We start from the raw sequence: 288,358 nt of genomic DNA, 5'->3' as shown, positions 1-288,358 counted from the left end.
TCTCCTACACAGAGTGATGGCCAGCTTGGCCTGAAGTGAGACCACACACAGTGTCTGAGACTAAGACCAGTGCATAATAATATGTTACCACTAGATGGCAGTATTAGTGCTAAGTACTATAACTGGGTAGGAAACCTCCACATATGCATTAGTATCCATTCATCAACACCTATATATTCAGCCCCTACTAGGCATCCGGCACCAGAGGAGTCGGTTAGGATAAAAAGGGTTCAGCAAAAGAAGATGCCACCCCTGACCCATGAACCCTATATTCTAGATAAAGGAATGAACAAGAATCACACATTCGAGGGTACCCCTCACCCACAGTGAGGTAAGTGCTGAGGAGGGAACATGCACAACAACAAATACATCCCAGAGAAAAACATGAGAACAAGGGAAGGAGCCAAGAGGGGAGGTGGTAGGTGAGAGGCAGAAAGGATCACCCGGGCAGGGGCAGGGGAATCGTCTCTGATACAGAGGAGGCTGGTGGGCACCAGGCCAGGGCTGGGCTTTGTGGGGAGTCTTGGTCTTGAAGGAAGCTGACAATTTTTTAGTCGTTGAGGGTGGGAGAGATGCAGCTGGACAGTTTGCTGTTTGATAAACTCTGCACTGGACACGGGCTGGTTTGCACTTAGTGGAAAGGTCTGAATTTGCCTTGAGGGAGTCAGTTGGGTACAGAGAAGCTAGACAGCAGTGGCCAGCGGGAATAGCTGAGTCTGGCGATGGCACCTGTGGTCTCGGCACTTTAGAAGCTGAGGAAAGAGGACTGCTATGAGATCCAGGGGCCTGAGACACATAAAAGTGACCGCTGGTCCCGGGTGAAGACAGATAGCCTGTCTAATCCAAGGTCTCCTATGGCAAAGCAGGAACCAGAGGCAGGAGAATCAGGAATCCTACTAAAGAAAGAAAGAAAAAAGCTCGTGGGCCATTAGACTGGAGATACAGGGCACAGCAGCAACCAAGAGAGGCAGTCATGGTGGCACACACCTTTAATCACAGTGCTTCGGAGGCAGAGGCAGGCACATCTCTGTGAGTTCAAGGCCAGCCTGGTCTACAGAGGGAGTGACAAGTTATCCAGGGCTATTGCACAGAGAAACCCTGTCTCAGAAAACCAAAAGAAAAACAAAACAAAAATCAACCCAATGTGGAAGGCAGGAGCCCACTCCCAAAAGTTGTCTTCTGACTTCCACATATACACTACACATACATACACAAAAAGTAAAGAAAGAAAAATTTAAGAACAAAGCAAGGGGCTGAAGAGACAGCTCAGTGGTTACGAATGCTTTTGGCTCTTACAGAGAACAGGGGTTCAGCATCCACAAGGTGGCTCAGAGTCTCCCATTTAACTCCAGGTTCAAAGTGTTCAGCTCTGGCTTCTGGCCTCTGTCGATACTCCAACACACACACACACACACACACACACACACACACACTTTATTGCTGTTCTTTGCTCTTAAAAAAGACTCAAGTTCAGTTCCTAGCACCCATGGTCTGTTAAGTCCAGCTCCGCCCTTTTCTGGCCTCAGTAGGCACTCACATAGACATGTAAAAATAAAATGAGTCTTCTGGTTTGGGGGTTGTTTTTGTTTTTTGAGACAGGGTTTCTGTGTAGCTCTGGCTGTCTTAGAACTCACTCTATAAACTGAGCTGTCTCAAAACAACAACAAACAAAAAACCAGAGAAGAGCAACAATTACCAGAGACCAGTGAGAAAGAAAGAAAGAAGAGTCCCAGGTCAGGGAAAGGTTGGTAGAGGCAAAGAGATAGATAGACCTGAAATAGTAAAGACTTCCTAGTATGCATTGGGCTGGCCCAGATCTTTCTTTCTTTTTTTTTTTTTTTTTTTTTTTTTTCTTTTCCTTTCTTTTCTTTTTTTGAGACAGGGTTTCTCTGTGGCTTTGGAGGCTGTCCTGGAATGAGTTCTTGTAGACCAGGCTGACCTCGAACTCACAGAGATCTGCCTGCCTCTGCCTCCCAACTACTGGGATTAAAGGTGTGTGCCACCGCTGCCTGGCATAAACCACAAATTTTTAAAAGTTTAAAATAACAGACATGTTTTTAGGTATGACCCAGTTTTAACAACTTATTTGAAGAGATGTTATCTCCTTTCTGTTATTGCACCTTCCTTACCAGACACTGAAGCCTCTGTTTAATTTTCCTTTTGGGAGATTTCTTTCTCCTAGGTCACCACAGTTAAAGCGGGTAATCGTTCATAGTGGCACAAACTGTTGATCCCAAAGATGGGAGGAGAAAGGCCACAGACCCAAATCATCATAGCCAAATCAATTAAAGCAAGCTTTTTTTATTTTTATACACAGGCTGCCCCCACCCCCACCCACATCAGGGTTTGAGACGTCAGCATTGGATGTGAGGAAAATGAGGATGTTTGGTTTGGTTGGTTGGTTTTGGTTTTTCAAGGCAAGGTTTTGCTGTGTAGACTTGGCTGTCCGGTAACTTGCTTTGTAGACCAGGCAAGCCTCTAACTCTCAGAGATCTTCCTTCCTCCACCTCCCGGGTGCTCTACCACCCACCACCTAAGACACGATTTTTATCTCAGGGGTAGGGGATTTCCAAATGGGGAATTTGGAGGGCAAAATAGTCAGGGTCATAAGAGCTGAACATAGCATAACAAGTTAGTCATAATGACCTCTTGAGACAAAGATTATAGCAACAGGTAGCCATAACAAGGTAGTCATAACAGCCCAAGATAGGGTTTCAAGATGATTAACCTTTTGAATCAAAGGCACAATTGCCATTCCTGGAACAGGCAGTACAGAAATATTTGTGGTTAAAGTTACAGCTGGACATAGGAGTTAAATCATAAACAGAAATGAACTTAGCTTGCCTTAACTACAAGATGGCTTTTGAGCCTAAAACGGAGGCAGACTGGTTCTTCAAAGTCAGCAACTTCAACACTCAGTAACCAAGACAGTGAGATGACAAGTTCATGATCAGCCTGGACAATTTAGGAGAAACCCTGTTGTAAAAGAAAACTTTTTTTTTTTTTTTTTTTTTTTTTGAAACAGAGTCTCTTTTTGTAACTCTGAGTGTCCTGGAATTCACTGTGTATCTGGCCTCTACCTCTTGAGTATTGGTGTTTTTTTGTTTTGTTTTGTTTTGTTTTTCGAGACAGGGTTTCTCTGTATTATTTTTGAGCCTGTCCTAGAACTAGCTCTGTAGACCAGGCTGGCCTCGAACTCACAGAGATTAGCCCACCTCTGCCTCCTGAGTGCTGGGATTAAAGGCATTCTCCATACCCAGCCTTGTTCTTTAAAAAAAAAAAAAAGAAAGAAAGAAAGAAAAAAAAAAAATTTTGATGGGGGGGCACTGGAGAGAAGGCTCAGTGGTTAAGAGCACTGGCTGTTCTTCCAAAGGACCAGAGTTCAATTCCTAACTCCCACATGGCAGCTCACAACTGCCTGTAACTCCAAAGTGTGAGACCCTCACATACAGGCAAAGCAAGGAAGCACATAAGATAAATAATTTTTAATAAATAGGCGTGGTATTTTCCTGAGCCCAAAAAAAAAAACAGGTTTGGGGTCTTTTTTTCCTTCAGCCACTCCCATTCTCAGGGGCATTTTCCTTTTCTGTTTCTATAATTAATTAGTCAGGTAAGAGATGTGGTTGAATGAGAGCATGTAGGGATTCGTTATACTGTCTCCTTGTTCTGTGTACAGCATTCCTTTTTTTCACAGCTAGATGTAAAACACAGCTGCCCCATGGAGACTGAGTAACAAAAAACAGTGCCCTTCTCTTGCTTGTTTAGGAAAGTCTTTTCCTTAATCTCTCCCCACCCTTTTCTTTAGCTCCTTTGTGTTAGGGGGTACTGGTTACAATGGGGTTTCTCCCATAGTTACTGTGACATGTAAGCTTTTACCCCTTTCTTCTTCCTTAAAACTGTAGGCAACTGCAGATGACTTATCAGAAGCTTTGTCTAATTCCTTAGAGAATCTGAGAGCTAAGGGTACCTCCCTCCAGAGAGCAGGCATTTCAAAGCTAACTTCTAGAAAACGACAGGAATGCTGGGAGAAAGAAACTTAGGCCCCACTTAATAGCCTACTTTGACCCTGCTCTGGCCAGGTGAGTAAGCCTTCCTGACTGCTTCCTACAGCTGGCTGAGCAAGAGCCAGGAACACCTGGGCTGAGACACGCCCCTACCCTGTCTCCCTAAGTCCCTCTTTCCTGGCTCCCATCATCCACTCCCCACCCCCACCCCCCACTGAGCGACAACCAGCCTACTGCTGATACCCAGACTGGCATTTCCTTAGTAACTTTGCTTACTCCTCTACACAAAGAAAAAGGGTCTCTTCTGAAAAACAGCCTCATCAGATAGGCTCCTTGCTCCATTTAGTGATGTTCTAGCTAGTTTTTCCTCAACTTGACACATACTAGTCACCTGGGACCATCGATCTTGAATCAGACTGTGAGCTGATTCTTGATTTCTGATTGATGTATGAGGGCCCAGCCCACTGTGGGCAAAGCTGTCCCTGGGAAAGTGGGTCTGGGCTGTACAAGAAAGAAAGCAGGGAAATTTCCTTCCACGTTGTTTCTTATTTCTAAAGTAAGCTGTTCTCTTCCTCTCAGTTGCTGCTTTTGTTTTGTTGTATTGTTGTTTTGAGACAGGGCCTCAGAATGTAGCTCTGACTGGCCTAGGACTTGGTATGTAGACCAGGTAGGCCTCAAACTCACAGTGCCTCTGCTTCCCAAGTGTGCCACCATGCCTGGTGGTTTTGAGGGAGGTGGTGTCGGTGAACTACTTAGCATGAAGAAACAACTCAACAAGTATTTATGAAAAATTAATAAGGACTGCTGGGCATTGGTGGCATGTGCCTTTAATCCCAGCACTCAGGAGACAGAGGCTGGTGAATCTCTGAGTTCAAGGTCAGCCTGGTCTACAGAGCTAGTTCCAGGACAGGCTCCAACACAATACAGAGAAACCCTATCTCAAAAAACAAAACAAAACAAAACAAAACAAAACAAAAAATAACAAGGAGCAAGGATGCTAATACATGCTGATAATTCCAGCATTTAGGGAAGCAGAGACAGGAAGTCCAGAAAGTTCAAGGCCAGCCTGGGCAACATAGCATGATTAAAAAACAAGAAAACTGCCGGGTGGTGGTGGTGCACACCTTTAACCCCAGCACTTAAGGGGCAGAGGCAGGCAGATCTCTGTGAGTTTGAGGCCAGCCTGGTTTACAGAGCAAGTTCCAGGACAGCTAGAGCTGTTACACAGAGAAATCTAGTCTCAGAAAAACACACACACAAAAGGCTAACACTAGATTGTTGGAGGAGTGGGGAATGAGTCACAGCCTATTTCTGTATCCTTGGCTAACCTGAAACTCATGCTTTGAACTCTCAGAGATCTGCCTACCACCGTCTCAGAAGTGCTGGGATTAAAGGCATGCACCACCACACCCCGTGGGGTCCTGTTTTTAGAGCAGTAGTAACTAGTCAAAGGGAGACCTCCCTAGATCTTTGTGAGCCCCACCCGTCATCTCTAACATGGACAGCTGACATTTGTGGAATCATTTAAAGTGCCACCAACATACTTCCAAAGGAGTCCTATCCCACACAGGGCGGTGGTGGCGCTCACCTTTAATCCCAGCACTGTGGAGGCAGAGGCAGGAGGATCTCTAAATTTGAGGCCAGCCTTGTCTACATAGCAAGTTTCGGGACAGCTAAGGCTACACAGAGAAATTCTGTCTTGAAAAACCAACAAAATAGAAAACTTCTTATGGTATGCTGCATAAACAATTTAGAGTGATCTCCAAATCAGGGATACATCCCAAGACATTCCAATACAATTGTGTGCGAGAGCATGCGTGCCTGCGTGCCTACGTGCGTGCGTATGCGCGCGCGCCCCTCTCATATAGTTAACTTATCAATTAGATACAGTGATATGCTGGAAAGTTGGCTAGGTGATTAAGAGCATTTGCTTCATCGGGCAGTGGTGGCTCAGGCCTTTGATCCTAGAACTCAGGAGGTAGAGGCAAGCAGATCTCTGTGAGTTTGAGGCCAGCGTGGTCTACAGGGCTAGTACCAGGATAGGCTCGAAAGCTATACAGAGAAATCCTGTCTCAAAAAAAAAAAAAAAGAGCATTTGCTGCTCTTACAGAGACCCCTGGGGTTAACCTTGGGTAAGTGAAACTATAGCAAGCAGAAGCATAGGTCAAGGGAACCCACTGTGTCATAAAGAGAAGGGCAGCTTGTATGCACTCTCAGAGTTTGGAGGTCTGGAGTATAATCGGGGTGGTATATTTGGGAAATCCCAAGGGGAGGATGTGTTTTACCTTTTGTATCATCTGGTGCAGCCAGACTTGGCTTTCTGTGACCTAAAAAAGCTTCTGTTTCTGCCTCTGCAATCACATGGCCATCTCTTGTAAATGCATTATAACCTCCTAGATTCGCACCTTCCTGTCTGTATATGAAGATACATGTGATGGTGACACCGAGAGCCCATTCTGAGAACCTTAATCTTACCTGGAGAGTCTGTTTGGTTTTATAAAACCTAGCCTGGGCTAGTCTTGAACTTACTCTGCACCTGAAAATAACCATGAACTTCTGATACTTCTGCCTCCACCTCCCAAGCCTGGAAACTGCAGGCATTCCTAGGCACATTTTCATTACACACACCCACGGGTACCAAAATTCAAGGATGCTCAAATTCCTAATATAAAATGCAACCTGCAAACACCCACCCACAAGCCTTACATCATTTATACATTATTTATAAGCACCTAATACAATGCAAATGTATGTAAGTAGCTGTTAAATCATTTTGCTTAAGGAAAATGACAAGGAAAAAAAATCTGTACATGTTGAGTACAGGCATATTTCAGTTATTTTTTTATCCACTATTGGTTGAATCATCAGATATATCTATATGTACATTAACTCAACTCATCCTCACAAGCCTGTGAGATGAGTGGGTTTTTTAATAATTTATTTTTTTTATTATTTTATGTGCATCAGTATTTTGCCTGTGTGTATGTCTTCGTGACGGTGTCAGATCTTGAAGTTACAGACAGTTGTGAGCTGCCATGTGGGTGCTGGGATTTGAACCTGGGTTCATCTGGAAGAGCAGTCAGTGCTCTTAAACCGCTGAACCATTTCTCCAGCCCAAGGTGAGTGTTTTAAACTTTCTTTACAGAGAAGCAATTGGAATCAGTGAGAGTGTAAGTAACATATTCTAAAACACACAGGTTTGCATTGCTTTCACAACTCCTCTTGAAGAGTAGCAAAATAGAGCCAGGTGCTGTTGGCAGATGGCTTTAATCCCAGCAGGTGGGAGGCAGAGACAGGTGAATCTTGGAGTTCAAGCCCAGCCTGGTCTACATTATAAGTCCTGGAACAGTCAGAGCTACACAGAGAAACCCTGTTAAAAAAGAAAAAGTAGTAGCGTGTGCCTATACTTCCACATTTAGCAACGAGGAGGCGCAGGAGGCTGCCAATTTGGATCCCATCCTCAGCTTGAGCTATAGAAGGTCTGGTTTGCCTCCTTTCCGGTCTTTACAGTGGCCCAGCCTAGCCTCAAACACACTATGTAGTTAAGGCTGGCCTTGAACTCTCCATCTTCCTGCCGTCACCTTAACATGTGGCAGGATATCCAATTTATGTGGTGTAGGGATTAAATCCTGGCCTTCAAGCATGTTAAGCAAGCACCATACCAGCTAAGCTACATCCTTTCTCAAAATAAATAGATAATAAAATCACTGTGTATTGGCTACTCGGAAAAATATGAGCAAGGAGCAGGTTCGTGAATATTGCAATATGTGGTAAGGATGGTGCAGCTCATATCTGAGGGACGAATGTCACATGGACATCTGAGAAGGGATCTGAGGACTGTCCCTGACAGTGTTACCAACTTTATTTTCTAAATTGGCATAATGGCTCATACCTGTAATCCAAGCACTTTTGAGGGTTAGACATGGGAACTACCTAGAGATTAAGGTCAGGCGTGGGCAACACAGTTGAGGTCCAGGTCAGTATGCTTTACAGAGTGAGACCCTCATCTAAATCACAGAAACCAACAAAAACAAAGGCTAGGTGAGGTGACACAGGCTGTGATCCCAGTGTTTCTGGAGGTAAAGAGAGCCAGCAGGTCGGAAGTTCCAGATCATTCAGATCATCCACCACTACAGAGTTGGAATTTGAGGAGAGCCTGGGCCATATGAGACTCTGTCAGAAAACAAAGGGTCGTGGGAGCAAGGCCTGATCATCATGATCTTCAGAAGTTTCATTGTTTTTATCATTTGATGGGCTGTTACAACTAGCACAATTAGAGGTGGTTATTGTTCAGAAGTTAAATGAGTAACTAAAGTTCATTATTGCTGACAATACTACAAGAGCTAGTGAACAGTTTATGTTTAAAACAGATTTTCATTGTAATCAACAGAAGACATGGAATCTGGAGCCATTTAGCTTTGATTCTAGTTTTAGCTTTAACACTGTTCAGAATATAACTCCTTATTTCCTTTGAAATAAATACTCATATAGTTCAAGTTGGAAAATTACATAGAAAAAAAAACCTCTTACCCATTCCCCCCTAGCAACCTACCTCCTCTATCTGAGGTAAAATAAACCTTGTTAGGAAACTTTTGATACCCTTGCAGAGTTTTGTGTATATACAATGCAAGCAAATGTACATAAAATGTTAACATTTCATACACTCTAGCATTGCACATGGAAAACGTGCACTAGTTTCTTTTCCACAAAGTAGTGAATTTAATGAGTAGGGTACCTATCCAAGATGCACACACATTGCCTACATTAGAGCTTGGCTTCAGAGTTAGCTAGCACTCATTAAAAACCTTCCCCCTTCCTATTATTAAAAGGGCTGCCCGGTACAAAGGGTCTTTAGTATATCTCAAATCCCCTTTGAAGCTTCATAATAACTGTCAGGTCTCATTCATTACATTTGCAAAAAAAAAAAAAAAAAAAATACAAAGCTTTTAATTTACGTAGGTGTGGGGAGACCTCCCTGTTCTTTCCTATGAGCTCCCTTAAAATGTTAATGCTAGCCAGTGGTCCTTTGAAAACCTCAAAGTAAAGCGTTTGCAAATACCCTAGATTCCAATCGGGCTCCTCAGCCCCTGCATGGTGGTCTGTGCTCTGGGCTGTGACCACTCCTGTCCTGGAGGCATCTGTGATGACTGTGAGTACGCACGGGTCTCCACAGCAAATACCCAAGAAACACTAGCTTGGAACGAAACGCTAAAGGGTGACGTGACGGGGCAGCCAGGAAGACAAAGGACGGGCCGCCGCGGGCAGAAGGGCGACACGAGTTCGTTTTAACACCCAGCGCGTGTCACGTAGCCGCAGTCTCGTGCTAACCTCAGCCCCGGACTCGGAATGAAGGGCGTTCCCAGGCCTGACCCGGGTCAGCCTCCCTCCCCCTGGCGGCCCCCGAGCTCGCGGGATGGCGGCGGAGCGCGGACGTGCCTCGCGCCGCGCAGGAAATGGCGGAGGGAGCAAGGTGTGGCCGCAGCGCCGCGGCCGGCCACCAGGGGGCAGCTCCGCGTCTGGATCCCGCAGCCGGCTAGAACCGGTCTGGCCGGAAGCTAGGGTGCGGCCTTCTCTTCCGTAGCCGCGCGCCACGTGGCGGCATGGGTGGGGCTGGATGGAGGAATGTAAGAAAACAACAAGATGGCGGCGGGGGCGGGGGAGTCGCCAGCGCCCTTGCTGCCCCGAGCGTCCCGAAGGGCGGAGTGCGGGGCCCTGGGGCACCGCGTGGTGGGCGTGGCCCGCGTCCGCCAGCCTGGGAGGCGGCGGCCGAAAGTCCGCAGGCCCTGGGTGCGGTCGCCAGCTCTCCAGCCCGGATCCTCGGACAGGGATCCAGGACACGCTTTGGGCCGTCGTCGTGGCGCCTCTTCTTCCTTTCTTTTTTTTCCCCTCCCCACTTTGCATTGTCTTTCTCTTCCTGGGGGAGCGATTAGATCAGGGCGAGGCCGGCTCCAGACGTGCAGCTCATGGACCCTGCGGGTGTCTGCAGGGTTAGGCAGCGAACCCAGCTGGGAAGCGGCTCGCCCCGGGCACGGTGGAACCTGCTAGGGGAGGTTAAGTGTGGCAGAATCCTAACTCCGGTGTTTGGGTTTTGTTTCTGTTGGCCACCTCGGACGTCAGAAAATAAAATAAACGTACGTTGCTGTGTGTATTAGAAAATTAGGCAGAATTGCCTAGTGTTCTCCAAATGCAGCGAAAGACTGCAGCCGCCCCTTCGTGCCCAAGTCCTGCTTGCCCCAGCCCTTAGACATTCTGGCCACCGTTTTTATTTTACATGGGCGCGAGAGAAACACCTAATGTGAATTTTTTGTGATTTTTTTTTTTTTTTTAGTTAACACATGCTATTCTGAATTTGATAGTATATTTAGAATAAGACATTTGTCACCTTGAGATTGGGATTTGATTTTGTTTAAAAAGTTGGTTGCAGATTCTTTCCCATGTTTGCAAACATAAAACCTTTGACATAACTGAGGTGATACTACCCATCCACCCCCACCCTTAAATTACACTTGGCTCCCAAAACTGCCTTTCAAGGTTTAAATATGCAGTTTTGACCGAGGAGTTGGGGAACCTTCTCCTTCGCCCAATCCTTAGGTTTTGGCTTCTTTCGAACTATATTGTTCAGGCGCTCCCTTGTGCACTCAAAACCTCTGAGGAAACAAAACACGGTTTAAAGATCCCCTTCCACCGCCAAACGAAGCAAATCTGAAACCGAAAGGACTGTAGTCTTTCCTTCCTCTCCCTGGCATAAGGAAAGAATACGGCTTTATCCATAGCAGTTCCTTTACAGGCAGTGAACCAGCCGACTTCCTATATTTTGCAGTACTTGCTTGCTTCTCTTTCGTAGGAATGATTCAATCTCAGGCAACTCTCTACAGATGTCAAACATGGACGTTCCTGGGGTTTTAGTGTTGCCTCCAGAATTTCATTAGCACAGACTTCCTATTATAAAATGTATTTCAGATTTTAAATGACATATTATAGCAAACTTGGAAAGACTAAGAAAATTTAAAGAAGCCATCTTCCAGGAAATAATAAAAACACATTTAGCCTTCAGCATAGATTAGTCTTCTTTGGAAGGTTTATGCTTGTGTGGAATCTGGTACCTTCTTTGGTGAGTTTTTAAAATGTTTAATTTCAGGACCTAGGAGATGTATCTAAGTGAGACCCTGGACTCAACCCTCAGCCCCCAAGTATCCCCTCCACCCAAAAGTTTTATTTCAAAGTATGCTGAATAAAAGAACATGAAAACTACGAAGAAAAAAAAAATCACCCAGCATGCCACCCCCCAAGAATAATCACTGACAGGCAAATCGTCTAGTTGGTTATAAGATACCATGTAGCCCATGCTTTCTTTGTACTGTCATATGAAATGTACACTTTCTTCTATCAGTACTAATCTTTGACGTGTAGTCAGTCTTGGTGGCACGTGCATACCCTACTGTTCCAGAACTTGGAAGGTGGTAGTGGCAGGAGAAATGATTTGAGTTGGAAGTCGGCCTGGGCTTCATATAGAAATTCATTCTTTAAAGAGGTGGGGGGCAGCTGGTAAAGCACTTGCCACACTGCAAGCCTGAGGAATGACTACCAAGTTCAAGCCTCAAACACCCGCACAAAGGTGGAGGAAAATGAGAGGGCCTGCTATATAAACTTGTTCTCTGACCTCCACAGTCTTGCTGTGGCATGTTCGTGTTCCTTTTCCCCATAAATAAATTTTAAAAATGTATTTTGGAATCTACAGGACTTCTACATAGTATTATAGCAGATAAATATAATTAACTACATACATTCTTTTATTAATGAATATCAACTTTGTTTTTCTTTTTTCTTTTTTAGCAATATTATGTTCCTGAACTACACACACATCCCCTGCCATGTTTGCCTTTTTTTTTTTTTTTTTTTTTTTTTTTTGTTAGTATAAAATAGATGTGAACACTTATGTACAATAGTTTACCACAGGACCCGGCAATCCCCCTCTTAGGCATATATCCAAATGATCCACATCCACGTAACAAAGACATGTGCTCAACTATGTTCATAGTAGCATTATTTGTAATAACAAGAACCTAGAAGCAACCTAGATGCCCCTCAACTGAAGAATGGATAAAGAAGATGTGGCACATTTACACAATGGAATACTACTCTGCAGAAAAAAAATAACCGAATCTTGAAATTCACAGGCAAGTGGATGGAACTTGAAGAAACCATCTTGAATGAAGTAACCCAGTCAAAAAAAGAGGGACATGGTATGTACTCACTCATATATGGATTTTAGACCTAGATCAAAGGATCACCAGCCTATAATTCACACCACCAGAGGAACTAGGATACAAGGTGGATTCTAAGAGATTCATATAAGGTCCCTCACAGAAGGGGGAAGGGACAACTTCTCCAGAGCATATGGGGGGCAGTGAGGGGAGAGGGAACTAGGAGAAAGAGAAGGGGAGGAGAGGAAAACACATGGAACTAGGAAAATTGAGTCAGAGGAAGAATAGAAGACAGAAGAGAGAGAGAGAGAGAGAGAGAGAGAGAGAGAGAGAGAGAGAGACATAAAAGAGGAAACCATTATTGGTTTAAAGAGAAAACTGAACCTAAAGAAATGTCTAGAGACCTACAAGACTGTCGCCAACTAACAATTTGAGCAACAGTGGAAAGGCTACCATAAATGCCCTTCCCTGATAATGAGATCAACAACTAACTTATCCACCATCATGCAGCCCTCATCTAGTAGCTGATGGAAACAGAAGCAGACACCCACAACTAAACACTGAGTCGAATTAGAATCCAGATACAGAGGGAGAGGACAAGACCAGGTTGCAGAAACACACAGAGACAGCTGACCTGAACAAGAAGGAGCTAATGGGCCCCCAGACGATAGCTGGGAATCCAGCATTGGGACTGACTCAGGACCCCCTGAATGTGGGTCTCAGCCAGAAGGACTGAGCAGTCTAAGGGACCTCAGACAGTGGAACCAGGATATTTTCCTGGTGCATAAAAAGAACCTTGCAGGCACAACCCCCATGGAGGGATACTCCCTTAACCTAGAGACAGGAGAGAAGTCCTGGTCCCTGCTTCAAATGACTTGACAGACTGAGATGACTCCTCCTGGATGGCATCACCCTACATGTGGAGTGGAGGGGTGATGGGAGGGGAGGGTGGTCAGGATGCATGTGAGGGGGGAGATAGGGAAAGAGGGTGGGAAGGATGGAGAGGGAACTGGGATAGATATGTAAAAAAAAAACTATATGTGAACACTTATATACAAAAATTTTTTGTTATTGTTTTTGGTTTGGAGGTTTTGTTGGTTTTGTTTGAGACAAGGTCTTATTGTGATGCCCTTGTTGGCCTGCAGCTCCCTAAATACACTAGGCTATTGTTTGTATTGTTCTTTTAACAAATGCAAGTCATGTGGTCTTGGTATATTTTCATGTAGATGCGTGTCCAAGAAATACAGAACAGGGATATTAACTTCAAGCTGAATGTTTTGAATCACCTTATTAACTAGAGGAGACATCTTTTCCTTTCATTTCTATGTATGCTTGTGTATAAAAGGCAGTCATTACTGCTGAAATTCCCAGTGTGGAGACAGGTGATAAGTCTTGCAGCTTTCTAAGACTGTCCAAGTGTAAATGAAAACTTAGGTTTGCTGTTTGGGGTTCTTGCCTTACTTTGTTATTGTGGCTGAAGTCTTCTAACCACCATTTACCATCATTTCAGTAGCTCTTTTCCAATTACAATTTTCAATTGTCTTTATTATCCACAGGGACAGAAAAGATGGCTCTTTTTAAAGATAGTGACCTAATAGTTTTGAAATTTTCCCACTAGGTATTAGTTCATGGTGCTTGTACAATCTCCTTTGCTTTCTAAAAATGATTCAGAGAGCACAGAGCTACCAAAGGATAAAATAAAGGCATGAATAATAAAATATCACTTAGCAGAGGGTATGTGGCATCTTAACTCCAGTTCAGAGAAGCTATCCTCTTTTCCTTGGAAAGTATCAATTCTGATCACTCTCTTTAAGTGGGACATTTATTTATTTATTCATTAATTTTATATGTGTGTGTGTGTTTTGTTTTTTTGTTTTGTTTTGTTTTGAGACTGGATTGTTTATATAATAGTCCTGACTATTCTGGAATACACTTTGTAGACCAGGCTGGCCTCCAACTCACAGAGATCTGCCTGCCTCTGCCTCTCTAGTACTGGGATTAAAGACATGTACCACCACCTGGCTGAGTTTTCTTTTTCTTATTCTTTTCTTTTCTTTCTTTTTTTTTTTTTTTTTTGACACAGGGTTTCTCTGTGTTGCCCTGAATGTTCTAGAATTTGCTTTGTAGACCAGGCTGGCCTCAAACAGAGTTTTGTTTTAATTTTTTTTTAAATGTCTGCATGCCAGTGTCAGGTCCCAATTACAGACAGTGGTGAGCTACCATATGGGAGCTTGGAATTGAACCCATGTGTTTTAGAAGAGCAGGCAGTGTTCTTAACCACTGAGTCGTCTGTCCATCTCTGTCATTAATTTTTTAAATTAAGATTTATTTACTTTATTATATTGTAAGAGTTTTTTTACCTGCATAAATGTATCTGCCTGATGCCTGCAGCAATCAGAAGAGATCATATACCCTGGAACTGGAGTTACAGATGGTTGTGATGTTGGGATTCAAAACTCAGTCCTCTGCAGGAACAGCCAGTACTCCTAACTGCTGAGCCATCTCTCTAGTCTCCTCATTAATTTTATGGGGGGGGGGAGCATGTGCATGCCATTGTACACGTGTAGAGGCCAGAGAACAATCAGCAAGAGTAGGTTCTTGCCTTCCACTATGTGGTTTCTGGAGATTAAACCTCCACCCTTGGCAGCAAGTGCCCTTACTCTCTCAGCCATATCACTAGCCCACCATTGAACAATTTTTAATAGACTGTTTCACAATGTTCTGGCTGGACTGAAACTCCTTATGTAAGCCAAGCTACCTGGTGAGAGCTAGAGCTACAGGCATGTCACTTAATGAAGTGTTTCTAATTACTAAATTTGGAATAACCTGTATTCCAGAAGGATGGAAAGCTATTCATTCAATGGCTGGAACTATAGCTTAGTGGTAGAGCACTTGCCTGGCTTGTGCACACAGACCCAGGTTCAATCCCAATGGTGATCCTAAAGGATTTGTCTAGCATTCATGAGGCCTGAGTTAAATGCTTATGGTGTGTATGTGTGTATGAGTACACATGCAAGATCTACAAATGATAATCATTCCTTTTCTACAATAGTTTTCCTTTTGTTGATAATATTGCAGGGCAGAGATTTATCTCTTGGACAGCACAGTACCCACATCAATGCAAAAGTCTGAAAACCTTAGAGGTCTGATTCCACAGCAATATTTTTTCATTCATTCATTCATTCATTTATTTACAGCCATATCAGCACTCCCATCTATTGCCAAAGTTCACTGCCCTCCTTCTTTCCTCCTTTCTTCCCTTCCTTCCTTCCTCCTTCCCTCCCTTCCTTCTTTTGTTGGTTCAAGACAGGGCTTCTCTGTGTGGCCCTGGCTGTCCTGGAACTCATTCTGCAAAGCAAACTTGCGTCACACTGACAGAAATCCATCTGTTTGCTTAAGACTTCTTAAATTTGATGTGTTCTGGGGCCGCTCAGCTGGTACCTACTGTAGCCCCACAAACCCTAGTCTTCCACAATGTGTTTGAGTGTTTTGCCTGCACGGTATAATATGTGTATCACATGTGTCCCTGGTGCCTAGGGAAGTAAGAGGAAGGCACTGGATCCTTTTGAACTAGAGTTACAAAAAGAGTCACATGTGGGTACAAGAGTTGAACTTAGGTTTTCTGCACTAACACTAAATGTTCTGTTTGTTTGTTTTTTGTTTTTTTCAAGACAGGGTTTCTCTGTGACTTTGGAGGCTGTCCTGGAACTAGCTCTTGTAGACCAGAATGGGCTCCAACTCACAGAGATCCACCTGCCTCAGCCTCCCGAGTGCTGAGACTAAAGGTGTGTGACATAACTGCCCGGCACACTTAAATGTTCTTAACCACTTAGTCATGTTTCCAGCTCCACATGGCTGGTTTTTTGTTTGCTTTTTTGTTTTTAGAGGCAAGGTTTATCTGTATAGCAGCCCTGGCTGTCCTGGAATTAGCTCTATAGACCAGGCTAGCCTCAAACTCACAGAGATACTCCTGCCTCTCCCTCCGAGTGCTGGGATTAAAGGTGTGTACCAAGGCTGTTCTTAAGACAGCAGTAACTCCAGTTCCAGGAAATCTTCATGAGCACCAGGCACTTATATCATGCAGATACATATATGCAGGCAAAACACTCATACACATAAAATCAGTCTTTAAATAAAATAAAATTTAAACTTTAAAAAGACCTTCAGAACTTCTCTGCCAGTTCAGTTTCCTTTGAGACCAGCTCAGTCACTTCCTGTTCCCATTCCAACCTTTGTCCAATATACTCAGAGTTCTCTAGCTAAACTGCAATCAATCATCATTTATACTGATTGTTACTTTATATAGTAATACATCTGGCAAATATAAGCACTGGTCAAGGACAAAGTTTTAAATTTGTTTATGATTCTCTTCCCAGAATGTATGTTTTGCACGTAGAAGATGCTTCATAAATATATGCTGCATGAATGGATAAAAGGACAAACTAATTCTGAGTGCTCTTAAAGGTCTTGCATAACTCATCTGGATGACATTCCTGTATGTGAAGTGTCATATTTACAACTTAAACTGAAAGCTTTATGGTGATTGTCAGTCTAACACACTCAGAGAAATCTAATCACCCCTGCCTTCCAGAATCCCAAAAGTGAAGATTGATGGACTTAGCAAATAAAAATACAATGTAATGACCTAGAGAGAAGGCTCAGAGATCAAGAGCATTTAAGATCCTCCAGAGGACCCAGGTTCAATACCCAGCACCTACGTGTCAGCTCAAAATTATTCATAATTGCTTGTAATTCCAGTCAGCCAGGGAATCCAGTGCCCCCTTTAACAGCCTTGCATTCCTCACTACCTATGATGTATATATAGACACACATACATCTTTTTAAAAACACATGTTACTTGGCTAAATTTATATTTTAGGTAAACAAAACAAGAAGTTGTTTTTAGTAGGAATGTATCTCAATTAGTAGTTGTGGTAGTTTGAATGAGAATGTCCCCCATAGGCTCAGATGTTTGAACGTCTGATCCCTAGTTGGTGGCACTCTTTGGGTAGGTTTAGGAGATTTGGCATTGCTAGGAAATATATCACTCAGAACAGGCTCTAAGGTTTCAAAGGCTCCAAGACATCCCCAGTTTGCTTCCTGCTTGCAGTTCAATATCTGAGAGTTCTTATCTTTCAGCTTCCAGTCCTAGAATCTATGTCTACCCCATGATCCCACACCATCTCTGCCATTCTGGACATAATCTTCTGGAACCATAAGCCCCAAATAAACTCTACCTTCTATAAGTTGTCTTAGTTGTTGCGTTTTATCACAGTCACAGAAAAATAACCAATACACTAGTCATACTTTAAAATGTTCCCACTGTTCATCAGGAATTCAGTGTGTGTGGTAGCTGCTTTTATGTTGCTGTGATACAATACTCTGACAAAATAGCTTAAGGGAGAAGAGATTTTTTTTGCTGACAGTTCAAAATACAGTCCTTTGAGACAGGGAAGGCAAGCAGCCTGAGTTTGAAATAGCTTGTCACAATGCATCAACATTCAAGCAGATGCCAATGAACACCTATTTATTTGTAAATGTATTTATTTATTTGTGTGTATGTGATGTGTGGTAGATATCCCGTGGATGTGCCACTGTAACCTTCTGGATGTCAGAGGCAACTCTGTGGAGTTGGTTTCTTTCCTTCCATCTTTATTTCCATGGCTTCTGGAGACTGGATTCAGAGGACTCAGGTTGTTAGGTCTTTGCTGCAAGTTCATTTACCTGCAGAGCCACCCATCCGATAAGCCCCATTTTCTACTTTTGAGGCAGTCAAGACCCCAGTTTAGGGAAGGGTGCTACCCTTTTTTCCCCTGGATCTTGCCATCCAGTTGATCTACTCAAGATCATCACTCACAAGTATAACCACAGGCTCACTAAAAGTCTAAACAGTTCCTAACAGGTGTGCCTGGAGGACCATCTTCTAGATTCCAGATCCTACACACTATCAGCTAAATATTTTATTGGTGTCCTAACAACACATGGACTTCCTATGTTCATACTCAGTGAGTCTTCTTAGAGTCTTCTGAACAATACCATGTTTCACCTTTTTTAAAATCTGGACAACTGAAATCACCTGACTGCATTTGCTAAATTTTTGTTGTTTTGTATTTTGAGACAGGGTCTCATTCGGTAGCCTTAACTGGACTGGAGCTCATTATGTAGATCTATCTGGCCTCAAATTTGCAGAAGTCTGCCTCTCTGCCTCCAGAATCCAGGGATTATAGTCATTTGCCACCATGAGAAAAAACTAAGACCTTTTAACAGATATTTAAACAATTTGCTTTCTTAAAAAAACTTCATCAGGGTCTAGAAAGATGACTCCGTGGTTAAGAGAACTTGAGAGATTGAGGGAGAGAGAGAAAATTATTTCAGAGGACCCAGGTTCACCTTTCACATCCAACACATCTGGCTTCTGCAGCCTCCAGGCAGACACACAGTGGGTGTGTAGACATACACACAGGCAAAATACTTTACTCATAAAATAAAAACAGATCTTAAAAAAAACATTTCAATAAAGCTTAAAGAGAATTGGATTCTAATTTATAGTAATTTGATTCACTTTGTATTGGATTTAAGAAGGAGGGTTCTGGTGACTTTCTGTCTAAATCCTGTGTCTGTCTGTCTTGTGTGTGTGTGTGTGTGTGTGTGTTCTTCCCCAGCCCTTTCTCTGGAGTCTGTTCCAGGTCTATTCTAGGCCATTAGGAACCATGCAGAACAGTCTGTAATAGAAGATAGCCCTCCAAAAGAAAGGTAGCAAGGACACTAGCTTGCCCGGACACTAGAACTGGCCCCGTTTATCAGGCATCATCTGTGATCCCACATTACCCTTTCTGCAAGGAAACTGCAAACATTAGAAACACCATCATGGCTGAGAAGCGGGCTTTCACATTCTGTTCTTTAGCTGTGGTAATGTACTCGAAGGCTGTAAGTACATAGCAAGCACCAGCAGCACTGGATTGTATTTCTGCTTCTAAGGCACAGACAGTTCCCACCCCACTAAATCTTCCCCCCCAAGGTGGGGATTTAATCTCCCTGTGCTTCTAGAAAGATAATGATCCTTTCTTTAATATCCAAACTGAAAATCCGCATGCTGCACATGCGGTGTCTGTCTAAAGCAATGCAAAACATTTTCTTAGTATCGAGTATCACACAACACAGCTCCGGGTTCTGAAAAGAACAGAATATCCTTTACAAATTACTAGGTAAACATTGACGTTTCAGCGACTTTACAATTCGGACCAAAAGACCATGTTGTAGGGGTTTAAACTAGAGATGTTACGAGGCGAGGCTTAAACAAGACTGAGAAGCATGGGGTGGGAGGGAAAGGTCTAGTCTGAGATAGTACTTTGTTTGTTATGGCCATGATAAGATAGGAACATCATTCCCGTGTGTGGTGAGAATCCAGAGTGCCACTGAGGATGAGGATGTTTGTAGGAGAGAATGGGTATACCTAATGTAGGTGAAGAAGTTGATTTTAGGGACTGGCAGGGAGGCAGAATATATCCTGCAGGTTTTCATTGCACCGGAGCAGCGTGTTTATTCCTTCAGATAAACGAATCGCTCCTTAGCTTGTAAATCATCAAAGCTGCTAACTGGAAGGACATTTCCTTGCTAAGAAGCAGGGCGGAGGTTGGAGGTTCACAGGCTGGAGAGGTGGTTCACAGGGTAAAGGTGATCATTGCTAAGCCTGGAGACTGAGTTCAATCCCCAGGACCTAAGTGGGAGGCGCGGCCTCCCTGCAAGATCCTCCGACTTTCTCAAGCTCACCGTGGTACAAATGCGCTACCATCAGCACCCCTGTTCCCCCGCCCCCCCCCCACCGCACACATTCTAAAGAACTGTCTTCTATATTTTTCTAAAACTGTAAAAAGTGACCTACAAAGGGAGGGTGCTTTCTGATCCCGCATCTTATTTTTCTGTTAATTTTTAGTAAACTATAATCTGTCAACCGTCTGTCAAAATGAATTTTCCTTGCGTCAGAACCCTTCCGTTTTTAAACCTGCGACACGATCGAAACTTGATTCCTGGGTGCTTCTTTTGTTTCCTTCCTGCGTTCACTAGCCCTCTTTCTTTGCCATTCCATATTTTAGGGTTCACTTGGCGGTTGTTTCGTTTCATTTGGTTCCCCCACCCCCACCCCAACTCGATTTTTGAGGAAACCTATCTATTCCATTATTTACCCACTTTAAAAACTTAAGATTACCCAGGGAATTTAACTTTGAATTAGATTTTATTTCCTCTAAGAACATGAACAGAATTCTCATTCACACAGGAAAAATAAGGCGGACTGTGCATCGCAAACCTGCTTCGCAGGAGGAGCATACTCTGGGACCTTGAGCAGGACAGGGTCCCTGTGCCTTTAAGAAAATCCTGAGGTAAATTTCCGCCCTCGCCAGCCCCACCAGCCCCGCCCACACAGCGGGCGACCGCGAGCGCGGCGGACTGCGGCTGCGCGACGCAGGGTGCGCCTTCGTTGCCTAGTTACCGCCGGCCCCCGCGGAAGCGCCGGGAATTCTCCTCTTTCCAAGATGGCCTCCCAAGCCTTTTTTTTTTTTTTTTTTTTTTTTTTTTTGTACGCCAAGAACAAAGCCAGTGGCACACCCAGAGCTCCGCAGAAAGAATTGTATGGCGGGCTCTGGAGTGTGGAATGTCAGTACTTACTGTCTTGACTGTACAAACACCTTTTCAGTTAAATGTTGTGGATGAGAGAGAAACCAGGGCGTGCTCCAAGATGTGAGCTATGCCCAGATAGTATCTGATGGTACTATGAAAATCGTTACTGGAGTCTATGTTCCTTTAGGGATATGAGTTTTGCTGGGTAACTCAGGACTTTCTGCTTTGCTAAATAATACTAATTAACACCAACTCTTTAATGTACCATTTTGGGAGCCCATGTTAGGCTACCTTGGTCTATTTATTCTGCTTTCCCTCTGCATACTGCAAGCGCGCTGGGATCTATAAACGAGAGTAAAAGGAAATTATCACTGCCTAAAATGCCTCGGCTAGTAAATGGTGGAGCCTGCATTAAAAAATGCGGCAGTCAGAAGGAGCCCCAGTTAGGCTACTTCGTTCTATCAGGCTTTCCCTCTGCGTGCTGTAAGCGCACTGGGAATGTAAATGCAGCACTCTCTTGGGGGTGGGGGTGGGGGCAAGGGAAAGTCCCTTTGGATAGAGATCGCCCTAAGCCGACTTCTCACCTTTTTATAGGGTACTGGTGGTCAGAGCAGTTTTTAATCTTTGAGTAGAAAGTACAAACCTAGAAACCCTTGGTGGCAGGCATTGGGGGAAAGAAAAAAAAAAAACCTGTAATTACATAAAAGCAATCGCCTGCCACACTCTAGCCTCTTCATAAAGCAGAAGCGGGGGTGGGGGAGCTTCAGTATTGAATAAACAAAGTTTTCAGGCAGCAAGTTCTGACAAGAGAGGTGTTTATGGCACTGTTTGTTGGTCACAAGTCACCCCAAATCCATCCGGTGATGGGTACCTGATAATCTGTTACCTGTGCCCAGAAGAAACAAACAAACAAAAATAATAAATTTATTGTTTGACAATTTCATGTATATATATAATTTTTATTGTTTTTCGGGGCAGGGTTTCTCTGTGTAGCCCTGGCTCTTCTGGACTCTCTCTGTAGACCAGACTGGCCTCAAACTCAGAGATCTGCTGCCTCTGCCACCAGTGTGTTGGAATTAATTTTTAAAACAAGTTCTCACTATTTAACCCTGGCTAGCCTGGAACTCACAGTCACCTGCTCTTGCCTCCCAAGTCCCGGAATAAAGTCGTGGGGCACCACATCCAGCTTGTGTTTATTTTTAGTAACTCACTAAGTTAAATTAGTGCTGCCTGCCTGTGTATACTTGTGAGCCATCCCCAGCTGCACACGAGTTACCTAACAACAGTACCATTTGCATCCATCAAGAAAACAGTGCCTTTTCCTCAGGCAGCCATCAATTATTAATCGCTCCTTAGCAATGGGTGGTCTTCATAAGTCCCCATCTGTGCTGGAATTTTCACTGGCTTCATCGTGTGAAGGTTACCATAACTTCTGTGGTTCATGAAGGTAATGGATACACACACACACACACACACACACACACACGCACACACACACATACTTACTTCCTTTCTCCTCCTCTTCTTCTGTTTTTGAGACAGGGATTCACTATGGAGCTCAAACTGGCCTAGAACTTGCTACATAGCCAGACTTACCTCCAAATCAAGATTCTCTTGCCTCAGTCTCATCAATGCTTGTATTTATTATAGGCACACATTGTTATAGAAATAATATACCTTTCCAGTGAGGCTCACTCTACATGCTTAGAGTGAGATTAATAAATGAAAAGCTCTTTAATAATAGTTCAAGTCCAGCTTTGGCTAATACTCAGAGAGGAGCCAGCCATGAATAAAATACTTCTCTAACTCACATTAGGTTTATGATTTCCACATAGGCTGTCATCCTTAACTTTCTTTCCTGTCCTGGCCCCAGCTTACATTTTGAACAATTTAAACAGAGACTGGAGACCACAAGTCTGGCCACTTAGGCAGATGGGAGAGTCACACAGCAAAGATATTGTCAGGTATTTTATTTTTGTTTATTTTTTTCAGACAGGGTTTCTCTGTAGCTTTGGAGCCTCTCCCGAAACTCCCTCTATAGACCATACCACACGGAACGCACAAATATGCACACAGCTTTTGTCAGCTATTTTAAGTGCACCAGCGTTGTTCTTTTTCAAACAGTTATCCAGAGTCATCTTGTCTAACTGACAGGATTATGCGTGCCTCAAGAAGAGACCTGGGGCCTCTACCTACAGCAGGCCAGGACTTCATTGGTTGTGATCCAGGGATGTCCCTTGAGTTCCTGTTAGAGGCATGGTCTTTGATATGGGGACGGACTTAAGGACTGGCTGGTTGTAAATCAGGATTATCTCCTTTGTGATGAGAATGGAGCCCAATGGCTGGGCAATTCCAGTAAGTAAACATTTACATCCTTGCATCCTAAGTTTTGCTTGTCTCTAACAGGCCTGGTGAGCAGACTACTTAAGTTGGGGGGTGTTTTATAGGCAGTACTCCTTTAGCTAAATTTGTGACAATTCCATAAAGTATGTAACATTAATTCTATTACCTTAAGTTTCTTCTACATCATTACATCATTACTTCGGGTTTCTTTTATAACAGCATCGTTATGCCCTGCTTCTACTTAACTCCTTTTGACAAATAGGTTATGGCTGCTCTTCGACCATATGGCAACAGGCATCAGATATAGGAATGTGGCAGGCGGCCATAGGACTTGAAATTTCTCTTTTGACACAGCCTCCACTGTTCCTACTGTTACACAGTAGGACTAAACAGGAGGTATAATTTATATTGCATTCTGCACAAATATGTTCCTTACAGACAATTTTTAATTAAATTTTATTTTTTGATTTTTGAAACAGGGTTTTTCTGTGGCTTTGGAGGCTGTCCTGGAACTAGCTTTTGTAGACCAGTTTGGTCTCCAACTCATAGAGATCCGCCTGCCTCTGCCTCCCAAGTGCTTGGGACTAAAGGCATGCACTACCAAAGCCCGGTTTACATTTTTTTAAATGCCATTGTGCCTGTGGAAGTGAGGATAACTTATGAGTCAGTTCTTTCCACGTGGGGATCTTGAGGATCTAACTTGGGCCTTCAGGCTTGACAACAGGTGCAATTGTCTTCTGAGCCATCCCAATAGCCCAAGTCAAATGTATCTCGGTAGCAACAAGGGCAGGGGAGATAAAAATCTTTCGGGAATAATTGGAAGGTGTCCACTTCTGAAAATGAAGCTCTGTATCTGTATCTGTTAAGCACATAAAGTCACTCTATCCTCACCCTTTTTTTTTTTTTTTTTTTTTTTTTTTTTTTTTTTGGTCATTTATCTACTTTGGTCTGACATAATACACACCAGCACTTGGGAGGCTGAGGCAGGGGGATTACCCAGCCCCCCTATTTACTTATTAAAGTTATTTCCCCAGCTTTATAGATATTTTGACACTTGGGTAGATACTAAAAAAGTTATCTGACAAAGAGGAGAGAGTAGAATAAAATCCAAGCTTAGCAAACGATTCCAAAGCCAAGCTGTAACTCTGCTCATAAGGTTGAAGTAAGAAACACCCCAAAATAAGTAATAATTTATCCTGGAGCTAAGTGACTGTGGCCAGGGAACACAGATCTTGGTTACTCCACATCCCACATTCTAACCTGGCAGCAGCTCTGTTAAAGCTGTTGTAAAAATAGAACAAAAAAGTCATACATCAGGACGTTTTTTAAGTACATTGGTTTGGAGACCTCAGGTAAGCAGGTTACAGCCAAGCAGGGAAAACTCAGCTTCAGATTTCAGACACTATCTGAATACATTCTTAGCTTGGGGGTTGGTAGAAGCTAAGTTATAAATTGATTTACCTCAACTGGGAAGTGGTGGCATTTGCCTATAATCCTAGCAGTCCGGAGGCAGAGGTAGATGGAACTCTGTGGATCCAATGGAGTGGTTTCCAAAACAGCCAGGGCTGTTACACAGAAAAACCCTGTCTCAAAAAACAACAATAACAAAACAAAAGACAAACAAAGAATTAACAGCTTTCCACAAAGAGCTGGCTCAGTGATTAAGAGCACTTGCTGTTCTTACAAGGACAGGAATTCTGCCATTCTCAGAACCTGTGCTGTAACTCCAGCTCCAGAGGTTCCGACTTCTTTTGGACCTACAGGCACATGCACTCACACGTTCACCAACCGCCACCCACCCCAACAAATATGTGGATACTCAAAAAGTAGCCTTCCTAGTGATGCTCTTGACCTTGGTCAGCTGCTTTTGTTTGTTTTATTTTGTTTATTTTGCAGTGGGTAGCAATTATTGCAGAAGATTCATAACTAGTCAATTCGGAAAAATAAAGGACTGGTGAATATTCAATCCTAAATGGGGCAAGTGTATCATACCCCCTGACCCTAGCTTCTCAAGGCTCAGGGAACATCCAGGGAAGGGGGAAGGATGTTAAGAGCCAGTGGGTAGGGAGGAGGATGTAAATGCTGTGTTCTGAATGTGACATGATGTGACTTTTGCATAGCATCTATGCTACCTGTACAAGTTCAAGCCAGTTAGCAGTCCAGCATAGATAGAGGAGGAACCTCTGAAGCCTCGTTCCTAATTAGGAGCCAGAGACAGTTAATGGTTTCTAGGAGAGGAGTAATTTGTCTTCTGGGATGTGGCCATTGGTAAATTGCCCCTGTTCAACTTGGGTAGTAGACCCCACACCTATGCACATGGAGACATACTAATTGGAGTCAATGAATTATTGAAAAGAAGGAGGTGGAAGAGGTGGTATTAGCGAGGTTTCAGAGGAACAGAACTGATAGAATTAATCTATTTATATAGAGGATTTATTAGAGTGGCTCAGAGACTATGATCCAACTAGCCCAGTAATGGCTGTCTCCTGGTGGAGAGGCCAAGACTCTGGTAATTGTTCATTTCACAAGCCGGGATGTTGTTGGCATAAAAACCACAGCTCTCATTTTGAAGGAAGTAAGGGACAGTTTATTCTGGAGCCATTTTGAATGACCATGGCAAGGGAACATAGATTTAGGATGCTCCAAATTCTGTATTCCAACATGGGAGCAGTTCCACGGGGTTTTTATAAAAAGTCATAAACCAAGGCGTTGGTGGGTACATCAGAGAGGCAGATACAAGGAATGGGGTGGGGCATATGTGTGGCTATTCCCTAGGACTGAAACATCTGCCATACTTAGTTCTTAAACTGGTGGGATCTAGTATTCTTCTAAGTTAATATCTTCTAAGAGGCTTTTAATTTATTCTCAGGAGGTGTTAGTTCAGATACAGAGTAGGGCAAGGCAGGCTTTTGCAAAAGGCTAAAACTAGCCCAAGATAATTAGCTTCTGAACCTACAAAATTCCAGTCTCTGCAGACACAGAAACTCCTTTCAAGAGGCTTTTTTTTTTTTTTTTTTTTTTGTTCACAGCCAGAGAGCTTCTTTTCAGGAAGCTTCATTGTCAATGTTTCGGTCTACACTGGAACCCCAGAGAAGTAGGCTTGAACAAATAATACCTCTGCAGCACGACAGATGATCTTGTCATTGAGAGAGGGCAAGCAGGCAAAAGCAAAAGCTTCCCCTGTCCATGTTCTTTTATGTGAGCCACCACCAGACGGGCATGACCCAGATTTAGGATGGGTCTTCCCAACTCAAATAATCCAGCTAAGACCTAGCTGCCTGGGTCAAGATATGTTGTATAGATGTATGAAGTTGTTAAAGAATAATTAATACTCTTTTAAGAGAGAATTGGCAGTTTCCTTTATTGGGCTGCCACTTGGATAGGAAAAAGACAGATTTTATGTCTCAGGACTTGAGAAGGAGAAGAAGGAGGACCTCATGTGCTGAGGCTAGCTTGGGCTATATAGTGGAATCCTGTTTCAACAACAACACAGCTGGAAGTAGAACCTCATACCTGTAATCACAGCTCTTTGGAGACTGCTAAAGCTGGAGGATTGCTATAAGTTTGAGGCAAGCCTGGCTACATAGTGAGTTCCAGGCCAGCCAGGATACAGAGTGAGACCCTGCCTCAAAACAAAAACAAAAAACAAGTGTCAAGAAAGATGTCTGAGCTCATAAAGGTGCTTGCCTCCAACCCTGATGACCTCAGTTCAGTCATGTATGACCTCTACATGTATGCTGTGGCCTGTGCTCTTCACACTTAAAATAATAAATGTAATCAAAGCAAAAGCAAATAAGGACTCTCAAAGGTAAGTGTCAGTGGCGAGAGGGCTGTGACACTCAATACTATTGCTCCCTGCAGCCCAAGGAGTTCCTCAAAACTTCTAGGGACTGCAACACAGGTCAAACCAGGGTTCCTAGCCTCAATGCAGAAAAGGATTTGGGGCTTAGCTGGTTTGAATCAAAATTGGTGATTTTTGTAACGATGTTTGGATGAAAGTTTGAGCATGAGGGTTAAAAAAGAGAGGGGAGCTAAGAAGGAAAAGATTTGTCCATGGGCTGTGTGTGCTTCCCTAAGAGTGTATGTCATAGTCAAGTTTGGGTGCATGCTTCTCAGGGAGAGTCACAGGCAATTGAACCAACACTGTCGATATAAACCATTTTCCAGTTATAGTTCAAAAGGTGGCAAAGAAATATTTTAATTTCTTAAAATTTATTTTCATTTGATGTAGATGAGTGTTTATTTGCTTGCTTGTATGTGTTCTGTGTGTATAGTGCCTGAGGAGGCCAGAAGAGGGTATTGGATCCCCTGGAGTAACTAGAGTTACAGATGGTTGTAAGCTGCCATGTGGGTGCTGGAACTGAACCAAGGTCCTCTGCAAGAAGAGCAAGTACTCTTAAGCATCTTAAGAGATGGCTCTCAAAAAAGAGAGAGAGAGAGAGAGACAGAGATCAGAGGTGAGGTGGAGAGAGACAGAGAGAGAGGACTCTCACTGAGCCATCTCTCCAGTCATTTATTTATTTTTTTATTTATTTATTGTTTTTTTTTTTTTTTTTTTTTTTTTTTTTTTTTGAGGCAGGGTTTCTCTGTGGCTTTGGAGGCTGTCCTGGAACTAGCTCTAAAGGCCAGTCTGGTCTTCAACTCACAGAGATCCTCCCTACCTCTGCCTCCAGAGTGCTGGGACTAAAGGCATGCACCACCAATGCCTGGCTCCTGTCTTTAATTTACGAATGAGTTTATAGGGTGGCTGCAGAGGTGTCTTGGATGGCATTATATATACTGATAAAGTAAAAGCAGAAGCTAACATGGTTGCTAGAAGGTTTTAGTACATGTCCTGTTCCTACAACTTGTTTTGCCTGGTAAGATTCTTAGAAAGTCATAGGTTTATGGTTGAGGAAGGGAGAAAGGCCCTGAGCAGTTCATTTTTCTGGAATTCTCGCTTTTCTGTTGATTGGCGGCTTCAACTGGAATCTTAGGTAAAGGTTCCTTTCTCCTGATCATGTTCCCATAATTTTCCCTGTGTTCCTGTCCTACCTCTGAAGAATGTTTCAGAGAATTCTACATTTACAAAATGTGTAGCAAGTCAAGTACAGTGGCTCTCAACTGTAATCTTGGCACTGGAGAGACTAAGGAAGGGGAGGGAGTCTCTCTGAATTGGAGGTCAGCCTAAGCTACACAGTGAGGCCCTGTCTCCACACAAGCAAAAATCATGTGGGGGAATAGTCATGGGCGCTCAGAGAAAGGACAATCAGCTGTGCACGTGGCCTTCACCCTGGACTTCAGAGAGATTGACCCTGTGGGTCATTATGAACGACCAAGAACCTCTGTAAACCAGTGGTCCTCAGCCTTCCTAATGCTGTGACCCTTAATTCAGTTCCTCATGTTGTGGTGACTCTCAGCCATAAAATTATTTCCTTGCTACTTCAGAACTGTAATTTTGCTACTGTGATGAATCATTAATGTCAATATCTGAAGTGCAAACTCTGTGGGGGTCTTAATCCACAGGTTGAGACTTATTGCTGCCTTAAGAGCCTCTTTTAATGAAAATATAGAATAGGGACAAAGGAAAAGTACCTGCAGGATAGAAAGACCAAACAAGCCAGATGGTGGTGGCACATGCTTTTAATCCCAGCACTTAGTAGGCAGAGGCAGGCGGATCTCTGTGAGTTCAAGACCAGCCTGGTCTACAGAGTGAGCTCCAGGACAAGCTCCAAAGCTACACAGAGAAACCCTATCTAGAAAGATAAATAAATAAATAAATAAATAAACAAAAGAACGAAAGTTTGGAAATATGAGGAGAAAGACACAAAGGCCAGTGGTGGTGGTGGTGGCCCAGGCCTTTGATCCCCAGCACTCAGGGGACAGAGGCAGGCAGATCTCTGTGAATTTGAGGCCAGCTTGGTCTACAGAGTGAGTTCCAGGACAACCAAGGATACCCAGAAGAATGGAAACACTGTCTCAGAAAGGAAGGAAGGAAGGAAGGAAGGAAGGAAGGAAGGAAGAAAGGAAAGAAGAAAGAAAGAAAAGAAAGAAAGGAAGAAAGAAAAGAAAGGTGAGCCTGTGCCTTCTGCTTGAAGTCTCTCACTATTAGGCAAGCAGAAATTCCAGCACAAGTCACACCACCTCCGCTATGGCCCAGGGAACAGTTCAGAGGAAGGGGGAGGGGCAGCTTGAACTCTTTCAAAAATGAAAGAATGAAGAACTGTGGAATGCCATTCTCTGTATTCATACAACCCTTGTAATCCGTGAACTGCATTTGCCTTCCCTGTGCCTACACAAGACTGGTCCTGTTAATAGTCAGTCAGAAGAGGGGTTGATAGGGCCCCAACCTTGCTGCTGAATTTTTGGCTATTGATAGAGTCTAGGAAAAGGGGAATCACTCACTGTCTTCTGTTGTGCACTCATGACTGAGTCCACCAGGCTCCAAGCCCATGGTCACATAGCCCTGGTTAAACTCAGCGGATCACAAAACAGGAGGAATAGATGTGAACAAGAGAAAGAGATTCGGGAAGCGGGGGTGGATAATGGGCAGATGAGAGGGTAGGAGGTGAGAGTGGCTAGTATGCATGATGTACATGTGTGAAACTGTCAGAGAACAAACGTAATTGGGAGAAAAAATAATTCTAATGTATTTAACAATTGCTATGGCCTTTCTCTTTTCCCATCTACAAGTCTGCAGCTTTCAGGGATTCTCACCAGAAACCTCATTTATGGGAAAGGGACTAAACCCTCATCCAATTTATTCTTTATGTTTTGGTTGTTTTCAAACAGGGTCTCTCTAGTATGTAATCCTGGCTGTCCTGGAACTTGCTCTGTACACCAGGCTGGCCTGGAATTCACATAGATTCTCCTGCCTCTGCTCCTGAGTGCTGGGATTAAAGACATGTGCTGCCATGCCTGCTGAGCTGGCACCCTCTGATATTTTAACTACATTGCTTGGTATTGTTCATGAAACCCCACAAATGAACCACTCCATGGGTAAGAAGGTTTATTAGAAATGTGAAACTACCACATGGCCATCCCTACAGGAGGTAGAGAGTAGCCAGGGGCATTTGAGGGAATCTAAATTGCTATGGCTTCCTATTAGAGCTGGGGCGAGGCTTGCAGGTTTTAAAGAGAAAGGTGTAGTTAGTTATGCAAGGCAGGGAGTGGAATCTGGAACAACCTGGAAATTTAGGATAGAGGGGAGATGGAAGTATTCAGGCCAGAAGAGCCCGGTGGCTTTGATATGCATTACAGGTACATGTCAATAGTGTTAATAGGGACCTAAGAAGCCAGAAGGTTAGCTTGGGGCTTTGATATGTATTACAAGCATAGAGAACCACGTGTACCATTTATAGTAGCTGGCTGTAGGGAGCAATGATAAGTGAAGGCTCTTCTGGACAGACAGAAACCGGTTTCACAGGTTCCTGAGGAATGCTGAGTGTCAGCAGTCTTGTTTATCCTGTCAGAAGTCAGCCTGAGCCGAACCCAGACTGTCATTTTGGGACATAGTCGGCATTTTGTATATTTTGGGGGTTCCCTTTGGACCGAACAGTTATATTGTTGGTAGACACGTCACAGACCTGTTGATAGTTTTTCTCACATAGATTTCCTGTATGTAATATAAAAAGGCTCGTTCAGAGAACCACTTCTACTTCTGGTTAGATGTGAGACGTTGGGGCATTTACACTGGCAAGGTTTCTGCAGGCATGCTGCAATAATAGTGCCCCACCTACAAAAACAAGACAAGCATCATCTTGAAGGCTTCCATTAACCTTCCAAAAAGGAGAAGCAAATATTTTGATACCTGACTTCAAAGGATTCTGGCAACCAAGGAAAGGCATCCAAATTGTTGAATTATAGCATGGACCTTAAAGACAGAGACCCAATGTTTATTATTTTGATCCTTTCTGATTCAGACCCAAAACGAGTCCCAATTCATAGGAGAGAGGAGGCATTTCACAGGAAACTGCCGAGGTCAAACTAGTCTGTTACTGTGAAAACAAAAAGACTACACAGCAACCGACTGGGCAAAGGCATCTCCTGTGATTTCACCAGATCCCATTCTTAATCTCCCTGCTCTGTCCAATCTCTCTCTCTTCCAGTGTCTTCCTTCTGTCTTTGTTTTTACAGAGAGTCTGCTTTGGAATTGTTTAATTTAATGAGAAGCGTGCTTGGTGACATGCTGTTCTAGGGTGTGACTTACAATCTACATCCCAGATCTACAGAGGGCTCCCTTCCTCCCTAGCCCTAGCCCTCCTCCTCTTCTTTCTCTTCCCACCTCCTCCTCATCCTTCCCTTCCTCCCTGCTCCTTTTGCTCCCCCTTCTCCCCTTCTCATTTGTTTCTGTCATTTGAGACAGGGTGGCCTGGACTTCACTTTGTAGCAGAGGTTGACTGACCTTAACCTGGATCCTCTCCTACTTTTCCCCACGTGATAGGATTGCAGGCCGTTCCATTCCCCTCTGCCCAGTTCATTTTGAGCAGTGCTGGGAATTGTACCCAGGGCTTCCTGCATACTAACAAAGCACTCTACTAATTGAGCTACACCCCCACCACCCTGCATTTATTCCTTTTTTTCCATTTAGGATATTTTATAGCTATTTTGTTCTTTTGACAGTATTGAAAGATTTTAGTTTGCAGAGCAAGGCTGTAGGAAAAGGGCAGGAGAATAATTCTTGCAAGCAGAATATAGAAAATCATAAGGCATGAACATTGACATGGGAGGAGAGAACAGAAATTATGAAAACAAGAAAGTTATTATGGTGAGGGGGGCTAATGGTCATGCTAGACTGATCTTGTTAAATAGGGCTAGTTACAGCCAAGAGGAAGCCAGAGTACGAAAAAAGTTTCTCACAGGTCTTGGCCCACAACAAGGAAATAAGCCCCCAACCCTGGAACAAATGATTCTAGATGAACAGCCCTGTTTGGGTCACTCCTGGCCAACGGACAGTCTGGGGACTTTCCAAGTCATTCTATGGTTTATCCTTTGAATAAGAACAGGTCATACCTGGGTAATCTCTCAAACATAAGATCATACTTTGTAATCAATTACCTTGTGCCCCATACATGTATGCTGATTGTGGTCTTCTCTAAAAAAAACAAAAACAAAAACAAAAAAAAACAAACAACAACAACAACAAAAAAACTCCTGGACCCTTTGAGGGGTATGCAGTTTTCCCCGAGATTGCTGACACCCATGTGCACTTGTTCAATAAACACCTCTTGCTTGTTGCATTTCCTGGTTTTGGTGTTTGCGTTGCGGGTTTCTCCCATCGGCCCATCAGGACCCCAGAATTAGGGTCCAACAGTATTGAGGTAGAAACCAGGCTTTGCAAATACTAAGCAAGTTCTCTACCCCAGAACACACCCTGTACTATTTACTACTACTACTACTATTTTATTATTATTATTATTATTATTATTATTATTATTGTGGTTCTTTTTGAGTCAGTCCTGACTATTCTGGAACTAGCTCTGTAGACCAAGCTGGCCTCAAATTTATAGCGACCAGCTTGCCCCTGCCTTCCAAGTGCTCGGACTAAAGGTTTGAGCCACCACCCAGCTTATATTTTTATTTTTGAACACTGACAATGTAGATAAATAGAATGAGGCCAAATAACAATTTGAGGATTCGAGGATGTATATGACTGACAGACAACAGAAAGATAGCAAAATGTCTGCCTAATTGTGCCAGCAAAGCTTTGCTGCGTTGTACTTAGCCAGGCAAGATCTCCCAGTCCAGGAATTTTCCTGTCTCATCCCAAAGAGTGCAAACTAGACAGAATCGAGGATTTGCTGTGAATGTGAGTGATAGCATGCTCCTTCAGAAATGGGGATGCAGGGAGGGCCATGGTGATGGATGAACAAGCCTGGGTCTTTGCAGCCAGGCTTGACCATCTGAGTTCTATTTCTGGAACTCACAAGGTGGACAGAGAAACTGACTCCTACAAGTTGTCATCTGATCTCTACAAGGACACCATGGGACACAAGCATGCACACTTACACGAAAGACATAGAGATGTGGAAAATTTGTATTTGATGCAGAGCTTATATTTAAACATAGCTAATTTATCCGCCAACATATTTGTTTGCATAAATAGCTAGTTTATCGGCCAACATATTTGTCTGCATAACTTGTAGGTAATGTCACTAAAATCCAATATGTTTCCATCTTTTTCTAGAGCCAAGTCACAGCCATCAAGTAAGGGAACCCTGGCTTCTGGCCTCTTTCTGTTTGTAGACAGTAAATTTAAACCTTTGTCCCCCGCAGGACAACTCAAAGGCAGCAAGTAACCTTGGCTACGTCTGCCACAGAAAAAAAAGCACCCTGGTCTCCGCTTCTATATTCAGCTTTAGAATACTGGTTACGTTGAAAGGGGGATGGGGGGAACCAATTTTCCTTTGCCTGGGTTACTGACACCACCAGGCAGAGCTTGGCTTGCTCAGGGCGGAAACAATGAGTCACCGATGCGGAGGCCCAGGTGGTGTGTGAATGAACTGCAGCCAGGTTAACCCCTGCAGTCCCCGGCGCCGCAATGCGCAGCCTGAGTTTCCAGCCTGCAGGAGTCCTGACCAGAGCAGGAGGAGCTTGGAAGCTGCGCGAAGCCCTGTAACCAGGCAGTACCTCTGCAGTGCCTTCCCAGGGGGCTCGGGGCTATTTGCGTCCTTCGGATTGGCTCAGGAGAGGGGTGGAGAAATGAAAATACTGTCCAAGATAGATTTAGTTGAAGCGCAGCTGGGGAAACGCTTACATCCGGGAGGGTTTTTGTCTCTATAGTAGGGAAATAAGGGAGAAAAACTTAGGCCATCTCCAGCTCCCCTCACCTCCCAGGAGATTTTCTTCCTCTTATTCTGGACATGTCTGAATTGTTAACCGAGGAAACAGCCATTTTCCTGTAGAACTGGCAAATAAAATAACCGCTCAGAGTGCTAATCTTTGCGGGAGACGCAGTGAAGAAATTATTTTTTTCTCAAATCATTCGTAATTTGCTTTTCTGCAATTAATCCTCTATAGGTTCTAGATAGAAATCGGGTGTTTCCAAACGTATTTACTTGAACCAATTTATGTAGTTAGAAGCATAATTAAGTTATATCAGCTGACAGAGAAAGCCCCATGTCACTTGAGCCAGCTGGCATTTTTCTGCTAATGACAGGCTTGCTTCTACACTGTTGAAGACAGTTTTGACAGCTGACTCCCAGGCAGGTAATGGCTTCAGCTGATGTCCACCACCTTGCTGAAGGCTTTTTCAGGCAACGAGCAAAGACTGGTTCTGGAGAAAACATTTTGACTAACAATTCTGTGGTATGGGTAGTACTAGTAAACTAAGTTAGACCAATAATGGATCCCCAGAAAAAAAGAAAGTCAACAGGATGCATAAATTTTTACAGAGGGATTGATTTTCAGTAATTGTCCAAGAAGTCCAAAACTCCTGGAGACCCAGGCAGGAACCAAGTTCAAATCTGAAGATCACAGCCAAATTTCAGGTGTTCCCTCTTCCCTAAGGTGAGGGTGTAGGGAATGAGGAAGAATCCTTTGACTATTTGGATGAGGCCCACCCATATTATACAGAGCAATCTGCTGTATTCAAAGTCACCCCCCCCCCTTTTTTCAGGTGCAGAGAAACTTTATTGTTGGTAGTCAAGACAGGCTTCCTAAACCAGTCCTGTACCCCTGGGGGCAGGGTCTGAGCTAGACAGTGTGGGTGGAGATGCTGAGTTGGGACAGAAACTACAGTAGCTGAGAGCCCCCCCTCTTTCTCTCTGCGGTTGCTAGGGTGGGGTGGTCCAGAGTGTCTTACTCTTGGAGACCATGTATGCCATAAAGGTCCATCACCCTATTTTGTATGTTTATATTTTACATTTAAGTGTGTGTGTTGTGTGTTGTGTGTGTGTGGGGGGGGGGGGTTTGTGGTTATAGGTAGTTGTCAGCCTCCAGACTTGGATGTTGAGAACAAATTTGGTTTCTTTGCAAGAGCAACCTAAGAGCTTAATTGTTGAGCCATCCCTAGAGTCCTCAAAATCATCACTTTTTCAGTTTATGTTTTTTTTTTTTAATTTTGTTGTTTGTCTTTTGTTGTTGTTTTTTGAGACAGGGTTTATTTGTGTAACAGCTAGGGTGGTCTCAAACTCACAAAGATCCATCTCCCTATTGCTGGGATTAAAGGCACAGGCCACCATTGCCTGGTATTGTCTGTCTTTTGAGATAGTCTCATACTGTAATCCAGTAGTTCTCAACCTATGGGTCAAGACCCCTTTGGCAAACCTCTGTCTCCAAAAATATTTACATTATAATTCATAACAGTAGCAAAAGTATGCTTGTGAGGTAGCAATGAAATAATATTATGGTGGGGGGTCACCACAACATGAAGAATTGTATTAAAGTGTTCTAGCATTAGAAGGTTGAGAACCACTGCTTAATCCATACTGGCCTAAAACTCAGCAATCCTCCTGCCTCAGTCTCCTGAGTGCTGAGATTAGGGGTGAATCTAGATGAACTTTTCCCTGTGTTAATTTACTCATCATGGACTCTTCAATAAAAGAGAATAAATAAAATGCATATGTGTGTGTGTGTGTGTGTGTGTGTGTGTGTGTATGTATGTATGTATGTGTGTGTGTATGAAGGTCACAGGCTCTGTCCTTTCACTTAGTTTCGTTTTTCTGAGACAGGGTCTCTCTATGTAGCCCTGACTGGCCTGGAACTCACAGAGATACATCTGCTTCTGCTTCAGAATGTTTGGATTAAGGTAATGTCCCACCACAACCAGCCAAAAGAAGTTTGTTTTGTTTTAGAAGTTTGTATGGTTTATTGATATTTTTATGTGCACTGGTGTTTTGCCTTGGGTGTCAGGTCCCTGTAACTGGAATTACAGACAGTTATGAGCCACCATGTGGAGGCTGGGAATTGAGCCAGGGCCTCTGGAAGAGCAGTCAGTGCTCTTAAGCTCTGAGCCATTTCTCCAGCCCCAGTTTTATTGATTTTTAAGAAAGAATCTGTTCCAGGGTTTTGCTTTTTCTATTAGTTTGCTATTTTTTATTTCCCTAATTTCTTCATAATCTTATCATCTCCATTGCTGTGCTGTTTTCCGTCCTTCCTTATTTCCTTTAGTTGCATTTAGGAAGACCTTTTCTTTTTTTTCCCCCAGGACTGGAGAGGTGGCTCTGCAGTCTGCAATTAAGAGCGCTGGCAGCTCTTCCAAAAGACTGGATCAATGCTCAATACAGGTATAGCAGCTTACAACCCTCTGCTACCCCAGTCCCAGTGGATCCAGCATCTGGCTTCTGTGGGCACTGTGCACACATGGTACACAGATGACATACATGCAGGCAAAATCACACACACACACACACACACACACAAACACGGTTAGAGTCCATGACCATAATGGCAGGGGACACTGCAGGAGACAGGCAGGCATGGTACTGGGCAGCAGTCGGTGAGTGCTTACATTTGATCCACAAGTAGAAGGCAGAAGGAGCTTAATGGGAAGGCGTGGGCTTTTGGAACCTTAAAGCCTATCTGAAGTGACACACCTCCTCTAACAAGGCCACACCACCTAATCCTTCCTAAATACTTCTACCAACTAGGAGCCAAGTTGTTATAAGCACTTTCCTGCCAGCCTAGTCCCAGAGTCTCATTAGCCCCAAATAACATACAGAGATGCTGTATTAATAATGAAACTGTTGGCCGGTTACTAGCATAGTTTATTGTCTAGCTCTGTCTTAAGTATTAACTCATTTCTATTAATCTAAGTGTTTCCACAGGGTCCGGACCTATTCTCTCAAGTACCTACATCTTGACTCCATTCTACTACATCTCCCAGAATCCTCCTTTGCTCCTAATCCCACCTATCTTGCTTTTCTATTGGCCAACAGGGCTTTATTTATTAACCAATAAGAGAAACATATGTACAGAATGACATTTCCAATCACCATGTGTTCAAATATATGGACCTATGGGGAGAGGGGAGTCATCATTCTTATTCAAACCACAAGAGTCTAAGAAACAATCACTGGGGGTATGGTGGCACACACCTTTAGTCCCAGCACTCTGGAGACAGAAGCAGGTAGATCTCTAAGTTTGAGGCCAGCCTGGTCTATAGAACAAGTTCCAGGAGATCCAGGGCACACAGAGAAACCTTGTCTCAAAAAATTAAATCCAAAAACAAAAACAAAACAACCACAATGCAAAATAAAATATCAACAGCTGAGCCGTGCTGGTGCACACCTTTGATCCCAGCTTGGGAGGCATAGGCAGGTGGATCTCTGTGAGTTCAAGGCCAGCATGGTCTACAGAGAGAGTTCTGGGACAGCCAGTGAAACACAGAGAAGTTCTGTCTCAAAACCCCCATCCCCTGAAATAATTTATTTATGCATATGAGTACTTTATTTGCATGTATGCCTACATGACATTATAGATGGTTGTGGACCACTAAGGTTTGAATTCAGGACTTCTGGAAGAGCAGCCAGTGCTCTTAATCCCTAAGCCATCTTCCGTCCTGAAAGCTTAATCTTTTGTTTTTCTTCCCAAGGCAGGGTTTCTCTGTGTGGTCCTGCCTGTCCTGGAACTCTGTAGACCAGGCTGGCCTTTAACTCACAGAGATCTGCCTGCCTCTGCTGCCTGAGTGCTGGGATTAAGGATGTTCTACCCTGCCTCCTGCATGAAAGTTTAATCTTAACCACAATTTTACCATGCCCATAGTAACAGTGTTTTCTTCTTCCCACTTTTCTCCATCCCCCACCCCTGCTACTCCTATTTTTTAGGTTATTGGGAATCAGGCCAAGAAGTGCAGTTCCTTGTCTAAAACCAGAAACATGCTTGACAAAGCCAGTAATGGCATGGAACCAGGGCCTTGGGAGAACTGCCATTTTGGATCCTGGGGACCCAACTGTACCCTTCTTAAGGGGCTATGGTTATCAATCCCAATACTGCTCCGTGCTTTATCTGTGACACACTTGAGATAGCCTGTGTTCCCTTTGTGCAACATTGTTGATTACCGCCCTGCTCACTTCATCCCATTGTGTGTTAGCTCCCTGCTGACTCTGTCCCATTTCCCATGAAAACTCTAAGATGCTGCACTTCTTACTAAACTGACTTGCAATAATCATCTTGTACACCTCTTTCTGGTCCCAAACTTTCCTGACTTCTTTATTTCTCATCTCTTGGTTGGTCCTCCCTTTAAGGAACCTGTCGTTGAAGAACAACCTGTTGATCCAGGTCAGTGGATGAGCTAACTGAGGCTTCAAAACTGAACCTATCCTGTTTCATAAAAATTATTGACTCTTGTTCTAGTTTCCATATGTAGCATGGTGGTGCCAGAATAGACAACCCAGGCTGGTTTCTAACAAAGTTAGGAGTCAGGAGATCCCCATAGCCTCAACCCCAACAGGAGTGGAAATCACAGCTCAGAAAGCCCCAGGGGACATCTGGAAACATGCTGCAGGGGGTGGGGGGTGGTCCTGGTGATCATGCTCATGGTGGGGGTTGTGGTAGGGGTCATGGTCGTGATAGTGATAATGGTGATAGTAATGGTGGTAGTTGTGATCATGGTGGTGCTGATGGTTGTTGTGGTCATAGTGGTGGTGGTGGTGGTGGTGGTGGTGGTGTGGTAGTCATGGTCATGGTGGTGGGTTGAGGGCAGGAAGGATTTGCCTGCAGAGCAGACACTACAGGCTGGTAGCCATCTCCATGCTATCCTTACTACCTGTTATAAGTTACTCCACACCCTACAGACTCATTACTTGGTACTCAGATGCTATCCAGAAAAGGGGTTTTGGGAGGCTGAACACTGCAGTTGTGATACAGTTGCATCAAGAATCCCATTTGATTTCTCTTTGAGTTTTTGGTGCTACTACTATAGGTCATATTTGTTCGGTTGCTTGTTTTTATTAATTTATTTATGGGAGTGGGGGAACATCCATGCCTTGGTCAAGTGTTGAGGTCAGATGACAGCTTATAGAAGTGAATTCTCTCCTTCTACCATGTGATTCTTGAAGTTAAACTCAGGTTTTCAGGCTTTGCAGTGAGTTCTTTTATCTATTGAGCCAACTCATCAGCTCTGTTATTGTTTACGTGTTGGGATGTGGTTTTGTAGACCAGGCTAGCCTCAAACTCACTATGACATTGAACTCCTAATTACCATGCCTCCGCCTCTCAAATGTTGGTATTGCAATGTGTATATGATTCTTGTGTGGTGGGTGTGTGCATTCATGTTGGGGTGTATGTACATGTTCATGTAAGTACAGACACATGTGTGTGGATGTGAAGCCATGTATGTGTGCACATGTACATGTGTACATACATGTGGAGGTGGGAGGCTGTCCTTGGCTGTTATTCCTCAGAAGTCACACACATGATAGAAAACTTCCCAATTTTTTTCTTAGTCATCATCATTACTATCGTGTGTTCAGGCACAAGAGTGCAATGGACCACGTAGAGATCGGTGTATAACTGGGGAGTTGGTTCTCTCCATTTTTGAGTCAGTATTATAGTGAGATATTCACTCTGTCTGCATCTGTGGTACTGACCACGCCCATTGGGGTGGAGACAGGGGAGGAGGTGACCTGGGGGAACTAGGTGCTCTCTTGCTTGCTGGATGGTGATAGAGAACATCCTGAGGCATCCTTGGGACCAGGAACCTGCTGGAGTTAATTTGTCTTTCTTATTTCTGCCTCATGTGTACTGTAGGCTAGCCCACACATCTCCTGGTGCTTCTTCTGCTGGTCCACACATTTCTGGGTGGTTTTGCCTCACTGTAGGCTAGCCCACACATTTCCTGGTAGTTTTTCTGCCTCATGTGTACGGTAGGCTAGCTTGAACGTTTCCAGGTGATTCTTCTGTCTCTGTCTCCTTTCTTGAGTGCTGAAATTACAGAAGTACAACTCACTAACTTTTTTGGTAGAGTCTTGCTTACTATATAGCCCTAGATGGTTTAGAACCTACTGTGCAGATCTGGCTGGCCTTGGAGACATAGAGATCTGTCTGCCTCTGCCTCTGCCTCTTAATTGTTGGCACAAAAGATGCATGGCACACCACATGATGTTTTGGATTTTTATGTGGGTTCTGTAACTTTTTATTTTATTTGAGACAGGGTTTCTCTGTGTAATCCTGGGTGTACTATTGTCCTGGAAGTCAATCTATAGACTAGGCTATTCTTGAACTCAGAGAAACACTTGCCTCTGCTACCTGAATGCTGGGGCTAAAGGCACAACCATGCCATTGGTTCTGGAAGTTGAACTCAGGCCGCTGAACTGGCCCAGCAATGGCTTTTACTTACTGAGCCATCTCAAGGGAACCACTTTGTGGGTTGTTTGTTCTTGGTTTTTAGTAGAATAAATTTACATTATTTATTTATTTATTTAGTGTGTGTGTGTGTGTGTGAATGTATGTACATATATACGTGTGGGTGTGTATATGTGTTTGTGAATGTGTATGTTTGTGTACTTGAATGTATATGTATGAGTACAAATGTGTGTGTGTGTGTGTGTGTGAAGGTCAGAAGGTCAGAGGGCAAAATATGGGAATTGGTTCTCTCTCTCCTTCTACCATGTGGGTTCCAGGGATTCACTTCAGGTTGTCAGGCTCGGCAGTGGGCACCTTTGCTTACTGAGACATGCTATCTGCCCCGCCCCAAACTTTGTTTTTTGAGACACAGTTTCTCACTGGGACCTGGGTCTTATCAATTAGGCCAGGATGTTGGGCCACTGAGCCCCAGAGCTCTGTCTTTTCTCTCTTATCCAAGGCTGGGTGAGTGAGTGGCTTACAGCACACTCAGCTTTTCATGTGGGTTCTGGGAATCTAACTCAGGTCCCCACGCTTTTGTGGCAGACACTTTAGCAACTAAAGCATCTCCCCTGCGCATGCATACATTTCTTTATCTCACTTGGCCCTAATCCTTATGCTCTGAACCACCCTCTTTCTTATATATCCAAACAAAAATATTCTTGCATACATATATAACCATAAATACATATTTTTAAACACACAAATGGGCAGCTACTAAACACATTGCTTTGATCTTCATTTTTATTCCTAATGAACAGCACATCTTGTAGATTACTCTTCATCAATACCTATGCATGCTTTTCTTAAGGGACTGTACATGTTTTTGTTACAGTGATGTGTACAGTTGATGGAATCGCTTTGTCCTGTCATCGTGCCCCTGGTCCCCATCCCTGTTGGCTGTTCAGGTTGTTTCAGATCTGTAGCCAAGCAAAATCCATCAACTGTCATCTGTGCAGCAGCCTCCATGTCCCTCTAAAATCTCTTATGTCATGCAGGGTGGGGGAGGTGAGTTTAGGCATACATAGCCTCTTCAGGCCAGCAAAGCATCTATTAATGCTGGCCTTTCCTCTTAGGGACTGCAATCTAAAGAGCATTCATAGGCTAAGTAGTGAGGCAGCTCAGAAAAACAGCCTCCAGAAGGCTGCTCAACTGATTGACGGTGACAACCCGGTGAGCTTTTTCCATCATCCTTAGCCAAAGATGCCACTGTCATTTTTTCCAAGAAGACCTTTAGTTCCAGGGACCAGCCAGCCATGTGACTCTTGCAGCTGGAGGCCTGGTTTTATAATTCAGAGCAAAATGGAAAGCGAGTGGAAGGAGGCTCTTCTGAATTTTACCTGCCTGGCTGTTTGTGGAGTAAAACAGTGTAGGCGGCTTAACTTGGCTCTGCTTGAGTCCCTGACATCAAAGTCAGTGCTGAAAGCGCCATTCTTCTCTGAAAAGCCACAGTGAAGAGCAGGTATCTGCCTAGCTTTGTGTGAGATGCCTCTCTTGACTGCCAGCCTTGGAGCTGGCAGCCGGGGAAAGGGGACATGACAACGATGACACACCCATACAACAATGGGGAGGGCACACAGACACACAGGATTCTTCCTTCTGCTATTCCTTCCTGCTAGTCTTCCTTCCAGAGACAGCAGAGTGCCCACCCTTGAATGCTGTCTGCCATTATAGGGCAGACGTCTATTCAGCAGTGAGACCTCTGTGCCTGCCCTCCCTACAAGAAAAGTAAGCTGAGAAAAAAAGAAAAGTCAGTTGAAAGTTACAGATCCAAAGCCGTTAGTTCTCTATACCTCAACACTTAGCTGTGAGAAATAGAGACGTTAATAATTGTGCATCAAACACCCATTGGTCCACAGCTTAGATTCTACAATTAAAATGTTGCTAGATGTGCTTCCTAACACCTTCCATCTATCCAAGCCACTGGAGGCTGTGGTTTTTTTTTTTTTTTTTTTTTTTTTAAAGGTTGGCTTGTTAGCTGGAATGGCAGTTCAGTTAGAAGAATGCTTTTCTAGCATGTACAAAGTCCTAGGTTTGGTCCCCTGCACTGCATCAAACCAGGTGTGGGATTATTGTGTCAATCTGGAGGTGGGTGAAAGAGCTCAGGGCTGGGGATGGCTCAGTGGTTAAGAGTACATACTGTGTACTATTCTTCCAGAGGACTCAAGTCTTGTTCCCAGTACCCAGGTCATATGGTCAGATGGCTCATAACCTCCTGTAACTACAGCTCCATAGGATCTGATGTCTCAGGCCTCTGTGGGTACCTGCACTCATGTACACATAACCCTTACATATATTAATTTTTAAGATTAAATAAATCAAAAAGTCAAGGTCATTCTTGACTGTGAAATGAGTTGGAGGCAAGCCCCTGGCTAATTAAAGCATGTCCCAAGCAAAAGAAGGAAGGGGGCTGGAGAAATGCCTCAGGAGTGAAGAACACTTGCTATCATGCAGAGGACCCGGGTTTGATTCCTAGCACCCATAGAGCTGTCACAACTATCTATAACACCAGTTCCAGAGAAGCCAAGGCTCTCTTTTGGCTCCAGGAACAGGCAACAGGCATGAATGTGGTAATACACATATACATAGGCAAAATGTGCATACACATAAAAATAAATACATTTTAATAAATAAATACATGCTTGGCTTAAATACCTAATGCATTTACGTTTGTTTTGGTTCTACTTTGAATTTTTTGAAGGTCTTTACATTTTTTTTTCAATTGAATGTATTATTATTGTGTGCATGGTGTGTGTGTGTGTGTGTGTGTGTGTGTGTGTGTGTGTGTGTGTGTGATGGAGGTCAGAGACAACTTCCCGGAGTTGGTTTTTCTTCTTCTACCATGGGTTATGGGCCATTGCACCAGCTCCAGATAGGTTCTTGAGGCAGGGTAGAATTACAGGGAACTATGGTGACACTGGAAGTGAACTTGGGAGACAGAGGATGCTTTGAATCCTGGGAGTGGATCTGACTTCTGCTCAGAGAGACAGGAAACTCCTTTGCTCACTTTGCAGCAGAGGATACACCCCCCAAACACCTCAATCAAGGATATAAAGGGCTAAACATAAACCAGGCTTACTTAGGATCAAATGACAGATGCCCTTGGGCACTTCCCTTTCTCCAGGACCTAGACAAGCTGCCCCATAAATCCACCTTGCAACTTTGTTTACTAAGGAAATTCTTTAACTTTGGTACAAACTACACTCTTTGGGTAATATTAAAAAGAAGGTGGTGGGGAGTATTTTTTTTTAGCAACTGTTAGAGTTGTGAGTTTCAAGCTACCAAAGTCCTAGGTAGTCCACTATAAAGATGCTTAGTTGCAACTCTTCCCTGAAATACCCACATTCATGTTGCCGCATCCTTTTATGCTTTCTGCATCACCTTTCTTCCCGTTTCTTATAAAATCCAACTCTACTTCTCATTAGCTTGTCATGAAACTCCTTTCTTCATCAAAACCCACAAATCCAAGTTTCGTCTTGGTGGAGGTCTCTGACTACAACTCCTCAGGCACATGGTGGTGGTGTGAGTTAGGAAGCTGGATTTCCCCACCGTGCCTACTGCTGACAGTCCCACTCTGTATCCAGCCTGACCTTGAACCTACAGTGGTCTGAGTTCCTGGGATTACCAATCTGGGCTACCATGCCTGGTTTATATAATGCTGGAGACTAAGCCCAGGGCTCATGCATACTGGGTAATCATTCTACCCACTGAGCAACACCCCCCAATCCACATGACTCTGGAGTAAAGCAACACTGAACCTATTACTGTTTTGGCCTGCAAACAAAGAAGGAGTTTAGGGTTATAAACGCCGGGTTTAGGGTAAGCCTGGCCCTCTGCCTGCTGTGTCCTTTCTGATGCTGGACTTGTTCAGCCTGAAACAGGCAGCACAATACTAGAGCTGTCCCTGGAAGCAGAGCTGTAGCCTCCCCCTCCCCCTAGCCTTTGGCGCAGCTTCCCTGTGGATCAGACACATGGCTCAGTTTGGTGGATTCTTTTCTACCTTGTATAATGGGATTCCCTTTCCAGACTTGAAAAGAGCAGCCCTCCCTCTGGCTTCATCCTTAACTGCAGTGAAGAATTGTGGAGGTGGATGAGGTGATGGTTATATCACACGTGAGCACACTCAGTACCAGTGAACGGTATACTTACTCAAATAGTCAAAATAGTCCATTGTGCTGCGTACATTTTATAAAAATTGAAATACATTCATACATTTAAAAATCAATTCATTAGCATTATAGTGTTGGTTTTGTCTATTTCCTGTCCTGTCTTAGACAATTTAGAAAACGTCGGGTTTTTTAGTCTTAATAAGGTTAAGGATCAGGTGTGTTGGTTCACTTAGGGGGCTGAGATAGGAGGGTCTCCCTCATTTCAAAGCCATCCTTGGTTAGAGAGGGAGCTGCAGGTCACTCTAGGCTACAGTGAGCCACTGTCTCTAAAACGTGAAAAGAAGGACCTGGGAAGATGGTGTCATTAGTCTAGTCTAATGTGTCTAGGAGCAGGAAGATTTGAGTTTGAATCCCAAGTACCCCCACAAAAAGCTGAGATGTGGCCACGCATTCCTGTAACCTGAACAATGTGGGGAGCACCGCAGAGATACATTGTTGGGGCTTGCTTGTCACCAGCCTAGCTTCAGGTTCAGTGACAGACACTGTCTCAAGGGAATAATGTGGGGAGTAATAGAGTGGGATGCCTGACGTTTCCTTTGACATTCCACCACAGGGGTGTGTGTGTGTGTGTGTGTGTGTGTGTGTAGTGATATATTATTTATGTTTTATTAGAGCTTGCCTGTGAATTCAGAAAGCAAAGTCAGCCACTGGCTATTGAAACCTGTCACAAGCTGGGAGTTGGTGGCACACGCCTTTAATCCCAGCACTCAGGAGGCTGAGGCAGGTAGATCTCTGTGAGTTTAAGGCCAGCCTGGTCTACAGAGCTAGTTGTAAGACAGGCTCCAAAGCAATACAGAGAAACTCTGTCTTGAAAACAAACAAACAAAACAACCCCTCCACCAACAACAGGCACACATGTTTAGTCCCAATAGCCAGAAGCTAGGAGGTGGTGGTGGTACATACTTTTAATCCTAGGACTCAGGATTAAGAGGAGATGGATCTCTGTGAGTCCAAGGATACCCAGATCTACACAAGATTGAGTCAGTCCAAAAGAGAATTATAGCTCACACCTTTAATTGCAGGAATCATGAGAGGAATATAAGTCAGTGTCAGGATTCTGTACAAGGCATTCTTTCTCCAGCCATGCTGAGGAGAGGTTACAGTCTGAGGCTTGGTGAAAGCAGGTGGCTGGAGACAGGATCAGCCCTTTCAGCCTGAGGTAGAGGTAAGAAGCTAGTGGCCAGCTGTTTTGCTTTTCTGATATTCAGCTTGAAGTTTGAACCTGGTATCAGTCTCTGGGTCTTTTGTTTTTGTGTTACATGTGTTTGTGTTTGTGTTAAATAAGGTCAAGGATGACAGCTAGGACCCAGGCCCACTGAGGCAATGGGCAGAATACAGAGCTTGAAGTTAGATATGAAGGGCTTTCAACTATGTCTAGGGTGGCAAGGTGGCCTCAGCAGAGCCCCTCACTTCTTTGTCATGGGGTGGACAAGCAGGCATAATAATTGTGGATGAGAACTCATGTAGGAGCCTAAAGAATGTAGAGTTTAGATGGTGGTGCCCGCCTTTAATCCCAGCACTTGGGAGGCAGAGACAGGTGGATGTACAAAGCAAGTTTTAAGTTAGGCAGGGCTGTTGCTCTGGAAGAGTAGCCAGTTCCCTGAGCCATCTCTCCAGCATTTGGAGTTCTCATAGACCCCCTGGGGATGTTCAGGCTTTTCTCCTGTCCTAATTAAAACAAGCTCAACACTGCATTGGAACCAGTGTCATGGCTTCATGTAGCTCTAATGTGTCACACTATTCGGACCAATAAGACAAACCTTCAACCCATCATTCTCTACCTTTGAACAAGACTACATCAAAACAATCCAATGTTGGTGGGATGCTTTGGGAGGTCCTCAGAACAGGAAACTCTGTTTGCAGTACTCCTCTGGCTGTAAACACTACCATGGCTCCCTGCTTTCCTCCTACCTGACCTTACTGCCTTCTTTAACTATTTAAAATTCAAAATTCCTATAGTCTGTCTTTCAACTTTAATTTCAGTTATTTCAAGTGTCTGTGCATGTGTCGTGTGTGTGTGTGTGTGTGTGTGTAGGCGCACATCTGTCACACACATGTGGCTGTCAAGACAACTTTCTGAAGTCTGTTCCCTCCTTCCATCCTGTTTTCCAATGGTCAAATTTGGGTCTTCAGGCTTGATGGCAAGCACTTTTATCAGCTAGACTGTCTTGACAGTCTCTTACAGTCCATTTTTTTGGATCCTTGTTTGTTTTTGTGTTTTGAGGCACAGGATCTTTCTCCTTTCTGAAAACATTTAATTTTTAAAAACTTTGTATAACATGTGGGGTGGCAAACGTGTGCCACTTTTCATGTGGAGGTGAGGGGACAATTTCTGGGGGTTGGTTCTCCCCTGCTATGTGAGTTCTGGGAGACTGAAAACAGGCCACCAAATTTGCTTTCCCACTTTATCCACTTAGCCATTATGCCAGCCCTGGTGTTTGCTTTGTGAGACAGGATCTCATGTAGCTCAAACTGGCCTTGAACTTGCTATATAGTCAAAGCGACATTGGAACTCTGATCCTGCTGCCTCCACAGCCACGCTTCAGTTATTTGGTACTGTTGCTATTTTTTTTTCTTCTTGTCTCATTTTCTTAATTTATTTTTAAAACTTGTGTAAAGTATATGTTATATGCTGAGCATTTGCCTCCCTCCCCCAGTCTTCTTATTTCTTGTCTATCTCCCCAACTCCCCCTTCTCACCAAGGAATAACGTTTGAGGCCTCCATAAACATTGTAAATCATACCCTCTCTTTTGGCGGTTACATGTACTCTCTAGATTTTACCTGGAGGTCTTTCTGGATTTCATGTCCCAGGTTGGCAGCTGACAGTCTGTAATTTCCCAGTTGGTACACATGGACCTAAATTTATACACTATTAGCTGCATCTCAACTCTGATTTTCTGATGTAATACGTTTTTCCAAGTTTCTTTACAATTAGTCTAACTTCTCTTCATTAAGTCTGTGGAATTTCTTCCATGAAGAAATTTTTGTAGTTCAATCCCCTTCAACCAGTTAGGAATTAGCTCTAGCTCTCTCTGTCTCTCTGTCTCTCTGTCTCTCTGTCTCTGTCTCTCTGTCTCTCTCTCTCTCTCTCTCTCTGTGTGTGTGTGTGTGTGTGTGTGTATGTGTCCATAGAGCTGGGGGGTGGGGGATGGAACCTGGGGTCTCATGACAACAAGCAAAGGCTTTTCTATTGAGCAACACCTCCAACAGAGCTGAAAGACATTCCATCACAAAGCTTTCTCAGAGCAGGGTTGTAGTTATTTTTAGTCAGGTACAGACTTTTTTTTTTTTTTTTTTTTTTTTGCATTTAACTTGTCTGTGTGTGTGCATTCAGTCTCATGGGTGCCTAGATGTGTTTGTGTTCACCACCTGTGCAGGCGGCCTTAGAGGTCAGAAGAGGCATCAGATGGCCTGGAGATAGCGTGATAGCCAGCTATGAGCTGCCTGCCATATATGTGCTGGGAATGGAGCCTTCATCCCCTCAAAGCTGTGGGTGTTCTTACCCACTGAGCCAACACTCCAGCACCAGGAACTGACTCTTTTAGACTTCTGTCTGGACTGACTTTGTCATCCACAGGACTCTAATCAACACAAAGCAAATTCTCCTTGTTACTTTCAGAAATAGAAACAGATTTTTTATGTAGTTCTTTTCCTACCTCAATTCAACTTTGCTTTTTATATCCAATAGTGACTAGTGGCTGTATGTTCTGGAACAATCCTGAGCTCTTTTATATTAAGGAAAGCAGATGGGGCAGGATGTCTCCTAATCTGAAGTTGCTTGGCAGAGAGCAATGAGATATGAAAACAAAAGCTGCATCTTGAAAACTTCATAATATACTTCCTCTTAGTAGTTTGCCAGCTGACTTCTCCAGCAGGAAGAGACTGAAAATAAGTGGCTATCAGACAGAGAAGGTAAGCTGCAGTAAGCTAGGTGCCAGCTTCAAATCATGTCCTTCATTATTCAAGATCTAGAAAGAGATAAAGGCATACTGACTGCTAAAGAATAAAATTGTCACAGCTTAAAAAAAAAGCCACAAAGGCACTTACAAATGCAGTTTATTACTCTCACAATTTTATTTTTGCTTGTTTATTATCTGTTGTTGAGCCGTTTGGTTTTTTTGTGTTGAGCCTTCTCCCCACCCCACCCCCCTTCCAGCTTCTGCCTTAGTAGAACATTGCTATTTGTACCGGATTTTATTGATATGATTTTTATAAACTTACTATTTCTCTCTTTCTCTCTTCTGACACAGGGTTTCTCAGTGTAGCCTTGACTGTCTTGGAACTACCTCTGTAGTCCAGGCTGGCCTTGAACTCACAGTTTCTGCCTCCTGAGCGTTGAGATTAAAGGCGTGCAACTACTGGCCTGCAAAACTTACTATCTTGAAGGCAGGCTCTTGGCAGCCCAATTTGGTCTAGAACTCTACATCTCCCAGGCTCAGATTCATGAGGGCTAAGATGTCTTTGTGACTGAGCTCTTCCCTTGTTAGAGTCACAAAGAGATGTGACTAGGTCAGAGTCTGGGATGTTTTGTGAAACTCTTTCCCAGCAGGCGTTCACTTCTGGTTTTGTTTCTTTCTCTCTTCCCTGAATCCATAGGCGGAGAATGGACTCTCACTGCTGTTGCAGTTTGTTTGTATTCTTGGACTCTGGTGAGCTCGGGTTTGTTTTCAGATGTTTGCATGAGAGAGCATAACTTATTCTTGAGAAAAAATATGGAGCAAACCCCTCCCATATTTATCAGCTGGGCCTTATCTTACCGACTGTTATGACTTCTTCAGATTCTAAGGTTATTAATTCTATTTTATATTATTAATAAATAGGCTCTTTAGTCTAATGCATGGCTTTTGAGCTTTGATTTAATTAGATTAGCTTTGGCCTAGAAATCTTGCATTTTTATCGGATCAGTTCCACACACCCAAGTCATCCATAATTCATCTCCTTGCCTTTGATATTGAGATAACCTACTTTAGTCTTTCTTTTCAAGAACCCATCTGAGACAGACCAAACACCACCTTCTGCTCATAGCCAGTTGGCTGGGGACTGTTAAAGTGGTTGTTAGTGCTGATATCGATGCTTAACCTTCCCACAAAACTACACAGCTGTAACTTCAATTAGAGGGTACCAGGCCAAAATTCAACTATCACTATCCACCTTATTTTCCATCAACAGTTAGTGTGGGGGCCAGGGACATGACTAATCTGGTAAGGACACTTATTGAGAATCCTTTCATTTTTAAAATTTAATTTTTTGGGGGGTGCAGTGGACTTTATTGATGTTATTCAAGAGAGTAGGGCTTCCTAAGCCCCCTTGTTATTCCAGGGGTCTGGGATGGAAACTGAGGGAGATACTCAGTATCAGGGGTTGGGACAGGGACTGCTTAGCAGCCAGGACCTCTCTCTTGCTCTCATGTCCTTGTTGGGGTGGGTGGTCCAGGGTGGGCTTCTTATGCCTCGGAGGCCATGTAGGCCATGAGGTCTACTACCCTGTAGCTATAGCTGTATTCATTGTCATACCAGGAAATGAGTTTTACGAAGTTGTCATTGAGAGTAATGCCAGCCCCAGCGTCAAAGGTGGAAGAGTGGGAGTCACTGTTGAAGTCACAGGAGACAACCTGGTCCTCAGTGTGGTCCAGGAAGCCCTTCAGTGGCCCTCAGATGCCCCAGGATGCTCTTCAGTGGCACTCAGATGCCTGCTTCACCACCTTTTTGATGTCTTCATACTTAGCAACTTTCTCCAGGCAACATGTCAGATCCACAGTGGACACATTGTGATAGGAAGGCTATGCCCGTGAGCATTCACCTCTGGGATGACCTTGCCCACAGCCTTGGCAGCACCAGTGGATGCAGGGATAATGTTCTGGGAAGCTCCATGGCCATCAAGCCACAGCTTCCCAGAGGGGCCTTCCACAGTCCTCTTGATAGGAGTGATGGCATGGATTATGGTCACAAGCCCTTCCATAATGCCAAAGTTGTCATGGATGACCTTGGTTGATGGCTAAGCAGTTGGTGGTGCAGGGAGTATTGTTGACAAACTTGACTGAGCTGTCACACTTCTCATGGTTCATACCTATCACAAACATGTGGGCAGCAGCAGAAGGGGCAGAGATGAAGACCCTTTTGGTCCTACCCTTCAAGTGAGAATCCTTTTATAATAAAGGTATTACACCAAAATTCAATCATCAATATATAATACACAACCTTGCTTTCCAGAAAAAGTTAATATGTGTGTGTGTGTGTGTGTGTGTGTGTGTGTGTGCAAGTGTGTGTGCAGGATGGTTCACTGGGTAAGGGTACTTGCGGTGAAGCCTGAGTTTAATCCCTGAATCCCACAAAATAGAAAAAGAAAACCACTTCCTACAAGCTGTCCTCTGACAGCCACATGTGTGCTTGTACATATCCCCACACTGGGTAAATAGATTTATTTTCAAAAGGTAATATGAGTCTGGGGAGACAGTTCAGTGGGTTAAAGCACTTGCCATATAATTGTGAGGACCTGAGTTTGAATCTCCAGAACCATGTAAAAAGCTGAATGCTTACTGTGAGCTCCTGTAATCCCAGTGTCTCCAAGGGCAATGGAAAGTGAAGAATTCCCCTGAAGTTCTCAGCCAGCTAGCCTGGTGTGTGCAGCTGGAAATCAACAAGTAGACCCTGTCTACAGCAAGGTGAAAGGGAGGAGAAGTACTTGAGGTTGTCCTCAGTCATGCAACCCCCTCAATACAGACACACACACACACACACACACACACACACACACACACGGGGGGGGGGAGGTGAGGGAGAGAGAGAGAGAATAAGAACATGTTTTATTTTAAATGGGACATCAGGGCATCAGGGCAATAGGCCAAGAATTAAATTACAACCTTAATGTTTTATTTTCACACTTTGAGTACCCAGAAAGCAATAATTCCTAAAATCATGGAAACTGATCATGCTGAATTAATTACACAGAAAAAATAAGTAATTTTATTTTTAATGTCTTATAACATAAACAGACACACTTATAACTTCAGCCTACAGATAGCATACTTTGTGAGATCATTATTCATTTAAGGCACTAAAAATGGAGGCTGGGGAGGGCTCAATGGTTAAGAGAATTTGCTGCTCTTATAGAGGATTTGGGTTCAGTTCTTAGAATCTGCACGGTGATTGGCTCACAATCATCCATAACTCCAGTACCAAAAGTTCTGACACTTTCTTCTGATCTCCATGTCGTCCAGGCATGCTAGAAGTACGCTTACATGCAGGCAAAACACTCACGCATATAATATAGAAATAAATAGACCTGTTTTTAAAAAAAAACTAAACAAACAAATACTACAGTTATTTGCAAGGAATATTTAAACATAGTTTTGTTTTTGTTTTTTTAAATAAAACAGTACTTCCAGTATTGATTTATATGAGGATGTGTCTCATAATAGAGATCACAAACTACAAATATGAAATATAACTACCTATTACAGCCTGGGGTTTTATAGGAAAACCAACAAAGATGACTTAATCTTTCTCAAGAAAAATAAATTTAGCTTTACAACTTTATAGTATACATTCATATGTAAATTATAAAAGGAAATTTACTAAGCAAGGTGTCATATATTCCAGGCTGGCCTTGTACTTCATATAGATGAAGCAGGCCTTGAATACCTGGACTTCTGCCTCCACCTCCCCAGTGCCTTGCTCTTCTTTCCTTCCTTCCTTCCTTCTTTCCTTCCTTCCTTCCTTCCTTTCCTTTTTTTTCTTTTTTCTTTTTTTCTGTGTTTTGAGACAGAGTTTCACTGTGTAGCTTTGAATCCTGTCCTGGAACTCACTCTGCAGACCAGCCTGGCCTTGAACTCACAGAGATCTGCCTGCCTCTGCCTCCAAAGTTTTCTGTTATTACTTTTTCCTCCACACATTGGTTGATTGATTGATTGATTGATTGATTGATTGATTTTTTGTGTGTGTATGTGTGTGTGCAACAACCTGCAGTAGCTGCTTATCTCCATCTAACACATGGGTTGATCATCAGGCTTGGTGGCAAGCATCCTAACCCAACTGTGGTGATATATTATTTATGATTTATTACAGCTTGCCTTAAGGGCACAGAAAGCAAAGCTAGCCACAAGCTGCAGAACCAGGCAGTGGTGCCACACGCCTTTAATCCCAGGACTCAAGAGACCAGCAGACAAATCTGTTAGTCCACATGGAGCTACAGGAAACGGATTCAGTCCTTAAGAGAAACAGCTCACAGAAAGATGATCTCAGCACTTGGGATCACACACATTTATTTCCAGAATTTGAGAGGTATAAAAAGAAGAAGGGAAGTTAGTCTTAGAGATTTTTATTTTCCAGTCTCGCTGAGGAGAGGACAGCCCTTTTAGCTTGAGGTAAAGGTAAGACCTAGGGGACAGCTGCTTTGTTTTTTTTTTTTTTTTTTTATCTTCAGCTTGAAGCTTGAACCCTATTCTCAGTCACTAGGTTTTTATTACTGGTGCTACACCTCTCTTCTGGAAAACCTTAATACAATTTAATGTCAAACACTTGTTTTCTCGAGTCAGGAGCTCAATAATGTAACCCAAGCTAGACTCAAGCTTTTACCTCTCTTAAGTGCTGGGGTTAGACATATGTGTTCTTATTCTTGTCTTCTAAATGTTTATTGGTTGAGACAGGTTGAAAGTTTGTTCCATCTTTGGATCCAAGCTTTACAGTATTATTTCTCTACACACTATATGTTTATTATTTTAGAGATGGGAATTGAATTTGGGGTATTGCACATGCCAAGTGTGTCCTTCACTGTTAAGGCATCCGCCTAGCCCTGAACTATATATTGTAGTTACTTTTAAAAACTTATTGTATGTGTATGGGTGATTTGTCTGCATATATGTTTGTTTACCACATGTGTACCTAGTGCCCTTAGAAGCTAGACTATGGTGTTGGATCCCTTGGGATCAGAGTTACATATGGTTGTAAACTGCCAATGGAATGCTTGGAATCAGATCTGGATTCTCTACAAGAACATGAAAATGCTCTTAACCACTGGGCTGTATTTCCAGTATGTATTAGAGTTTTAAGAAGCTCAATGGAGCCAGGTGGTAGTGGCATACACCTTTAATCCCAGCACTCGGGATGCAGAGGTAAGCCTGGTCTACTGAGTGAGTTCCAGGACAGTCTCCAAAACTACAGAGAAACCTTGTGTTGAAAAACAAAACAAAATAAAATAGAAATTAGAAACTCATGCAGAAGTTCCATGTCACTCATGAGGAAGAATTCCTTCTTAGGAAACCTTGGGTTTTCTTGAAGGCCCTCAGCCTTTGACTGATTCCATGAAACCTTATGGCACTATGGAGGATAATCTTCATTAATTGTCAATATTGAACTATCAGTCACAAGCACAAAATGCCTTCACAGCTATTGAAATGAATTCTTTCTTTCCTCATATCGCACAAACAGAAGCGTCATCCTTTAAAGACCCTTCACATCCTGTGTTTCAGAGACTCTGAGGGCCTGCCAATAGTATTTGTAGCTTCAATTCTAATTGGTTTTAATAATAAAAACCCAGAGTCAGATGTAGGGGTTAAAGCTGAAAGACCAGAGAAGCAGAATAGCCAACCACTAGTTCTTACCTCTACTGACTCCTCAGACTGTCCCTAGGAATCTTTATACTGAATGCTGTCTCTATGAAGTGTCAGACTGAACTAAACTTCTGTTTCTTCCCTCCTTGTATTTCTCTCACTGCCAAGCCATATCCCTTCCTGTCTCCACAAAGTACTGGGATTGAAGTTGTGAGCGACCACTGCCTAGTTCTGTTTTTCTTTTAGACTGGATCAATTTTGTGTAGCCCAGGGTGGCCTTGAACTCACAGAGACCTGACCGCCTCTGTCTCTCAAGTGCTAGTATTAAAGGTGTGTGCCACCATTGTCTGGCCTCTACAGCTAACCAGTGGCTATCTTGGCACTCACTCAGATCTTCAGGCAAGCTATATTTGTTAAAGCACAAACAAAAACATTACCACAAATATTCACTTACAAGCTCAGCCACTGCCAGAATATTCCTGAGGCTAGTATACAAGTGTCTAATATTAAAATCTAATACTCAGATTGCAGTAAGTTCCATTGTAGGAAGTAGAATCACAATGTGCATGGCTTGAACACCATGGTTCCCAGAGTTTCAGATGAAAGAGGACATGTGAATGTGGTCAGGTATCTATTCCCTGGAGGTGCAATCAAGCAAGTTTTAGCTAACGTCAGTTTGTACCATGTTAGTCTTGGGAGGACAAAGTGGGCCTTGGAAAGGGGAGGGCTGGAGGTATTAGTTGACCAGGGTAGCACTAAATCAGAAGGTGATAATGGAACCAGATGGGAGACTACAGTGGCAACTAGCCAGGTCATAGAGGAGAGAGGTGAGCACCATGCTGCTTTGGCGATGGAGTATGGTTTATATAAAAAGTGAAACAAAGGTCTGTCCTCCACTGGCACTGGCAAGGATTGGGGTGGGAGTGTCTGTCAGTCCTATATCCCATTTTGGTGTTTGTTTTGTTTTTTTCAGACAGAGTCTCACTGTATAGTTCTGGCTGTCCTGGAACTAGCTTTGTAGGCCAGGCTCAGAGATCTGTCTGCCTCTGTCTCCTGAGTGCTGGGATCAAAGGTGTATGTATGCACCATGGCCAGGCTGTTTTGTTTGCCTGAGACCGAGTCTTACTATGTAGTTTTGGCTGGCCTAGGATTCAATACGTATGTAGTTAGGTTGGCCTCAAACTCACAGACATTTGCCTGCCTCTGGAATGCTGGGACCAAAGGGTTGTACCACCATCCCTGTTCTATTTCAGGTTCTTGTCTGTGATGAAGAAAGAAAGTTGGACCTGTTTACCTCTCAACCTATTCACTAAGACAGCTCAGTCCTCAGGTTTATGAGACTAACTTTTTTTTCCCTCCATGACAGGGTTTCTCTGTGAAGCCCTGGCTGTCCTGGAACTTGCCTTGTAGACCAGGCTGGCCTTGAACCCACAGAAATCCTCCTGCCTCTGCCTTCCAAGTGCTGGGATCAATGGCAAGCACTACCACCGCTTGGCTCAAGACTAACTTTTTAATTGTTTTTGACAGATTCTCACATATCATAGGCTATCCTTGAGCTTGCTAAGTAAGTAGCTAAGAATGACCTTGAGTTTCTGATAATTTACATAGCAAGTTGGAGGCCATTTTGAATATGTAAGGCCTGGTCTCAAAATTTCAAACCTCTCCCACCCCAAATAAACAAAAAAGATTACTACAGCTCTTTGGTATGCATTTTGGAGGACAGAAGGTCCACGATGACAGAGAGATCTTTTCTTTTTATGGTTTATTTATTTTTGTATGTCTATGAGTGTCTACCTAAATGTGTGTACATGTAACACATGTGCATAAAAACAGACACAATCACACACAGCTAATGGGAATGTGATATGGCACAGCCCTTTGGAGGGGAATTGGGCAAGATTGAGCAAAATCACATGTCCATTCCCCCTTTTGATTCGGTACTCTCTCCCTAAGAATTTATTGCAGAGTTCTGTTAGAAAAACATTTCAATAGCTGGGCGTGATGTAGGGTATACATCTGTAATCCCAGTGCTGGGAGGCAGAACTGGGATAGTCACTGCAAGCTCCATCCTAGCCAGGGCTACAGAGTAAACCCTACCTGAAAGAAGAAGATGAAAAGGAGGAAGAGGAAGAGCATCATCATCACCATCATCAGTATCAGCATCATCAGCATCATCATCAGTAGCAGCAGCAGCAGCAGGAGAGAAAACTTAGGTTTTAAGTAAGGTCATTAGTAGATGGTCATGACCTCAGTTCCCAGTCCAGCAATCTGGCTCCAATGTTCTCCCCTCCATTATGCTACGGCATCTCTGAAAAATGTGCACTGACCCTCGTCCCCAGTCACACTCCCCTTTATCAGATCCAGGGAACACCAGGACAGTTTGTCAGTTCTCATAGGTCCTGAATAGCCATATTCACAGTAATGGCTATCTGAGCCACAAAATTTGATGCATTTTAGGAATTCTTTAAAGGTAGATGCATGAAGCCAGTGTGGTGGCACTTGCCTATACATCCAGCATTGAGACACGGAGGCAGAAGGATCAGGAGTTCAAGGTCACAGACACACCAACACAATTACAAAGAATCTCCTAAGTGATTTGAAATCCAGTCAAGTTGATAATGAAGAATAGCCATTACAATGCTCAAAGCCTAAATGAGAGGATAAACATCAGAACATATAGATAAAAATTACAATAGAGGAGAATATGACCAAAACAAAACCAAAATAAAGTCATATGAGAAAGATGTCAGCTTATTCAAAGTTGTGATTACATCCTTTAAACAAGTCTTCGATGCCTGGAAAGAGAGGAGACAAAAAAAAAAAAAAAAAAAATCTCCATCAGCTGGGTCCAGTAATCTTATAATTTATGTAAAGAATGTAGACAGAAGACTTGGGGTAGAGTTCAGTAAGTCCAAGAAGTGTGGAGTCTGTTCAGGGCCACTCTGACAGCATAGACTTGGCTTCACACCTTTTACCAAGGTGGATCGATCTAGGCATTTTAGCTGCTCTGAAGTTTCTGAAGGTTCCAGTTTTGTCTGATCTAGGGGTTCACTGTGGGTTTGCTAATACCCACTCACAGAGGCAGTGTGAGTTAGGCTGCTTCACACCACCAGCCTCATTAACTGCCACACATTACCATGTACATTACCACCCTCTATGTGTACATTACCACCCTCTGTGTGTACATTACCACATTGTGTGTACATTACCACCCTCTGTGTGTACATTACCACCCTCTGTGTGTACATTACCACCCTCTGTGTGTACATTACCACATTGTGTGTATATTACCACATTGTGTGTACATTACCACCCTCTGTGTGTACATTACCACCCTCTGTGTGTACATTACCACATTGTGTGTACATTACCACCCTCTGTGTGTACATTATCACCCTCTGTGTGTACATTACCACCCTCTGTGTGTACATTACCACCCTCTGTGTGTACATTACCACATTGTGTGTACATTACCACCCTCTGTGTGTACATTACCACCCTCTGTGTGTACATTACCACCCTCTGTGTGTACATTACCACCCTCTGTGTGTACATTACCACCCTCTGTGTGTACATTACCACATTGTGTGTACATTACCACCCTCTGTGTGTACATTACCACCCTCTGTGTGTACATTACCACATTGTGTGTACATTACCACCCTCTGTGTGTACATTATCACCCTCTGTGTGTACATTACCACCCTCTGTGTGTACATTACCACATTGTGTGTACATTACCACCCTCTGTGTGTACATTACCACCCTCTGTGTGTACATTACCACATTGTGTGTACATTACCACCCTCTGTGTGTACATTACCACCCTCTGTGTGTACATTACCACCCTCTGTGTGTACATTACCACATTGTGTGTACATTACCACCCTCTGTGTGTACATTACCACCCTCTGTGTGTACATTACCACCCTCTGTGTGTACATTACCACATTGTGTGTACATTACCACCCTCTGTGTGTACATTACCACCCTCTGTGTGTACATTACCACCCTCTGTGTGTACATTACCACATTGTGTGTATATTACCACCCTCTGTGTGTACATTACCACCCTCTGTGTGTACATTACCACCCTCTGTGTGTACATTACCACATTGTGTGTATATTACCACCCTCTGTGTGTACATTACCACCCTCTGTGTGTACATTACCACCCTCTGTGTGTATATTACCACATTGTGTTTATATTACCACCCTCTGTGTGTGCATTACCACCCTCTGTGTGTACATTACCACCCTCTGTGTGTACATTACCACATTGTGTGTACATTACCACCCTCTGTGTGTACATTACCACATTGTGTGTACATTACCACCCTCTGTGTGTACATTACCACCCTCTGTGTGTACATTACCACCCTCTGTGTGTACATTACCACCCTCTGTGTGTATATTACCACATTGTGTGTGTATTCCACCCTCTGTGTGTGCATTACCACCCTCTGTGTGTGCATTACCACCCTCTGTGTGTACATTACCACCCTCTGTGTGTACATTACCACCCTCTGTGTGTACATTACCACCCTCTGTGTGTACATTACCACCCTCTGTGTGTACATTACCACCCTCTGTGTGTATATTACCACATTGTGTGTACATTACCACATTGTGTGTACATTACCACCCTCTGTGTGTACATTACCACATTGTGTGTACATTACCACCCTCTGTGTGTACATTACCACCCTCTGTGTGTACATTACCACCCTCTGTGTGTACATTACCACCCTCTGTGTGTATATTACCACATTGTGTGTATATTACCACCCTCTGTGTGTGCATTACCACCCTCTGTGTGTGCATTACCACCCTCTGTGTGTACATTACCACCCTCTGTGTGTACATTACCACCCTCTGTGTGTACATTACCACCCTCTGTGTGTACATTACCACCCTCTGTGTGTACATTACCACCCTCTGTGTGTATATTACCACATTGTGTGTACATTACCACCCTCTGTGTGTACATTACCACCCTCTGTGTGTACATTACCACATTGTGTGTACATTACCACATTGTGTGTACATTACCACCCTCTGTGTGTACATTACCACATTGTGTGTACATTACCACCCTCTGTGTGTACATTACCACCCTCTGTGTGTACATTACCACCCTCTGTGTGTACATTACCACCCTCTGTGTGTATATTACCACATTGTGTGTATATTACCACCCTCTGTGTGTGCATTACCACCCTCTGTGTGTGCATTACCACCCTCTGTGTGTACATTACCACCCTCTGTGTGTACATTACCACCCTCTGTGTGTACATTACCACCCTCTGTGTGTACATTACCACCCTCTGTGTGTACATTACCACCCTCTGTGTGTATATTACCACATTGTGTGTACATTACCACATTGTGTGTACATTACCACCCTCTGTGTGTACATTACCACCCTCTGTGTGTACATTACCACATTGTGTGTACATTACCACCCTCTGTGTGTACATTATCACCCTCTGTGTGTACATTACCACCCTCTGTGTGTACATTACCACATTGTGTGTATATTACCACCCTCTGTGTGTACATTACCACCTTCTGTGTGTACATTACCACCCTCTGTGTGTATATTACCACATTGTGTGTATATTACCACCCTCTGTGTGTACATTACCACCCTCTGTGTGTACATTACCACCCTCTGTGTGTATATTACCACATTGTGTGTATATTACCACCCTCTGTGTGTGCATTACCACCCTCTGTGTGTGCATTACCACCCTCTGTGTGTACATTACCAGCCTCTGTGTGTACATTACCAGCCTCTGTGTGTACATTACCATTCTCTCTGTGTACATTACTATCCTCTGTGTATATATTACCACCCTCTCTCCATGTGGCGTACTACTGCTTGACAGATTCTTTTTTGTTTTGTTGGTTGGTTGTTTTTGTTTTTTAATGGTAATTTTTTTCTTTGAGATAGGGTGTCATGTAGCCCAGACCTGACTCAAACTGGCTAGGTTACCAAAGGATGGCCTTGAACTTCTGATCCTCCTGATCTCCTACCTCCTAAATGCTAGGATTACAGGCATGTATCACCATATTGCCTCAGTGTAATATTGGAAAAGCTAAAATTAGCTGAGTGGTGGTGGCGCATGCCAGTAGTCCCAGTACTAGGGAGGCAGAGGCAGGTGGCTCTCTGAGTTGGAGGCCATTTTGGCCTACATAGTGATATCCAGGACAGCTGGGAAAACACACACCCTGTCCTGAAATAATAAAGAAAAAAAAAGTTAAAATTATTGTCATTATACTCCGGATTAACAAAAACCCAAACTACAAATGATGATCTGGCATGGAGTCATTGATAGAGCTCCTGCTTAGCATTTACGACATTTGTGCAACTGGAGATTTGTTTCCTGTTAGTCCCTCAGGTCATCTCATTTCCTTGTAGACAGGCTTATGAGGCTAGAGATGGGGTGTGGAGTAGCCAATGTGGGGCTTTCTAGACAGTCATGTTTGTGGTTATGCAGGAGGATCCGAGCCTTCCTGGGGTCTGATAGGCAAGAAGAAGCTATTGTAGGATTGAATCCTAAAGCTGATGATGCCAGGCCAGGCATTGCTGGATGCTGGATGGCCTGTAGCCACTTTCTTCCTGGCATCACACTTGGTAAGGAGAAACACTTATAAGGAATCAGTCAGTGCTGTGTGTTGGGAATGGGAAAAGCCCAAATAAAATTCACAGGATTGAGACTTCTAGTTGGCTCGTCTGGGACTATTACATAACATGCCAGCATTCCAGAGCATCTACTAGAGCACCAGGGGCAAGATCTATTTTTTTTGATAACTGACATACAAGGTGTGTCCTAATTTTAGGAAGCTCCAAGAAACAGAAACCTGTATTTAACCAAAGACTGATATTCATTTGTGACTTGCTTTCTTGCTGCTTTTGCGCCTTGAGACAGGGTCCTTGTAGCCCAGGCTAATCTCAAACTTGGTGTACACTGATCTACTTGCCTCCACTTCCCAAGTGCTAACAATTATAAACATATCTAACTCAGCTTTGATGATTTACTATGGGTAATTTATGTTGGAGGTCATCCAGTATCAAATTCACTCTAATCAACTGCACAGAACTTGTCTGGCAATTGGTAGGTATATAATGTCTTGTTGAGTCATTTTGATATAGTAAATAAATGTTCAGTTAATTACTTGATCATCTACAACTATGCCCTAAAAGTAAACAAAACTTAAGTCAAGCCCTCTACCTGCAGAGAAGCTAATTGGAGTCTATTTAGGGAGATATCATCTTTGCAACTAAGTATATACATAATAACTCATGATGAGAGCCAGTTGAGTAGCAAACATCTTAGACATTAACTCACAGAAACTCTCAAGAGAGAAAGCAATTATTTCAGAAAAGAGTAAACAGAACAGTTTACAGGAACTAGTCTTGGAGGACAGACTCTGAGCTGGAGAAGTGAGTAGTGCACATTTAGGGGCTGAGAGGAAAGCCTTGCAAAGAGGTGGTCAGATGCCAGCAAAGACATCAGGAGAATGACACCATCAGTCTGGCTGTGGCCAGAATAGCTACTGCTTCCGAAAGCTGGCAAGGCACTGGTCTGACATGTAAAGGTGACCTTTGTGTGTCTAGACACTTAAGAATGAGACTTTAACCCTTTCAGAACAGTATCTGGGGCTGCTTTTCTCTTACACAGAGGCCTGGAAGTCAATCTGGTGCGTGACTAGAAACACATTTTCTGAAGTGGTCAGTAGTAGGAAAGGCCATGCAATGTCAGGAGCTCCATGAACTGAGAGCTAAAAAAACATGAGTGGTCAATGTCAAATGCAAGAGAAAGGTCAAAGGGTAAGAAATGGTTAAGACTGATGGATGAAGGGCTGGAGAGATGGCATAGTGGTTAAGAGCATTGGTTGCTCTTTCAGAGGACACTGGTTCAATCCCAGCACTCACATGGTGGCTCATAAACATCTGAAACTCCAGTTCTAGGGGATCTGATGCTCCTACTGATTTTCAAGGGCACCAGAAACTTAGACACACATATATGCAAAACACTCATACACATAATATAAAATAAATCTAACTTAAAAAAAAAAGACTTATGTAGCTTAGCTGATTGCTTATTTAGCATGTTCAAGGCCCTGTTGGATTTTCCCAGGGCTGCATAAACTGGACATTGTAAAGCCTACCTATATATAACCCTGGTGCTCAGAAGGTGGAGGCAGGGCAGGAGGATTTGAAGTTCAGTACCATCTTTGAAAGACCTGCAAAGCATGGACCTTCACGCTCCCACTCAGGAAAGGCGACATCCCAAATCACTCATGAGAAGCGGTCTTGATGCAAATAGCATGAGGAATTTTTATTCCAAGTGCACTGGGGTCCACAGTCATATGCCATGCAGGGGTAGAGGACTGAGGACCTCGAGGGCAGAATTGAGATAGCTTTTATAGGATTTACATCAAAGCTAGCAAGGCCAGTTTCAAAGCTAGCCTGTTATTTTCACTAGGCCTAAAAGCAAGGTCATGGGATAGTTCAAAACTTGGAATGGTTAATAAGGTTTCCTAGGTTACAGAGATTTCATAGAGTACACAGTTTTTACGGGGGGTGGGGTGGGGGTGGGGGTGGATTGTTTAGCGCACCTGCAAGGTTAGGGGGTTTTCTTTCCCTAGGACCAGCGGGCTCAGTGGCCTTGTCCTTGTGCGGCTGGGAGAATGTACTCTCCAGTCAGGGAGTTACCTATATCTATTGGCAGAGGCACCTGTTCTTTCTAGTTTTTCCTTCTTGCCATGAGTCCTGTCTCTTTTAGTTATTAATTTTCTTTGTAGACAGGATGACCCATAACAATTCCCAGACTGTTGTTGTGTATAACAACATTCTTCATAAACTAGGTGGTTATGAATAATAATAATTTCCAGAAACCAGTCATCTTGACCAAGCTATTACATGTGTTTTTCTTTTTTCCTGGGCTTTTCATGCAGCGAGGGTGATTTTTAAATACATGCTGATGAACTTTTTTTTTTTTTAAATTTCTAACTTTTAGTGGTCATTAGAGAGTTAGGCTCTATTTTCATCCTTTCATCTTCAGCTGCATCAAGTTCTAAGCCAGCCTGAGACACATAAGATCCTATCTCAGAAATGTAAAATCAGAGTCTGATGAAATGGCTCAGTGGGAAAAGGCACTTGCCACACAGGTCTGATGACCTGAATTTGATCCCCAGATGCCATGACTTCTAAAAGTTGCCCTCTAATCTCCACATGTGCCTACATTCCCACAGTGGCTCTGCCTTAATCTACTATTTCAGCAGCAATTGCATTGTCACTCAAGATCCCTCCCAATGACTTCCATTGTGTCTCTCTAACTCTTCCCGATGCCCTCTGATGCTCTATGATTACTTTCTGTCACTAATTGCTAACTCAGTCCCCTGACCCATTTATTTAATTAATGCAAATGCTAACTCAGGATTCACAATGTGATAGAATATCCACCAATATTGCATTTATCAATAGGTCATTTATTTTTACTGTTGAATAGTGGTCTGTCTTTATTAATGTACCATTTGTGTAAATTCCTAGGAACAGGACCATATAACCGGAAGGTTTATAGAAAAAAAATTGCATGTTTCAACTAATTTAAGAATTTCCATTGTTCTCACTTAAATATGCGTCATGAATTGTTTATTCTTTCTCTTGCTCTCACTAATGTTCATATTAATTTGTGTGTGTGTGTGTGTGTGTGTGTGTGTGTGTGTGTGTGTGTGTGTGTGTGACTGGGTTTCTCTGTGTAGCCCCAGCTGTCATGGAACTGGCTCTGTAGACCAAGCTAGTCTTGAACACCACCACACCTGGCTTTTTTGTTGTTGTTGTTGTTTGGATGGGCTAGGGGGCTCTGTCTTGCCCTCTTGGATGACCAGCTCCATCTTTTCAATTCAGATTGATCACTGGGGCCTACCTAGATGTCCCCTCATGGCACCAAGGCCTGGGATTGATTGGATCAAACAATAAGCTTGGGCAAAAAGAACCCTTGTCTCATTGGTGCCCTGGCTCTCAAAGTCAAGACCCTTTTGCCAGATGCAAAAAACCCTGTTCTTGATTAGCAGTGGTGACTCATGCCTTTAGTACTAGCACTTGGGAGGATGAGGTAGATGGATCTCTGAGTTCAAGATCAGCCTGATCTACAGAGTGAGTTCCAGGACAGCCAGGACTACACTGAGATATTCTGTATCAATAAACCAAAGCCAACAGCAGAAAATTCTGTTCCTTGAAGTTTGTTTTAGGTATGTAAATCTGGCCCTGGTATTCTAGGTTGAGTTCTAGCACCATGAGCCAGTTGAGTTGTTTCTTGAAATATCTATTTTAGTTTATGTGTATGAGTGTTTGCTTGAATGTATACCCTGTTCATGTCTGGCACTCACAGAGGCCAGGAAATGGCATTAGATCCCCTGGAATTGGAGTGATAGATGGTTTTGAGTTCATCATGTAGTTTCTGAGAACCCAACCTCAACACTCTGCAAAAACTGCAAATGTTCTTGAATGTTGAGCCATTTCTATAGTCTGTCATCTGTCCATCCATCCATCCATCCATCCATCCATCTATCTATCTATCTGCAGTGTATGTGTGGATATATGTGTACATGCTTGTGCTCACCCAGATTCCTGAGGAGGACACTGGGGAGTCCTGCTCTATCATTCTCTATCTTGTTCCCTTTAGAGAGGGTCTCTTACTGAACCTGGAGCTAGGCTGGCAACCAGCAAGCTCCAGAGATCATTATGCTACTGTTTCTTACAGCACTGTGGTCACAGCACTCATGGCCATACCTGGCTTTAGCATGGGTGCTAGGAATCTAAACTCAGGTCCTCGTGCTAGAACAGAAAGTGCTTACCTGCTCAGTCACCTCCCCAGTTCCTGGAGTTTTTCTGTGGTCTCTGTGCTTACTAAGAAGAAATAATGAAGAAATGATGAAGTTGTCCAGCTTCTGTTGCTAGGGAAACAAGGACATGATGGCTTCTAGCTCTCACTTTTATGCTCTCCTGTACTCTTTGCTCTAGGAGAAGCTTCTTTTCATCTGGGCACATTCAGAGGTGGGACAGTCTGTGTAGGTGAGAAACAAAGGCCTCTTGCCAATAGCCTTGAGCATGAGCCATCTTGGGAGCAGGTCTCCTAGTCTCAGTAGAGCCATCAGATGGCAGCAGCCCTGGGGACATTTGGATTACAAGCTCATAAGAGGCCCTGTATCAGAACCACAACAGCAAGGTGTTCCTGAACTTCTGAGTAGGAGAACTGCATGTGAGATAGTGCATGCAAATAATGGCATTTGGCAATGCATTTTGAGGTTGTTTTTCATACAGAATAGCAGATAACATGTTGGTTCTCGTTTGCAATAAAAGAATTAGTATTAACGCCCAGCTCCTGTTCTTTCACGTGAGACTCTGGGACAGGAGGCAGTTTTGACATTCTTTGTTGGGATGCTTTCTATAAGCTTTAGCATTTATTTCTCATGGTATTCTTTGCCTCTTGGTCCCTCTACCCACTGGTCACTCTGAGTCCTCACAGACACGTGACAGCCAACTACTTTGAGTTAATATGGTGGGAACAAAACACCAGGCAGGAAGTCCCCTTGGGCACACTTAGTGGGGTTGAAGTGTTGCTTCTCTGTCTCTCCCATTTCACAGGGCTGCTTTTCCTCAAATGCTGTAGAGTTAAATCAGTTTGGTTTTGCCTTAGGTCCTCCTTTTTTAAGTTCTAATGCCTTGATTTATTTTTCTCTAGTGTTTTGAATCAAACTTCGAGCATTCTAGGTGTATTAGTTAGCTTTCTACTGCTGTGATAAAACATCAAGAGTTTATGGTTAGGTTATACCACTTAGGGAAGTCAAGGCAGCAACTTAGGGCAGAGATCTGGAGGCAAGAAATAAAACAGAAGCCATTGGGGACACTGCTTCTGGGCTTGCTCTCCATGGCTCCCTAAGCTTGTTTTCTTTTATAGCCCTGGACTACTTGCCCAGGGATGACACCACCCACAGTGTGCTGGGTCCTTCCAATATCAACCCACATCAACCACAGATTTGCCTACAAAGCCAATTTGATAGAGGCACTTTGTTCATTGATGATTTCTCTTCCCAGATGACCTAACTTGTGTCAAGTTGACAAACAAACAAAACAGACAAAAAACAAGCAGCACATTAAGCTCTACTACTCAGCCACATCCCATGATTTATCACTCTCAGGCTGCAGTTGGACTTCAGCTTTCTGGCAACTTACTGGAACCTGTCCTGGGCAATGTCTTAAGGGAACTTTGGGTGCAACATCATTAGACAGGAAAACAACAGAAGGAAGTTGTTGGGACAGGAATGTGACCAGGACTTTCTCTGCTGTTTTTATCTGTGTCAGTTGTGGGGGACAACTGAAACTCCTCAATTGAGCCAAGTGAGTTTGAGGAAAAAAGAGGTAATTTTGTCAATGCATCATTCAAGACAGGTTTTGATCAGGCTAGAAGTCAGGGCAAGTTCCTCAGGTAGAAAGGAAGAGCAGTGAGAGGGGACCATGTTCCTTCGTTGGTATGTCTTCTGAGTGATGCTGATCAGTTCTCTCTCTCCTCAGAGCACAGCTGACACCAGGATCTCCTGCCCCATCTTCCCAGAGTTCTACTTTCTTTCTACAAGAGTTCTGGTCTTCTGATTTCAACTCCCTCTATTGTTAGTACATCCCTGTGTGTGTGTGTGTGTGTGTGTGTGTGTGTGTGTGTGTGTGTGTGTGTGTGTGTGAGACCATGCTCCAGCTTGTGTATGGAAGTCAGAGGACAACTTGTCTATTCTATCCTTCTACCATGTGCGTTTTAGGGATCTAACTCAGGTGGACAGGATTTGTTGGCAAGCGCCTTTACCTATTGAGCCATCTCCCTGATGCTTTTTTTTTTTTATAAATACTTTTTTTTTTTTTTTAAGTATTCATTGGTGTTTTGCCTGTGTGTGTGTGGCTGTCAGGAACTATAGTTACAGATAGTTGTGAGCTGCGATGTGGGTGCTAGAATTGAACCCTGGTCCTCTGGAAGAGCAACCAGTGCTCATCTCTTTAGACTGCTCTTTGGCTCTCTTAATTCCCTGTTTCTTGATTTTTGGCCCCCTGGTATCCTTCACCTGCTATATCTTCTTGAGAAAGCTAAATGAGAGATAGTTTTTGAGATCATGCATTTAAAATGTCTTTATTCTGCCCACACATCTGTTGGTTTATTTACATAGGTTTAAAACCTTTATGAAAATTGTTTCTCCTTAGTACTTTTCTTCCTTCCTTCCCTCCCCTCTTCCTTCCTTTTTTCCTTCCCCTTCCTTCCTTCCTTTCTTTCTTCCTTTCTTTCTCCTTGCGACAGTGTCTTTTAAGAACTTTCCAGTTTGCTAAAGGGCAATAGACTGGTCCTTTAGCAAACTCTAGGAATCCTCCTTTTTTCTGCCTCTCCAGTGCTGGGATTACAGGCATACATCACCATATCTGGACTTTTATGTGTGTGTAGCGGGATCTGAACTCAGGTCCTCTTGCCTACTGAGCACTTCTCCACCCATTTTTTTTTCTATCTTCTTGATTTCAGGGGTGCAACAGAGAAGCCTGGAGCTATTTCTGTTCTTGGTTGTGAACACATGACTTTTTTTTTTTTTTCTTTCAAAGCTCATAAAATTAAAGGAACCTTTATCACCAGCTTCTGTGGAGGCCTATATTCTGACCACTGGATGGGCTTTTTTTTTTTTTTTTAACCAGGGGATTTTTCCCCCCGAGTCATTAGTTTCTCTGTGTTTTGCTAGAGTTGTGTTATCAGAGGATGAACCCTCATATCTTGTTCCCTATTTTCCATTATTTCCCTGTACCCCTTGACTGGTTTCCTGTGACTTTTCTCAATGTTACCATTCCTTCTAATTGAATTTTCCACTTGTACTCTGTTGGTTTATTTATTATTTTTTTTCTATGAATTCTTTCTGGTTCTTTTGGAAACATACCTTTTCACAGTATTATTTTCCCAATCTATGATTGGGAAAAATCATCTTTTTCATATTCCTTCTGTGGGTCTGTTGTTTACACACAGCTTTTTTTCTTTGGGCATTGTGAAGCTGAGGCTGATCTTGAACTCTTGGGTGTTGGGGTTCAACATGTGCCAGCACCACACCTGGCTGAGAAGTGGTTGTTTTTTTTTTTTTTTTTTTTTTTTGGGGGGGTTGATTTTTTGAGGCAGATTTTCTCTGTGTAACAGTCCTGGCTCTCCTGGAACTTGCTCTGTAGATCAGGCTGGACTCCAACTCACTGTTATCTACCTACCTTTGCCTCCCAAGTGCTGGGATTAAAGGCATAGGCCACCACCATCTGGTGAGAAGTGCTTTTGAATATTTTGTAAAACCAACTCTTTATTTCCTGAGTTGTTTTCTTAAAGTATAATTAGCACATAAAGGACAGCACATATTTTAATAGGTACAATTTGATGAGTTTGAACATGGACAGATACCTACAGTGCCACACCACAACAAAGGTAAAAGGCAACCAATACTTCTCCCAATGTGTCCTTGTTGCCCCTTCATCCCCTTTTTGAGATTAAATCAGACTGGCCTGGAACTTGCTATATAGTTTCCTCTGGTATAAAACTGTGGCAGTCTTCATGTCTGGTCCTCTTGGTGCTAACATGAGTTATTCCTCACTCACCTTCTCCTTTGGATATAATCCTTTGCTGTAAGAATAGGTACCTAGTATCTCTGATCCATGCTATCTATAACCTCATGGAACCTGACATATAGAGCAAATGTGTTTCAAGCTTGTGTTTGATGTACCCTGAGCCAAAGAAATGAAGATGGCTAACAAAATAAGGAACAGAGGCAAGAGAGGGAGTGAGAGGGCTCAGTGGTTAAGAATATGTACTGATGTCTTCCTGAGGATCGGAGTTGGGCTCCCAGCACCCACATCAGGTGGTTCATAACTGCCAATAACTTCTGCTCCAGGTGGATCGGACACCTTTGGCCTCTGCGGGAACTTTTATATACCAACTCACAGGCATACATAGATACACACAATTGAAAATAATCGCAGATACACACATGTACATAATTAAAAATAATAACAAATTGAAAAACAGAAAGCCAGGTAAAGAAGCTGCAGGAGACAAATGGTGGCTAAGGCAGAGCTTGCAGGAAAGTCCTGCTCCATAACTACAAAGAGCCTGGGGCAGAATGCTGGAATTGAAAACTGTCCTGGGTTTCTGTTCCTCCTGGAAAGGAACTGGACTGATGATCTAAAGGAGATTGCTCACAAAGCAGAGGGTTGCAGAGGACAGGATGCAGGGATAAAAGCCATGCTGCTGCCTACAGTTTTTTTCAGTAGCTACCAGAGGGAGGCCGGTGGGAAGGCCTGCCCTGTTTGCACTGGAGCTGTATTTTTCGCTCCAGTAATTAGAGAATAATTGGCCTTTTTAAAAATTGTTTTTCTTTTCATCTAATAATGGTGATATAATCATCTGATTCAAAAATCATAAAAGATTCAGAGTGAAAAATGCCTTTATACTTCTATTTCTCTGTTTTCTACTTCTCAGGTCTCTTTCTCCAAGGCTACCAGTATTAACCAGTGCAGACATGTCCTTGTGTACTTTGAAGAGAAATATTCTAGGTTTTATTTTGGACTCTATGAAATAGAAAAATTACTCAGAACACACACACACACACAGACAGAGTTCTTTTATTTAGTGAATTAAGGCTTAGGACTTGACTCCTCACTTTTGCCTATAAAGAAAAGTATATCAGTAGACACCATGACAATTGTGGTTGGATTTGACTATAATACCAGCATTTGGTAGGCTGAGGCAGGAGAAAGGAGAGTTGAGACCAGCTACGCCTCCATAGTTGGACTCTGTCACAACTATATAAACAAATATAAACAAACAAACAAAAAAAAAAAAACACAGAAAAACCAGATCACAAAACAAGACAATTCCAACAGTTCTAGTGCAAGTAGAAGAAGGATGGATGGCCTTTTGGTTCTTTAGCAGATGCCATCAAATCAAATGCTGTGCTGCTTAGTTTTTTTTTTTTTTTTTTTTGTCGTCAATGTGACTCAAACTAGAATCATTTGGAAAGAGGGAGCCTCATTTGAGGAAATGCCTCCATTAGATTGACCTTTAGGTAAGACTGGATGGTGTTTTCTTGGTTAATGGTCCTGGGTGATATTAGAAGCTGGGGAAGTCATGGACAGCAAACCAGTAAGCAGCATTCTTCCATGGCTTCTGCTTCACTTCCTTGCTGCTGGAGCTCTTGTCTTGGTTTTCCTCAGTGATAGATGGTAAAGGGGATCTGCAAGCCAAATAAACCTTTTCATCTCCAAGCTGCATTTGGTCCAGATGTTTTATTACAGGAATAGAAAACAAAGTAGGCCAGGTGGCGGCAACACCCGCTTTTATTCCTAGCACCCAGGAAGCAGAGGCAGGTGTATCTCTGTGAGTTTGAGGCCAGCCTGGTCTATAGAGTGAGTTTCAGAAAAGCTAAGGGTACACAGAAAAACCCTGTCTTGAAAAACAAAAACAAAAAAAACAAAAACAAAAAAACAAAAACAAAAAAAACCAAAACAAAACAAAACAAAAATAACAAAAACAAACAAACAAAAAAGCTAGGAAAAGTGGGAAGGAACTGTGAAAGGGTTTGGGTGTATTATTTCAGGCTACTTTAAAGGAGCTCTGCCACCCACTGCTGGCCTTGTCCCACCGCCAAGCCATGCCCAAATAACATACCAAGACTCTGTATTTGATATAATGCTGTTGGCCAGTTACTAGTTTCTTATCGGCTAGTTCTGTCTTAAGTATTAACCCATTTCTGGTCATCTAATATTTTCACGTGGTCTCATCTCACCAGGGAATGGGGCAGGTGTCTCATCTCCCCAGTCTCTCCATCTTGACTCCTCCTTACTACTTCCTCTCTCCTTGTCTCCTGGTCCCGCCTATCTTGCTTTCCTATTGGCCAACAGTGCTTTATTCATTAATCAGTATGAGAAACATATTTACAGAATGACATCTCCCATCATCTCCTCTTTTCTGTCTAAAATAAAAAGAAGGGTGTCGAGTGCTATTGCCTTGCCTGCAAGAATGACGCTCAACAACAAGATTCTTCTGCAGCTATGTTTATTGAACAGCTCATTACAGCAAGTTGAGGGAAGACCCCTAGGAGGAAAAAGGGCTCTGCTTATATATGCTCAGAGGAGTCGTGTCTGTTACTGACAGGTGCAGCCCGCAACGGTCGTAACGGTCACCCCATGACATAGATCGCACATCCGTGCCTTGCTGGCTTATGGACAGGGAACCGGCACCATCTTCAGGAATGGCACCGGTGCCTCTCTACATCTCCCCCTTTTTTGTTTTATAAACGCAACAGGCAAGGGTAGTGGTCTGATCTCCAGTAACGAGATGGACATTGTAATGACCCTGAATCCTGGTAGTCAGCCAAGTCAGTGCCATACCCGTCCAGCATCTTTTCCCTGGAGGTGGGGCCTTGGACACCAACCCACATGCAATCAGACTTGCCCTTCTCGGAGCTGCTCATGGCCAGAGTCAACCGGGAGTGCAGTGCTAAGCCAAACAACCTGAGCGTGAAGAATTTATTACAGTAGGCTAAACTAAAGAAGCACCTGTCTGCGTGCAATGGGAAAGAAACCCCGCAGAATGTTAGGGCTGTTTCTGGTAAAAAAAAAAAAAAAAAAAATGGACACCTTAACCTGGTGCAATGTCATAGAAGACTCAGGGTGCAAGGGCTGTCCTATTGGACAATTAATGTCCATTTTTTAACATGCTTAGCCACACAGTGGGAGAGAAGCCTATCTCCATAGCAGCTAGGGCTTGAGCGATAACCACTTTGTCACGTGTCTGTTGAGCACGTAGCTTACACACCAACCAGAGCAGGAGCACCACCCCACCACATAACAGCAGGCCAAACCCCATTACACCCACCCACTCCTTAAAGTGGGAAAAAGCAGTGGAGATACAGGAGAATGATCCTTCTGATAGAGAGGCATCCACACGGGTGGAATTCACATGGACGATGGCCATTCGGAGTTGGTCCATCAGGCTATTAAATTCTCCTGTCCATTCACCTAAAAGATACTGAAAAAGTTGTTTAGAAAAGTTTGCAGCTCTTGTATAATTTTCATATTGTACACTGGTGACACATAAACTGGAATATTTCCATTAACAGCCCAGTTGGGCTAGCTGCCAGAGTGTGTCAATTTGTTCCTGCACCAAATCAATTCTCTGATTGACTACCATCAATCCTCCTTTTAATCGTGAATCAAGGGAGGCCTGTGATTGGCTAAGATCATGCCATATGGCTTTCCATTCCAAATATTGCCCCATAGTGAGGCATGCTTTTGTGACAAACATCCAGTCTGCAGGGGTCATAGCCATAGCAGACAGTCTCTCTACTTGTGAGGAGGTGTAGTTAGCATTAATGCCATAAGCACGGACAGATTCAGCCAATTCCTTAACCTGCTTATGTTCCAAAGGTTGATGAGTACGATTTCCATCCTCCTCAAAAACAGGAAACATCTGAGTTAACTGCCCTGTTGAAACAAAAATAGAAATCTTTTTCCCCAGTAACTTGTCCTTGAACTTAAATTTTGGAGTCAAAGCATTTTTAAAATATATAAATTGAATTAATCCAGCAACATTTCCTTTAACAGTTGTTTCCTCAGCAGTCAAACAATACAAAGACAATATAATACCATACAGTATCCAGATTCTCTCCATCTGTGGCTTTTTTATTATTCTATTTCTTTTCTATTTTATTTATTTATTTATTTTTTGATCAGTCTCTCGGGGCTCTTTCACTTTCTCTTTGCTAGCCTTTTTCTTTTTGTGCGCACCCAACTTTTTGTCATGTTCTGCTTCTGACATGCTTTCCTGATAGCATGTCTATCAGAACTTACCTTATTTTGTTACCTGTCTGCCACAGTTCTGAATCCTCTCCAGCTGACTGAAGGGTCTCCCTTGTGCCGCTGATGTCAGGTTCCCGGGTTTCGGCACCACTTGTTGAGCGCTATCGCCTTGCCTGCAAGAACGACGGCTCAACAACAGGATTCTTCTGCAGCTATGTTTATTGAACAGCTCATTACAGCAAGTTGAGGGAAGATCCCTAGGAGGAAAAAGGGTTCTGCTTATATATGCTCAGAGGAGTCGTGTCTGTTACTGACAGGTGCAGCCCGCAACAGTCATAACGGTCACCCCATGACGTGGATCGCGCATCCGTGCCTTGCTGGCTTGTGGACAGGAAACCAGCACCATCTTCGGGAATGGCACCGGTGGCTCTCTACAGAAGGGTTTTAACCTTAACATAGCAAAATATATCACACAACAATTATCAAGTAAGAATCACAGTTAACAATATTTAGTCCATTAACATTTAGCAAGATTTAAAGAAAATATTCCATCATCTTTGTGAGTCTGAAGTTCTATATGTAACTTATCTTTAATCCTAACTAAGGAAAACTATTTGTCTTCAACTCCCTCAAAGACCACAGAAGGATAATATATAAACTCTAGAAATGACAGAGACATCTTGCCTTGTCAGTCACCTGAAGTTCTTCTGTAATCTTCCATCTTCAGCCCATAGGCCATAGTGTGTCTAGAAGACTCTTCAGCAAAGCAGGAAACTTTAAACTGTCTTCTTGTATTGGCAGTTTGTCAGTCATTTTTCTCTGTGTCCTGTAGACTGTCTGGCAGACTCTTCCATGAAGCAGGAACTCTGTAGCAATGTCCATCTTAAATCAGCAGTCACTTTTTTTTTTTTTATCATGCTGCTCTTTATAGTTCTACCTCTTGTCTAGGTCTGGGCATTAATCAGACTGAACTTGGCATTTCGAGTGGACATATCAGGAAGAGTGACCATGTACTGAGAAAACTTAATTTCTATTGAAGGGTTTATGACTCAAAATATATCTTTAAGAAGTATGGCCAGTGTGCAGAGAAGTAACACCAATAACTATACAGATTGCTAGCTTTTACATAACCAGCTCATGCTACATTAAATCTAGTCACCTGCTGGGTCTTTTGAGATAGGGCCTTGCTATGTTGCCCAGACTGGACCTGAACTCTTATGTTTAAGTGGATTCTCCCTTTACAGCTTCCCAAGTAACTGAAACTACAGGTTTGTGCCACCATACCTGCCTAATACTTTTTTCCTATCTATCTATCTATCTATCTATCTATCTATCTATCTATCTATCCATCCATCCATCCATGCATCCATCTATCATCTATCTCTATCATCTATCATGTACCTACCTATATATCTATCAATCATATATCTCCTTCCCATCTTTCTGTCCTTGAAAAAATTTAAAAATATTTATTTATTTTTATTTTATGTGAAGGAATGTTACCATGTCTATGGAGGTCAGGTGAGGTCATTGGATCCCCTGGAACTGGAGTTACAGAAGGTTGTAAGCTGCCATGTGGGTGCTGGGAACTGAACCCAGGTCTTCTGCAAGAGCAGAAGTACCCTTGACTACTGAGCCATCTCTTCAGTGTCAGTATATGATTTTTATTCTTTTTTAAAAGTTTTTTTGGTGATTTTTACTATTATTAATTTAACAATTAAGTATACATTTGTGTCTATGAGGGTGTATGTGCATGTGAGGGCATGTGCTCTATGAGGACACAGGCATCAGATCAGATACTCCTGGAGTTGGAGTTTCTGTTAGCTGTGAGCCACCTGATTTGGGTGCAGGAAACTGTGAACTCAGGTCCTCTGGAAGAAGAGTACATGAGGTCTTAATCACTGAACTATCTCTCCAGCCCCAGTATGTGATTTCTAAGAAGAGGCTAGATGCTTCAGCAGGCAAAGGTGCTTTGCAGACAAGCATGATTGAAGTAGGAGAGAACTGACTCCTATATGTTGTCCTCTTATCTCCATTAATATATATGATGAGCGCGGGCATACGCGTAAACACACACACACACACACACACACACACACACACACACACACACGCGCGCGCACACACACGTTAAATAAACGTTAAAAAATTAACAGTGTGTTTCAGGACAGCCAAAGACATGTAGAGAGAGCCTATCTCAACCCCTCAGATTTAAGGGGGGCTAGAACTATTTCTTGTGTCTAAGCTCAACATTCTGACTGTAACCGAGGAGCAAAGTCTCACGAGGCTCTTAAGAGTTATCCCTCTCATACCAACCCTTGTCAAAATGTTTTTTCTCTCTCACGGAAACTAATTGTATCTATGTTTTCTTTCCCCCCGGTCCCTTGCTAAAAGAAACATCTGTAAATGTCACTACCGATAGAGAACAACTTTTCTTGCCTTAGCTATTGGAGAACTGTTCAGATGCTCACTTGTGTTCTGCCTAAAGTTGTTTTCAGGCAGAAGTGGGAAGGAGAAATGGCAAAAAGTGGAGTTTCCTGAGAGGAAATGAACATTTGTTTTGTGTAATTCTCTGAGGGGAAAGTTGGACAGGTTGTTGACGTTTAAACTACCACTTCAACAAACACTGCCCGAAAGTGTGGAGTCCAGCTAGCTCATCAAGAGTATGATGAGCCTTGGTCGTTTTGGCCTCAGGCCACTGTGTATGCTAACAATTATTTCAAATAAATGGCATATCAAGTCATATATTAGGTTAGGGAATGTGCAGATCATAAAATCACTGCTTATGTCTGTGACCTGAAGCTAGTTCTGGTTGCTTAGGGGAAAAAATCCTGAGGCTATGGCTGGCTGCTTGTCTAAAAGTGAAGGACGCGCACGGTCTTTGCTTATATTGTCAATCATGTCGTCTACGCTTCACCACTCCCTCTTTCTTATTAGACAGACAAAAAAAAACCCTCAACTTAGAAATAGCGAAGTCTAAGCTTTTAACGACCACAGCCATGTTAGCCTGTAACAGACACACCAGAACTAGCTATGAGAAGTCCGCACTGCGGAGCGGAAAGTTACGTCTCTCCAGCAAACGCAAAGGTTTCATCATCTGCCAATCGCAGGTCGAGACTTCTCAGCCGAAACGCCCACGAGACGTGATTGGCACTAAAACAGTCCTATTGTCGCTGAAAAGGTGGAAGCGGTGGGATCAGAACTGACCACTAGTGTGCTCTAAGATGCTGTCGGGGCGGCAGGAAGGCACCAACCAGAGTGCGTGAGGCCGCTCCGGGAAGCGATGGCAGGAAGCTGGCTCAGCCAATGGCCACGGCGGGCGGGTGGTGGCGCGCGTGCGCATTAGGGGTCCCGGAGCTGCAGGCGGGAGGTTGGGGGAGGGGAGCGAGCTGGAACGCAGCGGAGCTCCTGCCGCCGCCGCAGCCACCGCCGCAGCGAAGAGGCCATGTTGTGTGGTGTGTGGGGCGGGTGGGGGGGAGGAGGAGGAGGGAGTAAAGCCGAGCGAGGAGACGGGAGAGACACCACACACGGCACAAGATGGCCGGAGAGGCAGCAGCAACCCGAGCTGTCAGGCGGCCCGCCGCGGCCCACGGGCTCGCTGCTGCGCTGGGAGTAGCGCTCGGCCGTCCCGGAGGGCTCCTGGGGAGCAAGGAGGCCGCGGCTGAGGCCAGGCGGCTGTGCGCGGTTGCGGGAGCCCGTGGCATAGGAGCCCGGGAAGGCCGGACCCGCGACGCCTGTGGCTCCGCTGCGGCAGCGGCGGTGCTGGCGGTGCGCGTGGCCGGGAGACGGCCGGAGCCGTGGGCCGGAGACTGCGGCTGGCGACCCGTCCCGGAGACGCGAGGAAGAGCGAGCTGATGGCGGTGGCGGCCGCGCTTCGATCCGGTGAGTTGCTCTCCTGCTCTCTTTATTGTCCTTTGTCCTTGGGAGGAAAAGCACGACGTCCTTGAGCGCGGGCGGGAGGGGCGGCGGGGTGGTTGCCGGTTCTCCACTCTCAGCACCGGGCGCCGCCGCCGAGGGCCGAAGCCACCCGTGTAGTGTGGGTCGGGCACCGCGTTCCCTCTGCACAGCCAGCCGGGCGCCGCGCTGCCGCTCCAAGCCTGCGGGGAGAGGGCGGCGGCCGCGCCGTGGAGCTCCGGCCTGCTCCGGTGAGTTATTTTGCTGCTTCGCGTGAGACAACAACAATCCTCCGGACACGGGCTTCTAAAAATCTCATACAGTGAGGTGGGCACCCATCTTTGGGGTCGGGTTTGAAAGAACAATGGGACCTCTTACTTCGCTTAAACCATAACAAAACTTGTCTTTTTTTCCTCCTCATCACTGTTGGGTGTTGGCTTTTAACTCTTTCCGAGCTGTTTTTGAAAACGGCTGTTAGTTTTCTCGATGCAAAGGTATCTTCTTACTGCTTGGTAAACGTTCGTGACGTTTGTTGTCTTTTACAAAAGACAAGTTACTGTAGTGCCTCTGGTATTTCAAAAGTGAGGACGGCAACAAGGCAGTTTAATGGAAGTAGATTTGATAATTACGGTACTAGGTGATGACGTTTGATGAATACAGCTTATTTTTACCGGTACTTTTGCCAAGACCATTTGACATCCCGATATTTGGTCGTAACTCTACTGTTGGGTACTTTTTTAAATGAGTAGAAGGAGCAGTTATCAGTAACGTAATGGATTCAGTTCCTACGCTTCAAAAGTTAAAATTCATCGTGTTTATTTTTTTATAAAGAGAAAATGTATACTATTACAAACGGTGATCGCAAAAGTTTTATAAAGGAATAATGTAATAGTACAGTTCTTCGGGAAGTTACTTTACATAGTGTACATAGTGAAGTCGAACTGTCCATGATGGGCGATGAAGAGGGGCCATGTTTGTTGCATGTATAAAGTCGAGATGTGCTTAAAAACGGAACAGTATTGAAAAAACAGTTCTAACGAAAATCGAAGTTTTCTGCATACTTATTTAAAGATGCGTGAGGTATTTCGTTTAATTGTTGGAAGAACAAGCTAGGAATGCATAGACCTTTGTGTATTTTTGAATATATTTGTCGTTATTCTGTGGAGCCCTAGTGCTGTATAGGTGAAGAGCTGCGTAAAGACAGTGTTGGGGAGACTTATTACGTAGTACACCTAAAATCAAAGATTACGGGTTGATTGGACCATATTTCACAGGGTATTTCCAGAAAAAAACAACCGGAATACCTTTTATAGGGTAGGGCATTTTATATCAGTTGCATATACCTTGATTTCACAGAATTGAAGTGCCAATTTTGTTTTTTCAAACAAATGCTTTGAAATGTTTTATCACTGAAAAGTGATTTTAAAGAGATTGGGGAAATCGTAATTCTTCAGACTCCTTTTTGAATAGTAAAATGTAAAAATATCTAGCAGTTTAATGCCTTACTATCTTTCATGATAAATTTGGTAGGAGAAAGACAAAATATTCTGGACTCTGGTTTGGAATTGAATGAAGGTCATAGTTACAAGTTTTAGAGCTGCTTAAAAGACAAAACTAATATCCCATTTGGTGAGATCAGATAGCTTGTGGTTTAAATTTTAAAGTAACCAGTGGCCATTTTAAGTTCACTAATTTCTCCTGGAAGAGTTGATTTTTAATGCTCATAACTGTAAAAGGTATTTGTAGATGGTAAAGAAAAATTTAAGATGATGACATTTTCTAAACATTGTCTAGTTTTCCTTTGTTTTGTTTGTCACTTGATTTTTAAGAGGGGAAAGAGGAAAGCAAATTGATAGTTCTTTGAATTTTCTATATTATGGATTCCAATGTTTTAACCCCTAGTATTTCTCAGTACAATTCCAAATGAGGAAAACAAAGACTGATAGAAATTAAAGATAAGAAATAACTGCAGCCATAAATGTGCAGGTTGTATCATCCCACCTCTTAAATTTGTACCTGGATCTTGTCAATGGAATATTTTTCTTCTTTCGTCATATCCAGTCTTTGGCCGAGACATCTTTAAAAATCAAAACATTTAAATCATTTTTCTTATTTTTTTTAAGGTAACTTACAAGATTATAATTAGTGTGATTGCTGATTCTGAGTAAATACAGCTTTTATCCCAGGTAAGATTGGTAAATATATTGGTTTGACATAATTAACTTGTTCAGTTTTTGTGTTGCCTTTTTGATAACTTAATTCTAGCATTCAGTTAATGTTTATGATTATGAATGAATATATGTATCTGAAATTTAAAAATCTTTAAAAGCTCTTTTTATTGAGTAAATGATTAAAAGAATATTTGTGTAATGTACCTTTGTATACCTTAAAATACTGCAAGACTTTTAAGGCTTTGTTTAATTTTGGTAACAAGCTTTTGCAGCCAGACTTGGACCAAAGATGTTTTCCCCTTTTCACCTCTTTAAGATAACCATGCAGATTATTTTAACATTTTAAGTACTTAAATTTATTAAGAAATTTGAATAGAATGCAATTTAAATAGATTTTAGAGAGCAGTATTTGAAGTAAGCTTTAAGCATTGATAGTAGCTGTTGTTCTGTATAAAGTTTTAAAACATTTCTAGTTTTACTAGTTTACTTCATCATTAAGTTGTTTAGACTATTATTTGTTTTCTCCAAAAGGTGTTTTGAAGACTGAGACAATAGAGATTTACCTTTAAGAATAAAGGAGAGCCCTGGGGAAATTCTGTATTTTATATAGCAAGTAAGTTCTTTTAATTATCATATTTGAATATTTTCCAACATTTGGGTAGAAAAATATCACTAAAGTTTGTCATTGAGACAAATTAACTGTTTATATAAAAAATGATAAAATATCCTATTTTTACCTTTAACCGGAGCACTTTTGTGTTAACTATTAAAACAGTTGATTCACATGTAATTTATATCAATGCATACAATTCTGTCCAGTAGTAAGACATTTGTTCTTCCCAATAAAATGGCGCTTGCCTTTTTGTGACGATTAAATATGCCATGTTAAATCAGTTCTGTTTTTACAGTCTGAAAGAAATATTATTTAGCTCCCTACCCAATTCCTGTCATGTAACGGTGTCCTAAATTTTTATAATTATTGTTCCCTTCCTTCTTGAAAGAACTGCATTTCAAAAGCTAAAAACAAACTTTGATGTCTTTGTTATTAAATGGTTAAAATACTCATTTTTAGTAGCTTGTTCTTTAAACAAGCACAAAAATTTATTATAGCAAACTATAAGTGCACCGATCTATCTGTATTTTGCTAATTGTTCTTGAACCTAAAAGAGAAATAATTTCAAGCACAAAAGGTTTTGGGTTCAGCATACCGTGAAACAAATGCATTAATACCTTAGTAGGTGAATATTAAGGTGAATGAAGAAAATGTGACTTATATATAAAGAAATAAATCTGTCCATATAATCTTGAATCCAGAAATAATCTCTAATGAATAATTTTAAGTGACTGGCCAGAGAAAATATGTAATCATAAAGTGATGCCTTGGGAAACAAAACAAAAAACCCCAAGCAACTAATTAATTAAAATGAGGGCACAATTACTTATATCTTAGAACTCTATGGAAAATTAAGTTTGTGTTACCTTTTGATCCAAATATGTAATAATAGACTAATTTTTAATTGTCTTTGTGTTAACTTAATGAAGTATCTTTTAAGATTGTTCAGGTTTATATTATTGTATAGACAAGAAAATTATAGACTTTTAAAATAATCTTTCAATGATAGAATATACACAAAAGTATCTTTAATTTTAAGTTCCTATAACAGATGCCAAAATTAGGATTTCTTCTTTGCAGCGAAAAGAATGTGGAATTGGCATTTGTTGAATACTGTTTTGGAACTTGAGAATGAGGTGTTTTGTATGACACTATCAGAAGTTAAGACAATATATTCATAATGGCCTTATCTGAGGTATAATTTGAACAGAAAAAGTAATAAACAGCTTTTTTCACTTTAATAAGTGAAGTAGTAATTGCTAAATTAATTCCTACCCTTTCAGAGGCAACTCCTATAACCAGATAAGTGGTTAAGTTATAGTTTATAAAGAACATGCATTATTATCTTTATGATAGTACTTATATTCAGTGTTTGAATACTTATGATTTACTAATGAAAAAGTTCACTGGCACATGAGGGCAGATGGGATTATGTGATCTGCAAAGGTATATGTAGTAAATGTGCTTTATTACATAACCAAGCTAGTTTTCTTTGTCAAGTATTTTTACTTAAGAACAAATTCTTCAGTTCTTAAAAATCTTATTTCTAATTGTGTTTATGTTGCTAGAACATACTTAATGGACTTTAGAGAGTTAAATACCAAAGATTTAAAAAGCTGTGTTGTGGCTAATCACAAGTGTTTTTGGATCATGACACACATTTATAGTTTTGAGTGTATGACATAGGTAATTATAATGTAAATTTTCTATAACTCAGTTTTCTGATCAGTTTCCTGAGTATTTAAAAATTTGGTTTCTCCTTTATCATTTTACTGTTGAATCAGATATATGTGATGATTCAGCAGTCAGGGTTCTCCACCCATAATGTAAATAGGCTATATAATCTTGACTTGTATTCTTGAGCCTTGAATCTTTTATTTGTGTGAAGGGTATAGAGTTTATAGCTTTCATCTCTCTTTTAGCTCTTAAATTGAGTGATTAAAAATAATCCCAGGGAGTATCTTCCATGTGATCTGAATTTCTTTTTCTTTACATTGCATAATGGGTATTAATTCTGTTGTGAAACTCTTAGAATAGTAAAACAAGACAATTACCTAATTTTGATGTATACCAAAATACAGTGTAAATGCAGAGACTGGAAAAGTATCAAATTGAGCCTGAAGAAGTGGCTCTTTTGGTAGAGGGCTTTCCTAGCATGCACAAAGCCCTAGTACTGCATTAACACTGGTTGGTTGTGTCTATCTCCAGTCCTAACTCTTGGGAAGTGGGGGCTGGCATATAATATAGTCACGATTACCAGCTATTTGACCCTGCCCCCCAAAAGTTGTATTTAAGCAAAGAAGATTTAGAATTCTGCTATATGAAAGCATATAATTTTAAAGATGACTGTATTTTCATGTTTACAGCTGACCATGCTGACCGTCATTATAAGATTTGTAGTTTATATGCCTTCCATGTTTTCTTGTTGATAGAAAAAATTATTTTAAGTAAAAATATTTCTCCATTTCTAAGGTAAATAATTTCACCTCATGAATTTGTTTCCCTTCTAGGTAGATTTCAAAATTTATTTTCAAAGTGGCTATTTTTACTGTAATTAACAGTTTTAATGTTTTTGCTTGTTTCTGCATTTTTGTTTCCTTTGCTTACAGGGCCTTATATTGTACATGGTAGAAAAACAGTCCCTGAGCTATCCTCAGCCTTTTTATTTTCAAAAATTCCATTTATGTACTTGTGTGAACATGGGGGTCAGAGGCAGCCCTTAGAAATTGGCTCTTCCATGTGGACTGGCAAACTTGGCATCAAAGCACAGTTAAGCTCTGAGCCATCTTTCTTTTTTTTCATGACAGGATTTAGTTTGTGTAGCCCTGGCTGTCCTGGAACTTGCTCTGTAACCGGCTGTCCTTGAACTCACAGAGATGCAACTGTTTTTGCCTCCTTAGTGCTGGGATTAAAGACGTGCCACCACAGTCCTGAGCCATTTTGGTGGCATATTTTTGAAACATGATCTTACTGTGTAGCACAGGCTGCCCTTGAATGTAAGGTAGTAGAGATTACGCATTAGCCTTGAAAGTGCTGGGATTACAGATGCCACCAGCCATTACACCTGATACTCTAAATTTAAGATTATTATGCATCTTTAGTGAGAGGTGATCTGAGTTTTGTGTGTGTGTGTGTGTGTGTCTGTGTGTATACGTGTTTTATTTATTGATTGATTGATTTATTGAGACAGAGCTCTGTGTAACAGCCCTGGCTGTCCTGGACCTGTGTAGACCAGACTGGCCTGAACTCACAGAAACCCACCTGCCTCTGCCTTCCCTCCTGAGTGCTGGGATTAAAGGGTGTGGCTCGCTCCTTCCTTCCTTCCTTCCTTCCTTCCTTCCTTCCTTCCTTCCTTCCTTCCTTGGGGTGACCTCCTTTTTTAAAAAGGCATTTCTGATGTTAGGATTTACATATTATCTAATAAAGCCCCATAGGTCTGTGCTTCAGGAATTATAATTTTACCTTAAGTTTATATTTAGTTTATTTGTGTGTTTGCAAATTTGATTTTGAAGGTCAGAAGACAACTTGAGTAGGCTTCTTTGACCTTGTGAAAGATTTAACATTTTTATGGGAATGAGTGTTCTGCTTGCATGTATGTATTTGCACTGTGTGCATGGCTAGTGTGCTCAGAGGTCATAAGGTTGTTGGATTCTCTGGAACTGGAGTTAAAGATGGTTATGAGCCACCATTTGGGTACTGGGAACTGTTGTTGTTTTGCTGCTGCAGCTAATGCCTAAGAAACACAAACAGGAGACTTAGCGCCCACTTGGAGTTTATTGAGAGAAGGGAGAGAAAGAGGGGCTAGCTGGTGGCCAACCGAAAGCAGGAGAGGGGGGGGGCAAGAGAGAAACCAGAAACCAGAGAGAGAGGTGCCCTTGGCACGCTTGCTTTAAAAGGGGGTCTCGCGCATGCGTAACTGAGTCTTCTGGCAGCCAGGTAAAGCTTGAGAGATGACAAGGCCATGAGCATCCCACCCATCGTCAGGGGGTGGTGGGGGATGTCAGCTGGCTGCTAGTTCCTAAAAGGAACCAAAGCTCTGTTTTTCAGAGCAACAAGTACCTTAACTACTGAGCTATCTCTACAGCTACAGAATTAAGTGGTTAATATGTATCAGCAATCATAATCCTTTAAATTCAGATTATAAAGGTGGTTTTAAAATAAATGCTTTATTTGTGTGTGTTTTCTTTTTTGAGATAGTTTCCTTAGGTATCAACCATCATGCCTACCTTAATGATTTATTTTAAAGCATTTTTTTAAAAAATAATTTATTTTTATTTGCATTGGTGTTTTTCAGGCATGTATGCTTGTGTGAGGGTGTTAGACTTGTAGTTACAGTTGTTAGGTGTCATGTGAATGCTGGGAATTGAACTCAGGTCTTTTGCAAGAGCAGTCAGACCTCTATCACTGAGCTATCTCCAGTCCCTTAAAGCAGTTTTCTTAAGAAATGCTAATTAATATCTTTGTTTACTTGTTGTTTTGTGACTTCTTAAGCTGTATAGAGATTACAAGGAGGAACCTTTTGATTACCACAGTACACACATGCCTCTCATTATCCTATCTTTGTAAACATTTTCTTATAGTTCACTGTTCTTAGATTTTAAGTGTTTAAGGGATTTAAGAAGCAACAAAGTGTTCTTGAATATTACTGCCAGAGGGCCAGCATTATATGCTTATATCCCCTAAAGTTTGGTTTTAGGTCACAAAGTTCATTTTAAAATATGTGAGACAGGTAGGAATTTGAAGAAAATGATACTGCTATTCTACTTAAACTGAACTGGACTCTCATCCCGTTTTGAAGGGTGACAAAAATACTACATACTTGCTCAACTTTGGGAAAGGAGAACCTATTGTGAATTGCATCAGCAGTAATCATTTCACTCTGGTGTAAAGTAATATCAAAGACTCTTTTTCCGTGGTTTCATCACCTCACCTAAAAATTTTTTGGACTGGTGTGTGACTTAATCATAATCATACTACTAAAGCAGCATGAGGGATTTCTCTTAGAAATCTTTGAAAGACAAGGTTTCTTTAAACATTTTCTACCCCTGTAAAGGGCCCTAAATCAGTTTTATTTTTTTATACTAGTTTGAACCAAGGACCTCAAATGCTGGGGAGCCTTCTTTCTGTCACTGACCATCATCTCTTGCCCTGAGTCAATTTAGTTTCCTCCTGTGTTAAGATTTGACTTTGTTCAAAAACCCTCTTCCTATTAAGGTAGATTACACTAGAGGTTTAACAATTTTAAGATCATTGCTTTGTTTTGTTTTCTTATGAAGATATTTAGTATCTACTTTAATAGTAACTTTTTAAGCAGATCCTTGGTATATCGTCATTATGCTTTATAAAAATGATTTTAGATTTGATACATAAACAGGCACTTGCAAATAATTCCTAGGAAGTTAGTTTGATAGCTTAGTTTAAGTCATAAACTTTAGGTTTTTTATTTGCTTTTTTTCCTAAAAAAATATCTTAAATTGCTACAATTTCATATTAAGCTTTTAAATGTTTGTAGATCAGAGAAAACTTGTGTAAGTCAGTTCTCTTTTCCATATGAATTCCTCTCAGCTTCCTTGTCAGCAAGCATTTTTACCTGGTGAGCCATCTCACTGTCTTTTTTGGTGGAGACATAGTCTCCTATATATAATCCAAGCTGACAACTCCCTGAGTCCTGAGGTGACAGTAACTTTCAAACTTTTTTTTCATGTTTTTAGTATTTTTTGTTTAGTTATACCTCTTAATAGGTTTTCTGCCCCCTTTCCCCAATAATGATTCTCTAATGATTCAGTAAGCCAGATCAACCAAAATTGGAAAAGTATAACAACAGATATATTGAGCAAAGCAGCTACCAGGCAGGTTCCCAGCGCCAGAGAAGTCATTCCCCCAAACTAAAGTGGAGATTTTATAGGTAGGAGGCAAGGGGTGATGACATGGCCTCCATAAGCTGGGTTCCTGTCCAAGTATGGTCAGAGGCCAAGCACTTAGGCGGGCAGGAATTTGAGCTGCTGGCAACTTCAGGGGAAGAAACCGTAATAGCTGCCAAGGCTGCAGAACTCTGCTTTTGGCACCTTTTCTTTGTTAGGAGACTCAGCAGTGGGGTTTAGGACTAGGTTTGTAGAGCTTAGGCTCTAGCAGAACAGCTCTATTTCTTATTTTGTGATTATAATCATACAAACCTAAGGCACATAAAAACCCATCCTTATTTCAGAAAGTATTTGAGATGCAAGATATTTCCCATATTTAGTTATGAGGAATTTATGTCAGTAACTAGTGAGAAGTGCTGATAAATCAAGTGCATATATAAACATTAGTGTTATGTTGGAGAAATGGCTTGATATTTAAGGGCCTGTACTACTCTTAGAGGGATCCTAGTGTGGTTTTCAGTACTTAAACTATTTGTACAGCTACAGAATATTCAGTGCCTTCTTCTGGACTTGTGTAGATGTGCACATACCCATAGACATAAAAAGTTGTAAGTCTTAAAGACTCAGTGTTATTCAAATAGTACAGTTGATAGTAATTTGAAATGATAGCTAAGGTAACATTTTATTTAGAAATACTATGTACATGATTATATTATGTTGATTCTAGCATAGATATTACAAAGTAATATGGTAATAGGGATAAAATAATCTTGGAGATAGGTAGTAAAGCTTTTCTTTGAAAGACTTAAAAGTTAATTAGATGGGTGGTCAGAGTATGGATTAATTCTGTACTGTTAACTTGTATTCTCTCTATTTTCAACTCTGGATATTCGTTCAAATTCATGAAGGGCCTCTGTAATGACTCCTTTTGAGTTCTTGGACTGAGTGAGACCTAGGCTTAATTTTAGTAATTTGTTCTAGAAGTCAGCTAGCTAATGCACTGCCAAGTCTAAGATCTTGTTACAGTTTTCCAGTCTTTTGCTTGGGTTAATCCATTTATAAATTATATTTCTTGGTCTATTGATTCCTTAGACAATATTGCAATTGTGATATAGTCATAGGATTTAATAAAATCTATTCTGTCTTTTGCAGAAATGTGGATCCCCAGATGGAATGAAAGGAAAGACCTATGCCATAGACATTATTGATTCATTTAGTAAGTCTTAATCTACTTGTTGGGTTTGATTTTTTAATATTAAGTGCCACTAGACATTTTAAGTTACTGATTTGGAATTTTAAGCTTTATCAAGGTTGTAAACAGTTTAGGGAAATCCATATAATGAATGGTTACATATGAAGTTCATTCTAGAGACATGGTTTCTATCCTCGGTGAACTTGGAATTTATTATGTAGATCAGGCTAACATGGAACTGAGAGATCTGCCTGCCTCAGCTTCCTGAGTGCTGGGATTAAAGATGTGCCATCATAATGGACTCAGAAATTAAAACATTAAGATCAAGAAACCCATTTGGACCTGTTTCCCACATCCTTAACTTGGTGTCCCTTGAGTTTGGAAAGTTTTTTTTTTCCTACAGCATACCTGTGATACTATGGTACCGGTTGCTTTCACATTACAGTTTCACAGTTGAGAATACTTGTACTGAAATAGATTTATACCCGAGGGTGTTTACAGTCTGATCTCCAAAGAAAACAGCCCATGGTCCTTAGGGTCTATGCTACTTTTATGATGTAGAACTCAGACACCCTTTGGGTCTGTCTTTTCAATAGAAATTAATTTTAATTGATTTCCATTTGTAGTTGGTTATGATAAATGAACTCTTAACGTAAACCTCAAGATTGAACATTTTGCCTTATTGTCATAGAAATTGCTATTTGATACAAGAAGTGTTATAATTACCACTACTGTGAAATAGTTTTTCTAATTTCAAATCTAAGAAGTAGTGGGAAAAAGTAAAACATGAAGGTTGTTATAAATCTTTTTGAATTAATTGCCAAAAGGATTTATTGGCAACAAACATTGAAGATAATTGTCTACTAGCTGTTTGATAGAGTAAAATATTTGTGAATCTAGATTCTGAGTGTCTCTTTTTCCATTATTGCTACATGAGATAGATTGCAGTGGCTGTTAAGACCTACAAAACAAGGTTTTCATTTTTCCTGAGGGAGAATGAGAAGAGCCAAAATTTGCCTAATGCACTAGTTACTAGTTTCTTGTGTGATTACACTTAGAGATCAGTTGCCTGGTACATCATACCTATTCACTAAATATTTGTTCATTTATGATGTTAGTGTAGCTTTTAGTAAACATTATCAAGTAGTGCTTTCAGTCTAATGAAAGGCAAATTGAAACTCATTGTTAAAACATGAATGTTAAAAACAAAACATAAGAAAAAAAGCATAAATGTTAATCTGGGTAGTGGTGGTACACACCTTCAATCCCAGCACTGGGGAGACAGAGACAGCAGATCTCTGTGAATTCAAGGCCACCCTTGTCTACAGAGTGCCAGGACAAAGGACAAAGCTACATTGAGAAGCCCTGTCTCAAAGAAAAAAAAAAAAAAAACACAAGAAAACCAAACCCATAAGTGTTATTATGTAAAATATTATAGGTGTGCTCGAAAGCTAAAATTTTGACAAAAAGTTAAAAGTAATATGTATGGTCCTTCCTCCATACCCAGTCTCTATGTTTGTTTTGTAATTGCCACAAAAAAGATGACTTTTGCTTTATCATATTTGACCTCATCCTTTCATTGATGAAGATTGGCTAGTCTTTTTGAAATAATTTTACTGTTAGTTTTTAGATCCACACTGTATGTTTTTCTTTGCTATTAAAACTGGTAAAGATTGGCTGAAGCCTGTAATCCTAGCACTTGGGAGGACAGGAGCCAGATGTTCAAGGACATTCATTCTTGGCCTCAGACTGAGGTTATCTCAAAAAAAAAAAAAAAAAAGGTAAAGCTAGTTGAAATTTAAGTAGAGAACTGCTTTATTTCAAGAGAACCCTATGTGGACTCCATATAAGTCAGTGGCTTGCATTTTAGTTCATGATTTGTATCATAGTTTCAAAAGTAATTTACTGAAAGAGAATTTGAAGATATCCACACTCAATTTTCTGTTCTTAATGTATGAATGTCTCTAGTAGTTGGATTTCAGGAGATAACTTAATGATAACCTTGTTGACATAAAAGCTTAGATTTGCACAGGGAGCACATCTGTTTTTAGAATAAACATATATACTTAAGGGAAGTACAAACTAGAAAATACCAATGTTAAGTTTGATTCTTATACCTGAAACAAAGGCCCTAGGTCTGTCTGAGTGAACATAGAATTCTAGATCAAAGGCATTCTAGTTCAAAGGCATACCTATTCAGTATGTCTGTATTAATTAACAATTGATTGTAGAATGAGTAGTTGATCATTAGTATCTATGCTACATTAAAGTATTTTCATACAATACAATAATACTAAAGGCAAAACTGTTCTTAAATAATTGACTCCATGATTGGGTGTGTTTTCAATGACACCCATGCTGTTGAAATAGAAAGTGTTCTGACTCTTGAGTTAGAGATCCTCATAGCTTTGATTATTACTATGATGTAGTGCAATGGTAGCCAGCCTTTACTGAGGTTAGCTCATGTCATCTTCAGTAGTGCCACAACAGGCAGTCACTAGGATCAAGATTCTTTGCACTTGAGGAGCTGTGGGTTTTGTTAATGTTTTCATGCTGAAGTGCTCATATTTGATTCCTATTTTTTTGTCAAGTAAAACTTTTCTTAGATAGTTTTTGCTAGTATTTGAAACTTCATGAATGTAAATGGATTACTTCTTAACCTTTCACAGACCGTTTATTATCTTACTTCATGAAACAAAATTTTTGCTTTTTGGTTTTGGATCATGTGTGGGCTTTGAATGAGTCCATATTGATCACTGATTGATAATGTTAAAGTCTGTTTCTCTTCTAGTAGTTAAAAAAATTTTTTTTGTAAAAATTATTGAAATACATCACTTGATGACATGACAACAATGGGAGTGCAGTTTTTGAGTTTTCAAATGATAATGTCATTAGGTTTTTGTTATTTTTGAGACTATAGCCTGTTGTAGCTTCAAACTCAATAGCCGTATTCTTGCCTCAGCCTCTCTGAGTGCTTGGATTTCATGTGGAAGCCACCTTATTTGGCCTTCTATGTTTTTTTGAGGTTTTTATAGCCAAGAATGACCTTGAATGTCTGATTTTTCCTTTATCTTCCAAATACTGAGATTACAGGCATGTGCTACCGCTATGCCCAGTTTTATATGGTGTTGGTGCTCAAGCCCACCGATTAGTGCATTCAATGAATAAACTTTTCTGAATTGTACTATGCTTTTTCTTTTTTTCTCCTTAAGTATTGTTTTAGAAGTGAATTTTACTATCCAGTGGCAGACAGATAGCATTGAGTATTAATGTACCACTGAGTGACCTGCACCTGATATCCTGAAGTAGTAAATACATTGTTATTGTCAGTTTGTCAAAGATTATATCACTGGCTCATCATATAGCACCTGACCATGAGTTTTATCTGGTTTGCAATAGACTGTGCTGACATATAATTTACCATTTTTAATTTTTAAATTAAATATTTTTTAACGTATTGATTTGCCTGCATGTTTGTCTGTGCACCACATGCAAGCCCAATCCTGTAGGAGGCCTCTAGGAATTGTATCCCTTGAGAGTGGAGTTTAAGTTATGAGGTACTGTGTGGGTACTGGGAATCAAACCTGGGCCCTGGAAGTACAACAAGTGCCGCTACCATTACTCTCCTTTTCATTTAGAGGCAGGGTACCACTATGTATCCTTGGGTGACCCTGAACTCCCCAATAGATCAGGTTGGTCTCAAGACTCAGAGGTTCTCCTGCCCCTCTGACTCCTCTAAGTACTAGGAGTAAAGGCATGTGCCATTGTACCCAACCACTTCCTAATTTTAAGAAAAGAAGGCAGATAGTATTTCATTCACATGGGAACAGAAGGAATTATTTTAAGAGGAAGGGTTTGGGAAATTTCCAAAATTTACTAGAGAGAAATACCTTGATTTGGGAGTGGAGAGATGACCCAGAGGTTAGGAATATGTTGATTTGGTAATTGTTACTGATGCTGTGACAGTCTTATAAAGAATCACTTTTTAATAGGGGCAGCACTGCCTTTTATAATTAGAGAACATTCCTTAATTTTAGGTAGGAAGATAGGAAATTAGCCTAGAAGCAAACATACCTTCTCATATTTTTTTTCTTATTCCTCAGTCACACAATGACTGTACTCTACAAATTGAGTTGGAAAGTTGTAGTACAGAGAACACCAGGGATGGCTTTTTGGCTCAGTAAATGTGCAGCCACCACCTGCCTGTAATTTCAGGTGGAGATGGGTCCCCATCAGAGGGAACTAACTAGCAATATGATGAGTTTTAGGTTTGACTGAGAGATCCTGCTTCAACAAATAGAGTTAAAATGGTTTCTCAACATCACTACCAACATATCAACCTCAGGCCTTCACATGGCCTTTCACCCATTTAAATGTTTACCACCCCCTAGAAAAACATGCACACATAATAAAAACTGGAAAAAAGGTTTCTTTTTCAAATTTTGTGTGAAGGTGACAAATCCAGATCTTTACTAGTAAGATCACTTAGATTTTCATTTCTCCCTCTAGTCCAAATTATTTAAATAACAGATTAATTTTTCCAGGAGGAACATAGGATGTTTTGGCAATGAACATATATTTTAGTTGTTTATAATTGAAAAGCATTAGCATTTCTGTGGCAAATTCCAAGTAAGGCAAGCAGATGTTTCTAATTTTTTTGTTATTTTTTTCTTGTGATTTCACATTTTCTACATTCTCAGATATATAACTATAAAGGTGCTTCTGTTTATATAGGTCATGTGTGTTACCTAAACAAAATTAACAGCTGTAAGACTAAAAGTATACCATGCAATGATCTATTGCTTTAACTTTTAAGATTCTTTTTATAAATTTCTTTGAAGAGGCTTGAAAACTTTTGCATTGAAATTGTAGATTTCAATGTGTCTCTAATTTAGCCTCTTAACACTTTTGAAATTTAATCTTTGGTTTTACTTTCATGTATTCACAATGTTATATTTTAAGAATTTGATCTTTGCTACTGTTTTTAATGGATACAAGTGTATCTGACAGGAGAACCTACAAAATGTGTATTCATTGATTCTGTTTTTGAGAGGTTAAGTTTATCTCAATAGTGCTGTTTCAGCAAATGGATTTTGGAGAATTAAAGATTTGTGTATGGTAGAATATTCAAGGTGGGTAGAATTTTCTGTTTGAAGAAATGAGTTGATTGCCATTCCAACAGAATTTTTTTCTTCTAATTTTTTTTTTGTGAAGCATCCAGTCAACTTGAAGACTTTCAAATGGACCTTACCACTGAGAAATCAAGATGGCAGCCCACTATGGGGAATTGAGGAAAATGGATTAATGCAAGAATGCTGTGATATTATTCAACCAACACAGGGTTCTTTATTGTGGATTCCATGAAATGAATGATTGTTACCCAACACAAATGGACAGTGGGATTTACTTTCTAAAGACTTGTTACATAGCATGTACAGTTTAACATCTGAAGAAGATGCTACATTTATTCAAATGATAGTTTGTATTCCTGGAATTCCTTAACAGTTTTGCTATGAGTGACCTTATGGAATGTTAACTTCAATAAAATATCTAAAATTTAAAGATTTCTCAGTTTGGCCCTTTTTTAATTTTTTATTTTTTTTTTAAAGTGGAAGCTGTCATTCAGTGTTAATTTTTTTCTCAATAACATTTTGACCTCTATAGTTGCTTTTCATTAAACTATACTGAATAAAGCTGGTAAAATGGAATGTGTACTGAAGAATGTTTGGTTTATGTTTTTTTTTTTTTTTTTTTTTGCAAAGTTGTGTCAATGTACCTGTGCTTGGAATGGCCCTTTGGTTAAAAAGCAGTTTGGTTGGTGTTTATTATAGGGTTTAAATGACTTTCATTAAGTTTGTTTGGGTCTTCTCAAAATATCTTGCATATTAATCAGTGGGTAACAGGAACCTTGAAAGTGTCATAAGATTAAAATACATTTATAAAACAAAGTACTTCTTGCCAATACAGACTTAAGTCAGAATATCTCAATTCGTGTTTATAAAAGTAGTCCTTTTGACTTGTTTTTTAAAGTATAAGTAAAACATCTGGAAGTAAGATGTTCATCTGAATATTTGAGTTATACTGATGTTTGTATTGTCTAATATTAGATGTGAATTTTTAGGGCCTTAAGGGTATACACCAAAGGGCTTGATATTTTACAGTAGTCTAATTTACATTGGAGAAAATCTTCTGTAGAGTTGGGAGTTTAAATGAATCACACCATGCTTTAGATTACCCATGGTTTTCATTTTGGTAACTAATGTAAAAGAATAATGGGGATTTGTTTTGGTGACTAAATGACTTGATTTGTTCTTTGTTCTCTGTACTGAGAAAACAATGTGAAATACCTTAGGATATACATCTATGGTTAATACACATGGAGTGTTTGTTGAAGTAGTTGGTTGGTCTTTGTGTAAATTGAAAAATGAACTTTGGATTTTTTGTTTGGGTGAAAAAAATCTCTTTAGAATTGAAACTTGATTATAGATTTTCCATTTACTTAGATTTAATATGGTCGTTTTTGGTGTAAATTTAAAATGGATCACCACATTGATAAGAGTGACATGGTTTTGATCAGTTATAGGGTTTAGTAAAGGAATGTTTTGAGTTTTTAGGGTGGTTGGTTACTTGTCTGCAATTGTAATTTTGCTTCTATAGATCTTGTTTCCACCTTTAGGGAGTTTGTCTTTGGAAGTTTGATTATTGGCTGTTAGATGTGACCTACTGTAAGTGACCTGTCATTGATGATATATGAGTGCACTTAGAATTTGATTTGAAATCTGAGTGAAAGTTGTGTTATACTGGTTCTTTTGGTTTTGGAATTGATGTTGAGTTTTTGATTTAAAGGTGTCCATGGTTGGTCTATATTCTAGATTTTGTAGTTACTCATTTTGCCCAAATAAGTTTAAGAAATAAATATGTAATGAATATGAGAATATTTTGGTATGTGGCGTCTCCAAGGTTATATAATGGGTTAAAAATTTTGCTGATGGGGGTGGTTGTACTAAGTTTTGCTCTACCGCAGCTGAGCACTAGGGAGGCGCTCTTGAGTTGTAAGAAAATTACCCCTTCCAGTTGGGGTGGAAAATTCCCCCTTAAACTTAAGTCTTTAGATGGTTTTTAGGGATCACAAAAAGGCAAGAGTTGAGCTTAATTTATGGTGATGTTGCTGCTTCTGTTTGCAAGCCATTTTACCCATGGGGGTATTAATTTTTTTAAAGATTAGTACTTTAAGATGAGCTTTAGATTCTCTAAAAATTATTCTTATTTCAAAATGGCTTGATAAAACACCACTTCCTGTCCAGGAAGGAAGTTATTTTAGCTCAAGGACTGAAATATTTAGCAGATCTTTAGACAAAAGGAACAAATTACATTTCTTTCTGGCTTTAAAAGGGTGCTTGAGCCAGAGGGGGTTAAGAAGCCCTTCCCCCTCCCTCTTATGGAGTGGTCTGGAGGGGCAGGGAGGTGTGGGGTTGGGGGTCTTAAGGCTCCCTTGGATGGAGGATCTAGTTTTTTCTTTTCTTTTTTTTTTTGGTGGAGATGAAGGGGTGGGTCTATGGTACATCACCTGAGTTGTGGGGTAAATGTAGAGAGTGTCAATCAAAGGCAGAGCTCTCAGAGCTGGGAAGGAGGCTCTAGATGGCGGCTGTGCCTTAGAGAGAGCGCGCTTTGCTCCCTGCTTCGGTTCACTTTACGCAACTTTCCCTAACTTTCGGGCAGCCTCAGGGGGCCCCCGCAGCCCCCTGCCTCTCCTAGTGACTTACTGGGGTCGACCCGAACCGTTTTTTGAGAGAAAAGCAGCTTTTAGGAGCTTTTTTTTCGTGCCTTGTTGGAAGAAGCTGCCGTATTGAGAGCCCAGGTCGTTGTTTTTTCCAGCTTAGAAGCCATGGCGCACCTCCATTTTTGTGCGCTCTCCTAATGAGGCTTTTTTTTTCCCTTCCGGACCTGTTTTAGTATTAATTATTGCTTTATATTTTGACAAGTCAACACATTTGAGGACTATTTCATTTACTTTTTGTTTTTTTACGGAGGATTTCGCGTTATTTTTAATTTTGGATCTGGTATTTTTCTACTACTAGATAGGACTCTTGCTTTGGACATACTGCATGGATCAGGTAAGCCCATAATAATTAGTGATAATTTTAAAGATTTTTATGTTGAAGTTGGTTTTATTTATTGTAAATATGAGAAATTCCTGGATGACGCAATTACGATACAGAGATTGTTATTTTATCCAGTGTGTTACTTTGAGAAACTTTCCTTATTGATAGTGATGCTTCTACAGTTCAGCTTATCCCCCACTTATTTTAAAAAGAAAAAATAGAAATATTTTGTTTTTTTGATGCTTACCGTTGTTGCATTACATGAATATCGCTAACATCGTCAGGACTTTGTTCCTGATAATAAGAACCATCCATAGAAGCTGGGACCTTACCTTTCTTTCAACTTTTGACAGTAAATACCTGGGCACAGGACTTCAAAGCAAACACAGATTCCCCCTCCCCCTTATATTTAAGAATTAAAAGATGATGAGAAATAAGGACAAAAGCCAAGAGGAGGACAGTTCGCTACACAGCAATGCATCGAGGTATGAGCTATCAACTTTCTTTTCTTTCTGTTTTTTTTTTTTTTTCCGGGAAACCTCAGCTTACACTTGTTTACTTTGACAGACATGGATTGCTGCTGTCTGTGTTGAATTGTCTAACTTGGGTAGATTTTTTTTTTTTAAAGCGTGACCTTGAGATTGCTAACATGCCACACCCTGATTTTTTGGTAGCAATTTATGAAAGTTGAGTTGTGACTTAAGGCCTCTTACAGCATTCAGAAGGTAAGGTACTTTTGTACGGAGGGGCCTTTCCTAGAAACTGTAGTTTTTCTGTCAGTAAATTTTTAGTTTTTAGGTTTTCACGCTGCAGAAAAATGACCTTGTCTGTTTAGCCATTGCTGCATTGCACCATTTTACATACAAGGCACATTTTTTCCTTTGAATAATCTGGGATATTCAGACTTGTAACTGAGGGCCATAGAGGAGCCTTGTGGTAGTAAATTATAGTAAATAGACATTTGAGAAAGTTATATGAATGAGAAAATGTACATTTAAAAACAGAATCACAAATGAGACCCTTTGACTGATGCCTTTCATTTTATGATTTTGATTTTTTTTCTTTTGATACACTTACCAAATTTGAAAATTTTATGACTTAACAAAACCTTACTTAAGTTCCTGAAATCATTAAATCTGTAACTGAAAAAATCCTGGAATACTATTAACACTTGAGCTTTGTGATTGTTACTATGACAATATAATTTCAGATTTTATGTTTAAAATGTTACAAGGTTTATGCTTGTGTATTTATGTTAAGACAGTGCTTTCTGGCTGGTAATTGTATTTCATCTTTACATTTTAGTTGATGCTGCTTTAAATTTATCCATTTATTTTGACAGAGTCGTCTGGAATGCTTTCTCTTCTGAAGCTTTAATGTACTGTTTGTTCAAATAATGATTTGTTTCACATTCCTTGAAGTAGTTTTCAGTGACTAAAGTAATAAAACCTATAAGATATTTTTGTTGTATGACTGTATCTTTATCTTCATTTAAAAAAATAATGTTCATGCATATCTGTATCTGTTAAGAATTGTCATGTCATAATTTTTTAAATTATGCAGCTAACAAGGATGTGATTGGTTATGTGATCTTTTCTCAATTTTGATTTTATTTTATAATTTTGCATCAAATTCTTTTTTTAAATTAGCTTGTAAATTTTGAATATGGTTTTCTACAAATGATGAATTTTGCTTTTACTAAAAATAGTTTGAGTCTTGCTTTTAAAAGCACATTTCCAAGTTCCTCTGCAAATTGAGTTGTTACAATTTTGGATCTTTTGAGTTGGCCTGTGTAATTATTGGGTTATATATAGAACAAAAAGCTTGTAATGCAAAACTAGTTTTCTTGAAAGTAATAATTTGAAGCTATAGGAAGCTCTAGATATATTTGACATTTATGAAAGACCCAGTATTAAGAGCTGTTACTCCCTTGAGTATATGATTTGCATATTCTCACCAGGATTTTGGCTTTCTTATGCAGGGTTTCTGGTTTCATTGATCAGACTATGCTCTCTTAATTTATCTCCAAGTGCTGCCTTTGAATAAACTTTTACTTTTATCTGGGATATGATTTGAGCATTGCCATGCACTTCATTTCTTTTGTCAAAACAAGAAGCAGGCTTTTAATGCTTTTGCCAATTACAGACTTGATTATAAAGTATATTTAAAAGTATAGAAAGTATATTTGATGGATGTCCAGATACTCTAGAATCCTTGAAGATGGAGATACTCTTAAGTTACATACATTATCAATGCATGTACATAGTTATGACATCACTTCCTTGTAAAGATTGTAAAGTTTAAAGAATGTTTTTGTTGTTTTGGTACAGTAGGCTAATATTTCTAGTGAGCTGAAATTTAATTTGCCCTGTGTACCTTGAAAGAGCTGCTAAATTTTTGAAGTACATTGTTAGGGAACATTATTAAAATCACCTTTGTACCCTGATTTCTGCAAGGGAGGAAAGGAATTGCTTTCAGGTCAAGTAAACTTCAGAATGAGAATCACTTGAGAAACAAGTATGAGGACAAGTTTTAAGTAAACTTTTTTTTCCCGTTTTGGATACAAGTGCTATACCTTTTACTACTGATCAAGTGTATTCTTTTATTCTTTTAAGTTAATGATGAATTCTAATATGCTTTGTATATCATGCTTTTTGGACATTAAAATTACTTTTTAGAATATATTTAAACAATTTACACTTGTAATTTCTAAATACAACAGTTTTAGACAGACACAAAGTATGCCACATACTTACCTAAGTTATATCCAGGAGTGTTAACTAGGGGGGAAGAAAATGCATGGACCCGTGTGAACATATTTCTGTTATAGGACATGGCATTTATAAACTCAAAATTAAATGTGCATCCAAAGTCGTTTGCCTTTGATATCCAGAGGTGTGGGTAAAATTCTAACGTTTTCAGGAGCTTCTTAGCCTTGTAAGGCTGGGGATGATTTAAAAAGGCATATGCAGTGCTTCTGGACTGGAATAAGCAGTTTTAAGTGGCAGCCATTTTATGACGCTGATAATACTTTCAAAAATCGGATTTTTAAGAAGGCTTAAAAACAAATGAAGTCCTAAATATCAGAACATCCCTTAACCCTCGTTCCCATTGGTACTCTGATGATGAAATAAGGGGCAGCTCGGTAGTTGGCGCAGGGAGCAGCTCTCGGAGGTTCTGGCATCTTGGTGCACGTCCAGCTCAGTCACAAAATGGCTGTTCCTTTGTGCCGCAGCGCTGACAGACATACTGCATTGCTCTGTGTACTCGCCAAACAGCAGGAAGTTGCCGTGCCGAGTTCAAAGGCCGGCCGGCGGTGGCGGCGGGTGCTGATTGGCTCTGCTCACGCCTGGTAACAGCCGGGTCAACGTAGGCGCCGCTGGCCTGGCCCCGCCCCCTGACGTCAGTCGTGGTGGGCGGGAGAACGCGGTGACGCGTGGCCTCGTGCGCCGGTCGGCTGCTTCCTCCGGGCTCGCCTGGTGCTGGGGGCGGGGCAGAGGAAGGGAATTTTGGCCGGGACTTTCCGGTGGGCGGCTTCTTTCCGGACCGATTTTGATCCTTGCAGTCCTCAGGCCTGGCCTGTAGTGGTCCACACCACACCCTACAGTGTGTTTTCCTGAGCCCATTCCTGGAATAGTTGTCCTCTTTTGGAGAAAAGACAGTGTATCGTAAATCTCCAAATAGTAGTCCGCTAGGTTTTTCTTTATAATTTTCGGGCTTTTTTTTTTTTAAATCTGGTGCGTTTTCCCCCCGTTTATTTCCTTGTTCATTATAAAGAGACTAGTGAGTTTTATTTTGTTCCCATTGGTTGAAAGCAGTTTAGTGTGAGTGGAATGTTTTTGATTGAAAGGCCTTAACGGGTGTTTAAGCTCTGTGTCATTCATGGCTCATAAACCAAGTGAAGAGCATTTGAGCTTGTCCCCGTGCATTTTTACTTGGTATCAAACATTTTCTCAATTGCCATTTGAGGAAGAAAAACTCAGGTCAGTATGTGTTTAGTGGTTTGTAAGAATCGCAGTGGGGTAGTTAAGTGGAAAATGGCCTAGAAACTTTTAGTTATGACAAGTGTCTGTGCATTAGGAAATACACTCCTGTGTAGTGTCAGCAGACTATACTAAAGTGTAACGTGCTGGCACTGGCCGAGATTCAAACTTGGCTTAGGTAGCAGAATTACTTGGTAAGGTCTTGAGAAATGCCTTGGCCCTAGTCTCCCTTTAGTTTATTTCTGGTAAACAAACTTCTGTGTTGTTGCTCATATCCTACCTTGTTTGGAAACCATTGCAAGAACTTATTTTTAAAAATAGTTTACCAACTACAGCTCAAAATTAAATCACAAGTAATGAATTTAACCTCCAAGGAAAAGCACTGTTAGTACATTTATGTGTTGTTTACTTACATATGCTTTATTCCAGTCTTAGGAGACACTGTTAACAATTCCATTGAATGTGGTACTTTAAATAAGTATGGGCACCGGGTGTGGTGGCACACACCTTTCATTCAGTTCTTAGGAGTCAGTGGCAGAAGCAGGCAATCTTTGAGTTCAAGGCAGGCTGGTTTGCAAGACAGGACACCCAGGCCTATCTGTAGGGAGACTGTCTTCAAAAAGGAAGAAGGAATGAATGGTATGAGCTTCTTGAGTGTTGTTATTCATGGGTGATTGTTAAAGGAACAATTCCCTGAGTGGGTTTCATGGGTTTCCCATAATCCTAGTTATTTAGGTGGGGTTCTTAGGAAAATGGGGACTAACATTGTTACACAAAAGAATTATGCAGAAAAGTTTTTACATGATTTAAAAATTATGTGCTTATGCTTATTTTGCGCAAAATGCTTAACATCCTTAGAGATCTACATTTTATAAATTATTTACTGGTTTCCAACATTTTAAAGTGTTTACTAGATAAAAGCAACAAAATATCTTGATACTAGAAGGAAAATAGTTACCCCATCTTCCTTTTGGTGTATTAAAATTCAATTATAGTAGTAGATTTTTAGTATTTGTTATATATTAAATTTCTGTGTGGGATAGAATTAAGTAGCCAACACTACATTGTGTTTATTTGAGAGTAAGCCATTCTTTGCAAGATATTTCCAGTCCAGGAATATTGCGTGGTATCAGTGAATGTGTATTAAAGGTTTAGAGGTTTAAGAACTGAATACAATCCATGTGGAGCCAGTGAACATTTCAAAACTTTTTTCTTAGGTCTTTTTTTTTTTTTTTTTTATGAGCCTGTGTAGATATGGAAGAAAGAGGCAAGAAACTTTTGTATGTGTATTTTCACTATTTTAAACTTGCACTGTGTAATTATTATTTATCTATTGTCTTTTTTATGATTAGTGCCTTTTGTAGATTAGTACCAGTTGTGGTTGGGAGATTTGGATCAGTTGGTAGAGTGCATGCCTAGCATGCAACGGGTCCTGCCAGGGTTTGGTCCCTGATTACATAGACTAGATGTGACACACCTGAACTCTGTTCTTTTGGGATATGGATGCTGAAGATAAGGAGTCCAAGATTGTCCTCAGCTGTGTGAAGTTTGGGGTCAGTCTAGGTTACTACCTGAAATTATGGCTTCAAAATAGGATAAAAAGATGAAGTTAATGGATAGGTGTGTGTAAACAATATTTGATATGCAGTTTACTGTAGTATTGAATGGAGTTGTCTAAATTTGTAAGATATAGCTGCTGACATCACCTGGGATATCCACACCCTTGCCGTTTCTTTCATAAAACTTGGTATAGTGAACTTGTCCCTAACAAGAAAACTGTATGACTTCTAGTAATCAATTTTTTGCTGGTTGTCGGCTGCTACTTGTAAAGATCCTTAGTATTTTTAGCATTACCTGACTACTTAAGGAGTATTACTTTAATATAACAAAGAACCTGTGTTTAACAGTCCCCCTCCTCCATTACTCCAGTTACTCCTTTTCAAAGAAATAAAAACAGCTTTGCAAGCTTGCTTATTTTAGGTGATTGTTATGGTCATCTGTCTTCATGTTTCTTCATACATTCCAGCAAGATTGGGCAGCTTCTCCAATGTTAACTATTATTACTTGTTTTGGAACATTAAGGTTATTGAGAGAAGGCCAGAATCATCAAATACCCAGGGGCTGTTTTCCTTTCAAGTCAGTTTTTACTTTATATGTCTGTGACCTTTGCTCCCTAATCAATTTGCACTTTAGTTGATTAGGTGACTCGGCCAGAGACTTCTGAAAAGCTCTTATGGTAGAAACATTTGAGCCCAAATTAGGACATGAGGGTTAGGCCTTCCTGAAATAAATAACGGGCATAGAACATGCCATTAATGTTTTGTTTTCTGAAACTCTTAAATAAAAGAGTACTTCATTTACTGGCTTGCTATGGATCACCAGTTTTGGTGTTTAAAATATCTTCCTGACTTTATATTTATAATAATTATTAGGATTTTTAAGACAGGGTTTCTTTGTATAACCTTCTCCTGGAACTCTCTCTGTAGATCAGGCTGTTCTGAAACTCAGAGATCCACTTGCCTCTCCCAAGTGCTTGGCAGTATGGGTGTGCAACACCACCACCTGGCCCCTGTATCTTATTCTTATAAAGGCTTTGGATTCTCTTGTCGTTTGGGGAAAGAAAATAGGTTCCCTCCCCCTTTTAAAATTTATGTTATATGTGTATGAGTGTTTACTATGTGTATATGCCTGGTGTATTTTACCCACTGGGACTAGAGTTACTAACAGTTGTGAAATGCTATGTGGATGCCCAGAACCGACGACCTGCATCCTCTGCAAGAGTAACACGTTCTCTTAAAGGTTGAGCCATCTCTCCATTCTTACCCCTTAGGATGGGGAAAGAAAGGTAAAGGTTTGTTCTTGGTAGGTAAGGTAAAGTCATGTTCTTGGTAGGCAAGATTGGTGTATGTAATACACATAATGGGTGCCATTCAGCTTTTACTTTAGTACTAAAAGCTTCCAATTTAGGTTATTTTTAGGCATGACCGTGTTAATCATTGGGTTGTGAGGATTAAGTATTAGAATGCCTGTTTAGGTTCTTAGCAAAGAGCCTAGCATACTGAAAGCACCTTGTGAATGTAAGCTATTAGTAATACTGTTTTATTACTGCTCAGTTGATCCTTGTCTCCCCTCACCCTCCAGCCCTGCAGTTCTAAGTGCCCCTTTCTTCCTAAGTGCCCTGGTGGTTGTCTGGGTCACAAAGAGTCATTTTAGGCAAATTAAGAGGAGAAATTTTTCTAGAATGACCTCAGGAAGCAGGTCCCCTTTATCTTAAAATCTTGGGTGCATTTTGTAGTTAAACCTCAGGTTTTTTTTTTAATCTTTCCTCCAAGGAGGCAGCCTCTTGACAGCTGATTGTTTTTCCTGTCCTATGAGTCACAGCCCTGCTCTTGGCAGTAACTGAGTTACTTTCCCCACCCCTCTGTTGATAATGGCTTCCTGTTTTCCTTAACTCTCCCCCATTTTGCTGCTCAAGCTGTTGAAGTAGGAGAGTGACCAGTGAGTGCTGTGGGAGTAGTTGCAGCCCATATAGTTGGCTGGAATCAGCCTTTCCTCGTGGGTCTTCACCTTAGTACTGTGCATTTGCCTCCCATGTCTCATTCGTGCTGAATTTCCTTGGAACTATAGTGCTAAAACTTGGGTGGTTTTGGTTTCTTTCACTTCAGTTTCTTTCAGTGTGGTTTATGGGTTAGATGAGTTTGTTTCTGTCTCAGACAAGGGAGGTCTTTCAAAATAGCAAAGTCCAGTCCCACCTTCCAAGTTTGCTTTCTACAAGCCCTCCATGTGGTTCAGATTTACCAGTGTTTTCCTCCATGTGTTCCAAATGTCGTGATTTCTTGAGTAATAACCGCTGGCCCGTCACATCTCCCTTGTTGGTGCTTTCAGGCCAGTGTTTTTAGTTTGAAGTGAAAGATGGAGTTGTGAGAAAAGGAGTTAGAGGTTTAGTAGTGAGGAAGTGTTTCTGTGTTGAGTGTTCTCCAGCTCCAAGCATTCTTTTCAATGTGGAGTGAGGGGCGTTTCTATAGAAGCTGAGTTCCTTCTTTGTTTTAGTTAGCTGTAAGTTTTGGTGGGCTCTTCCCTTAGTGTATTCCATACTTAATACTCGTTAGGTCCACCCAGAAGTTTGTTTGGATGCTGATCTCTTTAAGTGTACTTAGAATCCCTTAATTTCAGTGTATTCTGACCTTACCTGCCCTGTGTAGCTTCTAGAGCTAAGTGCCTAGCCTGATTATACAGGAGTGGAGGGAGTTGTGGCGTGCTATTACTAAGGCTGTCACCCAGTTGATAGTTGTAAACTGTAACCATCATCAGCATTTAAAAAAAAAAAATTTGATGAAAAACCTTAGGGAATCTCCTTTATGTAATTCTTTTTTGAAACAGGGTTGCACTTTCTGCTTCTGGTTGTCTTTATTACTCACTGTGTAGAGCAGGCTGACCTTTGAACTAAGTCTGCCTTGCTTCCACTTCTAGTGCTGCGATTAAAGGCATGTGGCACATACTTGGCTTTTTTTCCCCCCCTTCCCTTCTTTTTGATTTTTGACATGGGGTCTTCTCTCTATCCCTGGCTGTCCCAGAATACTGTAGACCAGGGTGGCCTCAACTCTGATCCACCTGCTCCTGGCCCCAGAGTGCTGGGATTAAAGACATGTATCACTGAGCCCCAAACAGACTTGTGTTCCTAGTCTTTGTTTTTGATAGGCATTAAGCCTGTAGATGAACTGATACGTGGAGACTGTTTAAAAGAAAACAATGAGAAGGCTCAGTAAGAGGCACATTCATTGTGCGTGCTGTGAACCCAGCCTTGTTCATGAAGGAGTATGGATCCCTGTTCTTAAAACATGAGAAAATTGAATTGTAAGGGAGTAGGTGGAGGGACTGTGACTCAGGCTCTTGGATGGCCTAAGCATGCCAAGAATGGTTGCTGGCCCCTTGGTTGATTGGGAGTAAGCTGTAGCAGTAATTAGGAGATACAGTATAACATCTTGATCATCCTCTTCTAACTCTCCAAAACTTTTACATTGATTGAGCCTTCTCCCCTGCCCACCTTTCTTACATATTGATTGATTGTGTGGTGTATGTAGCTCATCACACACTGAGGCTAGAAGAAGACATCATTCAGTGGTCTCTATCACTGTCTGCCTTATTCCTTTGAGACGGGGTCTCACTGAAGCTGGAACTAGGCTGGCAAGTTCCAGTGACCCTTCACCTTCTGTCTCAGTAGTGTATTTTCAGGCCACACCTGCCTTTTTATGAAAAGCCATTTTCACTATGTAGTTCTGAAAGCCTTGCAACTATGAAGACAAGGTTTTCTTTGAGCTTTCAGAGATCTGTTTGTTTTATGCCTCCCAAGTTCTAGGATTAAGGTTTGCACTAGCTAACTTTTTAAATGTTAAGATTTTTATGTATTTGTATGAATGTTTCCTATATGTATGTTTGTGTACTTCATGTGTTCCTGGTGCCCTTGGAGACCAGAAAAGGGTTTTGGATCACCATGACAGTCATGAGCTGCCCTGTGGGTGTTGGGGATTGGATCTGGGCCCTTTGGACATGTGTTCTTTCGCAGTGGGCTAGCTCCAGCCCTACAACTGTTTTTTGCTAGTTTGTATTTTTGTTCTGTTTTGTTTTATTTTTAAAAGGAGGATTCTTGGGATGTTTGCAAAGCATGTGCTCATGTTGTTAAGCCTTCTCCCCTGCCCACCTTTCTCCCATATTATATTTTATTTATTTATTTATTTATTTATTTATCTATTTATTTATTTATTTATTTATTTATTTATGGGGTTTTTGGAGACATTTCCCGGTGCAACAGTCCTGGCTGTCCTGGAACTCACAGTGATCCACCTGCCTCTGCTTTGGGAGTGAAGGTGTGTGCCACCACCTCTCAGCTAGCCTTTCATATTTTAAAGAAACAAAAAACTCAGAGTACTGTAGATTGTGGATGTAATCTTCAGAAGGCCAGTATTTTACATAAGATACTCCATGGGGGTGGCTGGATCCTGAAAGTACAGGGTATACGGAAGGTCTTGGAAACCTTACAACTTGCTCTTTTGTTGTTTGGCTTTTATCCACATATGCACTTTGGGTTAGTCTGTAATGCATGAAAATTTGTGCTTGTGGTCTCCCTCTCTTTTATTCTAAATTTAAATTTTGTACATATTTTGCTTGTGAATTACTTGGATAATTGAAACAAGTGTCATAACTGACTGGATTATATTAGATCGTGTAGCAGATTAGGGGAAAGGGGCAGCTTCTGTTAGGTCAGTTGTCTTGTAGAAGTGCCTTGTCAAGAAACAATCGTAAATGGACCAGGCGATGTTGAGAATCTTAGAGATTGATGTGTCCCCTGTCACATTCAGTTGCAGGCTGCTTGACATTCACATGGTCCATATATGGCTGCTAACATGACAGTTGAGACTGATGGACCAAACTTCTCTAGTACTTTTTCTCTTTAATGCCTTTTAAGTTTAGCTTGTTGACATTTAACTCTAAAAATATTCTTGCTAAGGATTAATCACCTGGGTTGATTGTTATATCCAGATGTTTTGCTTGGAAGAGTTAAAATATAGGATAATTTAGGGATTGTTCCCAGGAGTCTATACATTGAAGAATAGACTCAGGTGACTGAAGGTTTCATAGGTTGGGCAGCAGGTTAGGTTTGTGTGAAAGGTTCACAGAGAACTCTCGACAGTTTGGATCTCTGTTCTTTGTCTCCTTTTGGTAGTTGTTGTTATTATTTTTGAGACATTTCACTCAAGCTGGATTGGTATTTGAGGCACTTTAGCCCTGGCCTCCTGAATGATGGTGTTATGGTTGTGTAAACCCCCAACACCTGATGTTTTGCTTCTCTTTATCTGTAGGATTCTGTGCAGGAGCTTCTGAGCTTTTTCATTTCTTAAAATAATAGGTGGCAATACTGTGCTTCTGATGCATGGTTACAGACAGTGGCAGCTTTTTCATCCTTGACATTGTGTGGTGTCTCATCCCCAGTTTTGTCTTGTTTGGATAGGTTTTTGGTTATTATCGGGTACTGAGGTGCTATTTACATCTATCTAGTGTACAGAAGTGTGGGATGCCAGACAGCCTACAAACATAGGCACTCCCTTCCCTCAACAACACAGTTCCAGCCCTGTTAAAGGTGTCCCAGTGTAGAAAGCATGTGTAACTGAAAATGTGGAGTTCTTCTCATGGTGAATTTTGGTGATTGCTAAACTGAGGCCCCTCACCTTGTTTTCTTAGCTAGTTCCAAGGACCCTTGAGGACATGGGCATATGTTTCACATTTATTATTGGGATGGTAATCAGGGCTTTTATTCTCCTTTGAACTTTGAAGTTTCGTCATCACAGTCTATTTTATAAAGGTTCATAAAAGTTATAGTCTACAAGTTAGCTAATAAGAGAATAGAAGACTCGGAGGTTTAAAGGGACCTCCTGACCAAACTAGTTCATTTATTCTTAGTGTTGAGAATGTAAACGTCCCCTTTGATGGTTAGGACCTTGTTTATGAGTGCAGGGAAGTTTCCCTTGTAGCTTCTCTTGAGCTTGGTGGTTAGGCTTTTTTTTCACCTGAGTTGGAAAGCTTTCTTTTTTCTTTTAGTTTGTAAGTGTTGCTAGGTCCTGATTAACTATGCATATGATTCTCCATGTAGACTGTATCCAGCATCGTTGATGTCATTCACACCCCTATCTGCTGGAGGCCTGTGTCTTGGTACTTGGTAAACCATTTAAGATGACAAAATTGTTAATTGGTTATTGGGGAGTAGAAGTAGTGTGAGAAAGCTTAAGGTGACTTCTGCCTATTCCCAGATGAGAATTTCAGAAACAGCTAGAATTTTTAAAAATTCTGCTATCTTCTCTTCCTCAATCTTCATAATAGCTAGGTTCTTGTTTTTCTTTTCCTTTTTTCCTTTGGTTTTTTGAGACAGGGTTTCTCTGTATTGTTTTGGACCCTGCCCTGGAACTAGTTCTGTAGACCAACCAGGCTGGTCTTGGACTCACAGAGATCCTCCTGTCTCTGCCTCCCGAGTGCTGGGGTTAAAGGCATGCACCACCAATGCCCCGCAGTAGCTAGTGTTTTAGGCCCAAACCATGAGGCCTGTTACTTTCACTCATTCTGGGTATCGAACCTTATGAATGCTGGGAAGCTCTCTGCCACTGAGCTATAAACTGCAGACCACTGGCTTTGAGAAATACTGTTGGGGTTTATTTAGTTCTGCTATTTCATGAAATTTTAAGTGCCATTTTGAGTATTTTTCTTTGAAGTAAAACTGCATTTTTCCTGTAGAGAAATGACAGTTTTTAACAGAAATCTGAAGATCTACATGGGTTTATTAGTGGATTTAGGGATGGGAATGGGCAGCATTCCATCAGTAAGTAGCAAGATGTGGAGGAACAGTTTTATAAAGCAGTCCCTTAGAACAAGGAAGCAAAAAGGGCAAGGCAGTACAGGTTACTGGCAGTTGTAAGACAGAGAGGACTTTATTGTGCCAACTTAAATTGCCCTGAAGGTAAGGTAGACAATTTAGGAGTTTAGTGTGAGTTGTGGTTTCTTGCTGACCATGTATTAGGCAGGTCCCAATCATTGGCCTCTCATAGATTAACAATGAGATAGATGTCAGTGGGAGTAAGAGCAGACACTCACATGCAATCTCTGCGCCACCACAACCGTGAACATTTTCAGTTAAAGTAGGACTCACTGCTTCACCACAGAAAAGAGTCTTATTTAATGATGTGTGTGTGTGTGTGTGTGAGAGAGAGAGAGAGAGAGTGTGTGTGTGTGTGTGAGAGAGTGTGTGTGTGTGTGTGAGAGAGAGTGTGTGTGTGTGTGTGTGAGAGAGTGTGTGTGTGTGTGTGTGTGTGTGTGTGTGTGTATTGGCACAGTAACATTTTTAATGTAAAATTTAAGCACAGATGTTAATAAAAGGGCACTCAGAGAAGTACATTGTAAGTTCGGGTCCTTCAAGGGAATTGAAACGAAGGTCTTTGTAGCCATAAATACTGGCTTTGGTTGCTTTTGGAGTTATATCTTGAAGGCCTGATACAGGAACCCTTAAATTCTTTGACAGCTTCATACAGAGGACTTTTCACCCTTCACTGGCCTTTTACTTCCCCTTTCTCTTCTGCTGAAATCCTCTTCTGAGGGACCTTTTCTTTTTTGGGAAGTAAGATGGTGGGGGTGGTTTCTGATTTGCTTTGGATGGGATTACATCTGATAAAGTGAAAGCCCAGAGCACCAGGGTTGCTGCAGAAGTTAAGATGTTGCTGTAAACAGTCTGGCATAGTGTTGCACATTTTAACCCAGCATGCAGAAGGCAGAGGCAGTTATATCTTTGTAAGTTCAAGGCCAGCCTGCTCTACTCGCAGAGTTCCAGGACAGCTATCCATCCATTCAGCGCTATGGTGTGTGGGATGGGTAGGGTTAACATGTAGTGTTGCTGTTATTGGAGATTCTGGGAAAGTAAGATGTGCGAAGGCAGTGAAGCTCACTCTTGGCCTTCACCACAGTGTTAGCTGTGGGAGTTCCTGATCTCAATGACAAGACCACATGACCCCCTCTCTCTGCCATTTCTCCCTCATCATTCTGTCTGCTTGACTAAGAAAGTCTATGGTGTTCTCACTGTTAAGGAACCTTCCAGAAGAACTGAATCCAAGGAAGGGGCCAGTTATGGTAAAAAGAAACCTTGCTGGCTGTAGTGGTATGCTTTTAGCTTCAGCACTGTGGATCTTTGAGTTCTAGTTTGGTCTACATGTTTCAGGCAGCTAGAGTTTGATGGTGAGACCCTGTCACAAAAACAAAAAACAAAACAAATAAACCCTTTTGAAAATCATGTAGAAAAGGAGAGGTTCAAAGAGTAAGTTTTTTTTTTTTTTTTTTTTTTTTTTAGTAAGAGAGTTAAGACACTCCCATCATACCCCTTTACTTCTGTCACTTTTGTGCTAACTTGGCATATAAAATCTTTTAAGTGTTTGTAATTTGTATAGTTTTAAAACTTATAGTTTTGAAAAAGCCTAATCCTGTTCATATTAGTATTGATAGTATGGATAATTCACACTTACAACATATTTTCTAGATATGTAAATGATCTTTTTCTGGCTTTGAATAGTTTTGTGCTTTGATTTATCTAGATAACATACCTACATACCGATTTGTAGGATATTTTTGATGTTTTTGGGGTGAGGTGGGGGGTAGGGGGTGCTGGTTATTTTTCTTGAGACAGGATTTCTCTGTGTAACAGCCCTGGATGTCCTGGAACTCACTCTGTAGACCAGGCTGGTCTTCAACTCTAAGAGATCCACCTGTCTGCCTCCCAAATCCTGGGATTAAAGGTGTGCACTACTACCACCCTGATGGTACGTGTACTTTAAAGAACCATTTCTGGAACAGGCAAGAAACTCCTGAGTAAAGATTTCCTGGAACCCACAGGACATCTTGGGATGTCATGCACATGTACTCACTTTAAAAAAAAAAAAAAAGGAAAAAAAAAAAAGAAAAACATACTTCTTGCCTTCTTTCTCCAAACCTGTGCGGATCACTTTGATACGTGATGTGACTACTGTTTTCTTTACTGCCTTATCATTTTTATTAATTTGGGCAAACATTTGTAAAAATTGTCTATCATAATATATCCTCCAAATTACTAAGTTTAATTAACTTTTTATCATGTCTAGATATCTTCTTTTCTTTTCTTTCTTTATTTTATTTATTTATTTTTTTAAGTGGTTTAGTTTTTCAAGACAGGTTTTCTTTGTGTAGCCCTGGCCATTGTAGAACTGTAGACCAAGCTGGCTGTCTCTGCCTCCCCAGTGCTGGCATTAAAGGCATGTGCCACCACAACCCCACTTGTTATATTTCCTTCCTCCCTTCCTTCCTTCCTTCCTTCCTTCCTTCCTTCCTTCCTCCCTCCCTCCCTCCCTTCCTTCCTCCCTCCCTCCCTCCCTCCCTCCCTCCCTCCCTCCCTTCCTTCCTTCCTTCCTTTCTTTCTTTTTCTGGTTTTTTGAGATTCTTTTGTTTGTTTTGTTTTGTTTTTCAAGACAGGGTTTCTCTGTGGTTTTGGAGTCTGTCCTGGAAGTAGTGCTTGTAGACCAGGCTGAGCTCGAACTCACAGAGATCTGCCTGATATTTTCTTACCTTTATTGGCCATTTCATTTTTTTCCCCTGTGGTTGTATTAATGTTGTTTTTGTCTAATTTTCTACTGGATTTTTGAGTTGTCAGTCTTCATATGTTGTATACTTTTTGTTAATGTATACATCAACTTTGTTTTCTTAATTTACTTGACTTAGCCATGTTTACACTGTAATTTACAAACTTAAAATTTTATACTGTGTTTATTTTTCAGAATCTGAAGAGTTGGAACTTAGAAGCATGAGGGTTCTTAAAAACAAAGCTTAAAATTAAAAGCAAAACAAAACAAAAAACAACACCAGAAGATAGCTTTACTAATGTCATTGAATGCTCTATTCCACAAAACAAACAAAAACCCAAAACACCCCAAAGCTTAAGGAGTTGTTACTTATTCTTTGTCAGTGAGAACTCTGAAGTGTCTTTCCCTTTCCATTTCCTTAAAGACATCTAGCCATCGCCTGGAAGGAGTGGTCACGTGGCAGCTTAGTTGATTTGATAATTTGACTTAAGAATTAGTGTAATGCAAGGCCAGCAATAGCACAGAGGAATGGATAGTGCAGATCCTGTAATTCAGACACCCTTAACTTTTGTCTTCATAGGGTTAATGTAAGGATTGGGCCTTTTGCCTATTTTAGACACTTTAAATGTTTATAATGCAAGCTGTGTGGATCTCTTTGTGGAGTTCAGTACCTTGCATTCTTCCAGATTTCGTGTTACCTACAATAACCATGGAGCTCTTGTTAAGTAGTAAGTAGTTCAGCCATTTTGTAAGTTAGGAAAATAAACACCAATGGCTGAAATGGAGGCTCTTAAGACAACCCACAGGCTTTCCCTTATAAGTGGACCGTTGCTGTGTTGCCCTCTTGTGGCCATTTTGGAAATGGCACTGTAAGAAATGGAAGTGACCCTGTTGGTTTCAAAGTCCAGTTGTAAGGAAGACTGATCCATTTCATAAAAAAACTTAGTAAAGGTGTTAACCCTTTTCTTCTCTCTCTTTCATATTTTGATGCATATCAGTCTTTTTGTCTAGTTGAAAAGTATGAAATTTGCAGTTTAGGGATTGAGTAATTGTCAAATATTTTTATGAGGCTGTATTAGGTAATTCCTATGAATATAAGTTTCAACTATTATACCTTGAAAGTCAGGCAATTGTACTCATTAGTGGTATTTTTTATTTTAAGTATTATTACCTATGAGTTGAATTTGGCTCTCTTTCTTTCTCTTTAGGGGGGGTGTGATACAGGTCATTTCCTGTCTTCAGCTTCCCAGGTGCTTGTATTAAAACATTTTAAAACAGCTGTATTCACCACCATACCAGGCTAAGCTTTTAAGCATTCTGATAAAAGCTACGGTGTGGTACTGGGCGGAGTACTTAGTGTTACTAGGTGTTAGGGAATGTCATCCACTTCAGCTGTTGGTTCTTTAAATAGTGCAAGGCAAAACATTTTTTTCTAACAGTAAGGAACTTTTTTCCTCTTTTTCTAATCCCAGCACTAGTGAGGTAGAGGCAGGTGCATCTCTGAGTTCAAGGCCAGCCTGGGCTTCTGTCTTAAACAACAATTAAAAGAAACCCGAAAGACCTTTACTAAGGTTTTTATGAAAAGTATTCCTCCTCCTGGAATATGTTGTCTTGCATCTAACTTGCTTGTTCCAAAATAAAGTTCCTTTTCTTTGTTTTTACATAGTTCAAAATCACCTTGATACTTGGGCAAAATAAGATTATTTTTACTGATTTTTTTTTTTTTTTTTTTTTTAAAGGACTGTTATACTATGTAGCCCTGGTTAGCCAAAGGTTGCCTTTTAGGTCAGGCTGGCCTGAAACTCACAGAGCTCTCCACCTGCCTCTGTTTGCTGAGTACTGGAATTAAAGCTGTGAGGTACCATTGTTTTACATTACTTAGTCTTATGCTGACTGGTTCACATGTGTGCTCACTTTGGTTAGTGAGCTAGTTTATATAAAAATATTTAAGAGTTCTAAGCAGCTGTGAGTTCACCACTAAAGCCATAGAATGTCAGTGTCTTACCTGGTTACACCCATTTCCTTCAGCTCCGAAGGTGACTATAGCTTTGTTTCCTTAGGCTTGATTCTGTAGTGTTTAATATCTTACTTTTTATTTCTTATTTTTCAAGCATAAACTAACCTATGGAATCTTAACCGCATACCCCTTCCCACAAAGTAAGCCATTCTTAACATGTACATACAAATTGTGTGCTACTGGGAATGTGGGTGTTTCATGATAATTGTATGCAATATTACATTTCTAATGGTATACATTAGAACACAAAGAAACTGCTGTCCTTGAAGGTATATACAAGAATGGTTACAGCTGTGCTGGTTACAGGGAACAATGATGAGAGAACCTAAATATTCTGCTTAGAAATAAAGATGTACAGAAATGAATCACAGATATTTATAGCCTCTTGTTTGAGAGAACAATTTGGAAATAACCAAAGAAAAAATTGAAATCCAGCTCACTTATGTGTCATTTCACAGAGAGTTTCTCTTTGTCTTGGCATTGACATATGTGTTAAAATAAATCTGTGATTCTTGCTTTTTAGCACAAGATTAAAAGCCTTTCTAGTTAACTGGACTGTTAACATTTTCTGAAGTGGATTAAAGCTGTCTTTTATAGCTTTTTTTTTCTGGGTCTCTAAACAGGTAGTTTAACATTTTTTCCCCTTTACTTTGGCATATTTCTTTTCCCAGAGAGTGTGTTGATTACTGTGGTGTCCTGACAATTTTAGTTGTGATGATTATCATGTGATTCCACTCACAAGTTCTTGTCTGCAGTTCTGCTGGAAAATGAAGTCACTTCAGAAGGCAGGTACACTGTTCCAGCTCAGCCAGTCATCTGCATTGATTCAGGCACAAGGAACGTTGAGAAGATGGCCTTAGCTTTCATGCCTGTTGTGACAAGTGACCACATTACTTTTATAGGATGGGACAATCCATATTTATCATTCTCTGATAGGTGTTGTGGGACCAAGCCTCAGATTTATGCATGAGTAGGCAAGCATTGTACCACTGAGCCATACCCCTCACGCAACTGCTCGTGCTTCCGATTCAGTTTCCTAGGGGCAGGAGACATGGTGAAAGTGAGAGGGAGCAGAGGTGGGTAGTTAAAGCCTATACCAAGGTAGGGCTGCCAGTTTTCACTTCTCATGTTAGTGATTACAGTGATAGATCAGCTTTGGAAGTGTCTGATAGGCTGGGATTAGCACATGAGAGAGCAAAGCATGTTTTCCTACAGAAGATGATACCCACGCTCTTGAAGTTAGATACTTAGCTTGCTGCATAAGCATTTTGTACTTAGGTTGGAGGTAAATGATACTGGGATTGATGCCATGCTTCTACAAGTGTTACATGGAGCAAATGGGGATGAGGGAAGGAGTGATGATGAGACAACAGGGTGTCGGGGAGAGAGGGCTCAGCAATTACTGGACTTACTGGTTTTGTAGACAACCTTGGCTTCAGTTCCCTGAACTACATGGTGGCTCATTAAGTGTCTGTAACTGTTCCAGGGCATTTGCTGCCCTCTTCTGGCCTATGGCATGTAGACATAACATGGAAACAAAACTCTAATACAAAAAAAAGTAAATCTTACAGAGAGAGGTGGGAATCATGCAGACATAAACATGGTTTTCTAGCTCATACTGAGATGGGTAAAGAGTTCATGCCCGGATGTCTGGGCTGTAAGGGGCAGGCCTTTGTAGCACTAAGCTGCCTAGCTTCCAGATTCTTCTTTGCTTTTTCATTTCCTTCTGAATCTTTATAAGGAAATTTTGCAGCTAATTCTATATCCCTGTGTGCAAATGGTGGTGGCTAAAGCTAATAAGGTCCTTCTGTGGTACCCACTCCCTAATAATGGGCTGGAGGAACTTTGTCTTAGGGAGTCAGAGGCAGGATTTCATTCTCAGATTTCAACTTTCTGGGTAAGGGAAGCATTTGTGGAGAACTATTACAGCTTGTTGCTGTTTCTATAGCTGCTGTATAATGTTCATGACTTTTTTTTTTTTTTTCGAGACATGGTTTCTCTGTACTTTGGTACTTGTCCTGGAACTCGCTCTGTAGATCAAGTTGGCCTCAAACTCAACTCAAAGAGATCTGCCTGTTTCTGCCTTCCGAGTGCTAGGATTAAAGGTGTGCTCATGACTCTTTAGGTGGGTGGAACAGGTTTATGATGACACAGCTAGGGGACTAGAGAGATGGCTGTGCAGTTAAGAGTGTTACCTGGTCTTCCAGAGGACTCTATCCACTTGGTTTTCCGCACCCTCATGGCTGCTCACAACAGTTTCTAACTCCAGTCCTAGGGGATCCACCTGGCTTCTGTGTGTACTGCACACACACAGACATGCATGCAGGCAGAATACTGATACACATAAAATAAAGTGGAAAAGTATACAACTGGAAAGTGAGATATGGGATAAGGTATAGATTTCCAAAGGAAGAGAGAAGGCTGAGTTTCTTAAAGTCTCATCTTAAGATTGTTCTGGAGAATAAATATGTATTGAGTATATGCCTAATCAATAGCATAATCAATCACACTGAGGTGATTGATCAGGTTTGTTATTTTTCCCATCTTTCCTTCTTACAGGCAAAGACCATTTCTTGGTCTTGACTTAAAGGTGTCTGTACTATAATGTGCTTTTTGTAGATTTGGATCAGTTCAGGTTTCCAGTAATTTATTTTCTTTCTTTTTCTCTCTCTTATTTTGGCAGGAACTCATGATTTCCAGGCTGGCCTCCAACTTGTTATGTAGTAGAGGCTGCTTTTGAATTTCTAGGCCTTCTGAATGTGCACCACCACACCTGGTGTATGCTGAGGCTTAGGGCCCCCTGCTATCTTTGAAAACACATTACCAACCCAGTTCTGCCTGCAGCCCAGTTCTTTTCTAATAGCCATTTGCTAAGTAGTGTGACCTCAGTTCTAGTTTGGAAGAGACAGTGGTAAATAGAAAACTTCGCTTTTAAGCTTCATGCTATGGTGGTCTACCTCTCAACCTAAGATTTCTGTTATATCCTCAAGATTGTGTTTATCTGAGGGTAGTTTCAGACAAGGAAGGGGATGGGATGTGCATAGGCCATTATCAGATCAGAGGTGGGGTTATCCTTGGAGTCATGGCTTTGGAGTCAGGACCTGGGTGTGACTAAGGATGGTGTGTATAGCTCCCTATACCCCCCCCCATCACTGAGAACCACTAATTGGATAATTGCGTTTTTCCTTTGGCGGTGGGTTCGTTTTTGTCATTTTTAAAATTAATATTTTCTATTTTGAAGAAGGCTTTGGTATTTAAACAGATAAGACTCAGTAGACAGATTATATATAGTGTTGCAGTGAGGTCTTAGAATTCCTTAAATACTCAGCGGATATAGTTTTACCTCATTAGAATGAAGGGGTCTGTATTCACTGGAGTGTGTGCAAATGCAAATCACCTGGAATATGTGTGGTGTCAAAAATACAAAGATAAAGGTTGAAAACGATAGGAAAGCAGCACTTGCAACACAAGAATAAAAGGGAATTTGAAGGTGTGGATGCTAAATTGCTGAAATTACTGTCTGAATATATATTACCAAAAGGTAATATATATATATGTGGAAGTTCTTAAATGTTTCTAAGACTTTCTCTCTGCCTCTCTCTCTATTAAATGAAGTCATTCGGCCTCTGAAGAAGCTTCGGGTTCAGACTCTGGCAGTCAGTCGGAAAGTGAGCAAGGTAGCGATCCCGGCAGTGGACATGGCAGCGAGTCCAATAGCAGTTCTGAATCTTCCGAGAGTCAATCAGAATCTGAGAGTGAATCAGCAGGTTCCAAATCCCAGCCAGTCCTTCCAGAAGCCAAAGAGAAGCCTGCCTCTAAGAAGGAACGGATAGCTGATGTGAAGAAGGTATCTCCTGGGCTGTGTATTTGAAATTTGCTCCTATCCAGGACCAGCTAGGAGACTGTTTGCAAAGATTGATTCGTATGTCTTTCTGCTTGTCTGTTTCTGGAGATAGGGTCTCACATACCTTGGGCTAGCCAGGAACCAGGAACTTGTTTGCGTGCTGCCAGGATTGGTTTTGCACTCCTGATCCTCCTATGTCTGTCTCCCAAGTGCTGAGATTATAGGTGTGCACCACTTATGCTTGGCCAATCCTTCCCTTCCCACATGATCCTGTGGTCTTACAGTATAGCCTGGTATGGCCTGGAACGCAGATGCTCCTGCTTGAACCCCATGTGCTGGGATTACAGGCCTGACTATCTCATTGTCATGAAGAGTGAGTAGTGGGAAGGAAAATCAGCCTGAGTGAAGGCATTGTAGTTGTATTTTGCTTATTAGAAAAGAACCTTATAGGGAAGACTACAAAAGGCAAAAATTAACTTGCATAGCATTTCCACATTGATTCCAAACTTTGGAATACATTTCTTTTTTTGGTGGAAAAGAATTAGTGATTATGTGGCTTCATCAGCAGGTATCTTAACTTAGTTTTTGGATAGTATGTCATGTAGCTCAGGTTGACCTTCAACTTACCTTCCTTCCACTCCCTCCTGCTGGGATGAGAGATGGGTACCTACCTCTGTCATGCAAACGCACTGGGTTAGTGCATGCTAGACAAGTACTATGGCAGCTGAGCTGTTTCCAGCCCCCCACATCTTAACTTGTGAGACTTTATTTGCGAGAATTATGTGCGAATCACTACGAAAGAACATTGCTTTCTAGTTCTTTAAAAAAAGAAATATTAATAAAACCAAGTTTATGCTGTCATCTTTTAAATTTAAGCTACAATCGAAGATGCAAATTTATATTCTGTGTGCTAATTTTCATATTACAAATGGTACTAAATTGTAGGTGGTAGTGAAAAGTTTTAGACAATATGAAGTTAAAAGAGCTGTTTGGAACACTTGAGACAGACTTGGGTTCAACAGTTACTTCAGTTCTCAGCAAAGTTGTTATGTAACAGTATTTGACTTTTAGGGGCCAGTGGATGATAAACTTGTCTTGAACTCTGTAGCCCAGATGTCTCAAAACTCATAGATAAGTGCCTGCCCTTGCCTTCTGAGTACTGTGGCTAAAGTCATGTGACATGATGCCAGGCCTTTTTTTTGTGTGTGTGTGTATGTATGTGTGTGTGATAGGATTTTACTGTGTGGCTCTGGCTGTCCTGGAACTCACTATGTAGGTCAGGCTGGCCTCAAACCCAGAGATACACCTCTGCTCCCGACTATTTTTTTTAATGGTTTATTTTTATTCATGGATCTGTCTGTCTGTCTGTCTGTCTGTCTGTCTGTCTGTCTGTCTATCTAATATCTATCTATCTACTACCTCTCTTTCTCCCCCTCCCTCCCTCCCTCCCTCCCTCCCTCCCTCCCTCCCTCCCTCTCTCCCTCTCTCTCTCTCTCTCTCTCTCTCTTTCTCTCTCCCCCTTTGAAGAGGCCAGAGAAGGATATCCAATCTACTGGAGCTGAACTTACAGGCAGTTGTATGCCATTATTCCTGGGTTGAGAAAACATTACTGAGATTGGATTGCATATTCAGTTTCCACCAGAAAAATACATACATACATACATACATACATACATACATACACACACACGCACACACACACACACACACCCCTGCTAAAATTTAAAGATGAAATTACATTTTTAGAAATATTAAGATAAGTTTTTATGGTTAACGTGATCAGTACTAAAAAGGTTAAAAATGTCACTGGACCTAGAGAAATTACCATAAATGAGGAATTCCAAAAAGACTGTGTGCTATATATATCCTCTTTACATGCTAGCTTTCCCCACATCTCCCTAACAGTAGGAAAGTTTTATTGCCCACGTAGGGGGCACTCAATAGTGAGTTTACATGTCAGCTCTTGTTTTGGAAGAGCAGAATTAGGTGGCCTCTAAAGGACAAATAATCCAAGCTGCTTTGGGGGCGTAAGTAGTACAGTATGACTTACAGTACAGTTGGAGCATTGAAGCCAGTATGCCAGGCAGTCTGAGAGTGGTAAGACTGGTTGGTGTACTCATATTTGCTGATTTTGGCCATCTCAGTTAAAAAGAGGCACCATAAAACTCTGCTGAGTCATACAGATAATTTTTCTTCTGTAGCAGAGGTCCATAGAGGAATAGGTGTGGGTGTGGGCAGAAAGGCTAGAGTGCACATCCTTCTCACTTCTTTCTCTACCAGGTTGGTCCAGTGTGTTGTACATTTACTTGCCTCTTTGACTTGTATTTCCTCCCACTTGATTGCTCCTAACTCATGGTTAGGTCTTTTGTCCTTTAAAATGGAGATGTTCTAGAGCCGTTATTAGAGAATGTGACTGTGGCAAAGCCTACAATTGTGTTGTATTCTAGTTCTAATATGCCTGTTCTTGTTTGCTGCTTTTCAGTTTTTTCCTTGTTTTTCACCTTACTATATATAGCTCTTTCTTTCTTCCTTCCTGTCTTCCTATCTCTCTCTCTCTCTCTCTCTCTCTCTCTCTCTCACTTTCTCTCTCTCTTTGTCATTGGTAAATACTGTCCTCCTTTGCTTAGTAACTTGTTTAATCTTTGATCAGTTTAGGCTTTTTTCTTTTTTTTTTTCAGTTGTGGCTTTTTAGGGTAGTTCTCTACTTTTTTTTTTTTTTTTTTTTTTTTCCCTAGTTAGGATTTCAGTATGCAATCCTGGCTGTCCTGGAACTCAGTGTGTAGACCAGGCTGCCTTTGAAAGCACAGTGATCTGCCTTTGTCTGCCTTCTGAGTACTGGGATTAAAGGTATGCATCACCATGCCTTGCTTCGACATGTGAAGTTTATTTAGCATATTAAAACTTTAAAGAGAAAGAAATATAAAGGGACTTGTTTCCAATTCTGTAATGCTGTTCTAGACTTAAAAATGCTGTTTGTTTGGGGACATGGTGTTGTATGTCATACTCCTCCCCCCATATCTAGATACTTTGTGGTTGATTTCCCATTGCAGTTTCAGAGTGGGATAAATAGCTATACAGCATAGAGATGTTTACTGTCTGGTTCCCTAAGGAAAACATTTAAGTACTGGCCTCAGACAGTGGCTTCTCGTCTTTTGCATATACTCTGCCTTGAATATCCAAATGCTTCCATGACATTGGCTTCTGCTTCTTTTTTAATAGGACCCCTATTCCTGACCTCGGTTTCCTAACATCTGTCCCATGTGTTTCACCATGATCAAACATCTTCATGCCAGTGTCTTCCCACAGTCCATCCAGATTCCTTTTGTTTTCTTGTCATTTCATGTAAAAAGCAGAGAGTATACTTCAGCGTAGTTATCGCCAGGGTAGAGTGTGGAAAAACAAAACACCCCAGCCAGTCAACCTGTGAAAGTTACCTTTTCAAATTGCTGAAAATTATTAGCAAAAGTGTGTAAGGCAGGGAGCTATTCTGCTAGTAGTGAGTCAAAGCAGGTGTGCTAGGGAGAACTTGTAGCAGGAGACACTGCCTTGTTGGATTAGATTCTGTTTGTTTGTATGTGTGTGGGGACTCTTCTCCTTGGGTTTTTGTTTGTTTGTCATCAGGAAATTTAAAATTCTTTAGTAATTTTGTGGAAGGAATTGGATGTTTTAGTTTAGTGACAGTAAGCAGTGCTCAGTATTTTTAATGCATGATGGCATTGTTAAACTTTTTAAATGCCTGTTCTTTTGAAAGGATTCTGCTTAGCTTTCTCCCAAAACAAACAAAACAACCTTTTAGATATTTAGTTACATGATTTTGTTTGATTTGAAATAAGTATTCTAATAATGATAGCATGTAGTTAAGGAAATGATTCATGTGCAGTCTGTTAATTTTGCAGATGTGGGAAGAATATCCTGATGTTTATGGGGTTAGGCGGTCAAACCGAAGCAGACAAGAACCATCACGATTTAATATTAAGGAAGAGGTAAGAAAAAATGATTTAAGGGGATGTGTTTCGGTTCCCTATCTGACCTCATCTTCTGTGACTGGTGTATATTACTATTAAAAAGACTGGACTTCAGGTATGACAGTTAAAAGGGAATCTAATGGGGCCTTTCTATGGTCAAGAAGTTAGGTAAACACCAAATCCTTAATAGTTAATGTTTCATTCCATTATTGTGTGGTAAGTTAATTTTAATTTGAAGTTGATTTAAAATTAAATTTCTCAGAGTATAACTGATTGTGACCAGTTTTCTTTAGACACCTAATATTTTGTTTAAGTTCTGAACAAATGGGGAAATGAATGTGATTTTTGGATTTACTCCAGAAAAAGGAAAGAGGAGTGTTTAATGTATTTTGTTTTTCTTAATTTATGTAAGTTTGATTTTCTATCTCAATTGTAGTGTGAGATAGAAAACTGGTTCCTTATATTCATTTTTTGGTCTAATTATGAGAGATGGAGTACCTTTTTTTTTTTTTTTTTTGTGATGGGGCCAGAATTTTGGTACTTGAGCATTCTTAACAGAGCACCCTTCACTTGGCTACATCCGTCTCCAATGCCTGGACTGATGATTTTAAAGCCAGTAATATTTGGGTTCACATATCCATAGAATTGGACTTGTTTCATGTTTCTCAGATTGTGTCAATTGTTTTGTGAAATCTCTGCATATTAGGTTTGGAGAGTAGATTCAGAAGGAATGAATACTCTTGTCTCAGTGAAATGTCCCCTTTCTGCTTTAGGAGGAGTTTGTTATTTTGTATCAATAGCTAAATACTGGGGAGTTAGGTGTGGGTTTTCAGTAAATGTCCTCTGAAGATCAAATTCATGCCAGCACCTGCATGTGTATGCTGTTTGAGTTCTGAGTGATTTCTGAGCTGGTGTGCCTGTACTTCCCTTTCCCATAGTGACTTGGGCCACTGAGCCTTCATGGTCCTTCATAGCTAGTCACATCTAGGTGCACTTCCTGGTTATGCGTCAATCCTTAGTGGGACCCAAGACTAGCAGCCTCATGGGGAGTGCCATCACACTTCACTTGGGATGAAGCTGGTTCATTGTCTGTGACTTTAATCCTCCTTTGGCCAAGTGATGTTAGCTCTTCAATCATGATTACAGATGCTCTTTAATCAAGTCTAAAGTGAAGACATCAGCAGGCAGTGCCTGTAGGGCATACTCAGTAAATTTGCTATTTTATACACTGTTTTAGATCTGCAGCATTTTGTATAGTTACTACTAATACATTTGGCTTTTAAAATTTATATTTAGAATTGTATTCTTCATCCCTACTAGGCACATTTTAAGTACTGAGTTCACAATGTGACTGATGGCTCATTGTGTTGGACATTATAGGTATGGAGCATTTACTTGTAGAAAGTTGTTGTATTTGATGTTGCTGCTCTGGATGTCTAAGCTAAGTATAGACGTGACAAAGAAAGTGACATTGGCTTTCAAAGCAGAAGAGTGGGCTCCAACTTGCAAGTGCTTAGGTTTCATTCTGTCTAAAATCTTACTGTGAACTAAAGTCTGTAATCATTTTCCCCCTCACACACTGAAGGCAAGTAGCGGGTCTGAGAGCGGGAGTCCAAAAAGAAGAGGCCAGAGGCAGCTGAATAAACAGTAAGTCTTTGATGGGGGAGATGACATCATCGGATAGTTGTGAACATGTCTACATTTCTAGGACAGTCTGTTTGTTCTGTCTGTCCTAGGTCTCTTGGTTTGGGTTACTACCCTGCCAGGATTCTCAGTTTAACCTGGATGCATTCCATACAAGCTTCAGCTTCTCATGTGGGGGTAGCCCAGTTAGCTCAGGTAATTTTTTCTTGAAAGTAAATATAAATAGCAAAGTAGATATTGACATTCTTGTTAAGTAAGGACCAGATTTCAGTTAGCCACTTCTAACAAGATAAGGTTTATATTGTTTGGGTACATATTTGTTACGAAATATATACTGTTTCGATATAATTCTAAGATTATAGTTTATAGACCAGAAGATTTTAATTCTCGAGCTTAGAGCTAAAATATTTTATAACATTATATTCATTATTGTTTTGTTTTTGGCAGCATTAGAGATTGACTGTAGAGCCTTGCACATGCTATATAGTCAAGCACTCTACTACTTTTTTTCTTACGGTTAAATCTAAAAAAACTTTTTTTATGTGTATGTATATATGTGGAGATCAGAGAACAGTTTGTGGGAATCTCATGTGGGTTTGGGGGATGGAAGGCAGGTTATCATGCTTGGAGTTGAGAGACTTCATCCGCTGAACTATCTCACTGGCCTTGTTTATTTTCATAACTATTCAAACTATTTCAAACTAGGGTCTCAAGTGCCCTAGTTTGGCCTTGGTTTTATTATGTAGCTGTGGATGACCTTGAACTTTTGATTTTCAAACCTTGGGATTACAGGTGTATACCACCATACATACTCCTTTGTTTTTATATATAATATTCCATATGTTTTCTTATTAAATCTTTTTTAAGACAGAAATCTCCCTTTTGCCTTGAGCATATGGTAGAGTTCACTGTAGACCAGGCTGTCCTTGAACTGTTGCATGTCTTCCTGACTGCTTCCAGGGCTGGGATTACCTGTGTGTGCCACCAGCCCTAAACTCAGGATACTTACAGTGATCCACTTTGCCTCAGCTTCCTGGCAATGAGATTAAAGGAATGTGACACTATTCCTGGCTGCTCATTATTGTCTTTATTTTTTTGAGACAAGGGTTTCACTATGTAGTCAAGGCTGATCCTCCTGCCTTGACTTTCAAAGTGACAGATTTATAAGAAAGTTCCCCTTTACCTAGCTGTTTCTTATTTTAGTTAAAAAGTTATGTGTAGTCAAAAAAATTGTAAGATTCTTAAAGAATAGCCCCTCCCATTTCCATGGTGTACTATCTCTCTTTTTCTTAAATAAATATGTTTTGTTTTGCTCTTTTTTTTTAACTTATCTTTTCTGTTTTTTTGAGACAAGGTTTATCTGTATTGCTGTGGAGCCTGGTTTGGAACTCGCTCTGTGGACGAGACTGGCCTCGAACTCACAGAGATCCTCCTGCCTCTGCTTCCCGAGTGCTGGGGTTAAAGGCTCGTGCCACCAACGCCTATGTACTATGTCTTTAACTATGTGAATTCTGTAGATCTTCTTTGAAAAATGTGGATGTCCAAAACTTTGTATACCAATTCAGGAATATTTTCCACTAAGGTCTCCAGTTACATGTTCTCTAATTACTAGGCAAATTTGAATTTCTTAAACCTATTTCTTCATCTCCAAAGTAGTAATACAAATTCTGCCTGTCCAGCAATTAATAGAAGTGTTTACATTAAATATATATTTTAAAGAACTTTGTAGAGCAGATTTTAGTATTGTCCTGCCTGAATACACCCAGTTTCCATTGTGTCTTACATACTGATGTGGAGTTGGAGAACAGCAAGCTCTAAGCAGGGACTACATCTAAGAGGGTTCCATTCACTTTAGCCTCATGAACTGCTGGGATTCTTCTGTGTGATTTTTTGTTTGTTTGTTTGTTTTGGTTTTTTTTTTCTCTTTTTCCTTTTGGTCTAGTGGTCTCATGGGGATGTTTTCTGAAATGTCCTTTTGACCATGTTATGAGAAGGCATCACACTTTGCATATGACTGTTCTGCTCTAATAACAAGTGTAACAGAACCTGCTGTGTGTGGATGTATGAATTTCAGAATTGACTCAACTGAAGAGAATGACAGTTTGAAATATTAGTACAATGACATAATCTTCAGAAACTGAAGATTGGTGTCATCCATATATCCTCTTTTTCTTTTTCTTTTCTGAGGTGGGTGCCTCAGATTTCAAAAAAAAAAAAAAAAAAAAGCTGAAGGAATAAAATGGAATACAACTGTTCAGATCTGGACTGGGTTGTATAAGATTTCTGGAGATTCTTTGTCCCTGTAGTGTTTACGAAGATATTGTGTGTTGGTTCAGCTCTTCCTTCCAACCAAATGTTAATTTTTAAAATGAATCATAATTATAGAATTATAAATCATGCAGTGTGTGTGTGTGTGCGCGCGCGTTCGAGAGAGAGAGAGAGAGAGAGAGAGAGAGAGAGAGAGAGACAGAGCAGAGAGAGAGAGGAGGGGATCATAGTTACTTGTTTTCTGTTTTGAATTGGGGATCTGTCACAAACTTACGTCAACATGGAACTGAATCATTATTAGTATTAGATTGGAATTGTTAGCGACAATATTATGTCTTGTGGATATATGCTATCTGGAAGCCATGTTCAGTATAGCTGTTGCACCAATATCCAGACCCATCATATTCAAAAGTGGCTTTTGCTCCCTGCCTGCTTAGGCTGGATTCACTTGTCTATGTTCTGCAGCCTCTCTTTTTCTAATAATGAAAGTTAATGTTCTCAGCTGATTAGTATTCAGACTGCTTATTTGTTTACATTACTTTGGAGTCACCTTAGCTAAATTTTGGTAGTTTTTTTTTCCCACAGTCCCCCAAAATTGGGAAAAATTCTGTTAGTGCCTTATGGTAGATTAAAAGCAAGTTTCTTTTGAGGTGAAATAGTTTTTAATCAAGTTCTTGCCTCTATCTCTTAAATTTATTTACTTTATATGTACTGGTGTTTGCCTGCATGTAAATATATGCACCTGTGTCTATGTACTGTCCTTAGAGTTGAGAAAAGAGTCTCTGCCTCCCCTGCTACTGGAGTTAGGAATGATTGTGATTCACCATGTGGGTGCTGGGAACCAAAATCAGGTCCTCTGGAAGAGCAGCAGGTGCTCTTAATTACTGAGCCAGGTCCTCTATATTGCAGTGGGACTCACAATGTATGGGGAGTCTCCTTTGAAGAGTCCCTTTTAAGTTGGCTTTCCACAAGAAATGAACAGTTTTTCAGTTGTCCAGGAGCTGTATGTGTGTGGGGTTGGGAAGTTGATGTTCATTTTTACTTATTCTCCACTGATTCTTTCTCATAGCAGGGCATGCGTGGCACATGCCTAAAATCCCAGTTCTTGGGAGGCAGAGGCAGAAAAGAAGTAGGTGTGTCTTGTCCAACTCAAGGTCCAGGCCTTTCCTGTTTCAGAAAAATCAAACCAAAACAAAAAATTTCCTTTTTTCTTGTTCTTGAAAATTAAAACATAATGTGGCCAATTTCAAACACTTGTCCCTATGGTTGTCTACATATTCTGGAATGTGTAAACTTGGCTGTAATTTCTCTTAGGTCTTTAAGGGTCTTCTGTGGATTATAACTGAAAATAGTAGATGTGAAGTTTGTTGTGTATGCAAGCAACTTTCATAGTGGACTTCGTCTTCTTCAAGGAAGAGCATCTCACTGGGCTTTGGACCAGTTGATTTGATAAGTTTTTTCTGTTTACATTTTTATGGTGGAAGAGCCCAAGTTCTCTTGGTTGTGTATAACTTTTTAATTTGACTGGGATTACTGTGACCGCAGCACATATTTTCTCCTTTTAGTTTGCTGTATCATTTGTGTAGTGCCTCAGTCCCAGCCCTAGCTCTAGTAGGACTCATTGACAGCCCTAGCTGTAGTGGGCCTCACTGATAACCTTAGCTCTAGCAGGACTTAGTGATAGCCCAGGCTCAGATTACTTGACTCTGGATTTTCCTCATTGGTATACTCTCCCCTGGTCCTTAATTATCCATGTTTTTGAGACTTGTTCCTAAGAGGCCAGTTTTTACAGAGTGACTTTGGAGGCCTTAAGGACTTGGAGTCCTAGGGAGACTGCAGATTCACATACCAGTTTTCCAAGTGTCAGGGCCACTTCTTTCATCTTCTTGGCAATCACCTTCTATTACTTGGATTCCTTTTGTTGTCTCTGTTTTGAGACAGGGTTTCACTTGTCTCATGATTGTCTTGTCTTGTTCTGAGTACAATAGCTTCTTTGTAATCTTTAGCAAAATTTTATTATAGTAGACCTTTAGTTAGCAGAGCAAGCTAGATACCAGAGTCTGGGTAGATACAAGAAAGTCTTTTTGGGGAGCAGTTGAAAAAGGGTTTCTCTGTTCTGTAACTCACTCTGTAGACCAAGCTCTGCTCACACTCACAGAGATCCACCTGCCTCTGCTGGGATTAAAGGTGTACGCCACCACCGCCTGATGGAAGTCTTTGTTTTAAAGATGGACTGAAAGATAGAAATCAGTAACAGAACTTACTATCTAGTCTCCTTCTAAAAGTACTCAACACGGCTTACTGAAAAATTGATAGGGCTTATTCATTAATTTCATTATTTAACCAAGGCTGTTTCTATTTACCAGCTTTTGTATTTATCTCCGTGTAAGGAGTCAACACATACAGTGCTGATAGAATCTGAATAATGTACATGAAAGCATTACATTGCCATTTCATGAAAGGGTTGATTCTGCTCTCCCAAGCTCCAACTAGTTCAGGAAGAGCTGAACTGGTTGAAGTAACTAAAATTAGTAACTCTTGCAGGTTTTAGGAAGGACCTCAGGAATCTGCAGATCAACCCCTTTTGGAGCAAGCCAGCACTGTTTTTCTTGACTTACCCTATGAAGATTATTAATTTGACTTGCCAGTTCTGCAGCAGGCATCTTTGTTATGACCTCTGTTAGGGGAAGCCATGAGTACAGTGGTAATTGTTTTGTGTACAGAGGAATCTCAAGCTTTTGCCTGTCATTTTTTCCTAGGTCTTTCATGCTCAGTAGCTATTACATACTTTGTTCACTACAGGTGAGAAATGAAACTAGGTCCCTGGGTGTTGGGGTCAGCCTTGAAACGATTAAAGCTCTCAGAGGTAGGACACCTGTAGGTTATGGCTCTTTCAAGCTTTGTAAGAGCTCAAGAAACAAAAGAACGTTTCCCTTATCTAATAATAACTAAAAACCAATTCGTAAACTGAACAGATTGCTAAGTTGGGTGGTAGGTTTAGCACTGAAAAATTCGGAGACTATTTCCTTAGTCATGTTCTAAAGATTAAAACATTTCATATAGTTTGGGGGTGGAGCTTGGTGGGAGAGTACTTGAGTAGCCCAGCAAAATTCCCTCTCTCTTTCAATATGTTTTGAAATACATTTCCACTCAATATCAGCATCATGTGTAAAGTTGTTAGAATTTCGAGCTTTCTTGATTGATAGCTTTTGAGTAAGAAACAAACTCTTTGGCTAGTTCTGATGCATGTTAACGCTTGTGAACCTTTGGCCTAATAAGTATTATGGATTCAGTCTTGTCAGTAATACAGGGTGAAGAAAATAGAATGGGTAACAATGTTTTTCTCCCCTAGAAAAGGTGGGTTGAAAAATTATATTTTTTTCCATTTAATAATTGTTACCAGAGTTAAACTAGGAATAGAAGGTATGTAACTCAGAGTTACTAAACTAAAATTTAAATTGAGCTTAAATAGGTCTCTTTTAGCATACTATCTAAAATACACATATTCTGGGTTTCAGAAAATGAGTTTGGATTTGTTCTTTTGAGATTACTTAGCTTACAAATTCTTAAAGAAAAAAAAAATTTGTTTTGTCTTTGGTCACAGAGAAAAATGGAAACAGGACCCCTCAGAAGATGAACACGAACAAGGCACCAGTGCAGAGAGTGAACCAGAACAAAAGAAAGTAAAAGCTAGGAGACCTGTTCCCAGAAGGTATGCCGCCAGCCTGCCCAGTCTGTGCTGCTCGCTGAGCTCACTGTGGGAACACAGGAAGGAGCAAGTCTGAGGGAGCCAGAGCCCTAATCAACACAAATTGTCCTGTTGCAGGATTTGGATGTCTGGTTCTCTTTACCAGCCTGCATCTTTACCAAGTGTCCAAGTACTGGGCTACTGAGGTCAATTTTGAGTCTTTTCATGGATGCAGTTCTGACTGGAGATACTCTTTCTCTCCTTTATGTACCATGGGGTTTAAAGTTTAAAATAAATTCTTTTATTGTCAGCATATATTAATTATATATGGTAATGGATTTCCTCATTGCATTTTCATATATGCATATCATGGACTCTGATAGTGGATTTTTTTTTTTTTTAAATTTCGTGGCATTCTATTTAGGGTATATGGTATAGGCAACCATAGCTTTTGCTTTAAAACAGTAACAAAAAACAAAAAACCCTCCCTTTTTTGTGTGGTCAGGTTATAAATTCTTTTTTGGGAGAACTAATTCCTTGCTTGTTTTGTTTATTTTTTTGGCCTTTTAAGATAAGGTCTCTATTTAGTTTTGACTCTGTGTGTGTGTGTATTTGTGTATATTTGTGTGCACATGTGTGTGCACGCGTGTGTGATTGTGTGTTTGTGTGTGTGTGTGAGTGAGAGATGCACACATTGGGTGTTGTTTTAGCTGTGGACCTTGTTTTTTGAGACAAAATCTCTCACTGGAACCTGGGCTCAGTAATTAGTTCAGCCTGGCTGGGCAGCCTAGCCCCAAGGATTCTATTGACATTCCTTCTCAGATGCTGTGATTATAAGTGCATCTGTGCACTGTGTGTGGCTTTTTTTCCCCTAAGATTTATTATATATATATATATATATATATATATACACTGTGTCCTGCCTGCACTTATGCCTGCAGGCCAGAAGAGGGCACCAGATCTCATTATAGATGGTTCTGAGCCACCATGTGGTTGCTGGGAATTGAACTCATGACCTCTGGAAGAGCAGCCATTACTCTTAACCACTGATCCATCTCTCCAGCCCTGTGTGTAGCTCTTAATGTAGATTGTGGGTATTGAACAGACTATAATCATGCTTTCATGGCAAGCATTTTATACCAACAGAGCTATTCCCAGTCTACAAAATATACCTTTTTTCAGTATTGAGTAGGATGGGGTCAAATCGCACCCCATACTTAATGTTTTAATGGCTTGAAGGCTAATAATAGTTTTTAATGATAAATATTTATTATTTATAGTTTAATAACAGCACTACATTTGAATCCTAATTACATGAAGCATTATTCTCTTCAGAATAATTCTATTCTTATTAATCATGTCACCAAAACCTACTATATCTTTCCTTTGAATTTTGTCAATAAAAATGTGAAGAATGTATGTCATCTGTTTGCATAAGTACTATTACAATGGTCCAGTTTGTGCCTTGACCAACAAAATCTAAAATATTTCCTGTAGCCATTTACAGAAAAATTTGACAGCTCTGGTCTAGGACTGGTGCCTGTCCTCACTCCACCACATAAAGCCCGAGTTTTGTCTCCCCTCTGAGCTTAAACTCTTAAGTTTGAAGTATGCTGGATTTTTGTCCATTATTTACTGAGTCCTTGATATTTCTTAGGGTTCATTAATAGGTAGGAGAGACATTAATGTGATTGTATGTTGTCCTTTCTCTCCTTGTTTCTCTGAGAGTATCATGTAGTGGAGGTCTACTTTGAATTCCCTATCCTCCTGATACTACCTTATGAATCCTGAGATTCCATGTCTGTACCCTGGCCCCTTTAGTGAATTTTTTTGTATGTGCTACTGCTCTGGGAAATGCTAGTATGTAGATTTGAAATAGCTATTTTTTTCTTTGTTCATTTTAGAACAGTGCCCAAACCTCAAGTTAAAAAGCAACCTAAGGCTCAGCGTGGGAAGCGGAAAAAGCAGGAGTCTTCTGATGACGATGACGACGACGATGAAGCTCCCAAAAGGCAGACTCGACGAAGAGCTGCTAAAAATGTGAGGTCAGTTGTGGCCTGGAAGGTCTCTGTTGATGTGATTGATGGTAATGACATAGTTGTCTAGAACTTGGCTCTTTCAAGTTTTATATAATATGATTGAAAGGTAAGAAAATCAGCCTGAACAGGTTGTAGTGGTGCAGGCCCTTTATACCAGCACTTGGGAGGCAGAGGCAGGTGGGTCTCTGTGAGTTTGAGGTCAGCCTGGTCTACATAGCTTGTTCTAGACAGGCCAGAGCCTAAGACCTTGTTTCAAAAACCAAATAAGAATATAAGCCTGTGTGGTAAAGGTGCTTTCAGAATCTAGCCAGCTTTAAGGAAAAAAACAAAAAACAAAAAGCAAAAAACAAAAAAAAAAAAAAAAAAAAAAAAAATGGTGTTGAACCCAGTAGAGAAGGAGAGAAACAATAGCTCATTTGAAACTGCCTCAATCAAGGTCATGTCCTGTCCTAGTGGCTATTTTTCTGATGTTTCAGAACAATGTCTGGATGGTATTCACTTCTGAATTACTCTTGAGTCTCATTGTATCAATTGATGTTTGGGTATAATTATATTATTAAACTTTAGTAACAGGATATGAGGCATTAATTGATGGTGAAATAAAGAATTAATATATTCAGATGCTTTATTTGTTTAATCTAAAGAATGTGCAGCACATTTACTTTCAGAGCATATGTGTGTTTCTGCTTAGAAATGTGAAGCTGAGCATTGGAGATACTAATTACTCGTCCTATTTTCCAATTGATAATTAATATAGGACTAGACTTTTAATGCGCTGGTGTTTAGCTTAGTTCATTGTCTCACTGTGGTATATCTCGCCTTATGTTTTTTTGTTATTATTTTCTTGTGTTGGAGATTAAACCCAGGGCCTTGCTTATACTAGGCAAATGCTATTGAGCTATGCCCCCTTGTATGTATTGTTCATGCGTGTTGTAAAGACTGTTTTTGTTTTTTGTTTTCTTTTTATGTTTTTGATGTAACTCAGGCTAGTCTGGAACTTACTATGTAGTCAAGGCTATACTAGCCCAAACCAGTCTCAGGCTGTTTCTCTGCCCTCAGTCTCCCCAGTTCTGGGATCATCATGGTTAAATACATTTTATGTTTTATAATTCAGAAGTATGAGTGAAAATTCTCAACTGTTTGGGTTAGTTTAAATTAAATTTCATTTTCTTGTTATTGGGAGATAAAATTGCATGACTGAAACATTTAATCAAGAATATTATTTTCCTTTTGTCTGAAATAATAGCAAGTTTTCTTTCCTTATGACCTTTCATTCTTTGTTATAATTTAGATATTAATTAACTGGTACTAAATAAAGGATACCCTTGTAGATTACTGTACCTTGCTTATACACACAGTGTGAGCTACTCTTCAGTGTGTGTGTGGACACACACCAGTGACTGCAACGGGGTGAGGGAGGTGTTGAGCCAGTTAGTGAAAAGTAACTCATTAGAGTCAGAGCATGGTTGATATTCCAATGAATCTGTAGATGTTTAATTTTGAAGGTACAGTCTTCTACTCATGCAGCATTATTTCTCACACAGTTATAAAGAAGATGAAGACTTTGAGACTGATTCAGATGATCTCATTGAAATGACTGGAGAAGGAATTGATGAACAGCAAGATAATAGTGAAACGATTGAAAAGGTTTTAGATTCAAGACTGGGAAAGAAAGGAGGTTTGTGTCTTTGGGGAGCAAATTACTCACTGGATTTTTGAGACATGGTCTCTGGTAGCTTTGACAGGCTTGATATATAGTTAAGAATGACCCTGTCTCTACCTCCCAAGTTCTGGGATTACAGGTGTGTACTACCTAGCCAGTATACAGTTTAGTGCTGGCAGCTGAATCAGGTCTTGGTGATGTTAAACTAAGCACAGCCCTATTCATAGAGGAAGAAATCTGCTTTTTGGAGGTAGTCAGGACTAAAAAGAAAAGGATGCTGCTGTTTGATTCTTACGGTGTTTGACTTCACCTGTAAGTTTGCATATGCTTTAAGATAAATAGTAGCATTTTCAGCATATTTGTAATTACAGGATCTATCCTGTTTTGTTGACTTATTCTTTGTAATGATTGTAATCAACAGTTAAGTTGACTGCTTATTGTAAGTCAGACATTCAGTTTGGCTTACTGTAAGTCAGAGACATTCAGTTTGTTCAAGAAGAGATTCTTCTTGCCAGTTGTTTAAATGGGAATCTTTTCGCTGTTTGGTTTCTTACATTTTCTTTAAAGCTGACCTGAATCCTTTTGCAGCCACTGGAGCATCTACCACTGTGTATGCTGTTGAAGCTAACGGAGATCCTAGCGGCGACTTTGACACTGAGAGGGGAGAAGGTGAAATCCAGTACCTTATCAAGTGGAAGGGCTGGTCTTACATCCACAGTACATGGGAGAGTGAAGAATCCTTACAGCAACAGAAAGTGAAGGGCCTAAAAAAACTGGAGAACTTCAAGAAGAAAGAGGATGAAATCAAGCAATGGTATGTTGCCTGCTGCAGATCAAAGTGGTGTTTCCAGCCCAAGGCAAGGGAGGTTCTAAAAGGCGTGGAGAACACTGCTATTTAGGATTTCAGATTTTGCCTTGATCATCTGATCAAGGAACACTAAGCAGTCTAAACTTCTGTTTTCTAAAATTGTGACCTGTTGACAGTAGGTGCTTTTGTTTATGGCTACTAAATTCTCAGCCTTTATAAGAATTGCTAGCTCACTGGACATTTGCCACATTTTCTTTCCTAAGTATGTTGTTTGATCTTGACAATAGAATTGTGAAGTTTGTTTGTTTTGTTAACTGTTTGTAGATGGGAGAGTGAGGCACAATCACTGCAAGTGATTTAGACAGACATGTAGAGCCAATCTCAAGAGCATGTTGTCACTTTTTTTGGGTTAGGCTGTGGTGCTTATATGTGAAAGCTAATATTCTAGAACCGTCTGAGTTATGATAGCCTTAAAATTATTCTTGGTTTAAATATAGTTTTTTAAACATCACAGACATGTCACTAGTGAAGATTACTAAAGGGACACATGGAAGCAATTAAGTTTACATTTGTACTTAGAATGTTTGCTCTGATACATATGTGTAGATCTCCAAGATCTAACTAGTATATGCTTGTTTTTGGTCTTCTATCTAGGTTAGGAAAAGTTTCTCCTGAAGATGTGGAATATTTCAATTGCCAACAGGAGCTGGCATCAGAGTTGAATAAACAGTATCAGATAGTAGAAAGAGTAATAGGTAAGTTCTAGAAAACTCATTTTGGTCATATGGAAGTGTGGAGGAGTTGACCTTTGGCTTTAAAGATGATATAATATTATAAAAGCATTTTGTAGGTTTACGTCTTGAGACTAAACAAAGGGCCTACATTTATTTTGAAGGGAGAGTTAATTTTGCTTGTAGATTTGGGTGTGGAGGATGAGAGACAGAAGTGTCCAGGATGTTTGGCTTGCAAGATTTCCTAAGAATATAGGTATCCTTCACTGAAATGGACAGGTCAAGGGAAGAACTGATGTTTGGATTTGAAATCAAATACTTTGGTTGGTAACCTTGCTGTTATCTAAGAGACAAGTTCTGTTTGAGGGCACCAACATATACTCACTTGGTGACTTGGAGATACATTTAGCTATTGTCAATTATAGGTAGTACTTAAATTTTGAAATTTACTGAGATCTTAAGAGAGAGAGTACACATTGTGGGAAGAGAAAGCCTGAGAACAGAGAGGAGTAGGCAGTGGTCCAAGAGGTGAGCCAAGAGAGACTGGTGCAGTAGAAGTAGGTAATTGACATGGGATACTAGTCTCGGAGTTGACCCTTGAATTTGTAACGGTGGCTGGCATCAGTGAAATGGTAACAGGAAATAACTGTTGGTAGAGCAGGTTTGATTGAGGGGTCCTCTGCAGAGAAAGAGAAATGGTTCTAAGTTTAGATTCAATGACAATTTATTTTAAAAAGTAGCAGAATCATTTTTACTCTTTGAACTAAAAGTTCTTTAATTGGGAGATTACTTAGTCTATAGATCTTGTGGAGAATAAAGCTACAAGAGTGCAAGCTTCTAGGTAAGGCTTTTCCTAATTACTTCATTGCACCTCTAAATGAAGAAATTGCTCTGTGAAATAATAGTATGTCATTTCACTGACTGTACAAAGCTTCAAGTTCTCTTTCTCTCTCTTTTTTTTTAATCACTGATATTCATGCTGAAAACAGATGACATTTACAAACTCCATAGCCCTAGCACCCTTGTATTAGGAAACGATGTATAAGAACTCTTTCAAACATTCATTGATATTGACCATGGAATTTGATTTCTATCACACATTACTGTGGTTTGTTCAGTGGTCTTACTTTTTAAAATTATTTTTACTTTTTGTTTTTTAGACAGGGTTTCTCTGTATTGCTTTGGAGCCTATCCTGGAACTAACTCTTGTAGACCAGGCTGGCCTCGAACTCACAGAGATCCTCCTGCCTCTGACTTACCGAGTGCTGGGATTAAAGGCTTGCATCACCAATACCCAGCTTCAGTGGTCTTGCTAACACAGAAAAACTCTTCTGTTTATTTGGGCCCGTATACTTAAAAATATTTTTAATGTATTTGAAAAGAAAAATAATAGAGTAATAGGATGATAGTCTGGTAGCCAGGTTAGAACAGGCTTCTTTTGACACATAAAATAAATGAGCACATATTCTTGTAAGATTTTCTTTTCTTTTTTTGGTATCAAGACAGGGTTTCTCTGTGTAGTCTTGACTGTGCTGGAACTCAATGTGTAGACTGGGCTGGACTCAAACTGACAGAGATCTGCCTGCCTCTGCCTCCCAAGTGCTGGGGTTAAAAGCATGCACCACCACCCTGCATCTTTTGTTGTTGTTAATTAAGTTACTTACTTATTTTTTATGTGTTTGGGTATTTTGTCTGCATGTATACCTGTGCACAATGTGCATACTTTGTGTAGTTGTTTATATTAGTTATGTCGTTCTGAGGAGGTCAGAAGAGGGCGTCAGATTCCCTGGGACTGGAGTTACAGACAGTTGTGAGCTTCTATGTGAGTGCTGGGAATTGAACCTGGGTCCTGTTGGAGATAACCGCTTTTAACCTCTGAGCCATCTCTCCAGCCCCTTTACTTGTAAAAATCTGTTTCTTCTCTGTTCTTGGCATATTTATAACTTTTCTGTCTTATTTTATGTTTGTTTAGCTGTGAAGACAAGTAAATCTACATTGGGCCAAACAGATTTTCCAGGTGAGTAACACATCTTACGTTGAGTAAATGTTCACTATTTATTAGCACATTGTGGTTTGCAGAATATTTACAGTTTTGCCCCAGGGGTGTTCATTAGTTATATATTAAAAAAGAATATCACTTCCTACTTTTAATTTGACATTATTTGATAAAATTATATTCATGATATAGCTCACAGTCGGAAACCGGCACCTTCAAATGAGCCTGAGTATCTATGCAAATGGATGGGGCTGCCATATTCAGAGTGTAGCTGGGAAGATGAAGCCTTGATTGGAAAGAAATTTCAGAACTGTATCGACAGCTTCCACAGTCGGAACAACTCCAAAACCATTCCAACGAGAGAATGCAAGGTTTGGCAATTGTTTTTATATTTTTTATTTTATTTTTTTGAGATAGGCTCTCTTATGTTGCTCTGGCTGTTCTGGAACTCATTGTTTAGATTAAGTTGTCTGGAGTTCACAGAGATCCATCTGATTCTGTATCCCAAGTGCTGGAATTAAAGGCATGCACCACCACACCCAGCTTATTATTTTTTTTTTTATTTTATTTCATTTTTTTTGGAAAGGTATTGAACCAGAAGGATTAGTTGTGTAGATATATAGGAGCAAAATACAATAAGAATGATATAAATGATTACTGCATGCTAGATAGATAGCTCAGTTAATAGAGTGTGCATGTGTACAGCCCTCAGGTTTTATTGTCTAACATCACACAGAAATGGGCATCATTGTACGTGCGTATAATCCCAGGGTTCTGGAGAAAGAGGCAGAGAGATCAGAAATTTGAGGTCATCCTTGGCCATGTAGTGAGTTCAAGGCTACCCTGGTTTACACATGACTTGGCTCAAAGGCAAAGAAAGCTAATGGAGAGGATGAGGGGCCGGAGAGATGGGTAGAGGTTAAGAATGCTTATTGCTTTTAGACAAGACCTGGGTGTGGCTCATAGCTGCCTGTGACTCTGGTTCCAGGAGATTCAGTGTCATCTTCTGATCCCTGCATGCATGTGGTGCACATCAGTACACTTAGGCGGGTACAAGCATGCATGTACATGTGTGTGCACACACAATGCACATGCAATTTTGTTAAAACAGAAATTTGCTGGTTTATGTAATTTGCTGCTTTATAGGATTAGATGTATTAGCAATAGTTGAAATAGTCACTTTAAAACATACAAGAAAGATGTATTTGAATTTTAAATTTTAAATTGAATATATAGACTTTTTATTGCTAGATTGATTGTACAAGTCTTTCTCCTTTACTGAAATTTGTTGAGATCTAGAAATATGCTTGGTTCCTTGAACTGTGTCTTAGAAAAGTTGCAGTTCATGTTAATAACATCAAATTCCTGTCTGTAAAGATCAGCATGTGATCGTTGCTCACATGAATGTGGTGGAAAAGCCATGGTCAGAACAGAACAGAACAGAGGTGGGGTTCACAGATCTGGTGGGCATTGAAGAGGTTTTTAGAGGAAAGCAGCCAGTGCTTACTTTGCCTCTGTCCTTGAAGAGTGGATTGGTGCTTCATAGCATACAGTAAAGTCCCTGGGGCCTGGGGAGTCAACTTAGTGGTTACTAGCAGTTCTCTTGCCGAAGACTGGGCATCAATTGCCAGTACCCACATGGTGGCTCACAACCATCTGTAACTTCAGTCCCAGGGGATCCGACATCCTCTTCTGACCACCTCAGGTACCAAGCACACATGTGGTGTACATACTCACATGCAGGCAAAACACTGATGCACATAATAAAATAATAAAATAAATCTAAGAAAAAAGGTTTAAAAAATAGAAGAAGACACCAAGATTGACTACTCATGAAAGGTATCAAAAGGAATTTTGTAGTGGAAAACTGGATCTGAAGAAACTTTGTGTCCTGACTGTGTTGAAGGAGGTGTGTTTTAACTGTCCTGCAGTTTTGGGGGCCTTGCAACAGAGAGGACCAGGTTGTGATCAGCATTTTATTTAAAGACTTCAGCTAATGACAGTGAGTAGGAAACTGGAGCCAGAGAATCCACCTAGTAATATGCCATAGGAGTCAGTAATTGAAGAATATATGGAGGGCCAGTTAGGTGAGGGAAGGACAAATTGTAGACAGGAGCCACCATGAGGCCAGTTTGTCATGAGTGGATGAATGACTAGTGTGTGGAAGGTGAAGGACAGGAAGTCCTTCGTTGTTCCCTTGAATAGGAGACCTGAAAGTACTAGTGACCACTCACTGTTAGGGTGATACTTCCCGTGATAGAGAAAGACACCTTGCAGAAAGACATGAGTGCTAAGTGGACTCCTGCACATTCCCCATAATAGCTACATATGCTTAGACTTTGAAAAGTCCTCAGAAGAGAGACTTGCATAATTTTGAATGCATTGTTTGTTTCCTAAGTGGATTTGGCCACAAAATCTATATTTTGTGTAAGCAGTAGACTTGGTCTTAATAGAATGTAAGGTTTTAGACCCTCAGCAGTAGAAAGAGCAACTTTTCCTTCTGGAAACTAAACTCACAAGGTTAGGGCCTGAATCTCAGAGTTCCCAGTTACAGTAACTGTAGGGTTACCTTTTCAGCATCTCTCAGTGACAAACTTCCAGAGCATTAGTGTATTGTTTAGAAAAGGTGACACAGTAAAAGATGAGAAAATAAAAAGCTAATTAATGTTCACAGATTTATCTCAGCAAAAGAACAAGTTTTTTTTTTTTTTTTTTTTTTTTTTTTTTTTTTTTTTTTAAACAGTACTTGATTTTAGGATGAGCTCTGGGAACAGTACTGGGATGAGGTAGGGTGGGGTGACTATTCATACCTGAAATTAAGCTTTTTTTCTTTGGGCATAGAGTACATAACATATGATTAATATTGTAATTTAAGAGTAGGGAAAATGTTCTAAGACATAGGTTTTGTTAATTTTTGTTTTTCAGGCACTAAAGCAAAGACCACGATTTGTAGCTTTAAAGAAGCAGCCAGCATACTTAGGAGGGGAGAATCTGGAGCTCCGGGATTATCAGCTAGAGGGTCTCAACTGGCTTGCTCACTCCTGGTGCAAGTAGGTAGAAGATATGGTTAGATTTTTCTCTACTGCGTTTGGCTTATTTTTATCCTAAGTACTGAGTTCCGGGGGCTATTTAGGCTCTGAGAATTGAAGTGATGCAAGATAAACGGGTTTCCTTTGTCATTATGTGATGTGTCCTGTGAGTGCTTCCTTCAATGCTCATGGCAGATTTCTTCTGTGCATACCTTTTTTTAAAAAGGAGTTTTTATTTGCACACACACAGGCTCACACACATGCATGCACACACACATACACAACACACACACACACACAACACACACACACACACAATGTGTTTTCCTGCATGTATGTCTGTGCACCACTTGTGTGCCTAGTGCCCACAGAGGCCAGAAGAGAGGGCATCAGTATCCTGGAACTGGAGTTACAGATGGTTGTGGGCTGCCTTGCGGGAGCTGGGAATTGAATCAGGTCCTTTGGATGAGCAGACAGTGCTTTTAATCACTGAGCCCACCCTTTCTGTCTTTTTTTTCCCCCCTCCCTGAGACAGGGTTTCCCTGTGTAGCCTTGGCTGTCCTGGAACTACTTTGTAGGTCAGGCTGGCCTTGAACTCACAGAGATCCATCTGCCTCTGTCTCCTGAATGCTGGGATTAAAGATGTGTACCACCACACCTGGCTTGTGTTTTCATCTTTTATAGTAAAGCAGATATCTTTATTTCAGTATCAAATTATAGCTTGAAAAATGAAAATGAAAACATTCAGTGTTAGGGAGATGGTTTCTAGTTATAAACACACTTACAATAACTATTTTCCAAGTGAACCACCTTCAGTAGTTGTTATCTTTTCAGTTGAATGTAGTATTTAAGACTGAAGAAAATTCAGTTGTTAGACCTTCAGTTTGTATGACTGAGAAAGTTGGTCACAACCATTTTAGTTGCTTAAAAATGGTTTTCCTTGTTCCCTCACCTGTGCTTATGCAGACAAAGCTAATTAAATGCAATGGGAATCATGAATAAACATAAATACATATGAAAGTAGGTGGCAGATTTGGGAAGAAGGGGGTTTGATTTTGTGTGTGTGTGGGGGGGTTATGAGATAAGAGAAAAATGGAGGGATTGATTAAAGAATAATAAGTGCATGAAATTATAAAGCAAATGCTTTTTTAAAAAACTAATTTTCCTTTCTTAGATGTAACTTAAGAAGCTGTGTGAGCTAGCTCCTCCCCCCATTTTTTTTTTTTTTTTTTTACTATTGATAGTCCTTAGGAACAAAGATAATATCAGCTTTCTCCTGAGTTGTGTATATTTGCTATATAGTGATTAGTCTTCTTTTTTCTTAAGAGTCTCACTGTGTAGCTCTGACTTGCCCTGGGATTCACTGTGTAGGCCAGGTTCACTTTAAACCTAGAGATCTGCCTGCAATCTTGGCAAATTAAATACTTCTAATAACTTCTCGTTGACTTTTAGTACTCTGGTTCACTAGTGAAGCATATATACATATAAACCATTAGTTCATTTGGCACAGAAGGGCTTTTGGTTGAAATATAGTCACAGTAGGGCGAGCATTGCTAAAGGAGCAAGGGCTGGGCTGCTTGGGTGTAGCAGTGTCTCTTCAGGCATAGGAACAAGAATACAAATATCCCAAGGTCTGTGTGCCTCAAACTCCACTTGTCAATGATTACAAGACAAGCAAATCCCCCGGGATCTTACGCTCTTTCTTTGATAGTCTCATTCAGTAGTTCTATAATGAGGCTCTGAAGTCTAGACTGTGGCATATTTAAAAGTTATCCTTTGCTTAGAACATACAAGGCTCTGGGATCTATCTCTAATACTACAAACAAACAAAAACCAAACCCTTTACACCCTGTATCAAGTAGTTGTATAAAATAGTGGATGTGGTATTGGACAGTCAAGTGGAACACAATGGTATGGGGAAGGTAGTTTGAGCAAAGGCACATGTCTCTTGGGATATAGTATTCAGCAGCATGGGTTATAGTCAGTTTAGTTTTATATATTGATGAACCAAAGACTACATGCTTGTATGCATCTATGATAAAACCTGTCTTCACTGTTAGAAGGAATAGCCTATAGAAGACAGTATAATCCAGAGCCTTATCTTTATCTTTATCTTGGATATACTTCCAGATAGATTTGCCTGGTCTGCTGTTTCTGTTTTTTGCTTTCTTCCTTAAGGGGTTAGGCTTAAGCCATTGAAGATGAGAAGAAATTCATTGAAGGGTCAATCTGATGCTTTTCTCTGCTGATATCAAGTGTGTTATTTGTGCACCTAATGTTTTTCCCATGAACTAATAAGTACTTTGTACTTTTTTTCTTACTGCAGAAGTAACAGTGTAATCCTTGCTGATGAAATGGGCCTAGGAAAAACCATCCAGACCATATCATTTCTCTCCTACCTGTTCCACCAGCACCAGCTCTATGGACCCTTTCTTATAGTCGTCCCCTTATCCACCCTCACTTCATGGCAGAGGGAGTTTGAAATCTGGGCACCAGAGATTAATGTAGTGGTTTACATAGGTGACCTGATGAGCAGAAATACGGTGCGTAAACAAAAAGAGTTGAAGTAGCATGTGTGTCAAAATCTATTTTAGAAATTGACTGACAATGTTTTATAGTAAAATTATTCACACATCCCAGGCCGTGGTGGTGCATGCCTTTGATCCCAGCATTTATTTGGGATGCAGAGGTAGGTGGATCTCTGTGAGTTCAAGGCCAGCCTGATATACAGAGTGAGTTCCAGGACAGCCAGAGACGTTACACACTATGCACTATGGCCTCAGTACTTGGAGGTCTGTCAAAGTGCAGCTCAGATATTCTTTAAAACATTGAACAAGGTGTATATACTACCATGTTTTAAAACAGCAATAATTGCATGGGTTCTCTTGGTTGGTTCACACTGTTTTCTGTACTGTCTGAATTTTTCTCTCTTTCCTTCCTTCTCTCCCTCCTAGTATCTCAGGCTGGCCTCCCAATTCATGACAATCCATTTGCCTCAGCCCTCTGAGAGCTATGATTATTGGCATGCATTACCACTATTAGTTTATCTTTATATTTAAGATTACCTTTCTTTATGGAAAATTAGTATCTTTGCTGTCTTAGCAAAAATGTCACTGGGAAGACTTGAGTTCTTATTTCCCAGTCTCTGAGAAGAGTTTGATTTTATAACTTACAAGAAAGAAATAGAAATAAAGGAAAACAATACATTTCTAGGGCTGTAGAAAAGAGAATTATTAGATATCACACATTACCTTGAACATCATGAATTTAGCACACTGTGATGTAAGTTTGTCTGTTTAGAAAAATATTTTGAGAAATATTTTCTTTTAGTACGTACTATGTGTTAGTTGTTGTGTTGAATGCTTTTGTGTGTATCCTGTAACCTTTGTGATAGTCTTCAAAATTGATTGCAGCACATATCTGACAGACTGCTAAAAACCATCCAGGGAGTCTGTGTAACCCTGTTTTTCAATGGGATGAATGGTAGAACTGGAGCCTCAGCTCACCAAACACAAGTCTGTCTGGTCCTGAGGTCTTGCTCTTGTGCCTTTCTGTGAAGATTGCTTGGAGTCAGAACGGCTCATCAGGATTCTTGCACTGTCAACACATTTTCATGGGTTCCAACTTGTTTTTATTAAATGCTCTCTTTAAAATGATCACACTTGGTTGGGTATCGCTCAGCAATAGACCCCAGCATGCTTGCTAGATGCTGGGTTTGAGTGCCAGTCCCGCAAGCAAAACAAAATAAAAAACCCATCTGATCATAAACTGTATTAGGCTTCATTGCCATAATTTTAACTTTCTAAGACTATAGCAGTTCTTAGTTATATTAATTTGTTAGTTGTTAAAGGAGAAAGCAAGCGGGTGTTTTACTTTATGCAGGTACCCAGTACGCCTTCTCTTTAGTCTTTGGTGGCAGTCTCCTGCAAGTACTCATCGTCTCCATTTCTAAGTCAACAAACTGAAAGAGCTTTATTAGTAGCCAGTGTGTTTGCTGAGTTCTTGGTCAAGTTTCAGTATAAGTTCATTAATTTTCCAGTTTGTTTGCATTTTCAATATTTTCTCTGTACATTGTTATGTTTTCATTCTGTAAAATTCCTTGCCTTGGGGGATATATCTATTGACTATGATTAATGAAATTTCTGGCCAACCTACTGTTTATAATTTGTTACTTCTTAATAAATATCACCATATACAAATAATAATAAATTTAATTTCCTTAACATTTCAAGGGTGTCAGAAAGCCCTCCTTTATTTAGTTCAAGTTCCTAAAGTTTTTTTCATTTGTCTTTTTTCCTAGACAGGGTTTTTCTGTGTAGTTTTTGGCTGGAACTCACTTTGTAGACCAAGTTGGCCTCGAATCCACAGAGATCTGCCTGCCTCTACTTGTTGGTGCTGGGATTAAAGGTGTGTTACACCATGCTCAGCAAGTTCCTGAAGTTTAATTTGAAATGACAGTAAAGATTTTTCTGCTTAGTGGTCCATACTGATTCTGACTTGGTTCTATGCTTGGGTTATTTAAGTCTCTTGAGAGTACATAGGCTGTTCATTCCATTCTCGTGAGACTCTCTTGTCATTTTTATTGTATTTATTACAACACTTGCTTTGTTACAAAAATTTGGGTGTAGAAATTGTGTATTAATTACTATTGTTTTCTTTTTATAGATAAGGGAATATGAGTGGATTCATTCTCAGACCAAAAGGTTGAAGTTCAATGCACTTATTACAACATATGAGATCCTCTTAAAAGATAAGGTGTGTAATTAGTAATAAAAAAGTTAAGTCTTGTCCATGTATCTTATTTTAGAGTGGGGACTGTGCTTCCTTCTTGTCACATTTTCCTTCCTGCTTTGTTTAAAAAGCCAACTAAACAAACAAACTTAAAATATTCATCAAACTTAAAATCGTAAGTAGGGAATAAACCTCACAGTTGGATGGGAGCTCAGGTACCTTAGTCCAGTTGAGTTGAGCAGGAGGTAGGAGGAAAGGATATTGAGACTGCACTGAGGTATAGTATTGGAGAGCTTCTTTTTTTTCTCTTAAATTAATAAATGGTAGACGTTTCTATATTCTGCATGGTGGTTTTGTGTTTTCTGTGTTTCAAGGTTGGGGTGGCAAATAGGCAAGAAAAGAGTCTTGCAAAGACAAGTCACATGACATTTGTATTTCTGTTATTGTTCAGCATAGCAAGTTTCATCCTCTTGCAAAGCTTGCAGTAGCGGCGAGTATAATAGATTCGCTTATAGTTTAGATGATGAGGTTCTCTTGCATCTGGCAACTGATAGAACAAGCAGAAGAATCCTAATATATGTTAAGTTTGTGAAGAATAAATGTGTCTACCTGTGTGTCTTTGGATGGTGTTTATACAGAAATGATAAGCACTGTGGGTCCCCTTCTGACCTGGTGGCTCGTTCTGTTCTGTTTTTCACTTTAGACCGTGCTGGGCAGTATTAACTGGGCCTTCCTGGGAGTAGATGAAGCCCATCGGTTGAAGAATGATGACTCTTTATTGTATAAAACTCTGATTGATTTCAAGTCCAGCCATAGGCTACTGATCACGGGCACCCCTCTTCAGAATTCCCTCAAGGAACTTTGGTCCTTGCTGCACTTTATTATGCCGGAGAAGTAAGCTCCTTCCTTTTTATTTCAAAAGGTGCTAGAATGTCTGATATAAAAATGTGCCCCCCGTCCCTGTTTTTGAGAAAGGGTCTTAATGTAGTCTTGACTAGCCTACCAGGCTGGCATCAATATCCTAAGAGATCTGCTTGCTTCTGCCTCCCAAGTGCTGGCATTAAAAGCTGCACCACCATGTCTGACAACTTACCAAAACTGATGGCATGGAGAAGGCAAAATATTTATCTGTGGCAGAAGCAACTGTATTAAAATCTTGCATAATAAAGTGATAGAACCTTAAAAAAATTAACCTAAGGAAGAGTTTGTAATTGCCTACCAAAGGTTTGAATTAGTTAAAGCATTTGGGAAATAATTAGTATGACCTATGAGAGTCGGGTGGGGTAGTGATGCTTCTTATAACCAGTTCCAGCACTTGGGAGGTTGTAGCAGCAGCATTTGGAATTCAGTGCCAGCTACTCAGTGAGTGTGAGGCCACTCTAAGCTTCATGTTAACTCTACTTCAAAAAGCATCAAACAAAACAAAAACTCAAAGTCTCATGAATAAAGTATTTGATGTATATAGTTAAACATGCCTTAAATACAGTCTTTACTAATAGGAGCATCAGGTTTCAGTCCTTATTCAGATCAACTTGCTTCTTACAGAACTTTGACTTCTCTCTACTAGATAAGTTATATAGGATAGATACACGGTATATATATATGTATACATTCATTCCACAGTCTTAAATTACCTAGTGGTTCTCAGCGACAACCTAGAGGAGATATTAATTCCTTCCTCTAGTGTGGAAGACTGTACTGAGCTGGGTCTGGGTTATACTGACTCTACCACTTGTTCTATTACTCATTATGTATCAGCCGCCCCATTCCTACTGTCTTGTCTGGAATGCTGCTTCTTATTTTTACATCACAGCCATCTCCTTTCTTCTTCTCTTGTCCTTGTTTGATTGCTGCATGGCGCCTGTTTGTCTCATAACACTAAATTAGGCATGTGAAAATACTAGGGATCCTGGTTGCTGATTCATCACTGGTTCACATTACCTGGAATGGCAACTGACACACAGTACACAATTTAATTACTAATATATAATTGGCAGGTAAATGTTCCATAATTTATTTTCCTTTATAATGACTAAGGTTGTTGAGTATCTTCTCATTTTTTCTCTGACTATTTGGACTTCTGATATATATGTATACACACTCATGAGCGCACGCACACATGTGCGCGCGCACACACACATACACCTTACTAATTTAGTTTTTACATTCCAATCCCAGTACTCCTCCCTCCTCTTCTCCTCCTCCCCTCACTTACCCCCATCCCACCTTCTATCTGCTCTTCGGAGAGGGTAAGGCCTCCCTTAGGGAGTCCACTAAGTCTGTCCTATCATCTTGTTCAGGTAGGACTAAAGCACCCCTCCCACCCCACACACCCATGTGTCTAGGCTGAGCAAGGTATCTCTTCATATAGAATGGGCTCCACTAAGTCAGTTTGTTCATTAGTGTTAGATCTTGGACCCACTGCCAATGGCCTCATATATTGTCCCAGCAGCACCATTGTCACCTATATTGAGGGAGTCTAGTTCAGTCTTATGTAGGTTCCCCATATGTTAGCCCTGAGTCAGTGATCTCTCACTAGCTTGGGTCAGCTGATTCTGTGGGTTCCCCATCATGGTCTTGACTCCTTTGTTCATATTATCGCTCCTCCCTCACTTCAGTTGTTACTCCAGGAGCTTAGCTCAATGGTTAGTTGTGAATTTCTGCAGGTACTGCATGTATTTGGTGCATTAACATACATGCTGGCAAACATTATATACATAAAATAAATATAAATGGATTTAAAAAGCATTGTTTCAGCTCTTGTCAATATATGGGTTGAGCAATTTATTTCTTTAAAAACACTTCTGGATACACGTGCTCTCAATGAAGCACTTTTATTTTCATACTATCTTTTGAAGAGACAAATTTTAACTTTCAAACATAATTTATCAAGTTTTTTTTTGTGTGTGTGACATGTAAAACAGATAGGCCTAACCACAGGTCATGAAGACATTTTTGTTCTAAAAATTATACCTGTCACATTAGGTGCATGTTTTCTTTTGAGGCATTTAGCATGTGGAGTGTGAGGACCTTGATTAATTTTTCTTCACTGAGGAATTTGGAGAGTTGTTCTAGCATCATTGTTGAAGGTGTCTTCTGTTGAGCATCTTAGTGGGAGAGAAAGGATTCGTCAGTTCTGTGCCATGGATGCTCATTTCTGTACTTCTGCACAGCACTCTTGAGTGTCTGCTCATTAATTCCCGGGGCAAGAAAACTTAGTAGAGTTTTGTGAAGATTGCATTGACTGTGACATACCAGTTAAGGGAGACATGTTAATCAATGATAACTGAGTCTTCTAGTCCATGGCCACGGAAGGTTTTCTCTATTTCGTTGTGTGATATTTCTCAGTAGTGTTTAGTGCGCCCATTGTCTTAAACTTTTTCTGTTGAAGTTCCTTTTTAAATTTTTAGGTCCTTCTGTTGTTTCTGTAGGCTGCTGGGGATGAAACACCCGGCTGTTGAGGTCAGTGCTCTCTGTTGAGCCCATCGTGCATCCTGAGTCCTCTTACACTGTTGTCTTCATCTCACTTTTATACTGTACTAGAGTCTAGAGCTACAGAGACTAAAGCAGTGGTTCTCAAACTGTGGGTCAAGACCCCTTTATGGGTTGAATGACCCTTTTGGCTGGTTGCCTGAGACCACCAGAAAACAGATATTTACATTATGATTCATAACAGTAGCAAAATTACATTTATGAGGTAGCTATTTACATCAAAAACAAATATTTACTGTAGTGAGATGTTTTTTTCTCTTTGGGGGGGGGCCTTCCACCTAGTTCCCAAATGAATCGCACACAGATGCTTATTCTTACTTTTGAATGCCCAGTTCTAGCTTGGCTTGTTTCTTGCCAGCTTTTCTTAAATTATCTTTTGTACCTTTGCCCTCTGGGCTTTTATCTTTCTCTTCTATAAATCTTACTTTCCTTCTAACTCAGTGGCTGGGTGGCTGGCCCCCCCGTTGTCCTTCTCCCCTTGTTCTCTTGTTTCTTCTCCACCTAGGTTCTCCTTCTGTTTATCCTCTCTGCCTGCCAGCCCCACCTAACCTTGCTCCTGCCTCGCTATTGGTTGTTCAACTCTTTATTAGAATTACCAGGTGTTTTGTACAGGCAAAGAATCACGTTTCACAGAGTTAAACAAATGCAGCATAAATAAAAGTCACACACCTTAAAATAATATTCCTCCAAAATTTACAGTATAATTCAGAACAGTGGCAAAATTACAGTTATGAAGTAGCAATGAAAATATGTTATGGTTGGGGGTCACTACAATATGAGGAACTGTGCAGCATTGGTATGTTGAGAATTACTCATCTGTAGCTGCAGGTGAGTATAGAGTTGTGGTCAGAGTTATAGTTAGGATATAGAGCTTCAGTTGAGTGTAGAGCTATGTTTAAGTTATCATTTATTTGATATTCATAAATTTTTCCTTATAGCTTTTGTTTATTACCAGTTTTCTTTACATTTTTACTTAGGGGGACCATGTTTCTGCAGGTACAGGCTTTTAAATGTCTTTCTTATGTGAATGCTTTTTATCTTGTTTTACTTAATTAGAATCTTGATGTTGAATAGAATTGGTTGAAACAGAACATTAGATACAAAGATTGTTGTTTTTTTTACTTTTTGATTAGGTTGAGGCAGTTTCTTAGATATAAATAACGATATAGTTATTTTAATTTTTATTCCTATTTCTCTTTTTCTGCCTTGCTTAGTATTTACATTTTTAGTGTACTATTTAATTCCTCTCTTAGCTAATGTTACTATTTCAATATAATTTATTCCTGGATTCTCTAGGGATTTTGTATTTTAGCCTAATCTTCAGGTTAATGCCAACTTTAATTCTTAAGAAGTGTAGCAATTTTGTTCTACAGTGGCTCTACTTTAAAGTCTCCTTATGTTTTAAACTCAAGAATACAGCAGTAGAATTATTGGTTGATATAGGATTGTCTTTTAAGGAAACACTGAAAAGAGAAAAATAACATCTTATTATTTTTAGGCGATCTCTATTTCTTCCTATGGAATGAGTTTCTGTGGAGGGTTTTTGTTTTAGCTCAAAGGGCTAACTTTAGTGTTTTTTTTGTATGACAGACCTATAGGCAGCACATTTATTGTCTTTATTTGCTTCTGAACGTTTTGAAAAAAAAATTCTTATTTGTAAGGATGTTTATGATTATCTGATGAGGAACTGAGACATGTGACCATTGTGACTGTGCTAGCTTCACTACAGTGGTTACTTGAGCAGGTTGAAATCGGGTTGAGTCTTCTTCTCTTCCTTCCTTTTCCCGTCTTTTCTCACCTTCCCTTCCTTTTATTCCCTCCTGCTCCTCTCTCTCCCTTCCCTCACTACTGTTGTTCTCGGAGGAGAGTTCCTCTGCACCCCTCCATTCGTACCATCTCATAGTGCTAGACTTCTCATCTTTGGGTTGGGCTGGACACCCTTCATCCCTACCCAGCTGCCATGTATCATTTTCCTTGTAGAATGTCTAGCAGCATTCTTGGCTTCTCCCTATTACAGGCAAGTTGTCACAACTAAAAATGTCTGTAGACATTACCAGTGTTTGCCTTATGGGTAGGGGTAACCATCGACTAAGTAGCACTATTCAGAGTCCTTACTGATAACTTTCCATTGTTTGCTGCATGTGTATCCTTTCACATTGCTGTTTGTCCCAGTCAGTTTACTGGATCTCTCTTTCCTTTCCTAGTGATCACAGTTAATTGTGGCCGTATCTATTACTTTACACAATTTCCCACAGAATACTTGACAAAAGCAAGTTGAGGGAGGAGGGTTGTTTTGTTTTGTTTTTTTGGTTTACTGTTCTAGTATGCAGCCCATCATAGACATGGTTGCTGCAGCATGAAGCAGCTGATCACACTGCATCAACAGGGCCGTGATGAGTGCTGTGCTCAGCTCGCTTTCTCTTGTCAGTTGGCAAGTGTTCACCTGCTGAGCCACTTTGTCCCTTTTTGAAATTCTAGAGTTTAATTTTATTTATTTATTCCTTTCTCTTTTATTGGTGATTCAATGATGGACAAATTTTGCCTTTCCTAGCAGGATGGATTGAGAGTTATTATTATTATTTTTTTTAATTTCCTTCAGCCACCCTACCCCTAGTTTAGTTATTTTGTTATGAAAATGCCCTTCCCTCTGTGTTACTAATGGTGACACTTTAATCCATAGGTTTGAATTCTGGGAAGATTTTGAAGAAGACCATGGAAAGGGGAGAGAGAATGGCTATCAGAGTCTTCATAAGGTACTAGAGCCTTTCCTTCTTCGGAGAGTCAAAAAAGATGTGGAGAAATCCCTTCCTGCCAAAGTGGAGCAGATCCTCAGGGTGGAAATGTCAGCCCTTCAGAAACAGTATTATAAGTAAGTTCCTGCCATGAGGTAGATAACTCATAAGTAATACATGCCTTTTTTAAAAGGAAAGCCTCAACATAGGTTTGTTTTTTTGTTGTTTTGTTTTTTAAATTAAGCCTAGAACCTTGCAGATTTTGGCAAGTGCTCAATAGTAAAGCTTTTCTTTCTTTCTTTTTTTTTTTTTTTTTTTTTTTTTTAATTTTATTTTTTGAGAGAGGGTCTCTCTATTTAACTCTACCTGGCCTTGAACTCATGAGTTCTGCCTACCTTCAGGATACCGGGACCAGGTCTAATCCTAAGCATTGCTTTCCTCTAGCAGTAGGAATTGGGCTTCAGCCTTGGGCTTCCCAGATAACCACTGAGCTTTGTCTGTAGACTCAACACAGAATTAAGTTGAAAAAGTAAAAGTAAAAAAAAAAAAAAGTTGTTGTTCTTATTTGAGTGAGAATTGACACAGTACTTTTCATTATATAAATGATCTGAAGTTTGTCAATCAAAACATTTTTGGGGAGGATTTATTTATTTTATGTTGTATGTATATGAGTGTTTTGCCTGCATGTATGTATATGTAGCATATGCATGTCTGTTGTCTGCAGAGATTAGAAGAGGGTGTCAGATCTCCTGGAACTGAAGTTAAGAATGGTTGTAAACCACCAAGTCTGTCCTGGGACCCAAACCCAGGTCCTTTGCAAGATCAGCAAATGCTCATAACTACCAAACCCTTATGAAGTTTTTAGTGGTAGGCATTCATCTAGCTACTGGGAATAATAGAGATGAATCAAACATGTCCCTTCCAGAAGCCTTGTTGTGTGGTTAGAAACAAGTCATTACAGCACAATCTCATTTAAGACAGGCATGTACAAGAGCTTTCAAAAGTCCAGGAGAGGTAGCACTCACCTCTAGAACAGAGTGAATATTCCTTCCTTTCTAGCATTCCAACCAGCATGGGCAAGCCCCATTTTTGGCTTATCATATTGTACAGAAATTTGAAAATAGTGAGTCCATAGATGGCAGCATAAAATATGCTTGTTACTGTGTTTCACATTTAATTTTCATAAAATATGAGCATTAATGTATGTGTACATGATTGTTTGTGGGAGGTCAAACTCGGGGCCTCACATGTGTTAGACAGACACTTACTGCTCAGCTGTAGGCGGCCTCAAACCCCCATTTGACTTTTAGAGATACTGTTATGGGGAATTTCAAATATATGCAAAAAATTGTACGGTATTTACTCATCTGCTCATAATCTGGCTTCAGTGGTTATTAACTCATGGCCATTAATTAGTTTACCTGTATCTTTTCTTCTACTCCTGTTTTAGTGTCTGTCTCTAAAACAGAAAGGCTTTTTATTCTTCAAAAATTTGCCTTATCATGTCTAAAAGTAGTTAATAATTCCTTAACAGTTTAATGATGTCCCCAGAGTATTTACAGAGTATTTACATTTCCCTGTTGGCTCACATATATATACACACATATATAGGAACATTCATGCTTTTTATTTGTTTGTTGATCTTCATAGCTCTCTATTCATTATAATTTGTTAGTATGTCTCTTTCATATATTAAATCTAAAAAAAAAAAAAATAAAAAAAGCCCCTCTGACTTTGTAACTGTTTCTCTTGTTAAGATGGAGTCTTGTGTATAGCACAAGTTGATCTCCTTCTCCCTCAGCCTCCTTAGTGCTGTGTGTTCTACCACATTGACTTTGTAAAGGGTGTGTGTGTGTGTGTGTGTGTGTGTGTGTGTGTGTGTGTACGTGTGTACGTACGTGTTTGTACACTTCATATATATTTTTAGTGCACCTGCATTTGACTATGTTTGTATAAGGTCTAGTGTAGAATTTTTCATATGCAGCATGTTCATACTTAGAATGTTTTGGAGTTTGGAATTTGGAGTTCTGGGTTAGGAATGCTGTCCTTATCATTGTTGATAATTGCTTTATCCTTTAAAATGGTAGAGTGTTCCATATTCTTCATGTCCTTTTTCCTCTCTCAAACCAGAGCCAATCAGTCAGGAATTTTACCTGCAGTTTACTGAGAGATGGTATATGGAGACTGTAAACTTGTGATCTAGGGGTACTCTTTGTGGATAGAATTTTAATGAATTTTTTATAATTAAACAGCACTGAATTTGTGAATATGGCTAGTGTTCAGTCTCTTTCCTTCTGCCCCAGTGTCCTAATTGCTGGTGTTATAGGCTGTCCCCCACTTCCCTCCCCAACCCTTTTGACAGGGTCTCATCCTTAGTCTCCTTTGGCCTTGAACTTGATCCTCTAGACTTTGCCTCCTGAGTGCTGGGGTTAAGAACTGGATTATCGTTGTGCACCATCATGGTACTCTTACCTGGGAGTACCAACTATTCCATCTTAATGTGGGTCTACACTTTATTTACCCCATTTTCTGGTTACACTTGGACCTTTTCAAATACTTTGACTTCATAAATGGTGATGCAGTGAACATTTTGAGATACGTTCCCAAAATTGTCATCATTAAGAGAAATGTAAAGATATGCTATTACTTAGATAAAAGTACTTTAACATTTTGGAGTTTATTACTAAGCTTATATAGAAATATACCATAATATGTGTATTTCTCTTATTTTAAATTGGTGATATAAAATATTTAGCATTATTTAGCATTTTGTAATATAAATAAATATATTTGATACATATAAATATAAAAATACATTTATTTAAAGTATATTTAAAATATAAAATAATAGATATTGATATATAATGAATATACACACATATATATGTATTTTCTATATATTTTTTTTTGTGTGTGTAGTTTCTACATTTTTTTCGGAGACAAGTTCTCTCATTATACCATGCTGGCTAGGCACTGACAGTCTTCTTGCCTTGGCTTGCTGAGTGCTGGGATTACAGATGTGCACCACCATGCTAGTCCTACAGTATACTTAACTTAGTTAACCAGTGTCTCAGTTTTAAAAATTGCAATGAGTGCTTCAGAGATAATTCCTTATTTACACATAAGGCATACGTGTGCATGCGCACACACACACACACACACACACACACACACGTGTGAATGTGTGTGTAACATTCTAGAATTGCCTTCTGTCAGTGTTCTGTGATCCACTAGTGAGGTTGACATACCCAGTAGAATTATTGAACTTTTCACTCCTGTATTGAATGTGAGTGACCATGATTAGGTGATAGATAGAAGTAAATATCTCTTTGTCTTTTAGCTTTTATTTCTTATGGTGCCATAAACTATACTTATTTGAATTAATGTGTTTAATTTGCAGATGGATCCTGACCAGGAATTACAAGGCTCTTGCCAAAGGAACAAGGGGCAGCACATCTGGCTTTCTTAATATTGTGATGGAGCTGAAAAAATGCTGCAACCACTGCTACCTGATCAAAGCTCCAGAGGAAAATGAGAGGGAGAACGGGCAGGAGGTCCTGCAGGTGCACAGCTCCCTCTGCTTACAGCTGCTTCTCTACAGTGATCATGCTTGATTTTAAAGTGTTCCTTCTCTTCCTCGATTACCCTTCAAGGGGCTTTAGAGGAAGCTTTCAAAAACACGAGCAAAGGCAGATGGCACTGGTGCCAAGTTGAGGGAGCCCTTGGAGATGACGGGGATGTGATGGAGGCAACAGGGGAGTTTGAGGACACTTATCCAGGGTTCACTTGAGGGACACAAAAAAGAAATGATGAGAAGACTTCAGTAAAATGCAGGAAGCATAGTTCCGTGGGTGCTGTGTTTAATGAATATTTCGGTCATGTTGTGTTTGTGTTTAATGATTGAGACTTCTTTTGAATCTTCAGTCCCTAATCAGGAGCAGTGGAAAGTTGATTCTGCTAGACAAGCTGTTGACAAGACTCCGAGAAAGGGGGAACAGAGTCCTCATCTTTTCTCAGATGGTGAGGATGTTGGATATTCTGGCTGAGTACCTGACTATCAAACACTATCCTTTCCAGGTAAGATGGCTCAGTGACTGGGCTCACACAATCTGTCTGTCCCCTCTCTCTTCCCCACTGAACTGGAGCAGAAGACAAGTTTTCTTGCCTGAAAAACATCTGAAATTAAGGTTCCAGGAAGGCTTCAGTTTTTCTTCATGTCTTTAGACTTGTGATGGCAATGAACATATGAAGGTCCATTTTTTACAAAAACAAGACAAAACCAATTTCTGTTTTTGGTGTTTTTGTTTTTGTTTTTCCTTTTTTGAGAGCATCTCACTATATAGCCTTGGCTGTCCTGGAACTAAAATGTGTAGACCAGGCTGGCCTCAGATTTACAGAGACCTACCTGCTTTTGTGTGCTGGCATTACAGGCTTGTGCCACTGTGTGCAGCCACAGTTTCTTAGTTATGAGAAAGAATAAGTAAGTGAGGACACATTCATAGGCATCTGTGTGCCTTGGTGCCTGTGTGGAGATCAGAGGGTAACTTTGAGTTGTTTCTTTCCTTCCACCATGGCTTCAGAGCTCCAGCTCAGGTCCCTACGTTTGTGCAGCAAATGATCTCTACCTGCTGAGTGTAACTACAATCCTTAGCATTAAGGACAAGGTGATAGGAAAGATTGGCAAAAGAAAAGTATCTGTCCCGTCTATCCATGTATGTTGTCAAAATTGACAAGAGTTAAGTGTGAACCTTATTAAAGAATGTATCTACCAATGTCTGCTGTTAAAATAGACAGGAATAAGTGTGACCATGACTATAGTTATAGAATCCCAAATCCTAAGAAGAAAAGAGGCAGCGTTGTTTTATCTTAACCCCATAGAATATGACCTTGTTTTGAGGCTGGGAGCAAAGCAGGACTTCTTGAAACATCCTGGTCCCCAGAGCAAGTTGTAGTAACTTCTTAGTAGAATTGTCTCAATGCTCCTTGCTGCTGGGACTTTTAGGAGGGTTTTCTTATTTCAGATATTGGCTGTGAACTTGCTTTTGCAAGTTCTTTGTGCAGATTTATTATAGAGTGAATAGTAATAGTTGCAGAGAGGTACAGGGAACTCCCATTTATGGATTTGTTGTTTGGGTGGCTGTGGCTCTCATGGCCTTGGGGAGATGTAGGTCTTTGCAGAGTCTGCTTGGATCATCTTGGCCTTTTGTACATTCAGTGTTTCAAGAGATGATTTTAAGAGATGAAATGTGAAAGTAGTTCTACATACTGAGAAATGCCTTTTATGTACAGCATTCAATATTTGCTTTATATGTATTGAATGTTTTCCATATGGTGACTGTCTTGTATCTGGAAGTGATGTATTTTTTAACTATTAAAAAATTCTTTTGTGAGTTCAAGGCTTGCCTGGTCTTCAGAGTGAGTTCCAGGACAGCCAAAACTACACAGAGAAACCCTGTCTCGAAAAAACAAAACAAAAAAAAAACAAAAAAAAAATTCCATTCACAGCTGAGTACTTGAGGCTCAGTTGGTGATACAGTTTTACTATTTGAACACTTTATAGTTATTTCATAATGTAAATTTTAGAAAAAGCTGGCATATATGATCATTTAATTTGAACATTTTTAGTAGTTTCCAAATGTTTATATTTTGGTTTGTATAGCACCTAATGTTTTTAGCCATATTGCCTAAGAAGTGTTGTTTCCTGCAGGAGCCACTTACTAAGTGACTAGAGACACTATTTCCTCATCACACAGGCTGGGTTTTCATCTCTCTCCTTGTAGGTTTTGGCAGACATTCTGATCCTTGGGTAAGCCTAGACAGTCCTTTGAATTAGAAACTTCTGACCTTGAGTTTGTAACTGGAGAGCTGAGGTCACGTCAGCCATGCTGTTTACACAAGACCCCTTTCTAATACTTTGCCAACGATTTCCAGTTATTTTTACTCAGTGCGTGTCTGGGAGATGAAGGTTGCAAGTCCAATGTCAATGTTCTATTCTGAGTGTAGCTGATTTGCCTCACTTAAGATTTTTCTCGTTTTTTTGTTTGTTTGTTTGTTTTTGTTTTTGTTTTGTTTTGTTTTGTTTTTTTTACAGCGCCTGGATGGTTCTATCAAGGGAGAAATCCGAAAGCAGGCATTGGATCATTTCAATGCAGATGGTTCTGAGGTATATTATGCATGGCTTTATTATTTGGACAACTTGGACTTTGTATAGGCTGGAAGTCTTCCCAGCTTAATGTATTCTGTTTCAGAAACATTTTGTAGCAGACTTAAAAGATGCCTTGTTTGTCACTCCCAAGCTTGTTGTCACAAGCATGTACATGCTTTTCCTAGCTTCCTTGGTCTGAACTAGTGATGTTTTCTACTGGTTTACCAAATTAATGGGCTCGAAAGAACAGCAAGGCAAGGGCATGGTGGGCCAGTTAGTTGTATTGACTTTGATGTGCATGTTGTCCATGGTTCTTCTCTGTCCTGTCCTGGGGCTGATGTTTGAACAGTATGTCTGCGAAGGTTCGGTTGTTATACTCTTGGTGGGATGTAGCCCATGTTCTTTCTCTGATTCATACCTACAACTTTACATTACTAAATGTCCTGCTTGAAATTGGCTTTGCAAAGTGTTTTGGTCTGGGTATGCCTATATTAGAGCTACGTTAACCAAGTTAGAAACCCTGAGTATATTATAGTCTGCATATCAGTTAGTCAGATGACAGATTTAGAAGAGGTGTGGGAAAAGAGCTTTAGTGTAAGTGAAACTAGTAACATGTAAGATACAGGGATCCAGCAGGGTTTTGGACAAAATTCTAATTTCTAGAGGCATAGTTGTTTTATGATAGATAGAACAGATTTAAATTCTGTTCTCTGAAGGTTTTTAAAAACCCAGTGTCTCTTTCATTGTTTCAGAATAATGATAGACCTTCTGTCTCTGAATTTGTAGGTGGTCCTAGTGAGACAGTGTTCTGGGTGCTTCCTTCTCTGAAGGGTGATAATGTATGGAGGACCAAGTCTGTGGGATTAGACCATGAGAAACATTAGTCTCATCCCTCTTTCTCGTCCTGTTTCTTTAACTGTAAAATCACAGTGGCTCCAAGCCCTACTTTGTAATATTGCCATGAGGATGAAATGTGGTAATAAACAAAGTTCTCATCACATTTCTTGGCATGTAATAGACAATAAAATACCAGGAAGTTTTTATTATAGTGCTCATCAAAGATAGCACTGTTCCCTTGTCTTAATTTAAAAGAGGATGTGTGTTAAATGTTTTATTTCCTTTTCAGAGAAAATCTGAAGTTTATTTGTGCAGTTATTTTTTGATTCTCATCCTCTCTGATAGCCATATATAAACTAAGGTTTCTTGGGACAGCACATGCCCATTTATTAGATGCTATGGATGGTGAAGAATATCCAAATGAAGACTTTTTCCCCATGTCATTAAAAGCCCCCCACCCACCCACCATGGGGTCAAACCCAGGTCCTTGGGCATGTTAGGCTCTCTGCCACCAAGCTGCATCCCTAGCCCATCTCCTTAAATTTGATTCCTAGTATGTTTTCATGCCTCTGCTATTATATTTTATGTGGATGACTGCCTGTATGTATGTATGTATGTATGTATGTATGTATGTATATATGTATACTATATATGTGCCTGGTGCCCAGGAAGCCTAGAAGAGGGTGTTGGATTCCTTGAAACTGTAGTTACAAATGGTTGTGAGCTAACCTGTGGGTCAGGAACTGAACTTGAGTCTTTAATAAGAACAGTAAGTACTCTAAACCACCGATCCATCTCTCCAGCCCCTGCTATTTCTTTATTCATTTTATTATTGTTTGAAATAGTTACAAAAGGATGAGAACTTGAAAAGTATTTTGATGCATTTTGTTCACTTCCTTAAACCAATTTATATTTATATGGTCCATGTGCAAATGCTGCCATTTTTATGTTACTTTTAGCAGCATCAAACTTCATAATCTTTTAAACCGTTGTTTTGATACTATAATAGATATAACATGCAGCTTACATTATCTTTATAATATTGAAAATTGTTTATGAGAGTATTTGATGTTCATATCTTATTTACAGTTAAGCTTCCTACCCTAGATTGCTTGCTGTTGCTCTCTAGGCATCCATGCACTATTTATATTCTCAGCTGGTGACTAATTTTTATTGTGATTAATTAAAATTCATGGCTTAATGCAGTTGATTATGACTGTTAGAATGTGAAGAGCTTTCTACTCTGCTTGCTTTGTCTATCTGTCTCATCTGTCATCTGTTAAATATAGCCATTTATTGAGGTTCATTCCCCAAGTCAGCAGTTTATTTATTTATTCATTTTGTTTTTAGAGAAAGAATCTCTTGTAGCCCAGGGTGGTTTCAAACTCAATATGTAACTGTGGATGGCCTTGAAATCCTGACCTCCTGCCTCTTCTTTCTGAGTGCTGAATTATAGGTGCATACCACCATACTCAACCCCAGACCAGTTTTTGAGTGGTAGTTTTGTACTCAGAAGGCATCAGCTTTAGGAGGCTGGTGAAATGGCTTGGCATTCTGTCTCTGTCTCCCGTCCCCCCCGCCCCCCAACACACACAGACACATACACAAAATCTACAAAAGAAAAAAAGAAGTGTCTGCTTTTGATACAGATGGTCTGATGCCCTGAAAATAGTAATATTAAGCTTTTTTTTTTTTTTTTTTTTAAATATGGCTATGTAGTGTACCTTTCCTCTGTCCACACATGCTTTTCTGAGCATTCATCTGAAGAGGTAATGCAGGTACTATTCCTGTCTAGTCTTTTATTGCTATGGAGACTGGAAGATGGTGAGGCCTGGTCTTTGACATACATATGGTGATTGTGGTTCCCAGGCTTCTCAGCAGGCTTGTTTCATGAGTGTCTCTGTCACCATCTAACAACTGGGCAGACACACACTTAGTACAGGTTGTCTGCATGTACTAACCACCTTACATGCATAATCTCTCTGTCCCCAGAAAGCATGTATCTGGGCAGCTTGCTAAAACAGTCCCACCAAGACTGAGTGTGCCTGTTGCTTTCTGTTAACTTGTTGAATACACTAGTTTCAGCTGGGACGTAAACCCTTGTCCCTGCTGCCTTATTAGATTTTACTTGAACTCCTTTGTTCCCTGAACCGACACTTCCTCTTAGTCAAATGAAAATTCCCTGTGTATCAAGTCCTTGAGCTCCTTTTAGCCTCCATAAAGTTTGTCCACCATATCTCACTTTTCTTCACACCTGCAGGGGTTTCCAGGTGTGAGGGCTTATTGGACTGTGAGAGTGTCTCTGAGAAGGCCACTGCATAAAGTAGTATATTGCATTGTGTACAGGACTTCTGTTTCCTGCTCTCCACACGGGCTGGTGGCCTGGGAATCAATCTGGCTTCAGCGGACACAGTTGTCATCTTCGACTCTGACTGGAACCCCCAGAACGACTTGCAGGCACAAGCCCGAGCACATAGAATCGGTCAGAAGAAGCAGGTCAGTGGGGAGGGCCTCTGGAAGCCACTTGGGCCTTCAGGCAGAGGGTTATTCTTCCCTGACAGACTGTTTTGCAAAATGCATATTTTCCCACTGCATTGCCTTCTCCTTATTAACTTGTTCAGAAAAGAGATGTCTTTGGACCTCCCAGTATGGAGTCTTATCCTACCTCCATTTGAAAAGTATGTCATGGGGGTTGGGGGTTAGGCTCAGTGGTAGCAAGTGCAAGGCCCTGGACTTGGTCCTTAGCTGGGGAGTGAGGGGAGTATGACAATGCCAGAATCGGGGTAAAAGTATGTCATGAGTGACTTTCTACATGTTTATCAGGAAAGATGTATGAGGAACAGAGCTGAGCCTCTCTTGTGTTAAGACTATGGTTAACTAGTCAGGGCAATTAGTCTTATTCTCCATGGCAGTATAATGTTGTTACTTAACGACAGTGCAAGATGTTGGAACACCACCGACTTGGTTTTTTGTTTTGTTTTGTCTCTGGATCTCAAGGATTGCTTTCCTGTTGGCTAACTTAAAAGTTCGTATGGGGCTACTCATTCAGCTTTTGTGAAGATTATTGTTGGAAAGATGTTGGTCAAAAAGCAGGCTGTGATATCAGTAGAAGCACTTCCTTTTAGGTAGTCTGTTACGTGGACCAGTGGGTGAAGCCATAATGTGGTACAAGAGAACAGTGATGCTTCTTTTCCCTCTTGAATTTTGACAGAAGTAATTTTTGCTTTAAACAGAAGTGAATGTAACATTTCCTTTTCTGACAGGTGAATATTTACCGCTTGGTTACAAAGGGGACTGTGGAAGAGGAGATCATAGAACGGGCCAAAAAGAAGATGGTGTTGGACCATCTGGTGATTCAGCGCATGGACACCACTGGCAGGACAGTCCTTGAAAACAACTCAGGGAGATCCAAGTAAGTGCAGAAAGCCCCAGGCACAGAACCTGATGGTTCCCACCAGCAGTTGATAGGTTTTCATAGGGTTCACCACAGACAGTGTCCATCCACTCATTGAGGCTGTAAGGGTAGTGCTGCCCTCCCCCACCCCACATTTACTTTCATGTATGTGTGTGCCCACATGTGAAGGGTGCAAGCAAGAATTGGTTTTCTGCTTCTACCATGTGGTTTCTGGGGTGGTCAGGCTTGGGACACTGAGCTAAAAGAAGGTATTATAATTTGTAACTTGAGTTACAGGTGGCTGTGAGTCACTATGTGCATGCTGGGAATGAACCTAAGTTTTCTGGAAGAGCTGCCAAGGCTCTTGCCAACAGCTGTATTTCTAGCCTCTCTTAAAAATTTTCACATTTTTATTTGTGAGGTAATGGAAGGGGCCCACTTGTGCTGCTGTCTGAGTGTGGAGGTAGATGATAACTTGTTTTCTCCGTCTACCATTTGAGTTTTGGGAATTGAACGCAGGTAGTCTCAGGCTTGTCAACAAGATGATGCCTTTACCCTCTGAGCCATGTCACCAGCCCCTCACTTGAGATCACAATTGTATTTTACTCCTATAGCTCTAATCCTTTTAATAAAGAAGAGCTGACTGCAATCTTGAAATTTGGAGCAGAGGATCTCTTCAAGGAAATTGAAGGAGAGGAGTCAGAGCCTCAGGTAATCATCCCAGAGCCTGGAAATGTAGCTACTTTGGGAATCAGAATGAAGGTTCTCAAAATTAAAAATGTTCCAGGTTTACCACTCCTGGGACTGAATCCAAAGGATCCATAGTGAGGTTCCACAGAGAAGCTTGCATAGCCTTGCTTACTGAGCACTATTCACAGCTCTAAGCTACAAAATCAGCCTGGTTATACACTGATAGGTGCATAGGTAGCAGAACTCCATTGTGTCTATATGGATGTGAAATTTGTCATTTGTAGGAAAATTGGTGATCTGGAAGCAAGCATTTCAAGTGAAATGAGCCAGATTCAGAAAGACAAGTATCATAGGTTTTAATGAACATTATTTAAGTATATGATATACTTAAAAGAAAATATAGTTGTATAATCCATCACCTTTATAGTAAAAATGTACTAGTAGAAAAATGTTTGTTTTTTTTTAAAGAGTATTTTGTTAAGCATCTAAGTTTTTCAGGAAGTAGATTCCTCATTAGAGATTTTTATAAGAATGTAATTATTTGAAGGGACAGGGAGTCTTCTTTTTTCTTCCTTTCTTTTTTTTTTTTTTTTTTTTTTTGCCAAGCTTGAAACTCTTCCTATACTAAAGAGGAAAGGATAGAACACCGAAGGGCTCTGTCTTTCTCCATAGTCTTTCTTAGAACTTGAATTTTGCTTCATCATTTGATTAACATCAGTGTGAAGTGTTGTGCACAAAAGATGTAGACTAAGGCTGTCAGAGTAAATACAGTGTCACAGGAAAGCTGTCTGGGGTGCACACCTGATGATTTCGGTAATTCTGAGACTACTGCTTTTTTACTATACCTGTATCATTTTTGTTCTTTCAGGAAATGGATATAGATGAAATTTTGCGCTTAGCTGAAACCAGAGAGAATGAAGTGTCAACTAGTGCGACAGATGAGCTCCTGTCACAGTTTAAGGTAGGGAGACCTTTGTGGGAGAGAGCACTCACTAGTTTATTAACCAGTAATTCCTTATGTCTAGAACACTGTTTTTTGTACTAGGCTTACTGTTTTCCCCTTCACCTGAATTAACTCATGCTCAGTATCATTGTGAGTGAGGCTGTTGGGAATGTAGTCTACAGTATCCCCATGAAGGTAACCACTGAAGTGAGCCTTCCTTCCTAGAGTCAGGTGCCGAGGAAAAGACATTGATGAAGAACATAGAGTGTATCACTAACCGGATAAGCCAAAGACTGGAAGTATGGGGGGACATGGGAGACATTCATGGAATCAGATGCCAAAGAATTGTCAAAGTCATGGCAATTGTAGGTGACACTGGGGAGTCTCTAGATGACTTGATTAGACTGGTTTTCCCATCTTATCTTTCCCTCTTCACTCTCCTTCCCTTTTCTCCTATTCCCTCCTCTTTGCCTCCTTTCTTTCTGAAGGGATGTCTGATAATACAGGATTGAATGGGATCGTGGTTTTAGCATAGAAACTGTGGACACCAGATGAATAGGCAGTGGCATCACTTAGTATAGGTGTTTATTAGAAGGCTTAGGAAAGGTGATTATGTATAATATATAGTAGGACTAAATAAGTTGAGATTTCTAGAAAGATGTTACAAGGTTACTAGATTTCTAGGTTGCTAGAAGAACTAGAGAATAGGGAGACCCTGAAGAGTCCCAAGAAAGAAGAAGTCTGATGGCTCACTGCCCCAGAGAAGGCTCAAAGTGATATAATCTAAAGCATAGCTTGAGAATTTGGTGGAAAGAAAAAGGAATTGATCACTTCAGTGAAGAGGAGGCCAAATCTGAGAATTCAGTTTGTGATTTATGTTCTGGCAAGAGGCAGAAAGCATTGGGGCAGTTGTGGGTTAGACTGTGAATATGGGGCAGAACTTGATAGGGAGTCATCTAAATCTAGTTGTTGTCTTTGCTGTGGAACCACTAACCATGTGACTGTCTCCAGCAATACTTGATACTGGAGAAATTGGGTCACTTGCCAGTCCTAGGACAGAAGATTGGATTAGAGGGCACAGGGAGATCAAAATAGCAAATGTTTCCAAAATGCAAATGAGAATATGGCTGATTCTCTGCAGGGTAAAGAAGGTTCTGTGATGTTAGGGCCAGTGGGCTGGCTAGTGTTGAGGGAGAAGTGGTGGGTTTTGGCTGGAAGCCATGCTTTGTTGTGTGTGCTCCATGGCTAACTAAGGTGGACATCGTGTTAATGAAAAAATAAGGAAAGAGCTGGGGAAGAGTGGTCTAAACAGCTCTTGGAATACAATTCCCAGGATTTGTTCTGGGATACTGAGGACAAGATGGAAAGGACTAAGGATAAATCATTGTGGCTTCTCTTAAATTTGGTGTCTTATAACTGTCATAGGCTGGTTTATCTAAAAAATACAAATCTATTTCTCACAGTCCTGAAGGTTTCTGAGTTCATGGTCCTGACACTTGTGAGGTCTGTCATCTTATACTGCTGCCATCTTGTCCTGTTCTTACAAGTATAGAGAGGCCAGAGAGCTCTATTAGAGCCCCTATTGTAAGGCAACAACTAATCCTGCCACGAGGATTGTATTATTCTGAGCCAGTTACCATCCACAGACCCCTTCCTAGTACTGGCATCAGGATTTCAGCACTAATTTCTTTTTGTTGGTAGTTGGTAGTTTGAATCCAGGATTTCATACTTTGTGCAAGCCCTCTGCCTACTCCTGCAACACATGAATTTTGAGGGGCCATAAACATTGGACCTGATTCTACCTCTATGACTATCCTCATGTTAAACAAATGTGATCTTACAATGTTTCCATTAGAATCTTACATGATTAATTAGGTACAAAAAAATTGCTGTAAGTTATTCAAACATAGTTTCTTTCCTAAGTCCTTTTTGTTACATGTTTTAATACTCAGGGAAATATTAACACTAAGGGCTGCTTACCCTACAGCCTTTCTGTTTAAGGAGTGAGTACTTCAGCTAGCTTGGCATTATTTTCCTCCTTAATCCTTTGTCTTAGCCTTGATTTAGTATGTTAGAAACAGCAATTTATTTAAAAAATATAAGATTACTATTTTATTGAGCAGTAACAGAACTTGTGCTGTGTTTGAAGTATTGTTTTTAAAGTATTTGATACATGTTAACTCCTTTGATATTTACAGCACTTCTGTGAGGAAGTATGCATTGTATTTACAGTTAGGTGAACCAATGTGCAGGGTACAGGGAGGCTTTTGCTTTCTTTCTTCCTCCCTCCCCTCCCCTCTTTTTTTGCCTCTCTCTCTTCCCCACTCCCTCTTTCTTTTTTTCTTTTTTTTTTTCTTTTGCCTCAGGGTTTTACTATGTAACACTAGCTGCCCTGGAACTCACTCTGTAGACCAGATCTACCTGCCTCTGCCTTCTAGGTGCTGAGATTAAAGGTGTGTGCCAACATCACTGCCCAGTGAGGCTGTTAGTCTCTTAACATCACACATAAGTGCAGCTGTGATCATTTCCCAGGCAGTGTTTGGCCCATCACTCACAATGCTCCCTTTGAAAAAAATGAATTCCCAGCTACATGACCTGACAACATGTGTTCATATTGATGTTTATCAATTTTATTTCACTCCTTAACAATAGCAGACCTACAGGTCCCCAGCATAGCTCACTGGGTGGAGGTGCTTGTTGCCAACCTGAATTTGGTTCCTGGAATACACATTGTAGAGGGAAAGAGCTGACTGTTACAGGTTGTCCTCTCACCTTCATAACATGTGCAGTGACATGTGTACACATGGAGACAAATAAGTTAATGTAAAATATCCAGACCTAAACTAATTGTAAACATACCTAATTTGACAGACCCGTGAGATGATTTGCTTTTAGCAATTTCAGAAATGATACCTCTTTTTTCTCCTTGAAATTTAAAAAATCTGGTTGTACAGATCAAAATATCTTTGATGGAAGTTGAGTTAATTTTTACTGCATGCTGTAAGGTTTTGATTTGATTTCTTGTTAGCTCCAGATGACTTTGAGGAATGGAAACTCTAAAGGCCCCTTTGTGTTTCATCAGACACTTAGGCCAGAAAGCAAGGCTGTGAAAGATGTGGAGCTGGAAACGGAGCTCTGCACAGATGGCTAGGGCCTTCCAGAGCTGTCTCATGTTGGGCTGTAGCTCTAGTCTGGCAGCCTTACATGGGTTTCTTTTTTGGGGCACATGCCATTTGATACCTACAGATGTTTGGTAGGCTACAAATGTTATGTTTTCTAGATTTGTTTTTGTTGTCTCCTGAGATTAAGCGTACCTTTGATTGAGCACATGTAATCTCTACATGCCTTCTACTGCTTACACTTTTGAGAAAAGAGAGTAAGGTTGCCTATGGGTTGACTAGATGAGTGGAGGCTGGGCTGCTGCTGATCATCACAATTAGAGATACAAGATCCTCATGGATGATTAGGTACTAAATATTTTATGCAATCTAAGCAAATTAAATTATAGTGAGGGTGATGCAAATGAAATACATGGAGGATTTAACAACTTTTCAATAATATTTACAGTTTTTATCTTTTTGTATCTATTTCCTTAAATTTTAGTAAAATTTTTATGAACTGATAGCTTTAGCAAGAGGATTTGGGGGAAATAAAAGGTGAGAATGGTAAAAATAAGTTGATTTTGATTATGTAATATTATGAGTCCTAGTACAGGGTTCTAAATTAAAAACCCTTTAAGTTGATGCTTGGCAGCTGGTTTTTAAAAGTGGGCAAATATCAGATGAGGGTGTCCCTTCACCTTCAGGTTGCCAACTTTGCAACAATGGAAGATGAAGAGGAGCTGGAAGAGCGTCCTCACAAGGACTGGGATGAAATCATTCCAGAAGAGCAAAGGAAAAAAGTGGAGGAGGAAGAACGACAGAAGGAGCTGGAAGAAATTTATATGCTGCCGCGAATCCGCAGTTCCACTAAAAAGGTGAAGTGAAAGTACACCTTGTGCCCTATGCGACACAGTGCAGATCAGTTAAGGGTGAGGCCTTGACACAGGCCTGCAGGGATGCAGGTGTGGATGCCAGGGCGTAGGCACAACCTTGTGACTTTTTTCTTAGTCTGCTGATCGGCTTTTCAAGAAATGACTGGATGATTTCTGAGTTTGCAGAAGTTTGTATTTTGCCTTTGAGGTTAAAAATGCAGACAACCCCAACAGTTTGGTTCTCATTGCTACTGTCTTCAAGTTTCTAAGTGCCAGATCTTTTTCTGTCCTTAAGTGTTTACAGTCTAATAGTAAAGGATTGCATGACTAATAGAGGACATCCACAGCCTGTACAGCTTACGAAACAAGACCATTTGATACATTTCTCCTTGCCCAGTATCATTGAAATAAGAAAACAAATTCATTAACTGTTTTGTTGGTGCTATTAAGCTTGTCTAGTATCACAGTAAATCAACCTGTTAAGCGGTTACTGCATGCCAGACATAGTTTTGAGTGAATTTTCACTTCCTGATGTGCTTAATCCTTGTGAAAACCCTGTCTCAAAGGGACTATCATACTCTTAGTACTATTATACTAAGACAAAGAAAGAAAAGTAGTTAGTTGTCTGAGGAATTACTGTTTATACCAGGTGTCATATATATTATAGTATAAAAATTAACCAGCACTTTTTAATTCAGTGTATTTCATCATTGCAGGATCACTGACAGTATGGCAGTTTCTCCTCCCTTAGTTCCTGACACCTGACTTTTTTTTTTTTTAAGGAAAACTGAGCTCTAACAATTAAGTTGGGCTGGGCTGGGCTCAATCCTTTTATTTCTGGACTTGACACCTGTTAGAGTATGACTTTGTCTTTTAGAGTGTGACTTTGCCTCTTTTCTTTTGCAGGCTCAGACAAATGACAGCGATTCTGACACAGAGTCCAAGAGGCAGGCCCAAAGATCTTCTGCTTCGGAGAGTGAGACGGACGATTCTGATGATGATAAGAAGCCAAAGCGCAGAGGGCGCCCCCGAAGTGTGCGCAAAGACCTGGTGGAGGGTTTTACGGATGCAGAGATCCGAAGGTTGGTGCAGTCTGCTTTCCTTGATTTTGTCTGAAAGCACGTGTTCTAAGCCTGGCTTGTGGGACCCTGACACTTATGACAGGGTAGGCAGAAAGTGGTCATGTGAGAAAGGCAGCAAAGCCAAGGCATCTAACGTCTTCCTCATGTGTTCTTACAGTTTTCCCAGATGACGGGCTTTCCTGGTTTAGTTTTAGTGATTGCTTTGGGCTGTGTTATGTGGGGGGAGGTAGGTCTCATGTAGCCTAGCTGGCCTTGAGGTCCTGTGAGACAGAGGGTCTCCTTCTTGGAGGTCCTTAACCTGTGAGTTTTGAGACCACAGGCTCTTTCCGTCTTTTTATTTCCTCACAGTTTCCTGACTCTGGAGAATATTCTCAAGAGGAAAGGGAGACTTAGGTGTACAACACACATGTGTATTTGTAATAACTTATGTGTAGAAGTAGCTCTATAGTAGCACTGCCCTTGCTGCGCCCGTCCCTGTCAGCATTAGTTTAGTGCTAATGCAGTCCCTGGTATTTTGGTTGCATTCCTGTTCTAGGACCACATCATACTTCGTTGGCCAGCTTGCGTTTTCTCACTTACATCAATTTTAGACATTGAGCTCACTTTTTAGACATTTGGAATGGAAAACATGCTATTGTTCATCTTTTTATTTTGGTCTGCATCTTTAAATCTGACTCATCTCTCGTAGGGTCCGCGAGTTAGATTAGTTTTTCAAAGTCTCTGACAACTTTCTGCTTTGTCTTCCTGTATTTCATGCAGTGCAGTGATTGTTTCTCTTCTATGAGTGTTGTCTTTATTCCTTTATTTCTCTTCTCCACCAGTGCCTGTTGTGGTCAGCAAGCAAGCTTCAGTATACCATCCTAACTGCCTTGTTTCCATTGCTACCTTTTTTTTTTTTTTTTTTTTTTTTAAGTTATTTTCTTGGTGGTTTCCATGGAAATTTCAAGTAACATCTGGATGTGTAACAGCTTAATGTCAGTGGCTTATGAAAATCTTGGCTGCAGTTACTCTCCTTCTTCCTTCTTCCATGCTGTTTTCACACAGACTCTTCATACTCTGGAAGCCCATCTACACAATTTAGAAGTCAGCTTTGTGTCTTTGCTTATGAAGTTTGGTAGAAGGGTTCAGCCAAAAATCCCTTGATAATCGTTTTTTATAGTTGCTAACTCGGTGGTCTTAGAGGTATTTATTCCTTCACATGGACTTGAGCTACTGCATAATTCTCTTGATATCTGCCTGAAGAGTTCTCATTTAGTGTTTTCTTTTACGGTGTGTCTACTAAGGATGAATTTTGTATTTTTCAGTTTCTGGCAGTATCTTAATTTCTTTATTATTTATCAAGTCTTCATTCTTTTTTTGTTTTCAAGTTTATGATTCTTTTTTTTTCCTCCTGTGATCCTTTATTGATCCCTCCAATTTCCTTTTTTTTTTTGAGTTTTTGAGCCAGGGTTTCTCTATAGCTTTGGAGGCTGTCCTGGAACTCACCCAGTAGACCAGGCTGGCCTCAAACTCACAGAGATCTGCCTGTCTCTGCCTCAGGAGAGCTGGGGTTAAAGGCATTCACCACCACCGCCCAGCCATTTTTCCTTTTCAGCTCCAGAAATTCTATTGTCTTCTTTTAAAATTTTTCTATATTTCCCTTTTTCTTCGCTCTTAGAGTCACACCTAAGGATGATGCATGAGGGCCAGCACTCTAGCCCTGAGCTGCCTCCCCACTTCTCTGTTCTATGTTTCTACTGACAGCCTCTTACTAGTGACTCTTCTGTTCTTCGGGTGCAACTTGCTGTAGTCTGTGTGCATGTTTACAGTAGCAGACTGTTGTCTTCTAAGTCCAGTTCCAGACTTCTTAAAGTATAATTTTCTTGTTGGTGTGTGCTTTTTTTCCTTTGTGCTTTTCCATGTGCTATAATTCGGTTTTGTTTGAAAACTAGATGGTTTGTTTATTTTTTGACACAGGGTTTCCCCATTGTAGTCCTGGCTGTCCTAGAACTCACTCTGTAGAGCAGGCTGGCCTTGAGCTTACTGAGATCTACCTGCTTCTGTCTCTGGAATGCTGGGATTAAAAGCGTATGCTGCCCCGCCTGGTGAAAGCCAGGTGTTTTAAGTAATGTAATATGGTAACTCTGAACTTAATAGTTTCCCTCTCTAGTAAGCTTGGTGTACTTTCCTCATCTGGTTTGTAAAGTGTGGGTTTTTTTTTTTTTTTTTCTTCTTCATGTCCTTTGAAGTCTCTGCTCCTTTAGTTTAGTGATTAGCAAGTGACTGGCAGAAATCTCAATTATTCCAAACTAGCAAGTCTACTAGCCACTTTGAGAAGTTTGGTATGGATCTTGTTTAGTGCTCAGTGTGTCTGTTCACAGCTGTGCCCTGCCTGACCTTGAGGATCTGCATGTGCAGAATTAAGTTAGGACCTTCCCAGATCTTTTCTTTGCATGTGTAAATACTTGCTCATGTGTGGTCTTTCTGATTCCTAGGAGTATGTCAGAGCTTTTCAGGATATTCTGTTGGTATCTTATTCCCAGGTCTTTTTATTTTTTGATCAGTGTTGTATTATTTCCAAGTGATGTATTATCTCCAAGTGATGTGCCCCAGGCCACTGGTATGTTAAACTTTTGCATACAGTTATTACCATGACCTGTGGACATGACATGGCTGTCTAAAAATACTTTTTCTTTCTTTATTCCTTTCTTCCTTCCTTCCTTTCTTTCTTTCTTTTTTTTTTTTTTTTTTTTTTTTTTTTTTTTTTTTTTTTTTGTTTGTTTGTTTGTTTTTCAAGATAGGGTTTCTCTGTATTGCTTTGGAGCCTGTGTCCTGGAACTTGCTCTGTTGACCAGGCTGGTCCCGAACTCACGGAGATCTACCTGCCTCTGCCTCCCGAGTGCTGGGATTAAAGGCATGCACTACCAATGCCCGGGTCATAAATATTTCTTATTCCTATAAAAAAAAAAAAAAAAGTTCAATCAGGAGATGGCCCAGCAGTTAATAATACTGGGTGCTCTTGCAGAGGACTCATGTTTGAGTCCCAGCACCTACTTAACAACTTCCAACTGTCTATAATTCCAGTTCCAGGGCATCTGACTCCCTCTTCTGGCCTTCCTGGACACCAAGCATACACATGGCACACACACATTTATGCAGCCAAAATACCGATACACATAATACTAATAATTATTGACAAAAATTAATTATAAAGAAAAGAATAAAAAAAAGTCAAACCTGAGAACTGCACTTTTGGGATGCATGGTCAAGTCAGTGTATCTTCTCCCTGGAGAGTCCTTCTGAGACGCCTCAGACCTGCCCTCCTCACTGGCTGCTGTGGTGCACAGATTTCTCAAGAAGTTGAAAATAAAGCAAATTGCAGGGACAGAAAATTCTTTGCTCTTTCTGAGACATTATCTTCACAGATGTTTTAGATGGCTGCAGACTTTTGCATAATTTCTAGGTTTTCCTTAAAGTTGATGTTGATGGTTTTGGTATTTTTGTTTTTTTTTTTTTTTTTTTTTTTTTTTTTGTGGAGGAAAAACAAGTAACTTTACTTGGATAATCCTATTGTACCATTGAAGACTATTTTCAGTACTAAGAGCCTGATGCATGCTAGGCAAGAGCTACATCCCAGCCTCCATGTTATTTTCACATCTTAAAACCTATTCTTTCAGACAGAAAATATTTCATTGTATATAAAGGAGAAATGTAGGGTTGAGGGATAACCTTCAGGTTCAATTTCATATCTAACACTTTACTGGGTTTTGTATTCAATTTTTCTCATATTGCTTAGCTATATCATATTTAGTGTTGTTGTCACATCTTATTTCTTTTTCCTAGTCTTAAACTGTTACATAACCAGCTTTCATAGTAACTTGACATGATACAGTGATGCAAATGATATGCTGTGACATCTTGCTTTTAATTGAAAGTGATGGTAGTTAGCATGGAATGGTGAGGGGGGTGGGTGATGAGCAGCATGATTAAAGGGAGAGACTGGACAGGGGTGGGCAGCAGTCAATAGTTTCCTGAATAGTTTTTGGGTAAGTTTTAAATTGTACATGTGTATGTATATATGTATATATTGTATATAGTTCTGCTTAATTTAAAATATTATTTGATAATTGTAGAAATCTTCCAGCTGTATCATTAACTGTAAAATAGAGAGAAATATTGCAATTCAGAAAGCAAAGAGTTAATGGACTGAATTGGCCACTGGGTAATGATATTAGGGTTTCATCATAGTAGAGCTGTTGTGCCTTCTTCCTTCTAAAAAGAACATGCCAGTGCAGCCGCATTTCTAGGTCGTGATTGGTCACCGAGAATAAACTTGGTGTCTACCTTGAATAGTGCTTGAATACCGTTAGGCTGACCAGTTCAGAAGCACTCAGGGTTCACTTATTAGATGCTAGGATTGTGTCAGTCTCTTGACTTTGTGACAGGGTATTGTGGCATTTGTGCAGTTAATACTTGTGGTTTTTTAAATTCATTTTGTTGATCATATTCTTAGGTTCATCAAGGCTTATAAGAAGTTTGGTCTCCCTCTTGAAAGGTAAGACCAATAATAGATCTGTTCTCTTTTTACGTTTATTATATCATAGGCTTTTTTTTTTTTTTTTTTTTTTTTTCAGTGAGAGAGGTCATATTTTCCATTTAATACTAATGCTGGGAGCAGGTTTTCCACCTAAGAGGGATACTGTTAAAACATTAATATATCGGGTGCATGCCCCATTTTGGAGAGGTAGCACAGGTGGCATCTATAGACTGACCATTTAGAAGTTTTGTCTGAATGAGGGAGATGAGGCACATGCATGCTGACTGCATGGTAAAGAGTAGTCCAGGAGGGATGCTCACAGGGCTCCATTTGACAATGGAGGCAGTGAATTCTGTGATTTTACACTCCTTTGTGATTTCATGATCTGGTAACAGGATGCCAGGATGATAATATGAATAGCTTATGTTGTCTTGGTAGTACTACCAAGGTAGTGAGCTCCTGCTGTTCAGAGTATACATTTAGAGGTAGGTTTTTTTTTTTTTTTTTTAAAACAGGGTATCTGGATAATTCAAATAGTTTAGTATCTTGCCCTATAAGCAGTCATCATGTACCCTTCAAATAAGAACACTGGTTTAAAGGACATGTCAGATTCCTATCTCTTGGGAACTTCTGGGCCTGGTAAACATCCTAAGTATATGCTTTGGTTTTATCTTTCCATTGGGAGAGGAAGCAGTAAAATAGAGTAGTCCATTACAGTCAGGTACAGCATGTCTCTGGGACTGTTTGAGCATCCAAATGCAAACTTCTCATCTTTGAAGAAGTTAGTGTAAAACCTGCTGGGTGTGGAAAAGTGAGTCTGAGTTTTTAGACAGGCTAGCTTAGTCAGTGAATTTATATACTTGGTGTGACATAAAGCTCCTATGCTTCTAGGAGGATTGCAGTTGCTAGAAACAGAAGTAAAGAAAATGAACACAAAAAGGCAAACTAATGTGTATATTCTTTAGGAACCTCACATGCTAAGAGTAGTAGACAGCTCATTTGTAGAGTAAAACAAGCTCAGATTCTTTTTTCAATGATGTTAGGGTTGCTTTATTTTGTGGGATAGCCCAAGGCAATTCTTTTCTTGTTATTTTTCAAGACAGGGTTTGTTAGTGTAGCCTTGCTGTCCTGGAACTCACTCTGTAGACCAGGCTGGCCTCAAACTCAGAGATGCACCTGCCTCTGCCTCCTCAGATTAAGGGTGTACACCACCACTGCACACCTTTTTTACTATGTGTACAGTGTTCTGCCTGCAGGCCAGAAGAGGGCACTATATCTCATTATAGGTGGTTATGAGCCACCATGGGTTGCTGGGAATTGAACTCAGGACCTCTGGAAGAACAGCCAGTGCTCTTAATTTCTGAGCCATTTCTCCTGCCCCAAAGCAATTCTTGATTATGGATATGCCTTAGTTATTGTACAACATTCTTGTTATCCTTGAACTGACTCCTATAGCAAGCATCTTTCAATATCGAGCACTTCTGAGACCTAGTAGCCTTCATGTGATAGCAAAGCAGGCACAGTGTTTTGATTTTTGTTCTTTTCCAGGCTGGAGTGCATAGCGCGTGATGCTGAGCTAGTGGATAAGTCTGTGGCAGACCTGAAACGCCTGGGGGAACTGATTCATAACAGCTGTGTGTCAGCAATGCAGGAATATGAAGAACAGCTGAAAGAAAATGCCAGCGAAGGTAAGTCAGTAAGTGTACTTCAGGGATTCCCCCATATCTGCTACTTGTAGACTGCAATTTCAATTCTGGGGTTTTAAAAAACTGTATTTATAGCTCACATGTACCTGGTACTTGTAGTTAATGTGTTTTGAGTTGCCTTTTTGTGAGGTCAGTGTTGTAAGATCCCATCACATATCTGCTCTCAAATAAAATGACTTTGTGATGTGATAAACAAGGTGACATGTTTCTTTGATGGTGCTGTGAAAAGATTAAACTTGGCTGAAGGATCCAAAGACATGATGGGTCAAAGTAGAGCAGACACCTGCATATTTTAGCTATGAAGGGTTGTTATAGACTGTAAACACTATGAGATATAGGTTGTTATGTTGTAGCTATTGTAAGATATAGAGAATTGGAGAAATAATATAAACAATTTGGTTATATTGAGATTTTCATGGCAGTACAATTTGTTGTAATTGGGTTGGATGTATAATTTCTTTCCTGTTAGAAACCAGAAAAGTATTGCATTGGAATTAAGATTCACTGGACTCAGTATAAGTTAAGTCAGGTTTATTCAGGGAGAAGTCACTTACACATGAAACAGATGACTACTGTGGGTTTCCACTCCATGGATGCCACCCTGCCGTCTGGATGCTATCTGCAACCTGAACATGAAGCAAGAGAGCGAGCTGGGATCGGGGACCCCAGGCCTATCCTTCCCCGAAACAGGTGTGGGTGGAGTGGATATCTCACTACAGAAAAGGGGCTGGGCTGTGATGGAATATGCCTTTAATCCCAGCACTGTGGAGGCCGAGGCAGACAGATCTTTGTGAGTTTGAGGCCAGCCTCATCTACAGAGTTAGTTCCAGGACAGCAATAGTTACACAGAGAAACCCTGTCTCAAAAAACAAAAACAAAAACAAAACAGTAAAAAAACAAAAAAGGGGATTTGCCTGATGCATTAATTCCTTTTCTGTAGCTGTGATAAAACTCCATGATAAAAATCAATTTACAAATGAATTTATTTTGGCTTATGGTTTCAGATAGTTTATAGTAGGTAAGCACAAGAAGTTGAGAGCTCACCTTCTCATATGTAGTAAGCCTGAAGCAGAGAAAGCAAACTTTAAGTAGAGCATGGCCATATAATTTCAGAATCCACCCCCAGTGACGTATTTCCACCAGCAAGGCTATGCCAACCAAACCTTCCCAGTGCCACCAACTGGAAACCAAGAGTCCTAGACTGTGGGAACATTTTTCATTCAAAACACATATTCCCTGGCCTCTATAGACTTACTGCCATATTATAATGCAAAATGATTTAGTCCAACCTCAGAAGTCCCCTTAATCTGTCATAGTCTTACCATTGATTAAAGACCCAAAGTTGAACATCTGTTTTCAGACTCAAGGTAATTTATTAACTGTAATCTTCTATAAAATAAAAAAAGCAGGTTACATATTTCTATCATATAAAGGAATGGTGCCATATCCTTGTATGAGCTCAGGGATTGATCTAACTGGGGCCCTCAAGGTTATGAAGGAAAGATAGACATGCAGAGGCAGAAAAGCTGGGAACAGGTGGACTGGGCTCTGCAATGGAGGAGCCACAGCACTGGGAGCTCAGAGTATGTTTATTATATGCAGTTGAACCAGAAGGGCAGGGTTATTGCATACCAACAAGGAGGTGTGCCTTATGGTATACAGTTGAATCAAGGAAACGGGTTTAGCTAATCTCAATAGGGGAGCAGTCCTCAGGCCATACATATCCAGGAAGAAAAAGCTATGGTGGACATTTTCTGTACACACTATCAGTATTCATACTCAGACCCATAGGAAGGCTTTGCCATCATTCTGAGCCTCACCTGGGGAAGGTTTACCATTCCCACCGGGCTGAGGCATTGGAGTCCTTGACATGGCCATGCTCATGCCAGCAGCACACATTCACTCAGGACTTCCTTCATGTACTTCCCACAGAATAGATGTTGCCATTCCAAAAGGGAGCAGTGGGGACAAAGGGATTATTGGACCAAAGCAAGACTGAAACCCACCAGGGCAAACATCAAATCTTGAAGCTTCCAATGTCCCATATCAAAGGGTTTTGATTGGCTCTCCTCCATCTCTCTTTTGGGCTGGTTCCATTCTCTGTATGCCCTTTCCTATGCAGTTGTCTCATAGCTCCGCATCTCTCAAACATGTTGGGAGTCTCCATTACAATCCAGGATTCACTTTCACAGCTTTCATACAGTGGCTTCTCACAGCGTGGAAGGGGTTCCTGTTCCACATGCTGTCTTGTTTCAGTGGCTGTCTGAAATCATAGAGGAGGAATACATGACCTCTTCATTCTTTCATCCTCCATGCCTCTAAAGCCAGTACCATATAGAGGACACTGTTAAGTTTGACTGCCAACTTAGGGTGGGCCCTCCTGTGCTTCAACCACATCAGCAGCAGCCTTTGTGTGCAGTTGCTTTCCTAGGAGCAGAAAACGCCTTAGTTCTTTTCCTTTCACAAGTTGGATATTTAGCTTGGGGGAAGAGGGAGTGTCTTGCCCTAAGACACCCTTCCCTTTGTTCCAGGGCAGAGCAGGCCTCTCCTGAATGGTACTAATCTCTACCCATTATAGTCTTTAATGTAGTACATGCCTTGGCTGTGCTTAGCTTTTTGGTGCCCTTTTACTCTCCAATAGAATATTTATATTTTTCTGCCCAGTTGTTCTTTTTCATTATAGACCTGAATAAGTGATATTAATAATAACCATGCCTCAGCCTTAACATTATTCAGTCATGAAATAATATTTCTCCACCAAAGAAATTAGTTCATTTTTTTTTTTATTTTTTTTTTTTTAAAGACTAGGTCTCTATATAGTTCTGCCTGAAACTTGTTGTGTAAACCAAGCCTGCCTGTCTGCCTTCCAGTGCTGGCATTAAAGGCCTGTGCTACTCTACCAGTTCATTACTTTTTAATTTACCCTTAGGCAAATTCTCCCGATAGGGGAAGAAGATAGCCAAATTCTTGCCAAAACACCACACAAATGGCCTGTAGTCCAGTTTCTAGTATTGTTCCCCTCTGAAACCCTCTGAGTTTGGTCTCCATAGTCCACACTGCTTGCAGAACTGTGTGTTCTGGACTCATACTAGATTGGCAAATTAATTTCTGCTTATGCTGTGCAGTTGTTTGAAAGTCTTCCATATTCCTCTAAAAGCTAACATGGTTTGCTTGTTCATAGCAGAAGCCCACATGCTGGTGCTGATTTCTGTCCTAGTTTGTTTCTGTTGTGTGATAAAACACTGACCAAAAACATGTTGGGGAGGACTGAGTTTATTTATTAAGGGAAATCTGGGAAACAACTCAAGCAGGAGAAGAGGCAGGAGCCATGGAGGAACATTGTTTACTGGCTTGCTTTCTATGGCTTCTTCAGCCTTCTTTCTTATATAACCCAGGAAGCATGTGGGATGGGTGCTCAGGGCTGGCACCATCCAAAGTGAGCTGGTCCCTCACACATCAATCACTAATCAAAAATGCTCTAGAGATAGGTCCACAGGCCAGTCTGATGGAGGTAACCCCTCACCTCATTTGATGTTTCCTCTTTCCCATGGCTCTAGCATGCATCATGGCAAAAATTAACCAGCATGCCAGTCTTTAGAAGAACAGATAGAGTGGTTTGTAACTAGAGCACTAAACTTTCAGAGTTGCAAACATAGTAGGATAGTTATGAGTTATGACTAGAGAGGTTTTGGAGTGCAGAGCACTGAAGTGGTCACTCTAGGAAATGGAGGTGTCCTCATGGATCTCAGGCCTTGTCTACATGTGTCAATTACCCCATCCTTTTCTTACTCTTTGCTCTGCTCTGTAGCACTACCCTTTCAGGACTCTCTGGTAGGGTGTTCAGGTCAGGTTTATAGTAGTAGCATGAATTCCTACCTGGAGGAGGTTTTGGATTCAGTCAGAAAGCATTTGTGCAACCCTTGTAGCACTTAGTCCCTGGTACTAGTGGCTGTTTCTTATATCTCTGCCAGAATTTCTTTTAAGATAGATTCCTAGAAGTGGGGTTGTAGAGTCCTAAAGTAAATGTATGGAGATTTTGTTTTGGTATCACTAGATTCTCCTGGGTGCTACCAGTAGATGGTTGGTAGTGCCTGCTGGCAAGCTTCACAGACAGAATGTGGCGTTATTTATTTATTTATTTATTTTTTGCTTGCTTGTTTGTGAGACAGGTTGTCTCTATGTAGAACAAACTATCATAGGACTCACTGTGTAGACCAGGCTGTCCTGGAATTCACAGGCACAGGGGATCCTCCAGCGAAGTGCTGTGATTAAAGACCTGTACCACCACACCTGGAAAACATTTGGATTTTTGCTACCCTGATAGGAGAGAAAGAAGACTTATTTATTTATTTATTATTTATTTATTTATTTATTTATTTATTTTTGGTGAATGAGGTTGTGTCTTTTAAGATTGATGTTTATGTGTTGTTTTATGTAAACTGTCGATACTCATTTTTCTAATTTTTCTACTGAGAACCATCTTTGTTCTTACAAAAAAAGTGGCATCTTGATTATCTTATAGTTTTTTACTTAGGCTCTGGTTAGAGTGGTTTTATTGTACTTGTAGGTGAATTATGATTTCCACATGCCATCTGTGATGGTCAGTCTTTATTATTATTTCAGTATGTGTTAGCCTAAACATGAGGTTGTACTTTTCCAGAAGTAATAACTGGAGATAAATATGACTCATCTAAAGCACTTACTTTTGGTTTTTCTAAAAGTTAACATTAAATTTGCTTTAGAGTCTTCTGTTAACTAAGTTTACAGTAAAGAAGAATAAACAGGAAAATTAAGGTACAAATGGCAATACAAATTTTAAGATTCAGTTAAGGAATATAAAATTTATATCCTTTAGGGAAAGGACCAGGCAAGAGAAGAGGCCCGACAATCAAGATCTCTGGGGTTCAGGTTAATGTGAAGTCCATTATCCAACATGAAGAAGAGTTTGAGATGCTGCATAAATCTATTCCTGTGGACCCTGAGGAAAAAAAAAAGTGAGTGTCTTTACTATGTACCTGCATGGCTGGATGGACATAGAATGAGGTTAGAGCTGTGTGTGGTTGGGGATGATTCTTCAACATGTTGGAAAGGCCTCCTTTTCTCAGGCCCTTGGTTTTGAACCCCTTAGATACTGCTTAACCTGCCGGGTCAAAGCGGCACATTTTGATGTCGAGTGGGGCGTGGAGGATGATTCTCGCCTGTTGCTTGGGATCTATGAACATGGTTATGGAAATTGGGAGCTAATTAAGACAGACCCAGAGCTAAAGCTCACTGATAAAGTAAGTAACTGTCATGCTGGATGTTTCTAGATTTGTTGTGTAAGATTTTTGTATTGGTGACTTATCTTTAACTGTTTTCAATGTGGTGGGGGGGGGTTCTTTATCTTTGGGAAGTTACCATCTTTAGTGGACTGTGTCGTGTTTCCTAGATAATGATAAAAGGAAAAATGACAACCAGAGGAAATTATATAGGAGAAATCTTAAAATTCTGGTATATATTATAGGCCAAATCTCATTACAGCAAGTATCAGATGGTCAGTTTACTGGGACTGAAAGCATTCCTGGGCCTTCCTTGTTGGCCCATTGTTTAACATTTTTTCATCTCAGTACACAGAGTACTAGTGAGTGTCACCTTGGTATTTTTTGTAATGAGATTGAGCTCTGATTGTACTTTTTTCCACAAAATTGAGCCTCCCACCCATTCTCTTTCAAATAGCAAGGCTGTGCTTAGAGCTGTAGGCAGGGGCAGTTGACTGGACCCACTCCATGTGTGGTCCTCTCAGGGCTTTGTCCTGGCACATTAAATACTGCTCATCCCACCTGTGTTTAGGAGGGTGATAGCACCCTGCTTAGAAGCACTGAGACCAAATCCCGTCCAGCCAGAGAGGTCCAGCTGTGGTAGTCAAACAGACCATGTCCTGGCATAGCTCAGTGCTCTCCGGCAATGCTCTAAGAAGCATTTTCAATCTAAAACGAAGCTTTAACCTAGCTCCAGGGATTCCCTGCTCCTGGAAGGAGGAAATCCACGACGGCTGGGATGCTCTAGCAGATGAAGCCACAAGCCCCTCCTACCTGAGTTGTTCTACCCTGTTAACAGCACAGGTAGGAGCCAGTGGGAGAGCTGGATTTCTCCATCCCATTTTGTAAAACAAGAATGGCTCATGAGGGATTTTCAGTGACTGGGAGCCATGGACATGAGAATAGGATCTGAGGCTTTAATCTGTGTTTCGGGTGGTTGGGAGGGAAAGGACTGTGCTGAGTTCTTTGTTGTCTCTGTTTATCTGGATTCACTAACCAGGTTGTGGGTGGTGGTGGGTGCTTCTCTTCCTTTCCTGTTGAAGATTCTACCAGTGGAGACAGATAAAAAGCCCCAGGGGAAGCAGCTGCAGACCCGAGTGGACTACTTGCTGAAGCTGCTCAGGAAGGGTCTAGAGAAGAAGGGCACTGTGACCAGTGGAGAGGAGGTGAGTGAGTGAGTGTGAGGGAGCGTGTGGAGGGAGCGTGTGAGTGTGTGAGTCTGTATGTATGTGAGTGCCTGAGTGAGTGTGAGTGCATGAGTGAGTGTGAATGTGTGAGTCTGTGTGTATGTGAGTGTGAGTGCATGAGTGTGTGTGTGAGTCTGTGTATATGTGAGTGCCTGAGTGAGTGTGAGTGTGTGTGCGTGTGTGAGTCTGTGTATGTGAATGTGTGAGTGTGTGAGTGAGTGTGTGTATGTGAGTGGGTGAGCGAGTGTGTGAGTGTGTGAGTCTGTGTGTATGAGTGCCTGAGTGAGTGTGAGTGTATGTGAATGTGAGTGCATGTGTGAGTGTGTGTCTATGTGTATGTGAATGCGTCAGTGTGAGTGCATGAGTGAGTGTGTGTGTGAGTGTACGCATGAGTGAGTGTGTGTGTGTGTGTGTGAGTGTGTGTGTGTGAGTGTATGCATGAGTGAGTGTGTGAGTGTGAGTGCGTGAGTGAGTGCGTGCACTGCCAACTGGCTTTGCCCAGGGGAGGCTGTGACTCTGCGAGCTAAGAAGGACAAGAGATAACCTTTCTAGGTACTGCACAGCATCATGACAGTGCTCTCATGGTCAGAGATGGCTTTTGAGGTTGCTAAGAACAAAATGCTCTTTTATAATTGAACTCAGTATCCTGGTACCATTCTTAATATTCCACTCAAGTACAATTTCATTCATGCAGCAGAATATTATATATATCTTTGGATTGCCCTTATTCTTTCCTATGCTGCGTCCTCAGTTGGGGACATTTTGATATCTTCCTGGGCTGCTGTGATAATGGATTCCAGGAGTAGATAGTTGGATTCCACACTTAATTTCAGAAATTAGACTTCAGGTTTGTTTATATTTGGCTCACTAAAAAATACCAAGTTACTAATGAAGTCATTGGAAAGTTCTCTTTAGTTTCCCCATGGTAAGGTGTCAGAGAAGACAGAATCTAATGTTTGTACTTTGTGTGGGCATGTTGTTTATGTGCTCCCTGGCTGTGTCATGTATACATGTATGTATACAATAAATAGAACTTACATGAATAAAATCACTTCCATTTGTTTTACACAGTGGTATACTATCTGTAGATAGTATAGTGAGAATATAATTATGATATATTAAGTTCTACAGAGGCAAGTTAGATCATGCTTATATTGTTTATTTGATTGGCTAGCTAAACAATATTTTTACCTTTTTCTTAGTTTCAGATACCTAATTTTCAAGAGTTAATACTGTCACCTTTAATGTTAATTATATTTTTGTACACAAAATGTCTTAACCTTTTCTGGGAATTTTACCTTTAGGATGAATTCCAAAAATGAAATCAGTATTTTCAAGGAATATAGGCATTTAAAGTAGTATAGGCTAGGGAGAGGCTAGTAGGTAGTTTTGTTCAGTTTTATTTTCTTTCAGGTAAAATGACTTGCACCTTTGTTTCCTAAAGTGTCTTGTTTGTATTATGTGGCTGTTACTGCATCAGCTGGCCAGAATATTTCTTGGTCATGCTACTGGGTTGGGGCTGATTTGTGGTTTTCTCTTATTTTTATTTCTTAGACCAAACTAAAGAAGCGGAAGCCTCGAGTAAAGAAGGAAAACAAAGCCCCCAGGCTGAAAGATGAGCATGGGCTTGAGCTGTCGTCTCCTAGACACTCAGACAACCCATCTGAAGAGGGAGAAGTGAAGGTGTGGAACTGCATGAAATCATGTGATGTATTTGTTTACATACAGAGTTCATAGAATGTGTTTATCTTCACCTGAAATGTCAGAAGATAGTTATGTCTTAGTCACTGTTCTATTGCTGTGCAAGACAACATAAGTAAGGCAACTCATATAAAAGGAAGCATTTAATTTGGGGTTTGCTTAGGATTTCAGAGGCTTAGTCCATTATCATAGCCGGTAATAGGCATGGTGCTGGAGAAGTGGCTGTGAGCTACATCCTGACCCACAAGCAGACAGACAGACAGACAGACAGACACATACACACACACACACACACGCACACACACACACACACACACGAGAGGGGGGGGAGAGAAAGAGATGGGGGGCTTGTATGAGCTTCTTTTGAAACTTCAAAGCCACTCTCAGTGGCTTACTTTCTCCAACAAGGTCAGATCTCCTAATCCTCCTATTCCTATCACATTCCACACTCCTGGTGACTTAAGCATTCAAATATAGGAGCCTGTGTGGGCCATTCTTCTTCAAACCACCACATAGTGGCTCATCTTAAGTAAGCTACTGCAGATTCTTACATAACTGAGTAAACGATACAAACCATGATAGATGACAGTAATTACTTCCATTTTAGAGGATGAGAGAGATTGGTAGAGACTGGTTAACCAGGAGACTTATGACTTACATAATGCAGTTCAGTTAATTGAAGGTTCTCTCGAAGTTGGGCTTAGCCAGTGACTTGCCAATTTTTAATCTAGTCTGATGAAAGTGTAAGTACAGTATTTTTCAGTGAGTAACAACTCTGTAGTAAGATCTTATTCTATTCTGAATGTACTTCTTTGATGATGGTCCCCCAGGAGGGCCTCAGGGCGGGGATAGGGACTAACATAGCTTCAGATGCATGTTCTCAAATTCAGGTACTAACAGCCTTTTTAGTTACTAGCTGACCATGGACATGTGTAGTGTTTCTTTGGTCCTCAATTTTTTTCTGTTTGTAAAATGGGGACAGTAATGCTATTGTTTTAGGGGAGGGATGGTTCTGAGGATCGAAGTCAGGGCCTCATGAACACCGGACTAAACTCCATTTGGTCAATGCCTTAAAGAATAGCTTTGAGAATTAGATCAGCGGATGTAATGGTGTCTTCCTGGACAAGTCTAATGGGTTCAGAGTAATGTAAGTGAGTGCTGGTAGGGTCTGCCTGAAAGTGATCTAAGTTTCTGTACAGTGATGAGTTTCCTTTAGAAACAACGTAAGAAGCAGAAGACGAAAAAGTTCATGGTTTTCTGTTTCCTAGGATGATGGCTTAGAAAAAAGTCCAACGAAAAAAAAGCAAAAGAAGAAAGAGAACAAGGAGAACAAAGAGAAACCAGTGAGTTCTCGGAAGGACAGGGAAGGAGACAAAGAAAGGAAGAAGTCCAAAGACAAGAAAGAGAAGGTATCCAACATACTCATTTTGTAAATTCTGTTTAGATTTTAAAATAACACAAGGCACAAGCCCTAGGACAACTGTCCTTAAGTATATCCAGGAAGGAAGGTTGGGGGTGTGTAAGGAGAATCCCTGCACCCTCCATACAGGAAAGTGGAGATATGCACAGTCTTGCTTTTCCAACGTAGAAGACCTTTGTTTGATCTGTCATTACATATTTGGGGAGGGGTATTTGGAATGAGACAGGACAAGTGAGAGAATATGAGGTATAGGTTCTTAGATTATAATGTCAGAAGAATACAATCTACACACAATCAAGGTTGTTGGAAGAGTTTAGGATTCAAACGAAATACCACATGTCATCAGTAGCCACTGGGATAGCCTTGGCTAAAAAAGCCTTCATGTTGGAATTTTGTGAAGTTCATTATAAACCATAGAATTGATACAGCTTGGTGAGATGTGAAAAAATATTTTGTAATCAATCCTTAACCATTTCCCCAAGCAAATCACAGCTGTAATTCTGCCATCTATTGATGCCTTGATTTTTCTTTTTTTAATTTAAGATTTTATGTGTATAGATCCTTTGCTTGCATGTATGTCTGTATACCACATGTGTGCCTGAAGAAGCCAGAAGGATCCCCTGGAACTGGAGTTACGGGTGGCTGTGAGCTGCCGTGAGGGTGCTGGGCCTGGAACACAGGTCCTTAAGAAGAGCAGCCAGTGTTTATAACTTGTGGGTCACCTCTCCAGCCCTTGATATCTTACAAATTTCCCCGAAGAATATGAGCATAAATATAAAAATACTGGCTGGGCAGTGGTGGCACGCACCTTTAACCCTAGTGCTTAGGAGGCAGAGGCAGCAGAGGCAGGCAGATCTCGGGGTTTGAGGCTACCCTGGTCTACAAATTTAGTTCCAGGACAACCAGGGCTATATAAAGAAACCCTGTCTTGTAAAAATAAAAGCAACAACAACAGCAACAATTATATATGTAGGTATGTATATATTTAAAATAACGGTCAGCTCAGACCATTGGGTAACCTCTTTGTATATTGCAAACAACCTCACCGCTGAGGAACAGGTGATAAGGTCATTTGTAATAGACATGGCAGATTCTATTTGGCTCTGTGTAGTGAGTTTCATACTAAAATTACTTTCTGATTTGTAATGTTAGAAACTATACTGTGGGTGCTGGTGTCAGTTACCAGTTCTCACAACCATCTGTAACTTGGGGATCTGTTGTCCTCTCTTGGCCTCTGTGGACATTGCACACATGTGGTACACATGATGTTTGGAAGGCACATCCACATAGATAAAGGAGGAACGATACTATGATAAATTCTTTTGCAGCTGTATCTCAGAATAATGTTTTATTCTGTTTGTTTGCTTTGTTTTTTCTTTTCTTTTTGAGGACAGGTTTCACTAATAACCCTGGCTGGCCTAGAAATCAGAGATCCTCCTGCCTCTGATTTCTCTGTGTTGAGATTAAAGGCATATGCTACTACTTGGCATGTTCACATTGTTTCATGTTTAAGTGGTGTTTCCACCCCAGCTTATGCATTTTGTATCTCATGAACACATTATGAATACCTAGATCTTCTTGATCAGATCACTCATCCCTGATTCTTTCCTCATAACTACTACTATAAGGTTGATGTGACACCATGTTATCTGTGCTTTAGAATTTCCATTTTATTTATTTATTTATTTGTTAGTTAGTTAGTTAGTTAGTTTTTCCAAGACAGGGTTTCTCTATGTAGCCTTGGCTGTACTGGAACTCACTGTGTAGACAGGCTGGCCTTGAACACACTAGTTTTTATTTTAAGAATATTTATTTTTATTTTATGTTTATGTGTGTGTGCCTGAGTATGAGAACGGCAAGCAGGTAGGACCCTACAGAGATGTCAGATCCATGGAACTGGAAATAGAGATATTTGTGAGCCTTCATGTAAGTGCTGGGAACTAAATCAGGATCCTCTGTAAGAGCAAGTGTTTTAACTGCTGAGCCATTTCTCCGGGTACCCCATTTATGTTTTTTAAAATTTCCTTATTTTGGGCTCAATGCCTGTTCCTCTTGACTTGCAAGCCTTTACAGTTATGTAGTTAATACAGATTCCCAGATCAGAAGGTAGCTGTTAGGAAAGGCTGCTACATGATACTCTGGGGAGTTTTGTATAAATTTTTAGTCTCTTCATGACGTTCTTATAAATTATATTGATAAACTTGAAGCTGTAATTTAGTACCTTTAGAGCCAGAAATGGGAAGAATTGTTAATCAGCTGTTAATCTTGTAGGTTTGTGTAAATTGAGGTCATCATATTTACTTGCTCTAGCAATACCCCATAGGCATTGGATCGTAGGGCTGGAGCAATCCTTAGTGGTTAAGAGCTTGCTGCTCTTGCAGATGCCCTAGGTCCAGTTCTCAGCCCCCACACAGTGGTTCCAATGTCTAATAACTCCAGTTCCTGGGGTCTGGTGCCTTTTTATTTTTATGGCCTTTGCAGATTCATGCATAGGTGTGATACCCATAAACTCATGTATGCCCACACATACATTCATAGGAACACCACTACCACCTCCACCAACACCAAATAAAATAAAGCAAAACAAAAAGAAGCCTATGTAGATTTCAAGATTATATAAATGACAAGTACTGTTTGTAACTCTTTTCGAAGGTTAAAGGTGGTGATGCCAAGTCTTCAAATAAGTCAAAGAGATCTCAGGGTCCCGTCCACATTACAGCAGGAAGTGAACCTGTTCCTATTGGGGAGGATGAAGATGATGATCTGGACCAGGAAACCTTCAGCATTGTAAGTCTTGAAATAGAGGATGCTGATGCTGGGCACAGTGCTGTGCTCTGCCCTTTACAGGCATATCCACAGAGCTTCATTTGGTATACACATTAATTGGTGTGTTGTTTTGGAAGTATATTGCTTATTAATTATAATCAGGATGTCTTGTATTACTGTTTTTATGAGTATATGTAAGCCTGCATGAGTTTATATGTACCACACCTGTACAGGAACCTGAAGAGTTTAGAGGGGTTCTCAGAAGCATTTCTCAAAGAAGATTAGTCTATTGTTTATAGAGAAAATAGTATCTGTGACTAAGCTGAATAATAATAGGGCAGATAGATAGCTCCCTGGATCATGTTGGTGCTTTTAGGATAGGGTATAGAAGAGAAACAATGGATACTGTGGAGGTCTAATAAGAAGGGAATCTGACCTAGTCTGGGAGGACTAAGGAGTGATGTCTGAATTGGGTTCCAAAGGAAGAGTGAAATATAGTGGGGAAGAACGGGGATGAATATGCCAAGGCAAAGCAGGAGCATGTATGGTGCATTTGAGGATCTGATGGTGGCTCTTGTGGCTAGAATGGTGGACTGAGGCATGCCAGCTGATGAGAAGAAGGGCCTTGGCTAATGTTTGAAGTGCTAAGGTTTTGGATCATACTTTCTTCCATGCTGTGGAGCTAAGAGCTGGACCAGGAAATAGTTGTTTCCTCATGGAAGGATGGGAAGGTGTGGCAGTCTTTTATGTGTTCTACCATTCTCTTTCCAAACATCCACAAGTCAGGGCTCCCTTCAGCAACTCTTTCAGGCTAAAGAAAAAGCTGGCTTCTTTGAAATATGAAAATAGTCTTGACCTGGGATGACAAAAGAGAGAAAATTGAACCAGTTCTGTGTGGTCTTTTGGCCTTTCTCTGTATACTCTTAAAACATACTTGCATATGCATGCGTTTTGTTCTTTGTAGTTAAGTCAGTTTTCTTGATTTCTTTTATTTTACTTGACGATTATGTTTTGTATGAATTTTACTTATGTATTAAAAAATATCAATGAATGAGTGAATTGATTAAATGAATAAATTCATCATTTCTCTGTTCTTCCTTAATATATTGCTTATGAACAAAGTAATAGCTGCTGCTTCTATGGTACAGTTTTCCTTTTCTGTGTTATTGGGTTTTGTTTTTTGTTTTTAAATAATTTATTTTAACTTTATTTTATGTGCATTGGTATGAAGTTGTCAGATCCCAGGGTACTGGAGTTACAGACAGTTGTGAACTGACATGTAGGTGTTAGGAATTAAACCCAGGTCCTCTGGAAGAGCAGCCGCTGCTCTTAACCATTGAGCCTTTTCTCAGCCCCCATGTTACTGGGTTTTGAATCAAGGTTCTTGCTCATATTAGCTACATATGTGGCTAAATAAGGTGGTACATGTTTGTAACCCCATCCCCATGGAGACAGAGGCAGGAAGATTACAAACTCAAGGCCAATTTGGACTACATAGCAAGTTCCAAACTAGCTGGAGCTACATGGTAATTTACCTCTTCTTTAGAAATCATTTATGCATTTTTATTTTCACAGTCATTTGTAAGTATTTTCCAATTTGTAGAATCTTTTTTATTCCATTTTGAAATTGAAGTTAAACACTGAAAAATGCATCTGAGTTTCTAGCTGAGGAAATTACCACATAGTGCAGGGTTTTTGTTTTTTCATTATCAAGAAACTGGATGATCATGGTTTTCAGGTTAAGCCTATAATGCTGTCTTACATTTGATCTTCTTAGTGGCCACAGCCCTCTTGCAGATGAGGAAACAGGACATTCAGAGAGGCTAAGTCAGGTATCAAAGGTCCTCACAAAATCCCAAATCTGGTGACGGCACTGGTACCTCAGGGTTTCTATGTAGCTGCACTTGTCCCGTTCCACTGGTGTTACCCACTCCTATAGTGATGTGTAGCATGAGGGTGGGGTGTGTTTCTTAACTCTTGAGTGTGTGGATATGATAACTGAACTCTTTCCTGCAGTGGCTCATTTACTCTCTTGATCTGTTCCAGTGCAAAGAGAGGATGCGGCCTGTGAAAAAGGCACTGAAACAGTTGGACAAGCCTGACAAGGGACTCAGTGTGCAAGAGCAGCTGGAGCACACCAGGAACTGCCTGCTTAAGATTGGAGACCGCATAGCCGAGTGCCTTAAAGCCTATTCAGATCAGGAGCACATCAAATTGTGGAGGAGGTAACCCACTCTGGCCTTGAATCTCTCCAGTTTTCTTTGACAGTGTGTGGGTGTGCTCTGTTTTTTAAAATAGATAGCATAGTCACCCAATAAATCTTTTGCCAACAAAATTTTATCTGTTGACAACTTACCTGTAGGCTTCAACTTCTTTTTCATGATATAAGCCTTTTTGTCAAGCCCAGCCTTCTGATGTGGTAACATTCTGCTATTAATGTAATTTATAAGAGGAAGATAATAATAGTAATTAACTTTCTGGCTTATTCTCAGAATATTTGCTTTAAACCCATGAGACATAGAAACTAGAGTTATACTTTACTCATTTCAAGTTAGTATTTATGTATTGTTATATCTACCATAAGAAATTGGTTGGTTCCATACTTAGTTACTATTTCTATTACTGTGATATAACACCATGACCACAAGCAACTTGAGGAGGTGTTCATTTCAGCTATGACTCTCAGGTCACACTTCACTGCTGAGGGAAGTCAAGGCAAGCACTAAAGCAGGGCAGGAACCGGAGACCCGAGCTGAAACAGAGGCCATGGAGGATGCTGCTTACTGGCGTGTTCCTTGTGGCTTGCTCAGCCTGCTTTCCTATAGAACCAAGACCACTGGCCCAGGAGTGAGTGGGTTGGGCCTTCTCATATATCAGTCATCTATCAAGAAAATGTATGGGGACTGGAGAGATGGCTCAGCAGTTAAGAGCACTGACTGCTCTTCCAGAGGACCAGGTTTAATTCCCAGCATCCACATGGTAGCTGACAACTGTCTGTGACTCCAGTTCCAGGGACCCCCAGCACCTCACCAGAGATACATGCAGGCAAAATACCAATGCACATAAAATAAAAATAAGTAAATAAATGATCTTTAAAATTTATGACGGGTTTGCTCACAGGCCAGTCTAGTGAGGACGTTTTTCCCAAGCTGACATTAAAAGCACCAGTACAGGCACCAACATAGGAAACGAGACAATGGTTAGTCGATGCGTATGAACTTGGATCTCCATTTTCATCTCCTTTAGTTAAAGAACCCTAGTAGCAATTTAGATTAATGTAAGATATTATGGCTTATACATGTATTAATTTATAAACAGGTTAAGCATCCCTTGACAGACATGCTTAGAATTAGAAATATTTTGGATTTTAAAATACTCATAAACATAAGTAATGGCATGTCTTGGGAGGGGAAATCAAATCTTACACGAAATTCACTTTTATTTCATGTACTTAATATATTCTTATACAGTGCATTTATTTTTTATTTTTTCTATTCATCTATTTTTGTACAATGCATTTATTGCATGTGCGTTTTGATTGTGACCCATCATATGAGGCTAAGAGTGTAACATATGTCTTGGGATTTCCAAATAGGGACAATCAACCTGATATTTTGAAGAAATGATAATTTTCTAAAGCAACTATAACAATAGTCAAGATGGTGGCACAGTTTTCTAATTGAGCTACTCATGATGTTGGGGCAGGAGAATCAAAGATCAAGAACTTCATGGGGTATAGCTTGAGTTCAGGGTCAAACTGGCCAACCTTGTGAGAAAAAGGATTCCAGGCAGTAATGGCACATACCTTTAATCCCAGCATTCATGAGGCAGAGGCAGGTGCATCTCTGTGAGTTTGAGTCCAGCCTGGTCTACAAAGTAAGTTCCAGGTCAGCCAGGACTGTTACACAGAGAAACCCTGTCTCAAAAAATAAAAAAAAGGAGGTGGGGGTGGTTAGTGATGTAGCTTTGTGGTGCAGTATGTGCCTAGCATGTAGAAAGTCCTGGCTTCAGTTCACAGTACTAGAAGGGATTTTGAAAAGTTTATGCTAAGTTTATTTCCATAAACTATTTACTTTGAATCTATGTACTTCATGGTTAATGCATCTTTGTAGTCTATTTTAGTAGATTGGTTTTGAGTGAAAAGTAGGTTTTCAGAAACCTCAGACATGATGCTAATGATAATGTACCACACATCCCTGAGTACAGGGCATAGTCATTTCTGTCCTCTTAACACCGTTTGCATTGTCTTTACCAGGTGGGAGGATAGCAATAGATCATCTTGGGCTTCCTACTGTGCACTTGGATCTATTGGTTTTAAATACCCCATCACCAGCAGTTCATTAAAAATTCCTTGGTTTAAAAGTTCAGAAATAGTACAAGTTATAAGTTCCATAGAAGCTATTTATCTAACAAGCATGGAAGTAGTTTTAGAAGTTGTGTAAAGAAAGTGCCTCACAGGGCTGGAGAGATGGCTCATCAGCAAAAGTACCTGCTCTTCTTCCAGAGGACCCAAGTTCAAATCCTGAATCCACGTAGTGGCTCACGGCCATTAAGAACTCCAGACCCTCTTCTAGCCTCCACAGACACCAGACATGCACCTAGTACACACAGAGAGAGATACACTCAGACCAAACACCCATAAACATAAAATAATAAATAGAAATTAAAAAACAGAAAAGCACATGCCTGCAGAAGGATGGCCAGGGAGGCTGGCTACCTTGAACTGTGACAAGCTAAGTGGAAACACTAAATGAGCATGGTCAAAGCTTCAGCAGAAACTTGAAAGAGGATAACTAGGGCATTGGGTGTGTTTAGGACTCAGTTGCAATGTGCTCAGAAGACTGTTGTTCTTATAAGAGGCCTTAGTAAGCTAAGTGGCTCTATCTGACACTACATGGCCTAGCACAGCACAGCCATAGTGAACGTGCTTGCTGGAAAGCTTGGATGAGAAGAAACTTTTTTTCTGATTCATTGCTGCTTCCAGAGTCACTCTGTGTAAACAGCCATTGTTGTGCCATTCCTGTGCTTTACAGCAATACCATGCTAGAACAAGGAGTTACTGAGAGTTTGAAGGAAGATATGACAGGCCTTAGTGGTGACAGCTGGGAAGAAAGCATGGCAGTGATACAGGTTACCAGTTGATTGTTGGTTCCAGTGTGGGAGATGGTGGTAAAGATGGAGTGTGGGCAGAGTCCTGATGTGGGGAAGGTAAAGGAAGGCTTGTGGAACTAGGGATGTAGATCCTGCTGTAGAAGTTAGGAGTTCCCAAAACAGCCCCTATCTTAAGATTCACTGCTGGGCTCTTGACAGAAACACACAATGGTATATTACTGATGCCACTGATCTGAGGATGAACTGAAAACCTCCCATGTGCTGGGATTACAGCATGAACTTTTATACCTGGCTTAGTGCAAGGACCTGAAGAACATTTCACAATAAAATTTAGTAGCTTGCCATCCATAAAATAAAATCACTTTTTAGTCTGGACAGCAGTGTACACCTTTAATCCCAGCACTCAGGAGGCAGAGGAAGGCCAGCCTGATCTACAGAGTGAGTTCCAGGACAGCTAGGGCTACACAGAGAAACCCTGTCTTAAACAAAACAGCAAAATCACTTTTTAAATTGTATAATTTACTAGTACAATTTTTCTTTTAGGAACCTATGGATTTTTGTTTCCAAGTTTACAGAATTTGATGCACGAAAACTACATAAGTTATATAAGATGGCTCATAAGAAAAGGTCTCAAGAAGAGGAGGTAAAATACAAATCCAGTCCTAATTTATACAAATGTTTAAAAATAATTGCACATGAAATTTCCTTAGTTTTTTTGTTTTTCCCTAGGATCGTAGTGATAAATCTGTGGGGTTGTTGATGATAGATAGGCCACTGGCACTCTGACTGTGATTTACTTGTTTTCAGTACAGCCCAAACAGGGTGACAGAAACCACCACAGGTGGTTTGTCACCTGTGATCCAAACATAATTTCAAACAAAGTGATTATTGTACTAATTGTATACAGTTCCTGATATTTTCCATGAGTAGCTAGACAGTATGACTGTTGTTTTATTAGATGCATTAGAGCCAAATATAGTCTTAAAGTCCTGACAAGGATTTGTTACCCTGTGATCTGGTCACCTGGGTCATTTATTTTCTAGACCTCTTTCCTACATACATTTTTTTGTAGCTTGTAATGTCATGCACAGAAAATCTATTCCTATTCTTATATGGACATGCATTTGGTATCCATCCAGTTTCTTACATAGAAGAATCCAAATTGCTCACTTAAAGGAGTAGACATTTGCAGTGCCCAGCAGTTGTTGCCCTTTCTTATGAGTAGGGAGATAGGACGAAAAGGTGACTTGGCTTCTGCTGTAGAGTCAGTTCTGGTGCAGACAAACTCTCCTACAGATTTGCTACTTCGCCACATGGTTCATATCCAATTCAGGCACTGCAGAACAATTTTAATAATTGTTTCACTTTTATTAGTGTGTCAGACTCATAAACAAAGAGACTGTTTCTCATCTACTGTCATTTCCCAAGTGCCTACAGTTATGCCAGGACCAGCATGGACACTTAGAAGAATTTGTAATATGAACTTAATGTATTATTGACCTGGGAATTATATCCTCAAATTAGTTCATAATTTAATTTTACACTGAAGAATATAATAATGTAGTAATAGGAATAATACAGTAATTATATATTAGTGAAATTCTAAACATAATCAATTTTATATTTATATATTGTGTGTGTGTGTGTGAGAGAGAGAGAGAGAGAGAAAGAGAGAGAAGGAGAATACACAGGAGTACAAGAGTGAGCACTTACCCCATGAGGTTCATGGATAACCTGCAGGAGTCTGTGCTTTCCTCTCCTTCCATAATGTGGATCTCAGGGATCACACTCAGTTTGTTGGGCTTAGTGTTGAATGCCTTTACCCATTGGACCAGCTCACTGGCCTCTAATCATTATAAAAATTTGTGAAAGAAAAATTACAAAAGATTCCATAGAAGAATAAAATAGTCAGGAAAGGCCCTGAGATAGGAGGGAAAGTTGGGTTGAGAATCTAAAGTTGGGCACATAGTGGTGGAGGACTTTACAGAAGCTCATGAAGTTAGGTGACAATTATACCAATATCCATCTATGGGGAGTGACTTATCTTAGTCTTGTTATGGGATAGTTTATCTTGGTTAGGGTTAGCAGTGCTGTGGTAAAACACCACTAACAAAACAAAGTTGGGGAGGAAAGGGTTTATTTGGCTTATGCTTCATCAGCATTGTTCATTACAGGAACTCAGGGCAGGAACCAGGCAGGAGGGATACATAGGCCATGGAGGGGTGCTGCTTATTGGCTTGCTCCTCCTGGTTTGCTCAGCCTGTTCTCATGGAACCCAGGACTATCAGCTCAAGGACCCTCCATAGGTGGGGCCTTCCTGACACTGATCACTAATTAAGACACTGCCCCACAGGCTTGCCTACAGCCCTGTCTTGTGGAGGCTTTTCTCTATAAGGTTCCTCCTCTCAAATGACTTTGACTTGTGTGGAGCTGACATAAAACTAGCCAGCACAGTAGTTCTTTAGAATTTGTCAGAGGAGTAGAACATAGGCTTCTATGTCCAAGAGTTTAGTGTTAGTATTCAGGCATCTGTACTGGCCTGCCCTTGGAGTTCTGACAGAATATGCCCTCAGACTGAAGCCACTAAGAGCCCCCCCCCCCCCCCCGCTTCTTTGCCTTTCTTCCTCTCCTTCTCTCTCTCCCCCTCTCTCTGCCTCTCCTCTTCTGCTGCTCCTGTCCCAAGAGGCTGGTTTCCCTTCTCCCCTCCCCCCTATTCTCATTCACTTTCACCCAGTAAAAAGCCCCTCCACCCAAGCTTTGTTGCATGGTGTCTTTCTTGAACCACTTGTTTTAGATTCAGCATTTAGTGAGAGGGAATAATCAAAGGTTAAAGCAAGTCTATAATGGGAATGACTGCAGTCCAACAGTAATGGGAAGATTATGATCATGTAAGGTGGTCGTTGGTATCACATACTTTTAGTCCCAGCATTAGGGAGGCAGAGGCAGGTGATTCTCTGTGAGTTTGAGGCCAATTGGTCTACAGAGTAAGATCCAGGACAGGCTCCAAAGCAATACAGAGAAATCCTGTCTCAAAAAACAAAAACCAAACAAACAAAAAAGAAGAGTAGTAGTCAAGCATTAAATGAAATATGGTAGTATTAGACGTCATGCAGGGGAAGATACTTTCATAATGTGCTAAATGAAGAAAGGATAGAATCAGATAATATTGTGTTCTATTCTTTATACACAAAAGGCTTAGATATGGGCCAAATTATTTAATAGTCATTTCCCTTATGGTTAGATTTTAAATCACGTCACACTTGTAAAAACTTTATTTTGAAATTTTACTTGAATCAAGAGTGGGACAACTGCAGGGTCAGGTGTCTAGCTTGAGGACTTTGGTGTGGAAACTTCCCATTGGACAGGTGGTAGTTCTCTACTCTAACTAGCTTTGGAAACTTAGCAGCCACGGCTTTGTGTAGCCACGAGAGTCCTCAGAGTGCCAACTGCCTGGCCACTTATCAAGGGATAAGCTGTGTTCTCTTGGAGGGAGGGGGCTGCGCTTCTTAGTGGAGGTTGGTTTCTGCAGTAACCTAGTAGGTCAAAGTTCACAGATGGTGGGGGTGGGGGGTGAGGGGGGTTGTGTAGGGGTTGTTGAGCTGTTGGAGCTGTGGAGCTCAGTGGAGTTCGCATGTAGTTTTGGTAGTTTGGTAAGAAGTTATTAGATGGCAGCTCAAAAATGTGGAGGAACAAGATGGAACTATGTAGGGAAGTGTCTTTATTCTGCTCTCAGGAATTAAGTCTGGAGTCCTAAGCTCTTCAATCTCCTTTTACTCTGCCAGGAACAAAAGAAGAAAGATGATAACCTTGGTGGTAAGAAACCATTTCGACCAGAGGCCTCAGGCTCAAGCCGGGATTCTCTGATATCTCAGTCCCATACCTCACACAGCCTTCATCCTCAGAAGCCTCATTTGCCTGCCTCCCATGGTCCACAGATGCATGGACATCCAAGAGATAACTACAGTCACCCCAACAAGAGACACTTTAGTAATGCAGGTAGGCCACTAGATAGCTATTGAATAGGTGTCAATACTCCCTAGTCATTTCTTTTTCCAAGTACCTTTGTACTTTCCCCAAGACCTTGTCGTCTTTATCTGGGGTTTTTTTGTTTGTTTGTTTATTTGTTTAAGATTTATATATTATGTATACAGTGTTCTGTCTGCATGTATGCCTGCAGGCCAGAAGAGGATACCAGATCTGTAGATGGTTGTGAGTCACATTGTAGTTGCTGGGAATTGAACTCAGGACCTCTGGAAAGGCAGCCAGTGCTCCTAACCACTGAGCCATCTCTCCTACCCTGTACTTACTTGGTTTTTTATAAAACATGAAATAAAGATCTGGAAGATTAATGGCCACTTCTAAGTTAAGGGAACCATAGGAACCATAAAAAGGTAATGGGCAGACTTAGAGAACAGCTTATATTCTGTGTGTAAAGATGGTCACTAATTAAGAAAATGTGCTACAGGCTTGCCTGGGTGTGTAAAGTGGGTATTTAAACTGCTAATACTCAGTTGATGACAAAAAGATAACCAGATAGAAAAACTAGCACTGGACAGTCAACATTGAAGGAGCAGCCTTCAATATTCAGAATATTCAGAAACTGTCATTTGATAAAGGGTTAGCATGTTAAATAGAAGGGACTGATAAAGAAACGGGAGAAAGATCTAAATACATTCCTCAGAAGATAGTGATGAACTCTGAGACTCCCTAAATTAAGTTGTAGGCTAGACAGGGAGGGACTTTGATAGAAAGGAAGATTGTTTTAACTCAGCTTCAAGCTAGAATTTTGTGATCCATAGTCGGACAAGTTATCCCTCCCTTGCACCATGGCCACCATCACAGCTGCAAGCTGAATCACCAGAGAGGGTGCACCCATTCTTTGCTGAGTGTTGAAGATTACCTACCCATAGGGCCACACTGCATTTGGCTTTTGGAACCAACCACATAGGATGTAACAGAAACTTTCTTTATGGGCTAATATATCCAAGATGCTGCTATCTGTATCACCCTGAATCTTTTTCAGTAAACAATATAGTTTTTTTTTTTTTTTTAAATTATGATTTAACATTTTCACTGTAATAGACCCTAGCCTTAGGTCCAGTGAACATTTTCTCAGCTGCTATAGAGTTGTGCTGCTGGTGGCTCAGAGACTTTAATCTGTGGTGGCCTGTCCTTTGACTTTTAGATAGGCATATGTACCTCAATAAACCCTTTATTTCAGAGATCAGTTAGTCCCAGGTTTAATAAAGGTGTACAAATGGCCAATAGGTATATAGAAAACCACTCAGCATTATGGGCCACAGTGTGACACCATGTTACACCTTATAGTAGCTATTCTCAAAGCGACACAGTGTTGGCAAGAATATGGAGAAAAGGCCAGCCTTTACCAGTGTTTTTAGATTAATACAGCCATTATTATAAAATACAAGTAGGGATTCCTAAAAGCATTAAATATAGACCTCTCATATGGCCCACAAATTGAGTGTTTGCCTCTCTTGTTGAAGAGATATTAGAATTTAAATGTTTATTAATGCCAGATACTTATTCACAAGAGCCAGCACATGGAATCAACCTACGTGTCCATCAACAAGGAGTGATAAAGAAAATGTGGCACATGCACACAAAAGAATATTAGTTCCCATTAGAAGTGAACCTGCCACTTGTGGCAGTGTGGATAAGCCCAAGAATATTGTGTTAAGAGATAGAAGCTGGAGCAGAAAGTCAAATACTACATGATTTCTTCTGTGTTTAGAACCTAACAAAGTTGAACTTAGAGGATCAGAGAGGATCAGTGGTTAACCTGGGACTGGGGAGCTGGGAATAAGAGGTGGAGGAAATGCTGGCTAAAGGATACCATAGTTGGGAGAAAAATGTTTGAGAGATAAACTATACAAAATGGCGACTAGTTAATAGTAAGATATTAATTAGCATAATATAATTAATATAATAAAAATCATTGGGAGGTTTTAAATGTTCTTTCCACAAACACAAAAAAACATGTTCACTTACTTAGCCATTATATAGTTAACATGTATATTTGTTAATTTGAAAACTTAAAATTTAAATTTTTGAAACAAACCTTAATAAAGAAAAAGGGAAGTAGGTTGAATTAAATTTTGGAGATTTATTTAGAAAAAAAAGGAGAAATGGCCAGGCAAGGTGGCATACCCCTTTAATCCTAGCACTTGGGAAAACAAAGTCAGGTGCTTCTCTGTGAGTTCAAGGCCAGCCTGGTTTGCAATGTGTGTTCTACGATAGCCAGAAATGCATAAGAGAGAGACTCTGTCTCCAAAAATACAAAACAAGACAAAACAAAAAGAAATAAAACTCAAGGTAAGTGTGGTGGTATCTGTAGCCCTAGAACTAGAGAGGCTGAAGCAGGAGAGTCCTGAGTTCAAGGTCAGCCTGCAGAATGTATACGATTTCCTCAAGCCAGTTGATGAGTTCAGGGACAGCCAGGGCTACACAGAGAAATCCAGTCTTGAAACAACCCCCCCCCCAAAAAAAAAAAACCCAAAAAGCAGATTTCCTCAATACTTCAATATAATTGTGTGTTGTTTTTAAGACTAAGGATTGGGGGATTCATACAGAAAAGTAAAACTGCCCATATGTCAAAACGATCACCCGTGTTCATTCAGGAAGTGTTAACAAAAGTTTTCACTTGTTCTGATCAGGAGTAATTAAAAGGATAAATGCACACTAGTTATTGAGGATAGAATTTGATCTAGTCTTTTATAGAAAATAATTTGAGATCAATAATTGTATAGTCCTTCGACCACGGTCCTCTCTTGTCTGCATATCTGTTCTGTAGAAAAGCCACTGAGGGTACTTTAAATACTAATTGGCAAAAGGCTAGAAGAACTTGAATGTCCACTAGTTAGCAGAATGGTAAAATGAGTATTAGGACATCTGTACCCGATACCATCCACCAGTACAAAGACTTGGGAAGCTAAGGCAGGAGTACCAGCTGCTCTTCCAGAGGACCTTTTTCAGTTCCCAGTACCCACATGGTGACTCACAGCCATCTGCAATTTCAGTCCTAGAGAATCTAATTTCCTCTTCTGGCCTTTATAGGCACTGTGTGCATGTGGTGCACAGACATCCACCCTGGTAAAAACTCTCAAAATCAAAAAAATGAAAAGTCCATGAGGAAAATAATAATAATAATAATAACCAAACAATAATCATGTTGTATTAAAAAAAAAATCATGTTTGCTGGGCAGTGGTGGCACATGCCTTTAATCCTAGCATTTGGGAGGCAGAGGCCGGCGGATCTCTGTGAGTTCAAGACCAGCCTGTTCTATAAGAGTGAGTTCCAGGACAGGCTCTAAAGCCACAGAGAAACCTTTCTGTCTCAAAAACAAAACAAAACAAAATCTGTGCTTATATTTTTAAATTTACTGAGGTGAAATTGCTACAACATAAAGGGAAGCAGTTGTAGTTGCACCATCCAGTAGTATTTGTACATTAAACATTCTGCCTCCTTCCTCAATTTCTATCACTTCAGATAGAACTGCTATCTTTCTAGCTATCTGTATTTTACTCCTGTAAATTAACTTATTCTGAATACTTCATGTCAGTGAATGTACATATGCTAACTGTTGTGACTGACTTAGCAAAATGATTTCAGAGTTCATCTTAAATCTAGTGTAAATCAATACTTAATTCCTTTTTATGGAAAGGGAGTATTCCACTCAATAGATAATACCATCCTTTTTCATTCATCGATGGACATTAATTTCTCCTTTTATTGTTAGGAATAGTACTAATATAAACATTTATGTCTATCTAAACCCAATACAAAACAATATTCGATGAGGACAAATATCAAGTATTATTCAGGAGAAAGAAAAGGTAAAAAACCTACACAAAATTAGAATTACAACCAACAAGAACACCATCAAGCAAAAAACATACACTAAATGTTCAGGCTATAGGTAAATAGTAGAGATTATTCCAACAGATGTCCTATCCTGAGGAGTCTGAGTCTTGTACCTAAAATGTCTTAGCTAAGATATGAGAGGATAATAGCTGTGACTATCTATCTTTATTTAGCTCCATCAAAGACCTGAGAAGGAAAATAATACTAACTGAGTAAGCAGGAAGTGTAAGTGGTTGACTTCCAAAAAGTTCAAGAAATGACAGAAACATCTGGCTACCTGGACAGTCACCCAAGGTCTCACAGTAACTTTGGGGCAATAGACCATTTTCAGAAGCAGGAAGATTCAAAACACTGTCTTACCTGTCTTGGCAAGGTTTAGCAATCACTTTAGCTTGTATCCTGCTTGTTGGGTTTGGACAGCATGCCTACTGTCAGTCAGCAGACGAGGCAAGAGCATTTCTTTGCCCAATAGGTCAGACTTGCCAAGAAGAAAATAAAACTCCAAATGAAGTGTCTCTAGTGTGCCAAAATGTAATGGATGATTGTAAGAGCCCACAAGAATCCAGAATAAATGGAAGTCAGGTATTTATTGGGGAATCACTTGCGAATGACAAGGTAGAGAAACACCAGGTCTTCTTCCTGGAGGCGCTAGAAGCTGTGATCTGTACTATGTACTATGACCACCACAAGAGAGAGAGAGAGAGAGAGAGAGAGAGAGAGAGAGAGAGAGAGAGAGAGAGAGAGCGCTTCTGCCCCCTCCCCCATTTCATGTAGCACCTGAAACCACACCTTAATGGGCAAATACCCCAAAGATGATTGGCTGAATGAGTTTCTACAACATGAATCCATATATTTGCTGGAATAACTAATTGTATTGCTTTAGCTGGGTACATGGGTTAGGATTGCTGGTTACAGTCCTGAGGAACTAAGGACTGCCTCCCTTAAACATACTTTAATTACTTGTATGATTTCATACAAGTCTGGCCATTATATGCTATTGTCTTAGATTAGTGGGAATAGAAGGAAGACTGAATTTATTGATTATTCATTCTTTATTGCTTCACTAGTTAAAATAAGCAAAAATTATTTTTAGAGACAAAAAGATAAAAGGAAAAATATAAAACAAGAGTTAAAGCATTTACAAAGTATAGAAGCATAATATAAGATTTATTTTACAGATTCAATTTTCCTACAGTCATCAAGATGAAGTACATTTCTTTCTGAACTTTAATTCTAGAATTCCATTTGCACACACATATACACATAGTGGATTTCGTGTTTAAGACTACATAACAAGGTATTATTATTTACATCTCCTGTAAATTTTTATATACTAAAATTATGTCTGGGGCTGGAGAAATAGCTCAGGGGTTAAGAGCACTGGCTGCTCTTCCAGAGGACTGGGGTTCAGTACAACAGATTATGTGTGCTTTAGACTTTTGCAATAACTTCAAGAGTTTTTAAAAAAGAAAATTTATTTTTCATTTCTCTTACATCATTCTCTCTTACTTCAATGTGGCATGCACACCTTTAATCCTAGCACTTGTGAGACAGGTAGACCAATGTGAGTTCAAGGCCAGTCTGGTTTCTACATAGTTCTAGGCTAGCCAAAGCTTTACTAAAAAAATACTAAATTAATTGCTGTTACTCAGGGATCTATCTATTTATTTATTTATTTTTCATTTTATGTGTTTTGTTCGCATGTATGCCTGTGTGCCATGTCCATGCTTTGAGCAGGTCCTCAAAGCCCCTAGAATTGGAGTTATAGATGGTTGTGAGCCTCCATGTGGATGTTGGGAATTGAACTGGGTCCTTGTAAGAGCAGTCAGTGCTCTTAAGCACTGAGTCATCTCTCTAGCCTCAGTTACAGTTATTTAGAACTCATTGCTCATTAACTTCCTCACTGTCAAAACCATTTCTTTGTGTTATTTCTCATTATATGCTTTTTTTCTTTTGACTCTTAGTCACATGTTCTTTGGTTATTTTTCCCCTAGTAGGTGGCATGTTGCCTTAAAACTTGTTGAAGCTTTAGCTGTTGTTCCTAGATGAGGAGGTGGTGCCCTGGCTTACCTATCCTGGGCTCAGCCTTTCAAGTACTCCTTGTGGCTTAAGGAAGAAAGGTCTTTACTTAAAGAGGCTTTCAGAAGCTGGGCACAACTTGTATCATGGTTGAAGCACCTTCAGCTGTGTAGGTGAGGAGGGCATTACTGTGAAATAGCAGTATCACTTTCCAAATCCCCTTTGGGGTTCTTGAGTGCATCTCATTTCAGGGGTCTGCTGCACATCAGGGCAAGCAAGAATGAAGCATGTGAGCCGTAGTTTAGAAGATCTTAGAAGGGAGAGAGGTGATAGATTTTCTTTTGCCTTAGAAGTTGTTGGCAGTACAGAAAACGTTAGGACTCATTCATTACTTTAGCGATAAAGCTGAGGAGGCAGTGATTGTCTCTTCTAACATGTCAGCCTTAAGTAAATTCTGCCATGTGCTGTAGTTATGAAGCAATTCTCTTCTTGCAGATCGAGGAGACTGGCAGAGGGAAAGAAAGTTCAACTATGGCGGTGGTAACAATGCCCCCTGGGGCAGTGACCGGCACCATCAATATGAGCAGCACTGGTATAAGGATCACCATTATGGTGACCGGAGACATATGGATGCCCACCGTTCTGGAAGCTACCGACCTAACAACATGTCCAGAAAGAGACAGTATGAGCAGTACAGCAGTGACCGAGACCACCGGGGACACAGAGACTATTATGACAGGTGTGTAGATAAAGTGAAAGGCCAGGTACTGACCTGAGCGGATCTGCTTGTGGGAGGAAGGGGATGCTTATACAGGTTTGTCTGTCTACTGTCTACTGCATACTGAGCATCTTGCGTGTATCAGTTATAAATCCCATATCCCTGCTATCAGGATAGCTTTGGGATGCTAGAAGGGAGGATGTTTTGTAGCTTTATTTCTTACTTTATGTGTATGAGTGTTTTCACCCACATGTGCATATGTGGGCCTGGTACCTCAGGAGCTCAAAGAGTGTGTTGATCTCTAGATCTGGGGTATAGAAGATTGTGAGCTGCCGTGTGTGTGTTGGGAGCTGAATCCAGGTTCTCTTCACAGGCAGCAAGTGCTCTTAACACCAGAGCCATCTTCCTAGGCCAGCCCCCCCTTAAAAAAGTATTACTTTGTTCTTGGAGAATTTTATGCATGCATATAATATGTGATTTTGGTCATTTCACCACATTACTCTCTCTCATCCCTCTCTGCACCCTGCTGTGACCCTTCTTCTATCAGGCCTCCCTTCTGCCCTGATGTCTTTTGTTGTGATCCCATGAGCTTTCTTCTAGCTGCTGCATGAGTGAGGTTGGGTGTTATTTATAGCATGGGCAACTTGTGAGTGGCTGCATCACTGGAAAAGTATGACACTGCTCTCCCAGAAACTTTTTTGTGTTTTTATTTTTAAATTTTAGCATATAATGTGGTTGATACCTTCATATACCATCATGGCATTTTTCTTTTTCTTTTCTTTCTTTTTTTTTGTGATTCTCCTTACCCTGGTCTCTCCATCTATCCTTGTTTTCCCCTTGTAACTTCCTCTCAGATGCTTTTCCTCTTCCATGTCCCATGTGTCTTTTCAACCCCATGTCCCCATATTTGCTTGTCACCTAATATATCCTCTCTTGGTTTTCTTTCTAGATTTGTAGGTTTTTCCTGTGCTTAAACCTGTTTACATATACACATGTGTACATCATAGGCTAGAATCCACGTGTGAGGGAGGACATTTGGTTCTCATCTTTGTGAGTTTGAGTTGCATTGTATAGTATACTTTCCAGATCCATCCATGTTCTTGCAGATTTCAGAGAGGCAGTGTTAGGAGGATCTCTGACACTTAACTAGCCAGCCAGACTAGCCTAGTCAGTGAGCTACAGGTCTCAGGGCGAGATCTTATCTCAAAAAACAAGGTCAGGACCGTGAGACGTTTAACTGGTAAAGGTGTTCACAGCCAAGCCGGATGACCTGAGTTTAGTCTGCACACATATGGTGGCATGTATGTTCATTCACATGTGCACACAAGCACACAAAATTATGAATGTAATGGTATTTCTTTAAAGGCTGAGTGGTGCCTGAGGTATGATAGCTGAGGCTGGCCTCTGGCCTCTGGTCACTACCCTGATGTTCATACACACCTGAACATGTCACCTGAACATGTGCCACACATACCCACACATGTGAACACACACATAATAATGTCCACACAAACCCACACCTGTGAACACACGCATAATAGTGTCCACAGTACTCACACACGTGAATACACACCTGAACATGTGTCCACACATACCCACACCTATGAACACACACCTGAACATGTGTCCACACATGCTCACACATGTGAAGACACACATAATATAGTAGTCAACAGTAGTAGTTCCTAATGTGACCCTCAGCCTTATCAGGCAGCAGGAATTCTGAGGTGGGTAAGAGCCTGTGGTCCTTGCTTACCTGGATCCAGTAATTGAAGTTAGAGCCTTTTGAAGTTGTATCTTCTTTTCAGCCATACAGTGCCATTAGTAGGGTGATAAGCCAATTTCAGATTGTGAGTTGACATGTATGGGAAGAACACTATGTTTTGCCAGATTTTAATTCAGAATCTGGCTATTGATTAAACTTCATAGCAACTGTGGTCTTCCCACATATGCACAGGAACACACACACACACCCTTATCTGTCTTGACATCAATTATTTGTTCCTTTGACTTCTTGGGTTTATTCATCCTTTTCTTCAGACTGAAATAGTCTTTCTACTATCCTTGGCTAAGGCTTGCTTGTGGTCACAAATTCCTTCAGTATAGGGGTTCTCAACCTGTGGATCACAACTCCTTTGAGGGACTAGTAACCTTTTCACAGAGATCCACCTGCTTCTGCCTCCTGAGTGCTGGGATTAAAGGCTGGGATTGCCTGGATTTTAAAGATTTATATTTACTTTTATTTATGTATAGGTGTTGTATGTGTCTGTATGTGGGTATATGTATTTATGAGTGTAGGTGTCCAAGGAGGCAAGAGGAATTGGATCCCCCTGAAAGTGAAGTGGGGTTATAGATGTTTGGGAGCCTCTTGACAAGAAGCTAAGACCTGAACTTGGGTCCTCCAGAAGAGCAGCCAAGTGGTCTTAACCACTGAGTCCTTTCTCCAGCCCCACTTCTTCAATTTTAATAGATTGTTTTGCTGGGTATAATGGTCTGGTTAACAGTTGTGGTCTTTCAGGACTTGGGGGTATTTCTCCAGGCCCTTTTGCTTTAAAGTTTCTGTCAGTATTACTCTACTAAAGTCATAGACCTGCCTATACAGGCAACTTGGATTTTCTTTGTTGCAATTTTAAATATCCTTTATTCTATATTTTTATGTTTTAACTATAATATGCCATGGCTGACTTTTATTTTTTCCTCTTTTCTTTTTCTTGTCTTGCTTATTTGATATTCTCTAGGTCTCTTGTACCTGAATGGGCATCTTTTTCTCTAGGTTTGGGGAACTTTCTTCTGATTTTACTGAAGATATTTTCTATTCCTTCTCTATAGTATTCCCCTTTGTGCCATAATTTTACCCTTTCTGCTGTGGTGGTTTTTCACTGAGGAATTTAATTGGCTTGTCGAGGTCATTTCCAGTATCATTTCAGTTCGGGGTTCCTTCAACAATTCTAACTCCATTTTCATCTTTTGGATTGGCTTTCTCATTCCATTCATCTTTGTCTGAGTTGTTTGCCCATAGTGAAATCATTCTTAAATTTTTTTTTCTTCTTCTTCTAGGTTGTTTTCATTAGGAACCATTACTATAGATTTGTGTTTTTTGGAGACATGTTGCTTATTTATTTTTGTATGTTTTGGGTTTTTGTTGTTGTTATAGCTGTGTTGGGGTGTGTCTGTCTGTAGTTTGGTTTTGGTTGAGTTTTTCTTTTTTATTCAAGTCACCTTCTTTTAGTAGAGGAATTCCCATTGCTCAGGATTCACAGCAGGATTGAGAGTGAAGTATCCCATCTTTGTCTTGTATTTGATGTGGCAGCCTCCATTTTAGGACTTTTGCTTGTGTGCTATAACTGGTGCCTTCAGTCTTGGTCAGGAGTTTGGAACAAGTTTCCTCTGGCAGTGTGGATTGGTCCTGGCTCTAAAGACCAGATAGGACAACTGGAGGGTTCCAGTCAGGCAGCTGGTAGGGAACTGGGTCTTTGGGTCATGTGGAATATGAATGTCCCTGGTGGGGAGTGGCTTGGGAGCTGGTGAGTTTGGAGAGAAAGGGGGCCAGGAAGAGTTGGCAGTCCTTGGCAAGCAGCTGCCAGGCTTAGGCACCTCATATGGTGAGGTTCTAGGTGTGTAGGTAAGGCTGCCTTATGTGTAGTGGCTAGAGAGTCCCTGGTGGGTGAAGTCAGTGTATAAAATAATTTTAGACAATCTTAATGCTGAATATCTAGGTTGATTCTGGGTTTTGCTGCTATTAGTAATTTACAAATAGTTTCTGTATATTTTTTTTGTCCTGAGTATGTTGAAGACGTGTGCTAGAGATGTGTTTTCCTGATGGGAGAGTGAGTTTGCAAAGCTGTTGGTGATTATCCACGTGTGTCCACATGTTACTACAGCTCTGGAGAGTGTATGTGATGTCATAGGATGCTTTTTACCAATATGTATGAAACAACTGACAGTTTCCAGTGTGTGTGTGTGTGTGTGTGTGTGTGTAAATGCCAGCAGAAGATAGAGAGGTGTTAAGAATCTGGTTTTCGTCTTTCACCTGATCCTTGCATCTCTCTTTCAGGCACCATCATGACTCTAAGCGGAGGAGATCAGATGATTTTAGGCCCCAGAATTACCACCAGCAGGATTTCCGACGAATGTCTGACCACCGACCCACGATGGGTTACCACGGCCAGGGACCCTCAGACCATTACCGCTCTTTCCACACAGACAAGTTGGGGGAATATAAACAGCCCCTGCCCTCATTGCACACTGCAGTCTCAGACCCTCGCTCACCCCCTTCCCAGAAATCTCCCCATGATTCCAAGTCACCCTTGGATCACAGATCTCCTTTGGAGAGATCACTAGAACAGAAAAACAACCCAGATTATAACTGGAATGTTCGGAAAACATAAAGGACAATTCCGAAAGGGGAGAGATTGCAGGAGTCATCAAGCACTTGGACGTTTTGGTCTGGTCCAGCAGTGGCCAGTGATCAGGCTGGTGAGCAGAGTTTTGGGATTCGCTGCTGCTGAACCACTAACTGGCGGCTGAAGGAGCACTTGAAGGAGTCGGAGGCCTTCGTCTGCTGCTTTGGTTTGGTCTCCTCCACTCCTGCACTTTGGCACCCATCCCATCCTAGCCTGCTGTGGCCTCCCCCCTCCGTGGGTGCTAGGAGGAAGAGGTGACTTTATGTACCAGCTTCATTGGGCTGCTTCCCCTGTGAAGGGATGGGGATCTTGAGAGTCAATGAATGTTATATTCAGCATGAGTAACCAGGGCAAGGACCTGCTGGACAGTGTATGATTGGTTCACTATGACATGAGGGATGCTGCTGATGGGAAGTGGGAGGTCACAGGGCGGGTGTCACACTGCAAGACTTGAAAGGGGAGCCTGTATACCCTTCAGATGTGTTCTTGGGAGAAACGATACACTTGGTCTCATTACATGAAATGAGGTGGGAAACAGGAAACAACTTCCACCATGGCCTCCTGCCTGCCAACACTAATTTTTCCCGTACTATCTTTGTACATTTCAAAGGTTTGATCTTCTGGGGGAGTCCGTTTTCCCTCTTTGTCAGGGAAAGTTGGATCCCTCTGGCTGATTTTAGAGTACTGTGACTCTGGCATCGTCGATGCCAGCATGGGAGTTTGGTGTCATTGATGCCGGTGTGGGTCTTACTTGTTTGGGGAGTGGGCTATGTGGGTGTAGTGGTAGAGATGGGGGTGGGGTAGTATAACCAGGAAATAGGAATCCCTGGTGGGTTTCTGTTTCCTGTGCTGAGAAGGAAAGCCCCAGGTCCTGGAGATGGAAATGGAGGTGGCTTGCTGAGATGCCGGCTGGTGAGCCCAATTGCAGATGGCAGGGGATTCCTAATGTGGCATTGGTAGCGCCAGCCAGCAAGCAGGGAGCTTTCAGTATTGGAATGGGTCAGTGAATGTAGTTGCATTTTGGTTCCTTTACACAGCTTGAAGAGGCAGGCTATACAGACCCAAACATCTTGACAGTGAAGGTGCAATCAGGTGACAATAGCAACCTGAGGTTGTTATTTTTCCATTGCCAGATGGGATTCGGTAGAATCAAACCTTGTTTCTTTAAGATCTATAGAGTATAAACCTCCGTTAGTTTTTCCCCAAATCCCAAGCATCCACGACTAGGGTAGCTGAACTGTAAGATGTCAGGAAGCCTGTTAGGATCAGATTGGATTGGGTTAGGGGGATGGGCACTGATGGGTTTGCATCATTGAATGGCTTTTCTCAGTGTATGGATAACTGGGTCGGGCCTTTGGTTTTACTCAACTTTCATTATAGCTTGCCAGTATTGTTAGGCTAGCCAAAGCCTTTCTAGATGGAGACAGGAAAAGTGACTTGAACATATGGTATGGTGTACCTCTGTAAGAGTCCAGGCTCATTCTGAGTTGATGAAAAGTCTTGTTTTGGATATACATAGGATTTGACTCTCTGAACTCCCTTGGGGATGGTGTAGGCAGTACTATTAATGACTTTCCCATGACAAGCTTGAGTTGTGTCCTTGAGTGCATCATCTGGTCATGGCATGGCCTTGGTGGGCCATTGCTTCTGCTACTTAGAGCCATGGAGCAGGCTGTGCTGAGTCAGCCCCTGCAGCTAGTGCTCAGTAGACCATCACCTTCTTGACTTCCATGGCACCAGGGCCCTTATCCTGACCATGTGCATGTATGACTTGCGTAGAGCCCACTGACTTCACTCGAGTTCCCTGGCCGTAGTGTCCTGCCTGGTGGCCTGCCATGACTCCTCAGGTGAAGGCTGAAAGTCAGGTCTACTTTGGCCATACAGTGAGAAGTAAACCATAGATGGAGCTTCTTGCTGATGACATCGACACTAATTTGTCTGGCTTGCTGGGCTCTTTGGTACTGGGGGTGTGGCAAGAACAGGAGGCTTCCTGTGGAAGGTGGAAGCCTTGCCTTTCCATACTTACCCAGGTCTGTCTTTCTTTCAACTTGGTAGAAGTTACAAGTTATTCTCAAAGACTTCTCATCATGAGGAAAAAGGAACTTCCTTTTGTTCACATTCAGGACTAAAGTGCCATAAAATGTAGCAAAAGGCAATATTGGCCAGATCAGTGTTACATTGATTCTAAGATGACAGTATCTCCCATCAAACATTGGATTTAGGTGTTGAAGTGTATTTGAAGAGTGGGTTGGGAGAAAGGAGGCATCCTTCTTGCTTTAAACCAGTCTGTGCATTATGTGCTTACAACAGGAATTTGCACAGCTGGGAGAAGCTGCCAGTGGAGTTGTGTTTGAACCTAGCTTTGGGCAGCTTATTGTTGAGGAAATGGCAGGACTTGAGGAAAGAGTGAGGGTTGTCAAGGCCTGAGGTACTGTGATGCACTGTGACCCTAGAATAGGAAGGTGAAGTCTCTGCTGTCCTCATTGGTCAGCCTGCAGGAGCCCAATCTTGTGGTCCTTCCTTGGACTCTGTGTAGTCATTCCTTAAGCCCCGCAAAGGGAACGCAAACATTTCTCATTGTGCTGCTGGTGTCTGACCTGGTGTGGCTGCAGCTGCATCAGGCTTTGCAGAGTCAAGTGTTCACACACAGCAACACTGAAATCCTATAGACCAAAACCCACTTGTCAGCAGGAGCTGTGTCTGGGCCCAGCACCTGTGGTCTTCTAGCTCACTTGAGACCAGCTGTGTTGGGTGAAGAGAGCCATGCCAAGGGTCCAGGCTGCTTTAGTCCATCTGTGCCCTACCCATTTGGGGACAGGTGGTTTTTCTTGTAAACTTGTGGACTTTTGAAACCTGTTGACTAAACAGTAATTAATTTATATTTGTGAAAAATGCCACTGTCCTAGTGATTTCTGATGTAAATAATGTTGTTTATATAGTATGTATTAAATTTTCCTACATTGTAAAACTGCTGTACTTTTGATTCTTGTATATTAAAAAGCATTACTAAGCATTTTTAGAATCGGGCTAACCAGTTGCATTACATTCTGGTGTGAGGCAAATGCCTTAAAGATATTCCTCTGTCTCCTTTCCTTGCTGGTGGCACAGCCATGTGTCCAAGCTTGTATACAGCTTCGTTCATGGGAGTTTTTAAGTTGCAGTTTTGTTCTTCTTTCCCTGAAAATCTCCAGGCCACAGCCCACAACTGTGCACTTCATGAGATGGCATGCAGCTATTAAAGCTGGTACTCATGCAGGACTACCCTGAGCTTCTCTGGGGGTCCTGGGGAGGCCTTCCTCAAATGCCCACCTCTGTTGAGAAGGAAGTAAAGACATCAAGCCTGCCAGCCTGCAACTCTAGTGTAGTTAACAGTTGGGTTATATATTCTTGCATGGGGAAGATTCTTCTCTAATAGAAACAGTGACATGAATGTTCGCTTGCAGTTTGGCACAGAGGCAGGCTCAGCTCTGACATGACCCAGACACAGCAAAGATCCTCCTTGGAAGGAGAATCTAAAAATCTTGCCCAGGTCCAGGGGTTTATTACTGGGACACAAGTGACACTGAAACCAACACACATCTTTATAAGCCCATGTGTCTGAATGGCAGTGAGAGGTCAGCTGCTGGGACTCCACCCTGCCAGCTGTCCAGGACCCTTGGGTGCAAGAGGGCAATGTTAAGCCTGGCCTGGCAGTAGGCAGCTGGATTTGTAAGGCCCGTAGTTAGTTGCTGAGTGGAGAAGCATGCAGAACTGTCGCTGTGAAGAAACCACTGGTAATCTCCCTCTGTTCTGCCACAGCTGGAATGACTCTGGGAAACTTTCAGGAACAAGTGCTGCAATAATCTGAGTGTTATGATTTACAACAGTGACAAGGCTCCCAAGGCCACTGCTGCCAAGATGCCTGCCTTTTACTGGAAGCTGCAGGCCTGGGGCCCTCACCTCCCCATCCCTCCCTGGCAGGGACTCAGATGCTTGGCAAACACCACAAACCCTACTCAATTAGTGCCAACAGAAAGGTCACTTACTGAAAACTAAGGACCAGCAGTTTGCCAGAAAAGAACACAGCCTGTGGCTCTTAAAGGGGCCACACTAGTATTGATGCCGAGGCTTTCTATCATATTTCAGGTCAGAAATTTTATAGTCCATGCTGCCTCCTAGCTTGCATGGTGGTTTTGTGGAGTAGGTTGTGGGTGCAGCTGAAACAGACAAAACCTCCCTGCATGTTTCTGATTATGGTGGAGCCCCGCCTTGCCCCTGCTGATAGAACTCCTCCACTCAGCCGGCAGGCCTTGGGGGTTTCCTGGTCAGTTTTGTGTCCAAATGGCTTGCCCCTAGCCACACTGCTCTCTGTCTTTGTGTGGGAACAACAATCAGGCCTACAGTCTTTATGAAATGCGCCAAGAGTAAAACAGCTGTACCTCAGAGTGGGCAAGCAAGGGAAGAGTTCATACGGGCGCTGCTTTAGCTGGAGTTCTTGCTAACTACAGGCACTGTGTGCCTTTGGGTGTCATAAAGGAACACACAGGAGTCAGCTGAGCCTCCAATTGTCCCTGCCAGGAAGGAAGTATCTTTAATTGCAAGTTGATGTGTTGCGTGAGTGTGCATACAGGGCAAGAGAGAAGGCCTGAAGGTCACCAGGAGACAAGTGTTTCTTAGTTGGAGACAAAGCCAGAGGAACTAGGACAAAGCTTGTCCGTCTTGGAGGACAGCCCTTACTCAACATTGAGCCCTAGTGGCTTGAGACAGAGGCTCCTGCAAAGTCACCGCTTGCTCGGGAGCCCACCAGGGACAGCAGCCACACCAAAAGCTCCGGGACCAGAAAGACACTGCTGGGACCAGATGCTGGAGATAAGGCTGTCCATCTGAGTCCTGACCCAGAACCATGGGCCCTGCCTTTCTGAAGTTGATATGTTAGGTGGGGTGGATACTCTAGTCAAGCAGCTTGGCTTAAGTGTACAAAATGTCACCTAAAGGGAGAAAATAGGCAAAGTGTTGGTGGCCAACCTCAGGCAAAGGGGGATAAGAGGGCCCATGGACCAGTGGGTGCAAGGCATGTGTCAGACTAGAACTTGAACCTAGGCGTTTGTGTTCCCCTCACTCCTAAGCACACATGACTAAATGTGCATCGTTAGACTCACAATAGGGGCTGGGGAGGCAGTACAGGAAGCCCCATGAACACACAAGATGGGCTTGGCTGGCCACACTGTCAGAGGGAAGAGGATGAGGCGGCTGGAGGCATTGCAGAAGACTCTCTTACAATATGTCCTTGTTTGCTTTCTATTTCTGTAATAAACACAATGACCAAAAGCAACTTAGGGAGTAAGAGGGTCTGTTTCATCTTAGACCTTCCACCATGAAGAGAAGTCAGGGTAGGAACTTGAGGTCATGGAGGAAAGCTACTTACTGGCTTTCTCATCTCACTTTTCATACAAGCCAGGACTACCAACCCAGGTGTGGCACCATCCACAGTGGGCTGGGCCCTTCTCATATCTATAATTAGTCAAGAAAATGCCCCCACAGACTTGTCTACAAGCTAATCTGATGGAGGCAGTTTCTTACTAAGATTCCCCTCTTCCCAGAAAGCCCTAGACACATCATCCCAGAGTAAGTGTGATTCTAGAACTGTCCTGCAGAGGGCAGCAGAAGTCCATAGACTCCAGCTGAAACACAGATCTGCCCAGGAGAAGGCTCTATGATTCTTCTAACTTCAAAATACCTTCCTTTACCAGCAGGGTTCAGGAGACTGGAGCCACCTTGTTCCTGAAGGAAGCCTGAGCAGGGACTGAGAACAGCCATGTGCTTCCTAAGGCCAACCTCCCTATCTTCTCCATCCTCTGCTCAGGGCCTCAGTCTCTGTGGTAGCGGACGGGATCATTGAGTCACAAGGTCTATAGTGACTCATGTTTCCTAAACTGCTGTCTATGGGCCTGTGGTTCCATTCCTGATCACATATGGTGGATGGGGGAATTCAGGTGAAGTTTATTCTGTCAGATTCTTATTAAAAGTGGACAGTGCAAAGACAATGAGAGGTTCCACACTGAACATTCAATTGAACCTTTGAATAGTTGAATGTAGGTGGCATGAATAATAGTTGGTCTTAATAAAAACCCAGAGACAGATATTGGGGTTAAAGGCCAGCCTCTAGAGAGTTCTCACCAATACCAATACCAATACCAAAATTCAGGCAGGAAGGGCGATCCTGTCCTTAGACTTACTGCCTAGACTGCACTACACCTCAGACTGCAATAATTCCTGTCTCCTCCTGCCTTCTTCTCTTAGCCCAGCCACATCACTCCACCTCCCTAGTGCTGGAATTGAAGGTATGGGATCCCAAGTGCTGCTGGCTGGGATTAAAGGCATAAGATCCGGTTCTCTTTTTTAGGCAGATTCAATCTCGTGTAGACCAGGGTGGCCTTGAACTCACAGAGATCCATCTGCCTCAGTCTCCCCAGTGCTGGGATTAAAGGTGTGTGCCACCACTGCCTGGCCTCTATGGCTGTGGCTAGCTTTGCCCTCTGATCTTTAGGCAAGCTTTATTTGTTAGGTCATAGACAACATTATCACCACAGTTGAAAAGTTCAGGAGAGCCTGAGTGTAGTTTAGTCAAGGAGAGAAATGCTATCAAGACCCGGGTACCCATTAGTTCATGGCACCCTCTCCTTTAAGAGCTCCCTCTGGGTCCCACATGCCTTCTCAGTTCTCCCAGTTGCCCTGTGAGGGAATCATCCTGGCCTTAGTTAGCAGAGGACAAACAAGGTTCAGTGACACGAAGGGGCTAAGGTGGGAGAACCAGGAGCTCTGCTTGAGAGGACCAGCATGTACAGCTGACCCCGCCCATTTCTCTGCTATAGGATGGTGGGTGAGCAACTGGAATTCGCTAGTGCCAGCCTCTCACCACTAGAGGTCACCCACGAGGCAGGGCACCTGCATCCACTCTGAGTCTCCTCAACAAGGAGCCCAGCGTTCACTGTCACCTTATTAAATATTGGCAGAATATATGAATGTCCTCCCAAATGTAGACCATGAACAGCCACATTGGGTAGCCTCTAACTGTTCAGAGAAGAACCAGGGAGGACTCTTAGTGTTGTGTTAGGCTAACTGAACACCTCTGTATACTTTCCCTTAGGGGGTCGAAGCTAGTTATTAGCAAAGGGAAGGAAGTGTGCACTCAGTAAGGCAGTTGTGGGGATAGCCTGACCTTTCTTTCCTGGGGAAGTGAGCTCTGTGAACTTTGTTCTTGAAACTCAGGCCTCTGTCTTGACACCCCTGGGTCTTGCTCACCAAACCCTCTGATGAAGCATGCTTGGGCTTTGAGAACCTGAAGCCTAGGAAGAGGGTGACTAGACAGGGCTTCATGGTGACAAATTGGTATTCTCTGACAAGGGACCACAAAATTTAGCTATGATGATGCCACTGGGGTGTTTCCAGTGTCCATGCACATCAGAAATGGGGGCCACACTGGGAGCCAGATTGTATCAGATTTGTTGAAAAGACTTGTTCCCAGTCGGGAAAACTGACTGGCTGCTTCTGGATGGTGGTGGGCCAGCTGATGAGCCACCAGCACACTGGCACACTCCTCCTTGGACCCTGTCTTAGAGGTTTTATTCCTCTGACAATACGGCCTAACCAAAAGGTGAGTTGGGAAGGAAAGGGTTTATTTGGTTTACACAGGAAGGGAAGGGTTTATTTGGCTTACACTTCCATATTGCTGTTCATCATCAAATGAAGTCCGGACAAGAACTCAAATGGGGCAGGAACCTGGAGGCGGGAGCTGATACAGAGGTCATGGAGGGATGCTGCTTACTGCCTTGCTTCCCCTGGCTTGCTCAATCTGCTTTCTTAGAGAACCCAGGGCCACCAACCCAGGGATGACATCACCTACCATGGGCTGGGCCCTCTCCCATCACTAATGAAAGGAAATACCTTACAGCCAGATCTTATGGAGGCATTTTCTCAACCAAGGTTCCTTCCAATAGATAACTCTGCTTGTATGTCAAGTTGACACAAGACTAGTCAGCACAGACCTCAATCTCTCAGACTATAGATCTGGTGGCTACTGTCTCAACCCACCCTTTCCTCCAAGCTTGTCCTTCTTCTAAGCCCTCCCTGTCCATCTAGCCTGTAAGAGTGCATGTGTGGCCTCTCCCTGGTCACCCAAACTAGAGCCCTAAGTGGGATCCACCCCCGTTGGGACTCTTAGGACCACCTTGGCCTTGGAGAGAAGAAACAGGGTGGGTTCATGGTGGGTGGGGGCCCCTCTTTTAGAACCTTTTGTAACCTTCAGAAGTTGACTTCTCTTGACCCTGGTCTACCCACCAGGAGGAAACTAGGACAAAATGCTGCTTTCGAGGAGTGGGTGTCAGACATGTCAGGACTCAGGGCGGTACCACTGAAGGGCTTTGTTTCCATTTCTCAATATGATGCTATAGTTGAGGATGCTGTGTGTGCGCTAGTTTGTTGTGGGACCAGGTGGAGCTGGGTCAAGCCTGGCAGGAAGTGATCATCTCCAGGAAAGAGTGGTCGCCCTACACACTCTAGTTATTTCACTAGACAACCTGGCGATGGAGGGGCTAGCATTATTTCCTCATGGCTGAGACAGCCAAGGGTAGGAGCAGTTATTGCTCACCCACCCTGGCATGGAGCCCATAAATGATGGGGTCCACCTACGCTCTGTCCTCTGTCTAGAAGTTCTCTTGCACAAACTACTGTACCTGGGCCATCAGTAATTATGTGTGCATGTGTGTATATGTCTCTTGTGTAGGTATGTGCCTGTGAATGCAGGTATCCATGGAGGTAAAAAGAGGATGCTGGATCCCCTAGAGCTGTAGTTAGAGATAATTGTGAACTGCTTGACATGGGTACTGGAAACTGAACTCTACAACAGCAATACAGTACTGACTTCCGCAGCCTCATCAAGAGCTCAGACTCTTGTCCTGTTGCTTTGAGGAAGAGCTTCAGGGATGGCTACTAGCCCCATTTCCAGCTCTCTTAATCCTTTAGACTCTTATTCTTGATGAGTTATCTCTAACCCCACGTTAGCTCATCTTGCTGGTAAACTGTTACAACCTTCCCCTTCTGCGACAGTTGTCCTTTTTTGCCCACATCCAATTCCCTAATAGTCTCTGAGCATATCTTAATTATCTATCCCCTGGCAGATCTTTTTGCCAGGACATTTTGATGTACCTAAAGGCCCAGAGAAGGACTCCAATCCCTTCAGGAGAGAGGTTACAGAACTGATGTGTGTTCAAATGTCGACGTATCTTCTCCAAGATCATCCGGAGGCAAGGACAAGGTGATGATGGACAGTCTGCTCACCTTGACCTTGGGAACTGGGCTGCCTGGTGTCTTGTCTGATTCCAGAAACACCCCTGGGCCATCACAACCATGCTTGCACATGGCACACTCTAGAAGAGCCATTCCTTTGGATTATGGTAATGACCCTGTATTGGAGGGAGGGGAGAGGAAAATGGCTAGAGCTGCTATTTTAAAAAGCCCAGCAGGATGAGGAAGTGTGTGAGGGAGAACCATGGAGTCAGCTAGTGGGTGCTTTGGGTCAATAGAATCAGGTGGTGGGTTTTTGTGAGGTTGAAAGATTTTAGATCTCCTGATTGGGGGATTGGGGTCAGGGTTGGGTGTGGGGTGGGGTGGGAATCTCCCCACTGACTCTGGCTAGAATGCCAAGCTTTCTGGACTGCACCTAAAAGATTAGCCTGTGAGAAAGGACATGGAGGAAAGTGTGACACTTGCCTTGAGCATCTAACAGGTGACCGAAGCTCTATAGAGCCCAAGGGTATGGCATGTCTTGGTGACACTGGGTGGCGTGTGTATAGGTTTGCCTTATGTTTCCCGGCCCTCCCCCAACATTCTCTAGAACATCATGTCCACATTTGTCTTCCCAGGAACTACTGGGAAGAACCCTACTTTCTCTGCAGGGTCGAGTCATGCAGGAGCAAGGGGCTAAACCAGAACTTGACCATGGATCTGGTGTCTGTGCCTACTCGATGTATCCTTAATGTACGTTGCTCTTTCTTTTCCTAAATGTTAGCCTCATTCTATCCCACACAGACAAGTGTTTGCTGTGAAGTCCAACTTCAGTGAAGCTGCCTGCCCCTTCCCAAGTGCCTGGCCTGAGGCTGCCTAAGCATGGGCCTCAAGACTTTCTTTGGAGTCTTCAGCTCTCTCTGTGAGCCAGGAGTAGCTGCACCAGTCCTCTTATCCACTACAGCTGAGCAAGCAGCTTCTTCTTCTACTCCCAGCACACACCTTTTTGCTTGTGAAGTCCATCCCATGAGCATAGCTTGGCTTCAACATTTGCTCAGAGGAGTTTGTGTTATTGAAATGAAAAAGTTCTCAGGAGGTAGCAATATTTCTACCCTGGTGCTTCAAGCCACACCTGGTGACAGTTGTTTTTCTTTCCCAGCTCTGTCAACCTACCAAGTCCATCATTCCACACATCTCCAGTTCAGCCACTGCCTCGGGCTGCCGTTATGTGGTGACCATGGCTTTACCTCTCCCTGGTAGAGGCTTGTCTTTCCTCTATACATCAGTGGTGCTGAGCCTGCGTGGCTCCTTCAGAAAACTTGAGGTATGGCTGAGATGTAGCTCAGTTGGTAGAAATGCTTGTGAGTACATACTAGGCCCTGGGTTCTATTACGATAGTGGTGCACACCTGTAATTCTACAGGTGAGAGAGCTTCAAGTTCAAGGTCATCCTTCACTGCATATAGAGTTTGAGGCAATCAGGACTACATGAGACCATGTTTCAAAGCAGGGGGGAGGGGGAGGTTCCCCCCCCCAGCCCAGGAGGCCTGCCATACTCTGCTGTGTAGTCTCATCCTGGGACTTCCATCTGTCTCTGCACTGCCCTTGGAGTCACACTGGCTTCCTGAAAGCTCCTGAGCCGTCCCTCTGGGCTGCGCTACTCCAGGGCCAGCATTCTCTGCTCTTTGCAGAGCGCTCCTTCCAGTTGTTCTTGACGTGTATTGCTCTGGAAATTCATGTGGTGAGTTAGTCAGCCTCTCCTTTCACCCCTCCTCACCCTTCCTTAGTCAGAAGGCCACTCGGAATGAAACTGCTTCTTTCTCTCCGAGGTCTGCCAGCGTGAGTCGTTAGATTTTCTAACTATTATGCACTAGTTTGTCTCCCCAGCAAGAATACAGGACTTGTCCCCCCACAGACAAGTGGAGTCATCAAATGAGGAAGTGCACATGTACGAATGTCCCCTACTTTTCGTGGGTTCCCTTACTGTTGTTGGGCCTCCGTGCCAGGCATTAGCTCATTAGATTTCCACATGACCTTGGGACGTGGCTACATGTAATTCCATTTTACAGATCAGGAATCCAAGGCTCAAAAAAATAAAAAATAAAATAAAAAAATAAAAATCCAAGAGAGACCACACAGCTAGCGACAGGCAGAGCCCAGCTCCCACGCCAAGTCAGTTGGCTGCCCAAGCTCACATGCCACCCCTGCTCTGAGCCATGCTTGGGCATGACAGATAGGCTCCAGTGCTGCCTAGCCCTCCTGGACCTCTGCCAGACTGTCCTAATTATTCCTTTGCAATTTACCCACTCGGTTATCAGATTTCGTTTATCAGCCCTTTCTGTTTTTACCCTTACAACTCCTCCCTGTCAAACAAGAACTCTGAGACTTCTTTTACTTGTTTTTGTTTAGGGGCTGAACCTGGGGACCTAATGTCTCTCACACGACAGGCAAGTGCCCTGACATTGAGCTACACACCCACCTCACCCCATCTGCAATCTAGCAACACAGTTTGGGTTATGCTAAAGCGCTCGGGTGTTCAGGCCCACTGGCCTTTGGGCTGAGTGAAACACAAAGCAGACAGGACTACTTAGGCTTAAGGTATTGGGCTTGTACTGGTGAGATGCAAATTCCCCTGTTCAGGAGGGTAATAATGATCAGTGTGGTACTTAGGAAGGAATTTTTGTGGGTTAAATTTAGGGGCCTGAAAAAATTCTGAACCAAAAATATTTTTTTGGCAAGTGTCTTATTGCATTTTCATGGGAGGGAGGATGAGAGACTTTTTCCCTGTGTGCCTGGCTTTTCCACACTCTGGCCTGTGTGCGGTGGTGCCAATGCCCCTGGCACCTCTGTGCCTTTTCTTTTTTAGTAATGTATCCAACTGACCACTGAGGTCGAGGCCTTTGGATAGCGACAATGCGTGTGTATTTAGCATTCCTCATAAATCAACCTTTTTTTTTTTTTTTTTTTTTTTTTTTTTAAGCAGTCTGTCCCCTTTAAAGTTCTCACTGCACATGTTTGGTGTTAGGGTTATGTGTGGGGTGGACATAAATGTTTTCTGGACTTCTCCCCTTGCTGGCCTCTTCATCTCATCTGCTCCCCAGGCTCTGTGGGTACCTCCCCTATGGGGAACAGATGAAGTCCTGAGTGTATGTGGTTGACGTGAACATGGCCATGCCGAAGACCCCAATGCCTCAGATTCATGGGGATGGCAAAGCCCCCGTGCAGAAGTAGTGTGTTCAGAGAACGTCACCCGCAGCAGCTGTCTCCTCCCAGATGTTTATAGCCAGAGGGTGCCCCCCCTTCACAGACCAGTCCTGGGATTAGCTGAACCTCCCTCCTTGCTCAGCTGTGAGCAACAAACATGCCTTGGATCAGATGTACGAAATAAATGCTGCTGTTGCCGTGTCTTCACCGGAGCACACGGCCCAGCTTTTCTGTAGGTCTGTGGTCTCTTCATGCAGAAACTCCGTCTCCATCCCTAGTCTCTGCTTCAGGAATAGTACTGCCACTGAGTCACTGTGTCACTTTGCAAATGGAACTCACTGACCCAAATAACCCTGTGGGATAGGTACTTTTCAGCTTGTAGAGGAGAGAATGGGAGTTCAGAGAGGTTCAGTGACTTGCCCAAGGTCACTTGCCTGGGACTTCAACCTGGCTTGTGCTGCTCTGGCTCATGGTATTGGGTACCAGGAGCAAAACAGGCAAAAAGGTATGTGTCTTCCCTCTGCTCTGGCTAGGACACAGTAGTGGGTGGGAACAGTCTTAATCTGTTAAATGGTTTGAGTTCTTTGATGCTGACTCACTGAGTAATGTCTAATTCCCCTCCCCCACCACCACCTACCCACCCCATCCGGTTTCTCTGTACAGCACTGGCTGTCCTGGAACTCACTCTGTAGACCAGGCTGGCCTTGAACTCAAGAGATCTACCTGCCTCTTCCTTCCGAGTGCTGGGATTAAAGGTGAGGGCCACCACTACTGCTTTTTTTCTTTTTAATTTTAATGGATGGCATGTGATCACAGCCAGTAGTCAACCTGGCTAGGCACAGGTGTGGACAACGGTCCTATTGAACTATGTCACTTGGTCCCTAGGCTGTGTATAGAAAAGATGCAGAGGAGGGTAACATCACTGAGTTGGGGCTGGGGCTCCTGGGCAAAGTGGGCTGGATAGAGCCATTATGGATCTCAGGCCAGCCCCTCTACTTCTCCAACTTTGTCCTAGAAGACGATCATAGCCCTTTGCGGTAGGACATTGGTTTGCTCCAATATTCCTAGAGCTAGGGACACTGGATTAGCCAAGACCTCCTAACTCCTCAAGATAAGGAAGAAAATTTGAGTCACAAAGGGCCACAGTCAATAAGCAGCTGCATCTCACACATCACAACACTTGGGCACACATTTGCACAAAGCACAGCTCATCTCGATCAATATACTTTGCTTCGGGAGAAATCTATCATCCAAGTCCACCTCTCCACCCTCCAAGGACCAAATTCTGTTCAGAAAACAAACTCCAACATCTCATCCAAAAGGAAATAACAAAACAAAACAAACTTTACTTGCATTTAGCCATTAATAAATAATTTACAGTATGTACATGCAGTGACACTCCACACAGGTCGCAGATTGGTGGACACAGTGAGGGGTCCCCACTTCCAAGCAGAACTGTGATCAAACACAACCAAAATAAAGTGCTTCAACTTTTTACTTCCAACATAGGGGTAGCTAAAAAACCAGCAGGGAGGAGGGGCTGGGCTGAGCCCTCCCAGCTACCCACGTGGTTTTGGCAGGGGTCAGGACCTCTGGGAGGGAGGGGCAGGTTCTGCAGCCTCCTGGCCAGTGTATGAGAGGTCCCTGGGGAGCAGCAGAGGGCTGCTGCAAACATTGAGTGGAGGGAGCTAGGGTGGGTGGCAGGGCCGCTGGCTGAGTGGCCGCCCATGGGGCCAGCTAGCTGCTCCACCATGCTGGTCCCTTGGGGAACTCTGGAACAGCAGCAGAGATGGGAATGGCTCTGGGCTCCAATGGCGGGCTTCTGGCCGTGTGGCCAGAGTTTAAAGAAAGTGTTAACGGGAGGAGATTCTGCCAGGGTACATGGTCTGGAAGGCTTCAGACACTGCTCTTCCCACCAAAAGATCCAGGCAAGAGGGCTGGGGGGAGGGGGGAGAGTGGAGCTGCTGGCCAGCAGTTAGGGAAGTTTAGGAGGCAGGTGAGGAAAGCAGAGGACAGGGCAGGCCGGCTGGCCCTATCCACTGGGTCTGCTGCTCATGCCCTGAGGCCCCAGGGCCCCTGCTGAGGGGCGGCAGGGGGAGGGGTGGGGGGCGGGAGGGGAGGGAGGGGATAGCAGGAACTGGAGGATCACTTCTCTGTTGAAACATTCAGAACCAAGCACTTAGATTTCTTAAGTGCAGTGGAGGAAGGTCAGAGGTTAGACCAGAGATGGGGATCTGAGCCAAAACACACTTTCCCTCCAACTGTGGGGCTCTGCAGGCAGGTGCCTGGGAATGGCCCCTTGAGCTCACATCCACGGTAGCCGGGATGTATGGGGCAGGGTTTGTGTGGCACTGGGTGGGAAGGAGAGCATAGCCTATTGACCACAAGGTTACATGCATCTGTTAAAGATGCTGGGCGAGGGCTCTCTGGGAATGTCATATTGCTAAGGAGGCCCTGCCTAGGGAAAGAACTGTATAGATGCTTCAGCTCCACTGACATGGTGGCTTGGGGTGTCCCCATGGGCTTAGTGTGTGCGAGTGTGCTTGTGTAACAGTGTGTGCGCATACGTGGGAGGGCACAGGAGGCCCCAGAGTAGGTGTGCAGCAGTCAGCCGGGCCTGTCTCAGTGCATTGTGAGGATGTGGAAGGAGCCAACTTTCCCAGTGTCTCTCTGGTAATGGGGGTGGGACTTCAGCTTATGGGGCTCTGGTTTGCACATTCACACGGTGGGGTCGGGGTGGAGGGAGCTGCTCTCCCCCTCACACAACTCTACTGTCACAAAAACACAGCACCAATCACCACAACCTTGTCACGTGCACTAAGAGAGAGAAGGGAGCTGTCCCAGGCCCTGAGCCCGCCCCCAGCCAAAGCATTTGAGGATGGCTCGGTACAGGCCATCGGCCATTTGGCCACCTCTGCTGCCGAGAACACTGGATCACAGGGAGCCCATCGGTTGGGCTGCACCCTGCCACTGACTTGGACCCTCACACAATGGAGAAGGCCCAAGGCTCCAGGCAGCATCTGCACCTCCCTCTGTATCCTATGTGGCCAAATGTCTACCACAACACAGGCAGCAGAGCCAGAAGCATGAGTGGGCCAAGGAGCACCTGGGGGGCCAAGGTAAACGCCGCTGCAGCCACAGCACCTGGCAGTTCCCGAGTCCTTTCAAACAGGTGCAGCTTGTCCTTGTTGGAGTGGAGCATCTTGCCATCCTCCAAGGCATAGTAGGCAGCCAGCGTGAAGTTCACATCACCAGTTGTGAGGAGGTCGAAGACACAGGCCTGGTAGTACAGGTCTTCTACAGGCAGTTTCTCCTTGCACTTGGCCACAGCTGTCTCATACGGGAATGTCTCGGGGGCCACAGGAGAGGGGCTGACAGCTGCCTGCCTACCAGGGCTTTCTGCGTTAGCACGGAAAGCCTGGAAGTCGATCTGCTGGTTGAGGGGGCAGCCCCGCAGGCAGAGGTAGAGGCCTTGGCTGTCACGGTCCTCCACAGCATTGACCACTTCCTCTGGCATTCTGACGGCAAAGGTCAGGTAGCGGCCCACCTGGCGTACAACGATGGTGGTGCCGATGTACTTGGCCTGGATCTCCACATGCTGGCCTGACACTTTCTCTGTGATCTTCAGGCTGTTGGCCCCATGTTTATCTCCACCATTCTTGGAGCCATCTGCAAAAGCAGATGGAAGTTCATCCATCTCAGCTTGGTACACTTTCTGGTCCACACACTCTTGGAAGTTCTTGAAGATAATAGTGAGCTATGGAGAAGGGGGCAGAGAAGAGTGGGTTAGGATTTGGGGAGGTGCTGTGGACTCTCCCTTCCCCGTAGTGGCCACAGTTCAATACCAACTACACTGCTGGACTCATAATATTTCCCCTTATAACGATCTTCTTTTTTATGATTGTTTTTTGTTCTTGCTTGTTTGTTTGTTTTTGAGACAGGGTTTCACTGTGTAGTCCTGGCTGTTATGGGACTCTCTCTGTAGACCAGACTGGTTTCGAACTCACAGAGATCCACCTGCCTCTGCCTCCTGAGTGCTGGGATTAAAGGTGTGCACCACCACTGCCTGGATTGTTTGTTTTTTAAATACTAAAATTCCTTAGAAAAACTTTAGTTCTCCACCCTAACTAGAAAAACCAGCTCATCCACTATAGAGAGAGGTGAACCACAAAGGTAAAATAAAAATAAAGTTAAAATTAAAAGGTCCACTTAAGAATAAAAGGTCATTAGTTCACTATGTCAGGCTAAAATACTGCTCCCCCAAACATCAGACACTAATTCATTCCAACTCCTGAGTGTGGCATATGGGGCTTGGTAGATGTGACCGGGTTAAGGACAGTGAGGTAGAGACATCCTGGATTATCTGTGTGGGCTCAAGGAAAATCACAAGTGTCTGCAGAGGTAAGACACATGTCAAGGGAGACACAGGCAAGAGGAAAGGCAACGTGACTAGGAAAGTAGCGATGAGAAAGGCAAAGGCGGCGCAGCCACAGCCAAGGGATGGCAGCAGCACCAGATGCTAAAAAGCTGGGAAGGGACAGCCCCTCCGGCATTGACAACCTTGTATGGAGCCTACGGGCAGGTAGGATTACACACTGCAATCCTCAGAGAGATGAATGGGCAAAATCCACACAAGCGAGGACAGAGGTCATGACCCCAAGGCAATTTTGGGGGTCACTTCAACTGGGGAGGAGGAAGAACAGGGAAAGGAGGAAGATGGTTGTCAACCACAAAAAAAGCCGGAGGCTTCAGGCTGTGTGTACAGCTCCCAAGCAGGCCACAGCAGGGCCTGCTCCATTTCCAAATGGAGCCTGAGGGGCTGCTTCAGGGGAGGCAGGCGGCTGGGTAGGGCCAGCAGTAAGTGTCCTGAGAGCCTGACACTCCCTGTGTTTGGCATTCCAGGCACTACAGTTATTATTCTTGGTTTCCTGTGGCATTCCAAGGGCAGGTAACACCCCCAATTTTACAGATGCCCAGAGAACAGCAGTAATTTGTCCAAGGTCATACAGTCATAGAAGGCATGGCTGGATGTTTTGGGTTTCTAACCTCTTGGGCGGCAGTTCTCAACCTGTGGATTGTGACCCCTTCGACAAACCTTTATCTCCAAAAAAAAAAAAAAATTTTTTTAAAGAAGCAACATTTTATACGTGTGTGTGTGTGTGTGTGTGTGTGTGCGTGTGTGCGCGTGTGTGTGTGTGTGTGTGTGTGTGTGTGTGTGTGTGTGTATTGTAGGTCTGCAGGCCAGGAGAGGGCAACAGATTTCACTATAGATGGTTGTGAGCCATCGTGTGGTTGCTGGGAATTGAACTCAGGACCTCTGGAAGAGCAATCAGTGCTCTTAAACTCTGAGCCATCTCTCCAGACCAACCCCCCCCCCCAAATTTTCATTATGATTCTTAACAATAGCAACATGACAGTTATGAAGCAGCAACGAAACAATTTTATGGTGCGTGGGGGTCACCACAACATGGGGAACTATAAAGGGGCGTGGCATTAGGAAGGTTCAGAACCACTGCTTTGGGGTCTTACTGCCACTAGTCCATAGGGCAGGATGCTGGGCAGCTTGGGAAGGGGCTGAGTGTGGTTTTCTTGCCCTGTCCTCCTGGTTGAGATGTCTGGCTGTTTTCCAGGGAGGATGCAAAGCTGGAGACAGGAACAATCCCATGGAAAGGATGGCCACCTCCTACTGGAGCTGCTAAGAACCAGCTGCTTAGCTGTGGGAGAAGGTGGCCTATGGTTGTGCAGGTACCCAGAGTTGTGCAGGCTCCTTGTCACCCCTCCATTGTAGTATTGGCCCTTCCCAGGCGCAATTACCACTCTCCTCTCTGCACAACGCTCACTCCTCATGGAGAGGGAGGAGACCCTGCTTCCACTTCTACCCCAGAGGTTCTGCTGGTTTAAGGGAGCCAGGAAAGGGAAGCAGGTTGCTGATGGCACATGGGGCCTGGCTGAGGCTGGATGGTCTTCCTGCCGGCTTAGGAGGTTTGTGTGGCAGCAGAAAGGGACATGATGACAGCCTAAGAAGGCTCACAGGGTCAAGGGCAATACTGGGGGTGCTCAGGGCATCTCTGTTCCAGTAAGTATGAGGACCAGAAGCCACAATCATTGCTTGGGTGGGGACCAGAAGTAGAAGAATTAAAGAACCTAGGCTCAGAGAGTCACCGAAAGTCCAGCCAGCCAGGAAGGCCAGATGTGGTGACTGGGGGTGGGGTTGGGGGGGTGCCAGGAAATGCCTGGCTGCAGCTCCAGATGGCCACATCTGCAAAGAACCTAGGAGGTCCAGGTAAGCAGAGGGTCCTCAGGCCAGGGCAGTGGAGTCTAGTGGTTCCTGAGCACCTTGGGTTGAGCATGGGGACGAGGGTTCAGAGCTCTTGGAGCAGTCCCTCGGCTCAGCACTGTCCTGTTCTGTGGGTTCCTCATGCTAGCCAGGTAGTAGATGATGACAGTCAGGGGTCCTGGGACCCGAGAAGACATGGGGCCCACAGGCAGAGGGGGTGGGAGGACATTAGTAGGGTCATTAGTCAGGCTACATGAGACTCTCAGGCTTTTTTAGAAATAACTAAAAATCAAACCAAAATAATAACAACAAAACCCTAAACAACAACCCCCCCACTCCAATGAACCAACCCAACTCCAAAATCTTTTAGATTCTATTTGTAGAATACAGTCTGGACTAGATCATGCTAATACTTCTCTTCTGACATTAAGAGAAACAAGAACTTTCCCATGGCTATGTTAGCTAGGGTTCGTGGTGGGGTGCACCTAGATGATGAGACACTGCCATTCTATTGCTCTGTGAGGGAAAGGCTGAGGAGGTCTGAGTCCCCAGAGTGTGAGCCCAGTAGGCACTGGCCACACAGTTTCTGAAGCATCAGACTCCATTTCCTGTTTCCTTCCAAGGCTCCCATTTCTAGTATGCACCGGAATGTCAAAGGAGGCTGGAACCTGTCCCTACTGCAGGGCCGTAAGCCTCGGACCACGTGAAAATGCAGTTCCTCTCCTGTCCCGGACCTAAGAAAATGGGGACTTCATACAGCTTAGCTTCCCCCTTTCTTCCCAGCCAACAGCTTGTCCACTGTGGCTGTGGTGTGTGGAGGTACCTGCAGGGATAGAGGTGGCCCAGCCAGGGTGGTCTGGGAAGTGGGTGGTCCTGCCATTGGAGGGAGGGCAGGGAGAGGGACGCTGGTGTTCTTGTTTTATGTGCAAGGCCACACAGTCATGGATAAGGGGGCTCCTGCCTTCCAAGTGTCACCAGTCTCCACCAAACAGGAAAGGCTGGTTTAGGCTGGTTTGGCTTGAACCGCCATCTCTCTTGGAGACAGCCTCCTGGAAGGCTGACAGGCTGCCTCACTCCCAGCACTGTGCCAGGGACGCAACCACAAGTAACAACATGAAGGGGCCCGTCGAAAGCCCGGCGGCCGCCTGCCAACCCACCATGCATGGGTGACTCTGCTTTTGGTATCCTCCTTCTCAAAGGGGCCCCTGAACTTCTCAGTGCCTGCCCCAAAGAGGAGGGGGAGGAAGAGAGAGAGAGGAGGGAGGGAACATAATATAACAGGTTTCTCAGTGCTTGGGGGAAATAAAACAAGGGTGACGGTAGGTGAGATAGAGAGCCGAGTTCCTAACCTCAGAGCCTCAGTTTCTTTGCCTATAAAGTGGGCACAACCAGTCAAACTGGGAGGAGGCAGCGGAGAGGGATGCTGACCTTTCTGTAGAAAATCCTATCTCGATTGCCCTTGAAGACAGAGGGAAGAGGGGCCAGAGGGCTAATGGCAGTGCCCTGGGAACGTACAACCATCCTAGGTGAGGCCTTGTATACATGGCCAGACAGGGTGAGCGAGGCCACCAGCTGGGGAAGTCTGCAGGGGTGGTGTTGGGGGGCCCAGGGGAGTGGACACAACTGGGACTTGGGTCTAAGCTCTGGTGAGATGTCCCCAGGGGCCATACTGCTTTGGGGACAAAAGTCTCTTACATCCCTTCCCTCCTATGTTCCCTGTCCCTTCACAGTCATCTGGGGACTGCCATTGCCATCTAGGGCCATCTCAGTGGCAGACCCTCCCAGCTCCCCCGGCAGAGCCAGAGCCAACGTGTCCTGCTGTCCTAGCACCCTGTGTTGGGCTGTGTGCATGAGCTAGGAGCTGTAGGGAGGGCACAGCATGGCACTGAGAGGTGGGCATGAAGGGAGAGTCCATGTTGCTGGATCAGAGAGAGCACACATACACTTGGGGAGCAAGAGGCTCCAAGAACAGGCAGAACACCAGGGCAGTGGAAATCGGCCACTGAGGTAGCTAGCTCATCTGGGGCCCACAAGGCTCCCGGTCTGCTCTGAGTCTTGAGTTTGGCTTGGCTGCACATACCAACACTGTCACTGTCTAGTCTTTAGCAGAGCCAGGCTGATGGGGTCTGAGAGTTGTCTGCCTGCTGAGATCAAAGGTCTGGGTCACAGAGGAACGGCTGGTCTGGTCAAGCTTGGCCACACAATCTCATGCCATTCTGGAAAGCTCCATGTTGCTCTGGGTTGGGAAGGCCTTCCATTCTAGCTCAGGTATTCCTTTGGTGCCAAGAGCCTTGCATTAAGCCTGAATTAGAGCAGGCATCTGAAAGGTAGGCAAGGGATCCACTGAAGCCCAGAAACAAATAAACAATTAACTTCTGAGGTGTGTGGGCAGCTCTACCATGCCGAGGGCTGGAGTCTAGGTATACCTCACCCCTGTGTTTGAAGGCTAGGCACATTGCCTCACAGTACACTGCCTAAGTTCCAAGGTGGCAGAGGTCCAGGCCCTGCCTCCCTCATCATGCACAAGTCTGTGTTCGAGCTCCGCTGTCTCATTGGGTGATCACGCCTTCCTAGGTCAAGAGGAGCAGCAGCTACCTGGTCCCTTCCTTTCTGTATCCTCAGATCTCCCAGATGCCAGCCTTCAGGAGCCTACTGCATGGGGCAGGGACACTGGGTCTCTTCCAGACCCGGGGGTTGCTGCATTTAGAAAGCCACTGCCACAGGCTCCAAGCATTAATTTATCTTGGCTCTGGGGAAAGAGGGTGGTTAGCAGCTGAAAACTGCAGGAAGGTGTTTGGATCCTTGCCTGGGGCACCCTTAAGTCTATGTGTGTGTATGTGCGCATGTGTGCTGTGTGTGTTGTGTGAGTATATGGGGTGTGTGTGTGGTGTATATGTGTGGTGTGTATGGTGTGTGTGTATGGTTTGTGCATGTGTATGGTGTGTGTGTGTATGTGTGTGTGAGTGGTGTGTGTGTGGTATGTGTGTATGGTTTGTGTGTGTTGTGTTGTGTGTGTGTGGTATGTGTGGTGTGTGGTGTGTGTGTGGTGTGTGTGTGTTGTGGTGTATGTGTATGGTGTGCATGTGTGGTGTGTGTGTGTGTGTGGTGTGTGTGTATGGTGTGTGTGTGTGTGTGTGTGGTGTGTGTGTGCTGGGTAGAATGCTCTGGCCTCGGACCTGCTGCCTCTAGGCATTGTGATCTGGTACTATGAACCTGATAGGGTAACCATGGTGAAGACCCACTTGCTTACTACCCGGTAGGAGGGCCCAGAAAGAGAACTCCTCTGGTAGGTCAGGGCCACCAGAGCAGCAGGAAGTGGTAAAGACAGAGCATTTTTTCTGGTTGCCAGGTCACCTCACTGTCCTCTTCTAGGGTGTGGCAGGGAGAGAAGGAACAGAAACAGCCTTGTGGGCCAGTCTGGCACAGCCTAGCACGTGGTCTTCCAACACATTCCTCCTGGGGAAATAGACCCACCGTCTCCTAGCCAGCTTGGAAGCCCCAGGGGGCTCTGGTGACAGGGCTGGCAGCACACAGGGACCAGGCACTGAGGAGGGCAGACATGTCCCCACTGCCTCCTCACCTTGGTATCTTACCTCCTAATAAGTCTAAGATCACTGCAGACCTTCCCCTCTCCCAGCAGAAGCAATCTGGGCTTGGTAGGAATGTCCCTTGCCTGGGAAGTGGGGCTATGTCTCTTAGCTGTCTTTGGCACTGGTTGGTGAGCAGGACTTGAGACCTGTTACCCAGACACTAAGCCCTCCTTGGACTGGAGAATGAGTCCTTCAGCTGGCTCTGTGGCAGTGGAGAACATGCCAGGCTCAGCAGTTGGTCCTGGCCGAGGTCAAATCCCGGTGTGGTGTTTCCTACCAAGTACATTTTGGGTGGGGAAGTCCCTGAGCCTCCTAAACCTCCTGTTCTGTCAAAAGGACTTATATTAGTCAGACAGGACTGGCCCCAAAGATGAGAGAGCTTCTAGATGACCCCTGGAATATTCTGTGAGGCCGGGCCATACTCCATTCTGTCTTCTTGCATCCCAGGTGCTCCAGGCTCTCTTCGCCTATCAGTGCCCAGATAAGTCAAGAAGACACAGGGCAGGACTCTACCCAGCAGCTGTTCATCCATCTTATCCCACAGCCCTGGCCTCGGAACCTACATAACAACTACCAAAGGACTTTTTTGTTTATCTATTTTTGTTGAGATAAGGTCTCATATAGTCCAGGCTGCTCCAAGTTCATCATGTCAGCAAGGGTAACCTTGAACTAATGATCCTTCTGCTCCATTTCCTGAGTCCTGGGATTTTAGAGATGTGACACCATATCCAGTTTTATGTGATGCTGGGACTGAAGGCTAGGTAAGCAATCTAACAACTGAATTACATCCCCAGACTCCACTGGGGGCTCAAAAACAAAACAAAAACAAAACAAAACAAAAAAAACCCCAAAACAAAAAACAACCCAACTAACCAATGTAAAGAAATAAAGGCCAACCCCATCCCAGAGAGTCAGTGGGTCAGCGGTCAAACCAGCCAGGAGGGGTGAATCCATCCTGGGTGAGGGGTGCAGAGAGTAGTACTGTCACCTTCTACAACTGCTGCATTTACAAATGCAGCTGCATGACTGGGTTTTATCATGTTTCTACCAAGACAGAGTCTGGGGATGAAACTACTCCAAAGGCTTGGGAATAAGTATTTTGGGAATATTTCTGAACTTTGTCCTATGCTTGTATGTGAAGTGTACTTGATTCTATGGATGTGTGGAGGTCAGAGGTCAATATAGGTTCATTGCTCAATTCTCCGCTTTCCTTTCTGAGATGGGTCTGGTAGAAATTGAAGCTCAGTGATTTAGCTAGAGTGCCTGGTGAGAGAGCCCCGGGGGCTTTCTGTCTCTGCCTTCGCAAGGCTGGGATGACAGGCACATGCTGCCAGCTGGCTTTGCATGTGGGTGCTGGGGATCTAAAAGTCCTCGCAGTTGTACAGCAAGCACTTTATTGACTGAGCCATCCCCTGAACTTTCGGTTTTAGAACTGTAAGGATGGCAGGAAATCCATTTCACACATCTGCGTGGCACATTTGTACACACTTAAGCACACATGTCAAGAGGTTTCCCAAACACTTACCATCACTGTACTCAACTCACATAGAGATCGCTTTTCTTACCTGTGCTATGCTAGGCTATTCTTATTCTATCCTGCCTAATTAAAGAGTATATGTGTTTAGGGCTAAGCACTTGGAACTAACCTATTGGGGGTTCATCCCCAAGAAGCCCGAGTCTCCCTTTCTCTTAGCTATTGATGGCCTGTATACACACAACACTAAATGGACTCAGTAGGCTGTGTATCATATAATACAAAGTGTGTGTGTGTATGTGTATGTATGTAATATATACATATAGATACACACACACACATATATATATGTCACAATAATTATAAGAGGTCAATAATTTGAGAGGTAATGGGATGGACAGGAATTGGATCGGGGAGAGAGAGAAAGGGGTAGGAAAGATATAAGCACAGTACTCATGTATGAAATACTTAGAAAAGTTAAACAAACAAGCAAATAGACATGATGTATTTTATAGGCTGATTTCTGACATCAGAATAGGGTCTCACAACTCCCTTGTGAACACTGTCTACAAGTCTGAGAATACAACACCAGAGACAAAATACACAGTTGCTAAGTTGGTCCTGACAAGGAATGTTCAGAACATTTCTTTCTAAACCTCTTTACTGGGAATAAGAACCCAGGGGGCTGGAGGAACCCTGGGGCCAGCAAAGCCTGAACAGTGTGACCCTGCAGGCCTGGCTCATCCTTGCCATATACCCCTTACCTTGCTGGTGGCGGTGGCGGCAGAGCCCGGTAGCACAGGTGTGTTGGTGACTTGCACGTTCAGGTAATTATTGTCGATGAGTGGCCAGGCACCTTGCACCTTGCAGGTCTGGAAGTGGTCTGTGAAAGTCCTGAGGTGCGGGTCTCCAAAGAGGCCACAATGGGTATAGTTGGGGGCAGCTGAGTGTTTGTGGAAACTCTTCTCATAGTGGCAGATCTCGGGGCTATCCGAGCGTTCCTGGCTGTCCCCAGCTGGTGGGAGCGTGCGTAGGCGTGGCTGTGAGGTGGGGCCATCCTTGGAGCAGTTGTGCTGGCTCATGAGGTCCTCTATGCCATGGACAGCTGAGTGGTAAGCCAGGTCGCCCCGGCAGGTGCGGGCTGTCCGCCGCGTGCACAAGGCGTAGGTACGCAGGGCCGCACAGAACTCCGGCACGTCGTCAGAGGCAGGGGCGTGGCTGCCTGATGTGGCACTCCAGAACTCAGAGTTGCACTTGAGAATCTTGCAGGGGGTGATGGCTATGGAGAAGAACAGACGTGCCATCATGTTGGGACCCTCTTCTACAGACCTCTGTGGGTTAGAAGTGCTGGGTGACCTCACCTAAGATGGTGCCACCTATAATACATGTCCACTGATAAGTGAACTGTGGAGTAACTGGTCCTACCTAGCCTTCCAGATTCTTTTGTATAGCCTGCTATGGCGAGGAGGGTCCAGGCACACAGACCAGACCACAGAAAAGGGCCAGCATTTGCATTTAGCAGGACGGTGATTGTTGACCAACCATCCTTGGGGGAAAAAAAAAAGCCAATCCACAAGAAAGAAAACAAACAAGGTACTCACTTCATGGCTTCCTCCAAGAATTCTAACAAGAAGCCACAGAAATGTGATAGCCATTTAAACCCTACTCTTAAATACGTGTCCCCCTCCTGCCACCATGAGACCTTGCAAAACTCATTTGAAATAAGGAATAACAATAAGGCCTACTGTGTGAGTGTGTTGAGTGTTAAGTAACTTATCACATACAGCTGTTGGGCCAAGAGCTCTTGCTCACCACAGCTGTAAGTGTGGTGCTGGCCTTATCAATCAATGCATTCCCCGGTCCCTCCACCAGGGCAGAATAATGACACAATACCAAACTGACTTAAGCTTTTCCTGGGGGAGCCTTCCTGGCACAGAGGACTACACCTACCACAGGTCTCAGACCTCACTCTCTGGAGGTCCTGGGTCCTGCCTCTAGCTGACCAGCTCCCGGGGACTGTTTCTCAGGGTGGGCAGGGAGCGCCATTAAATCCAATCCATGTGGGCTGCTATGGTGATTGTACCCTGCCACAGAGGAACTGGTATCCTGGGTCATCTCTCCTTCCTGCAGTCTGGGAAGTGGATGGAAAATTACCTTGAATCTGCTCTAGTTTTATTATTTATGAGCGTGTGTTTGTGTGCATGCGCGCCTGCCACGGCTTACACGTGGAAGGCAGTAGACATCTTTGCGCGAGTTGGTTTTTGCGTTCCACCTTTCTGAAGCAGGATCTCCAGCTGTTTGTGCGATGCTTCCTGCTCCAGGTTTGCTGGCCCATGAAATCCCCCCATCTTTACTTCCCACCTCTCCACAGTGGTGCACTGGCATTGCAGACCTGTGTGTGACTGTGGAGCTTTTTGCATGGGTTCTGGGGATTGAACTCAGGTTGTTAGGCTTGCATGTCAAACACTTACCCACTGAGCTGGCTGGCTGGCAAGTAAAAAGTCATTCACAAACCCTGAGGCCTTAGAAATGGCCATGTCTGAGAACTGCGGCTTTAACATACCTACATCTTGTATCTATCCTTACCTGGCCTTCTAGATTCTTCCATGAAATCTACCGTGACCACGATTGGTCAGACACACATCCATGCGGTGGGGGAGGGGGGGAGATCGACATTTCTATGCAGGCCCCAGGATAAAGGGGTCTGGAGATCCAGCCAGAAGGCTGAGGGTCCCAGCCCAATACTGGCAAGAGAAGTATCTGAGAGAAAGGGGCCTTGCTCTAGCTGCCCCAGGCCTGGAGTAACTTGGTCTATAACCTTGGAAAATTCAGGCTGTTTCATTCCTGTTGGATTTCCCTTTAAAAATCAAGCTTCACATCAAAATGGGAAGAACTCTTTGAGGGTAGGCTGATGGGAACACTTATGCTTCCCAGCAGGGTCCCCTGGGGACACCCTAGCCTGTGATGTGTGCCTGCTGATTTCCTATGGAGCTCAGGCCTACTCAGGGAATAGAGTGCTTGCACCCTGCTCCTAAAGGGGTCTGTGCCATGAGTGTGTGTGGTGGTCTGAGTGAGTATGGTCCCCATGGGCTCATATATTTGAATGCTTAGTCACCAGGGAGAAAAACTGTGTGGGAAGGATTAGGAGGCGTGGGCTTTGGAGTTTCAAAAGCCCGTGGCAAATCCAGTGTCTCTCTTTGCCTGCTACTAGCTGATCAGGAAGTAAAGCTCTCAGCTACTGCTCCGGTGCCTGTCTGCTTCCGGCCAGGATGATCATGGACTCACCCTTCTAACACTGTAAGCAAGTCCTCACCTAAAAGCTTTCTTTTCTAAGATGTGCTCCTGAAATCTACAACCTGTGGTGCTCGAGGGCCTGGCTGGTGGCTATGGGAGCCCTGTGAGTCCCCTCCAGATGGAGGTGGGTGAGGCACAGGGACACACAGGAAGTGTGTGGCCACCTGCCCTTCACCTTGGCTCCAAGGGGTCCGAATGCTGGCTTGCCATCCTGCTGTCTCAAAAAAGCACCACAGATATGGAGTCTGTCTTGACTGGAAACTACACTTGGGTTCATTTCCCCTCACTCTCACCATGCCGGAAGGAACAAAGGATGGAGGCTCTTGACTGTCCAAACCCACACCCTCCTTCAAGGCTGATGTCTCCAAATGAGGCTGGCTTCACTGCTGTGGCTGACGGCAATGCAGGTCCTAAGCCTTCCAGTAGCTCCCTATTCCTGGGTAAACTACAGGACCCTAAGTGGACTTCTTTGTCCCATCTGCTCTACTTCTTAGCCATGTGGAGAACGTTCTCTATGCTATTGCACCTCACCCCTCCCTCATTTCCTTCCTGGGTTCTCTTTATAAGCAGCCATTTTCAATGGAGGTATCACCCAGTCAGGTATCAAAGGTCTAGGCAGATTTAGCCTCACATACTCTGTTCTTCCAACACTTCATAAACCCGTTTCCAAGGTAACCCAGGCCTGGCATCATCCCCTTGTCTTTGAAGAAAGATAAGTTATTAATCAAGAAAGGTCAAGTAAGCTCTTGTCCCCCCGCCCCAAGCCTGGGTGACCCATGCCCCAGCCTGATTCAGGACACCCATTTCTGCCTCCACAACTCCATTGTTCCTGAAGTTTCATGGCACCCCAAAGTACCACCTCCACTTGGAGGATGGAGGGGCCAGAAGGGCTGGGTCCTGAACTTGAGAAGTCTGTTTTATTTCTGCTAGCGAGACAATGAAGAAACCTTGGGTTCTGTGCAAGAAAGAAAAATGGGGATACTTGTGATTTCTCCCACACCGAGTGATGGGGGAAGGAACAGGCTAGGGGGTGGGTGTCAGCAAACAGCAAGTGACAGATTTGTACCACCGCCGATATCTAGTTAGTCTCACAGAAATGGGAGCCACAACTTAGGGGGCATCTTGGGTTTGGAGCAGGGCCAGAGGTGCTGACTAAGCAAAGCCTGCAGAACTCCAGGAAAGAGATTTGTGCTGTTAACTTTGTTCAATCGTCATTAACATTACTAATGTGACTTGAAGGTTTAGCATGCGCCAGATGTGTACATGTTGCCTTTAATTCTGCAATGGTGCCAGAACCCTCAATGGACAGGCAAAAACGGTGCACAGGGCAGGGTGTACCCACAGCTCTTTCTCAGTCCCCAAACTGCTGTCTCCCCCTCGAAAACCAAACTGCTTTCATCTTGGGCCTTCACTACTACCCTGGAGGCAGGAATTTTTTATCTTCATTTTACCAGTGGGAGGCCTCAGGGGGTGGAGCTGCCCTCGGTCACAAAGCCACAAGAGTGCTTCAGATGTGCACTGGTCCTGGGACTGTTTCTATGTCCCCTCCTCTCTCTCTCTCTCTCTCTCTCTCTCTCTGGTGTATGCATGCATATGGTATTTGTATGCAGCTATCTCCCACCCCCGTGTTTGTGTGCCCACGCATGCAGGGTGTGTGTACGTGTGTGTACAGAGTGTGTATGCATGTGATGTTTGTCAGGTATTCTATCTTACTTTTTGGGGACAAGGTCTCTCCCTTAACCTGGAACCTGATGTTCTGGCTGGACTGGCTAGCCAGCAAGCCCCCAGGATCCACCTGTTCACATCCTCCCAGACTGGGGGTGGTGGGGTGGGGGTGGGGGACCACAGACACACTCTACTGTGCCTGGCTGGTGTTTGAATACCATGACCTCAGGTCCTCAAGCTCACACAGCAGGCACTTTATCTACTGACCCATCTCCTCAGCCTCATTCCGTGCTTTTCAAACGTGCATTCACTACAAGTCCTTCCTCGAGATGCTATCTGAGATAACAGTTCCCCAAGGCCCCAAAGCTATGCCTGTTGCCCTGCCTGGTTCTGTTGTCACCACATAAATTGATTCTGCGCCCTCCCAGCAGGAAGGCTTGTGCAGGGCTGCTGGATATAGATGCTGCTGAGAAATGACCTATCTCTGACTCTTGAGGTTCTCCCTGCTGCCCCAAAAGCTAGCTGAGACCTCAAGCTAGCCTTGAGAATCCTCACATTAGAAAAAGGGTTCAACTCTCCCACTGTGGAAGGAGACACGAGAGCTCAGGGCAGGGCAACAGTCTGCAAGACGATATTGACAGTGAAAAGTTGGGGCCAGAGGTGAGTGTGCCTAGTGAGCGCCCTCTGCTGCCCTTTTCAGATGAGGTGGGTGTGCCCAGTGAGTGCCCTCTGCTGCCCTTTTCAGATGAGGTGGGTGTGCCCAGTGAGTGCCCTCTGCCGCCCTTTTCAGATGGGAACATGACTCTCTGGAGTCTGTCAGCCTGAAGTGATGTACATACAGCTGCCATTTCTTCAGGATCTTGGGGAGGGGTCCTCGAAGATGCCAAGACTGGACTCAGCAGTAAGCCGAGAAGGCCCTGACCTCCAGAGGCATCAGCCTGCAACCCATGTCCACTGTACTAAATCACCAACTACAGGCCTTAGGGGTCAGGGACCTATAGGCAACCTGGCCCCGCATCAAAAGCAAAAGCTGTGGGGTTCCCTATCAGAAGTCCCCCAAAGGCTGCTTTTTTTTTTAAATGCGATATATATGTATTTCACACATACATTTAAGCAAGAGATTCCAGGCAGTAATCTGGGACTTCTGAGGCCAGTCTTCATGGACAGTAAAAGCATTTGACAGTGTGCAACAAATCTTATAGCAGCTTGTGTAAACAAGGGGGAAGCCAACCTTTCTGAGCAACTTCCTCAATGCTCTGTGCATAGCAGAAAGGGGTTCATTGTGCCACAGTGGCGAGTTACGTAGTTCTTTCTGGGTACCACACATAAGAAAGTGGCCTCACCTCACCCAGGGGCCAATATGCCCAGAGTGAAGATGATTAGCTACTGTCCTAAGAACGTCAACTGGACAAATAGGAGAATCCAGAAACTTGAGTGGAACCAGCCAGAAATTCCTGAACTTGTCCTAAAATCCCAGGATGCAAGGCAGAGGGCTTGGCTTAATAGGTGGGGCTAAGGTTAATGTTTGCAGGACAAGGTGGGCTTCCAGACCAGACTGGGTAGAGGGGGCCCCTGGTGCTCAGCTTGGGATGTCCAGCAATCACTATTCATTGACTTCCGACTGGGCCAGCAGAGCCCAGGCTTCAGTATAAACCACTTCGCCCCCAACACTTAGATGATGGACTCAAGAGGTCCATGCTGGCCTTAAAGTCACCATGTGCTGAGGCTGGCCTTGAACTTCGGATCCTACTGTTTGCATTTCCCAAATGCCAGTAATTGCTGGTGGGCACCACGCTTTGTAGTGCTCACTTTTTAAGGTATACCAAGAAGACTTAGAACATGGGGGCCTGACACCTTCAGTTGTTCCCAAGATACACACCTTTGCTAGGGCAAGCAGGCTCTTCCTGTTGTGGACACTTCCAGCTGCCTCTCAGGGAGTTCCCTCTATGTCCCTTTTTAGAGCCACACGGACCTAGGCTAAAATGTAACCACCCTACATTTGTCATACACTGCGGTGCACCCAGGCTTCTTGCTGGTGCTGCCTTCGCTGGCCTGACCTCTGAGAGCCTTAAGTAGCCCGTCCAGCTTCCATGCCTCTAGAAGGTGGCTTCACTTGCCTGTCAATCTCCCAAGCACAGGGTCTCCTCATCTTTACCCTGACAACCCTCACCTCCAAACTCCAGTTAAAGCATAGTGTGAGGTTTCAGGTGTCATGCCCATCCCACCTTCTTTTAAACACCAGTGCCCAATTTTGTCTCTGGTGGAAACCTGGGACTTCCACACATTCAGGGTTCAGGGAGCATGTATTTGCCCATAGCTGGCCATTCACATTTTTGAGACAGCTTCACAGTGCCTGCCTTCCTTGTAGACTGAGCCATGGTCGAGAGGGAAGCTGGCTCAGTTTCATCAGACTTAAGTTATTTTCTGTGGATGGCGACCAACACATCTGCGAAACAGAGAGGGAATGCGAGCATCTCGGAACACCAAACCAGCAGGATGAAAAATATCTAAGTACCGGTACAGCCACTGCTGCGTTTGTTGCGGAGTCCTCCTTTGAACTGCTAATCAAGCCCAATCTTTCAGAATAATAGCCTGCTTATTACCACCCTGTTTGCATGACAAAGCATCCCAATAAAACTTATTTTGTCGGGGCCCAGAGGGGGTGTGAAGGATCAACCCTGAGAAAGGAGTCTTAGGAATGTGGCGAGTCGCTCCAGGGCCAGAGCCCAGGAATAAAGACAATGTAATTTGCCACCAAGAAAAGCCCAATAGACCAATAAATTACCCGCGTGCAAAGGGATTAGATCAGGTTTCAGGGGCCTAGGGGGAGGGGCAGGGTAAGATGGGAGGGAGACGGCCATGCCTTCTCTTAAAGCGGTACGGATCCCTTAGAATACAAGCCCCAGGGCCAAGATGTTTTCAACTCTGCTTGCACAGTGACTGAACTGATTTACTCACTCAGAGTTCTGGATCCTGCCGTATGCTGGGCATGTGATGAATGCTGTCCTCAGAACACACTCCGTGCTTAGGTGGGACTGACCTTACTAACTCCTGGAGTGTTTTGTCCGAGTTTGGAAGGAGGCATGATGGAAGGAAGCAGAAGTTTCCCTGAGATGGACGAGAGGCAAACTACTGGCTGGGTAGTGAGCAGCCTGAAGAAAATCATCAAGAAAACATAGCCCAACTGGGAAACCAGCATTGGACCAACCCAGACCCCCTTAATGTGGGTCTCAGTTAGAAGACCTGGGTAGTTTAAGGAACTTCTGACAGTGGAATCAGGATGTATCCCTGGTGCATGAAAGGACTTGGGAGAATGTTCCCCATGGAGGAATACTCCCTTAGCCTAGAGGCAGGAGTGAGGGCCTAGTCCCTACTCCAAATGACTTGACAGATTTTGATGATTCCCTCCTGGAAGGTATTACCTTCCCTGTGGAGTGGGTGGGAGTGGGATGGGAGGGGGGTCAGAGAGGGGTATGGGAGGGAGAGGGAACTGGGATCCATGTGCAAAATAAGAAAAATTTTACATACACACATACATACATACATACATACATACATACATACATACATACATAAGAAAATATCGCCCAACTTTAAATCACTGTCCTTTGCTGGGTGGAGCAGGAATCCTTTAAATCCCATCTGTGGCATCCTCCTAGAATCTGCCACCAGGGGGCACTAGATGAAAAAGGGAAGGCTGAAGGTAGGTAGGGACAGGTTTTCCCCTGCCGACCCTCTACAGTTCTTCCCCCTGGGGTCCTTTGGCTCCAGCCTCCAGTGTCTTTGCCTACGTGCAACTCTGAGGTACTAAGCCCAGCAGGGCAGCTCCTTTGTCACTCTGGCCCCTGCGGTGGAAGCTGTTTCCTGCTGTGTTTCTCAGTGCCTCTCAGCTTTTAGGAACCTACCTTATGAGTCCCCAAGCTCTCAGCTCCCTTGGTGGAAATGCCTGAGGGAGGGGGAAGAGAGTTCACTTTGCTGGCAGGCCTACAAATGAAATGCCTGCCTGATGATTTCGGCCAGTGAGCTGTGGCAGAAAGCCTCCGTGGCAGCATCAGAATACTGTTCTAGTAAGCAGTGTAACTTAAGAGGTAATAGTCCCAATTAGGCCACGGTCGAGTAGAGGAAAGGAGGGCGATCCGCTATAGGAAGTCTCCCAGCCTCGGGCAGAGGCCCACCTGGTCTGGAGAGCAGACCCCTCTGGGAACAGGCCTCAGAACCCTGATGAAGTGGGTGGGGATAGAACACCAAGTAGGAGTGCCAACTGCTCCCTCTGAGCAGGAGCCCTGAGCAGAGCCTGGTTCTCCTGCAGATACTAGTTCCACAGCAATGCACTTTGGTGTACTGTAGGGGCAGGGTGGGTGTGGGTGTTATGGGACAAGAATGGACGCCCGAGGCTGCCTGCTGGCGTCACTCCTGCAGGAATTTCACTCAATCATCCTGGCGTAAACACCCAGGTGTTTGGCCTCAGATACCGAGAGGGACACACCCAGAAGACTAGATTTTTGGCCAGGTGCTGCACACTCTACCTCACCTAACCCATCACTGCAGCCAAAGGGGAACATGGCTCGGGTGCGACATTCCTGGCCCAGGCTGCCTAAGGGCCCCAGAGCTGCCACTCCACTACAGTGTGACTCCCACCCATTAGCTACACTGGGAACTGTCCCAGCTTCCTTCGGAGCCTGGTCAGACATGGCTGGGTGCAAAAGGGGGAGCTTTTAGGCAAACCTCAGGTGACCTAGGAAGAGAAGGCGGAAACACTGGGGAGCTGGGCCGTGGGTGAACTCACTGCCTAGCTAGCTTGAGGAGGTGGCTGAGTACCACTCCCAGATCTGGGGCAGGGCAGCACTGCCCCCTCAGTCACACCCAGCCAGGGCTGCCCTGCCTCAGCCTCCACACATGCCAAGTTGCTACAAGCACCCTTGTTGAGTGCCAAGGAGAAGGGCACACCTCAGCTTTCCAAACAGGTCACCCTCCTCCGGCTTCCACGGGAGCCATGTGAAACCAGCTCCCAGGCATCAGGGTGGCGTGAAAGCTCTGAATGTACCCTCTAGTGGGAGCCCACAGGCAGCCTGGCAACCAAAGGCTGAGAGCATGTCTGTGTAACAGGGGCCCATGGGGTCAAGCAAAAGGACAAGTCCCCCACACCAGGGCACCAGGTCGGAGGTATGGAAGGTAATGGAGCTGCAGGTGAGAGATGTGGCATTTCGGTTTGGAAGCAGGACCCCTGAAGTGACAGACAGCCTCACATCCTGACTGCCTCTGTGATGCAGAGCTTTTTTCTGCTCAGCAGAAAAAAGCAGGTGAAAACACCGTTGAGAAGAAAAGAAAAAACAACCTACTGTTGAGGTACATTTTCTCTCCCTCCGGCCATCTGCGGGTGCTGGAAGGGCACATGCCAGGCTGGTACCCGGGTGGCAGGCACAACCCTGCAGTTCTTTCTGAATGGGCTGGGGTGCACAGACAGCCCTGCAGTAAGTGTCTAGGTGTCCCAGTGCTTTGTCAAATAGGACACACAATAAGAACATTAGTAAACTCCCTGCAGGCCTGTCTTCCTGACCAGCAACAGCGCCTTCTTCCTCTCTGGGTCACAAAGTTAGAAAATGGCCAAGCACAGGACGGGTCTTTGGAAGCAGAGGAAGCAATGCATGTGTGAAAACTGGGGGGGGGGTCACCCTTCATTCTGCTGCCCAGTGTCGGAGACTCAGTTCTTTCTTACCCAACCCCACATCTTAAGCAGATGCTCAGCAGCAGACTTTAACAACTGTGTTTATCCAAATTCTGGAAAGGGCAGGAGTCTGGCACCGGCTATTGGGCTGGGCTTGGTAACTGCCTGTGTAATGCCATGCAAACCCTTCTCATCAGGGATGATGCTTTCTGAGGACTTTCTTTAGTTAAAGCAGCTACTGGAGACTCCAGACATCCTGTGGTCATGCAAGCCACAGAACTCTTAAAATGATTTTCCTCCTCCTCCACACAACAATATCTGTGAGAGGGAATTATAAAGGTATTATGTCTTAAAGGAAGCTGTTAAATGATAATTAGGAACTGTCCATGAGAGGCCAGACTTTTGGGCTTTTAATTCCCTTTTGGTCTATGGATTTTAAAAAAATGCCTACTCCTTATATGATCAGAAACGATATTTGGGGGAAACTTAGGGTGAATGGGGGTCTTTGTCCTTTGAACAAAAGCTAGAATCAAAAGACACACACACACACATACCTACCTACCTCTCTTACACACACACACACACACACACACACACACACACACACACACACACACCCCTATCTACCTCTCTTTGGGCTTTGTAGCTTCTAGAAATATCCTGGAAGTGCTTGGGATATGAGGAGGGGAGGAAGAGAAGGGCAGAAAATGGCTCCCACCTTTAACACACAGAAGTGAAAACGGAGAAGACAAAAACCCAAGCCTGTGTGAGTCCATGAAGCCAGGGGGACACACAGCCCTGTGAGGCTAAGGTGACAGGTGACTTGTACTACACACACAGTAGGTTGCATTGAATTTGGACTTTGGGCAGGGGGGTGAGTCTTTATCTTAGAACTGTGTGGTACAAGACAAGGCATAACACATCCCATGGGAGAAGGTGTTGGGATACAGAGAGGAGGAGGCTGGGATGTGCTGGGTCCTTTGGAAATGAGGTTTGGTAAGAGTATAGGACCAGAAATCGGAGATGCCTTTCCTGGATGCTGTAAAGAAGACCACAAGACTCTGAATATGGGATTGGAGTGGGACACCAAGGCAGGTCCCGGGGTTGTTCATGCTGTGGCTGAAGCAATGTGACGACTGAAAAGGCACAGGAAGGACTCCTAGATCTAGGCCATTAGCCTACACGGAGGCCGACTCCCGAACTCACCTCCTTTGGGGTGACTATCAGCAATCCCCCAACCCTGAGAGCCTCACCTTCCAGAGACCCCTTTCCTCTCTCTCCAGTGTACCCTCAGAGTCTAAAGGGTCAGAGGAACTCTAGGTCTCCATATCTGTACTCTTCCAGGAAGCCAACCATCTGCCCCTGTCATACTCTGGCTGCCAGGCACCTGCCTCTTGTAACTGAACATCACTTTGTTCCCTCTTCTGTGTCCACCCCCACCCCCGCATCCCAATTCACATGCTAAAACCGAATCCTCTAAGTGCTGGTATTACACAGATGATCCGGGACCTTAGGAAGCGATCATGTCACGGGAGTAGAGCCCTCATGAAAAGGACGTGAGTGAATCAGCTTTCCATTCCTTCTGCTTTGGGGGGACCTGGTAATAAGGCACAGGACACATGGACTAGAAAGGACTTCTCACCACAGTTGGCTAGTTCCTTGAACTCATTTTCTAGCCTCCACAGCCATCACCAAAGTCTGTCATTTGTAACCCTCAAAATCTATGGTATCTTGTTATAGCAACTGAAATGGGCTAATACATTCTCCTTTTGGGACACAAAGTCTAACTAAGAGACACAACACTGCTGTATATGGGAAGCGGGCTTACTTAAGTTACATATTCTTACATAGCAATTCAGTTAAAAATATTCTCATCTCGAGGCTTGAGAGATGGCTCAGAGTTTAAGAGCACTGGCTGTTCTTCCAGAGGTGTTGAGTTCAATCCCCAGCAACTACATGGTGGCTTACAACCATCTACAATGAGATCTGATCTGGTGCTTTCTTCGGGCCTGCAGACATAACACAGTATACTAAATAAATAAATCTTTAAAAAAAAAAATCTCATCTCTGTAGCTATGCTATACCCTGCCCCCCAACACTTCTACAACAGCTACAGTTCAAAAGCATAAGGGAGGGGCTTAAGAGCTGGCGGAGCAGTTAAGAGCACTTGCTGCTTTTGCAGAGGACCAGGGTTCAGTTCCCAGCACCTACATAGGATAGTTCACATAAACAAGTAACTCTATTTCCAGGGATTCCTATGTTTTCTTCTGGCCTCTATGGGCACTACATACATTGGTATACATGTAAGTAAAAATAAGCGAAAATTTAAAAATGAAGTAAAACTATTAGGGAAAGAAATGAGAGAGAGAGGCTGTCCCCTCCTTAGAAGCTGGCCCTTCAATGGAGCAAGCTTCAGAATCCCTTGGAGGGCCTGTAAGAATACTGACTTCGGGGCCTGTCCTACAGCATCTGCTTCACTAGATCTGCAGTGGGGAGGTTGATGCTGCTGGTCCATGGCCCACTCTCAGAAAATCCTGCTAGAGTACATCATGAACAATAGCAACAGGAAACATGCCAATATGCACACACGATGCCTTGGATGGATTTCTCTTAGAAGTCTGTTTGAGTAAGTCACAAGCCTCACAGCTTAAAATGTATCTATTTACTGTGTTCCGAAGAGGATGCTATTTGTGGAAAACTCCTCTAAGAAGTTTTTTTCCGGTCCCCCCACCACTTGGGTAGATGCAGCCACTCTGTCCCAACCTCTATCCTAGAACAGTATTCAGACACACACCTCCCTCTTTCCAGCCCTCCTCTCTTGAGCAGGCTGAAGGCTCTGAACGCTATCACTGAGGCAGGGAAGTTGGCCATACACGTTGACTGAGTACATGTAAACACTCAAAACACACAAACACTCTCAGTCTGGCAGAGTGAAGGCATCTTTCCCCACATAACTATGTCCAATTTAATTTGCACTCCTGGCAGCCATTCAAGCGGGGCAAGCTCTGAACAAACCTAAGCTTTCACAGGGCTGCTCCGCCAGTTTCCACCTGTCTTTGGTGGGTGAGGCCACGGCTTGCTTTTTTGTCCCTAATGCCCACCCACTGTCTACCAGAACTAAAGGCATTCTGATCTTTACTCTGGGACATCCTGCTTGCTGGACCACTATGTGAAAGACAGTGCATCTCTGCCATGGAAATCACCAATCTATCTCTTCCCCACGATGGAGGAAACTGTCCTTTTGCTACGGGTTTCCTGAGCACTCCTGTCCCTAAAGCCCTCAGTTTATTTGGTTGTTGGTGACCAGCAGCTCAATTTTCACAGAGGTGGGCAGTTTTGACTAGATGAGACTGTCAAGGGCTCCAGTGCGGGGGAAACCTTAGCCAGTTGGCATGACACAACCCAGCTATCAGCTCCATCTGCCAGAGTTTAGTTACCAGCCCTGAAGCCAAAAAGAAATGGGCTTCTTGGACACGAAAGTGGCGGAATTTGAGTTGTGAATTATGTAACCCACCAGTGTGCCTCAGACTATGCTGCAGATACTTGAAAACAGACAAGTTTTTAAGACCAAGAAATGAATGGGGAAACATCATCTACCCCCCCCACCCCAAGCCCTTGCAGATCCTTTCCTATTTTCAGAGAATGTTTGCAGGCCCTTCCTTTCCTCACCTTCCAGCCCCAGAAGTTAACAAGTGCTGCAGCTTTAAGAGCAGGGAGGTGTTGTTTTAAGAGCCCTGGGAGCCCCCCTTCTCAATTTCAGCTCAGAGCTGAGATCACATCCCCCACTGCAGCCAAGGGACAAAAGCCATTTATCAACCCATCTGATAAAACTTCCAATGGGCTGGATCTTTATCCCCACCAAACCAAGATGAATGCAACTACACACTAACACTTTTCTATCTGATGCTTTCTACTTTTAAATTTTTTAATTAAATTCTTTTTTAAATTTAATTCTTGGGAAGGAATAAAATGAGCCTTTCAAATGGAATAGCAGCTCTCAACTTGTGGGTCACCCCCCCCAATTGAATGGCCCTTTCACAGGGGTCGCCTAAGACCATCGGAAAACAGATATTTACAAAATGATTCATAACAGCAAAACTACAGCTGTGAAATAGCAACGAAAATAATTTTATGGTCACAACATGAGGTATTAAAGGGGTGCAGCATTAGGAAGGCTGAGAACCTCTGATTTAGAGGAAGAAACTTGGGTTTCAAAAACACGATAGTGGGGGAGGTTATCTTTCCTGCTGGAACCACAGTGGGAGGGGGTTTGATATTTTCAGGGTTTCTGAGGTATGAGGACTCTTGGGACATACTAACACCCCTCCCCGGTTCTGGGCCTGGGCAGGGATCTCTTAGGGAGTGTTGCAGAAAAGGGTTTTGAAAGTCTAGGATGCTCCTGGGTCTGGCAGCTGCTGAGGGAGCTAGGACACGTTGGCTAAGTTGGGGCCTGCAACTCGACTGAGACAAAAGAGTAAACTTACCCTTACCCCACAGAGTTTGTGTCCATGTTGTGTGCTCCCCGGGAATGCCAACTTGCAGCCAGGCCTAGCCTGGACTGACTACCCTGTTTCTGTCAGTTCCTTGAAACCCAGTTGGCTGAAGAGGAAATCAAAACAACACAGTCCCAGTCCTAACTCAAGTCCTTTCTTGCAAATCTCAGCTGCGCAGAGGCAGCAGAACCTCATCTGGCTGCGATACGAGACAAGCTGGAATGTTTTGCTCAAAGACACCTCTGAACCCCACAGCACAATGGAAACTGCTGGGAGATCCCGCCTTACAAGGAGGACCATTTGGTCGTGACACTGTTTATTTGTATTTTAAAAAGAGAAAAACGGGTAGAGAGCGTTTAACTGGCCTTTTCAGACTCTGAGCAGCATGAAATAAAAGTGAAATAAAGTTTTACAAAACAATATAAAGAAAATAGACTGGGGATTTAAGCTTCGTTCTTTCCCCCCTCCCCGCCCCCAAAGGGTAAAAAAGTAAAGAAACCGGAGCGTTTGGGAAGGAACAAACGCTTCTCTGTGGAGTTGGTCTCCCTTCCCCCAACAAAAACAAGAGGTCCGGGCTCGGAGGAATTTGAAAGCAGCGATCTGCCAAAAACATTGTGAAAAACTATGGGGGATTCATTGGAAACAGATGGGCTTTTTCGGCTTTAATTCTGAAATTCTCTCGCTTTCAGGCACAATAAAAACAAACAGGGGGGCGACGCAGAATGTTATCAAACAGGAATTAACGCTTCTGAGCCTGTGTCCGTGGGCTTTCCCGCGTGGGCCAGCGTGGGGGCGGGACGGGGCGGTCGGGGACTAGTCTGGGACCTCCCCAGCGCCCCCAGCTCCACCCCTGGGCAACCAACAGGTTTGCAAACTAGTGGGCGAGGAGCTGGAGAAAATGCCCCTGGTGCGGGGTCCGAGTGTCCCCCCTCCTCTCCTTTGAAGCATCCAAGAGGCGTCCTGGGCACCCGATTTCTCGGAAGGAGGGAGGGGGCAGAGAGGCATCCCCGGCTCTGCATATCTCTCCACCCGCTCCTGCTCTTCGGAGCTCCGGCAGGAGTTCCCTCACTTCCAGGTCTCCTCGGACATCTATCGCTCCCTATACAGGGCACAGGACAAAGATCCGCGGAAATGGAAATCTGGGTCCCCAGGGAGCTGGCGAACCGGGGCCCCAACTCGCGCAGGGAGGCCCAAGAGAGGGCTCGGCCGGCTATCCCCCGGCCAGGGAGCTGTGCCTTACCTGCGGGGAAGCTGCAGAGAAGGAAGGCGAGGGTCGGCCACAATCCCAGGGCTGAACGTCCTGCCCCTCTCCCCATACCCATCCATCCAGCTCGGCCTGTTACCACTAGCCTCTCCCTGGAAGAAGTTTAGAAGAAAAGGAAAGAAAAAAAAAAAAAAATCAATCACGCTGCGAAGAAGAGGAAGCCTCGCTCGGCCGGCAGGAGCAGCGAGCCGGGAGGCCCGGTCCACCTCCGCCACGGGAGCTCCGTGCCTCTCCCTCCCCCGCCCGGCCCCGCCCTCGCCATCCATCATTCGCTTCCCCGCCAATGTCGCAGCCGCCCCGCGCCCCGCCGCCGTGCGCCCCGCCCTCCCGAGCTCGGGTTTCATCCTAGCAGGAGGGAGGGAATGAGGAGAGGCGGCCCAAGCCCGGCCGGTGGCCAAGGGAACCTGGGGATCCAGAGGCCCGCTAGTGCTGGGGGTGTCCGGGCTCCGACCTAACTGCCACTCCCCACTCACCCTGCTGGCTAAGGTGCTCAGAGTAGGAAGATCTCAGAGAGCTTTAATCCTCCCCCATCAACATCTCATACAAGTTGAAAGAGCTTGGAGACAAAACTCCAGCCTCCCTTTGCAAGCATACTGTGGCCATCGACACCCCTTGGCTCACCCCCTCCCCCCACTTTGGATGGTTTGCTGATGCAGATGACTGAAAAACCTCCTCCAGAGTTATCAGGCTCTGGGGCGAATGACCCACTGCCACGGCTGCACCTCAAGGATCACACTCGCCTTGGACCTAGGCCACCTATCTGGACTCTGGCGGCGGGGGTTGGGGGGTGGTGGTCCCTTCATCTCTAAGCACCCGCTTGCTTCGCCAGAACTTGGCCCTGTTCGCAACAGAGATCTCTCTAACGAACCGAGATCTTGTAGGCTTAAAGCTGCCTCCTGGGACACAGCTACCAATCTAGTGAGATATTCTAGTTTCCAGGGCGCGCAGACCGAGCCCTCTGGTGTTGAGACAGAGGCTATAGCCCTAAGGTCCATCTTGGAAAGGCCTTAGGGTGGTGATCTCTCTTGATTCGGTCACATATTTTTTTCCAGGAGAATAAAATGTCTCCTCTCCAAGGTTCCCTAGCTCTTCTGCCTTTGTGGTATTTAGAGGACTGGCAGCTTCCCCCGAGAATTCTCTTCTGGGTGACACAAATATGCCAGTGCAAGTGTTTTTAGTCAAACAGATTCCTCTGGCCCGCCCCACCCCCAAGCCTGCCCATCTGGCTCTTTGGGGGTAAAAAAAAATTCTGGGTTTTGATCCAATTTCTCTTCAGAGCTATCACAGTCTCACTGAAGGCCACACAAGCTGCAGGCTATGTCTGCATTGAGAACTCTGCTGTGGGAGCAGAGACTGGGGAGAAGGCGGCTGGGAGGAAGGGAGGGGGAGCGGTTCTATGATCTGGAGTCACATGGTGGCTCAGACAGGCAACAAGAACAAGATTACGGCTTTAGAATCTGGCTTTCTGAAGCAGGTGTGTGTGTGTGTGTGTGTGTGTGTGTGTGTGTGTGTGTGTACACAAGCGTGCGGGGGGGGGGAGGCGGGGGTGGGAGTAGGTAGGTGGGGGAAGGGGGGTTGCTAGTAGTTCCTTAGTCACCTGTGCAGCCACAGACTGTAGTTTGCTTTGGTCAAAAAGCGGTTGTTAGCAGCTGTTTGTTCGTTACAGTTGGGCTACCCTGGGGATTCCTCTCAAATATTTAGGTCTCAGACTGAACGGGTTCTGCCTACTTGAACGGAAGCTTCCAAGTGCAAGAGTAGGTCTGTCTCCGAGAGACAGTTCACTGTCTCAAATCCAGGGCTCAAGAAGTTTTCCTTTCAAGGCTAGTCGGCCAAACCCAACAACTGTGCAGAATCACAGCAGTGCAGCTTGGCCCAGGGGTAGCCCTGGTATGCTGAGGCAGGCAGGCACACAGCCACACTGCTCAGAGACTAGCTGTGGCCTCCCCCCCTCCCTTAGGTCCAGCCTTTCTGAACCTCTGCATAATGAGCTCTCCCAAGTATTCCTAGCAGCCCGGAGGGCATTGCATCTCCAGGTTGGAGACTCTGTGGCCTTCTGCCTTCTGAAAGCAGGAAGAAGTGCCTCTCTAGCCCTGCCCTTGGCCCAGTGGCAGCAGGCATTTTCATGTCAACACCTGTTTCTTCATGTGAAAGGGCCAGGCTTTTCTTGTCACTTAAGAGCTCAACTTAATATAATTTGGGAGTCCCCAGCATCTCTGCTACGGATGGCTGCTGTCTTGAAAGGGAACTCAAAAAAAAAATTATGTTTATGTTTGTATCTGTGAGTATATACACATGTGTGCAGATGCTGACACAGGCCAGAAGAGGGTGTCAGATCCCCTGGAGTTACAGGAAGTTGAGAGCCTTCCCACATCACATGGGTGCCAGGAATAGAACTCTAGTCATCGGTAAGATCAACAAGCATGTTTGTAGACCAGGCTGGCCTTAAACTCACAGAGATCCGCTTGCCTCTGCTTTCAGAGTGCTGGGAGAAAAGGTGTGAGCCACTACTGCCTAGCAACAAGCAGTCTTGACCAATGAGAAATCCCCCCTCCCCAAGCTGTTTGAGTTTGGTGTTTCTTGTTTTGATCATATTCACCCCTTTCCCACCCCTTTCCTTACCCACACCAAATTGTGTCTTCCAGGACCAATCTGTGCTATCCAAATATAAATATTCTTGGGCATGCAGTCTTCCACTAGTCAACTTGGCAGGGGATATACCCGTAGAGGGAACTCTCTCTCCTCTCTCAGCAGCTAACAATTCCATTCGCTTCGTGGCTAGGGGTGGGGTCAGTCAGTAAATATGCTTGTTCAGGATAGATCCTGTGCTATCCCAGGGGATAAAGAAGTAAGGCAATTCTTGCTGTGGTATGGAGACAGAATGTTCTCCAGTTGTCCCCAGGCAAGGCTTTAGGAGGTGGAGCCTGGTAGTCCTTATGTCCTTGGAAGGTGCCTTTGAAGGGACTCTGAGACCTTGACACTCTTCCTCCTGTTACCTGGCCATTGCCATTCAGTATGCCCTGCAGAGGCCCAAAGCCATGCTCACCTGGACACAAACCGGAAACTCCCAAACTGTAAGCCAAAGCAACCTGCTTTTTCTTTGAACACCCATCTCATGTCCTTTGTGCTGTGCCTCACAACAGACTTTCCAGTCCTCCCCACTTGCACAGACACCCTCTGGCAAGTCACCATGAGACCCACCTGCAGTTTTAGTGGTCTTCCAAATGCAGTCCATTTCTCCTTTGCCCCTTTCCTCACTGCCTGGAGGAGGGAGAGCTTAGGGTAGTAAGCCTTCTGCAGCCCCTCCTACCTTCCACAGCCCCTCCTACCTCCCACAGTCCCGCCTACCTCCCACAGCCCCGCCTATCTTCCACAGCCCCGCCTACCTTCCACAGCCCCGCCTACCTCCCACAGCCCCTCCTACCTTCCACAGCCCCTCCTACCTCCCACAGCCCCGCCTACCTTCCACAGCCCCTCCTATCTTCCACAGCCACAGCTCTTGCTGCCTCCTACAGTGATCTGCTTTCAGTTTCTCACATACTCTTCTTGCCCATGGAACTTGTTAGGACTCGGTGTCTCTTACTTAGTCTCTTCTCAATCTCTAGTTCAAATCACATCTTTCCAAACTCTTTACTTTCCCACTCTAGTGTACAGTGTATGCATTCCCATGTCTCAAGACAACCCCTTTTTTTTCCTTTGTAAGTTAATAAGCTGGGTTATTTTCTTATCACCATGGAAAGCTAATACAACCTTATGCTTGGATTGCTGTGAAAACATGGACTAAAGAACAATGACCGAGAACAGACGTGAGATATGAATGTCTTTTATCAAACAAGCCATATGAATTTTCAGGCGTCTTGGGGGTTGGATCCTAATGATCATAACTCAAAGTTTGAATTGTTTAAAAAATTATTTTTATATCTAATTATGTGCATGCATGTGTGTCTGTATGGGGGTATATACACATGATGTATATGTCAGAGATGTTGGAGTCCCTGGAACTGGAGTAACAGTCAGTTTTAAGCCACTTGATGTGGGTATGCTGGGAACTGAACTCAGATCCTCTGGAAGCACAGTCCATACTCTTAGCCACTGTGCTGTCTCTCCAGCCCCTTGATTTGTTCTTATTCTGATTTACATTGTCAGACAGTTTCAGCGAAGACAGGTTCATGATCTTGTACAGAGGAGGAAACTGGCTGAGTGATCAGAAATACTCACCCAAGCTGGGCACATGCCTTTAATCCTAGCACTTAAGAATCAGAGATAGGCAGATCTCTGGGAGTTCGAGGCCAGCCTGGTCTACATAGGGAGTGTGAGTTCCAGGTCAGCCAGAGGTGATCTGAGGGGAAGGTGGGGATTACAGAGATGCCATCTGGTTTTCATTGAAGTTGACTCTAACTGGTGAGCTTTGTAGGGGCTGATGGACTGCTCATCATGTGAGCACCCGCCCCACAGGTCTTCCTTGGTCCTTCCAGGCAACACCATTATTTGTTCCAGCCAGGGCAAACCATGTCATTCCTCACTTGGCTGGCTCTAGATTTGGTTTAGATTTCTCTCACTTGTACAAACAGACCACTGGATATACATGAAGCCAATGGTCCAATATTGGTCTCAGGTATTTTTGCCAACCTCACAAACTGGGGTGTGTTGCCAGTGCCTCTCAATCCATTGTTACCTCTCAGTTACGAATCTGATAAATTTTCTTGAGTGTCTTCTGCTCTCATGTTGCTTTGAAAAAGTACGGGAAGGGACAGGGGTGATAGTTGGCAAAATGCCTGCCTTGCCGACCTGAGGCCCTGAGTTTGTTCTCAGGTTGTAGGACACATTACTTGCCAAGTGTATGCAAGGCTCTGAGTTTGATCTCAGAAACTCACATTTGTACATGCAAACACACATACATTATACTTACTTGAAGAACTGGATTGATTCACTTGATAGCTTCAAGTGTGAACCTACCCTTTTAAATTTATCCATGCAATTCCTCATTGATACTTCAAGGGCTACTCCTGGTCTAGCCATCTCAGAGCTGATGAGAGTCTTCTTTGCTCACGTTCCTTATGACCTTCAAGTTTGTACAGACTTTGATCCTATCACCTCCCTGCCTTTATCTTCCCACACTTGAAGCCCTCAAGGAACAAAGGAGGGCAGCCTCTTGTGAAAGATGTTCTCTGGAGTGATTAAATGTTGCTCAGCCTTCTACAGCCTTGAGATATTTTTCTGCAGTGGAAGGGCATAAACTGTCAGGTCTGGATTACAGCCTGGGAAGAACATTCTGTTTTGGCTTGGTGTCCAGGACCATTTCTGATAAAATGTTAAGCAGTTTCTGAATATCCAGCCCTGCATGGCCTTTTAGCTAACAAACATCCTATAGAGACCCTCAAAATTCCCTTGTGTGAGTGACTGTAAAGGGCCTGGGCTCTAGTCTGTTTACTTGTCATTTGGATTATGTTATTGTACATGCATTAATTCAGGCATGTGCCTGCAAAGCTGTATTTGTGCTTTTCTTACTCAGTCTTAAGCACACCCAGTAGTTAATCACCATTTGTTTGCTATCTCCACAGTACCATACCTGCATCTCCTCTGCAGGCTGGAAAAATCTGACTTTGCTCTCTTCAGATAATCTATGTAAATTTAAGCTAAATCTGGGTCCATGATCAACAATCCTGGGGGATTCTGAACAATTCTTAATTCTTCATCCAGAAAAGTACTGTTTATTCTATATTGGTTTCTCATCTCTGAGGATCATTCTAATCTTTAGCAATTCCCTTCCTCCTATTCTGGAGCCACTGGACTCTTATAAATGACCTCTTGAGTGGAATCTTGTTGGATGGGATTTTGAAGGTAATATGACTCATCCCTAGGTTTCTTCCTTGTCTTCCACATGTTTGCCTCTCTTTGCATTCAACTGTCCAGTAACATGTTCATGTTATAGGAGCTGTTATGCTTCATTTAGAGTAGTGATACTTTGGAGTGTGCTTAGTAATAGTAATAAAGTACACTTTCTATGAGAGGGACTACTAAAGGGGACCGACCGCCACACAGGCAGGCTCCCTCTGCGGGTGGGAGGGATGGTAAGTATACAGGTGCCAAGTGCTAGGACAGACTGTATATTTTGTCCACAAAAACATCACTGCCATCTTTCACTATTACGTCTTCTTCTCTGTAGTAGGTGATAGGACAGGCGGCCGTACTCTCTCTCCCTGTTCATTGCCATGACAGGTGAGGAGAGGGCTTTGTCCTATTTACTTGTTTCCAGAGCATTTGTGAGCTTGCTGTTATTGCTCTGACATTGAGAACCTCTTCCGGGCTTGTGAGTGGGGTTCAGTGACACAGTATTTGTCTGGTATATTCAGGACTCTGGGTCTGATCCTGCAGAAAACACACACACACACACACACACACACACACACACACACACACACACTCAAACACACACACACACTCTCAAACACACACACACCACTGTGGATTCTGGGAGATTCTAGAAACATGTTTCTTGAATTGTTTGGCCCACTTAATCTTCCTAGCGCTGGACTCCTCTCTCTGTGTGCATCCTATTTTTGTTTTGTTTCATTACTATGAGGATGACTTCTTTGTAATTGAAACATACAGATTTTTTTCTCCACCATTTAAATGTTCCAATAGCTCTCTTTAGAAACCAAGACATCATCTCACTTGGGATACTTTGGCATGTACTGAAAAAAAAAAAAAAACCCATATTTTGCAGATCCCACTCACTTCTAAACATCTTTAAATATGTAAATATGTATTTTTCCTCACAAAACAGAATTCCCTTTTGTTTATGAATTGTTTTTCTGTTTTACTCCAAGAACTGAGGGTCTGAGCTGAACTTGAGAAGCTCTGTGATGAGCAGCAGCCAGTCCTGTTCTGTACCAGGCAATGCTGTAGAGGACTTGGCATCTCAACACGGGATAACAGTACCCCAAGAGGGGCGTTTCCGGGATTCTCAGCAGCCCTGATTTTGCAGCCCATCCCACTGTCACAAGACAACATGGGCCTCTACAAAGCTGGTGAGGCTTTGCAAGACAGATGCCAGTAACTTCTTTTAAACAGGACAATTGAGTACAAAGCAAGACATGCTATGTTACAAAGGCACAGCTGTTACCCACAATGCTTTTCACCACCAGTACCAGCTTCACATTGTCTAAAACAACCTCTGTCAAGATTTTATTTCTTGAACAAACTATATCAGACAAGAGTCACAGGTCACCCTTCATGCCTATCAGTCCATTTCTAGAACAGTCAGAGAGTCTTCAGGACCTAACAAACCAGTTTGGTGGATCTGTGACATTTGCACAGAGTATTCTTGGAACCTCACAAACTATCCTTCCATGTTGGCATGGATGTATTTACTGTGCTAGCAAGAGAGAAAAATGATTTCCAAGACAGAACATGTTGGAAGAACAAATTTTCTGGGCTTTAAGTTTCCTTCAATCCAGTACCAAATATATTATAGAAAATGAAATAATAATATAGTTAATATGTTAAAAAAATTCAGTGTCCTGTCAAGTGACTCTTCCTGGATGCAGTAACTGTTAGTGGTTCATGCACATCTTTCCAGATATTTCTATTTCCATGTGTGCATAAGAACATGTCTGTCTGTCTGTCTATCTATCTGTCTATCTATCCATCCACCCTTTTACATTAACACTAGTATCTCTCTAGCTACTATTGTTTTTTAATACACCATTAATATTACCAAAAACTATCAGCCTTTGACTATTCCCTCCATGGTGAGTGTTTCCTATTCTATTTCCATTTAAAATGTACTATGAATCCTCCAACATGGCAGAAGCAGAAAAGAGTTGAATTCACCAGCCAAAGCTAATGTGCATATATACAGACAGAATGAAATGCAGAACAGTGCATATGAAGGATGTCAGGTGCTTTTACAATTTTGTCCTCTCACCTTCCTGGGCTTCAATTCCCACTTTATAGTTATTTTTTCCTCAGAAAGTTCAGATTGACCTGTGTGAGTACCACGATGCCTTGGATATGGCACCAGCAGCTTCCTAGCCATGCCTCTGGTATCCCAGCCCATGGTATAAGCCTTCTCTTGCTCTGAGCAGAAGCAAGGGCTTGCTTTGTGTTCTATTTTCCCATCATGAATCAAGGCTACACTAGACACCTCCTGAGGATCTAGCAGTTTCTAGGGCCATACTTCCATCTTTGTGTCTTGGTCCAGCTCTCCTTCCAAGATGTCACCAAACTGTTGGATCAGCTATGTTTTTCCCTTCAGCATTCCCCCCACATCCCTCCACAGAGATTATAAACTGGCATTCCACTGGAGTGCCAAAATCAAAGTTTCTGCCCCTACTTTTCTCTTGAGGTATTTGTCAAAGATTCCAAAACACCTTACATGTAGTCTTACAGAACTGCCAATTCTTCTCCCAAGAAAGCCCAATAGAATAGCAGGAACATTTGTGAATCACCTAACTGTCAGTATCAAGTTGCAACATTTCAAAAACACTGCAGTAAATGTGAGGAAAGCGCAAACTGGGGATGGGACTGTCTACTTCCAGCTCTGTGGTCCAAGCATGGCCTGTCCTACCTTGGGCCCTTCAGCTCCTACTCCTGAAGAATCATGGCCTGGTTGCCTCTGGGGATATTGGGGGATGGATGGGTCTTCGAGTACCATAGTCTCTATTGTAGGGATGCACTGAATCCATGATGTCTTTGTAACTAACTGTCCTTCTCCAAAACATCTGACTTTTGAATAGTTCTAGAAATTCACCTATAACATTTCTGCATTCCCCAAGTGGAAACATTGCTGAACATGGAGGAAATGTTATTTAAGAAGTGATGTTTTTATGTTTACTGTCAGCATGAAATTCTCCAATGATGATCTACCTGAAACCAAACCCTGAAGCCACTTAATAACCTCCTCTCATTCTGAAGCAGCCTTTGGGGGTCAATGAGATGGCTCAGTGGGTAAAGGTACTTGCTGCCAAGCCTGACAACCTGAGTTCCATCCCTGGGGCCCACATGGCAGGAGATAACTGACTCCTGCAAGCTGTTCTCTAACAGTGTAATAATAAAATTAAAAGAAGGAACTAGGAGATAGCTCAGCAGTCAAGAGCCTCTTGCATAGGATCAGGGTTCAGCTCCCAGCACAACCATTCCTAACTCCAGTTCCAGGGGATCCGACAAAGTCATTTGGAATCTAAGACACCTGTACAACCACACACAAAAGAAAAAAATCCAGTTAAAATGAAAATAAATAATCTTAAAAAGTTGGAAACTGCTTTTGGATATTTACACACAGAAAATATGCAGTGCTTGTAATGATGAGGGACCACACAGCCTTCTCTCTATTCCAGTAAGTTCCTGAGGACAGAACTGGCTTGAAACCATTTATCTACAACAAGGCAACTGTGTGAACGGAAAGAGAGTTGAGTGTGTATCTCTCCTCACCGGCAGATGGCTACACTATCTGTATTAATGAACCATTTGGTGCCAAGCACAAATACCATGGGCATTTAGCAAGAGGGACAGGAAATCAAGTTATTCATCAAATCCAAAACTGTTTGGAATGGTGGACAGCAGCACCAGCACCAAAGGAGAAGTGTCCCAGATGACAGGCCCACTCAGAAGGAAGGGTACTTGTGTGACATTCTCTTGTGGGTCCCCCATCATTCTTCACCACCATTGCTCTGATCCTTATTTTTAATCTTAGATGGAGAACATCTCTTCAGCCTCTGTGTGGGAGAGGAAATATAGGGTCCCCTGGCTAAGATCATGCAGTCTGGAAAGACTAGACCTCAGTGGTTTTCATTTGTAAAATGGGGATGTATATCAGAAGAGTGATGTGAGGATTAAAGGAATTCATTCAGTTACGTAATCCACGCAGAACAGGCGCCTGGAACAGAGAAAATGTTGAAAGTGGTTGCCAACATGGATGAAGACCACTGTTTGGGTTATAGTTGAATGCCTATGATGTGCCAAGTTATGTTAGGGCCTTTGTATGTGTGGGAAATGGGGGGACCCACAGCATCTTGTAATAACCCCTAGGTAACCTTGACTTTGGGTGGGTTTTAGGACCTAGTGAACTCTCATTACAAGAAGTAATTCTGTAGGTAACTGTAGCATTGCCTCAACTATGCCAAGTGGACATAGCCAATTTCTGTTTACAAAGGAGTCTGAGACTTGGGATGGTTAAGTGACTTGCTCAAGGTCCCCAGGAATGCAAATGTCAGGGCAGAGGCTAAACCCAGGCCTTGTGATGCCAAGTCCAGTGTTTTTCTCACCAAGCCACAGCTGTGCCTTGTCTTCACCCAAGGTTTATCTTTTCCTGTCAGCTCTATAATACATCCCATATGTCTCATGATGGATTGTGCATTAGAAATGGGAATATGTTTAGAGAAATACTATTTTACAGATGCTAACACAAATAGAAAAATGTTTTTAGAAAAGGAGTATTTCCCTCAACAACCTCTCCAATCCCTCCTAAGTAACTTAAGAAGTAGAAACAGTTCGATTATAGACCTCTTCATCTGTTTTTTTTGGGTGGCAAGAAGTTTTTTTTTCTTTCCTGCCAAGTATTCACAGTGTCCTTTCCTGGGTTTAACCATGCTCTAGACCACAGTGAAAAATTACACAAGACAATGGTTAAGTTAGTCCAGCTGTGGTATCAATTCTCTATAATCCCTTCAGCTCACAGACCACTCGGAAGTGTCTAGGATTGTAAGCCAGGTGTCTTTGGCCTTAGACAATGGTGTGTGTGTGTGATCTGTTCCTTAACCAGGCCCTGAGTTAGGTGTCTTTGGCCTTGGATGGTGTGTGTGTGTGTGTGTGTGTGTGAGAGAGTGTGTGAGAGAGAGAGAGAGAGAGAGAGAGAGAGAGAGAGAGAGAGAGAGAGAGAAGGGACGGAGGGAGGGAGGGAAGGAGGGGGAGAGGGAGAGCTCTGTTCCTTAACCAGTAGACACTGCCAATGGCAGCCATGTACTAAAGAAGAAATCAGATCCCTACAGTTTAGGAGCTCTTTTCTTAAAACACTCCCAGTAAAGAAAAATGAAAGCAATGTCAAACCCTAAGCTGGCCTTGAACTTCTTACATAGCCCAGGCTGTCTTAAACTTATGATCTTCCTGCCTCAGCCTCTAAGGGCTGGGATGTTAGGAGTGGCTTTCCTGTCATATGACCCTAACTTGGGGCACTGAGTAGTCAGTTTAGCATCGCCATGAGACCCACCAGAGGGAAAGCCTCTAACTTAATGACTCTGGTTGAGGCTTTCAGAGGTGTCAGACCAGAATCTTCATTGCTTCTAGGTCTGTGGTAAGGCCATTCATCTTGGTGGCAGAAGCTACCCATTCACAGTGGACAGGAAGCAGAGAGAGCAGGAGGTGTAAGGGACAGGATGCATCCTTCAAAAGCACTCTATTGCTTTCCTCCAATCAGGCCTTGTCTCCTAATGTTTCCATTACTACCATCGCCCCCAGTAATCTACAAATGAGCGGATCCACTATGAAACCAGAGCCTTCAACTTCCAGCCATCCTACAAGCCCATCCGCTGACAACCCCAGAGCATGAGCCTTGGAGACACAATTCAAACGCAACAGGCAGGTTCCAGAAGTCCAAATATGAAACTCTGCTGCAGTGACTGATGTGTGACAAAGGAAGATAAACCCTCATCAATCTCATGTGCTAGGGCAAAAATGACCTGCCCATGTCCAGCAGGGATAAACCTGTAGGAGATGTCACAGAATCTCATAATAGCTGTGGGTGAACTAGCCTCTAGGCCATGCAACTGCTTTAAAACTGTATATATTTATTATTTATACTATACCTTCTCCCATCAGAGGTATTTAATTAAATGAGAATAAAAGCATATTACCCACCCAAATGTCCAAATATTAATTATTATTCTCTTCAAGGTACCAACCATTTTAAAGAAACCCTGTAATTTTTGTGGTTCTGTCAATGAGCTATGCATTTTTTGTGTGCTCTTCCGATGACCGGGGAAAAAAATCCTCATGTGGTTTCAAATGTCTCCTGGTTATGTTTTTGTAAAAGCAATCTATTTTTCAGGTTGACACCATCAGGGGCAGAAAATGCACACTGGGAAGTCAGCAAGTTTGCTCAGTAGTTGTCCAGCAGCATGAAAGGCAGCATTTAAACAAATAAAATAGGTACATACCCCTGCCAGGGAAAAGTTAGCCAGCAAGACCAAGTGGGCTACCAAACTTTGGCAGACAGAATCAAACTTAGGGAATGCAACCTGGGTTAACAAATTGAAAGCCCAGCGTGACCTCAAAGTTTATAAACAGACCCTTAGGAGGGAGGAGTACACACCAAGTACTAAGTGCCGAGTACCAGGGACGAGTCTAACAGGAAAGTGAGTCCTGTGATAGAATTATCTGGAGTATGGCTGACGGCGCATGTGAACTGACAAATGTTTGCAAGGCTGCCATGAGTTGGTCTTGGTGTGTTTGCGTGTCCCCACCTAACAAGTGGGAGAAGTGAGAAGGTTATTCAACATGCCAATGGGCAAGCAAAACTTGTCTGCATCCATCCTTCAGAAGACAATTATGCTACGAGGAACATAACGGTACAGGAACTTGCAGGTCAGCTCTGAGTACACAGATAAAAGCAGAAAGCCCTATCAGGTAACAGGACGAGATGTTGCTGTCAGACAGGGCAAGCTCCTGCAAGGAACTCGAGACCTGAGCTCCTGGAAGATGAACAGACATGGCACCTATCAAAATGCTCAAATGAAATACAAGGCAACACATTTCTCTCCTATTTGCTGATCTCTGCTTTGGCCTCAGAGGACACAGAATTTAAAGGGATTGGCCTTGTTTTAGTAAAATCTTTAATTTTCAGGGATTTTCTCTTCACCTCTGATTTTCACACTCTGGTTAATTGCAGTATTTTGATTTCTGAAAATTCTACCTCTTGGCAGCAGTACTTTAAACAGACAACTAAAAAACTCAAAGTAAATTCAATGGGGGACCATGACATTAACCTCTGTGGAAACTGTGCTTGCTACACCTTCCTTCTTCTCCCAGAGGGTGTGCCATTTGTAGGCTCATCAATTAGCAGTGCCTTTATTCTAAATAAAAGATTTTTGCCTTTCCAGAGTCAATTTCTGCCAAGATTTCGAAACTGCTTCTTCTCATTCTTAGAATTATGAAGTTTGATACCTCACCAGGCTTCTTGCCTATGTCCCTTTATTAAACTGTGGGCAGCAAGTTCCACTCAAAGGATAAACAAGAAACTAGATGCCTTCCTTGAGGATGTTATTTGTCACCAAGGACACTGAAGTCTGCCTGAGGTTGCATGTATGCTCGGTAAAGCATTCCTTCACTTTTCCTGTCATCCCTGTTCATGGCTGAGAGAGGGGAGAATGGAATAGGGCTGTTGGTTAAAGAGAGAAGTCTGTACTTTGGGCTGGAAACCAGACAGATGGGAAAACCCGACTATCTTCATCAGGTTAACTCCAGTGTGTTGAATGACTAAACAATGAGTAGTTTGAAACACAAAGCCACTCTCCTCAAGGATCCCAAGAGAAACGGAAGCAGACAAAGGTAATTTGAACAATTTCACTTAGGAGGGTTTTGTAATTTATTTAGTAGTATTAGCATCAGTGTGTGATGCTTTCTGATAGCCCTCCTCTAGTTTTGCTGTTTTACATGGGTGCACCCATTCCCCCTCCCCCCACTCTGGGTACTTAATTTTGAAGGTTTTAGTGGGCATACCTGCTTCACTGTCTACCCTGCATACTTTAAGCCACAACCTAATTTTGCAGCCATATATGGCTTTTAAAGTGTGCTAGAACCTAGTTCATTTAGCAAGGCTGCACTGTAGACCAGTGGTTGTCAACCTTCCTAATGCTGTGACCCTTTAGTACAGTTCTTCATGTTGTGGTGACCCCCAGCCATAAAAGTATTTCCTTGCTACTTCATAACTGTAATTTTGCTACTGTATGAATCGTAATGTAAATGTTCAATATGCATGATATCTGATATGCAACCTCTGTGAAAGGACTGGTCTGACCCAGGGTGGTGACCCTCAGGTTGAGAACCACTGATCTAGACAGAACTATGGCCATTTCCCTTGACTTCTTTGGACTCCTTTTCCAGGAAATGAAAATGCCAGCAACAACTGTGAAAACACCGACCTGCTTCTTGGGAGCTGTGAACATCCTGGCAAAGGTGGCTGGATCCACTCCCTGTCCTGGTGCCCAGGGATGTGCAGTATCTATCCCTTTAATTCTGAACTTGGGCTACAGAAGGCTGCTGAGGAGCAGACGCAGGAGTTATATTAAACAGGAGCTTCCATGCCTTACTTCTATGTCAGCTCCCATACTAGGCAGGCAACAATGAAAATCAGAGATGCCCCTTTAATAAGATGCCAAGCTAGTCAAAGGCCCCTGTTGTCAGGATTATTAATCAAATAGTGCAAATGGGGGAAACAGAACCAAGACAGAGCGGCGGGGGTACAACTGGCATACCAGTCACACTCATCATGTGTATTAGGAGGGAAAGCTCCAGCCTTCATCTGGAGGGAAATGAGGGGCAGGGTTGGGAGCGGTGGGGCTGGGGATGTGGCTTAGCTGGTAGCTGCACAAAGCCTTGGGTTCCATGTTCAGCAGGGTATAAATCAGGTGACGGCATAAATCAGGTGGGGAAGGGAGGAGAATCAGAAGTCCAAAGTCATTTTCAGCTACAAAGGGAAGTCAAGACAAGTTTGGGATACATAAGGCTTACAAGGACAGAAGAAAGAAAAAGGAGATCGTGTCCTACCCCCTTACTACCACAGTAGCCCAGAGGAGTTCAGGGGTGGGGTGGGATGGGGGTAGAGGATGCACTTTATCACAGGCAGAAAGCCACAAGGCTCTCCAAGGAGCCAGGGTGCCCTTCACACAGAGAGAACTCATCCCCCTGCTAATATCAGCTGGCCTGGAAGGTGGCAGCACAAACCAGCCATAAAGATTGTGCTGCCTGCCTGAATGGGTGGGTGCCCCACCCAGAGCCTTTGTCCATCTGCATGCCATCTAGCAATCAGTCATTTCAGTGAAGCAGGCTTGCCTGTCATAATTGTGGTAGCAGAAATTCTTCCCCTTTTGTGTGGAGAAAGAGAGGCCATTTGGGGGAACACTTTCAGTGCAGATGACACGACACACTTTCCCAGTCCTTCAGTTACCCCTAAGAGCACCCTTACAGGTCTAATCTCTTTTCTAAGGCTCATGGCTTAACATTAATTTCAGTTATCACCTATACGGCTATAGAAACGCTGGAGAGAAGTGAGATGAACGCACAGGCTTACCAGATCCTTGCGCCTGAAGGAACCAGCTAACAGTTTACCGTGTTTTTGTAGGAAGATCCTAAAACTACACAAAGAAGGGAATAAAGTCCTTGAGGTGATATCCTGCCACTAATGCAATTCGCCATTCGGTCCCTAGAGCTAAGCCCTGTTCGGGCAAAGCCGGGTCCGGATATCCGGATGATTCGGCGCCTTCGGATGGTAGGGACACTTGCGAACTAGTCTTTCTGGATATGTTGTCTAGTTCCCATCCCTCCACCTCGCATAGGCATCTAATTTTGAGGACACCCAACTTTGGGGCTTGAGAGGAAGGCAGAGCTCACCATTTCCGCTAGATGGCGATATTCTTCCTAATCCGTCCGCCTCAAGACACCCAATTTATAAAATAAATACAATTCAACGCCTTCCGAAACCACACCACATAATAACATCACACAGGCTCCCATTAAAATCCCAGTCTGGGGGAAATTGACTCTCCCTCCGAGCAAATCTAATACAATTACATTAGTAAGATGCGATCCAGAATTGCATCGAGCGTCTTTCTCATTTGCACGGGTCCCCCAATACACCTGCCCTTCTTCCCTAGTTCATACTTAGGAAGGAGCCAAGGCGCAAGTCAGGCGCTGAGTCCTCGCGGCGTCTTGCCTTCCTCTCCACTTCCCACTTAGGAATGTCGTACCTTTTCAGATTCTCTCCCTTTAGCACCCACCCGAAGTCCTGCACCTACACGGGACAATCCCAGTCAAGGGGTCACTCACACTTGAGCCTGGACGGTATACGCCAACGTCTCCCCCCGCCCCGGCAGGCGCGCTGGTCTCCAGCCTCCGTAACCCTGGCCTGGGGTGAAGCGAGCCAATCGGGCTTCACGGTGGGTCAGCAGGGTGGCTAGACCTGTCCAGAGCTCTGTGGGTCGGGGGTGGGGGCGTTCCTGCCTCAGGAAGAGTTGGCCGCGCAGGAGAGAGGGAGCTCCAGGCCGGTTTCAGTGGGTGGGACGTGCGCCGGGTCTGCCTAGCCACGCGCAGCGCCTGCTGCCCGCAGGACAGCATTTTAGGGAGAAAAAAGAACAAACACCAAACCACAAAACTTTCCTGCTGCCAAGAGCGAAGGCGATTCATCCCAGGCAAAGCCCCAAAAGTGTGAGATGAGACACCGGGCCCGAGGAGCCGCAGATCAGTGCGGTGGCCGCTGCAAGTGTCGGCGGCGCCTTGGGGACGTCAGGACCCCTTGCCCCGCTGTCCGCGCTTACCTTAGCGGCTGCATGAGCCCCTCCAGCCCGCGGTGGGTGGCGCTGGCGGGGCTGCGCGCGAAGACTTAGGTGTTGGGCGGTCGCTCGTGGGCTCCTGGGCGAGGTGGGAGGGGCCCGGCTGGAGCTGGTCCCCGCAGTTCCGCGGACTCAGTAGCCGCCCGGGGCGCGCCGCCTGCTCCCGGGCTGCATGCCTGCAAGCGCCTGGAGGAGCCGGCCCCAGGAGCGGCTGGCCGACCTGTGCTTCCCGGGTGCAGGGCTCAGGCGGCGCAGCCTGCGCTTCCGAGACAACTGCAGAGTACGGCGGCTCGGGCTAACCTGCTCCCTCGCCCGGCCCGTCGCCGCCACCTCCACCGCCACCGCCGAGCGCGGTGTCGCGAGGTTCGTTTGCGCGCGGCGGGGAAGGGGCGGGCCGGGCGCCCCGGGAGCGGGCGGGGGGCGAGCGCGGGCGGGGCGGAGGGAGGGGCGGGAGAGGTGGGGTCGGGGCTCCGAAGGCTCCGCCCCGCCGCGGTCCCACCCTTGCTGATCCGCTCTAGAGGGGTGTGTGAGGTTTTGGGGGCCGGAAAACTCACACTTCTCTACGGGCTCGCGATCCCCGGGTGCGAGCAGCAAGTGCGGCGACCCTGTCTCCCGCCAGCGCAACCAACTTTCCTAACCCGGGGCAAAGATGTCGGGGACTCCACATTTTCAACCTGGGGGCCCACGGTGGTCAAAGGTTTCTTATCGTGGATTAATATTGACCTCTGCTGAGGCGCACCTTTGTTCTATTGGGATTTTAGTCTCGTTTAAGAATCTTATTGGAAAAGATAGTATGTACATAATGCACGAATATTCTCGACTACAATTACACACTTGCTGGGTCTGGAGTAAAAAGACCGTCTCGCACGCCCTCCCCACTGCAGTCCAGTCTCTGAAGGTAACCTCCGGTCACAGCGTGTTCCCACCTCCCCCCACCCCCGTCCTCCTCTCGTAGATTGCCAGAGGAAACTCCCCGGCTTCTCAAAAGCATTCTTCATGCAGCTCACGCACACAGTGGTGGGTGAGCACCGCCTAGCCCGCAGCCGCTCATCCCCAGGGTCTCGCCCAATGACACGTGTAGGTCTGAAACCCTAGCTGGGGTTTGAAGTCAGCCGGGACACACAGCTCACACCCAAATTAGCACTGCACAGTTAGCGCTGCCAGGACAGGGTTACGACCTGACCTTCTCTTTATACTGAACCAGGCGCTTGAATTTTGATAGGACGAGAACTCCGTGTTTAATGAAAAGGTATCGTTGGTATTAAGACACCATTGCTATTTAAGATGTGGTCTTAGGCGATGTGATTTTGAACTCAATGTTCTGCGATTTATTGGTAAAATTTGTATAATCTATAACTGAGCTACAAAGAAACTCCACGTGCTTTTAGCAGGAAGAGATTAGTGTTGCAGTTGGCTAGTTTCCATAATTAGCCCCGACCTTGGACGCAGCTGAGCCTCAGTTTCCTTGTCTATAAATACAGGAGTGTGTGTGTGTGTGTGTGTGTGTGTGTGTGTGTGTGTGAGAGAGAGAGAGAGAGAGAGAGAGAGAGAGAGAGAGAGAGAGAGAGGAGGGAGAGAGAATACCTTTTTCACGTTCCATCATCATCTTCTTAGGGACACTCCCCTAACCCCATCTGTAATTCTCAAATCCCAGGTGTTGTTTGCCCAGCTCTGACATCAATCTGTAATTACACCTTTGTTTGTGGCCTTCTCATCATACTGTAAGTGATCAGAAACCTCTCCTTGGGGTCATCATGTCATCCCCAGCACCCAGTAGAGTGTGGTGTATAGCAGATACACAGTAATTACTATCATTCAGGACTCTCTCTTTTTTAAAAATGTCTCATTTTCAAGTCATCCTTAGAAAGTACCAGGTAGGGTTTTCTCACTTTGGGATACAAATAGCCTACTTCTTAGACCAGGAAGGATAAATCTCAGCTCAATCGTAGGTCAGTGGAGGAAGTAAGAGTTATTTAGTTTGATAAGCGTGAAGACAAGGAATATAAACACTACTCACTCCATACTCAATTACCCTGGAACTCTAGGCAGGTAGATGAAATGCACCCTTGAGCACTGTCTTTAAATAAGGGCATGAGGGCTGGGGTGGGGGGAGGTTTGTTAACAGTGCCAATTAACAAGTATGCATGGCTTCAAGAATAATCTAGAAACATTCCTAATATAAAACTCCAGGGAACCCTTTTTTCCCTTTAAACCTTGAATTCCTTAAGCATAGAAACAGGAAATAGGTTAACTTGGGTTCAAGATTGTTTTGTTTGTTTGAATAAGGCAGTAGCAAACTAGGACAGGAAGCAGCAAGCCATAGGTGTGTGTGTGTGTGTGTGTGTGTGTGTGTGTGTGTGTGTGTGTGTGTGTATCAGTTTTATTCCCCTCCTCCTCCCGCCTTCCTTTTTGGTTTCTGGGTTTCTCTGTGTAGCCTTGGCTGTTCTGGAATTTGCTCTGTAGACCAGGCTAGCCTCTAACTCAGACGTTTGCCTATTTCTGCCTCCAGAGTGCTAGCATCAAAGGCATGCGCCCCCCCGCCCCGTCTGCCCTCCCCCGTCCTCTGTTTCTCTTCTGATAGAGGGAGAATTAAAATGTTGGCTTCATAGAAAGACAGCTGGAGCTTTTACCCCTTCCTGGCCACTCTTTCCTCCCTTTTGTGAGAAGGACTGCTTGCTTGCAGCGAAGAGGCCAGGTCGCTGCCACTCGCTGAGGCAGTTAGGCGAGAGAAGCGTCAATGGCCTTTCGGCTTGCGAGAAGAGCCCAGCGCTGGTGCAGCCGGGAGGCGGCTCTCCTCCGAGCACCACGCCCCGCGGGCGGGAAAGCTGGCGGAGCTCCCGGGGTGTGGAGCAATTTGCTGTTTCTGTCTGTTGCAAATGAGTGGTGGCACCTGCTGGGCGAGGAGGCACCCTCAGAAAGTGAATTACAGATGAGTAGAGGAGATTCCTTTTTGCTTGACTGACAAAACAGGCACACGGCGGGCTGCCTCTTCCAGCTTGGAGTACCCTGCTCCTATCTATCTTACTGTCTTCAAGTTCAAAGCTGTAAAAGTGTAGCTCAGACTCAGAGTACCTACTCAGAACGCTGCCAAGACCCGGAGGAAGAAAGAGTAACACTCCAGCTCACCCCTGGCCCTAGGGACGCTAGGGAAGGCAGTAAGTGCTGGGATCTTGCCCTCCTGGATCGATGTCTCTTCAGGAGTTTTATGTCAAACACTTATTTCACCATTGGGCCCTAGGCTGGACCCTTCGTGGAAATCCTAATTGCAAAACACAGTCTTTGCCCTTAGGCACCTGTAATGTAGCTGAAATATAGGAGTAAAGGGATCTTTCTGAGGAGTGGCTCGAGTCCACCCATGTAGACCCCTCCCTCTAATAAAAAGAGCCCCGATAAAATCTGCACTGCAAATGCTACATTGGGTCAGCCTTCTGGGCTTCCCTTCCAACCAGTGACTTTATGAAGCTGTGACCTGCTAAAAGAATCAAGTGTAAATGACACCGTCATTTAGATTTTATCTTGGCCAGCAGCTGTTTGGTGTGTTGGGTTTGGGGTCAATGGAATGAGGAACATGCAAGCCATATGGGAGAAAACCACACAAAAGAGAAATGTTTTAACTAGGCAAAAGAAACAACTGAGTATCAAACAATTTATAGCAAGTCTGAAAATGGTCACCAAGGTAGTGATTAGATTAGGTGAGTGTATGGGGGATTGCTGAGATGGTTCAGCTGGTTAAAGGTGATTGCTGCAGGAGTTGCTCCCAAGACTGATTACCTGAGTTCCCTCACTTCCTGGGACCCACCTGATGGGAGGAGAGACTGGACCATAGTAAGCTATCTTTTGACTGCCATCTTTGCTGGAGAGTGAGCAAAAGAGGACCATAGAAGGGAGTTGAGTTGAAAAGAAATATAAATGGGTGCATGGAACTTGCTTTGCAGAGACAAGAGACAGAAGAGCAACCAGGAGAACCTATTACTCTTGCCATAGCATTATGGAAAGTGTGTTCCAGGATACTTTAAGACACTGGAAGAAGGAGCCGTTGGAGACAGACCCAAATACTGTGCAGAACTGAATGAAGAAATGCCAAAGTGGCAGAAGTGGGGTGGGCAGATAATTCTGTGGTAAACTGTTTGCCTAGAAGTGCAAGGCCAAGGCACAACAAAGGATAAGAACCATATAGACACCATAGCTGAAGAAGAGGAGGCTTGGGAGAGAGGGGTCAATGGGTAAATATGTAAGCTTGGTAATCTGAATTCTATTCCTAGAGCCCATGTAAAAAGCTGGATGCAGCAACTGTTGTCTGTTACTGAGTGAGATGGGAGTTACTATAGGGCAATGGGAGGAGGAGACAGGAGGATTGCCTGGAAGCTCTCAGGCCAGCCCAGAGTCCACAGCACAGCTGCAGCAACAAGAGAGATCTTGCCTCAAAACAAGGTGGAGGGAGAGAACCGACTCCAGAAGTCGTCCTCAGACCTCTTCATGTATGATGTGGCATACAGATGGCTGACACCATTATATATTCACAACACACACACACACACTAAAAAATAAAGTTAAAAAAGAAGACCAAATTAGTCTATGAAGGACACTGTCAGCTTTTTTAGCCCCATTTTCTATATATGGTAGAATGCTAATCAAAGTGAAATGAGGATTTGGGTTTGAAAAAAAAATCAACTATTAGTCCTAGGAACAAAGAACAAACATATTTCTTTATTCATTCTTTTTTCTTTTTAATTTTTCTTTCTTTAGGCAGTAGGATAAAGTGACTGGGAAGTCGACCTTTTTTTTTTTTTTTTTTTTTTTTTGTGCAGCTGACTGATTTAGACATGAGTATAGTTGGAGGGTTTGGGCAGCCGCAGCTGCAGACCAGCTGGGATGTGGTCAGTGAACATATCCTCCCATCCCACAATAGCACCCACAGAAGCCAGGCCTTGACAGTCTAGAGGCCTTGGGAACCAGCTGGCAGGCCACATTCCCTTAGTGATGATCTGGAAGGTGGGGAGGCCTGCTGGCTTCTTATTGTTCCGGGCAGGGGTGGATCCTTTTGGATTTTGTTTTGCAATCATTTCCTGAGTTCCTTCTCTACAAGCACAGGCAGTTATGTGTCATAGATGTTGCCTATGTCCTTGTGCCCATCCTAGCAGGTAAGAATTAATAGCTGTATTTTATAGGAAGCAGGATCTAAAATTGAAGAAGCAATCTGGATTCATGTGCATGTCTACTTGAGTCCAAAGCCAGTGCATTTTATACCAATCTGGGTGGCCTTTTTGTTTGTTTGTTTTCCTATTTCCTTACCTCTCTTGTTAGGCTTAGAACAGAAATGCTACACACCCCGTGTCCTAGGGAGTGAGCACAGACCTAACCCTAACCCTTTATTTTCTATAGAAAGTGCTCCCAAAGCTAGTGGAGTATGACTACCAGCGGTATGCATCCAATGTTCATGGATGAGCTCCACAGTGCAGTGTGGGCTCTGAGGACTCTGAATCATGTGAGCCAAGGGGATGCTCAGAGAGACACTATATTTTATTAAGCGTTCTGATGAGTATCCTAAGAATGACTGAGTCATACCTGTTTCATGGGCTCTTATTTTAGTTACTAAACTTTGGGTCCTTTGGGAAGGATGTTACTGGTTGGATAGCAATAAATCCTACTTCACATAGAGAAATCTTGGTTTCCAATGAAGACTAGTTTTAAAGGATCCCTTAGGAGAGCACCAAAAATTAAACGTAGCCCACAGAGCAGACAGATTTATCCATGAATAGAAGAGGAGAGAGATTTAAAGATATATCAGGAAGTATTATTTGAAGCATTCAATCATATGTGTATGCATGCATATGTATATACGGACTTGCTATGTAGCTCAGGCTGGCCTTGAACTCTCCCTACTCTTGAGTGCTGGGATTACGTGTTTGTGTCATCATTCCTGGCTTCAATTATTTTATAATAAAAAATATCGCTACTATTTACAATGTATTGATGTGATATTTGACTAGGGTAAGGTAGGACTGTTGTAAAGGGGAAACTCAATAATAAGACTTCAAGAATAAAGTATATCCATTGCAATCTAGGTGAGCTTTTTAGCTTGGCAGGAGACTCTGCTTCATGAGGTCATTCAGATTCCTGCCAGTAATTGTGTTGTTCAGTCTCCCTTCTTCAAAGCCCTGTTGTGATATGAATAGACAGAGCAGGAGTGTTGCATCTATCACTATGGCTTCACATACATCCCCCATCTAGCTGCAAGGGAAGCTGGAAAATTAATGTTATCAATCTATTTCTATGCAACAGTTAACTTAGATTGTGGTTGCCTAGCAATATTTAGTTGACAACTTGCAACTTGCAGTATTTTTTTGTTTTATTTTGAGACAGGGTTTCTATATAGTTCTGCTTGCCCTGGAACTCACTATATAGACTAGCCTGGCCTTGAAATCACTGAGATCTGTCTCCTTCTGCCTCCTGAGTGCTAGGATGAAAGGTGTGTAACACCACCTAGCTCAGGAATACATTTTATTGATCTAACTTGGCATAGAGAGGAAGTATTGGTTTTGGAACTAAAGGACCCGAGTTTGCATCTGTGTCTCTCATACTGGAAAAGATGTAACTTCTCTCTGACCCTTGTTTGTTACTGAAGGGACCAGCCCCCTGTTTTAGCAGCCATGACAGGCTACAGAAAAAACTCAACGTGAGCTTGCCTAACCTTGCCCCATCCTGCATCACTAGGTCAGATACCTCCTTGTGGCAAGGAACCAATCAGAAGTTAGCTGGCGGGGCATGCTTTACAGCTCTGTGTATGCTTTACGGTACAAGTGCACAGCTGTGACGTGCAGGGATAGCAAACTGTCCTGGGAGGGCCGATAGGCCATAACAACCAGTTTGGCCAATCAACACAAGGCAGGTTGTCCAAGCCCGGAAGCTCACCAATCCTGAGACTGTTGCGTACACTCTAGACACTCCCTTACACTGCCCTATATGTTTCTCCCCCCTCCCCCTGCAGTTTCTCTGGGTCTTTCTCCTGCCATCTGCCATGAGGAATGGAGGAAGGACAGGAATTAATGCAGTTAGCTCGTTAAACAACAATAAAAGACTCTCTGCTTTTGCATCAGAATGGGTCTCTTGGTGGTTTGGGGGTTCAGAATTTGGGCACAACAGTTACAACTGCTGTACCCTTCTCCAAAAACCTCTGGGAGGATTGTGACCACCCCATCTGCTTGGTATCATTTCTCCAAGTGGAATAAATGGAAACAACCCTAAATTAGCTTAAAGAACTGGAAGTTTTGTTTGAGAGCCAAACCATCTTACAGAACCCAAAGACAGGTCATCTAGATGAAGTTCCATGGGAAGGCCTGGGATTAGAGCTGGAAATATTTGAGAGGAAGAGCATGAGAGAGGGGAACCCCAGGAGTCATCGATGTACTACTAGCAAATACCATTGGTGTTACCTTTGAAGGTTGTCTTGCTGGGATCCATTTCTCTCCATCTCAGCTCCTCACTTTTGAGCCTTGCCTGCACTATGCAGCAGCCCATTGTCTGGTCCCTCTGCATTCATGCTTGTGCTCTCAAATCCAGTCTCACACATAGCAGCCAGAATAAAGGTTGGAACTGTTTATGAGATCATGTCTTCTGTTTGAAACTTCAATGGTCTTTTGACAGTATGTTGAATAAAACTTGTCATGGCTTACTTGTAACCTCATAAATGTGAGGATTTCTCTGACAACATTTACCACTCTCCCCTCCCACTCTGCCTTAGGTACTTGATCCAGCAGCATCTAAATGTGTGTTCTACAGCTGGCTCTTGCCTCAGGGCCTTCGTATTAGCTATTGCCCCTTCTGTGGAAGACTGGCAGGACCTCCATTTAGCAATTTGCATCTCAGTATTAAATCTCAGCATGATCTTGATTTTCCTTACCATCCTGTTTTCATTCTCTATTCAACACTTACCATGATCTTACACTTTTCTTTCTAAAGTATTTGTTTATTGTTAAGCAGTTCTTTTTAATTAGGCAGGGACATCTTTTTGAAAGTTATTTATTTTATGTGTATGCATGGTTTGTATGGATATAGGGTTTCTCTGTGTAACTCTGGCTGTCCTGGAACTTGCTTTGTAGTCCAGGTTGGCCTTAAGCTCACAGAGATCCACCTGCCTCTGCCTTCCCAGTGCTGGGATTAAAGGTGTGCACCACCATGCCTGGCTGGTTTACATACGAATGCTTTGTCTGTATGCCTTTATAGGCACTGCATCCATACCTGGTGTCTGCAAAGCCAGAAGAGGGTGTCAAATCCCCTGTAACTGGAGTTAAGAAGGGTTGTGAGCTGAGCTACCTTGTGGGTGCTGGGACCTGAACCTGGGTCCTCAAGAGCAGCCAATGCTGTTAATTACCGAGCCATTTCTCCAGCCCCAGTCGTTCCTCTGTTCATAGATTCCAGCATGCCAATAAGTAAGATCTTTATAAAAGCAGGCAACTCTTTATTTATATCCTTTGCTCAGGAATACTTTTGGAATAAACTGTATAAATTAAAAAGTACTTCCTGGGTGGTGGTTGTGCATATCTTTAAATCCAGCATTCAGGAGGCAGAAACAGGCAGATCTCTGTGTTTGAACCCAGACTGGTCGACAGAGCAAGTTCCAAGACAGCAAAGGCTACACAGAGAAATGCTGTCTTGAAAAACCAAACCAAATCAAACCAAACCAAACCAAACCAAACCAAACCAAACCAAATCAGAAAACAAAGAAGCAAAACAAAACAAAACTGCACCCTCACTCTTTCTAATGTTCTGAAAACTTAACCATGTGTTTTGAACCTCTTTTCTCTTCTCCTTTTTTTTTTTGAACTTCTTTTCTCTTCAACAAATACTGATTTAATATGCTTACATTACTCTATTACATAGATGTGTTATACCTAACTTAACTTCCTTGTACAGGGTCTTTAGTGCACACTCTAATACAGGGATATTTTTGCACATTCTTCATAATGTCTCCAACACGCCTTTGTGATATGGAGTCAAAGGATGTCGACGCTCTTCTGCTTGATAACTTCCAGAAAAGCTGAAATCGTTTCCCGGTCCTCCTAGGAGGCCTGAGAATGACAGCTTCCCAAGAACACAGGAAAATGACTCATTTTTTTTTCTTTTAATCAGTTTGATGGACTAAAAATTCCACCTCAGTGTACCAATTCACATTTTAAAATATCACAGGTGTGTAGAGTTTTTTCCTTTGCTGACCATATTTTTTTCTTTTGTCCTTTTTCACGTTGTCCACCTCCTCTGCTTCCTTTATTTCCATGTGGCTTTGGCTTTCTCAGTTGTAGGTTTTCCTCTTTCATCTTCATTGCAGGGATGAGGGGCATGGCTTCTCACCATGCACAGTAGGCTCCCTGCATGTGCTCTTCTCCACTTCAGTAGAAAAGAAGTTACATGGTTTTGTTGCCCGAGGAGGTGTGCCAAGAAGTCAGTTGTAACTGAAGAGGCTGGGGGTATCTTAGAACTTGGCTCATGACTTTTCAACCCCTCATGAATTGTTTCTGAATGGTAGTGGACCATAGCCACAAAACTGAGGCATGGGCATCTTCAAGAAGAGAAGTAACCCTTCATCCATTCTGTGAGTCTATGTAGAGTGGGCTAAAGCCAACCAATCAATATTCACAGAGCATCCCAGTGTTGTAGATGCCTTCTGGGTCTTCAAGGAACACTTTCAGTGGTTGAAGTCTTAGCATATTGAGGTCTGTGCAGCAAATGGTACCTGCCAAGCTTTGGGCCATCTAATTCCCTAACAATCCTGAGAATGTGGGGCCAGTTCTTGATAGTTAATCAACCAACATTTCCTCATTAGAATTTTATTTCTCTGTTATCTTCCTCAGAGACCACACCAGAGTTGATTCATTCTTAGGCTTGGTTATTGGAGAAATTCTTAGCAATAAACCCAAATCTGAGACCTACTAATCTTTCCTGTGAGAAAGGATGCTCAGAAAGTCCCTTGCCAGGGAAGGGACTGGTACCAAAAACAGGGAGATGAAGAGATCTAGCAGGAAGCTGGGTGTGGTCATTTAAAGCATTGCTCTTTAATCTGAGTGTCTTCCTCCCTTCCTCTCTCCTTCATTCCCTCCCTCCCTCTCTTCGCCTCCTCTTCTCTCTCTTTTACTCTTATATGCACATTTGTACAGGACTTCAAGTATTCTTGTGATAAAACATTAGTAAAAGTCATTGTTTTAAAAATATATTTGCAAAGTTAAAAGCTGCTAAATGCATATTTCTCTCTCAATTTCTCCCATTCTTCTGGAGCATTCCCAGACATTACAAATGCCTCTTTCAGTATAAGGCTCTCTGTGACACTGGGAGCTTGATGGATGCTTTATCCTATCGGGAAATCACTTCTGTAGAACCCCCAAACTCACTTCTCCAACACCCAGCCAACTGTCCTCTTCCTGGTGGTAGGAGTGTGACCTTCTACCTCATCATCCCAATGTGGAGCAGGACTATCAAGTTCAAGAGGGCTGTGGTTGGCATGAGGATGGACAAGGTCTTCCCATCTGTAAGTGCATCACAGTGGTACCCACACCACTGGCCTCCAGAGACAACGCATGAAAAAGAAGCCAGTCTGGCAGCTCAGCCACTTAGCCTTGGCTTTGACATATGGAGGGGCCTGTGAGCTAGGGACCTGAGTGAATTCCCAGAGGGAAATACCAAGAGGAAGTTCAGGTCATATGGCTCTCGTCCTTTCCCTCTGCCTCCTAGCCTCTTCAGATTGGGTTCATTTCAGGAACTGCAGATCCTCCAGGGAAACTCCTTAAGGGCCCAGCTTTGCACAGCGGAAGTTAGCTTGCTTGTTTTTAAATAAGCAGGATCCGGACATTGTTTTTTTTTTTTTTTTAATTTTAGAAAATACAAAAATAATGCAATAAGACAAATATAAATGGGGGGAAAATGAAGCCTCACTCTTTTCTCAGTTGTTGGAAAAAAATGAAAAATCATGGCATGGAGCCTGAAATTGCAGATCTGAAGAACAGAGGCAATCAATTGGATGGATGCAGAGCTGGCCCTGCAGTTCAGGTCTGCACTCCTGTGTCATCGCTCATTCCTTTCTTGGGGCTAGAGACTTCTGAGGTATTATTAGGAGACACGAGGTCACTTTCCTATTCCTGGAAGAAAAACTCCCTGGTTTGCAGTAAGATCTTGGATTTGACCCGTGGCTTCTGTGCTACCCAGGATCAGTGACTGTGATTCAGGCCATAAAACAGGGCAAGCAAGCTGGCTTTTGCTCATCAACCTTCCTTCTGTACCTCGAAGGATAACCTCAATTTCCTTGGGATTGTACCGAAGCAGTATACTTATGAAATATCAGTGGTAAGGCTGGAGCCTGTATTTTCTGGGTTTTGGCCGGCTTCCCTGTGGGCCGCCTGGCTGGGCTGCATGGTTTGGGTTTCCTCCTATAAGTCTGCAGTGAGGGCCCTGGTTTGATTAACTGCTGCTCTGTCCATGACTGGGCTGGTTGGCTTCCTCTTCATGTAGCATTATCTGTTATCTGGAGGCTATATGATGTGGGTGCTGCTGTTGTGTGCATGGTGATTGGAAAGCCTTAGGAAATGTGATTTTAGAATCGTGAAATTTGCAAAGACCCACTGTTATGAATATAGTGTGAGGTGGGACCTTAGAAGGGGTCCATGGTTGGTGAGAGACAGAGACCTGCAGACATAACTTATATGGAAAGTTTATTGGGAGAAGGGAATGGAGTAAGGAAAGGGAAGTGAGGATGGTATGAGGTCGAGAGAGAGAAAGAGAGAGAGAGGAGACAGAAAGAGACAGAGAGACAGATAGACAGAAAGCTGCCTCCTCAGTGAATCAGCAAAAAAGAAAGAGAGGGAGAGGAAGTAGGTGGAGTTTGCACCAGCCTACAGGCCCAGGGTACTGCTCACCATGGGCAGAGGTTACACACTTTGTCTGGTCCCCAAGGGGCAGCACCAGGTGTGCCTGGATTACAACACCCACAACTGTGCTGGAAATGTGATTAGAAACCTGTAGAAGACCCCTCCCAGATGACAGTGTTCATCAGGGAGGGCCAGGACCCAAGGGATGAATTCTGAGGCCAAGGGTGCACCCTCAACCCTATGGTCTTCCGCAGTTAGTGGGCTGTGGGAGAGAACCTTAGGTTTAAAGGGAAGGCTTGTATCCTGTGGCAGGACTGGGGAGGCCTAGGGGCAGCGTAGGAACTCCTCCAAAGCCCAATAATACCCAGGGGACAAGAAAACCAACACAGCCGAGTCATGGAGACCCTGCTTCCCGGGAAGACCAGCTAGCAGCTGGAAGTCACAGACACTTCTGAAGGACTTAACATTTTGCATGCTTTCATGCCAGATTTCATTTTCATTACCCGATGGGGGGAGAAAATGAAAATGTACAAATCTTAAAGTGGGCTCTGAAAATGAAACCTCATCATTGTGGGCTGTAGAAAATGCTTTGTCTGTCTGTCGATGTTGGATGCTGAGGTTCTGGGCATTTGAGGACTACAGATAGAATCCAGTGAAGCAGAGCTTAAAACTCAGTTCAGAAGAGCTGAGCCTTCAAATTTATATCTCCTACTCAAGTACAGTTTTGAGAGCTCACATCTACATGCTTATTCCCTGGAGGGCTTACAGGCAAAATGAAGTGTTTTGGGAGACTCTTCTCTGAGTTGGAAACCTTGAATTTACTTTGGCTTCTGCCATCTTCCTTAGCAGTGGCTCTCAGTCTCAGTGTCTGAGGAGTTGCTCCACCTTTTAGCTTTCTAGACATGTCTGGGGTCCTCAACCCTCATCCCACCCTGTCCCTTCACTGTCGTGCTCTGGCTCAGGCCCCTGTAACCTTTGTCCGGGACTGCTTAACTACCTACCTCCTCATAGCGACTTCTCAGAATGCACACTGGCTCGGAACTGCCTCCCAGTGCTCCACGGAAGTCTGTTCAGCATCAGTAGTCACCAGGGGAGTAAATGTAAAGAAAAACTATTGCAAGGTGGCCCATACTATCAGAGTTGCTGAAACAAAAATAAAGACAATAGCAAATGCTTGAAAGGATGTGGGTAGCCCAGGGGACATGTACAAGGGTGGTGGGGCTGTAAATTGGCACAGCCACTCTGGAAGACAGGTTCCGCTTTCCTTCCCTCCTTTTTTCTTGTGTGTGTGTGTGTGTGTGTGTGTGTGTGTGTGTGTGTGTGTGTGTAAATCAGCCATACACATATAAGGTAAGTGGATGTCTGGAGGTCAGAGGTGGACTTAAGGTGTTTTCCTATTTCTCTATTTTTTAAAATAAAATATTTCTGTGATTTTTTTTTTTTGAGGATTTCATGCATGCTTGCACAGACTTTATTTTGATCACATCTACTCCTTTCAGATCCACTCCCCATCTCCTCACCCCTTCTCAACTTCATGTCCTTGTTCTTTTCATAACTCACCCAGTCCAGTTTGTGCTGCCCATATATTCATGGGTGTGGGGTTATTCACTGAAGCAGGGTCAATACCTCCTAGGAGCCACACCATAAAGGGAAATTGACTTTCTCCCTGCAGAGCCCTCTGATGTCAGTAGCTACTCTAGGGGTGGGGGCTCATGAGCCCCTCCCCTCTCTGAGCTGGAATGCTGACTGGCTTGATCTTGAACAGGTAAGCACAGCAGCTGTGAGTTCCTGAGTGCTATGTCCAGAAGACACTGGTTTTGTTTGTTTTTGTCCCTGTCTCCTCTGACCTCTGCCTCCTCCTTCTGGGATGGTCCCTGAGTCCTGGGGTCTTCACCTTAGTTTTTGAGATAGGACCCCTCCCTGAAACCACTTCTCTCCATTTCTGCTAGTGAGTTGTAGGGAACCATTTGTCTCTGTCTCCACAATGCTAAGGTGGAGCACATCCCTGTGGGTGTTGGGAATTTGAACTCCAGTCCTCATGTTTGTTCAGCAGGCATTTTACCCACTGACTCATCTTCATGGTCTCCAAGTTTGACAGATTATTTAAAACTAAACATACAACTACATTTAAGTCTATAATTTCAGCCTTCAGCATAAACCCCAGAAGGTGAAAAGCTGTATTCACATGGACCCGTGAACGTAGACATCCAGCAAAACTACATTTAAAATACTGCAAACCATCTATTGGTGGCCCAGATGTCTTCCCATACAGAAATTCTTATACAACTGTGGCATGTCTACACCTTGGACAACTATTCTGCACAAGGATTCAATTACTAATACGTTCCACTAAGAGTAGAGGAAATAGCAAGTCTCCAGGAAATAGATGGAGCAGAAAAAAGATTAAGTAGGGACTGGAGAGATGGCTTTGTGGCTGACAGCACTTGCTATATCATGAGGGCCAGAGTTCGTGTCCCATCACCCACATAACAAACCAGAGGTCCTGTGTGCCTGGAGTCCTTCTCTTCAGTGGGGAATGGAGGCAGCAAGGTCTCTGATACTTGCTGATTTCCAACATAGTTGAGAAAAATGCAAGTCCCAGATTCAGGGAGGGACCCTCCCTCAGAGGAATAGGAGGAACCCCTCCCCAAATACCCTTCTTCTGACTTTCACACATGTACATAAGCGTGCACCAAAACATATATAAACACAATACTATATATATATATATATACACACACACACACATATATATACATACATATACATATACATGTATATATGTATACACATACATATATATGTATACACACACAGAAAAATAAATAGACAAATCTTAAAGAGGACATATATTTGATATACAGTATATATGAATATTTGATTGCATGGATATAGCATTAGTAAAACAATGACAAGGATTCCAGGGCTTTGTGATGGGGAGAAGCCAGGCTGGAAGAGTAGATACTCTTACAATGGGGCAACAGGAAGGCTCTTTGTAAACTGGAGCTATTGAGTGATTTGGCAGTGATGGTTATTATGTGAGCCTACAGAGAAGATGCAGTTTTATTGACTTAACACACAAGGGTCAGCGAGCACAAGGCAAGCCGGGTAATCTGAATAAGGCAAGGGGGAAGTAGACTTGCGAATATCCTGGCTGTGATATCGTACTGTGGTTCTGCAAAACTGTCCAGGGTAACTGAGTGCATGAGAGACTTCTCAATTCTGTTTTAATATTGTATGTGAATTTACAATGATCTCAACTGATTTGTTAGTTAAAATTATATTTTTTATCAATCATTCTCTCTGTGTGTTTATGCTCATGTGTGCAGGTACATATGTGGGTGTAGCTATGCACATGTATATGTGCATGCATGTAAAGACCAGAGAATAATGTTGGCAGTTGTTCATCTTGTTTTTTGAGACACGGTCTCTCATTGGCTTGGAACTTTCCAAATAGGCTAGGCTGACTAGGGTAACCCAAGGATTCACCTATTTCCACTTCCCTAACTCTGGGATTACAAATGTGTACCACCATACCTACTAATTTTTGTTTTTAAGTTATTTATTTTTGAGACAGGGTTTCTCTGTGTAGCTTGTGTCTTGGAAATCACTTTGTAGATCAGGCTGACCTTGAACTCACAGAGATCCACCTCCCTCTTCCTCCTGAGTGCTGGGATTAAAGGCATGTGCCACCAAGGCCTGGCTGTTTAGTTTTATGTGGTTTCTGATGTACCAAATTCAGGTTCTCATGATTACAAGAACTGTCTCCCTAACCTATTAATCACTTTTTTTATTGAGGTAAAATTACAATAATTTTATAAGTCCAAGTTCTGTGGTGTGAAGCTCCAGATGTCTTTAGACCCTGCAGAACACACTGGCTTTGAATTTGTGACAATCCTTTTGTATCTGTTCCAATTGAAACTTTGTATCAGTAAGTACCAACTTTCCATTGTTTTCTTGGTGGAGGGGGAGAGGAAAACCAGTAAAACAAAACAGAAAATGTCACCTAAAAACCAAAGCTCTTTCTGAGGCCCTCATCACCCTGAGGTCAAAGTTGAGCTGCCCTTGATAGGTACTGTCCAGCTGCTGGCTCTCCTGTGATACCCAGGCTCTCTCTGTGGAGCTGAGGAAGTGTCCTAGAAAAGCATTCTGGTTTGATTGAAGTAGTGTAATTCCATAAAAGTAAGAAATATGAGTGCATTTGAACATTTCCTCTGCTTGTCTTCCTGTTGGGAGTTGTCTATTCTTTGCCTTGGAAACACGGTTTCTTTTCAGTTTTGCCAAGAATTGATCTTTCTTTAGTGTGTTGTGAGGGTGTCTGCCTATAAGGGAATTGTTTAAGCTTGATGACATAGGGAGACATGTCAAGAACTGAAAAAGATATTTTCAAAGACTTGGAAGAAAGCCTGAACTTGAACGAGAGGCAAAAGGCATATTGAAAAAGTTGATAAAGCTTGAATATTCATATTTTAGGAATTTGGAAACCGTTTAGAATATTTGAATAAAAGAAGTGAGAAGTTACAGACTCTAATTTGGATGCAGATGAAAGTGAAGCTATTTTGTGTTTGTTAAAGTTGCTTATTAAAGAATGAGGCTGAGGTGGTCCTCTCCCTGGACCTCAGGAATGAGAGATAAATACAGGCCACGTGGCAGGACTCTGTCCCTTAGGGAAAACTGAAACTCAGCAAATTGAGCAAACTGAACAGAAGTCAGAGAGATCAGTTTGTCAATAAAAACTGGTAGGGCCTGCTGTGGTGATGCATGACTACAATCCCAGAAACCAGGGAGGCTGAAGCAAGAGGATGACTGAATTTGAGGCCAGCCTGGTCTCTGTAAACAGAGTTTAAGGCCGGACAGGGCTGCATAGCAAAACCCTGTCAAAAAACAAAAAACAAACAAACAAAAAAAAAACACCAAACAAACAAACAAACAAACAAACAAAAAAAAAAAACCCCAAAAAGCTCTGTAAGACAGAAATTACGACTTTATTAAGAGAAAGTCATTTAGTGAAAGACATTTTACTTGTGGCAGAAGTGATGAGTGAGCCCTTAGGTATTTCAATAGCTCAGTTAACTAAGGGCTGAATCACATAGATATTTTGGGAAAAGATTTTAGTTTCTTGCTGATTTGACCTAAAATCGTGATATTAGTAAGATGACTACATTTCTAACATACACAGTCATGAAGACATCAACAGAAAATTGGCCAGTGTGTTTCATCAGTTCAAAGACTGGTCACTGCACAGGAAATCCAAAAGTCCCCGGAAATATAGTTCTCATGGAACCGTGAAGGTTTCTCAGTTTTGACAATTGTCTTGTACATTTACACAATGAAAATTAGTCAGAAAATTTTGTTTTCTAAACAGCTGAGAATAAAAATCAAATTTCTTTTTTGTTTCTCTATGCAGCCTTGACTATCCTGGAACTCACTTTGTAGATCAAGCTGGCCTGCCTCTGTCCTCAAGGGCTGGGATTAAAGGTATGTGCCACCACCACTGGCAAAAGCCAAATTTCTACCAGCACCATTGGAGGAAGGGCTGAATTATTGTGTGTGTAAAGACATTACCTTGTAATAGAAAGGTAACAGAAAAATGTGTGGAGATTCAGGCACTGAAGAGGTTGTTAGACAGAAATTAACAAAAAGATTAATTGTTTTTTTCTAGAGAGTAAAATATGTGTGATAGACGCTTTAAAGTCGTATGAATGTTTCTTATTCTAAGCAAATATTCGTTTTCATATCAAAGTCTCATATCCATGACTTTATAAGCTTCAGGTTCTCCAGAGTATGAACCCAATGATGCCCTACTCTGTATTTACTGGTCTTGCCCTGTTATTCTTGGGCATGCTCTGAGATTCCTGTGTGGTAGCTCCGTTCCCAATCATTGGAATGTCAACCTAACAAAAACTGTGCTCGTCTTCCTCCACAGCTGGCCTGCTATGTCAGGAGCCTGGCAGTGGGCATTTGAGTTCCAGGGGTCTTGTTTTATGTGACCCCAAGAAAATTGCTTACACTTTTAATGTTTTCATTTGCAAAATAAGGCTAATAATACATACAGTGTCATTGAGAGGCTTAAGTAACTTTCAAAATACTGCCTGGCAGTATCTCCAGTAAGCCTTACAGAGGGTAAATACTCAATAAATGTTGAATTAAGGAGTTTGTGACCCTATTGGAAAGAAAGACTGAGGCACATAGCTTGATGGTATGTAACATTAGTAAACTAATTTATCTCTGTGGTTATGGGTTCAGGGGCTTCCAAATCAATACCATTCATATTTCTCAAATTGTGTGATTCTGTTGAGTTAAAAATAGCATTTTTGTTACCTAGAGTGAAGCTTCAACGAGGCTCACTGATTGTTCTCTTGACAGTGTCTGGAGCTCTGCTTAATTCCCTGAGAACACAGAGCACAAGTAGCGACAGCACGGTAACTTTAGACTGTTGATTATAAGTTTATGGTCATCATACTGTTGGCAATGGCCAGCTTCTGACATCTTTCTCTCCCTTTGGCACTGTCTGCAGTATTGTTATAAACCTCTAGGTATTTAAAGAACACATGTGATGATTTTTTTTTATGCATTAGTTGGGCCTGGCTGTCAAACACTTGGATCAAACACTAATGTGGCTGATGTTGCAAAGGCTCTAGAGGTGATTGACAGTGACATCCAGTAGCTTTAGAGCACAGCAGATCAGTTCCCCCTTACAATTTGGTTGAATCTTAATCAGCTAAAAAGTCTTAAACAAAAAAATGACTGGAGTTTCCCAAAGATTTCTGTTTTCTGTCTAAGTCAGCAGATTGCCCAGCCTAACACAGTTTGAACTTTGCAGCCCCAAAATTTTATGAGCCAATGTCTTGAAAGAAATCTCTATGTACAAGAATATGTATGTAACCCTCAGTCTTCATGGACAAGGTTACCAATAGCTGAGGATGCTCCAGTTAGCATATTTATCATATTAAGTAGTATGGCATTTGTATGGAACCTATATACATTTTCATAGACTGAAAAATCTTCTTGATATGACTTTATTTTAAATACAGTGTGAATGTCCTGTAGGTAGATGTTCTTATTGTTGTTGATGATGGTTTTTCAAGACAGGGTTTCTCTGTGTAGCCCTGGCTGTTCTGGAACTCACTCTGTAGACCACGCTGGCCTCAAACTCAGATATTTGCCTGCCTCTGTCTCCCGAGTGCTAGGATTAAAGGTGTGCACCACCACCATCCTTCATGATGGATGTTCTTTACTGCATTGCTGGGGTAAAATGGCAATAAAAGTCTGTGCATGTTAAGATGATGTTGCCTGAATATCTCTTGTCTGCAGCTGGTTGAATCCATAGGCATGGAACTTATGGATGATGAAGAGCTAGCTCCTGTTTGCCTGGAAACCCCTGAGTAGACAGTATTCCAACCATTCAACTGGAGACCTATAGAAAGAAGAAGGAGAAGAAGGAGAAGAAGGAAAAGGAGAAGGAGGATGAGGAGAAGAAGAAGAGTATGTGTTAACACCTTAACCCCATCGGTGGGAACTTACTGAGATAAACACTGGGAAGGAGACAGGACATGACTTGTGAAATGCTATGGGAACATGACGGACTCACTTTGTGGTCCCTGAGAATATCTGGTAGAAGGTTTGTGAGCTGCAAGGTAGTGAGTGTCCTTGAACCTCAAAGACATACCCAAGGCTTGGTTAGCCAGAGCTCCCTTTGTGGGAACTCCTGAGTCTAAATCCCAGTGGCTATATGATGTGAAGATTGGCAGGATGTTCCCACTTACTACAACGTTCTCCTGCTTTCTCTATGGCTCTAGTCTCCAAGTCAGTTCAGGTTTTAATCCTTTTAAATTTGTGGGATGCTTCTATTTACCCTCAGGGTTGGGATAGGTATGGACATCTTGTGACTTATTTGGAGGTGGAGGGGAAGGGAAGATCAGGAAGAAGAGATATGAGATCAGGACATGACCCAACAGGCCAGAGAGCTCTGATGGCTAAGTCAATCTCTACCTGTACAGCCAATCTCCATTTCCCCATCTCTATGTTTTTTCTCGCTATATCCCTTCTTCCCTATTTTTTTTCTATTTTGAGACAAGGTCTCAAGCAAGTTGTTCTTGCTGGCCCTGAATTCACTTTGCAACTAACCCCTCAAGGCTTTAAACTTGTGATATTCCTGCCTTTGCCTTCTGAGCAGCTAGGATTACTGGTGTGCACCGCCAGGCCCAGGCCCATTTCTTTCTTTCTTATCAGATGCCAATCATTTCTCCGGGAGACTTCACAGAAACAGAGCAGGCCAATCACTGCATGAAGGAGCAAGGCCTTCGGGGCCAGAGAGATGAGCTGGAATCCTCATGCATGTACTGTTCCCTTACTGCATATGGGGAAATCAAACTTACTTATTCACACTTCCAGAATTGGGTGAAGTGGATGTTGTTCTCACTTTTATTGTCTCGAGTCCAACTCTTATTGATTCAGGTGTTAACTCAACCCCTGTCTGATTACTGAGGACCTGTAGCCTCCTTTTCAGCACCCACCATCTCAAGGTGTCTGTCTGCATAGGGATTGCTTGGCACTGGAGAGGCCCCAGTATTCCTTGAAGTACCATTTTCTAGAAGCACAGGAGGAGGAATAGTCCAGCTGAAATCGGTGACACTGCTCCTCTCTTAGCAGCTCATACTCTCCACAAGCCCCTGTCATCTTCACCTTGCAGGGTAAGGGCAGAGCTTTGGGCCATAGGGGCCAGATCTGCTTGGGTTTCTGAGACCAGGTATGCCCACCAGTCAGGTGGTGCAGGCACCTGTCTGGGCCCAAGCTGTCACCCACGCCACACAGCTGGGACAGTCAGCTAGGGACATCTCCTTCTGCTGTCCTTAGACGGTTACAGGGAACTGGAGCCTATAGCATTCACCCTGGGACACAAAAGGCAGCCATGATGGAGTTGCAAGGTCAAGAAAACAAAGAAGCAGGCTCCCAGGGACCTGTGGCTTTCCAGCTGCCATCTGGGGTCCCAGCCATATCTTCCTGTGAGGGTCTCCTTCCCCCAGGTGGAGATGTTGCCTTTGAATCAAGAGAGTGGATCAATGACCCTAGTCGACTGTTTTTCAGGTAGGTGTTCCCTGCTTGCGTGTATTGTTCTGGTACCTGTCTTTCCCCTTTTGTGGTTTACAGATGACATGGACAATGGAAAGGGCACACTCATGGCCATATACAGCTCTGCTCACACACAAAGCAGGTACAGTCCCTCCTTAGCCCTTCCTAAGTTAGGAAGTTAGAGCTGCCAACATCAACTGTCCCTGCTCTTCTTGGAACAGAAAGAGGAGCGCCTGTGTTTAAAGGGGCTTGTTCTGAATCAAGTGCAACAGCAGTTCATTTTGTTATTATATCCTGACTGTGACAGGTGCTGGGGACCCAACGGAACAAAAAGACATCCCTATACAAGGAAATCAGGAAATAGAAAACCAAATAGGACTTCTCATCCAGATGATGGGATTTCTGAAGAAGGGTGTTGGGTAACAGTTTCCTCTGAGGTAGAAGCATCCCATCCTGCAAGGAAAGTCCTTAAATAGGAAGGTAAACAACTCAAAACAGCTCAGGAAGTTCCTGAAACTGACCAGATTCTCTAGGCCCCTGCCAGAGCAAGCAAGAGTTGAGTGTCTCTCAGACCCATGGAAGCTGAGCTACTCTGTGGAAGGCTCTCAGACAAGCTAACTGAAGAGTGCAGACCACACGGCCTGGAAGACGCAGCCACTGACTGAGACTCCTGGACAGGACACTGTCGATCTGTTGAGCTGCCTACAGGCTGTGCATCGTGATCCAGATTCCCCCGTGAGCCATCACCAGTGCTGGGGTGGCGATGCAGCTGTCTTTGAGTCATTTCTGCCCCTCTAAGTAGCCCCAGTAAATCACACTGCTCACCAAATTGGACTTTGGTCTGTCAGTGGGTGCGTAGACTTGCATCTCCCCAGGAAAGGGTTTCTCACACAACAAGGGGGAACAGTGAAATCTGTGTCAACTTTCTCAAATTTAGTTCTAGGATGCAGTTTCTGAAGCAGGGGGCTTGGAGGGAGTGGGGTCCTTGAGAGGGAAGAAGGAGATGCTGGTAAAAAAAAAAAAAAAAAAAAAAAAAAAAAAGTGACACCAAGCAGAGATGGGCCATGGGGAGGCAATTTTTTGAGTAGTTTAGCCGAACATGGAAAGGACAGCCTAAAGAAAAGAGGAGGGTGTTCAGGATCCCTCCTAAAGTATTTGCACAATACCGATGGAAGCATGATTACGTTTTTGATTGCTGATTGCTCTGAGAAGGCCATCAGAGAGGGGCTGATCTGAGTGGGGGATTCCCTTTCATTGAACATGTTTCTGACTCTCAACAGTCTGGGCCTCTGAATATATTATCTGTTTAGAGAAAACAACAAACAAGGCCAGCAAGATGGCTTAGTAGGTAAAAGGTGAGAACTGACTCTCAGAATTGCTATCTGGTTCCTGCATGTATGCTATTGTATGCAAACGTGCACACACACACACACACACACACACACACACACACACACACCATAACACACATATACAAATACACAAATGAATTAAGAGTATTTTACGAAGAAATGAATAAGCAATGAATACATTCATGAATGTAGAAATGGGAGTGGATTCAGAGGAATTTATTTATTTTTTTATATAATTTTTTAATTTAATTTTATATAACAAAGTCCAATTAAATGAAAACAAACATTTATACACAATGTTTGGGAATTTGGGCGTCGTTCTTTCCAAACTACTTCCTGCTGGTAAGGGGCGCTGTCTTGGGGGATTCGAAGAAGATTCAGATATCCTGGCTGTAGTCTGTAGGGCTGTTTTGTCCAGCTGTTTGGAATGTAGGATCAGCTTGTACTCAGAGGAATTTATTACAGTGAGCAGAAACATATCGGAAATGCCCAGGCCAGGAGAGAATTATTTTTCTGGGTTATAATGTTTCGTTTAGCCCTACAAAGATTTCAAACATGCTAATTATGGCTGCACCACATGAAATTACTGTATTTGGGATCCACAATGGCAGAGTTAGTGACAGTTTCACTTTGCTTAACTCAGGGTTTCTCCACTTTGGCATGGTTGACATTTTAGTAATCCCTTGTTGTTCTGTGGGACAGTCCTCTATGTAGGATGCTTAGCTGAATTCTGAATTCTACCAACTAGCAGTAATTTTCAAGGTTTTTTTGTTTTGTTTTGTTTTGTTTTTTGTCTCTAGTAATTCTGACAACATAAAAATAAATAAAATGCTCTCTACATGCATTTATTAAGAATTTTAAGACAGAAATCTGGAGGTGGGGGTCTATGGCAAAGCCTTTGCCTGACATTTCAAGACCATGCATTTGTGCCAGGGAGCATGCTTCCTGATGACCTAGGTATTATCCACCAGACTCCTGTAGAAAAAGCCAGACATGGTGACAGGTATGTAATTCCAGTATTGCTACTTCAAGTCAGAGATAAGCTAATGATCTTAAGTCTCCATACACATGTTTAGAGTCATAGAACGACTTAAGGAAAAAAGAATAAAATTGCGGGGAATCCAACACACACACACACACACACACACACACACACACACACACACACACACACACACACACAAATACACGAGTGTTAACTGGCGAAAGGTTTGGATGGCAGCCATATCTGGCCAGCCACCTGTTTTTGTAAATAAAGCTCTTTTGGAACACAGCCATACTCATCTGTTGACATATTGGCAGGGGCTTCTTTTGCGCCGTAACAGTGGAATTGAGATGTTGCACCAGAGAGTGTATGGCTCAGAAAGCCTAAAATATTTACTGTCTGGCCCTTTCTAGCCAAGTTTGCCAATGCTGTTCTGGATGATCCAGCTTTCAGTCTATGGTAGCAGAGGATGAGAAGCTGCCTGGAATCCCCTGGGTGTGTGACTGTCTCACCCTTCCTATCCATAAAGCTTAATGGGAGGTAAGAGCTTATTTGGGCAAAGGAGAAGGATGCATCAGCAGGGTAAGGAGGGGGAGCTCACAGAACCAGCAGTGGCCTAATGCAGATACAGAGGAGGAAATGAGTTCTCTCTTGGGCTGCACTGATTCCCAGCTCTGCTGGTGCCCAGAGAGAATATTAGCTGGATGGAAAACATTTGAGTGTTTAGAGACTTTCCAGGGTTGGGTGAAAGGTATAGTGCACATTAATTTTCCTGTTATCCACACAGGTTCATTTCATTCTTAATATGCTTTTTGTACTTTGCTGGGGTTTTTTTTTTTTTCATTAAAAAAAAATTCCATTTCTTAGGGGAAGTGTTTGAAAGCAGTTGAAAGGAAGGAGGTTTGATGGCAATTCAAGTAGTTTTGCATGACTAATAATAATTATTACGATGATAGTTTCCTGCCTAAGCCTTCTCAGTGGGTAATATTTGCAAATTAAACACACTATAAAATATTCAGCCCCTTGCTACAAACTCTGGTGATTTGCATAATCCCCCTGCATGGGCTCTGGCATGAACTAGTCCCTAATTAATTATTTAATTCCCATCTGTACAGTGTGAACAAGCTAATGAAATTCCAGCAGGCTGAGAAAAGCTGAGACTCCTCTTCAGAGATGGGTCCTGGTTTCCTCAGGCATGAGCCCTTCCAGCCAGGGGACACTTCCCAACACACCCAGGACTAATTGTAGATCTGGCTGCTCACAGAAAATGCTCTGACCTTCTTGTAACCCAGGATTCCATGGGGCTGGCTTCAGCTCCACACCACACACAGCTGGGCTACAGAGGACTCACCAGTGGCATGTCTAATATGGCTTTATAAGGAGATTTTCAAAGCCAGCCTAGGTTTGGTTTATGGACAGCCCCTAAGGCTCATGGCTATTCCCGTATTACTTCATTTTTGGGTGCGTTTTTTCCATGTGGCAAAACATCAATTTTATTCTCTAAGTCACTTAGCAAGGAGTTCAAAACACACTTCATTTTCTTCCTTACCTCAAAGTTTTGGATAAACCAATGATACCCATCCAGTAGCTCTGGGAATAACAGGGCCAGAACTCTTGTGGAAGAGTAGGTAGGTATGCTGGCTGAGGAGGAATGCAACCCTGGTGGTTAGAAGCAGGGAGAGCCTGAGGGCTGAGGTGTAGCACAGATCCACAGTGTACTGTGGGCCACACAGGTGGTTCTTGTTTAGGGTTAGTGTCTCAAATTAAAAACACAATAGCAGCGGGCTGGGCCAACAGCTCAGGCAGCAAAGTGCTTGCTTTGCAAGGAGAAGGACGTGGATTTAATTTCCCCCAACCCACGCAAATAAAATAAAAAATAAAAAGGTAAAATAAAAATTAAAAAAGCTGGTATGTGCCTGTATTCTCAGCACTGGGAGGGGGAAACAGGAGGATGCCTGGGACTCGATGGCTGGCAAGACTAGACTATGGAGGGAGTTCCTGGTCAATGGAAGGCCCTGTCTCAAAAACAAACAAAAACACGAATCAACCAAACAAAAAACCACGGGTGTTTGTCCTCTAGCCTCCACAGGTATGTGTACAGGAACACAGCAACAACAGTGTTTACTCGATGAGTTGTCTGTGAATGACCCAGTGAGATTTGTCCCTCTAATTGCTGCAGGCTGGCCTCTCTTGGGGCCCTGTGGGTGTCCAGCTTTACTCTTCACACACCCATTTATCAGAGCTTCTGCTAGGATAGATTCTGTTTCATTGGGTGTGGAAGGGGGCCGGGTTCCCACCATGTGAGCCAACTCACGGCTGTTGTTGTTGCTGTTGCTGTGTGGTATAGAGAGGTGGGGGGGCATGCTTGTGAGGATAGTAGAAATCTAACTCACAGATGGTGAGAGATACAGTGTGCTATGCTCACCTTGAGCATTGCTTCTCTAGATTTGAATGAAAGGAATGTTCAGCAAGGATCAGAAGGAAGGTGACATTAATGTGTCTTTGACTTTGAATCAGAGTCTAACTAGTATACAGAGGCCGGAGGTCCACCTGGCTTTTTTTTTTTTTTTTTTTTTTTTTTGGACAGTACTATATTTTTGATCCTGGATGGCTAGATCCTTGAATGTGGAACCCATAACGCAGAGGGCTGAGTGTGTAATGGAGATGTGGGGAGGAGTGGTGAGTGACTGGTTCAGTCTAGTGGGTAAGGTGCTAAATGGGGCCTCATGGAGTTGATGAGCTGAGATGTGAAGAAGAACTGAACTTTGCCAAGAGTCTCGATGATATAAGGATGCTGGCTAATTAGTGTGTCCAGGCTCCTCAGAGGGTCTGCTGGGCAGCAACTCCTGGGCTGTAGATTTTTTCTCTGACTATGGGGCAGAAGGACTCTAGCCAGACTGTCGGGCAACCCTCCAGTGCCTGGTGGACACTGACAGCAGAGCCTGGTTTGGCAAGTTCACTCTGCAAAACTGATGACTCCCCAGTGAGCCTCTTTTGTGGCTGGTGAGAAAGAAAACTGACCCAACGGGGCCTTCAGGAGAGAGTTCCCGTAATGAGTCAGGTAGTATGGCAGTCAAGATAGAGTTAAAGACAAGATTGTGGCCCTTTCCATCTGGAACCTCTGCGGAGCATTCATGACTGGAGAGAATAATGCAATCTGATTGTTCCATTGGGTCATTTCTGGGAATATGAAGACATTTTTCCAAAACTGGAAGTCTGTGTGCATTGAGAGAGAGAGAATTTCAGGGCTTGGTTCTGTATCCTCCCTTGGCCTGGCTGAAGGAATCCCCCTTCCAGGCTCCCTGCTCTATATGGTCCCTATGTAGACAATGAGAAGGGACTCAGTTCTTTTCTGCACTGGACTACATAGGGGTTGAAGATGCATCTGAAGCTCCATCTCGATGCTTGGCAGACATCTTCTGCTGAAGGAATGCTGAGAATTTGCCCTTTCCATCTTGTCAAATCATCTGTCCTGGGCCTGGCCAGTCCCCTGAGAGTCCAGTGGATACAGCTGGAGCAGGGTGGGGCTCAGATCACTGAGCTGGGAGCCTGGGGGCCTCCTGTCCTGCCTGAAGGCCAAAGTGGAGCAGGCTTGACCAATGTCAATGAGTCCCAGGTGGGGTGGGTGATGGGTCCAGTGGGGGGAGCTAGTGGGAGGAGCCAGGCAAAGGGAAGCTCCAGGCTGTGTTGTGTTTGAATCTCAGCCTAAACCTCTGTACTTCTCAGTGCTCACTGCTAGACTGGGGGGACAGCTCGGGGATAAAGTGGTCATTTCTGTTGGGACGATCTGGTTGGAGGGCAGGTTCAGAGGTTGTTGGATGACATATATTTGCATGATGTATGTGTGGAGGCCACACTTTTTTCTGAGATAGGATCTCTCAGTGCTGATTAGTTTGGCCAGCCAACCCTCAGTATCCTGTCTGCTTTCCTAGGTTGGGATTACAAGTGTGTGCCACCATGTCTATTT

The 288,358-nt window shown here is 42.7% G+C and overlaps 2 protein-coding genes, 1 long non-coding RNA gene and 1 pseudogene across 6 annotated transcripts; 2 read left to right on the top strand and 2 right to left on the bottom strand.

Moving 5' to 3' along the window:
• Positions 1–50,042: 50,042 nt before the first annotated feature.
• On the bottom strand, positions 50,043–64,822 carry LOC127238067 (glyceraldehyde-3-phosphate dehydrogenase-like; annotated as a pseudogene).
• Positions 64,823–77,032: 12,210 nt separating this feature from the next.
• Positions 77,033–92,304, top strand: LOC127238061 (uncharacterized). Of its 2 annotated transcripts, none has more exons than XR_007835901.1 (5): positions 77,033–77,156; positions 79,029–79,091; positions 79,608–79,689; positions 86,703–86,766; positions 91,957–92,304. It is a non-coding gene; the product is annotated as an uncharacterized LOC127238061 (long non-coding RNA). The 2 variants fall into 2 exon arrangements; XR_007835902.1 differs by lacking the exon at positions 77,033–77,156 and adding an exon at positions 77,723–77,985.
• Positions 92,305–93,981: 1,677 nt separating this feature from the next.
• On the top strand, positions 93,982–207,416 carry Chd2 (chromodomain helicase DNA binding protein 2). 2 transcript variants are annotated; one of them, XM_051206522.1, is made up of 39 exons: positions 93,982–94,856; positions 95,198–95,329; positions 115,598–115,829; positions 119,723–119,809; positions 121,377–121,438; positions 127,308–127,415; positions 129,296–129,436; positions 130,975–131,108; positions 131,682–131,907; positions 132,556–132,656; positions 134,605–134,649; positions 134,821–134,999; positions 137,554–137,678; positions 139,984–140,200; positions 142,323–142,412; positions 143,092–143,282; positions 148,561–148,749; positions 152,013–152,175; positions 152,537–152,689; positions 154,704–154,775; positions 157,941–158,090; positions 158,858–159,006; positions 159,603–159,699; positions 160,547–160,639; positions 164,427–164,597; positions 165,501–165,676; positions 170,169–170,210; positions 171,741–171,880; positions 176,754–176,892; positions 177,027–177,177; positions 178,239–178,361; positions 179,937–180,065; positions 181,352–181,492; positions 184,156–184,290; positions 186,316–186,494; positions 189,925–190,024; positions 193,164–193,377; positions 199,778–200,021; positions 204,055–207,416. In XM_051206522.1, exons 2-39 carry the CDS (start codon positions 95,268–95,270, stop codon positions 204,386–204,388), a joined length of 5,484 nt encoding a protein of 1,827 aa, XP_051062479.1. In that variant the 5' UTR covers positions 93,982–94,856; positions 95,198–95,267; the 3' UTR covers positions 204,389–207,416. The 2 variants fall into 2 exon arrangements, with proteins under 2 accessions (XP_051062479.1, XP_051062478.1); XM_051206521.1 differs by lacking the exons at positions 93,982–94,856; positions 95,198–95,329 and adding an exon at positions 98,684–98,827.
• A 10,777-nt stretch (positions 207,417–218,193) lies between these two features.
• Positions 218,194–261,285, bottom strand: Rgma (repulsive guidance molecule BMP co-receptor a). Of its 2 annotated transcripts, none has more exons than XM_051206527.1 (4): positions 261,116–261,285; positions 244,566–244,681; positions 228,973–229,487; positions 218,194–220,624 (listed from the first exon to the last, which is right to left on the bottom strand). In XM_051206527.1, the coding sequence occupies exons 1-4, from the start codon at positions 261,127–261,129 to the stop codon at positions 219,923–219,925; spliced, it is 1,347 nt and encodes a 448-aa protein (XP_051062484.1). In that variant the 5' UTR covers positions 261,130–261,285; the 3' UTR covers positions 218,194–219,922. The 2 variants fall into 2 exon arrangements, with proteins under 2 accessions (XP_051062484.1, XP_051062483.1); XM_051206526.1 differs by lacking the exon at positions 261,116–261,285 and adding an exon at positions 253,867–253,885.
• Positions 261,286–288,358: the final 27,073 nt, after the last annotated feature.

The sequence above is a fragment of the Phodopus roborovskii genome, unplaced genomic scaffold (genome assembly GCF_943737965.1).
Source record: "Phodopus roborovskii unplaced genomic scaffold, PHOROB, whole genome shotgun sequence".
Classification (NCBI taxonomy): Eukaryota; Metazoa; Chordata; class Mammalia; order Rodentia; family Cricetidae; genus Phodopus; species Phodopus roborovskii.
The sequence above is the reverse complement of the archived record's forward strand: the minus strand, read 5'-3'. Positions and strand labels throughout refer to the sequence as shown.

Excerpts from the sequence above, each read along its gene's own strand:
- Rgma (XM_051206527.1), bottom strand. Across the intron at positions 229,488-244,565 it reads TCTCTGCAGCTTCCCCGCAG|CCATCACCCCCTGCAAGATT; the intron begins GTAAGGCACAGC and ends TCTTCTCCATAG. Across the intron at positions 220,625-228,972 it reads CCGCCACCGCCACCAGCAAG|CTCACTATTATCTTCAAGAA; the intron begins GTAAGGGGTATA and ends CCTTCTCCATAG.
- Chd2 (XM_051206521.1), top strand. The coding sequence starts at position 98,727 with ATGGCTCATAAACCAAGTGAAGAGCATTTGAGCTTGTCCCCGTGCATT. Across the intron at positions 164,598-165,500 it reads TCCGCAGTTCCACTAAAAAG|GCTCAGACAAATGACAGCGA; the intron begins GTGAAGTGAAAG and ends TTTCTTTTGCAG. Across the intron at positions 200,022-204,054 it reads CACAGAGACTATTATGACAG|GCACCATCATGACTCTAAGC; the intron begins GTGTGTAGATAA and ends TCTCTCTTTCAG.